We start from the raw sequence: 288,358 nt of genomic DNA, 5'->3' as shown, positions 1-288,358 counted from the left end.
CCCCATAGATCTGACCCAAATCTGCCCCACAGCAGATCCTGCCCCATAGATCTGACCCATATCTGCCCCACAGCAGCTCCTGCCCCATAGATCTGACCCACATCAGACCCACAGCAGCTGCTGACACATACATCTGACCCACATCAGCCCCACAGCACATCCTGCCCCATAGATCTGATCCACATATGTCGCACAGCAGCTCCTGCCCCATAGATCTGACCGACATCTGTCGCACAGCAGCTCCGGCCCCATAGATCTGACCCACATCTGCAACACAGCAGCTCCTGCTCCATAAATCTGACCAACATCAGGCCCACATCTGTTCCTGCCCCATAGATCTGACCCACAGCAGACCCACAGCAGCTGCTGACCCATAGATCTGACCCACATCTGCCCCACAGCAGCTCCTGCCACATAGACCTGACCCACATGTTCCCCACAGCAGCTCCTGCCCCATAGATCTGACCCACAGCATCTCCTGCCCCATAGATCTGACCCACATGTTCCCAAGAGCAGCTCTGCCCCATTGATTTGACCCACATCAGCCCCAGAGTAGCTCCTGCCCCATAGATCTGACCCCCATCGGCCCCACGACAGCTCCGGCCCCATAGATCTGACACAGATCATATGTAAAGCAGCTGCTGCCCAATAGATATGACCCACAACAGCTCCTGCCCCATAGATCTAACCAACAGCAGCCCCACAGCAGCTCCTGCCCCATAGATCTGTCCCACATGTGCCCCACAGCAGCTCCAAACTCATAGATCTTACCCACATCAGTCCAACAGCAGATTTTGCACCATAGATATGTCCCTCATCTGCCCCACAGCAACTCCTGCCCCATAGGTCTGACCCACATGTGCACCACAGCAGCTCCTGCCATATAGATCTGACCCACATATGCCCCACAGCAGCTCCTGCCCCATAGATCTGACCCACATCAGCCACACAGCAGCTCCTGAATCATAAATCTGACCCACAGTAGCTCCTGCCCCATAGATCTGACCCCCATCAGCCCCACAACAGCTCCTGTCCCATAGATCTAACCCACATCAGCCCCACAGCAGCTCCTGCCCCATAGATCTGAACCAAATCAGCCCCGCAGCAGCTCCTGCCCCATAGATCAGACCAACATCAGCCCCACAACAGCTCCTGCCCCGTAGATCTGACCCACATGTTCACAAGAGCAGCTCTGCCCCATTTATTTGACCCACTTCAGACCCACAGTAGCTCCTGCCCCATAGGTCTGACCCACATCAGGCCCACAGCAGCTCCTGCCCCGTAGATCTAACCCACATCAGGCCCACAGCAGCTCCTGCCCCATAGATCTGACCCACATGTTCCCAAGAGCAGCTCTGCCCCATTGATTTGACCCACAGCAGCCCCACAGCAGCTCCTACCCCATAGATCTGACGTACATCATCTCCACTGCAGCTCCTGCCCCATAGATCTGATTCAAACCTGCCCCACAGCAGATCCTGCCAAATTGATCTTAACCACAGCAGCTCCTGCCCCATAGATCTGACTCACATCAGCCCCACAGCAGCTCCTGCCCCATAGATCTAACACCCATCAGCCTCACAGCAGCTCCTGCCCCATAGATATGCCCTACATCTGCCCCACAGCAGCTCCTGCACCATAGATCTGACCCACATCTGCAACACAGCAGCTCCTGCTCCATAAATCTGACCAACATCAGGCCCACATCTGTTCCTGCCCCATAGATCTGACCCACAGCAGCTCCTGCCCCATAGATCTGCCAACATCTGCCCCACAGCAGCTCCTGCCCCATAGACCTGACCCACATGTTCCCCACAGCAGCTCCTGCCCCATAGATCTGACCCACAGCATCTCCTGCCCCATAGATCTGACCCACATGTTCCCAAGAGCAGCTCTGCCCCATTGATTTGACCCACATCAGCCCCACAGTAGCTCCTGCCCCATAGATCTGACCCCGATCAGCCCCACTGCAGCTCCGGCCCCATAGATCTGACACACATCATATGTAAAGCAGCTGCTGCCCAATAGATATGACCCAACACAGCTCCTGCCCCATAGATCTAACCCACAGCAGCCCCACAGCAGCTCCTGCCCCATAGATCTGACTTACATCATCTCCACTGCAGCTCCTGCCCCATAGATCTGACCCAAATCTGCCCCACAGCAGATCCTGCCAAATAGATCTTAACCACAGCAGCTCCTGCCCCATAGATCTGACCCACATCAGCCCCACAGCAGCTCCTACACCATAGATCTGACCCACATCTGCCACACACCATCTCCTACCCCATAGATCTTACCCACTTCTGCCCCACAGCAGCTCCTGCCCCATAGCTCTGACCCACATCTGCACCACAGCAGCTCCTCCCCATAGATCTAACACCCATCAGCCTCACAGCAGCTCCTGCCCCATAGATATGCCCTATATCTGCCCCACAGCAGCTCCTGCCCCATAGATCTGACCCACATCAGACCCACAGCAGCTGCTGACCCATAGATCTGACCTACATCTGCCCCACAGCAGCTCCTGCCCCATAGACCAGACCCACATGTTCCCCACAGCAGCTCCTGCCCCATAGATCTGACACAAACCATCTCCTGCTCCATAGATCTGACCCCCATCAGCCCCACAACAGTTCCTGCCCCGTAGATCTAACCCACATCAGGCCCACAGCAGTTCCTGCCCCATAGATCTGACACACATCATATGTAAAGCAGCTGCTGCCCAATAGATATGACCCACAGCAGCTTCAGCCCCAAGGACCTGACCCACATCAGCCCCACAGCAGCTCCTGCCCCATAGATCTGAACCACATCTGTCGCACAGCAGCTCCTGCCCTATAGATCTGACACACATCTGCCCCACAGCAGCTCCTGCCCCATAGATCTGACCCACATGTTCCCAAGAGCAGCTCTGCCCCATTGATTTGACCCACAGCAGCCCCACAGCAGCTCCTGTCCCATAGATCTGACGTACATCATCTCCACTGCAGCTCCTGCCCCATAGATCTGACCCAAACCTGCCCCACAGCAGATCCTGCCAAATAGATCTTAACCACAGCAGCTCCTGCCCCATAGATCTGACCCACATCAGCCCCACAGCAGCTCCTACACCATAGATCTGACCCACATCTGCCACACACCATCTCCTACCCCATAGATCTTACCCACTTCTGCCCCACAGAAGCTCCTGCCCCATAGCTCTGACCCACATCTGCACCACAGCTGCTCCTCCCCATAGATCTAACACCCATCAGCCTCACAGCAGCTCCTGCCCCATAGATATGCCCTACATCTGCCCCACAGCAGCTCCTGCACCATAGATCTGACCCACATCTGCAACACAGCATCTCCTGCTCCATAAATCTGACCAACATCAGGCCCACATCTGTTCCTGCCCCATAGATCTGACCCACAGCAGCTCCTGCCCCATAGATCTGACCCACATCAGCCCCACAGCAGCTCCTGCCCCATAGATCTGACCCACATCAGACCCACGGCAGCTGCTGATTCATAGATCGTACCCACATCTGCCCCACAGCAGCTCCTGCCACATACACCTGACCCACATGTTCCCCACAGCAGCTCCTGCCCCATAGATCAGACCAACATCAGCCCCACAGTAGCTCCTGCCCCATAGATCTGACCCCATCAGCCCCACAACAGCTCCTGCCCCATAGATCTGACCCACATACGCCCCACAGCAGCTCCTGCCCCATAGATCTGACACACATCATATGTAAAGCAGCTGCTGCCCAATAGATATGACCCACAGCAGCTTCAGCCCAAAGGATCTGACCCACAACAGCCCCACAGCAGCTCCTGCCCCATAGATCTGACCCACATCAGCCTCACAGTAGCTCCTGCCCCATAGATCTTTCCCACATCAGCCCCACAGCAGATCCTGCCCCATAGATCTAACCCACATCAGCCCCACAGCAGCTCCTGCCCCATAGATCTGACCCACATCTGCAACACAGCAGCTCCTGCTCTATAAACATGACCAACATCAGGCCCACATCTGTTCCTGCCCCATAGATCTGACCCACAGCAGCTCCTGCCCCATAGATCTGACCCACATTTGCCACACAGCAGCTCCTGCTCCATAAATCTGACCAACATCAGGCCCACATCTGTTCCTGCCCCATAGATATGACCCACAGCAGCCCCACAGCAGCTCCTGCCCCATAGATCTGACCCACATCAGACCCACAGCAGCTGCTGACCCATAGATCTGACCCACATCAGCCCCACAGCAGCTGCTGACCCATAGATCTGACCCACATCAGCCCCACAGCAGCTCCTACCCCAAAGATCTGACCCACAACAGACCCACAGCAGCTCCTGCCCCATAGATCTGACCCACATCAGACCCACAGAAGCTGCTGACCCATAGAACTGACCCACATCTGCCCCACAGCAGCTCCTGCCCCATAGATCTGACCCACATCTGCCCCACAGCAGCTCCTGCCCCATAGATCTGACACACAGCATCTCCTGCCCCATAGATCTGACCCCCATCAGCCCCACAACAGCTCCTGCCCCATAGATCTACCCCACATCTGCCCCACAGCAGCTCCTGCCCCATAGATCACACCAACATCAGCCCCACAGTAGCTCCTGCCCCATAGATCTGACCCCATCAGCCCCACAACATCTCCTGCCCCATAGATCTAACCCACATCTGCCCAACAGCATCTCCTGCCCCATAGATCAGACCAACATCAGCCCCACAGCAGATCCTGCCCCATAGATCTGACCCACATATGTCGCACAGCAGCACCTGCCCCATAGATCTGACCCACATCTGTCGCACAGCAGCTCCTGCCCCATAGATGAGACCAACATCAGCCCCACAGTAGCTCCTGCCCCATAGATCTGACCCCCATCAGACCCACAGTAGCTCCTGCCCCATAGATCTGACCCCCATCAGCCCCACAACAGCTCCTGCCCCATTGATCTAACCCACATCAGCCCCACAGCAGCTCCTGCCCCATAGATCTGACACACATCATATGTAAAGCAGCTGCTGCCCAATAGATATGACCCACAGCAGCTTCAGCCCCAAGGATCTGACCCACATCAGCCCCACAGCAGCTCCTGCCCCATAGATCTGACCCACATCTGTCGCACAGCAGCTCCTGCCCTATAGATCTGACCCACATCAGCGCCACAGCAGCTCCTGCCCCATAGATCTGACCCACATGTTCCCAAGAGCAGCTCTGCCCCATTGATTTGACCCACATCAGCCCCACAGTAGCTCCTGCCCCATAGATCTGACCCCCATCGGCCCCACAGCAGCTCCTGCCCCAAGGCTCTGACCCACATCTGCACCACAGCAGCTCCTCCCCATAGATCTAACACCCATCAGCCTCACAGCAGCTCCTGCCCCATAGATAAGCCCTACATCTGCCCCACAGCAGCTCCTGCACCATAGATCTGACCCACATCTGCAACACAGCAGCTCCTGCTCCATAAATCTGACCAACATCAGGCCCACATCTGTTCCTGCCCCATAGATCTGACCCACAGCAGCTCCTGCCCCATAGATCTGACCCACATCAGACCCACAGCAGCTGCTGACCCATAGATCTGACCCACATCTGCCCCACAGCAGCTCCTGCCCCATAGACCTGACCCACATGTTCCCCACAGCAGCTGTGGCCCCATAGATCTGACCCACAGCATCTCCTGCCCCATAGATCTGACCCCCATCAGCCCCACAACAGCTCCTGCCCCCTAGATCTAACCCATATCAGCCCCACAGCAGCTCCTGCCCCATAGATCTGACCCAAGTCAGCCCCGCAGCAGCTCCTGCCTTATAGATCAGACCAACATCAGCCCCACAGTAGCTCCTGCCCTCTTAGATCTGACCCCATCAGCCCCACAACAGCTCCTGCCCCATAGATCTGACCCACAGCATCTCCTGCCCCATAGATCTGACCCCCATCAGCCCCACAACAGCTCCTGCCCCATAGATCTGACCCACATCAGCCCCACAGCAGCTCCTGCCCCATAGATCTAACCCACATCAGCCCCACAGCAGCTCCTGCCCCATAGATCTGACACACATCATATGTAAAGCAGCTGCTGCCCATTAGATATGACCCACAGCAGCTTCAGCCCCAAGGATCTGACCCACATCAGCCCCACAGTAGCTCCTGCCCCATAGATCTGACCCACATCTGCCCCAAAGCATCTCCTGCCCCATAGATCTTTCCCACATCAGCCCCACAGCAGATCCTGCCCCATAGATCTGACACACATATGTCGCACAGCAGCACCTGCCCCATAGATCTGACCCACATCAGACCCACAGTAGCTCCTGCCCCATAGATCTGACCCCCATCAGCCCCACAGTAGCTCCTGCCCCATAGATCTGACCCCCATCAGCCCCACAACAGCTCCTGCCCCGTAGATCTAACCCACATCAGGCCCACAGCAGCTCCTGCCCCATAGATCTGACACACATCATATGTAAAGCAGCTGCTGCCCAATAGATATGACCCACAGCAGCTTCAGCCCCAAGGACCTGACCCACATCAGCCCCACAGCAGCTCCTGCCCCATAGATCTGAACCACATCTGTCGCACAGCAGCTCCTGCCCTATAGATCTGACCCGCATCAGCCCCACAGCAGCTCCTGCCCCATAGATCTGACCCACATGTTCCCAAGAGCAGCTCTGCCCCATTGAGTTGACCCACAGCAGCCCCACAGCAGCTCCTGCCCCATAGATCTGACCCACATATGTCGCACAGCAGCACCTGCCCCATAGATCTGACCCACATCTGTCGCACAGCAGCTCCTGCCCCATAGATCTAACCCACATCAGCCCCACAGCAGCTCCTGCACCATAGATCTGACACACATCATATGTAAAGCAGCTGCTGCCCAATAGATATGACCCACAGCAGCTTCAGCCCCAAGGATCTGACCCACATCAGCCCCACAGCAGCTCCTGCCCCATAGATCTTTCCCACATCAGCCCCACAGCAGCTCCTGCCCCATAGATCTGACCCACATATTCCCCACAGCAGCTCCTGCCCCATAGATCTGACCCACATCAGTCGCACAGCAGCTCCTGCCCCATAGATCAGACCCACATCAGCCCCACAGCAGCTCCTGCCCCATAGATCTTTCCCACATCAGCCCCACAGCAGATCCTGCCAAATAGATCTGAGCCACATATGTCGCACAGCAGCACCTGCCCCATAGATCTGACCCACATCTGTCGCACAGCAGCTCCTGCCCCATAGATTAGACCCACATCAGCCCGACAACAGCTCCTGCCCCATAGATCTTTCCCACATCTGCCCCACAGCAGATCCTGCCCCATAGATCTGACCCACATATGTTGCACAGCAGCACCTGCCCCATAGATCTGACCCACATCTGTCGCACAGCAGCTCCTGCCCCATAGATCTTTCCCACATCAGCCCCACAGCAGATCCTGCCCCATAGATCTGACCCTCATATGTCGCACAGCAGCACCTGCCCCATAGATCTGACCCACATCTGTCGCACAGCAGCTCCTGCCCCATAGATCAGACCAACTTCAGCCCCACAGTAGCTCCTGCCCCATAGATCTGACCCCCATCAGCCCCACAGTAGCTCCTGCCCCATAGATCTGACCCCCATCAGCCCCACAACAGCTCCTGCCCCATAGATCAGAACCACATAAGCCCCACAGCAGCTCCTGCCCCATAGATCTGACCCACATCACCCCACAGCAGCTCCTGCCTCACAGATCTGACCCACATGTTCCCAAGAGCAGCTCTGCCCCATTGATTTGACCCACATCAGCCCCACAGTAGCTCCTGCCCCATACATCTGACCCCCATCAGCCCCACTGCAGCTCCTGCCCCATAGATCTGACACACATCATATGTAAAGCAGCTGTTGCCCAATAGATATGACCCACAGCAGCTTCAGCCCCAAGGATCTGACCCACATCAGCCCCACAGCAGCTCCTGCCCCATAGATCTGACCCACATATGCCCCACAGCAGCTCCTGTTCTATAGATCTGAACCACATCTGTCGCACAGCAGCTCCTGCCCCATAGATCAGACCCACATCAGCCCCACAGCAGCTCCTGCCCCATAGATCTTTCCCACATCAGCCCCACAGCAGATCCTGCCCAATAGATCTGACCCACATATGTCGCACAGCAGCACCTGCCCCATAGATCTGACCCACATCTGTCGCACAGCAGTTCCTGCCCCATAGATCTAACCCACATCAGCCCCACAGCAGCTCCTGCCCCATAGATCTGACACACATCATATGTAAAGCAGCTGCTGCCCAATAGATATGACCCACAGCAGTTCCAGCCCCAAGGATCTGACCCACATCAGCCCCACAGCAGCTCCTGCCCCATAGATCTGACCCACATCAGCCCCACAGCAGCTCATGCCCCATAGATCTGACCCACATCTGTCGCACAGCAGCTCCTGCCCCATAGATTAGACCCACATCAGCCCCACAGCAGCTCCTGCCCCATAGATCTTTCCCACATCAGCCCCACAGCAGATCCTGCCCCATAGATCTGACCCACATATGTTGCACAGCAGCACCTGCCCCATAGATCTGACCCACATCTGTCGCACAGCAGCACCTGCCCCATAGATCTGACCCACATATGTCGCACAGCAGCACCTGCCCCATAGATCTGACCCACATCTGTCGCACAGCAGCTCCTGCCCCATAGATCAGACCAACATCAGCCCCACAGTAGCTCCTGCCCCATAGATCTGACCCCCATCAGCCCCACAGTAGCTCCTGCCCCATAGATCTGACACACATCATATGTAAAGCAGCTGCTGCCCAATAGATATGACCCACAGCAGCTTCAGCCCCAAGGATCTGACCCACATCAGCCCCACAGCAGCTCCTGCCCCATAGATCGGACCCACATCAGCCCCACAGCAGCTCCTGCCCCATAGATCTGACGTACATCATCTCCACTGCAGCTCCTGCCCCATAGATCTGACCCACATATGTCTCACAGCAGCTCCTGCCCTATAGATCAGACCAACATCAGCCCCACAGCAGCTCCTGCCCCATAGATCTGACCCCCAGCAGCCCCACAGTAGCTCTTGCCCCTCAGATCTGACACCCATCAGCCCCACAACAGCTCCTGCCCCATAGATCTAACCCACATCAGCACCACAGCAGCTCCTGCCCCATAGATCTGACACACATCATATGTAAAGCAGCTGCTGCCCAAAAGATATGACCCACAGCAGCTCCTGCCCTATAGATCTGACCCACATCAGCCCCTCAGCAGCTCCTGCCCCATAGATCTTTCCCACATCAGCCCCACAGCAGATCCTGCCCAATAGATCTGACCCACATATGTCGCACAGCAGCACCTGCCCCATAGATCTAACCCGCATCTGTCGCACAGCAGCTCCTGCCCCATAGATCAGACCAACATCAGCCCCGCAGTAGCTCCTGCCCCATAGATCTGACCCCCAGCAGCCCCACAGTAGCTCCTGCCCCATAGATCTGACCCCCATCAGCCCCACAACAGCTCCTGCCCCATAGATCTAACCCACATCAGCCCCACAGCAGCTCCTGCCCCATAGATCTGACACACATCATATGTAAAGCAGCTGCTGCCCAATAGATATGACCCACAGCATCTCCTGCCCTATAGATCTGACCCACATCAGCCCCACAGCAGCTCCTGCCTCATAGATCTCACCCACATGTTCCCAAGAGCAGCTCTGCCCCATTGATTTGACCCACATCAGCCCCACAGTAGCTCCTGCCCCATAGATCTGACACACATCTGTAGCACAGCAGCTCCTGCCCCATAGATCAGACCCACATCAGCCCCACAGCAGCTCCTGCCCCATAGATCTTTCCCACATCAGCCCCACAGCAGATCCTGCCCCATAGATCTGACCCACATATGTCGCACAGCAGCTCCTGCCCCATAGGTCTGACCCACATCTGTCGCACAGCAGCTCCTGCCCCATAGATCTAACCCACATCAACCCCACCGCAGCTCCTGCCCCATAGATCTGACCCACATCTGTCGCACAGCAGCTCCTGCCCCATAGATCAGACCCACATCAGCCCCACAGCAGCTCCTGCCCCATAGATCTGACCCACATATGTCGCACAGAAGCACCTGCCCCATAGATCTGACCCACATCTGTCGCACAGCAGCTCCTGCCCTATAGATCAGACCAACATCAGCCCCACAGTAGCTCCTGCCCCATAGATCTGAACACCAGCAGCCCCACAGTAGCTCCTGCCCCTTAGATCTGACCCCCATCAGCCCCACAACAGCTCCTGCCCCATAGATCTAACCCACATCAGCCCCACAGCAGCTCCTGCCCCATAGATCTGACACACATCATATGTAAAGCAGCTGCTGCCCAATAGATATGACCCACAGCAGCTCCTGCCCTATAGATCTGACCCACATCAGCCCCACAGCAGCTCCTGCCTCATAAATCTGACCCACATGTTCCCAAGAGCAGCTCAGCCCCATTGATTTGACCCGCATCAGCCCCACAGTAGCTCCTGCCCCATAGATCTGACCCCCATCAGCCCCACTGCCGCTCCTGCCCCATAGATCTGACACACATCATATGTAAAGCAGCTGCTGCCCAATAGATATGACCCACAACAGCTCCTGCCCCATAGATCTAACCCACAGCAGCCCCACAGCAGCTCCTGCCCCATAGATCTTTCCCACATCAGCCCCACAGCAGATCCTCCCCCATAGATCTGACCCAAATCTGCCCCACAGCAGATCCTGCCAAATAGATCTTAACCACAGCAGCTCCTGCCCCATAGATCTGACCCACATCAGCCCCACAGCAGCTCCTGCCCCTTAGATCTTTCCCACATCAGCCCCACAGCAGATCCTCCCCCATAGATCTGACCCACATCAGCCCCACAGCAGCTCCTGCCCCATAGATCTTTCCCACATCAGCCCCACAGCAGATCCTGCCCCATAGATCTGACCCGCATCTGTCGCACAGCAGCTCCTGCCCAATAGATCTGACCCACATCAGCCCCACAGCAGCTCCTGCCCCATAGATCTTTCCCACATCAGCCCCACAGCAGATCCTGCCCCATAGATCTGACCCACATATGTCGCACAGCAGCACCTGCCCCATAGATCTGACCCACATGTTCCCAAGAGCTGCTCTGCCCCATTGCTTTGTCCCACATCAGCCCCACAGCAGCTCCTGCCCCATAGATCTGACCCCCATCAGCCCCACAACAGCTCCTGCCCCATAGATCTAACCCACATCAGCCCCACAGCAGCTCCTGCCCCGTAGATCTGACACACATCATATGTAAAGCAGCTGCTGTCCAATAGATATGACCCACAGCATCTCCTGCCCTATAGATCTGACCCACATCAGCCCCACAGCAGCTCCTGCCTCATAGATCTGATCCACATGTTCCCAAGAGTAGCTCTGCCCCATTGATTTGACCCACATCAGCCCCACAGTAGCTCCTGCCCCATAGATCTGACCCCCATCAGCCCCACTGCAGCTCCTGCCCCATAGATCTGACACACATCATATGTAAAGCAGCTGCTGCCCAATAGATATGACCCACAGCAGCTCCTGCCTTATAAGTCTGACCCACATCAGCCCCACAGCAGCTCCTGCCCCATCGATCTGACCCACATCTGTCGCACAGCAGCTCCTGCCCCATAGATCAGACCCACATCAGCCCCACAGCAGCACCTGCCCCATAGATCTGACCCCCATCAGCCCCACAGTAGCTCCTGCCCCATAGATCTAACCCACAGCAGCCCCACAACAGCTCCTGCCCCATAGATCTAACCCACATCAGCCCCACAGCAGCTCCTGCCCCGTAGATCTGACACACATCATATGTAAAGCAGCTGCTGTCCAATAGATATGACCCACAGCATCTCCTGCCCTATAGATCTGACCCACATCAGCCCCACAGAAGCTCCTGCCTCATAGATCTGATCCACATGTTCCCAAGAGTAGCTCTGCCCCATTGATTTGACCCACATCAGCCCCACAGTAGCTCCTGCCCCATAGATCTGACCCCCATCAGCCCCACTGCAGCTCCTGCCCCATAGATCTGACACACATCATATGTAAAGCAGCTGCTGCCCAATAGATATGACCCACAACAGCTCCTGCCCCATAGATCTAACCCACAGCAGCCCCACAGCAGCTCCTGCCCCATAGATCTGACGTACATCATCTCCACTGCAGCTCCTGCCTCATAGATCTGACCCAAATCTGCCCCACAGCAGCTCCAAACTCATAGATATGACCCACATCAGTCCACCGCGGTTTTGCCCTTTTGTCTGCGTGTTTGTTTGTTCGTCCGTTCGTTCGTACTTTGGTCCGTTCGATTGTTTGTCCGTGCCCCCACGCGCCCTCTCGGTTTTATTATTTTCCGTTTGTTTGTTTGTTTGTTTGTTTGTTTGTTTTTCTCGTGGGTTCTTCTTTACTTTCCCCTTTTTTAGATTTTGAAAAAGCCGCCCCGCACCCCCCGCCTCCCCGGCTCTGCAGGAAGAGCGTGGGCGCGTGCGCGGTCCCCGCCCACCAAGGTCCGTTCGGGCCGGATATCCGGACTGCGGGCAGGCCGCGTGGCGAGGGATGGCGAAAGAGCGGCGGGAAGATGGCAGCGGCGAGAGGTGGGCCGGCGGGAGGCGGCCGCGTCCCCCGCCGGGTTCGCGCCTAGCCTCTCTCCCAGCCGGCAGATGAGGTGGAACGGTACGTGGGATTTTCGGTGGGAGGAGGAGGTGGTGGCGGTGGTGGCGGTGGTGGCAGAGGGGCTCGGGGGTGGCGAGGCATTTTGGCGGGCTCCGGTCGCCGAGTCGAGCCGCCATTGGGCCGAGCCGTCAGGAGCACCCCGGCGGAAAAAGGAAAGAAAAGAAAAAAACCAAACGGGCCAATCGGGTCCAAACAAATAACCGAGCGAGTGACCGACCAAACAAAAAAAAAACAAAAACAAAAACAAAGACAAACAAACAAATAAAAAAACACGGTCGCGGGCCGGTCGGGCGAGATGCGTCCGGGAGAGGGCGGGTTTTGGGCGAGGGCCGGGGTGGGGGCAGGCGGAGGCGGGCCGCCGTCAGGTACGGGTCGGGTTCCCGCTCGTACGGTGTGGATTGGGGGGTGGGGAAGGTGGAAGACGGACGCGGGGCCGGGAAGATCAGGCGCCGGCAGCCAGGTCTACCCACATACCCGCAACCCCGCTGCGGACCCCCGGCCACGCAAGCGACCCCCTTCTTCGTGACAGAGGCCGTGCCGGTCCAGGCCGGGCCAGGCCTACTCACGCGCGGGCGACGAGGAGAAAGAGAAGAAGGGAAGGGAAGAGAAGGGAAGGGAAGGGAAGGGAAGGGAAGGGAAGGGAAGGGAAGGGAAGGGAAGGGAAGGGAAGGGAAGGGAAGGGAAGGGAAGGGAAGGGAAGGGAAGGGAAGGGAAGGGAAGGGAAGGGAAGGGAAGGGAAGGGAAGGGAAGGGAAGGGAAGGGAAGGGAAGGGAAGGGAAGGGAAGGCAGACGTCAAAGAAAAGTAGAAGAGAAGAAGGTGTGAAAAAGTACAGATAGATCGTAAAATGTCGCGGTAAAATAAAATAAAATAAAATAAAAGTAATAAAAAGATGGGGGTGGGTCAAGGGCGGAAGCGGTCGGGTCGGGTCGGGTCGGGTCGGGTCGGGTCGGGTCGGGGGGCGGCTGGCCGTTCGTCGTACCCTTACCGCTTGACACAGCTGCGTGACGCGCGGCTACGGCCGACACGTCTACCCGCGGCACGGACGGGAAACTGCACCCGCCGATCGAGCGGGTGGATGGTCGCCCAGGTCTACCCCGCGCCGCCACGAAGCGGGAAGGTGGATGCATGGATGGATGGATGGATGGGGAAAAACCGGGCGAAAGGGGGCCTGGCACGCGCCCGCGCGCGACCAGCCGCACACCCCCTTTTCCACACGCCGGCGCACGGAACCCCCCAAACGGAGGACGGAAGCAACGCAGCGAGCGCCGGGTCTCCCAGCGGGTGCTGGGAGGTTGCACCAGGTAAAAGACCAAGAGGTATTAATTGTCACCAGAGTGGTTCACAGACGGCAGTACCGCACCAATAGGGACTCATTGCTCCCCATTCACAAGCTAATTCGCCAATTAGAGAATCAGGGAGTGATTAGCAAAACTCACTCGCCTTTTAACAGCCCCATTTGGCCAGTGTGTAAAACCAGTGGGGAATGGAGGCTGACGGTGGATTACCATGGCCTGAATGAAGTCACACCTCCATTAAGTGCTGCTGTACCAGACATGCTAGAACTCCAGTATGAACTGGAGTCAAAAGAAGCTAGGTGGTATGCCACCATTGACATTGCTAATGCCTTCTTTTCCATCCCATTGGCTGCAAAATGTAGGCCACAGTTTGCTTTTACCTGGAGAGGTATTCAGTACACCTGGAACCGTTTACCTCAAGGGTGGAAGCACAGCCCAACAATTTGCCATGGATTGATCCAAGCTGTTTTGGAACAGGGTGATGCTCCTGAGCACTTGCAGTATAATGATGATATTGTAGTGTGGGGCCATACAGCAGCAGAGGTTTTCAAGAAAGGGAAACAGATAATCCAAATTCTTTTGAAAGCTGGTTTTGCCATTAAGCGCAGCAAGGTGAAGGGGCCTGCCCAGGAAATCCAGTTCTTAGGTATAAAATGGCAAGATGGACGTCGTCACATCCCAGCAGATGTGATTGACAAAATCACTGCTATGTCTCCGCCCACCGACAAGACAGAGACCCAATCTTTTCTGGGAGTAGTGGGCTTTTGGAGAATGCATGTCCCAAACTACAGCCACATAGTGAGCCCCCTCTATCAGGTAACACAGAAGAAGAATAATTTCTCATGGGGTCCTGAGCAGCAGCAGGCTTTTGAGCAGATAAAACAAGAAATAGCCCGTGCCGTGGCCTTGGGGCCAGTACGGACGGGGCAGGATGTGAGGATCCGAGGCCGACCGCTAGGATTTTGGAGTCAAGCATATAAAGGGTCTGAGGAGCGCTACACTCCGACTAAGAAGGAGATCTTAGCCGTGTATGAGGGGGTTCGGGCTGCTTCTGAAGTAGTTGGGACAGAGGTTCAGCTTCTTCTAGCACCTCGCTTGCCAGTAATAAATTGGATGTTTAAAGGACAGGTTCCCTCCACCCATCATGCTACTGATGCCACTTGGAGTAAGTGGATTTCATTAATTACACAACGAGCTTGAATGGGAAAACTCAGCCGTCCTGGAATTCTAGAAGTGATCATGGACTGGCCTGAGAGTAAAAAAATTGAAACACCACCTACAGAAGAGGTATCACGTGCTAAAGAGGCACCACCATACAATGAGCTACCAGAAAACGAAAAGTAATTTGCCCCATTCACAGACGGATCATGTCGTATTGTAGGGAAGCATCGCAGATGGAAAGCTGCTGTATGGAGCCCCACACAACAAGTTGCAGAGGCCACTGAAGGTAAAGGAGAATCAAGTCAAATTTGCAGAGGTAAAGGCTGTTCAGCTGGCTTTAGATGTGGCTGAACGGGAGAGGTGGCCAATGCTTCATATCTTTATACTGATTCATGGATGGTGGCAAATGCCTTATGGGGGTGACTGCAACAGTGGAACCATCCTCTGCCACCAAATCTGTCACGGTTTGAACGAAAAATCCACCTGCGTCCGTGACAAGGGCCGTGGGCCCCTGAAGGGCCCTCAGCCGAAAAGAAAAAGTTAATTAAGAAAACAGCGGCAACGATGTAAGGAGGCACACTTATTTACTAAATACTATATCGAAATACAGGATAACACAATAGAATACAATATAATTGAAAATTGAGCTAATGAATCAAGCAAAATAGGAGAGAGAATGAGTCCCGTAACCGAGAGGCCTACTGTGAATCTGGGCGAATGGCTGCAGGCTCCCACACACTGCCCTGAACGCCAGAACTCAAAAGACGTCAGTCTGTTCTGCGACAGAGTTAATATAGAGTCCAGGTCCCGTGACCCATCGTGTTGCTCTCTGGGAGATGTAGTCTTCTTCTGTAAGTTGCAGATTCAGTAAAATTATCCATGCTTTATATGATGTTATGATGTGGAATACTGATAGCAAAATTACAACATTATTAAACCATGACAATCTGACCCACAGCAGCTCCTGCCCCATAGACCTGATTCACATGCGCCCCACAGCAGCTCCTGCCCAATAGATCTGACCGACATATGGCCCACAGCAACTCCTGCCCCATAGATCTGACCCACATCTGCCCCAAAGCATCTGCTGCCCCATAGATCTTTCCCACATCAGCCCCACAGCAGATCCTGCCCCATAGATCTGACCCACATATGTCGCAAAGCAGCACCTGCCCCATAGATCTGACCCACATCTGTCGCACAGCAGCTCCTGCCCCATAGATCTAACCCACATCAACCCCACAGTAGCTCCTGCCCCATAGATCTGACACACATCATATGTAAAGCAGCTGCTGCCCAATAGATATGACCGACAGCAGCTTCAGCCCCAAGGATCTGACCCACATCAGCCCCACAGCAGCTCCTGCCCCATAGATCTGACCAACATATGCCCCACAGCAGCTCCTGCCCCATAGATCTGACCCACATCTGTCTCACAGCAGCTCCTGCCCCATAGATCAGACCCACATCAGCCCCACAGCAGCTCCTGCCCCATAGATCTTTCCCACATCAGCCCCACAGCAGATCCTGCCCCATAGATCTGACCCACATATGTCGCACAGCAGCACCTGCCTCATAGATTTGAGCCACATATGTCGCACAGCAGCACCTGCCCCATAGATCTGACCCACATCTGTCACACAGCAGCTCCTGCCCCATAGATCTGACACACATCATATTTACAGCAGCTGCTGCCCAATAGATATGACTCACAGCAGCTCCTGCCAAATAGATCTGACCAACATCAGCCCCACAGCAGATCCTGCCTCATAGATCTGACCCATATGTTCCCAAGAGCAGCTCTGCCCCATTGATTTGACCCACATCAGCCCCACAGTAGCTCCTGCCCCATAGATCTGACACACATCTGCCCCAAAGCATCTCCTGCCCCATAGAACTTTCCACATCAGCCCCACAGCAGATCCTGCCCCATAGATCTGACCCACATATGTCGCAAAGCAGCACCTGCCCCATAGATCTGACCCACATCTGTCGCACAGCAGCTCCTGCCCCATAGATCTAACCCACATCAACACCACAGCAGCTCCTGCCCCATAGATCTGACACACATCATATGTAAAGCAGCTGCTGCCCAATAGATATGACCCACAGCATCTTCAGCCCCAAGGATCTGACCCACATCAGCCCCACAGCAGCTCCTGCCCCATAGATCTGACCCACATATGCCCCACAGCAGCTCCTGCCCCATAGATCTAACCCACATCTGTCGCACAGCAGCTCCTGCCCCATAGATCAGACCAACATCTGTCGCACAGCAGCTCCTGCCCCATAGATCTTTCCCACATCAGCCCCACAGCAGATCCTGCCCCATAGATCTGACCCACATATGTCGCACAGCAGCACCTGCCCCATAGATCTGACCCACATATGTCGCACAGCAGCTCCTGCCCCATAGATCAGACCAACATCTGTCGCACAGCAGCTCCTGCCCCATAGATCTGACCCCCAGCAGCCCCACAACAGCTCCTGCCCCATAGATCTGACCCACATCTTCCACACACCATCTCCTACCCCATAGATCTGACACACATCATATGTAAAGCAGCTGCTGCCCAATAGATATGACCCACAGCAGCTCCTACCCAATAGATCTGACCCACATCAGCCCCACAGCAGCTCCTGCCTCATAGATCTGACCCACATGTTCCCAAGAGCAGCTCTGCCCCATTGATTTGACCCACATCAGCCCCACAACAGCTCCTGCCCCATATATCTGACCCCCATCAGCCCCACTGCAGCTCCTGCCCCATAGATCTGACACACATCATATGTAAAGCAGCTGCTGCCCAATAGATATGACCCACAGCAGCTTCATCCCCAAGGATCTGACCCACATCAGCCCCACAGCAGCTCCTGCCCCATAGATCTAACCCACATCAGCCCCACAGCAGCTCCTGCCCCATAGATCTGACACACATCATATGTAAAGCAGCTGCTGCCCAATAGATATGACCGACAGCAGCTTCAGCCCCAGGGATCTGACCCACATCAGCCCCACAGCAGCTCCTTTCCCATAGATCTGACCCACATCTGTCGCACAGCAGCTCCTGCCCCATAGATCTGACCCACATCAGTACCCACAGCAGCTCCTGCCCCATAGATCAGACCCACATCAGCCCCACAGCAGCTCCTGCCCCATTGATCTTTCCCAAATCAGCCCCACAGCAGCTCCTGCCCAATAGATCTGACACACATCATATGTAAAGCAGCTGCTGCCCAATAGATATGACCCACAACAGCTCCTGCCCCATAGATCTAACTTACAGCAGCCCCACAGCAGCTCGTGCCCCATAGATCTGACGTACATCATCTCCACTGCAGCTCCTGCCCCATAGATATGACCCAAATCTGCCCCACAGCAGATCCTGCCAAATAGATCTTAACCACAGCAGCTCCTGCCCCATAGATCTGACCCACATCAGCACCACAGCAGCTCCTGCCCCATAGCTCTGACCCACATCTGTCCTACAGGAGATCCTGCCCCATAGATCTGACCCACATATGTCGCACAGCAGCACCTGCCCCATAGATCTGACCCGCATCTGTAGCACAGCATCTCCTGCCCCATAGATCAGACCAACATCAGCCCCACAGTAGCTCCTGCCCCATAGATCAGATCCCCATCAGCCCCACAGTAGCTCCTGCCCCATAGATCTGACCCCCATCAGCCCCACAACAGCTCCTGCCCCATAGATCTAACCCACATCATCCCCACAGCAGCTCCTGCGCCATAGATCTGACACACATCATATGTAAAGCAGCTGCTGCCCAATAGATATGACCCACAGCAGCTTCAGCCCTAAGGATCTGACACACATATGCCCCACAGCAGCTCCTGCCCCATAGATCTGACCCACATATGCCCCACAGCAGCTCCTGCCCCATAGATCTTTCCCACATCAGCCCACCAGAAGATCCTGCCCCATAGATCTGACCCACATATGTCGCACAGCAGCACCTGCCCCATAGATCTGACCCACATATGCCCCACAGCAGATCCTGCCCCATAGATCAGACCCACATATGTCGCACAGCAGCACCTGCCCCATAGATCTGACCCACATATGTCGCACAGCAGCACCTGCCCCATAGATCTGACCCACATCTGTCGCACAGCAGCTCCTGCCCCATAGATCAGACAAACATCAGCCCCACAGTAGCTCCTGCCCCATAGATCTGACCCCCAGCAGCCCCAGAGTAGCTCCTGCCCCTTAGATCTGACCCCCATCAGCCACACAACAGCTCCTGCCCCATAGATCTAACCCACATCAGCCCCACAGCAGCTCATGCCCCATAGATCTGACACACATCATATGTAAAGCAGCTGCTGCCCAATAGATATGACCCACAGCAGCTTCAGCTCCAAGGATCTGACCCACATCAGCCCCACAGCAGCTCCTGCTCCATAGATCTGACCCACATAAGCCCCACAGCAGCTCCAGCCCCATAGATCAGATTCACATCAGCCCCACAGCAGCTCCTGCCCCATAGATCTTTCCCACATCAGCCCCACAGCAGATCCTGCCAAATAGATCTGACCCACATATGTCGCACAGCAGCACCTGCCCCATAGATCTGACCCACATCTGTCGCACAGCAGCTCCTGCCCCATAGATCAGACCCACATCAGCCCCAAAGCAGCTCCTGCCCCATAGATCTTTCCCACATCAGCCCCACAGCAGAACCTGCCCCATAGATCTGACCCACATATGTCGCACAGCAGCTCCTGCCCCATAGATCTGACCCACATCTGTCGCACAGCAGCTCCTGCCCCATAGATCAGACCAACATCAGCCCCACAGTAGCTCCTGCCCCATAGATCTGACCCACAGCAGCCCCACAGCAGCTCCTGCCACATAGATCTGACCCCCATCAGCCCCACAGCAGCTCCTGCCCCATAGATCTGACCCACATCAGACCCACAGCAGCAACTGACCCATAGATCTGACCCGCATCTGCCCCACAGCAGCTCCTGCCCCATAGATCTGACCCACAGCATCTCCTGCCCCATAGATCTGACCCACATCAGCCCCACAGCAGCTCCTGCCCCATAGATTTGACCCACATCTACCCCAAAGCATCTCCTGCCCCATAGATCTTTCCCACATCAGCCCCACAGCAGATCCTGCCCCATAGATCTGACCCACATATGTCGCACAGCAGCACCTGCCCCATAGATCTGACCCACATCTGTCGCACAGCAGCTCCTGCCCCATAGATCAGACCAACATCAGCCCCACAGTAGATCCTGCCCCATAGATCTGACCCAAATCAGCCCCACAGTAGCTCCTGCCCCATAGATCTGACCCCCAACAGCCCCACAACAGCTCCTGCCCCATAGATCTAACCCACATCAGCCCCACAGCAGCTCCTGCCCCATAGATCTAACCTACAGCAGCCCCACAGCAGCTCCAGCCCCATAGATCTGACACACATCATATGTAAATCAGCTGCTGCCCAATAGATATGACCCACAGCAGCTCCTGCCCTATAGATCTGACCCACATCAGCCCCACAGCAGCTCCAGCCCCATAGATCTGACCCACATGTTCCCAAGAGCAGCTCTGCCCCAATGATTTGACCCACATCAGCCCCACAGTAGCTCCTGCTTCATAGATCTGACCCCCATCAGCCCCACTGCTGCTCCTGCCCCATAGATCTGACACACATCTTATGTAAAGCAGCTGCTGCCCAATAGATATGACCCACAAAAGCTCCTGCCCCATAGATCTAACCCACAGCAGCCCCACAGCAGCTCCTGCCCCATAGATCTGACGTACATCATCTCCACTGCAGCTCCTGCCCCATAGATCTGATCCAAATCTGCCCCACAGCAGATCCTGCCAAATAGATCTTAACCACAGCAGCTCCTGCCCCATAGATCTGACCCACATCAGCACCACAGCAGCTCCTGCCCCATAGCTCTGACCCACATCTGCACCACAGCAGCTCCTCCCCATAGATCTAACACCCATCAGCCTCTCAGCAGCTCCTGCCCCATAGATATGCCCTACATCTGCCCCACAGCAGCTCCTGCACCATAGATCTGACCCACATCTGCAACACAGCAGCTCCTGCTCCATAAATCTGACCAACATCAGGCCCACATCTGTTCCTGCCCCATAGATCTGACCCACAGCAGCTCCTGCCCCATAGATCTGACCCACATCAGCCCCACAGCAGCTCCTGCCCCATAGATCTGACCCACATCAGACCCACAGCAGCTGCTGACCCATAGATCTGACCCAAATCAGCCCCACAGCAGCTCCTGCCCCATAGATCTGACCCACAGCATCTCCTGCCCCATAGATCTGACCCACATCAGCCCCACAGCAGCTCCTGCCCCATAGATCTGACCCACATATGACGCACAGCAGCACCTGCCCCATAGATCTGACCCACATCTGTCGCACAGCAGCCCCTGCCCCATAGATCAGACCAACATCAGCCCCACAGCAGCTCCTGCCGCATAGATCTGACACACATCATATGTAAAGCAGCTGCTGCCCAATAGATATGACCCACAGCAGCTCCTGCCCTATAGATCTGACCCACATGTTCCCAAGAGCAGCTCTGCCCCATTGATTTGACCCACATCAGCCCCACAGTAGCTCCTGCCCCATAGATCTGACCCCCATCAGCCCCACTGCATCTCCTGCCCCATAGATCTGACACACATCATATGTAAAGCAGCTGCTGCCCAATAGATATGACCCACAGCAGCTTCAGCCCCAAGGATCTGACCCACATCAGCCCCACAGCAGCTCCTGCCCCATAGATCAGACCCACATCAGCCCCACAGCAGCTCCTGCCCCAAAGATCTTTCCCACATCAGCCCCACAGTAGCTCCTGCCCCATAGATCTGACCGCAATCAGCCCCACTGCAGCTCCTGCCCCATAGATCTGACACACATCATATGTAAAGCAGCTGCTGCCCAATAGATATGACCCACAGCAGCTTCAGCCCCAAGGATCTGACCCACATCAGCCCCACAGCAGCTCCTGCCCCATAGATCTGACCCACATCTGCCCCTAAGCATCTCCTGCCCCATAGATCTTTCCCACATCAGCCCCACGGCAGATCCTGCCCATAGATCTGACCCACATATGTCGCACAGCAGCACCTGCCCCATAGATCTGACCCACATCTGTCGCACAGCAGCTCCTGCCCCATAGATCTGACCCACATATGTCGCACAGCAGCTCCTGCCCCATAGATCAGACCATCATCAGCCCCACAGCAGCTCCTGCCCCATAGTTCTGACCCAAATCAGCCACACAGTAGCTCCTGCCCCATAGATCTGACCCCCATCAGCCCCACAACAGCTCCTGCCCCATAGATCTGACCCACATCTGTCGCACAGCAGCTCCTGCCCCATAGATCAGACCCACAGCAGCCCCACAGCAGCTCCTGCCCCATAGATCTTTCCCACATCAGCCCCACAGCAGCTCCTGCCCCATAGATCTGACCCACATCAGCCCCACAGCAGCTCCTGCCCCATAGATCGGACCCACATCAGCCCCACAGCAGCTCCTGCCCCATAGATCAGACCAACATCAGCCCCACAGTAGCTCCTGCCCCATAGATCTGACAAACATCAGCCCCACAGCAGCTCCTACACCGTAGATCTGACCCACATCTTCCACACACCATCGCCTACCCCATAGATCTGACACACATTATATGTAAAGCAGCTGCTGCCCAATAGATATGACCCACAGCAGTTTCAGCCCCAAGGATCTGACCCACATCAGCCCCACAGCAGCTCCTGCCCCATTGATCTGACCCACATCTGCCCCAAAGCATCTCCTGCCCCATAGATCTTTCCCACATCAGCCCCACAGCAGCTCCTGCCCCATAGATCTGACCAACATATGTCGCACAGCAGCACCTGCCCCATAGATCTGACCCACATCTGTCGCACAGCAGCTCCTGCCCCATAGATCTGACCCACATCAGCCCCACACCATCTCCTACCCCATAGATCTCACACATCATATGTAAAGCAGCTGCTGCCCAATAGATATGACCCACAGCAGCTTCAGCCCCAAGGATCTGACCCACATCAGCCCCACAGCAGCTCCTGCCCCATAGATCTGACCCACATCTGTCGCACAGCAGCTCCTGCCCCATTGATCAGAACAACATCAGCCCCACAGTAGCTCCTGCCCCATAAATCTGACCCAAATCAGCCCCACAGTAGCTCCTGCCCCATAGATCTTACCCCCATCAGCCCCACAACAGCTCCTGCGCCATAGATCTAACCCACATCAGCCCCACAGCAGCTCCTGCGCCATAGATCTAACCCACATCAGCCCCACAGCAGCTCCTGCCCCATAGATCTGACCCACATCAGGACCACAGTAGTTCCTGCCCCATAGATCTGACCAAAATCAGCCCCACAGTAGCTCCTGCCCCATAGATCTGACCCACATCAGCCCCACAACAGCTCCTGCCCCATAGATCTAACCCACATCAGCCCCACAGCAGCTCCTGCCCCATAGATCTGACACAAATCATATTTAAAGCAGCTGCTGCCCAATAGATATGACCCACAGCAGCTCCTGCCCTATAGATCTGACCAACATCAGCCCCACAGCAGCTCCTGCCCCATAGATCTGACGTACATCATCTCCACTGCTGCTCCTGCCCCATAGATCTGACACACATCATATGTAAAGCAGCTGCTGCCCAATAGATATGACCCACAACAGCTCCTGCCCCATAGATCTAACCCACAGCAGCCCCACAGCAGCTCCTGCCCCATAGATCTGACCCACATGTTCCCAAGAGCTGCTCTGCCCCATTGATTTGACCCACATCAGCCCCACAGTAGCTCCTGCCCCATAGTTCTGACCCCCATCAGCCCCACTGCAGCTCCTGCCACATAGATCTGACACACATCATATGTAAAGCAGCTGCTGCCCAATAGATATGACCCACAACAGCTCCTGCCCCATAGATCTAACCCACAGCAGCCCCACAGCAGCTCCTGCCCCATAGATCTGACGTACATCATCTCCACTGCAGCTCCTGCCCCATAGATCTGACACAAATCTGCCCCACAGCAGATCCTGCCAAATAGATCTTAACCACAGCAGCTCCTGCCCCATAGATCTGACCCACATCAGCCCCACAGCAGCTCCTACACCATAGATCTGACCCACATCAGCCCCACAGCAGCTCCTGCCCCATAGCTCAGACACACATCTGCACCACAGCAGCTCCTCCCCATAGATCTAACACCCATCAGCCTCACAGCAGCTCCTGCCCCATATATCAGCGCTACATCTGCCCCACAACAGCTCCTGCACCATAGATCTGACCCACAGCAGCCCCACAGCAGCTCCTACACCATAGATCTGACCCACATCTGCCACACACCATCTCTTACCCCATAGATCTTACCCACTTCTGCCCCACAGCAGCTCCTGCCCCATAGCTCTGACCCACATCTGCACCACAGCAGCTCCTGCTCCATAAATCTGACCAACATCAGGCCCACAACTGTTCCTGCCCCATAGATCAGACCCACATCAGACCCACAGCAGCTCCTGCCCCATAGATCTTTCCCACATCAGCCCCACAGCAGATCCTGCCCCATAGATCTGACCCACATATGTCGCACAGCAGCACCTGCCCCATAGATCTGACCCACATCTGTCGCACAGCAGCTCCTGCCCCATAGATCAGACCAACATCAGCCCCACAGTAGCTCCTGCCCCATAGATCTGACCCAAATCAGCCCCACAGTAGCTCCTGCCCCATAGATCTGACCCCCATCAGCCCCACAGCAGCTCCTGCCCCATAGATCTAACCCACATCAGCCCCACAGCAGCTCCTGCCCCATAGATCTGACACACATCATATGTAAAGCAGCTGCTGCCCAATAGATATGACCCACAGCAGCTCCTGCCCTATAGATATGACCCACATCAGCCCCACAGCAGCTCCTGCCCCATAGATCTGACCCACATGTTCCCAAGAGCTGCTCTGCCCCATTGCTTTGACCCACATCAGCCCCACAGTAGCTCCTGCCCCATAGATCTGACCCCCATCAGCCCCACTGCAGCTCCTGCCCCATAGATCTGACACACATCATATGTAAAGCAGCTGCTGCCCAATAGATATGACCCACAACAGCTCCTGCCCCATAGATCTATCCCACAGCAGCCCCACAGCAGCTCCTGCCCCATAGATCTGACCCACATCAGCCCCACAGCAGCTCCTACACCATAGATCTGACCCACATCTGCCACACACCATCTCCTACCCCATAGATCTTACCCACTTCTGCCCCACAGCAGCTCCTGCCCCATAGATCTAACCCACATCAGCCCCACAGCAGCTCCTGCCCCATAGATCTGACACACATCATATGTAAAGCAGCTGCTGCCCAATAGATATGACCCACAGCAGCTTCAGCCCCAAGGATCTGACCCACATCAGCCCCACAGCAGCTCCTGCCCCATAGATCTGACCCACATCAGCCCCACAGCAGCACCTGCCCCATAGATCTGACCCACATCAGCCCCACAGTAGCTCCTGCCCCATAGATCTGACCCCCATCAGCACCACAGTGGCTCCTGCCCCATAGATCTGACCCCCATCAGCCCCACAACAGCTCCTGCCCCATAGATCTAACCCACATCAGCCCCAGAGCAGCTCCTGCCCCATAGATCTGACACACATCATATGTAAAGCAGCTGCTGCCCAATAGATATGACCTACAACTCCTGCCCTATAGATCTGTCCCACATCAGCCCCACAGCAGCTCCTGCCCCATAGATCTGACGTACATCATCTCCACTGCAGCTCCTGCCCCATAGATCTGACCCAAATCTGCCCCACAGCAGATCCTGCCAAATAGATCTTAACCACAGCAGCTCCTGCCCCATACATCTGACCCACATCAGCCCCACAGCAGCTCCTGCCCCATAGATCTGACCCACATGTTCCCAAGAGCTGCTCTGCCCCATTGATTTGACCCACGTCAGCCCCACAGTAGCTCCTGCCCCATAGATCTGACCCCCATCAGCCCCACTGCAGCTCCTGCCCCATAGATCTGACACACATCATATGTAAAGCAGCTGCTGCCCAATAGATATGACCCACAACAGCTCCTGCCCCATAGATCTAACCCACAGCAGCCCCACAGTAGCTCCTGCCCCATAGATCTGACCCCTATCAGCCCGACAACAACTCCTGCCCTATAGATCTAACCCACATCAGCCCCACAGCAGCTCCTGCCCCATAGATCTGACACAAATCATATGTAAAGCAGCTGCTGCCCAATAGATATGACCCACAGCAGCTCCTGCCCTATAGATCTGACCAACATCAGCCCCACAGCAGCTCCTGCCCCATAGATCTGACGTACGTCATCTCCACTGCAGCTCCTGCCCCATAGATCTGACACACATCATATGTAAAGCAGCTGCTGCCCAATAGATATGACCCACAACAGCTCCTGCCCCATAGATCTAACCCACAGCAGCCCCACAGCAGCTCCTGCCCCATAGATCTGACCCACATGTTCCCAAGAGCTGCTCTGCCCCATTGATTTGACCCACATCAGCCCCACAGTAGCTCCTGCCCCATAGATCTGACCCCCATCAGCCCCATTGCAGCTCCTGCCCCATAGATCTGACACACATCATATGTAAAGCAGCTGCTGCCCAATAGATATGACCCACAACAGCTCCTGCCCCATAGATCTAACCCACAGCAGCCCCACAGCAGCTCCTGCCCCATAGATCTGACACACATCATATGTAAAGCAGCTGCTGCCCAATAGATATGACCCACAACAGCTCCTGCCCCATAGATCTGACCCAAATCTGCCCCACAGCAGATCCTGCCAAATAGATCTTAACCACAGCAGCTCCTGCCCCATAGATCTGACCCACATCAGCCCCACAGCAGCTCCTACACCATAGATCTGACCCACATCAGCCCCACAGCAGCTCCTGCCCCATAGCTCAGACACACATCTGCACCACAGCAGCTCCTCCCCATAGATCTAACACCCATCAGCCTCACAGCAGCTCCTGCCCCATATATCAGCGCTACATCTGCCCCACAACAGCTCCTGCACCATAGATCTGACCCACATCTGCAACACAGCAGCTCCTGCTCCATAAATCTGACCAACATCAGGCCCACATCTGTTCCTGCCCCATATATCTGACCCACAGCAGCTCCTGCCCCATAGATCTGACCCAAATCTGCCCCACAGCAGATCCTGCCAAATAGATCTTAACCACAGCAGCACCTGCCCCATAGATCTGACCCACATATGCCCCACAGCAGCTCCTACACCATAGATCTGACCCACATCTGCCACACACCATCTCCTACCCCATAGATCTTAACCACTTCTGCCCCACAGCAGCTCCTCCCCATAGATGTAACACACATCAGCCTCACAGCAGCTCCTGCCCCATAGATATGCCCTACCTCTGCCCCACAGCAGCTCCTGCACCATAGATCTGACCCACATCTGCAACACAGCAGCTCCTGCTCCATAAATCTGACCAACATCAGGCCCACATCTGTTCCTGCCCCATAGATCTGACCCACAGCAGCTCCTGCCCCATAGATCTGACCCACATCAGCCCCACAGCAGCTCCTGCCCCATAGATCTGACCCACATCAGCCCCACAGCAGTTCCTGCCCCATAGACCTGACCCACATGTTCCCAACAGCAGCTCCTGCCCCATAGATCTGACCCAAAGCATCTCCTGCCCCATAGATCTGACCCACATCAGCCCCACAGCAGCTCCTGCCCCATAGATCTGACCCACATCAGACCCACAGCAGCTCCTGGCCCATAGATCTGACCCACATGTGCCCCACAGCAGCTCCAAACTCATAGATCTGACCCACATCAGTCCAACAGCAGATTTTGCACCATAGATATGACCCTCATCTGCCCCACAGCAACTCCTGCCCCCTAGATCTGACCTACATCATCACCTCTGCAGCTTCTGCCCCATAGGTCTGACCCACATGTGCCCCACAGCAGCTCCTGCCATATAGATCTGACCCACATATGCCCCACAGCAGCTCCTGCCCCATAGATCTGACCCACATCAGCCACACAGCAGCTCCTGACTCATAAATCTGACCCACAGCAGCTCCTGCCCCATAGATCTGACCCAAATCTGACCCACAGCAGCTCTTGCCCCATAGATCTGACCCACATATTCCCCACAGCAGCTCCTGCCCCATAGATCAGACCCACATCAGCCCCACAGCAGTTCCTGCCCCATAGATCTTTACCACATCAGCCCCACAGCAGCTCCTGCCCCATAGATCTTTCCCACATCAGCCCCACAGCAGATCCTGCCCCATAGATCTTTCCCACATCAGCCACACAGCAGATCCTGCCCCATAGATCTGACCCACATATGTCGCACAGCAGCACCTGCCCCATAGATCTGACCCACATCTGTCGCACAGCAGCTCCTGCCCCATTGATCAGACCAACACCAGCCCCACAGTAGCTCCTGCCCCATAGATCTGACCCCCTTCAGCCTCACAGTAGCTCCTGCCCTATAGATCTGACACACATCATATGTAAAGCAGCTGCTGCCCAATACATATGACCGACAGCAGCTTCAGCCCCAAGGATCTGACCCCCATCAGCCCCACAACAGCTCCTGCCCCATAGATCAGACCCACATAAGCCCCACAGCAGCTCCTGCCCCATAGATCTGACACACATCATATGTAAAGCAGCTGCTGCCCAATAGATTTGACCCACAGCAGCTCCTGCCCTATAGATCTGACCCACATGTTCCCAAGAGCAGCTCTGCCCCATTGATTTGACCCACATCAGCCCCACAGTAGCTCCTGCCCCATAGATCTGACCCCCATCAGCCCCACTGCAGCTCCTGCCCCATAGATCTGACACACATCATATGTAAAGCAGCTGCGGCCAAATAGATATGACCCACAGCAGCTTCAGCCCCAAGGATCTGACCCACATCAGTCCCACGGCAGCTCCTGCGCCATAGATCAGACCCACATCAGCCCCACAGCAGCTCCTGCCCCATAGATCCTTCCCACATCAGCCCCACAGTAGCTCCTGCCCCATAGATCTGACCCCATCAGCCCCACAGAAGCTCCTGCCCCATAGATCTGACACACATCATATGTAAAGCAGCTGCTGCCCAATAGATATGACCCACAGCAGCTTCAGCCCCAAGGATCAGACCCACATCAGTCCCACGGCAGCTCCTGCCCCATAGATCAGACCCACATCAGCCCCACAGCAGCTCCTGCCCCATAGATCTTTCCCACATCAGCCCCACAGCAGATCCTGCCCCATAGATCTGACCCACATCTGTCGCACAGCAGCTCCTGCCCCATAGATCTAACCCACATCAGCCCCACAGCAGCTCCTGCCCCATAGATCTGACACACATATTCCCCACAGCAGCACCTGCCCCATAGATCTGACCCACATCTGTCGCACAGCAGCTCCTGCCCCATAGATCAGACCCACATCAGCCCCACAGCAGCACCTGCCCCATAGATCTTTCCCACATCAGCCCCACAGCAGATCCTGCCAAATAGATCTGAGCCACATATGTCGCACAGCAGCACCTGCCCCATAGATCTGACCCACATCTGTCGCACAGCAGCTCCTGCCCCATAGATTAGACCCACATCAGCCCCACAACAGCTCCTGCCACATAGATCTGACCCACATCTGCCCCACAGCAGATCCTGCCCCATAGATCTGACCCACATATGTTGCACAGCAGCACCTGCCCCATAGATCTGACCCACATCTGTCGCACAGCAGCTCCTGCCCCATAGATCTTTCCCACATCAGCCCCACAGCAGATCCTGCCCCATAGATCTGACCCTCATATGTCGCACAGCAGCACCTGCCCCATAGATCTGACCCACATCTGTCGCACAGCAGCTCCTGCCCCATAGATCAGACCAACTTCATCCCCACAGTAGCTCCTGCCCCATAGATCTGACCCCCATCAGCCCCACAGTAGCTCCTGCCCCATAGATCTGACCCCCATCAGCCCCACAACAGCTCCTGCCCCATAGATCAGACCCACATAAGCCCCACAGCAGCTCCTGCCCCATAGATCAGACCCACATCACCCCACAGCAGCTCCTGCCTCATAGATCTGACCCACATGTTCCCAAGAGCAGCTCTGCCCCATTGATTTGACCCACATCAGCCCCACAGTAGCTCCTGCCCCATAGATCTGACACACATCATATGTAAAGCAGCTGTTGCCCAATAGATATGACCCACAGCAGCTTCAGCCCCAAGGATCTGACCCACATCAGCCCCACAGCAGCTCCTGCCCCATAGATCTGACCCACATATGCCCCACAGCAGCTCCTGTTCTATAGATCTGAACCACATCTGTCGCACAGCAGCTCCTGCCCCATAGATCAGACCCACATCAGCCCCACAGCAGCTCCTGCCCCATAGATCTTTCCCACATCAGCCCCCAGCAGATCCTGCCCCATAGATCTGACCCACATATGTCGCACAGCAGCACCTGCCCCATAGATCTGACCCACATCTGTCGCACAGCAGCTCCTGCCCCATAGATCTAACCCACATCAGCCCCACAGCAGCTCCTGCCCCATAGATCTGACACACATCATATGTAAAGCAGCTGCTGCCCAATAGATATGACCCACAGCAGCTTCAGCCCCAAGGATCTGACCCACATCAGCCCCACAGCAGCTCCTGCCCCATAGATCTGACCCACATCAGCCCCACAGCAGCTCCTGCCCCATAGATCTGACCCACATCTGTCGCACAGCAGCTCCTGCCCCATAGATTAGACCCACATCAGCCCCACAGCAGCTCCTGCCCCATAGATCTTTCCCACATCAGCCCCACAGCAGATCATGCCCCATAGATCTGACCCACATATGTTGCACAGCAGCACCTGCCCCATAGATCTGACCCACATCTGTCGCACAGCAGCACCTGCCCCATAGATCTGACCCACATATGTCGCACAGCAGCACCTGCTCCATAGATCTGACCCACATCTGTCGCACAGCAGCTCCTGCCCCATAGATCAGACCAACATCAGCCCCACAGTAGCTCCTGCCCCATAGATCTGACCCCCATCACCCCCACAGTAGCTCCTGCCCAATAGATCTGACACACATCATATGTAAAGCAGCTGCTGCCCAATAGATATGACCCACAGCAGCTTCAGCCCCAAGGATCTGACCCACATATGTCTCACAGCAGCTCCTGCCCTATAGATCAGACCAACATCAGCCCCACAGCAGCTCCTGCCCCATAGATCTGACCCCCAGCAGCCCCACAGTAGCTCTTGCCCCTCAGATCTGACACCCATCAGCCCCACAACAGCTCCTGCCCCATAGATCTAACCCACATCAGCACCACAGCAACTCCTGCCCCATAGATCTGACACACATCATATGTAAAGCAGCTGCTGCCCAAAAGATATGACCCACAGCAGCTCCTGCCCTATAGATCTGACCCACATCAGCCCCTCAGCAGCTCCTGCCCCATAGATCTTTCCCACATCAGCCCCACAGCAGATCCTGCCCAATAGATCTGACCCACATATGTCGCACAGCAGCACCTGCCCCATAGATCTAACCCGCATCTGTCGCACAGCAGCTCCTGCCCCATAGATCAGACCAACATCAGCCCCACAGTAGCTCCTGCCCCATAGATCTGACCCCCAGCAGCCCCACAGTAGCTCCTGCCCCATAGATCTGACCCCCATCAGCCCCACAACAGCTCCTGCCCCATAGATCTAACCCACATCAGCCCCACAGCAGCTCCTGCCCCATAGATCTGACACACATCATATGTAAAGCGGCTGCTGCCCAATAGATATGACCCACAGCATCTCCTGCCCTATAGATCTGACCCACATCAGCCCCACAGCAGCTCCTGCCTCATAGATCTCACCCACATGTTCCCAAGAGCAGCTCTGCCCCACTGATTTGACCCACATCAGCCCCACAGTAGCTCCTGCCCCATAGATCTGACACACATCTGTCGCACAGCAGCTCCTGCCCCATAGATCAGACCCACATCAGCCCCACAGCAGCTCCTGCCCCATAGATCTTTCCCACATCAGCCCCACAGCAGATCCTGCCCCATAGATCTGACCCACATATGTCGCACAGCAGCACCTGCCCCATAGGTCTGACCCACATCTGTCGCACAGCAGCTCCTGCCCCATAGATCTAACCCACATCAACCCCACAGCAGCTCCTGCCCCATAGATCTGACCCACATCTGTCGCACAGCAGCTCCTGCCCCATAGATCAGACCCACATCAGCCCCACAGCAGCTCCTGCCCCATAGATCTGACCCACATCTGTCGCACAGCAGCTCCTGCCCTATAGATCAGACCAACATCAGCCCCACAGTAGCTCCTGCCCCATAGATCTGAACACCAGCAGCCCCACAGTAGCTCCTGCCCCTTAGATCTGACCCCCATCAGCCCCACAACAGCTCCTGCCCCATAGATCTAACCCACATCAGCCCCACAGCAGCTCCTGCCCCATAGATCTGACACACATCATATGTAAAGCAGCTGCTGCCCAATAGATATGACCCACAGCAGCTCCTGCCCTATAGATCTGACCCACATCAGCCCCACAGCAGCTCCTGCCTCATAAATCTGACCCACATGTTCCCAAGAGCAGCTCTGCCCCATTCATTTGACCCGCATCAGCCCCACAGTAGCTCCTGCCCCATAGATCTGACCCCCATCAGCCCCACTGCCGCTCCTGCCCCATAGATCTGACACACATCATATGTAAGGCAGCTGCTGCCCAATAGATATGACCCACAAGAGCTCCTGCCCCATAGATCTAACCCACAGCAGCCCCACAGCAGCTCCTGCCCCATAGATCTTTCCCACATCAGCCCCACAGCAGATCCTCCCCCATAGATCTGACCCAAATCTGCCCCACAGCAGATCCTGCCAAATAGATCTTAACCACAGCAGCTCCTGCCCCATAGATCTGACCCACATCAGCCCCACAGCAGCTCCTGCCCCATAGATCTTTCCCACATCAGCCCCACAGCAGATCCTGCCCCATAGATCTGACCCACATATGTCGCACAGCAGCACCTGCCCCATAGATCTGACCCCCATCAGCCCCACAGTAGCTCCTGCCCCATAGATCTGACCCCCATCAGCCCCACAACAGCTCCTGCCCCATAGATCTAACCCACATCAGCCCCACAGCAGCTCCTGCCCCATAGATCTGACACACATCATATGTAAAGCAGCTGCTGTCCAATAGATATGACTCACAGCATCTCCTGCCCTATAGATCTGACCCACATCAGCCCTACAGCAGCTCCTGCCTCATAGATCTGATCCACATGTTCCCAAGAGTAGCTCTGCCCCATTGATTTGACCCACATCAGCCCCACAGTAGCTCCTGCCCCCTGATCTGACCCCCATCAGCCCCACTGCAGCTCCTGCCCTATAGATCTGACAAACATCAGCCCCACATCAGCTCCTGCCCCATCGATCTGACCCACATCTGTCGCACAGCAGCTCCTGCCCCATAGATCAGACCCACATCAGCCCCACAGCAGCTCCTGCCCCATAGATCTTTCCCACATCAGCCCCACAGCAGATCCTGCCCCATAGATCTGACCCACATCTGTCGCACAGCAGCACCTGCCTTATAGATCTGACCCCCATCAGCCCCACAGTAGCTCCTGCCCCATAGATCTAACCCACAGCAGCCCCACAACAGATCCTGCCCCATAGATCTAACCCACATCAGCCCCACAGCAGCTCCTGCCCCGTAGATCTGACACACATCATATGTAAAGCAGCTGCTGTCCAATAGATATGACCCACAGCATCTCCTGCCCTATAGATCTGACCCACATCAGCCCCACAGCAGCTCCTTCCTCATAGATCTGATCCACATGTTCCCAAGAGTAGCTCTGCCCCATTGATTTGACCCACATCAGCCCCACAGTAGCTCCTGCCCCATAGATCTGACCCCCATCAGCCCCACTGCAGCTCCTGCCCCATAGATCTGACACACATCATATGTAAAGAAGCTGCTGCCCAATAGATATGACCCACAGCAGCTCCTGCCTTATAAGTCTGACCCACATCAGCCCCACAGCAGCTCCTGCCCCATCGATCTGACCCACATCTGTCGCACAGCAGCTCCTGCCCCATAGATCAGACCCACATCAGCCCCACAGCAGCTCCTGCCCCATAGATCTTTCCCACATCAGCCCCACAGCAGATCCTGCCCCATAGATCTGACCCACATCTGTCGCACAGCAGCACCTGCCCCATAGATCTGACCCCCATCAGCCCCACAGTAGCTCCTGCCCCATAGATCTGACCCCCATCAGCCCCACAACAGCTCCTGCCCCATAGATCTAACCCACATCAGCCCCACAGCAGCTCCTGCCCCATAGATCTGACACACATCATATGTAAAGCAGCTGCTGCCCAATAGATATGACCCACAGCAGCTCCTGCCCTATAGATCTGACCCACATCAGCCCCACAGCAGCTCCTGCCTCATAAATCTGACCCACATGTTCCCAAGAGCAGCTCTGCCCCATTCATTTGACCCGCATCAGCCCCACAGTAGCTCCTGCCCCATAGATCTGACCCCCATCAGCCCCACTGCCGCTCCTGCCCCATAGATCTGACACACATCATATGTAAGGCAGCTGCTGCCCAATAGATATGACCCACAAGAGCTCCTGCCCCATAGATCTAACCCACAGCAGCCCCACAGCAGCTCCTGCCCCATAGATCTTTCCCACATCAGCCCCACAGCAGATCCTCCCCCATAGATCTGACCCAAATCTGCCCCACAGCAGATCCTGCCAAATAGATCTTAACCACAGCAGCTCCTGCCCCATAGATCTGACCCACATCAGCCCCACAGCAGCTCCTGCCCCATAGATCTTTCCCACATCAGCCCCACAGCAGATCCTGCCCCATAGATCTGACCCACATATGTCGCACAGCAGCACCTGCCCCATAGATCTGACCCCCATCAGCCCCACAGTAGCTCCTGCCCCATAGATCTGACCCCCATCAGCCCCACAACAGCTCCTGCCCCATAGATCTAACCCACATCAGCCCCACAGCAGCTCCTGCCCCATAGATCTGACACACATCATATGTAAAGCAGCTGCTGTCCAATAGATATGACCCACAGCATCTCCTGCCCTATAGATCTGACCCACATCAGCCCCACAGCAGCTCCTGCCTCATAGATCTGATCCACATGTTCCCAAGAGTAGCTCTGCCCCATTGATTTGACCCACATCAGCCCCACAGTAGCTCCTGCCCCCTGATCTGACCCCCATCAGCCCCACTGCAGCTCCTGCCCTATAGATCTGACAAACATCAGCCCCACATCAGCTCCTGCCCCATCGATCTGACCCACATCTGTCGCACAGCAGCTCCTGCCCCATAGATCAGACCCACATCAGCCCCACAGCAGCTCCTGCCCCATAGATCTTTCCCACATCAGCCCCACAGCAGATCCTGCCCCATAGATCTGACCCACATCTGTCGCACAGCAGCACCTGCCTTATAGATCTGACCCCCATCAGCCCCACAGTAGCTCCTGCCCCATAGATCTAACCCACAGCAGCCCCACAACAGATCCTGCCCCATAGATCTAACCCACATCAGCCCCACAGCAGCTCCTGCCCCGTAGATCTGACACACATCATATGTAAAGCAGCTGCTGTCCAATAGATATGACCCACAGCATCTCCTGCCCTATAGATCTGACCCACATCAGCCCCACAGCAGCTCCTTCCTCATAGATCTGATCCACATGTTCCCAAGAGTAGCTCTGCCCCATTGATTTGACCCACATCAGCCCCACAGTAGCTCCTGCCCCATAGATCTGACCCCCATCAGCCCCACTGCAGCTCCTGCCCCATAGATCTGACACACATCATATGTAAAGAAGCTGCTGCCCAATAGATATGACCCACAGCAGCTCCTGCCTTATAAGTCTGACCCACATCAGCCCCACAGCAGCTCCTGCCCCATCGATCTGACCCACATCTGTCGCACAGCAGCTCCTGCCCCATAGATCAGACCCACATCAGCCCCACAGCAGCTCCTGCCCCATAGATCTTTCCCACATCAGCCCCACAGCAGATCCTGCCCCATAGATCTGACCCACATCTGTCGCACAGCAGCACCTGCCCCATAGATCTGACCCCCATCAGCCCCACAGTAGCTCCTGCCCCATAGATCTGACCCCCATCAGCCCCACAACAGCTCCTGCCCCATAGATCTAACCCACATCAGCCCCACAGCAGCTCCTGCCCCGTAGATCTGACACACATCATATGTAAAGCAGCTGCTGTCCAATAGATATGACCCACAGCATCTCCTGCCCTATAGATCTGACCCACATCAGCCCCACAGCAGCTCCTGCCTCATAGATCTGATCCACATGTTCCCAAGAGTAGCTCTGCCCCATTGATTTGACCCACATCAGCCCCACAGTAGCTCCTGCCCCATAGATCTGACCCCCATCAGCCCCACTGCAGCTCCTGCCCCATAGATCTGACACACATCATATGTAAAGCAGCTGCTGCCCAATAGATATGACCCACAACAGCTCCTGCCCCATAGATCTAACCCACAGCAGCCCCACAGCAGCTCCTGCCCCATAGATCTGACGTACATCATCTCCACTGCAGCTCCTGCCTCATAGATCTGACCCAAATCTGCCCCACAGCAGCTCCAAACTCATAGATATGACCCACATCAGTCCACCGCGGTTTTGCCCTTTTGTCTGTGTGTTTGTTTGTTCGTCAGTTCGTTCGTACTTTGGTCCGTTCGATTGTTTGTCCGTGCCCCCACGCGCCCTCTCGGTTTTATTATTTTCCGTTTGTTTGTTTGTTTGTTTGTTTGTTTGTTTTTCTCGTGGGTTCTTCTTTACTTTCCCCTTTTTTAGATTTTGAAAAAGCCGCCCCGCACCCCCCGCCTCCCCGGCTCTGCAGGAAGAGCGTGGGCGCGTGCGCGGTCCCCGCCCACCAAGGTCCGTTCGGGCCGGATATCCGGACTGCGGGCAGGCCGCGTGGCGAGGGATGGCGAAAGAGCGGCGGGAAGACGGCAGCGGCGAGAGGTGGGCCGGCGGGAGGCGGCTGCGTCCCCCGCGGTGTTCGCGCCTAGCCTCTCTCCCAGCCGGCAGATGAGGTGGAACGGTACGTGGGATTTTCGGTGGGAGGAGGAGGTGGTGGCGGTGGTGGCGGTGGTGGCAGAGGGGCTCAGGGTTGGAGAGGCGTTTTGGCGGGCTCCGGTCGCCGAGTCGAGCCGCCATTGGGCCGAGCCGTCAGGAGCACCCCGGCGGAAAAAGGAAAGAAAAGAAAAAAACCAAACGGGCCAATCGGGTCCAAACAAATAACCGAGCGAGTGACCGACCAAACAAAAAAAAAAACAAAAACAAAAACAAAGACAAACAAACAAATAAAAAAACACGGTCGCGGGCCGGTCGGGCGAGATGCGTCCGGGAGAGGGCGGGTTGTGGGCGAGGGCCGGGGTGGGGGCAGGCGGAGGCGGGCCGCAGTCGGGTACGGGTCGGGTTCCCGCTCATGCGGTGTGCATTGGGGGGTGGGGAAGGTGGAAGACGGACGCGGGGCCGGGAAGATCAGGCGCCGGCAGCCAGGTCTACCCGCATACCCGCAACCCCGCTGCGGACCCCCGGCCACGCAAGCGACCCCCTTCTTCGTGACAGAAGCCGTGCCGGTCCAGGCCGGGCCGGGCCTACTCACGCGTGGGCGACAAGGAGAAAGAGAAGAAGGGAAGGGAAGGGAAGGGAAGGGAAGGGAAGGGAAGGGAAGGGAAGGGAAGGGAAGGGAAGGGAAGGGAAGGGAAGGGAAGGGAAGGGAAGGGAAGGGAAGGGAAGGGAAGGGAAGGGAAGGGAAGGGAAGGGAAGGGAAGGGAAGGGAAGGGAAGGGAAGGGAAGGGAAGGGAAGGGAAGGGAAGGGAAGGGAAGGCAGACGTCAAAGAAAAGTAGAAGAGAAGAAGGTGTGAAAAAGTACAGATAGATCGTAAAATGTCGCGGTAAAATAAAATAAAATAAAATAAAAGTAATAAAAAGATGGGGGTGGGTCAAGGGCGGAAGCGGTCGGGTCGGGTCGGGTCGGGTCGGGTCGGGTCGGGTCGGGGGGCGGCTGGCCGTTCGTCGTACCCTTACCGCTTGACACAGCTGCGTGACGCGCGGCTACGGCCGACACGTCTACCCGCGGCACGGACGGGAAACTGCACCCGCCGATCGAGCGGGTGGATGGTCGCCCAGGTCTACCCCGCGCCGCCACGAAGCGGGAAGGTGGATGCATGGATGGATGGATGGATGGGGAAAAACCGGGCGAAAGGGGGCCTGGCACGCGCCCGCGCGCGACCAGCCGCACACCCCCTTTTCCACACGCCGGCGCACGGAACCCCCCAAACGGAGGACGGAAGCAACGCAGCGAGCGCCGGGTCTCCCAGCGGGTGCTGGGAGGTTGCACCAGGTAAAAGACCAAGAGGTATTAATTGTCACCAGAGTGGTTCACAGACGGCAGTACCGCACCAATAGGGACTCATTGCTCCCCATTCACAAGCTAATTCGCCAATTAGAGAATCAGGGAGTGATTAGCAAAACTCACTCGCCTTTTAACAGCCCCATTTGGCCAGTGTGTAAAACCAGTGGGGAATGGAGGCTGACGGTGGATTACCATGGCCTGAATGAAGTCACACCTCCATTAAGTGCTGCTGTACCAGACATGCTAGAACTCCAGTATGAACTGGAGTCAAAAGAAGCTAGGTGGTATGCCACCATTGACATTGCTAATGCCTTCTTTTCCATCCCATTGGCTGCAAAATGTAGGCCACAGTTTGCTTTTACCTGGAGAGGTATTCAGTACACCTGGAACCGTTTACCTCAAGGGTGGAAGCACAGCCCAACAATTTGCCATGGATTGATCCAAGCTGTTTTGGAACAGGGTGATGCTCCTGAGCACTTGCAGTATATTGATGATATTGTAGTGTGGGGCCATACAGCAGCAGAGGTTTTCAAGAAAGGGAAACAGATAATCCAAATTCTTTTGAAAGCTGGTTTTGCCATTAAGCGCAGCAAGGTGAAGGGGCCTGCCCAGGAAATCCAGTTCTTAGGTATAAAATGGCAAGATGGACGTCGTCACATCCCAGCAGATGTGATTGACAAAATCACTGCTATGTCTCCGCCCACCGACAAGACAGAGACCCAATCTTTTCTGGGAGTAGTGGGCTTTTGGAGAATGCATGTCCCAAACTACAGCCACATAGTGAGCCCCCTCTATCAGGTAACACAGAAGAAGAATAATTTCTCATGGGGTCCTGAGCAGCAGCAGGCTTTTGAGCAGATAAAACAAGAAATAGCCCGTGCCGTGGCCTTGGGGCCAGTACGGACGGGGCAGGATGTGAGGATCCGAGGCCGACCGCTAGGATTTTGGAGTCAAGCATATGAAGGGTCTGAGGAGCGCTACACTCCGACTAAGAAGGAGATCTTAGCCGTGTATGAGGGGGTTCGGGCTGCTTCTGAAGTAGTTGGGACAGAGGTTCAGCTTCTTCTAGCACCTCGCTTGCCAGTAATAAATTGGATGTTTAAAGGACAGGTTCCCTCCACCCATCATGCTACTGATGCCACTTGGAGTAAGTGGATTTCATTAATTACACAACGAGCTTGAATGGGAAAACTCAGCCGTCCTGGAATTCTAGAAGTGATCATGGACTGGCATGAGAGTAAAAAAATTGAAACACCACCTACAGAAGAGGTATCACGTGCTAAAGAGGCACCACCATACAATGAGCTACCAGAAAATGAAAAGTAATTTGCCCTATTCACAGACGGATCATGTCGTATTGTAGGGAAGCATCGCAGATGGAAAGCTGCTGTATGGAGCCCCACACAACAAGTTGCAGAGGCCACTGAAGGTAAAGGAGAATCAAGTCAAATTTGCAGAGGTAAAGGCTGTTCAGCTGGCTTTAGATGTGGCTGAACGGGAGAGGTGGCCAATGCTTCATATCTTTATACTGATTCATGGATGGTGGCAAATGCCTTATGGGGGTGGCTGCAACAGTGGAACCATCCTCTGCTACCAAATCTGTCACGGTTTGAACGAAAAATCCACCTGCGTCCGTGACAAGGGCCGTGGGCCCCTGAAGGGCCCTCAGCCGAAAAGAAAAAGTTAATTAAGAAAACAGCGGCAACGATGTAAGGAGGCACACTTATTTACTAAATACTATATCGAAATACAGGATAACACAATAGAATACAATATAATTGAAAATTGAGCTAATGAATCAAGCAAAATAGGAGAGAGAATGAGTCCCGTAACCGAGAGGCCTACTGTGAATCTGGGCGAACGGCTGAAGGCTCCCACACACTGCCCTGAACGCCAGAACTCGAAAGACGTCAGTCTGTTCTGCGACAGAGTTAATATAGAGTCCAGGTCCCGTGACCCATCGTGTTGCTCTCTGGGAGATGTAGTCTTCTTCTGTAAGTTGCAGATTCAGTAAAATTATCCATGCTTTATATGATGTTATGATGTGGAATACTGATAGCAAAATTACAACATTATTAAACCATGACAATCTGACCCACAGCAGCTCCTGCCCCATAGACCTGATTCACATGCGCCCCACAGCAGCTCCTGCCCAATAGATCTGACCGACATATGGCCCACAGCAACTCCTGCCCCATAGATCTGACCCACATCTGCCCCAAAGCATCTGCTGCCCCATAGATCTTTCCCACATCAGCCCCACAGCAGATCCTGCCCAATAGATCTGACCCACATATGTCGCAAAGCAGCACCTGCCCCATAGATCTGACCCACATCTGTCGCACAGCAGCTCCTGCCCCATAGATCTAACCCACATCAACCCCACAGTAGCTCCTGCCCCATAGATCTGACACACATCATATGTAAAGCAGCTGCTGCCCAATAGATATGACCGACAGCAGCTTCAGCCCCAAGGATCTGACCCACATCAGCCCCACAGCAGCTCCAGCCCCATAGATCTGACCAACATATGCCCCACAGCAGCTCCTGCCCCATAGATCTGACCCACATCTGTCGCACAGCAGCTCCTGCCCCATAGATCAGACCCACATCAGCCCCACAGCAGCTCCTGCCCCATAGATCTTTCCCACATCAGCCCCACAGCAGATCCTGCCCCATAGATCTGACCCACATATGTCGCACAGCAGCACCTGCCTCATAGATTTGAGCCACATATGTCGCACAGCAGCACCTGCCCCATAGATCTGACCCACATCTGTCACACAGCAGCTCCTGCCCCATAGATCTGACACACATCATATTTACAGCAGCTGCTGCCCAATAGATATGACTCACAGCAGCTCCTGCCCAATAGATCTGACCAACATCAGCCCCACAGCAGATCCTGCCTCATAGATCTGACCCATATGTTCCCAAGAGCAGCTCTGCCCCATTGATTTGACCCACATCAGCCCCACAGTAGCTCCTGCCCCATAGATCTGACACACATCTGCCCCAAAGCATCTCCTGCCCCATAGAACTTTCCACATCAGCCCCACAGCAGATCCTGCCCCATAGATCTGACCCACATATGTCGCAAAGCAGCACCTGCCCCATAGATCTGACCCACATCTGTCGCACAGCAGCTCCTGCCCCATAGATCTAACCCACATCAACACCACAGCAGCTCCTGCCCCATAGATCTGACACACATCATATGTAAAGCAGCTGCTGCCCAATAGATATGACCCACAGTAGCTTCAGCCCCAAGGATCTGACCCACAACAGCCCCACAGCAGCTCCTGCCCCATAGATCTGACCCACATATGCCCCACAGCAGCTCCTGCCCCATAGATCTAACCCACATCTGTCGCACAGCAGCTCCTGCCCCATAGATCAGACCAACATCTGTCGCACAGCAGCTCCTGCCCCATAGATCTTTCCCACATCAGCCCCACAGCAGATCCTGCCCCATAGATCTGACCCACATATGTCGCACAGCAGCACCTGCCCCATAGATCCGACCCACATCTGTCGCACAGCAGCTCCTGCCCCATAGATCAGACCAACATCTGTCGCACAGCAGCTCCTGCCCCATAGATCAGACCCCCAGCAGCCCCAGAGTAGCTCCTGCCCATTAGATCTGACCCCCATCAGCCCCACAACAGCTCCTGCCCCATAGATCTGACCCACATCTTCCACACACCATCTCCTACCCCATAGATCTGACACACATCATATGTAAAGCAGCTGCTGCCCAATAGATATGACCCACAGCAGCTCCTACCCAATAGATCTGACCCACATCAGCCAAAGCAGCTCCTGCCTCATAGATCTGACCCACATGTTCCCAAGAGCAGCTCTGCCCCATTGATTTGACCCACATCAGCCCCACAACAGCTCCTGCCCCATAGATCTGACCCCCATCAGCCCCACTGCAGCTCCTGCCCCATAGATCTGACACACATCATATGTAAAGCAGCTGCTGCCCAATAGATATGACCCACAGCAGCTTCATCCCCAAGGATCTGACCCACATCAGCCCCACAGCAGCTCCTGCCCCATAGATCAGACCCACATCAGCCCCACAGCAGCTCCTGCCCCATAGATCTGACACACATCATATGTAAAGCAGCTGCTGCCCAATAGATATGACCGACAGCAGCTTCAGCCCCAGGGATCTGACCCACATCAGCCCCACAGCAGCTCCTGCCCCATAGATCAGACCCACATCAGCCCCACAGCAGCTCCTGCCCCATTGATCTTTCCCAAATCAGCCCCACAGCAGCTCCTGCCCAATAGATCTGACACACATCATATGTAAAGCAGCTGCTGCCCAATAGATATGACCCACAACAGCTCCTGCCCCATAGATCTAACCCACAGCAGCCCCACAGCAGCTCCTGCCCCATAGATCTGACGTACATCATCTCCACTGCAGCTCCTGCCCCATAGATCTGACCCAAATCTGCCCCACAGCAGATCCTGCCAAATAGATCTTAACCACAGCAGCTCCTGCCCCATAGATCTGACCCACATCAGTCCCACAGCAGCTCCTGCCACATAGATCAGACCCACATCAGCCCCACAGCAGCTCCTGCCCCATAGATCTTTCCCACATCAGCCCCACAGCAGATCCTGCCCCATAGATCTGACCCACATATGTCGCACAGCAGCACCTGCCCCATAGATCTGACCCACATCTGTCACACAGCAGCTCCTGCCCCATAGATCAGACCAACATCAGCCCCACAGTAGCTCCTGCCCCATAGATCTGACCCCCATCAGCCACACAGTAGCTCCTGCCCCATAGATCTGACCCCATCAGCCCCACAACAGCTCCTGCCCCATAGATCTAACCCACATCATCCCCACAGCAGCTCCTGCGCCATAGATCTGACACACATCATATGTAAAGCAGCTGCTGCCCAATAGAAATGACCCACAGCAGCTTCAGCCCCATAGATCTGACCCACATATGCCCCACAGCAGCTCCTGCCCCATAGATCTTTCCCACATCAGCCCCACAGAAGATCCTGCCCCATAGATCTGACCCACATATGTCGCACAGCAGCACCTGCCCCATAGATCTGACCCACATATGTCGCACAGCAGCACCTGCCCCATAGATCTGACCCACATCTGTCGCACAGCAGCTCCTGCCCCATAGATCAGACAAACATCAGCCCCACAGTAGCTCCTGCCCCATAGATCTGACCCCCAGCAGCCCCAGAGTAGCTCCTGCCCCTTAGATCTGACCCCCATCAGCCACACAACAGCTCCTGCCCCATAGATCTAACCCACATCAGCCCCACAGCAGCTCCTACACCATAGATCTGACACACATCATATGTAAAGCAGCTGCTGCCCAATAGATAAGACCCACAGCAGCTTCAGCTCCAAGGATCTGACCCACATCAGCCCCACAGCAGCTCCTGCTCCATAGATCTGACCCACATAAGCCCCACAGCAGCTCCAGCCCCATAGATCAGACCCACATCAGCCCCAAAGCAGCTCCTGCCCCATAGATCTTTCCCACATCAGCCCCACAGCAGATCCTGCCCCATAGATCTGACCCACATATGTCGCACAGCAGCTCCTGCCCCATAGATCTGACCCACATCTGTCACACAGCAGCTCCTGCCCCATAGATGAGACCAACATCAGCCCCACAGTAGCTCCTGCCCCATAGATCTGACCCCCATCAGCCCCACAGTAGCTCCTGCCCCATAGATCTGACCCCCATCAGCCCCACAACAGCTCCTGCCCCATAGATCTGACCCACATCAGCCCCACAGCAGATCCTGCCCCATAGATCTGACCCACATATGTCGCACAGCAGCACCTGCCCCATAGATCTGACCCACATCTGTCGCACAGCAGCTCCTGCTCCATAGATCAGACCAACATCAGCCCCACAGTAGCTCCTGCCCCATAGATCTGACCCAAATCAGCCCCACAGTAGCTCCTGCCCCATAGATCTGACCCCCATCAGCCCCACAACAGCTCCTGCCCCATAGATCTAACCCACATCAGCCCCACAGCAGCTCCTGCCCCATAGATCTGACACACATCATATGTAAAGCAGCTGCTGCCCAATAGATATGACCCACAGCAGCTCCTGCCCTATAGATATGACCCACATCAGCCCCACAGCAGCTCCAGCCCCATAGATCTGACCCACATGTTCCCAAGAGCAGCTCTGCCCCATTGATTTGACCCACATCAGCCCCACAGTAGCTCCTGCCCCATAGATCTGACACCCATCAGCCAAACTGCAGCTCCTGCCCCATAGATCTGACACACATCATATGTAAAGGAGCTGCTGCCCAATAGATATGACCCACAACAGCTCCTGCCCCATAGATCTAACCCACAGCAGCCCCACAGCAGCTCCTGCCCCATAGATCAGACCCACATATGCCCCACAGCAGCTTCAGCCCCAAGGATCTGACCCACATCAGCCCCACAGCAGCTCCTGCCCCATAGATCAGACCCACATCAGCCCCACAGCAGCTCCTGCCCCATAGATCTTTCCCACATCAGCCCCACAGTAGCTCCTGCCCCATAGATCTGACCCCCATCAGCCCCACAGCAGCTCCTGCCCCATAGATCAGACCCACATATGCCCCACAGCAGCTCCTGCCCCATAGATCTGACCCACATCTGTCGCACAGCAGCTCCTGCCCCATCGATCAGACCCACATCAGCCCCACAGCAGCTCCTGCCCCATAGATCTTTCCCACATCAGCCCCACAGAAGATCCTGCCCCATAGATCTGACCCACATCTGTCGCACAGCAGCACCTGCCCCATAGATCAGACCAACATCAGCCCCACAGTAGCTCCTGCCCCATAGATCAGACCCCCATCAGCCCAACAGTAGCTCCTGCCCCATAGATCTGACCCCAATCAGCCCCACAACAGCTCCTGCCCCATAGATCTGACCCACATCAGCCCCACAGCAGCTCCTGCCCCATAGCTCTGACCCACATCTGCACCACAGCAGCTCCTCCCCATAGATCTAACACCCATCAGCTTCACAGCAGCTCCTGCCCCATAGCTCTGACCCACATCTGCAACACAGCCGCTCCTGATCCATAAATCTGACCAACATCAGGCCCACATCTGTTCCTGCCCCATAGATCTGACCCACAGCAGCTCCTGCCCCATAGATCTGACCCACAGCAGCTCCTGCCCCATAGATCAAACCCACATCAGCCCCACAGCGGCTCCTGCCCCATAGATCTTTCCCGCATATGCCCCACAGCAGCTCCTGCCCCATAGACCTGACCCACATGTTCCCCACAGCAGATCCTGCCCCATAGATCTGACCCACAGCATCTCCTGCCCCATAGATCTGACCCACATCAGACCCACAGCAGCTCCTGCCCCATAGATTTGACCCACATCTGCCCCAAGCATCTCCTGCCCCATAATCTTTCCCACATCAGCCCCACAGCAGATCCTGCCCCATAGATCTGACCCACATATGTCGCATTGCAGCTCCTGCCCCATAGATCTGACACACATCATATGTAAAGCAGCTGCTGCTCAATAGATATGACCCACAGCAGCTCCTACCCCATAGATCTGACCCACATCAGCCCCACAGCAGCTCCTGCCCCATAGATCTTTCCCACATCAGCCCCACAGTAGCTCCTGCCCCATAGATCTGACCCCCATCAGCCCCACTGCAGCTCCTGCCCCATAGATCTGACACACATCATATGTAAAGCAGCTGCTGCCCAATAGATATGACCCACAGCAGCTCCTGCCCCATAGATCTGACCCACATATGCCCCACAGCAGCTCCTGCCCCATAGATCTGACCCACATCTGTCGCACAGCATCTCCTGCCCCATAGATCAGACCCACATCAGCCCCACAGCAGCTCCTGCCCCATAGATATTTCCCACATCAGCCCCACAGCAGATCCTGCCCCATAGATCTGACCCACATCTGTCACACAGCAGCTCCTGACCCATAGATCAGACCAACATCAACCCCACAGTAGCTCCTGCCCCATAGATCTGACCCCCATCAGCCCCACAGTAGCTCCTGCCCCATAGATCTGACCCCCATCAGCCCCACAACAGCTCCTGCCCCATAGATCTGACCCACATCAGCCCCACAGCAGATCCTGCCCCATAGATCTGACCCACATATGTCGCACAGCAGCACCTGCCCCATAGATCTGACCCACATCTGTCGCACAGCAGCTCCTGCCCCATAGATCAGACCAACATCAGCCCCACAGTAGCTCCTGCCCCATAGATCTGACCCAAATCAGCCCCACAGTAGCTCCTGCCCCATAGATCTGACCCCCATCAGCCCCACAACAGCTCCTGCCCCATAGATCTAACCCACATCAGCCCCACAGCAGCTCCTGCCCCATAGATCTGACACACATCATATGTAAAGCAGCTGCTGCCCAATAGATATGACCCACAGCAGCTCCTGCCCTATAGATATGACCCACATCAGCCCCACAGCAGCTCCAGCCCCATAGATCTGACCCACATGTTCCCAAGAGCAGCTCTGCCCCATTGATTTGACCCACATCAGCCCCACAGTAGCTCCTGCCCCATAGATCTGACACCCATCAGCCAAACTGCAGCTCCTGCCCCATAGATCTGACACACATCATATGTAAAGGAGCTGCTGCCCAATAGATATGACCCACAACAGCTCCTGCCCCATAGATCTAACCCACAGCAGCCCCACAGCAGCTCCTGCCCCATAGATCAGACCCACATATGCCCCACAGCAGCTTCAGCCCCAAGGATCTGACCCACATCAGCCCCACAGCAGCTCCTGCCCCATAGATCAGACCCACATCAGCCCCACAGCAGCTCCTGCCCCATAGATCTTTCCCACATCAGCCCCACAGTAGCTCCTGCCCCATAGATCTGACCCCCATCAGCCCCACAGCAGCTCCTGCCCCATAGATCAGACCCACATATGCCCCACAGCAGCTCCTGCCCCATAGATCTGACCCACATCTGTCGCACAGCAGCTCCTGCCCCATAGATCAGACCCACATCAGCCCCACAGCAGCTCCTGCCCCATAGATCTTTCCCACATCAGCCCCACAGAAGATCCTGCCCCATAGATCTGACCCACATCTGTCGCACAGCAGCACCTGCCCCATAGATCAGACCAACATCAGCCCCACAGTAGCTCCTGCCCCATAGATCAGACCCCCATCAGCCCAACAGTAGCTCCTGCCCCATAGATCTGACCCCCATCAGCCCCACAACAGCTCCTGCCCCATAGATCTGACCCACATCAGCCCCACAGCAGCTCCTGCACCATAGATCTGACCCACATCTGCAACACAGCCGCTCCTGATCCATAAATCTGACCAACATCAGGCCCACATCTGTTCCTGCCCCATAGATCTGACCCACAGCAGCTCCTGCCCCATAGATCTGACCCACAGCAGCTCCTGCCCCATAGATCAAACCCACATCAGCCCCACAGCGGCTCCTGCCCCATAGATCATTCCCGCATCTGCCCCACAGCAGCTCCTGCCCCATAGACCTGACCCACATGTTCCCCACAGCAGATCCTGCCCCATAGATCTGACCCACAGCATCTCCTGCCCCATAGATCTGACCCACATCAGACCCACAGCAGCTCCTGCCCCATAGATCTGACCCACATGTTCCCAAGAGCTGCTCTGCCCCATTGATTTGACCCACATCAGCCCCACAGTAGCTCCTGCCCCATAGATCTGACCCCCATCAGCCCCACTGCAGCTCCTGCCCCATAGATCTGACACACATCATATGTAAAGCAGCTGCTGCCCAATAGATATGACCCACAACAGCTCCTGCCCCATAGATCTAACCCACAGCAGCCCCACAGCAGCTCCTGCCCCATAGATCTGACGTACATCATCTCCACTGCAGCTCCTGCCCCATAGATCTGACCCAAATCTGCCCCACAGCAGATCCTGCCAAATAGATCTTAACCACAGCAGCTCCTGCCCCATAGATCTGACCCACATCAGCCCCACAGCAGCTCCTACACCATAGATCTGACCCACATCTGCCACACAGCAGCTCCTGCCCCATAGCTCAGACCCACATCTGCACCACAGCAGCTCCTCCCCATAGATCTAACACCCATCAGCCTCACAGCAGCTCCTGCCCCATAGATATGCCCTATATCTGCCCCACAGCAGCTCCTGCACCATAGATCTGACCCACATCTGCAACACAGCAGCTCCTGCTCAATAAATCTGACCAACATCAGGCCCACATCTGTTCCTGCCCCATAGATCTGACCCACAGCATCTCCTGCCCCATAGATCTGACCCACATCAACCCCACAGAAGCTCCTGCCCCATAGATCTGACCCACATTTGCCACACAGCAGCTCCTGCCCCATATATCTGACCCAAATCTGCCCCACAGCAGATCCTGCCAAATAAATCTTAACCACAGCAGCTCCTGCCCCATAGATCTGACCCACATCAGCTTCACAGCAGCTCCTGCCCCATAGATCTTTCCCACATCAGCCCCACAGTAGCTCCTGCCCCATAGATCTGACCCCCATCAGCCCCACTGCAGCTCCTGCCCCATAGATCTGACACACATCATATGTAAAGCAGCTGCTGCCCAATAGATATGACCCACAGCAGCTTCAGCCCCAAGGATCTGACCCACATCAGCCCCACAGCAGCTCCTGCCCCATAGATCTGACCCACATATGCCCCACAGCAGATCCTGCCCCATAGATCTGACCCCCATCAGCCCCACAACAGCTCCTGCCCCATAGATCTGACCCACATTTTCCCCAAAGCAGCACCTAACCCATAGATCTGACCCATATGTGCCCCACAGCAGCTCCTGCCCCATAGATCTGACACACATCATATGTAAAGCAGCTGCTGCCCAATAGATATGACCCACAGCAGCTCCTGCCCTATAGATCTGACCCACATCAGCCCCACAGCAGCTCCTGCCTCATAGATCTCACTCACATGTTCCCAAGAGCAGCTCTGCCCCATTGATTTGACCCACATCAGCCCCACAGCATCTCCTGCCCCATAGATCTTTCCCACGTCAGCCCCACAGCAGATCCTGCCCCATAGATCTGACCCACATATGTCGCAGAGCAGCACCTGCACCATAGATCAGACTAACATCAGCCACACAGTAGCTCCTGCCCCATAGATCTGACCCCCATCAGCCCCACTGCAGCTCCTGCCCCATAGATCTGACACACATCATATGTAAAGCAGCTGCTGCCCAATAGATATGACCCACAACAGCTCCTGCCCCATAGATCTAAGCCACAGCAGCCCCACAGCAGCTCCTGCCCCATAGATCTGACGTACATCATCTCCACTGCAGCTCCTGCCCCATAGATCTGACCCACATCAGCCCAACAGCAGCTCCTACACCATAGATCTGACCCAAATCTGTCGCACAGCAGCTCCTGCCCCATAGATCTGACCACCATCAGCCCCACAACAACTCCTGCCCCATAGATCTAACCCACATCAGCCGCACAGCAGCTCCTGCCCCATAGATCTGACACACATCATATGTAAAGCAGCTGCTGCCCAATAGATATGACCCACAGCAGCTCCTGCCCTATAGATCTGACCCACTTCTGCCCCACAGCAGCTCCTGCACCATAGATCTGACCCACATCTGCAACACAGCAGCTCCTGCTCCATAAATCTGACCAACATCAGGCCCATATCTGTTCCTGCCCCATAGATCTGACACACAGCAGCTCCTGCCCCATAGATCTGACCCACATTTGCCACACAGCAGCTCCTGCCCCATAAATCTGACCCAAATCTGCCCCACAGCAGATCCTGCCCCATAGATCTGACCCACATATGCCCCACAGCAGCTCCTGCCCCATAGATCTGACCCACATCTGTCGCACAGCAGCTCCTGCCCCATAGATCGGACCCACATCAGCCCCACAGCAGATCCTGCCCCATAGATCTGACACACATCATATGTAAAGCAGCTGCTGCCCAATAGATATGACCCACAGCAGCTCCTGCCCTATAGATCTGACCCACTTCTGCCCCACAGCAGCTCCTGCACCATAGATCTGACCCACATCTGCAACTCAGCAGCTCCTGCTCCATAAATCTGACCAACATCAGGCCCATATCTGTTCCTGCCCCATAGATCTGACACACAGCAGCTCCTGCCCCATAGATCTGACCCACATTTGCCACACAGCAGCTCCTGCCCCATAAATCTGACCCAAATCTGCCCCACAGCAGATCCTGCCCCATAGATCTGACCCACATCTGCCACACAGCAGCTCCTGCCCCATAGATCTGACCCACATCTGCACCACAGCAGCTCATCCCCATAGATCTAACATCCATCAGCCTCACAGCAGCTCCTGCCCCATAGATAAGCACTACATCTGCCCCACAGCAGCTCCTGCACCATAGATCTGACCCACATCTGCAACACAGCAGCTCCTGCTCTATAAATCTGACCAACATCAGGCCCACATCCGTTCCTGCCCCATAGATCTGACCCACAGCAGACCCACAGCAGCAGCTGACCCATAGATCTGACCCACATCTGCCCCACAGCAGCTCCTGCCACATAGACCTGACCCACATGTTCCCCACAGCAGCTCCTGCCCCATAGATCTGACCCCCATCAGCCCCACTGCAGCTCCGGCCCCATAGATCTGACACACATCATATGTAAAGCAGCTGCTGCCCAATAGATATGACCCACAACAGCTCCTGCCCTATAGATCTAACCCAGAGCAGCCCCACAGCAGCTCCTGCCCCATAGATCTGACGTACATAATCTCCACTGCAGCTCCTGCCCCATAGATCTGACCCAAATCTGTCGCACAGCAGATCCTGCCAAATAGATCTTAACCACAGCAGCTCCTGCCCCATAGATCTGACACACGTCAGCCCCACAGCAGCTCCTACACCATAGATCTGACCCACATCTGCCACACACCATCTCCTACCCCATAGATCGTACCCACTTCTGACCCACAGCTGCTCCTGCCCCATAGCTCTGACCCACATCTGCACCACAGCAGCTCCTCCCCATAGATCTAACACCCATCAGCCTCACAGCAGCTCCTGCCCCATAGATATGCCCTACATCTGCCCCAAAGCAGCTCCTGCACCATAGATCTGACCCACATCTGCAACACAGCAGATCCTGCTCCATAAATCTGACCAACATCAGGCCCACATCTGTTCCTGCCCCATAGATCTGACCCACAGCAGCTCCTGCCCCATAGATCTGACCCACATCTGCCCCACAGCAGCTCCTGCCCCATAGATCTGACCCACAGCATCTCCTGCCCCATAGATCTGACCCCCATCAGCCCCACAACAGCTCCTGCCCCATAGATCTGACCCACATCAGACCCACAGCAGCTCCTGCCCCATAGATCTGACCCCCATCAGCCCCGCAGCAGCTCCTGCCCCATAGATCAGACCAACATCAGCCCCACAGCAGCTCCTGCCCCATAGATCTGACACACATCTTTCGCACAGCAGCTCCTGCCCCATAGATGAGACCAACATCAGCCCCACAGTAGCTCCTGCCCCATAGATCTGACCCCCATCAGCCCCACAGTAAATCCTGCCCCATAGATCTGACCCCCATCAGCCCCACAACAGCTCCTGCCCCGTAGATCTAACCCACATCAGGCCCACAGCAGCTCCTGCCCCATAGATCTGACACACATCATATGTAAAGCAGCTGCTGCCCAATAGATATGACCCACAGCAGCTTCAGCCCCAAGGACCTGACCCACATCAGCCCCACAGCAGCTCCTGCCCCATAGATCTGAACCACATCTGTCGCACAGCAGCTCCTCCCAATAGATCTGACCCACATCAGCCCCACAGCAGCTCCTGCCCCATAGATCTGAACCACATCTGTCGCACAGCAGCTCCTGCCCTATAGATCTGACCCACATCAGCCCCACAGCAGCTCCTGCCCCATAGATCTGACCCACATGTTCCCAAGAGCAGCTCTGCCCATTGATTTGACCCACAGCAGCCCCACAGCAGCTCCTGCCCCATAGATCTGACGTACATCATCTCCACTGCAGCTCCTGCCCCATAGATCTCACCCAAATCTGCCCCACAGCAGATCCTGCCAAATAGATCTTAACCACAGCAGCTCCTGCACCATAGATCTGACCCACATCAGCCCCACAGCAGCTCCTACACCATAGATCTGACCCACATCTGCCACACAGCAGCTCCTGCCCCATAGCTCTGACCCACATCTGCACCACAGCAGCTCCTCCCCATAGATCTAACACCCATCAGCCTCACAGCAGCTCCTGCCCCATAGATAAGCCCTACATCTGCCCCACAGCAGCTCCTGCCCCATAGATCTGACCCACATTTGCCACACAGCAGCTCCTGCCCCATAGATCTGACCCAAATCTGCCCCACAGCAGATCCTGCACCATAGATCTTAACCACAGCAGCTCCTGCCCCATAGATATGCCCTATATCTGCCCCACAGCAGCTCCTGCACCATAGATCTGACCCACATCTGCAACACAGCAGCTCCTGCTCCATAAATCTGACCAACATCAGGCCCACATCTGTTCCTGCCCCATAGATCTGACCCACAGCAGCTCCTGCCCCATAGATCTGACCCAAATGAGCCCCGCAGCAGATCCTGGCCCATAGATCTGACCCACATGTGCCCCACAGCAGCTCCAAACTCATAGATCTGACACTCATCAGTCCAACAGCAGATTTTGCACCATAGATATGTCCCTCATCTGCCCCACAGCAACTCCTGCCCCATAGATCTGACCTACATCATCCCCTCTTCAGCTTCTGCCCCATAGGTCTGACCCACATGTGCCCCACAGTAGCTCCTGCCCCATAGATCTAACCCCCATCAGCCCCACAGCAGCTCCTGCGCCATAGATCTGACACACATCATATGTAAAGCAGCTGCTGCCCAATAGATATGACCCACAGCAGCTTCAGCCCCAAGGATCTGACCCACAACAGCCCCACAGCAGCTACTGCCCCATAGATCTGACCCACATGAGCCTCACAGTAGCTCCTGCCCCATAGATCTTTCCCACATCAGCCCCACAGCAGATCCTGCCCCATAGATCTAACCCACATCAGCCCCACAGCAGCTCCTGCCCCATAGATCTGACCCACATCAGCCCCGCAGCAGCTCCTGCCCCATAGATCAGACCAACATCAGCCCCACAGTAGCTCCTGCCCCATAGATCTGACCCAAATCAGCCCCACAGTAGCTCCTGCCCCATAGATCTGACCCCCATCAGCCCCACAACAGCTCCTGCCCCATAGATCTAACCCACATCAGCCCAACAGCAGCTCCTGCCCCATAGATCTGACACACATCATATGTAAAGCAGCTGCTGCCCAATAGATATGACCCACAGCAGCTTCAGCCCCAAGGATCTGACACACATCAGCCCCACAGCAACTCCTGCCCCATAGATCTGACCCACATCTGCCCCAATGCATCTCCTGCCCCATAGATCTTTACCACATCAGCCCCACAGTAGCTCCTGCACATAGATCTAACCCACATCAGCCCCACAGCAGCTCCTGCCCCATAGATAAGCCCTACATCTGCCCCACAGCAGCTCCTGCCCCATAGCTCTGACCCACATCTGCCCCACAGCAGCTCCTGCCCCATAGATCAGACCAACATCAGCCCCACAGTAGCTCCTGCCCCATAGATCTGACCCCATCAGCCCCATAGCAGCTCCTGCCCCATAGATCTGACACACATCATATGTAAAGCAGCTGCTGCCCAATAGATATGACCCACAGCAGCTTCAGCCCCAAGGATCTGACCCACAACAGCCCCACAGCAGCTACTGCCCCATAGATCTGACCCACATGAGCCTCACAGTAGCTCCTGCCCCATAGATCTTTCCCACATCAGCCCCACAGCAGATCCTGCCCCATAGATCTAACCCACATCAGCCCCACAGCAGCTCCTGCCCCATAGATCTGACCCACATCTGTCGCACAGCAGCTCCTGCCCCATAGATCAGACCAACATCAGCCCCACAGTAGCTCCTGCCCCATAGATCTGACCCAAATCAGCCCCACAGTAGCTCCTGCCCCATAGATCTGACCCCCATCAGCCCCACAACAGCTCCTGCCCCATAGATCTAACCCACATCAGCCCAACAGCAGCTCCTGCCCCATAGATCTGACACACATCATATGTAAAGCAGCTGCTGCCCAATAGATATGACCCACAGCAGCTCCTGCCCTATAGATATGACCCACATCAGCCCCACAGCAGCTCCTGCCCCATAGATCTGACCCACATGTTCCCAAGAGCTGCTCTGCCCCATTGCTTTGTCCCACATCAACCCCACAGTAGCTCCTGCCCCATAGATCTGACCCACATTTGCCACACAGCAGCTCCTGCCCCATAGATCTGACCCAAATCTGCCCCACAGCAGATCCTGCACCATAGATCTTAACCACAGCAGCTCCTGCCCCATAGATATGCCCTATATCTGCCCCACAGCAGCTCCTGCACCATAGATCTGACCCACATCTGCAACACAGCAGCTCCTGCTCCATAAATCTGACCAACATCAGGCCCACATCTGTTCCTGCCCCATAGATCTGACCCACAGCAGCTCCTGCCCCATAGATCTGACCCAAATGAGCCCCGCAGCAGATCCTGGCCCATAGATCTGACCCACATGTGCCCCACAGCAGCTCCAAACTCATAGATCTGACACTCATCAGTCCAACAGCAGATTTTGCACCATAGATATGTCCCTCATCTGCCCCACAGCAACTCCTGCCCCATAGATCTGACCTACATCATCCCCTCTTCAGCTTCTGCCCCATAGGTCTGACCCACATGTGCCCCACAGTAGCTCCTGCCCCATAGATCTGACCCCCATCAGCCCCACAGCAGCTCCTGCCCAATAGATCTAACCCACATCAGCCCCACAGCAGCTCCTGCCCCATAGATCTGACACACATCATATGTAAAGCAGCTGCTGCCCAATAGATATGACCCACAGCAGCTTCAGCCCCAAGGATCTGACACACATCAGCCCCACAGCAACTCCTGCCCCATAGATCTGACCCACATCTGCCCCAATGCATCTCCTGCCCCATAGATCTTTACCACATCAGCCCCACAGTAGCTCCTGCACATAGATCTAACCCACATCAGCCCCACAGCAGCTCCTGCCCCATAGATAAGCCCTACATCTGCCCCACAGCAGCTCCTGCCCCATAGCTCTGACCCACATCTGCCCCACAGCAGCTCCTGCCCCATAGATCAGACCAACATCAGCCCCACAGTAGCTCCTGCCCCATAGATCTGACCCCATCAGCCCCACAGCAGCTCCTGCCCCATAGATCTGACACACATCATATGTAAAGCAGCTGCTGCCCAATAGATATGACCCACAGCAGCTTCAGCCCCAAGGATCTGACCCACAACAGCCCCACAGCAGCTACTGCCCCATAGATCTGACCCACATGAGCCTCACAGTAGCTCCTGCCCCATAGATCTTTCCCACATCAGCCCCACAGCAGATCCTGCCCCATAGATCTAACCCACATCAGCCCCACAGCAGCTCCTGCCCCATAGATCTGACCCACATCTGTCGCACAGCAGCTCCTGCCCCATAGATCAGACCAACATCAGCCCCACAGTAGCTCCTGCCCCATAGATCTGACCCAAATCAGCCCCACAGTAGCTCCTGCCCCATAGATCTGACCCCCATCAGCCCCACAACAGCTCCTGCCCCATAGATCTAACCCACATCAGCCCAACAGCAGCTCCTGCCCCATAGATCTGACACACATCATATGTAAAGCAGCTGCTGCCCAATAGATATGACCCACAGCAGCTCCTGCCCTATAGATATGACCCACATCAGCCCCACAGCAGCTCCTGCCCCATAGATCTGACCCACATGTTCCCAAGAGCTGCTCTGCCCCATTGCTTTGTCCCACATCAACCCCACAGTAGCTCCTGCCCCATAGATCTGACCCCCATCAGCCCCACTGCAGCTCCGGCCCCATAGATCTGACACACATCATATGTAAAGCAGCTGCTGCCCAATAGATATGACCCACAACAGCTCCTGCCCTATAGATCTAACCCAGAGCAGCCCCACAGCAGCTCCTGCCCCATAGATCTGACGTACATAATCTCCACTGCAGCTCCTGCCCCATAGATCTGACCCAAATCTGTCGCACAGCAGATCCTGCCAAATAGATCTTAACCACAGCAGCTCCTGCCCCATAGATCTGACACACGTCAGCCCCACAGCAGCTCCTACACCATAGATCTGACCCACATCTGCCACACACCATCTCCTACCCCATAGATCGTACCCACTTCTGACCCACAGCTGCTCCTGCCCCATAGCTCTGACCCACATCTGCACCACAGCAGCTCCTCCCCATAGATCTAACACCCATCAGCCTCACAGCAGCTCCTGCCCCATAGATATGCCCTACATCTGCCCCAAAGCAGCTCCTGCACCATAGATCTGACCCACATCTGCAACACAGCAGATCCTGCTCCATAAATCTGACCAACATCAGGCCCACATCTGTTCCTGCCCCATAGATCTGACCCACAGCAGCTCCTGCCCCATAGATCTGACCCACATCTGCCCCACAGCAGCTCCTGCCCCATAGATCTTACCCACAGCATCTCCTGCCCCATAGATCTGACCCCCATCAGCCCCACAACAGCTCCTGCCCCATAGATCTGACCCACATCAGACCCACAGCAGCTCCTGCCCAATAGATCTGACCCCCATCAGCCCCGCAGCAGCTCCTGCCCCATAGATCAGACCAACATCAGCCCCACAGCAGCTCCTGCCCCATAGATCTGACACACATCTTTCGCACAGCAGCTCCTGCCCCATAGATGAGACCAACATCAGCCCCACAGTAGCTCCTGCCCCATAGATCTGACCCCCATCAGCCCCACAGTAAATCCTGCCCCATAGATCTGACCCCCATCAGCCCCACAACAGCTCCTGCCCCGTAGATCTAACCCACATCAGGCCCACAGCAGCTCCTGCCCCATAGATCTGACACACATCATATGTAAAGCAGCTGCTGCCCAATAGATATGACCCACAGCAGCTTCAGCCCCAAGGACCTGACCCACATCAGCCCCACAGCAGCTCCTGCCCCATAGATCTGAACCACATCTGTCGCACAGCAGCTCCTCCCCATAGATCTGACCCACATCAGCCCCACAGAAGCTCCTGCCCCATAGATCTGAACCACATCTGTCGCACAGCAGCTCCTGCCCTATAGATCTGACCCACATCAGCCCCACAGCAGCTCCTGCCCCATAGATCTGACCCACATGTTCCCAAGAGCAGCTCTGCCCATTGATTTGACCCACAGCAGCCCCACAGCAGCTCCTGCCCCATAGATCTGACGTACATCATCTCCACTGCAGCTCCTGCCCCATAGATCTCACCCAAATCTGCCCCACAGCAGATCCTGCCAAATAGATCTTAACCACAGCAGCTCCTGCACCATAGATCTGACCCACATCAGCCCCACAGCAGCTCCTACACCATAGATCTGACCCACATCTGCCACACAGCAGCTCCTGCCCCATAGCTCTGACCCACATCTGCACCACAGCAGCTCCTCCCCATAGATCTAACACCCATCAGCCTCACAGCAGCTCCTGCCCCATAGATAAGCCCTACATCTGCCCCACAGCAGCTCCTGCCCCATAGATCTGACCCACATTTGCCACACAGCAGCTCCTGCCCCATAGATCTGACCCAAATCTGCCCCACAGCAGATCCTGCACCATAGATCTTAACCACAGCAGCTCCTGCCCCATAGATATGCCCTATATCTGCCCCACAGCAGCTCCTGCACCATAGATCTGACCCACATCTGCAACACAGCAGCTCCTGCTCCATAAATCTGACCAACATCAGGCCCACATCTGTTCCTGCCCCATAGATCTGACCCACAGCAGCTCCTGCCCCATAGATCTGACCCAAATGAGCCCCGCAGCAGATCCTGGCCCATAGATCTGACCCACATGTGCCCCACAGCAGCTCCAAACTCATAGATCTGACACTCATCAGTCCAACAGCAGATTTTGCACCATAGATATGTCCCTCATCTGCCCCACAGCAACTCCTGCCCCATAGATCTGACCTACATCATCCCCTCTTCAGCTTCTGCCCCATAGGTCTGACCCACATGTGCCCCACAGTAGCTCCTGCCCCATAGATCTGACCCCCATCAGCCCCACAGCAGCTCCTGCCCAATAGATCTAACCCACATCAGCCCCACAGCAGCTCCTGCCCCATAGATCTGACACACATCATATGTAAAGCAGCTGCTGCCCAATAGATATGACCCACAGCAGCTTCAGCCCCAAGGATCTGACACACATCAGCCCCACAGCAACTCCTGCCCCATAGATCTGACCCACATCTGCCCCAATGCATCTCCTGCCCCATAGATCTTTCCCACATCAGCCCCACAGTAGCTCCTGCCCATAGATCTAACCCACATCAGCCCCACAGCAGCTCCTGCCCCATAGATAAGCCCTACATCTGCCCCACAGCAGCTCCTGCCCCATAGCTCTGACCCACATCTGCCCCACAGCAGCTCCTGCCCCATAGATCAGACCAACATCAGCCCCACAGTAGCTCCTGCCCCATAGATCTGACACCATCAGCCCCACAGCAGCTCCTGCCCCATAGATCTGACACACATCATATGTAAAGCAGCTGCTGCCCAATAGATATGACCCACAGCAGCTTCAGCCCCAAGGATCTGACCCACAACAGCCCCACAGCAGCTACTGCCCCATAGATCTGACCCACATCAGCCTCACAGTAGCTCCTGCCCCATAGATCTTTCCCACATCAGCCCCACAGCAGATCCTGCCCCATAGATCTAACCCACATCAGCCCCACAGCAGCTCCTGCCCCATAGATCTGACCCACATCTGCACCACAGCAGCTCCTCCCCATAGATCTAACATCCATCAGCCTCACAGCAGCTCCTGCCTCATAGATAAGCCCTACATCTGCCCCACAGCAGCTCCTGCACCATAGATCTGACCCACATCTGCAACACAGCAGCTCCTGCTCTATAAATCTGACCAACATCAGGCCCACATCTGTTCCTGCCCCATAGATCTGACCCACAGCAGCTCCTGCCCCATAGATCTGACCCACATTTGCCACACAGCAGCTCCTGCCCCATAGATCTGACCCACATCAGCCCCACAGCAGCTCCTGCCCCATAGATCTGACCCAAATCTGCCCCACAGCAGATCCTGCCCCATAGATCTGACCCATATCTGCCCCACAGCAGCTCCTGCCCCATAGATCTGACCCACATCAGACCCACAGCAGCTGCTGACACATAGATCTGACCCACATCAGCCCCACAGCACATCCTGCCCCATAGATCTGATCCACATATGTCGCACAGCAGCTCCTGCCCCATAGATCTGACCGACATCTGTCGCACAGCAGCTCCTGCCCCATAGATCTGACCCCCATCAGCCCCACTGCAGCTCCGGCCCCATAGATCTGACCCACATCTGCAACACAGCAGCTCCTGCTCCATAAATCTGACCAACATCAGGCCCACATCTGTTCCTGCCCCATAGATCTGACCCACAGCAGACCCACAGCAGCTGCTGACCCATAGATCTGACCCACATCTGCCCCACAGCAGCTCCTGCCACATAGACCTGACCCACATGTTCCCCACAGCAGCTCCTGCCCCATAGATCTGACCCACAGCATCTCCTGCCCCATAGATCTGACCCACATGTTCCCAAGAGCAGCTCTGCCCCATTGATTTGACCCACATCAGCCCCAGAGTAGCTCCTGCCCCATAGATCTGACCCCCATCGGCCCCACGACAGCTCCGGCCCCATAGATCTGACACAGATCATATGTAAAGCAGCTGCTGCCCAATAGATATGACCCACAACAGCTCCTGCCCCATAGATCTAACCAACAGCAGCCCCACAGCAGCTCCTGCCCCATAGATCTGACCCCCATCAGCCCCACAACAGCTCCTGCCCCATAGATCTAACCCACATCAGCCCCACAGCAGCTCCTGCCCCATAGATCTGACACACATCATATGTAAAGCAGCTGCTGCCCAATAGATATGACCCACAGCAGCTCCTGCCCTATAGATATGACCCACATCAGCCCCACAGCAGCTCCTGCCCCATAGATCTGACCCACATGTTCCCAAGAGCTGCTCTGCCCCATTGCTTTGACCCACATCAGCCCCACAGTAGCTCCTGCCCCATAGATCTGACCCCCATCAGCCCCACTGCAGCTCCGGCCCCATAGATCTGACACACATCATATGTAAAGCAGCTGCTGCCCAATAGATATGACCCACAACAGCTCCTGCCCTATAGATCTAACCCAGAGCAGCCCCACAGCAGCTCCTGCCCCATAGATCTGACGTACATAATCTCCACTGCAGCTCCTGCCCCATAGATCTGACCCAAATCTGTCGCACAGCAGATCCTGCCAAATAGATCTTAACCACAGCAGCTCCTGCCCCATAGATCTGACACACGTCAGCCCCACAGCAGCTCCTACACCATAGATCTGACCCACATCTGCCACACACCATCTCCTACCCCATAGATCGTACCCACTTCTGACCCACAGCTGCTCCTGCCCCATAGCTCTGACCCACATCTGCACCACAGCAGCTCCTCCCCATAGATCTAACACCCATCAGCCTCACAGCAGCTCCTGCCCCATAGATATGCCCTACATCTGCCCCAAAGCAGCTCCTGCACCATAGATCTGACCCACATCTGCAACACAGCAGATCCTGCTCCATAAATCTGACCAACATCAGGCCCACATCTGTTCCTGCCCCATAGATCTGACCCACAGCAGCTCCTGCCCCATAGATCTGACCCACATCTGCCCCACAGCAGCTCCTGCCCCATAGATCTGACCCACAGCATCTCCTGCCCCATAGATCTGACCCCCATCAGCCCCACAACAGCTCCTGCCCCATAGATCTGACCCACATCAGACCCACAGCAGCTCCTGCCCCATAGATCTGACCCCCATCAGCCCCGCAGCAGCTCCTGCCCCATAGATCAGACCAACATCAGCCCCACAGCAGCTCCTGCCCCATAGATCTGACACACATCTTTCGCACAGCAGCTCCTGCCCCATAGATGAGACCAACATCAGCCCCACAGTAGCTCCTGCCCCATAGATCTGACCCCCATCAGCCCCACAGTAAATCCTGCCCCATAGATCTGACCCCCATCAGCCCCACAACAGCTCCTGCCCCGTAGATCTAACCCACATCAGGCCCACAGCAGCTCCTGCCCCATAGATCTGACACACATCATATGTAAAGCAGCTGCTGCCCAATAGATATGACCCACAGCAGCTTCAGCCCCAAGGACCTGACCCACATCAGCCCCACAGCAGCTCCTGCCCCATAGATCTGAACCACATCTGTCGCACAGCAGCTCCTCCCCATAGATCTGACCCACATCAGCCCCACAGAAGCTCCTGCCCCATAGATCTGAACCACATCTGTCGCACAGCAGCTCCTGCCCTATAGATCTGACCCACATCAGCCCCACAGCAGCTCCTGCCCCATAGATCTGACCCACATGTTCCCAAGAGCAGCTCTGCCCATTGATTTGACCCACAGCAGCCCCACAGCAGCTCCTGCCCCATAGATCTGACGTACATCATCTCCACTGCAGCTCCTGCCCCATAGATCTCACCCAAATCTGCCCCACAGCAGATCCTGCCAAATAGATCTTAACCACAGCAGCTCCTGCACCATAGATCTGACCCACATCAGCCCCACAGCAGCTCCTACACCATAGATCTGACCCACATCTGCCACACAGCAGCTCCTGCCCCATAGCTCTGACCCACATCTGCACCACAGCAGCTCCTCCCCATAGATCTAACACCCATCAGCCTCACAGCAGCTCCTGCCCCATAGATAAGCCCTACATCTGCCCCACAGCAGCTCCTGCCCCATAGATCTGACCCACATTTGCCACACAGCAGCTCCTGCCCCATAGATCTGACCCAAATCTGCCCCACAGCAGATCCTGCACCATAGATCTTAACCACAGCAGCTCCTGCCCCATAGATATGCCCTATATCTGCCCCACAGCAGCTCCTGCACCATAGATCTGACCCACATCTGCAACACAGCAGCTCCTGCTCCATAAATCTGACCAACATCAGGCCCACATCTGTTCCTGCCCCATAGATCTGACCCACAGCAGCTCCTGCCCCATAGATCTGACCCAAATGAGCCCCGCAGCAGATCCTGGCCCATAGATCTGACCCACATGTGCCCCACAGCAGCTCCAAACTCATAGATCTGACACTCATCAGTCCAACAGCAGATTTTGCACCATAGATATGTCCCTCATCTGCCCCACAGCAACTCCTGCCCCATAGATCTGACCTACATCATCCCCTCTTCAGCTTCTGCCCCATAGGTCTGACCCACATGTGCCCCACAGTAGCTCCTGCCCCATAGATCTGACCCCCATCAGCCCCACAGCAGCTCCTGCCCAATAGATCTAACCCACATCAGCCCCACAGCAGCTCCTGCCCCATAGATCTGACACACATCATATGTAAAGCAGCTGCTGCCCAATAGATATGACCCACAGCAGCTTCAGCCCCAAGGATCTGACACACATCAGCCCCACAGCAACTCCTGCCCCATAGATCTGACCCACATCTGCCCCAATGCATCTCCTGCCCCATAGATCTTTCCCACATCAGCCCCACAGTAGCTCCTGCCCATAGATCTAACCCACATCAGCCCCACAGCAGCTCCTGCCCCATAGATAAGCCCTACATCTGCCCCACAGCAGCTCCTGCCCCATAGCTTTGACCCACATCTGCCCCACAGCAGCTCCTGCCCCATAGATCAGACCAACATCAGCCCCACAGTAGCTCCTGCCCCATAGATCTGACCCCATCAGCCCCACAGCAGCTCCTGCCCCATAGATCTGACACACATCATATGTAAAGCAGCTGCTGCCCAATAGATATGACCCACAGCAGCTTCAGCCCCAAGGATCTGACCCACAACAGCCCCACAGCAGCTACTGCCCCATAGATCTGACCCACATCAGCCTCACAGTAGCTCCTGCCCCATAGATCTTTCCCACATCAGCCCCACAGCAGATCCTGCCCCATAGATCTAACCCACATCAGCCCCACAGCAGCTCCTGCCCCATAGATCTGACCCACATCTGCACCACAGCAGCTCCTCCCCATAGATCTAACATCCATCAGCCTCACAGCAGCTCCTGCCCCATAGATAAGCCCTACATCTGCCCCACAGCAGCTTCTGCACCATAGATCTGACCCACATCTGCAACACAGCAGCTCCTGCTCTATAAATCTGACCAACATCAGGCCCACATCTGTTCCTGCCCCATAGATCTGACCCACAGCAGCTCCTGCCCCATAGATCTGACCCACATTTGCCACACAGCAGCTCCTGCCCCATAGATCTGACCCACATCAGCCCCACAGCAGCTCCTGCCCCATAGATCTGACCCAAATCTGCCCCACAGCAGATCCTGCCCCATAGATCTGACCCATATCTGCCCCACAGCAGCTCCTGCCCCATAGATCTGACCCACATCAGACCCACAGCAGCTGCTGACACATAGATCTGACCCACATCAGCCCCACAGCACATCCTGCCCCATAGATCTGATCCACATATGTCGCACAGCAGCTCCTGCCCCATAGATCTGACCGACATCTGTCGCACAGCAGCTCCTGCCCCATAGATCTGACCCCCATCAGCCCCACTGCAGCTCCGGCCCCATAGATCTGACCCACATCTGCAACACAGCAGCTCCTGCTCCATAAATCTGACCAACATCAGGCCCACATCTGTTCCTGCCCCATAGATCTGACCCACAGCAGACCCACAGCAGCTGCTGACCCATAGATCTGACCCACATCTGCCCCACAGCAGCTCCTGCCACATAGACCTGACCCACATGTTCCCCACAGCAGCTCCTGCCCCATAGATCTGACCCACAGCATCTCCTGCCCCATAGATCTGACCCACATGTTCCCAAGAGCAGCTCTGCCCCATTGATTTGACCCACATCAGCCCCAGAGTAGCTCCTGCCCCATAGATCTGACCCCCATCGGCCCCACGACAGCTCCGGCCCCATAGATCTGACACAGATCATATGTAAAGCAGCTGCTGCCCAATAGATATGACCCACAACAGCTCCTGCCCCATAGATCTAACCAACAGCAGCCCCACAGCAGCTCCTGCCCCATAGATCTGTCCCACATGTGCCCCACAGCAGCTCCAAACTCATAGATCTTACCCACATCAGTCCAACAGCAGATTTTGCACCATAGATATGTCCCTCATCTGCCCCACAGCAACTCCTGCCCCATAGATCTGACCTACATCATCCCCTCTTCAGCTTCTGCTCCATAGGTCTGACCCACATGTGCCCCACAGTAGCTCCTGCCCCATAGATCTGACCCCCATCAGCCCCACAACAGCTCCTGCCCCGTAGATCTAACCCACATCAGGCCCACAGCAGCTCCTGCCCCATAGATCTGACACACATCATATGTAAAGCAGCTGCTGCCCAATAGATATGACCCACAGCAGCTTCAGCCCCAAGGACCTGACCCACATCAGCCCCACAGCAGCTCCTGCCCCATAGATCTGAACCACATCTGTCGCACAGCAGCTCCTCCCCATAGATCTGACCCACATCAGCCCCACAGAAGCTCCTGCCCCATAGATCTGAACCACATCTGTCGCACAGCAGCTCCTGCCCTATAGATCTGACCCACATCAGCCCCACAGCAGCTCCTGCCCCATAGATCTGACCCACATGTTCCCAAGAGCAGCTCTGCCCATTGATTTGACCCACAGCAGCCCCACAGCAGCTCCTGCCCCATAGATCTGACGTACATCATCTCCACTGCAGCTCCTGCCCCATAGATCTCACCCAAATCTGCCCCACAGCAGATCCTGCCAAATAGATCTTAACCACAGCAGCTCCTGCACCATAGATCTGACCCACATCAGCCCCACAGCAGCTCCTACACCATAGATCTGACCCACATCTGCCACACAGCAGCTCCTGCCCCATAGCTCTGACCCACATCTGCACCACAGCAGCTCCTCCCCATAGATCTAACACCCATCAGCCTCACAGCAGCTCCTGCCCCATAGATAAGCCCTACATCTGCCCCACAGCAGCTCCTGCCCCATAGATCTGACCCACATTTGCCACACAGCAGCTCCTGCCCCATAGATCTGACCCAAATCTGCCCCACAGCAGATCCTGCACCATAGATCTTAACCACAGCAGCTCCTGCCCCATAGATATGCCCTATATCTGCCCCACAGCAGCTCCTGCACCATAGATCTGACCCACATCTGCAACACAGCAGCTCCTGCTCCATAAATCTGACCAACATCAGGCCCACATCTGTTCCTGCCCCATAGATCTGACCCACAGCAGCTCCTGCCCCATAGATCTGACCCAAATGAGCCCCGCAGCAGATCCTGGCCCATAGATCTGACCCACATGTGCCCCACAGCAGCTCCAAACTCATAGATCTGACACTCATCAGTCCAACAGCAGATTTTGCACCATAGATATGTCCCTCATCTGCCCCACAGCAACTCCTGCCCCATAGATCTGACCTACATCATCCCCTCTTCAGCTTCTGCCCCATAGGTCTGACCCACATGTGCCCCACAGTAGCTCCTGCCCCATAGATCTGACCCCCATCAGCCCCACAGCAGCTCCTGCCCAATAGATCTAACCCACATCAGCCCCACAGCAGCTCCTGCCCCATAGATCTGACACACATCATATGTAAAGCAGCTGCTGCCCAATAGATATGACCCACAGCAGCTTCAGCCCCAAGGATCTGACACACATCAGCCCCACAGCAACTCCTGCCCCATAGATCTGACCCACATCTGCCCCAATGCATCTCCTGCCCCATAGATCTTTCCCACATCAGCCCCACAGTAGCTCCTGCCCATAGATCTAACCCACATCAGCCCCACAGCAGCTCCTGCCCCATAGATAAGCCCTACATCTGCCCCACAGCAGCTCCTGCCCCATAGCTTTGACCCACATCTGCCCCACAGCAGCTCCTGCCCCATAGATCAGACCAACATCAGCCCCACAGTAGCTCCTGCCCCATAGATCTGACCCCATCAGCCCCACAGCAGCTCCTGCCCCATAGATCTGACACACATCATATGTAAAGCAGCTGCTGCCCAATAGATATGACCCACAGCAGCTTCAGCCCCAAGGATCTGACCCACAACAGCCCCACAGCAGCTACTGCCCCATAGATCTGACCCACATCAGCCTCACAGTAGCTCCTGCCCCATAGATCTTTCCCACATCAGCCCCACAGCAGATCCTGCCCCATAGATCTAACCCACATCAGCCCCACAGCAGCTCCTGCCCCATAGATCTGACCCACATCTGCACCACAGCAGCTCCTCCCCATAGATCTAACATCCATCAGCCTCACAGCAGCTCCTGCCCCATAGATAAGCCCTACATCTGCCCCACAGCAGCTTCTGCACCATAGATCTGACCCACATCTGCAACACAGCAGCTCCTGCTCTATAAATCTGACCAACATCAGGCCCACATCTGTTCCTGCCCCATAGATCTGACCCACAGCAGCTCCTGCCCCATAGATCTGACCCACATTTGCCACACAGCAGCTCCTGCCCCATAGATCTGACCCACATCAGCCCCACAGCAGCTCCTGCCCCATAGATCTGACCCAAATCTGCCCCACAGCAGATCCTGCCCCATAGATCTGACCCATATCTGCCCCACAGCAGCTCCTGCCCCATAGATCTGACCCACATCAGACCCACAGCAGCTGCTGACACATAGATCTGACCCACATCAGCCCCACAGCACATCCTGCCCCATAGATCTGATCCACATATGTCGCACAGCAGCTCCTGCCCCATAGATCTGACCGACATCTGTCGCACAGCAGCTCCTGCCCCATAGATCTGACCCCCATCAGCCCCACTGCAGCTCCGGCCCCATAGATCTGACCCACATCTGCAACACAGCAGCTCCTGCTCCATAAATCTGACCAACATCAGGCCCACATCTGTTCCTGCCCCATAGATCTGACCCACAGCAGACCCACAGCAGCTGCTGACCCATAGATCTGACCCACATCTGCCCCACAGCAGCTCCTGCCACATAGACCTGACCCACATGTTCCCCACAGCAGCTCCTGCCCCATAGATCTGACCCACAGCATCTCCTGCCCCATAGATCTGACCCACATGTTCCCAAGAGCAGCTCTGCCCCATTGATTTGACCCACATCAGCCCCAGAGTAGCTCCTGCCCCATAGATCTGACCCCCATCGGCCCCACGACAGCTCCGGCCCCATAGATCTGACACAGATCATATGTAAAGCAGCTGCTGCCCAATAGATATGACCCACAACAGCTCCTGCCCCATAGATCTAACCAACAGCAGCCCCACAGCAGCTCCTGCCCCATAGATCTGTCCCACATGTGCCCCACAGCAGCTCCAAACTCATAGATCTTACCCACATCAGTCCAACAGCAGATTTTGCACCATAGATATGTCCCTCATCTGCCCCACAGCAACTCCTGCCCCATAGGTCTGACCCACATGTGCACCACAGCAGCTCCTGCCATATAGATCTGACCCACATATGCCCCACAGCAGCTCCTGCCCCATAGATCTGACCCACATCAGCCACACAGCAGCTCCTGAATCATAAATCTGACCCACAGTAGCTCCTGCCCCATAGATCTGACCCCCATCAGCCCCACAACAGCTCCTGTCCCATAGATCTAACCCACATCAGCCCCACAGCAGCTCCTGCCCCATAGATCTGAACCAAATCAGCCCCGCAGCAGCTCCTGCCCCATAGATCAGACCAACATCAGCCCCACAACAGCTCCTGCCCCGTAGATCTGACCCACATGTTCACAAGAGCAGCTCTGCCCCATTGATTTGACCCACTTCAGACCCACAGTAGCTCCTGCCCCATAGGTCTGACCCACATCAGGCCCACAGCAGCTCCTGCCCCGTAGATCTAACCCACATCAGGCCCACAGCAGCTCCTGCCCCATAGATCTGACACACATCATATGTAAAGCAGCTGCTGCCCAATAGATATGACCCACAACAGCTTCAGCCCCAAGGACCTGACCCACATCAGCCCCACAGCAGCTCCTGCCCCATAGATCTGAACCACATCTGTCGCACAGCAGCTCCTGCCCTATAGATCTGACCCACATCAGACCCACAGCAGCTCCTGCCCCATAGATCTGACCCACATGTTCCCAAGAGCAGCTCTGCCCCATTGATTTGACCCACAGCAGCCCCACAGCAGCTCCTACCCCATAGATCTGACGTACATCATCTCCACTGCAGCTCCTGCCCCATAGATCTGACCCAAACCTGCCCCACAGCAGATCCTGCCAAATTGATCTTAACCACAGCAGCTCCTGCCCCATAGATCTGACCCACATCAGCCCCACAGCAGCTCCTGCCCCATAGATCTAACACCCATCAGCCTCACAGCAGCTCCTGCCCCATAGATATGCCCAACATCTGCCCCACAGCAGCTCCTGCACCATAGATCTGACCCACATCTGCATCACAGCAGCTCCTGCCCCATAGATCTGACCCACATCAGACCCACAGCAGCTGCTGACCCATAGATCTGACCTACATCTGCCCCACAGCAGCTCCTGCCCCATAGACCAGACCCACATGTTCCCCACAGCAGCTCCTGCCCCATAGATCTGACACAAACCATCTCCTGCCCCATAGATCTGACCCCCATCAGCCCCACAACAGTTCCTGCCCCGTAGATCTAACCCACATCAGGCCCACAGCAGTTCCTGCCCCATAGATCTGACACACATCATATGTAAAGCAGCTGCTGCCCAATAGATATGACCCACAGCAGCTTCAGCCCCAAGGACCTGACCCACATCAGCCCCACAGCAGCTCCTGCCCCATAGATCTGAACCACATCTGTCGCACAGCAGCTCCTGCCCTATAGATCTGACACACATCTGCCCCACAGCAGCTCCTGCCCCATAGATCTGACCCACATGTTCCCAAGAGCAGCTCTGCCCCATTGATTTGACCCACAGCAGCCCCACAGCAGCTCCTGTCCCATAGATCTGACGTACATCATCTCCACTGCAGCTCCTGCCCCATAGATCTGACCCAAACCTGCCCCACAGCAGATCCTGCCAAATAGATCTTAACCACAGCAGCTCCTGCCCCATAGATCTGACCCACATCAGCCCCACAGCAGCTCCTGCCCCATAGATCTGACCCACATCAGACCCACGGCAGCTGCTGACCCATAGATCGTACCCACATCTGCCCCACAGCAGCTCCTGCCACATAGACCTGACCCACATGTTCCCCACAGCAGCTCCTGCCCCATAGATCAGACCAACATCAGCCCCACAGTAGCTCCTGCCCCATAGATCTGACCCCATCAGCCCCACAACAGCTCCTGCCCCATAGATCTGACCCACATACGCCCCACAGCAGCTCCTGCCCCATAGATCTGACACACATCATATGTAAAGCAGCTGCTGCCCAATAGATATGACCCACAGCAGCTTCAGCCCCAAGGATCTGACCCACAACAGCCCCACAGCAGCTCCTGCCCCATAGATCTGACTCACATCAGCCTCACAGTAGCTCCTGCCCCATAGATCTTTCCCACATCAGCCCCACAGCAGATCCTGCCCCATAGATCTAACCCACATCAGCCCCACAGCAGCTCCTGCCCCATAGATCTGACCCACATCTGCAACACAGCAGCTCCTGCTCTATAAATCTGACCAACATCAGGCCCACATCTGTTCCTGCCCCATAGATCTGACCCACAGCAGCTCCTGCCCCATAGATCTGACCCACATTTGCCACACAGCAGCTCCTGCTCCATAAATCTGACCAACATCAGGCCCACATCTGTTCCTGCCCCATAGATATGACCCACAGCAGCCCCACAGCAGCTCCTGCCCCATAGATCTGACCCACATCAGACCCACAGCAGCTGCTGACCCATAGATCTGACCCACATCTGCCCCACAGCAGCTGCTGACCCATAGATCTGACCCACATCAGCCCCACAGCAGCTCCTGCCCCAAAGATCTGACCCACAACAGACCCACAGCAGCTCCTGCCCCATAGATCTGACCCACATCAGACCCACAGAAGCTGCTGACCCATAGAACTGACCCACATCTGCCCCACAGCAGCTCCTGCCCCATAGATCTGACCCACATCTGCCCCACAGCAGCTCCTGCCCCATAGATCTGACACACAGCATCTCCTGCCCCATAGATCTGACCCCCATCAGCCCCAAAACAGCTCCTGCCCCATAGATCTAACCCACATCTGCCCCACAGCAGCTCCTGCCCCATAGATCACACCAACATCAGCCCCACAGTAGCTCCTGCCCCATAGATCTGACCCCATCAGCCCCACAACATCTCCTGCCCCATAGATCTAACCCACATCTGCCCAACAGCATCTCCTGCCCCATAGATCAGACCAACATCAGCCCCACAGCAGATCCTGCCCCATAGATCTGACCCACATATGTCGCACAGCAGCACCTGCCCCATAGATCTGACCCACATCTGTCGCACAGCAGCTCCTGCCCCATAGATGAGACCAACATCAGCCCCACAGTAGCTCCTGCCCCATAGATCTGACCCCCATCAGACCCACAGTAGCTCCTGCCCCATAGATCTGACCCCCATCAGCCCCACAACAGCTCCTGCCCCATTGATCTAACCCACATCAGCCCCACAGCAGCTCCTGCCCCATAGATCTGACACACATCATATGTAAAGCAGCTGCTGCCCAATAGATATGACCCACAGCAGCTTCAGCCCCAAGGATCTGACCCACATCAGCCCCACAGCAGCTCCTGCCCCATAGATCTGACCCACATCTGTCGCACAGCAGCTCCTGCCCTATAGATCTGACCCACATCAGCGCCACAGCAGCTCCTGCCCCATAGATCTGACCCACATGTTCCCAAGAGCAGCTCTGCCCCATTGATTTGACCCACATCAGCCCCACAGTAGCTCCTGCCCCATAGATCTGACCCCCATCGGCCCCACAGCAGCTCCTGCCCCATAGCTCTGACCCACATCTGCACCACAGCAGCTCCTCCCCATAGATCTAACACCCATCAGCCTCACAGCAGCTCCTGCCCCATAGATAAGCCCTACATCTGCCCCACAGCAGCTCCTGCACCATAGATCTGACCCACATCTGCAACACAGCAGCTCCTGCTCCATAAATCTGACCAACATCAGGCCCACATCTGTTCCTGCCCAATAGATCTGACCCACAGCAGCTCCTGCCCCATAGATCTGACCCACATCTGCCCCACAGCAGCTCCTGCCCCATAGACCTGACCCACATGTTCCCCACAGCAGCTGTGGCCCCATAGATCTGACCCACAGCATCTCCTGCCCCATAGATCTGACCCCCATCAGCCCCACAACAGCTCCTGCCCTCTAGATCTAACCCATATCAGCCCCACAGCAGCTCCTGCCCCATAGATCTGACCCAAATCAGCCCCGCAGCAGCTCCTGCCTTATAGATCAGACCAACATCAGCCCCACAGTAGCTCCTGCCCTCTTAGATCTGACCCCATCAGCCCCACAACAGCTCCTGCCCCATAGATCTGACCCACAGCATCTCCTGCCCCATAGATCTGACCCCCATCAGCCCCACAACAGCTCCTGCCCCATAGATCTGACCCACATCATCCCCACAGCAGCTCCTGCCCCATAGATCTGACCCCCATCAGCCCCGCAGCAGCTCCTGCCCCATAGATCAGACCAACATCAGCCCCACAGCAGCTCCTGCCCCATAGATCTGACACACATCATATGTAAAGCAGCTGCTGCCCATTAGATATGACCCACAGCAGCTTCAGCCCCAAGGATCTGACCCACATCAGCCCCACAGTAGCTCCTGCCCCATAGATCTGACCCACATCTGCCCCAAAGCATCTCCTGCCCCATAGATCTTTCCCACATCAGCCCCACAGCAGATCCTGCCCCATAGATCTGACACACATATGTCGCACAGCAGCACCTGCCCCATAGATCTGACCCACATCAGACCCACAGTAGCTCCTGCCCCATAGATCTGACCCCCATCAGCCCCACAGTAGCTCCTGCCCCATAGATCTGACCCCCATCAGCCCCACAACAGCTCCTGCCCCGTAGATCTAACCCACATCAGGCCCACAGCAGCTCCTGCCCCATAGATCTGACACACATCATATGTAAAGCAGCTGCTGCCCAATAGATATGACCCACAGCAGCTTCAGCCCCAAGGACCTGACCCACATCAGCCCCACAGCAGCTCCTGCCCCATAGATCTGAACCACATCTGCCGCACAGCAGCTCCTGCCCTATAGATCTGACCCACATCAGCCCCACAGCAGCTCCTGCCCCATAGATCTGACCCACATGTTCCCAAGAGCAGCTCTGCCCCATTGCTTTTACCCACAGCAGCCCCACAGCAGCTCCTGCCCCATAGATCTGATGTACATCATCTCCACTGCAGCTCCTGCCCCATAGATCTCACCCAAATCTGCCCCACAGCAGATCCTGCCAAATAGATCTTAACCACAGCAGCTCCTGCCCCATAGATCTGACCCACATCAGCCCCACAGCAGCTCCTACACCATAGATCTGACCCACATCTGCCACAAAGCAGCTCCTGCCCCATAGCTCTGACCCACATCTGCACCACAGCAGCTCCTCCCCATAGATCTAACACCCATCAGCCTCACAGCAGCTCCTGCCCCATAGATATGCCCTACATCTGCCCCACAGCAGCTCCTGCCCCATAGATCTGACCCACATTTGCCACACAGCAGCTCCTGCCCCATAGATCTCACCCAAATCTGCCCCACAGCAGATCCTGCCAAATAGATCTTAACCACAGCAGCTCCTGCCCCATAGATCTGACCCACATCAGCCCCACAGCAGCTCCTACACCATAGATCTGACCCACATCTGCCACACACCATCTCCTACCCCATAGATCTTACCCACTTCTGCCACTCAGCAGCTCCTGCCCCATAGCTCTGACCCACATCTGCACCACAGCAGCTCCTCCCCATAGATCTAACACCCATCAGCCTCACAGCAGCTCCTGCCCCATAGATATGCCCTATATCTGCCCCACAGCAGCTCCTGCACCATAGATCTGACCTACATCATCCCCTCTTCAGCTTCTGCCCCATAGATCTGACACACATCAGCCCCAGAGCAACTCCTGCCCCATAGATCTGACCCACATCAGCCCCACAGCAGCTCCTGCCCCACAGATCTGACACACATCATATGTAAAGCAGCTGCTGCCCAATAGATATGACCCACAGCAGCTTCAGCCCCAAGGATCTGACCCACATCAGCCCCACAGCAGCTCCTGCCCCATAGATCTGACCCACATCTGTCGCACAGCAGCTCCTGCCCTATAGATCTGACCCACATCAGCCCCACAGCAGCTCCTGCCCCATAGATCTGACCCACATGTTCCCAAGAGCAGCTCTGCCCCATAGGTCTGACCCACATATGCCCCACAGCAGCTCCTGCTCCATAGATCTGACCCACATCAGCCACACAGCAGCTCCTGACTCATAAATCTGACCCACAGTAGCTCCTGCCCCATACATCTGACCCCCATCAGCCCCACAACAGCTCCTGCCCCATAGATCTAACCCACATCAGCCCCACAGCAGATCCTGCCCCATAGATCAGACCAACATCAGCCCCACAGTAGCTCCTGCCCAATAGATCTGACCCCCATCATCCCCACAACAGCTCCTGCCCCATAGATCTAACACCCATCAGCCTCACAGCAGCTCCTGCCCCATAGATAAGCCCTACATCTGCCCCACAGCAGCTCCTGCCCCATAGATCTGACCCATATCAGCCCCACAGCAGCTCCTCCCCATAGATCTAACACCCATCAGCCTCACAGCAGATCCTGCCCCATAGATATGCTCTACATCTGCCCCACAGCAGCTCCTGCACCATAGATCTGACCCACATCTGCAACACAGCAGCTCCTGCTCCATAAATCTGACCATCAGGCCCACATCTGTTCCTGCCCCATACATCTGACCCACAGCAGACCCACAGCAGCTCCTGCCCCATAGATCTGACCCACATCTGCCCCACAGCAGCTCCTGCCACATAGACCTGACCCACATGTTCCCAAGAGCAGCTCTGCCCCATTGATTTGACCCACATCAGCCCCAGAGTGGCTCCTGCCCCATAGATCTGACCCCCATCGGCCCCACTGCAGCTCCGGCCCCATAGATCAGACCAACATCTGCCCCACAGCAACTCCTGCCCCATAGGTCTGACCCACATGTGCCCCACAGCAGCTGCTGCCATATAGATCTGACCCACATCAGCCCCACAGCAGCTCCTGCCCCATAGATCTGACCCACATCAGCCACACAGCAGCTCCTGACTCATAAATCTGACCCACAGTAGCTCCTGCCCCATAGATCTGACCCCCATCAGCCCCACAACAGCTCCTGCCCCATAGATCTAACCCACATCAGCCCCACAGCAGCTCCTGCCCCATAGATCTGACCCAAATCAGCCCCGCAGCAGCTCCTGCCCCATAGATCAGACCAACATCAGCCCCACAGTAGCTCCTGCCCCATAGATCTGACCCACATGTTCCCAAGAGCAGCTCTGCCCCATTGATTTGACCCACTTCAGACCCACAGTAGCTCCTGCCCCATAGATCTGACCCCCATCAGCCCCACTGCAGCTCCGGCCCCATAGATCTGACACACATCATATGTAAAGCAGCTGCTGCCCAATAGATATGACCCACAACAGCTCCTGCCCCATAGATCTAACCCACAGCAGCCCCACAGCAGCTCCTGCCCCATAGATCTGACGTACATCATCTCCACTGCAGCTCCTGCCCCATAGATCTGACCCAAATCTGTCGCACAGCAGATCCTGCCAAATAGATCTTAACCACAGCAGCTCCTGCCCCATAGATCTGACCCACATCAGCCCCACAGCAGCTCCTACACCATAGATCTGACCCACATCTGCCACACACCATCTCCTACCCGATAGATCTTACCCACTTCTGCCCCACAGCAGCTCCTGCCCCATAGCTCTGACCCACATCTGCACCACAGCAGCTCCTCCCCATAGATCTAACACCCATCAGCCTCACAGCAGCTCCTGCCCCATAGATATGCCCTACATCTGCCCCAAAGCAGCTCCTGCACCATAGATCTGACCCACATCTGCAACACAGCAGATCCTGCTCCATAAATCTGACCAACATCAGGCCCACATCTGTTCCTGCCCCATAGATATGACCCACATCAGCCCCACAGCAGCTCCTGCCCCATAGATCTGACCCACATCAGACCCACAGCAGCTGCTGACCCATAGATCTGACCCACATCTTCCCCACAGCAGCTCCTGCCCCATAGACCTGACCCACATATTCCCCACAGCAGCTCCGGCCCCATAGATCTGACCCACAGCATCTCCTGCCCCATAGATCTGACCCCCATCAGCCCCACAACAGCTCCTGCCCCCTGGATCTAACCCATATCAGCCCCACAGCAGCTCCTGCCCCATAGATCTGACCCAAATCAGCCCCGCAGCAGCTCCTGCCTTATAGATAAGACCAATATCAGCCCCACAGTAGCTCCTGCCCTCTTAGATCTGACCCACATCAGCCCCACAGCAACTCCTGCCCCATAGATCTGACCCACATCTGCCCCAAAGCATCTCCTGCCCCATAGATCTAACCCACATCAGCCCCACAGCAGATCCTGCCCCATAGATCTGACCCACATATGTCGCACAGCAGCTCCTGCCGCATAGATCTGACCCACATCTGTCGCACAGCAGCTCCTGCCCCATAGATGAGACCAACATCAGCGCAACAGTAGCTCCTGCCCCATAGATCTGACCCCCAACAGCCCCACTGTAGCTCCTGCCCCATAGATCTGACCCACATCAGCCCCACAGCAGCTCCTGCCCCATAGATCTGACACACATCATATGTAAAGCAGCTGCTGCCCAATAGATATGACCCACAGCAGCTTCAGCCCCATGGATCTGACCCACATCAGCCCCACAGCAGCTCCTGCCCCATAGATCTGACCCACATGTTCCCAAGAGCAGCTCCTGCCCCATAGGTCTGACCCACATGTGCACCACAGCAGCTCCTGCTCCATAGATCTGACCCACATATGCCCCACAGCAGCTCCTGTCCCATAGATCTGACTCAAATCTGCCCCACAGCAGATCCTGCCAAATAGATCTTAACCACAGCAGCTCCTACACCATAGATCTGACCCACATCTGCCACACACCATCTCCTACCCCATAGATCTTACCCACTTCTGCCCCACAGCAGCTCCTGCCCCATAGCTCTGACCCACATCTGCACCACAGCAGCTCCTCCCCATAGATCTAACACCCATCAGCCTCACATCAGCTCCTGCCCCATAGATAAGCCCTACATCTGCCCCACAGCAGCTCCTGCACCATAGATCTGACCCACATCTGCAACACAGCAGCTCCTGCTCCATAAATCTGACCAACATCAGGCCCACATCTGTTCCTGCCCCATAGATCTGACCCACAGCAGACCCACAGCAGCTGCTGACCCATAGATCTGACCCACATCTGCCCCACAGCAGCACCTGCCACATAGACCTGACCCACATGTTCCCCACAGCAGCTCCTGCCCCATAGATCTGACCCACAGCATCTCCTGCCCCATAGATCTGACCCACATGTTCCCAAGAGCAGCTCTGCCCCATTGATTTGACCCACATCAGCCCCAGAGTAGCTCCTGCCCCATAGATCTGACCCCCATCGGCCCCACTGCAGCTCCGGCCCCATAGATCTGACACACATCATATGTAAAGCAGCTGCTGCCCAATAGATATGACGCACAACAGCTCCTGCCCCATAGATCTAACCCACAGCAGCCCCACAGCAGCACCTGCCCCATAGATCTGTCCAACATCAGACCCACAGCAGCTCCTGGCCCATTGATCTGACCCACATGTGCCCCACAGCAGCTCCAAACTCATAGATCTGACCCACATCAGTCCAACAGCAGATTTTGCACCATAGATATGTCCCTCATCTGCCCCACAGCAACTCCTGCCCCATAGGTCTGACCCACATGTGCCCCACAGCAGCTGCTGCCATATAGATCTGACCCACATATGCCCCACAGCAGCTCCTGCCCCATAGATATGACCCACATCAGCCACACAGCAGCTCCTGACTCATAAATCTGACCCACAGTAGCTCCTGCCCCATAGATCTGACCCCCATCAGCCCCACAACAGCTCCTGCCCCATAGATCTAACCCACATCAGCCCCACAGCAGCTCCTACCCCATAGATAAGCCCTACATCTGCCCCACAGCAGCTCCTGCCCCATAGCTCTGACCCACATCTGTCGCACAGCAGCTCCTGCCCTATAGATCTGACCCACATCAGCCCCACAGCAGCTCCTGCCCCATAGATCTGACCCACATGTTCCCAAGAGCAGCTCTGCCCCATTGATTTGACCCAAATCAGCCCCACAGTAGCTCCTGCCCCATAGATCTGACCCCCATCGGCCCCACTGCAGCTCCGGCCCCATAGCTCTGACCCACATCTGCACCACAGCAGCTCCTCCCCATAGATCTAACACCCATCAGCCTCACAGCAGCTCCTGCCCCATAGATATGCCCTATATCTGCCCCACAGCAGCTCCTGCACCATAGATCTGACCAACATCTGCAACACAGCTGCTCCTGCTCCATAAATCTGACCAACATCAGGCCCACATCTGTTCCTGCCCCATAGATCTGACCCACAGCAGCTCCTGCCCCATAGATCTGACCCACATTTGCCACACAGCAGCTCCTGCCCCATAGATCTGACCCAAATCTGCCCCACAGCAGATCCTGCCAAATAGATCTTAACCACAGCAGCTCCTGCCTTATAGATCTGACCCACATCAGCCCCACAGCAGCTCCTGGCCCATAGATCTGACCCACATGTGCCCCACAGCAGCTCCAAACTCATAGATCTGACCCACATCAGTCCAACAGCAGATTTTGCACCATAGATATGTCCCTCATCTGCCCCACAGCAACTCCTGCCCCATAGATCTGACCTACATCATCCCCTCTGCAGCTTCTGCCCCATAGGTCTGACCCACATGTGCCCCACAGTAGCTCCTGCCCCATAGATCTGACCCACATATGTCGCACAGCAGTACCTGCCCCATAGATCTGACCCACATCTGTCGCACAGCAGCTCCTGCACCATAGATGAGACCAACATCAGCCCCACAGTAGCTCCTGCCCCATAGATCTGACCCCCATCAGCCCCACAGTAGCTCCTGCCCCATAGATCTGACTCCCATCAGCCCCACAGGAGCTCCTGCCCCATAGATCTGACCCCCATCAGCCCCACAGTAGCTCCTGCCCCATAGATCTGACTCCCATCAGCCCCACAGCAGCTCCTGCCCCATAGATCTGACCCACATAATCCCCACAGCAGCTCCTGCCCCATAGATCTAACCCACAGCAGCCCCACAGCAGCTCCTACCCCATAGATCTGATGTACATCATCTCCACTGCAGCTCCTGCCCCATAGATCTGACCCAAATCTGCCCCACAGCAGATCCTGCCAAATAGATCTTAACCACAGCAGCTCCTGCCCCATAGATCTGACCCACATCAGCCCCACAGCAGCTCCTACACCATAGATCTGACCCACATCTGCCACACACCATCTCCTACCCCATAGATCTTACCCACTTCTGCCCCACAGCAGCTCCTGCCCCATAGCTCTTACCCACATCTGCACCACAGCAGCTCCTCCCCATAGATCTAACACCCATCAGCCTCACAGCAGCTCCTGCCCCATAGATTTGCTTTACATCTGCCCCACAGCAGCTCCTGCACCATAGATCTGACCCACATCTGCAACACAGCAGCTCCTGCTCCATAAATCTGACCAACATCAGGCACACATCTGTTCCTGCCCCATAGATCTGACCCACATCAGCCCCACAGCAGCTCCTGCCCCATAGATCTGACCCCCATCAGCCCCACAACAGCTCCTGCCCCATAGATCTGACCCACATCAGCCCCACAGCAGCTCCTGCCCCATAGATCTGACACACATCATATGTAAAGCAGCTGCTGCCCAATAGATATGACCCACAGCAGCTTCAGCCCCAAGGACCTGACCCACATCAGCCCCACAGCAGCTCCTGCCCCATAGATCTGACCCACATCTGTCGCACAGCAGCTCCTGCCCTATAGATCTGACCCACAACAGCGCCACAGCAGCTCCTGCCCCATAGATCTGACCCACATGTTCCCAAGAGCAGCTCCTGCCCCATAGGTCTGACCCACATCTGCACCTCAGCAGCTCCTCCCCATAGATCTAACACCCATCATCCTCACAGCAGCTCCTGCCCCATAGATATGCCCTACATCTGCCCCACAGCAGCTCCTGCACCATAGATCTGACCCACATCTGCAACACAGCAGCTCCTGCTCCATAAATCTGAACAACATCAGGCCCACATCTGTTCCTGCCCCATAGATCTGACCCACAGCAGCTCCTGCCCCATAGATCTGACCCACAGCATCTCCTGCCCCATAGATCTGACCCCCATCAGCCCCACAACAGCTCCTGCCCCATAGATCTGACCCACATCAGCCCCACAGCAGCTCCTGCCCCATAGATCTGACCCCCATCAGCCCCGCAGCAGCTCCTGCCCCATAGATCAGACCAACATCAGCCCCAGAGCAGCTCCTGCCCCATAGATCTGACACACATCATATGTAAAGCAGCTGCTGCCCATTAGATATGACCCACAGCAGCTTCAGCCCCAAGGATCTGACCCACATCAGCCCCACAGCAGCTCCTGCCCCATAGATCTGACCCACATCTGCCCCAAAGCATCTCCTGCCCCATAGATCTTTCCCACATCAGCCCCACAGCAGATCCTGCCCCATAGATCTGACACACATATGTCGCACAGCAGCACCTGCCCCATAGATCTGACACACATCTGTCGCACAGCAGCTCCTGCCCCATAGAAGAGACCAACATCAGCCCCACAGTAGCTCCTGCCCCATAGATCTGACCCCCATCAGCCACACAGTAGCTCCTGCCCCATAGATCTGACCCCCATCAGCCCCACAACAGCTCCTGCCCCGTAGATCTAACCCACATCAGCCCCACAGCAGCTCCTGCCCCATAGATCTGACACACATCATATGTAAAGCAGCTGCTGCCCAATAGATATGACCCACAGCAGCTTCAGCCCCAAGGACCTGACCCACATCAGCCCCACAGCAGCTCCTGCCCCATAGATCTGAACCACATCTGTCGCACAGCAGCTCCTGCCCTATAGATCTGACCCACATCAGCCCCACAGCAGCTCCTGCCCCATAGATCTGACCCACATGTTCCCAAGAGCAGCTCTGCCCCATTGATTTGACCCACAGCAGCCCCACAGCAGCTCCTGCCCCATAGATCTGACGTACATCATCTCCACTGCAGCTCCTGCCCCATAGATCTCACCCAAATCTGCCCCACAGCAGATCCTGCCAAATAGATCTTAACCACAGCAGCTCCTGCCCCATAGATCAGACCCACATCAGCCCCACAGCAGTTCCTACACCATAGATCTGACCCACATCTGCCACACAGCAGCTCCTGCCCCATAGCTCTGACCCACATCTGCACCACAGCAGCTCCTCCCCATAGATCTAACACCCATCAGCCTCACAGCAGCTCCTGCCCCATAGATATGCCCTATATCTGCCCCACAGCAGCTCCTGACCCATAAATCTGACCCACATTTGCCACACAGCAGCTCCTGCCCCATAGATCTGACCCAAATCTGCCCCACAGCAGATCCTGCCAAATAGATCTTAACCACAGCAGCTCCTGCCCCATAGATCTGACCCACATCAGCCCCACAGCAGCTCCTACACCATAGATCTGACCCACATCTGCCACACACCATCTCCTACCCGATAGATCTTACCCACTTCTGCCCCACAGCAGCTCCTGCCCCATAGCTCTGACCCACATCTGCACCACAGCAGCTCCTCCCCATAGATCTAACACACATCAGCCTCACAGCAGCTCCTGCCCCATAGATATGCCCTATATCTTCCCCACAGCAGCTCCTGCACCATAGATCTTTCCTACATCATCCCCTCTTCAGCTTCTGCCCCATAGGTCTGACCCACATGTGCCCCACAGTAGCTCCTGCCCCATAGATCTGACCCACATATGCCCCACAGCAGCTCCTGCCATATAGATCTGACCCACATCAGCCCTACAGCAGCTCCTGCCCCATAGATCTGACCCACATCAGCCACACAGCAGCTCCTGACTCATAAATCTGACCCACAGTAGCTCCTGCCCCATAGATCTGACCCCCATCAGCCCCACAACAGCTCCTGCCCCATAGATCTAACCCACATCAGCCCCACAGCAGCTCCTGCCCCATAGATCTGACCCACATCAGCCCCGCAGCAGCTCCTGCCCCATAGATCAGACCAACATCAGCCCCACAGTAGCTCCTGCCCCATAGATCTGACTCACATCAGCCCCACAGCAGATCCTGCCCCATAGATCTGACCCACATGTTCCCAAGAGCAGCTCTGCCCCATTGATTTGACCCACTTCAGACCCACATAAGCTCCTGCCCCATAGATCTGACCCCCATCAGCCCCACTGCAGCTCCGGCCCCATAGATCTGACACACATCATATGTAAAGCAGCTGCTGCCCAATAGATATGACCCACAACAGCTCCTGCCCCATAGATCTAACCCACAGCAGCCCCACAGCAGCTCCTGCCCCATAGATCTGACGTACATCATCTCCACTGCAGCTCCTGCCCCATAGATCTGACCCAAATCTGTCGCACAGCAGATCCTGCCAAATAGATCTTAACCACAGCAGCTCCTGCCCCATAGATCTGACCCACATCAGCCCCACAGCAGCTCCTACACCATTGATCTGACCCACATCTGCCACACACCATCTCCTACCCCATAGATCTTACCCACTTCTGACCCACAGCTGCTCCTGCCCCATAGCTCTGACCCACATCTGCACCACAGCAGCTCCTCCCCACAGATCTAACACCCATCAGCCTCACAGCAGCTCCTGCCCCATAGATATGCCCTACATCTGCCCCAAAGCAGCTCCTGCACCATAGATCTGACCCACATCTGCAACACAGCAGATCCTGCTCCATAAATCTGACCAACATCAGGCCCACATCTGTTCCTGCCCCATAGATCTGACCCACAGCAGCTCCTGCCCATAGATCTGACCCACATCAGCCGCACAGCAGCTTCTACCCCATAGATCTCACCCACATCTGCCCCACAGCTGCTCCACGGCACGGTTTCCCCGGCTCGGTGCGGCTCGCGAGCTTTGCGGCGCCGGCTATGCATTTTTGCCTGCGGAGACGCCACGGGAGCGACATTTGGCTGATTCCGAGGAACGTCCGAGCCGAGCGGTGCCCGCCGGGAGCGGTTGGACCGTGCCGGCGCACTTGAGCGGGGTCCGTTCGAGCCGGAAATCCGGACTGCGGGCAGGCCGCGTAGCGAGGGATGGCGAAAGAGCGGCGGGAAGCCGCAACCGAAAAACTCCACAGCCCGGCGCTCAACCGCGCTCGCCTGCGCCCGCTCGTTGTTGCCTCTGGAGACGAGCACGCGCTCGCTCCTGCAGACGAAAACGGAAGGCGTAAGAAAAAACGGCTTCGGAAAAGAACGGCGCCGACTACCGGCAGCGGCGCCGAGGGTAAGCGGCGCCCTACGTCGACGTAGCGGTAGGTAAGAAACTACAGCGACCCCCCAGCAAGCTCCGAAGCTTTAGCGCCCCCCCATCTCACAGGGCTGCAAAGCCTAGCCGAAAGCGGGTAGACCTGGCAGCTACACGCAAGAGGCACGGGCAGCGTCCCCTAGCCGCCGCCACCGAGCACCACGGTCCGCTCGGAGCCGGGTAGACCGTGCCGACCTAGTCAAGCCGCCTAGGCAGAGACCTCTAGCGGCCGCCGCGGAGCACCACGGCCCGCTCGGAGACGGGTAGACTGTGCCGACCTAGTCGAGCCGCATAGGCAGTGACCTCTAGCAGCCGCCGCCGAGCACCACGGCCTGCCCTGAGCCGGGTAGACCATGCCGACCTAGTCGAGCCGCATAGGCAGCGACCTCTAGCAGCCGCCGCCGAGCACCACGGCCCGCTCGGAGCCGGGTAGACCGTGCCGACCTAGGCGAGCTGCATAGGCAGCGACCTCTAGCAGCCGCCGCCGAGCACCACGGCCTGCCCTGAGCCGGGTAGACCATGCCGACCTAGTCGAGCCGCATAGGCAGCGACCTCTAGCAGCCGCCGCCGAGCACCACGGCCCGCTCGGAGCCGGGTAGACCGTGCCGACCTAGGCGAGCTGCATAGGCAGCGACCTCTAGCAGCCGCCGCCGAGCACCACGGCCCGCTCGGAGCCGGGTAGACCGTGCCGAACTAGTCAAGCCGCATAGGCAGCGACCTCTAGCAGCCGCCGCCGAGCAGCTCCTGCCCCATTGATCTGAAACACATCATATGTAAAGCAGCTGCTGCCCAATAGATATGACCCACAGCAGCTTCAGCCCCAAGGATCTGACCCACATCAGACCCACAGCAACTCCTGCCCCATAGATCTGACTAAAATCTGCCCCAAAGCATCTCCTGCCCCATAGATCTGACCCACATCGGCCCCACAGCAGCTCCTACACCATAGATCTGACCCACATCTGCCACACAGCAGCTCCTGCCCCATAGCTCTGACCCACATCTGCACCACAGCAGCTCCTCCCCATAGATCTAACACCCATCAGCCTCACAGCAGCTCCTGCCCCATAGATAAGCCCTACCTCTGCCCCACAGCAGCTCCTGCACCATAGATCTGACCCTCATCTGCAACACAGCAGCTCCTGCTCCATAAATCTGACCAACATCAGGCCCACATCTGTTCCTGCCCCATAGATCTGACCCACAGCAGCTCCTGCCCCATAGATCTGACGCACAGTTGCCACACAGCAGCTCCTGCCCCATAGATCTGACCCAAATATTCCCCACAGCAGATCCTGCCAAATAGATCTTAACCACAGCAGCTCCTGCCCCATAGATCTGACCCACATCAGCCCCACAGCAGCTCCTACACCATAGATCTGACCCACATCTGCCACACACCATCTCCTACCCCATAGATCTTACCCACTTCTGCCCCACAGCAGCTCCTGCCCCATAGTTCTGACCCACATCTGCACCACAGCAGCTCCTCCCCATAGATCTAACACCCATCAGCCTCACAGCAGCTCCTGCCCCATAGATAAGCCCTACATCTGCCCCACAGCAGCTCCTGCACCATAGATGTGACCCACATCTGCAACACAGCAGCTCCTGCTCCATAAATCTGACCAACATCAGGCCCACATCTGTTTCTGCCCCATACATCTGACCCACAGCAGACCCACAGCAGCTGCTGACCCATAGATCTGACCCACATCTGCCCCACAGCAGCTCCTGCCACATAGACCTGACCCACATGTTCCCCACAGCAGCTCCTGCCCCATAGATCTGACCCACAGCATCTCCTGCCCCATAGATCTGACCCACATGTTCCCAAGAGCAGCTCTGCCCCATTGATTTGACCCACATCAGCCCCAGAGTGGCTCCTGCCCCATAGATCTGACCCCCATCGGCCCCACTGCAGCTCCGGCCCCATAGATCAGACCAACATCTGCCCCACAGCATCTCCTGCCCCATAGGTCTGACCCACATGTGCCCCACAGCAGCTCCTGCCATATAGATCTGACCCACATCAGCCCTACAGCAGCTCCTGCCCCATAGATCTGACCCACATCAGCCACACAGCAGCTCCTGACTCATAAATCTGACCCACAGTAGCTCCTGCCCCATAGATCTGACCCCCATCAGCCCCACAACAGCTCCTGCCCCATAGATCTAACCCACATCAGCCCCACAGCAGCTCCTGCCCCATAGATCTGACCCACATCAGCCCCGCAGCAGCTCCTGCCCCATAGATCAGACCAACATCAGCCCCACAGTAGCTCCTGCCCCATAGATCTGACCCACATCAGCCCCACAGCAGATCCTGCCCCATAGATCTGACCCACATGTTCCCAAGAGCAGCTCTGCCCCATTGATTTGACCCACTTCAGACCCACATAAGCTCCTGCCCCATAGATCTGACCCCCATCAGCCCCACTGCAGCTCCGGCCCCATAGATCTGACACACATCATATGTAAAGCAGCTGCTGCCCAATAGATATGACCCACAACAGCTCCTGCCCCATAGATCTAACCCACAGCAGCCCCACAGCAGCTCCTGCCCCATAGATCTGACGTACATCATCTCCACTGCAGCTCCTGCCCCATAGATCTGACCCAAATCTGTCGCACAGCAGATCCTGCCAAATAGATCTTAACCACAGCAGCTCCTGCCCCATAGATCTGACCCACATCAGCCCCACAGCAGCTCCTACACCATTGATCTGACCCACATCTGCCACACACCATCTCCTACCCCATAGATCTTACCCACTTCTGACCCACAGCTGCTCCTGCCCCATAGCTCTGACCCACATCTGCACCACAGCAGCTCCTCCCCATAGATCTAACACCCATCAGCCTCACAGCAGCTCCTGCCCCATAGATATGCCCTACATCTGCCCCAAAGCAGCTCCTGCACCATAGATCTGACCCACATCTGCAACACAGCAGATCCTGCTCCATAAATCTGACCAACATCAGGCCCACATCTGTTCCTGCCCCATAGATCTGACCCACAGCAGCTCCTGCCCCATAGATCTAACCCACATCTGCCCCACAGCAGCTCCTGCCCCATAGATCTGACCCACAGCATCTCCTGCCCCATAGATCTGACCCACATCAGCCCCACAGCAGCTCCTGCCCCATAGATCTGACCCCCATCAGCCCCGCAGCAGCTCCTGTCCCATAGATCAGACCAACATCAGCCCCACAGCAGCTCCTGCCCCATAGATCTGACACACATCATATCTAAAGCAGCTGCTGCCCATTAGATATGACCCACAGCAGCTTAAGCCCCAAGGATCTGACCCACATCAGCCCCACAGCAGCTCCTGCCCCATAGATCTGACCCACATCTGCCCCAAAGCATCTCCTGCCCCATAGATCTGACCCACATCAGCCCCACAGCAGATCCTGCCCCATAGATCTGACACACATATGTCGCACAGCAGCTCCTGCCCCATAGATGAGACCAACATCAGCCCCACAGTAGCTCCTGCCCCATAGATCTGACCCCCATCAGCCCCACAGTAGCTCCTGCCCCATAGATCTGACCCCCATCAGCCCCACAACAGCTCCTGCCCCGTAGGTCTTACCCACATCAGGCCCACAGCAGCTCCTGCCCCATAGATCTGACACACATCATATGTAAAGCAGCTGCTGCCCAATAGATATGACCCACAGCAGCTTCAGCCCCAAGGACCTGACCCACATCAGCCCCACAGCAGCTCCTGCCCCATAGATCTGAACCACATCTGTCGCACAGCAGCTCCTGCCCTATAGATCTGACCCACATCAGCCCCACAGCAGCTCCTGCCCCATAGATCTGACCCACATGTTCCCAAGAGCAGCTCTGCCCCATTGATTTGACCCACAGCAGCCCCACAGCAGCTCCTGCCCCATAGATCTGACGTACATCATCTCCACTGCAGCTCCTGCCCCATAGATCTCACCCAAATCTACTCCACAGCAGATCCTGCCAAATAGATCTTAACCACAGCAGCTCCTGCACCATAGATCTGACCCACATCAGCCTCACAGCAGCTCCTACACCATAGATCTGACCCACATCTGCCCCACAGCAGCTCCTACACCATAGATCTGAACCACATCTGCCACACACCATCTCCTACCCGATAGATCTTACCCACTTCTGCCCCACAGCAGCTCCTGCCCCATAGCTCTGACCCACATCTGCACCACAGCAGCTCCTCCCCATAGATCTAACACCCATCAGCCTCACAGCAGCTCCTGCCCCATAGATATGCCCTATATCTGCCCCACAGCAGTTCCTGCACCATAGAACTGACCCACATCTGCAACACAGCAGCTCCTGCTCCATAAATCTGACCAACATCAGGCCCACATCTGTTCCTGCCCCATAGATCTGACCCACAGCAGCTCCTGCCCCATAGATCTGACCCACATTTGCCACACAGCAGCTCCTGCCCCATAGATCTGACTTAAATCTGCCCCACAGCAGATCCTGCCAAATAGATCTTAACCACAGCAGCTCCTGCCTTATAGATCTGACCCACATCAGCCCCACAGCAGCTCCTGGCCCATAGAACTGACCCACATGTGCCCCACAGCAGCTCCAAACTCATAGATCTGACCCACATCAGTCCAACAGCAGATTTTGCACCATAGATATGTCCCTCATCTGCCCCACAGCAACTCCTGCCCCATAGATCTGACCTACATCATCCCCTCTGCAGCTTCTGCCCCATAGGTCTGACCCACATGTGCCCCACAGCAGCTCCTGCCATATAGATCTGACCCACATATGCCCCACAGCAGCTCCTGCCCCATAGATCTGACCCACATCAGCCACACAGCAGCTCCTGACTCATAAATCTGACCCACAGCAGCTCCTGCCCCATAGATCTGACCCAAATCTGACCCACAGCAGCTCCTGCCCCATAGATCTGACCCACATTTTCCCCAAAGCAGCACCTAACCCATAGATCTGACCCACATGTGCCCCACAGCTGCTCCTGCCCCATAGATCTGAACCACAGCAGTTCCTAACCCATAGATCAGACCCAAATCTTCCCTACATCAGCTCCTGCCCATAGATCTGACCCACATCAGCCGCACAGCAGCTCCTACCCCATAGATCTCACCCACATCAGCCCCACAGCTGCTCCACGGCACGGTTTCCCCGGCTCGGTGCGGCTCGCGAGCTTTGCGGCGCCGGCTATGCGTTTTTGCCTGCGGAGACGCCACGGGAGCGACATTTGGCTGATTCCGAGGAACGTCCGAGCCGAGCGGTGCCCGCCGGGAGCGGTTGGACCGTGCCGGCGCACTTGAGCGGGGTCCGTTCGAGCCGGAAATCCGGACTGCGGGCAGGCCGCGTAGCGAGGGATGGCGAAAGAGCGGCGGGAAGCCGCAACCGAAAAAATCCACAGCCCGGCGCTCAACCGCGCTCGCCTGCGCCCGCTCGTTGCCGCCTCTGGAGACGAGCACGCGCTCGCTCCTGCAGACGAAAACGGAAGGCGTAAGAAAAAACGGCTTCGGAAAAGAACGGCGCCGACTACCGGCAGCGGCGCCGAGGGTAAGCGGCGCTCTACGTCGACGTAGCGGTAGGTAAGAAACTACAGCGACCCCCCAGCAAGCTCCGGAGCTTTAGCGCCCCCCCATCTCACAGGGCTGCAAAGCCTAGCCGAAAGCGGGTAGACCTGGCAGCTACACGCAAGAGGCACGGGCAGCGACCCCTAGCCGCCGCCGCCGAGCACCACGGTCCGCTCGGAGCCGGGAAGACCTTGCCGACCTAGGCGAGCTGCATAGGCAGCGACCTCTAGCAGCCGCCGCCGAGCACCACGGTCCGCTCGGAGCCGGGTAGACCGTGACGACCTAGTCGAGCCGCATAGGCACCGACCTCTAGCAGCCGCCGCCGAGCAGCAAGGCACGCCCTGAGCCGGGTAGACCGTGCCGACCTAGGCAAGCCGCATAGGCAGCGACCTCTAGCAGCCGCCGCCGAGCACCACGGCCCGCTCGGAGCCGGGTAGACCGTGCCGACCTAGTCGAGCCGCATAGGCAGCGACCTCTAGCAGCCGACGCCGAGCACCACGGCCCGCTCGGAGCCGGGTAGACCGTGCCGACCTAGGCGAGCTGCATAGGCAGCGACCTCTAGCAGCCGTCGCCGAGCACCACGGCCCGCTCGGAGCCGGGTAGACCGTGCCGACCTAGTCAAGCCGCATAGGCAGCGACCTCTAGCAGCCGCCGCCGAGCAGCACGGCCCGCTCGGAGCCGGGTAGACCGTGCCGACCTGGTCGAGCCGCATAGGCAGCGACCTCTAGCAGCCGCCGCCGAGCACCACGGCCCGCTCGGAGCCGGGTAGACCGTGCCGACCTGGTCGAGCCGCATAGGCAGCGACCTCTAGCAGCCGCCGCCGAGCACCACGGCCCGCTCGGAGCCGGGTAGACCGTGCCGACCTAGTCGAGCCGCATAGGCAGCGACCTCTAGCAGCCGCCGCCGAGCACCACGGCACGCCCTGAGCCGGGTAGACCGTGCCGACCTAGGCGAGCCGCATAGGCAGCGACCTCTAGCAGCCGCCGCCGAGCACCACGGCCCGCTCGTAGCCGGGTAGATTGTGCCGACCTAGTCGAGCCGCATAGGCAGCAACCTCTAGCAGCAGCCGCCGAGCACCACGGCCCGCTCGGAGCCGGGTAGACCGTGCCGACCTGGTCGAGCCGCATAGGCAGCGACCTTTAGCAGCCGCCGCCGAGCAGCTCCTGCCCCATAGATCTGACACACATCATATGTAAAGCAGCTGCTGCCCAATAGATATGACCCACAGCAGCTTCAGCCCCAAGGATCTGACACACATCAGCCCCACAGCAACTCCTGCCCCATAGATCTGACCCACATCTGCCCCAATGCATCTCCTGCCCCATAGATCTTTCCCACATCAGCCCCACAGCAGATCCTGCCCCATAGATCTGACCCACATATGTCGCACAGCAGCAACTGCCCCATAGATCTGACCCACATCTGTCGCACAGCAGCTCCTGCTTCAAAGATGAGACCAACATCAGCCCCACAGTAGCTCCTGCCCCATAGATCTGACCCCCATCAGTCCCACAGTAGCTCCTGCCCCATAGATCTGACGCACATCAGCCCCACAGCAGCTCCTACACCATAGATCTGACCCACATCTGCCACACACCATCTCCTACCCCATAGATCTTACCCACTTCAGCCCCACAGCAGCTCCTGCCCCATAGCTCTGACCCACATCTGCACCACAGCAGTTCCTCCCCATAGATCTAACACCCATCAGCCTCACAGCAGCTCCTGCCCCATAGATATGCCCTACATCTGCCCCACAGCAGCTCCTGCACCATAGAACTGACACACATCTGCAACACAGCAGCTCCTGCTCCATAAATCTGACCAACATCAGGCCCACATCTGTTCCTGCCCCATAGATCTGACCCACAGCAGCTCCTGCCCCATAGATCTGACCCACATTTGCCACACAGCAGCTCCTGCCCCATAGATCTGACTTAAATCTGCCCCACAGCAGATCCTGCCAAATAGATCTTAACCACAGCAGCTCCTGCCTTATAGATCTGACCCACATCAGCCCCACAGCAGCTCCTGGCCCATAGAACTGACCCACATGTGCCCCACAGCAGCTCCAAACTCATAGATCTGACCCACATCAGTCCAACAGCAGATTTTGCACCATAGATATGTCCCTCATCTGCCCCTCAGCAACTCCTGCCCCATAGATCTGACCTACATCATCCCCTCTGCAGCTTCTGCCCCATAGGTCTGACCCACATGTGCCCCACAGCAGCTCCTGCCATATAGATCTGACCCACATATGCCCCACAGCAGCTCCTGCCCCATAGATCTGACCCACATCAGCCACACAGCAGCTCCTGACTCATAAATCTGACCCACAGCAGCTCCTGCCCCATAGATCTGACCCAAATCTGACCCACAGCAGCTCCTGCCCCATAGATCTTACCCACATTTTCCCCAAAGCAGCACCTAACCCATAGATCTGACCCACATGTGCCCCACAGCTGCTCCTGCCCCATAGATCTGAACCACAGCAGTTCCTAACCCATAGATCAGACCCAAATCTTCCCTACATCAGCTCCTGCCCATAGATCTGACCCACATCAGCCGCACAGCAGCTCCTACCCCATAGATCTCACCCACATCAGCCCCACAGCTGCTCCACGGCACGGTTTCCCCGGCTCGGTGCGGCTCGCGAGCTTTGCGGCGCCGGCTATGCGTTTTTGCCTGCGGAGACGCCACGGGAGCGACATTTGGCTGATTCCGAGGAACGTCCGAGCCGAGCGGTGCCCGCCGGGAGCGGTTGGACCATGCCGGCGCACTTGAGCGGGGTCCGTTCGAGCCGGAAATCCGGACTGCGGGCAGGCCGCGTAGCGAGGGATGGCGAAAGAGCGGCGGGAAGCCGCAACCGAAAAAATCCACAGCCCGGCGCTCAACCGCGCTCGCCTGCGCCCGCTCGTTGCCGCCTCTGGAGACGAGCACGCGCTCGCTCCTGCAGACGAAAACGGAAGGCGTAAGAAAAAACGGCTTCGGAAAAGAACGGCGCCGACTACCGGCAGCGGCGCCGAGGGTAAGCGGCGCTCTACGTCGACGTAGCGGTAGGTAAGAAACTACAGCGACCCCCCAGCAAGCTCCGGAGCTTTAGCGCCCCCCCATCTCACAGGGCTGCAAAGCCTAGCCGAAAGCGGGTAGACCTGGCAGCTACACGCAAGAGGCACGGGCAGCGACCCCTAGCCGCCGCCGCCGAGCACCACGGTCCGCTCGGAGCCGGGAAGACCTTGCCGACCTAGGCGAGCTGCATAGGCAGCGACCTCTAGCAGCCGCCGCCGAGCACCACGGTCCGCTCGGAGCCGGGTAGACCGTGACGACCTAGTCGAGCCGCATAGGCACCGACCTCTAGCAGCCGCCGCCGAGCAGCAAGGCACGCCCTGAGCCGGGTAGACCGTGCCGACCTGGGCAAGCCGCATAGGCAGCGACCTCTAGCAGCCGCCGCCGAGCACCACGGCCCGCTCGGAGCCAGGTAGACCGTGCCGACCTAGTCGAGCCGCATAGGCAGAGACCTCTAGCAGCCGACGCCGAGCACCACGGCCCGCTCGGAGCCGGGTAGACCGTGCCGACCTAGTCAAGCCGCATAGGCAGAGACCTCTAGCAGCCGCCGCGGAGCACCACGGCCCGCTCGGAGCCGGGTAGACCATGCCGACCTAGTCGAGCCGCATAGCCAGCGACCTCTAGCAGCCGCCGCCGAGCACCACGGCCCGCTCGGAGCCGGGTAGACCGTGCCGACCTAGGCGAGCTGCATAGGCAGCGACCTCTAGCAGCCGCCGCCGAGCACCACGGCCCGCTCGGAGCCGGGTAGACCGTGCCGACCTAGTCAAGCCGCATAGGCAGCGACCTCTAGCAGCCGCCGCCGAGCAGCACGGCCCGCTCGGAGCCGGGTAGACCGTGCCGACCTGGTCGAGCCGCATAGGCAGCGACCTCTAGCAGCCGCCGCCGAGCACCACGGCCCGCTCGGAGCCGGGTAGACCGTGCCGACCTGGTCGAGCCGCATAGGCAGCGACCTCTAGCAGCCGCCGCCGAGCACCACGGCCCGCTCGGAGCCGGGTAGACCGTGCCGACCTAGTCGAGCCGCATAGGCAGCGACCTCTAGCAGCCGCCGCCGAGCACCACGGCACGCCCTGAGCCGGGTAGACCGTGCCGACCTAGGCGAGCCGCATAGGCAGCGACCTCTAGCAGCCGCCGCCGAGCACCACGGCCCGCTCGGAGCCGGGTAGATTGTGCCGACCTAGTCGAGCCGCATAGGCAGCAACCTCTAGCAGCAGCCGCCGAGCACCACGGCCCGCTCGGAGCCGGGTAGACCGTGCCGACCTGGTCGAGCCGCATAGGCAGCGACCTTTAGCAGCCGCCGCCGAGCAGCTCCTGCCCCATAGATCTGACACACATCATATGTAAAGCAGCTGCTGCCCAATAGATATGACCCACAGCAGCTTCAGCCCCAAGGATCTGACACACATCAGCCCCACAGCAACTCCTGCCCCATAGATCTGACCCACATCTGCCCCAATGCATCTCCTGCCCCATAGATCTTTCCCACATCAGCCCCACAGCAGATCCTGCCCCATAGATCTGACCCACATATGTCGCACAGCAGCAACTGCCCCATAGATCTGACCCACATCTGTCGCACAGCAGCTCCTGCCCCAAAGATGAGACCAACATCAGCCCCACAGTAGCTCCTGCCCCATAGATCTGACCCCCATCAGTCCCACAGTAGCTCCTGCCCCATAGATCTGACGCACATCAGCCCCACAGCAGCTCCTACACCATAGATCTGACCCACATCTGCCACACACCATCTCCTACCCCATAGATCTTACCCACTTCAGCCCCACAGCAGCTCCTGCCCCATAGCTCTGACCCACATCTGCACCACAGCAGTTCCTCCCCATAGATCTAACACCCATCAGCCTCACAGCAGCTCCTGCCCCATAGATATGCCCTACATCTGCCCCACAGCAGCTCCTGCACCATAGATCTGACCCACATCTGCAACAGAGCAGCTCCTGCTCCATAAATCTGACCAACATCAGGCCCACATCTGTTCCTGCCCCATAGATCTGACCCACAGCAGCTCCTGCCCCATAGATCTGACCCACATCAGCCCCACAGCAGCTCCTGCCCCATAGATCTGACCCACATCAGACCCACGGCAGCTGCTGACCCATAGATCGTACCCACATCAGCCCCACAGCAGCTCCTGCCCCATAGACCTGACCCACATGTTCCCCACAGCAGCTCCTGCCCCATAGATCAGACCAACATCAGCCCCACAGTAGCTCCTGCCCCATAGATCTGACCCCATCAGCCCCACAACAGCTCCTGCCCCATAGATCTGACCCACATACGCCCCACAGCAGCTCCTGCCCCATAGATCTGATACACATCATATGTAAAGCAGCTGCTGCCCAATAGATATGACCCACAGCAGCTTCAGCCCCAAGGATCTGACCCACAACAGCCCCACAGCAGCTCCTGCCCCATCAATCTGACCCACATCTGCCCCAAAGCATCTCCTGCCCCATAGATCTTTCCCACATCAGCCCCACAGCAGCTCCTGCCCCATAGATCTAACCCACATCAGCCTCACAACAGCTCCTGCCCCATAGATCTGACCCACATCAGCCTCACAGTAGCTCCTGCCCCATAGATCTTTCCCACATCAGCCCCACAGCAGATCCTGCCCCATAGATCTAACCCACATCAGCCCCACAGCAGCTCCTGCCCCATAGATCTGACCCACATCTGCCACACAGCAGCTCCTGCCCCATAGATCTAACCCACATCAGCCCCACAGCAGCTCCTGCCCCATAGATCTGACCCACATCTACACCATGGCAGCTCCTCCCCATAGATCTAACACCCTTCAGCCTCACAGCAGCTCCTGCCCCATAGATATGCCCTATATCTGCCCCACAGCAGCTCCTGCACAATAGATCTGACCCACATCTGCAACACAGCATCTCCTGCTCTATAAATCTGACCAACATCAGGCCCACATCTGTTCCTGCCCCATAGATCTGACCCACAGCAGCTCCTGCCCCATAGATCTTACCCACATTTGCCACACAGCAGCTCCTGCCCCATAGATCTGACCCACATCAGACCCACAGCAGCTCCTGACCCATAGATCTGTCCCACATCAGCCCCACAGCAGATCCTGCCCCATAGATCTGACCCACATATGTCGCACAGCAGCTCCTGCCCCATAGATCTGACCGACATCTGTCGCACAGCAGCTCCTGCCCCATAGATCTGACCCACATGTTCCCAAGAGCAGCTCTGCCCCATTGATTTGACCCACATCAGCCCCAGAGTAGCTCCTGCCCCATAGATCTGACCCCCATCAGCCCCACTGCAGCTCCGGCCCCATAGATCTGACACACATCTGCAACACAGCAGCTCCTGCTCCATAAATCTGACCAACATCAGGCCCACATCTGTTCCTGCCCCATAGATATGACCCACAGCAGCCCCACAGCAGCTCCTGCCCCATAGATCTGACCCACATCAGCCCCACAGCAGCTCATGCCCCATAGATCTGACCCACAACAGACCCACAGCAGCTCCTGCCCCATAGATCTGACCCACATCAGACCCACAGTAGCTGCTGACCCATAGAACTGACCCACATCTGCCCCACAGCAGCTCCTGCCCCATAGACCTGACCCACATGTTCCCCACAGCAGCTCCTGCCCCATAGATCTGACACACAGCATCTCCTGCCCCATAGATCTGACCCCCATCAGCCCCACAACAGCTCCTGCCCCATAGATCTAACCCACATCTGCCCCACAGCAGCTCCTGCCCCATAGATCACACCAACATCAGCCCCACAGTAGCTCCTGCCCCATAGATCTGACCCCATCAGCCCCACAACATTTCCTGCCCCATAGATCTAACCCACATCTGCCCCACAGCAGCTCCTGCCCCATAGATCTGACACAGATCTGCCCCAAAAGCATCTCCTGCCCCATAGATCAGACCAACATCAGCCCCACAGCAGATCCTGCCCCATAGATCTGACCCACATATGTCGCACAGCAGCACCTGCCCCATAGATCTGACCGACATCCGTCGCACAGCAGCTCCTGCCCCATAGATGAGACGAACATCAGCCCCACAGTAGCCCCTGCCCCATAGATCTGACCCTCATCAGACCCACAGTAGCTCCTGCCCCATAGATCTGACCCCCATCAGCACCACTGCAGCTCCTGCCCCATAGATCTGACACACATCAAATGTAAAGCAGCTGCTGCCCAATAGATATGACCCACAGCAGCTTCAGCCCCAAGGATCTGACCCACATCAGCCCCACAGCAGCTCCTGCTCCATAAATCTGACCAACATCAGGCCCACATCTGTTCCTGCCCCATAGATCTGACCCACATCAGACCCACAGCAGCTGCTGACGCATAGATCTGACCCACATCTGCCCAACAGCAGCTCCTGCCCCATAGACCTGACCCACATGTTCCCCACAGCAGCTCCGGCCCCATAGATCTGACCCACAGCATCTCCTGCCCCATAGCTCTTTCCCACATCAGCCCCACAGCAGATCCTGCCCCATAGATCTGACCCACATATCTCGCACAGCAGCTCCTGCCGCATAGATCTGACCCACATCAGTCGCACAGCAGCTCCTGCCCCATAGATGAGACCAAGATCAGCGCAACAGTAGCTCCTGCCCCATAGATCTGACCCCCAACAGCCCCACAGTAGCTCCTGCCCCATAGATCTGACCCACATCAGCCCCACAGCAGCTCCTGCCCCATAGATCTGACACACATCATATGTAAAGCAGCTGCTGCCCAATAGATATGACCCACAGCAGCTTCAGCCCCAAGGATCTGACCCACATCAGCCCCACAGCAGCTCCTGCCCCATAGATCTGACCCACATGTGCCCCACAGCAGCTCCTGCTCCATAGATCTGACCCACATATGCCCCACAGCAGCTCCTGCCCCATAGATCTGACTCAAATCTGCCCCACAGCAGATCCTGCCAAATAGATATTAACCACAGCAGCTCCTGCCCCATAGATCTGACCCACATCAGCCCCACAGCAGCTCCTACACCATAGATCTGACCCACATCTGCCACACACCATCTCCTACCCCATAGATCTTACCCACTTCTGCACCACAGCAGCTCCTGCCCCATAGCTCTGACCCACATCTGCACCACAGCAGCTCCTCCCCATAGATCTAACACCCATCAGCCTCACATCAGCTCCTGCCCCATAGATAAGCCCTACATCTGCCCCACAGCAGCTCCTGCACCATAGATCTGACCCACATCTGCAACACAGCAGCTCCTGCTCCATAAATCTGACCAACATCAGGCCCACATCTGTTCCTGCCCCATAGATCTGACCCACAGCAGACCCACAGGAGCTGCTGACCCATAGATCTGACCCACATCTGCCCCACAGCAGCTCCTGCCACATAGACCTGACCCACATGTTCCCCACAGCAGCTCCTGCCCCATAGATCTGACCCACAGCATCTCCTGCCCCATAGATCAGACCACATGTTCCCAAGAGCAGCTCTGCCCCATTGATTTGACCCACATCAGCCCCAGAGTAGCTCCTGCCCCATAGATCTGACCCCCATCGGCCCCACTGCAGCTCCGGCCCCATAGATCTGACACACATCATATGTAAAGCAGCTGCTGCCCAATAGATATGACGCACAACAGCTCCTGCCCCATAGATCTAACCCACAGCAGCCCCACAGCAGCTCCTGCCCCATAGATCTGTCCCACATCAGACCCACAGCAGCTCCTGGCCCATTGATCTGACCCACATGTGCCCCACAGCAGCTCCAAACTCATAGATCTGACCCACATCAGTCCAACAGCAGATTTTGCACCATAGATATGTCCCTCATCTGCCCCACAGCAACTCCTGCCCCATAGGTCTGACCCACATGTGCCCCACAGCAGCTGCTGCCATATAGATCTGACCCACGTATGCCCCACAGCAGCTCCTGCCCCATAGATATGACCCACATCAGCCACACAGCAGCTCCTGACTCATAAATCTGACCCACAGTAGCTCCTGCCCCATAGATCTGACCCCATCAGCCCCACAACAGCTCCTGCCCCATAGATCTAACCCACATCAGCCCCACAGCAGCTCCTGCCCCATAGATAAGCCCTACATCTGCCCCACAGCAGCTCCTGCCCCATAGGTCTGACCCACATCTGTCGCACAGCAGCTCCTGCCCTATAGATCTGACCCACATCAGCCCCACAGCAGCTCCTGCCCCATAGATCTGACCCACATGTTCCCAAGAGCAGCTCTGCCCCATTGATTTGACCCAAATCAGCCCCACAGTAGCTCCTGCCCCATAGATCTGACCCCCATCGGCCCCACTGCAGCTCCGGCCCCATAGCTCTGACCCACATCTGCTCCACAGCAGCTCCTCCCCATAGATCTAACACCCATCAGCCTCACAGCAGCTCCTGCCCCATAGATAAGCCCTACATCTGCCCCACAGCAGCTCCTGCCCCATAGATCTGACCCACATCTGCAACACAGCAGCTCCTGCTCCATAAATCTGACCAACATCCGGCCCACATCTGTTACTGCCCCATAGATCTGACCCACAGCAGCTCCTGCCCCATAGATCTGACCCACTTTTGCCACACAGCAGCTCCTGCCCCATAGATCTGACTCAAATCTGCCCCACATCAGATCCTGCCAAATAGATCTTAACCACAGCAGCTCCTGCCTTATAGATCTGACCCACATCAGCCCCACAGCAGCTCCTGCCCCATAGATCTGACACACAGCATCTCCTGCCCCATAGATCTGACCCCCATCAGCCCCACAACAGCTCCTGCCCCATAGATCTAACCCACATCTGCCCCACAGCAGCTCCTGCCCCATAGATCACACCAACATCAGCCCCACAGTAGCTCCTGCCCCATAGATCTGACCCCATCAGCCCCACAACATTTCCTGCCCCATAGATCTAACCCACATCTGCCCCACAGCAGCTCCTGCCCCATAGATCTGACACAGATCTGCCCCAAAAGCATCTCCTGCCCCATAGATCAGACCAACATCAGCCCCACAGCAGATCCTGCCCCATAGATCTGACCCACATATGTCGCACAGCAGCACCTGCCCCATAGATCTGACCGACATCCGTCGCACAGCAGCTCCTGCCCCATAGATGAGACGAACATCAGCCCCACAGTAGCCCCTGCCCCATAGATCTGACCCTCATCAGACCCACAGTAGCTCCTGCCCCATAGATCTGACCCCCATCAGCACCACTGCAGCTCCTGCCCCATAGATCTGACACACATCAAATGTAAAGCAGCTGCTGCCCAATAGATATGACCCACAGCAGCTTCAGCCCCAAGGATCTGACCCACATCAGCCCCACAGCAGCTCCTGCTCCATAAATCTGACCAACATCAGGCCCACATCTGTTCCTGCCCCATAGATATTACCCACATCAGCCCCACAGCACCTCCTGCCCCATAGATCTGACCCACATCAGACCCACAGCAGCTGCTGACGCATAGATCTGACCCACATCTGCCCAACAGCAGCTCCTGCCCCATAGACCTGACCCACATGTTCCCCACAGCAGCTCCGGCCCCATAGATCTGACCCACAGCATCTCCTGCCCCATAGCTCTTTCCCACATCAGCCCCACAGCAGATCCTGCCCCATAGATCTGACCCACATATCTCGCACAGCAGCTCCTGCCGCATAGATCTGACCCACATCAGTCGCACAGCAGCTCCTGCCCCATAGATGAGACCAAGATCAGCGCAACAGTAGCTCCTGCCCCATAGATCTGACCCCCAACAGCCCCACAGTAGCTCCTGCCCCATAGATCTGACCCACATCAGCCCCACAGCAGCTCCTGCCCCATAGATCTGACACACATCATATGTAAAGCAGCTGCTGCCCAATAGATATGACCCACAGCAGCTTCAGCCCCAAGGATCTGACCCACATCAGCCCCACAGCAGCTCCTGCCCCATAGATCTGACCCACATGTGCCCCACAGCAGCTCCTGCTCCATAGATCTGACCCACATATGCCCCACAGCAGCTCCTGCCCCATAGATCTGACTCAAATCTGCCCCACAGCAGATCCTGCCAAATAGATATTAACCACAGCAGCTCCTGCCCCATAGATCTGACCCACATCAGCCCCACAGCAGCTCCTACACCATAGATCTGACCCACATCTGCCACACACCATCTCCTACCCCATAGATCTTACCCACTTCTGCACCACAGCAGCTCCTGCCCCATAGCTCTGACCCACATCTGCACCACAGCAGCTCCTCCCCATAGATCTAACACCCATCAGCCTCACATCAGCTCCTGCCCCATAGATAAGCCCTACATCTGCCCCACAGCAGCTCCTGCACCATAGATCTGACCCACATCTGCAACACAGCAGCTCCTGCTCCATAAATCTGACCAACATCAGGCCCACATCTGTTCCTGCCCCATAGATCTGACCCACAGCAGACCCACAGGAGCTGCTGACCCATAGATCTGACCCACATCTGCCCCACAGCAGCTCCTGCCACATAGACCTGACCCACATGTTCCCCACAGCAGCTCCTGCCCCATAGATCTGACCCACAGCATCTCCTGCCCCATAGATCAGACCACATGTTCCCAAGAGCAGCTCTGCCCCATTGATTTGACCCACATCAGCCCCAGAGTAGCTCCTGCCCCATAGATCTGACCCCCATCGGCCCCACTGCAGCTCCGGCCCCATAGATCTGACACACATCATATGTAAAGCAGCTGCTGCCCAATAGATATGACGCACAACAGCTCCTGCCCCATAGATCTAACCCACAGCAGCCCCACAGCAGCTCCTGCCCCATAGATCTGTCCCACATCAGACCCACAGCAGCTCCTGGCCCATTGATCTGACCCACATGTGCCCCACAGCAGCTCCAAACTCATAGATCTGACCCACATCAGTCCAACAGCAGATTTTGCACCATAGATATGTCCCTCATCTGCCCCACAGCAACTCCTGCCCCATAGGTCTGACCCACATGTGCCCCACAGCAGCTGCTGCCATATAGATCTGACCCACGTATGCCCCACAGCAGCTCCTGCCCCATAGATATGACCCACATCAGCCACACAGCAGCTCCTGACTCATAAATCTGACCCACAGTAGCTCCTGCCCCATAGATCTGACCCCATCAGCCCCACAACAGCTCCTGCCCCATAGATCTAACCCACATCAGCCCCACAGCAGCTCCTGCCCCATAGATAAGCCCTACATCTGCCCCACAGCAGCTCCTGCCCCATAGGTCTGACCCACATCTGTCGCACAGCAGCTCCTGCCCTATAGATCTGACCCACATCAGCCCCACAGCAGCTCCTGCCCCATAGATCTGACCCACATGTTCCCAAGAGCAGCTCTGCCCCATTGATTTGACCCAAATCAGCCCCACAGTAGCTCCTGCCCCATAGATCTGACCCCCATCGGCCCCACTGCAGCTCCGGCCCCATAGCTCTGACCCACATCTGCTCCACAGCAGCTCCTCCCCATAGATCTAACACCCATCAGCCTCACAGCAGCTCCTGCCCCATAGATAAGCCCTACATCTGCCCCACAGCAGCTCCTGCCCCATAGATCTGACCCACATCTGCAACACAGCAGCTCCTGCTCCATAAATCTGACCAACATCCGGCCCACATCTGTTCCTGCCCCATAGATCTGACCCACAGCAGCTCCTGCCCCATAGATCTGACCCACTTTTGCCACACAGCAGCTCCTGCCCCATAGATCTGACCCACATCAGCCCCACAGCAGCTCCTGGCCCATAGATCTGACCCACATGTGCCCCACAGCAGCTCCAAACTCATAGATCTGACCCACATCAGTCCAACAGCAGATTTTGCAACATAGATATGTCCCTCATCTGCCCCACAGCAACTCCTGCCCCATAGATCTGACCTACATCATCCCCTCTGCAGCTTCTGCCCCATAGGTCTGACCCACATGTGCCCCACAGTAGCTCCTGCCCCATAGATCTGACCCACATATATCGCACAGCAGTACCTGCCCCATAGATCTGACCCACATCTGTCGCACAGCAGCTCCTGCCCCATAGATGAGACCAACATCAGCCCCACAGTAGCTCCTGCCCCATAGATCTGACCCCCATCAGCCCCACAGTAGCTCCTGCCCCATAGATCTGACTCCCATCAGCCCCACAGGAGCTCCTGCCCCATAGATCTGACCCCCATCAGCCCCACAGTAGCTCCTGCCCCATAGATCTGACTCCCATCAGCCCCACAGGAGCTCCTGCCCCATAGATCTGACCCACATCAGCCCCACAGAAGCTCCTGCCCCATAGATCTAACCCACAGCAGCCCCACAGTAGCTCCTGCCCCATAGATCTGACCCACATCAGACCCACAGCAGATCCTGCCCCTTAGATCTGACCCACATGTTCCCAAGAGCAGCTCTGCCCCATTGATTTGACCCACTTCAGACCCACAGTAGCTCCTGCCTAATAGATCTGACCCCCATCAGCCCCGCAGCAGCTCCTGCCCCATAGATCAGACCAACATCAGCCCCACAGCAGCTCCTGCCCCATAGATCTGACACACATCATATGTAAAGCAGCTGCTGCCCATTAGATATGACCCACAGCAGCTTCAGCCCCAAGGATCTGACCCACATCAGCCCCACAGCAACTCCTGCCCCATAGATCTGACGTACATCATCTCCACTGCAGCTCCTGCCCCATAGATCTGACCCAAACCTGCCCAACAGCAGATCCTGCCAAATAGATCTTAACCACAGCAGATCCTGCCCCATAGATCTGACCCACATCAGCCCCACAGCAGCTCCTACACCATAGATCTGACCCACATCTGCCACACACCATCTCCTACCCCATAGATCTTACCCACTTCTGCCCCACAGCAGCTCCGGCCCCATAGCTCTGACCCACATCTGCACCACAGCAGCTCCTCCCCATAGATCTAACACCCATCAGCCTCACAGCAGCACCTGCCCCATAGATATGCCCTACATCTGCCCCACAGCAGCTCCTGCACCATAGATCTGACCCACATCTGCAACACAGCAGCTCCTGCTCCATAAATCTGACCAACATCACGCCCACATCTGTTCCTGCCCCATAGACCTGACCCACATGTTCCCCACAGCAGCTCCTGCCCCATAGATCTGACCCACAGCATCTCCTGCCCCATAGATCTGACCCACATGTTCCCAAGAGCAGCTCTGCCCCATTGATTTGACCCACATCAGCCCCACAGTAGCTCCTGCCCCATAGATCTGACCCCGATCAGCCCCACTGCAGCTCCGGCCCCATAGATCTGACACACATCATATGTAAAGCAGCTGCTGCCCAATAGATATGACCCAACACAGCTCCTGCCCCATAGATCTAACCCACAGCAGCCCCACAGCAGCTCCTGCCCCATAGATCTGATGTACATCATCTCCACTGCAGCTCCTGCCCCATAGATCTGACCCAAACCTGCCCCACAGCAGATCCTGCCAAATAGATCTTAACCACAGCAGATCCTGCCCCATAGATCTGACCCACATCAGCCCCACAGCAGCTCCTACACCATAGATCTGACCCACATCTGCCACACACCATCTCCTACCCCATAGATCTTACCCACTTCTGCCCCACAGCAGCTCCTGCCCCATAGCTCTGACCCACATCTGCACCACAGCAGCTCCTCCCCATAGATCTAACACCCATCAGCCTCACAGCAGCTCCTGCCCCATAGATATGCCCTATATCTGCCCCACAGCAGCTCCTGCACCATAGATCTGACCCACATCTGCATCACAGCAGCTCCTGCCCCATAGATCTGACCCACATCAGACCCACAGCAGCTACTGACCCATAGATCTGACCTACATCTGCCCCACAGCAGCTCCTGCCCCATAGACCAGACCCACATGTTCCCCACAGCAGCTCCTGCCCCATAGATCTGACACAAACCATCTCCTGCCCCATAGATCTGACCCCCATCAGCCCCACAGCAGCTTCTACCCCATAGATCTAACCCACATCTGCCACACACCATCTCCTACCCCATAGATCTTACCCACTTCTGCCCCACAGCAGCTCCTGCCCCATAGGTCTGACACACATCATATGTAAAGCAGCTGCTGCCCAATATATATGACCCACAGCAGCTTCAGCCCCAAGGATCTGACCCACATCAGCCCCACAGCAACTCCTGCCCCATAGATCTGACCCACATCTGCCCCAATGCATCTCCTGCCCCATAGATCTTTCCCACATCAGCCCCACAGCAGATCCTGCCCCATAGATCTGACCCACATCAGACCCACGGCAGCTGCTGACCCATAGATCGTATCCACATCTGCCCCACAGCAGCTCCTGCCACATAGACCTGACCCACATGTTCCCCACAGCAGCTCCTGCCCCATAGATCAGACCAACATCAGCCCCACAGCAGCTCCTGCCCCATAGATCTGACCCACATGTTCCCAAGAGCAGCTCTGCCCCATTGATTTGATCCACAGCAGCCCCACAGCAGCTCCTGCCCCATAGCTCTGACCCACATCTGCACCACAGCAGCTCCTCCCCATAGATCTAACACCCATCAGCCTCACAGCAGCTCCTGCCCCATAGATATGCCCTATATCTGCCCCACAGCAGCTCCTACCCCATAGATCTGAAGTACATCATCTCCACTGCAGCTCCTGCCCCATAGATCTGACCCAAATCTGCCCCACAGCAGATCCTGCCAAATAGATCTTAACCACAGCAGCTCCTGCCCCATAGATCTGACCCACATCAGCCCCACAGCAGCTCCTACACCATAGATCTGACCCACATCTGCCACACACCATCTCCTACCCCATAGATCTTACCCACTTCTGCCCCATAGCAGCTCCTGCCCCATAGCTCTGACCCACATCTGCACCACAGCAGCTCCTCCCCATAGATCTAACACCCATCAGCCTCACAGCAGCTCCTGCCCCATACATATGCCCAAATCTGCCCCACAGCAGCTCCTGCACCATAGATCTGACCCACATCTGCAACACAGCAGCTCCTGCTCCATAAATCTGACCAACATCAGGCCCACATCTGTTCCTGCACCATAGATCTGACCCACTGCAGCTCCTGCCCCATAGATCTGACCCACATCTGCCCCACAGCAGCTCCTGCCCCATAGATCTGACCCACAGCATCTCCTGCCCCATAGATCTGACCCCCATCAGCCCCACAACAGCTCCTGCCCCATAGATCTGACCCACATCAGCCCCACAGCAGCTCCTGCCCCATAGATCTGACCCCCATCAGCCCCACAGCAGCTCCTGCCCCATAGATCAGACCAACATCAGCCCCAGAGCAGCTCCTGCCCCATAGATCTGACACACATCATATGTAAAGCAGCTGCTGCCCATTAGATATGACCCACAGCAGCTTCAGCCCCAAGGATCTGACCCACATCAGCCCCACAGCAGCTCCTGCCCCATAGATCTGACCCACATCTGCCCCAAAGCGTCTCCTGCCCCATAGATCTTTCCCACATCAGCCCCACAGCAGATCCTGCCCCATAGATCTGACACACATATGTCGCACAGCAGCACCTGCCCCATAGATCTGACCCACATCTGTCGCACAGCAGCTCCTGCCCCATAGATCAGACCAACATCAGCCCCACTGTAGCTCCTGCCCCATAGATCTGACCCCCAGCAGCCCGACAGTAGCTCCTGCCCCATAGATCTGACACACATCATATTTAAAGCAGCTGCTGCCCAATAGATATGACCCACAGCAGCTTCAGCCCCAAGGATCTTACCCACATCAGCCCCACAGCAGCTCCTGCCCCATAGATCTGACCCCCATCAGCCCCACTGCAGCTCCTGCCCCGTAGATCTGACACACATCATATGTAAAGCAGCTGCTGCCCAATAGATATGACCCACAGCAGCTTCAGCCCCAAGGATCTGACCCACATCAGCCCCACAGCAGCTCCTGCCCCATAGATCTGACCCACATATGCCCCACAGCAGCTCCTGCCCCATAGATCTGACCCACATCTGTCGCACAGCAGCTCCTGCCCCATAGATCAGACCCACATCAGCCCCACAGCAGCTCCTGCCCCATAGATCTTTCCCACATCAGCCCCACAGCAGATCCTGCCCCATAGATCTGACCCACATCTGTCGCACAGCAGCACCTGCCCCATAGATCTGACCCACATCTGCACCACAGCAACTCCTCCCCATAGATCTAACACCCATCAGCCTCACAGCAGCTCCTGCCCCATAGATCAGCGCTACATCTGCCCCACAGCAGCTCCTGCACCATAGATCTGACCAACATCTGCAACACAGCAGCTCCTGCTCCATAAATCTGACCAACATCAGGCCCACATCTGTTCCTGCCTCATAGATCTGACCCACATCAGCTCCTGCCCCATAGATGTGACCCACATATGTCGCACAGCAGCACCTGCCCCATTGATCTGACCCACATCTGTCGCAAAGCAGCTCCTGCCCCATAGATCTGACCCACATCAGCCCCACAGCAGCTCCTGCCCCATAGATCTGACCCCCATCAGCCCCACTGCAGCTCCTGCCCCATAGTTCTGACACACATCATATGTAAAGCAGCTGCTGCCCAATAGATTTGACCCACAGCAGATTCAGCCCCAAGGATCTGACCCACATCAGCCCCACAGCAGCTATTGCCCCATAGATCTGACCCCCATCAGCCCAACAGCAGCACCTGCCCCATAGATCTGACCCACATCTGTCGCACAGCAGCTCCTGCCCCATAGATCAGACCCACATCAGCCCTACAGCAGCTCCTGCCCCATAGAACTTTCCCACATCAGCCCCACAGCAGCTCCTGCCCCATAGATCTGACCCTCATCAGCCCCACAGCAGCACCTGCCCCATAGATCTGACCCACATCTATCGCAAAGCAGCTCTTGCCCCATAGATCTGACCCACATATGTCGCACAGCAGCACCTGCCCCATAGATCTGACCCACATCTGCAACACAGCAGCTCCTGCTCCATAGTTCAGACCAACATCAGCCCAACAGTAGCTCCTGCCCCATAGATCTGACCCCCATCAGCCCCACAACAGCTCCTGCCCCATAGATATGACACACATCATATGTAAAGAAGCTGCTGCCCAATAGATATGACCCACAACAGCTCCTGCCCCATAGATCTAACCCACAGCAGCCCCACAGCAGCTCCTGCCCCATAGATCTGACGTACATCATCTCCACTGCAGCTCCTGCCCCATAGACCTGACCCAAATCTGCCCCACAGCAGATCCTGCCAAATAGATCTTAACCACAGCAGCTCCTGCCCCATAGATCTGACCCACATCAGCCCCACAGCAGCTCCTACACCATAGATCTGACCCACATCAGCCCCACAGCAGCTCCTGCCCCATAGATCAGACCCACATCAGCCCTACAGCAGCTCCTGCCCCATAGATCTTTCCCACATCAGCCCCACAGCAGCTCCTGCCCCATAGATCTGACCCACATGTTCCCAAGAGCAGCTCTGCCCCATTGATTTGACCCACATCAGCCTCACAGTAGCTCCTGCCCCATAGATCTGACCCCCATCAGCCCCACTGCAGCTCCTGCCCCATAGATCTGACACACATCATATGTAAAGCAGCTGCTGCCCAATAGATATGACCCAAAGCAGCTTCAGCCCCAAGGATCTGACCCACATCAGCCCCACAGCAGCTCCTGCCCCATAGATCAGACCCACATCAGCCCCACAGCAGCTCCTGCCCCATAGATCTTTCCCACATCAGCCCCACAGTAGCTCCTGCCCAATAGATCTGACCCCCATCAGCCCCACTGCAGCTCCTGCCCCATAGATCTGACAGACATCATAGGTAAAGCAGCTGCTTCCCAATAGATATGCCCCACAGCAGCTTCAGCCCCAAGGATCTGACCCACATCAGCCCCACAGCAGCTCCTGCCCCATAGATCGGAACCACATCAGCCCCACAGCAGCTCCTGCCCCATAGATCTGACGTACATCATCTCCAGTGCAGCTCCTGCCCCATAGATCTGACCCACATATGTCGCACAGCAGCACCTGCCCCATAGATCTGACCCACATCTGTCGCACAGCAGCTCCTGCCCCATAGATCAGACCAACATCAGCCCCACAGTAGCTCCTGCCCCATAGATCTGACCCCCATCAGCCCCTCAACAGCTCCTGCCCCATAGATCTGACACACATCATATGTAAAGCACCTGCTGCCCAATAGATATGACCCACAGCAGCTTCAGCCCTAAGGATCTGTCCCACAGCAGCCCCACAGCAGCTCCTGCCCCATAGATCTGACCCACATATGCCCCACAGCAGCACCTGCCCCATAGATCTGACCCACATCTGTCGCACAGCAGCTCCTGCCCCATAGATCAGACCCACATCAGCCCCACAGCAGCTCCTGCCCCATAGGTCTTTCCCACATCAGCCCCACAGCAGATCCTGCCCCATAGATCTGACCCACATATGTCGCACAGCAGCACCTGCCCCATAGATCTGACCCACATCTGCAACACAGCAGTTCCTGCCAAATTGATCTTAACCACAGCATCTCCTGCCCCATAGATCTGACACCCATCTGACCCACAACAGCTCCTGCCCCATAGATCTAACCCACATCAGCCCCACAGCAGCTCCTGCCCCATAGATCTGACACACATCATATGTAAAGCAGCTGCTGCCCAATAGATATGACCCACATCAGCACCACAGCAGCTTCTGCCTCATAGATCTGACCCACATGTTCCCAAGAGCAGCTCTGCCCCATTGATTTGACCAACCTCTGCCCCACAGTAGCTCCTGCCCCATAGATCTGACCCCCATCAACCCCACAGCAGCTCCTGCCCCATAGATCTGACCCAAATCTGCCCCACAGCAGATCCTGCCAAATAGATCTTAACCACAGCAGCTCCTGCCTTATAGATCTGACCCACATCAGCCCCACAGCAGCTCCTGCCCCATAGTTCTGACACACATCATATGTAAAGCAGCTGCTGCCCAATAGATATGACCAACAACAGCTCCTGCCCCATAGATCTAACCCACAGCAGCCCCACAGCAGCTCCTGCCCCATAGATCTGACGTACATCATCTCCACTGCAGCTCCTGCCCCATAGATCTGACCCAAATCTGCCCCACAGCAGATCCTGCCAAATAGATCTTAACCACAGCAGCTCCTGCCCCATAGATTTGACCCACATATGTCGCACAGCAGCACCTGCCCCATAGATCTGACCCACATCTGTCGCACAGCAGCTCCTGCCCCATAGATCTAACCCACATCAACCCCACAGCAGATCCTGCCCCATAGATCTGACACACATCATATGTAAAGCAGCTGCTGCCCAATAGATATGACCCACAGCAGCTTCAGCCCCAAAGATCTGACCCCCATCAGCCCCACTGCAGCTTTTTCCCCATAGATCAGACACACATCATATGTAAAGCAGCTGCTGCTCAATAGATATGACCCACAACAGCTCCTGCCCCATAGATCTGACACACATCATATGTAAAGCACCTGCTGCCCAATAGATATGACCCACAACAGCTCCTGCCCCATAGATCTAACCCACAGCAGCCCCACAGCAGCTCCTGCCCCATAGATCTGACGTACATCATCTCCACTGCAGATCCTGCCCCATAGATCTGACCCAAATCTGCCCCACAGCAGATCCTGCCAAATAGATCTTAACCACAGCAGCTCCTGCCCCATAGATCTGACCCAAATCAGCCCCACAGCAGCTCCTACACCATAGATCTGACCCACATCTGCCACACACCATCTCCTACCCCATAGATCTTACCCACTTCTGCCCCACAGCAGCTCCTGCCCCATAGCTCTGACCCACATCTGCACCACAGCAGCAACTCCCCATAGATCTAACACCCATCAGCCTCACAGCAGCTCCTGCCCCATAGATATGCCCTACATCTGCCCCACAGCAGCTCCTGCACCATAGATCTGACCCACATCTGCAACACAGCAGCTCCTGCTCCATAAATCTGACCAACATCAGGCCCACATCTGTTCCTGCCCTATGGATCTGACCCACAGCAGCTCCTGCCCCATAGATCTGACCCACATCAGCCCTACAGCAGCTCCTGCCCTATAGATCTGACCCACATCAGACCCACAGCAGCTGCTGACCCATAGATCTGACCCACATCTGCCCCACAGCAGCTCCTGCCCCATAGACCTGACCCACATGTTCCCCACAGCAGCTCCTGCCCCATAGATCTGACCCACAGCATCTCCTGCCCCATAGATCTGACCCACATCAGCCCCACAGCAGCTCCTGCCCCATAGATCTGACCCACATCAGACCCACAGCATCTCCTGCCCCATAGATCTGACCCAAATCAGCCCCGCAGCAGCTCCTGGCCCATAGATCTGACCCACATGTGCCCCACAGCAGCTCCAAACTCATAGATCTGACCCACATCAGTCCAACAGCAGATTTTACACCATAGATATGTTACTCATCTGCCCCACAGCTACTCCTGCCCCACAGATCTGACCTACATCATCCCCTCTGCAGCTTCTGCCCCATAGGTCTGACCCACATGTGCCCCACAGCAGCTCCTGCCATATAGATCTGACCAACATATGCCCCACAGCAGCTCCTGCCCCATAGATCTGACCCACATCAGCCACACAGCAGCTCCTGACTCATAAATCTGACCCACAGCAGCTCCTGCCCCATAGATCTGACCCAAATCTGACCCACAGCAGCTCCTGCCCCATAGATCTGACCCACATTTTCCCCAAAGCAGCACCTAACCCATAGATCTGACCCACATGTGCCCCACAGCTGCTCCTGCCCCATAGATCTGAACCACAGCAGTTCCTAACCCATAGATCAGACCCAAATCTTCCCTACATCAGCTCCTGCCCATAGATCTGACCCACATCAGCCGCACAGCAGCTCCTACCCCATAGATCAGACAAACATCAGCCCCACAGTAGCTCCATGTTTGGACCGTGCCGGCGCACTCGAGCCTCCGCGGCTCAGATAGCCGGACGCCGCCGAGGAACGTCCGAGCCGAGCGGAGCCGGCCGGGAGAGGCTGGACCATGCCGGCGCACCCGAGCCTCCGTGGCTGAGACCCCCCGGACGCCGCCGCGGAACGTCCGAGCCGAGCCGAGCTTGCCGAGAGCGGTTGGACCGTGCCGGCGCACTCGAGCCGCCGCGGCTCAGATCGCCCGACTCCGCCCAGGAGCGTCCGAGCCGAGCGGAACCCGCCGGGAGCGGTTGGACCGTGCCGGCGCACTCGAGCCGCCGCAGCTCAGATCGCCAGACGCCGACGAGGAAAGTCCGTGCCGAGCGGAGCCCGCAGGGAGGGGCTGTGCAGTGCCGGCGCACTCGAGCCGCCGCGGCTGAGACCCCCCGGACACCACCGAGGAACGTCCGAACCGAACGGAGCCCGCCGGGAGAGGCTGGACCGTGCCGGCACACACGAGCCTCCGCGCTGGCCAGCGGTCGCTGCACGTCCGGCTCGAGTTGGTCGGCACGGTCTACCCAGCTCCGAGCGGATCGAAGCTCATGCGGCGGCGGCCAGGGGTCGCTGAGCGGCGGCCGGCTCACGTCGGCACGGTCTACCCTGCTCCGCCGCGGACGCTAGAGGTCGCTGACGGACGGGCTGGCAGACGTGCAGCGACACCTAGCGACCGCCGCTGATCCCTCGCGCACGCACGGAGCAGGGTAGACCGTGCCGACCTAGTCGAGCCGCATAGGCAGCGACCTCTAGCAGCCGCCGCCGAGCACCATGTCCCGCTCGGAGCCGGGTAGACCGTGCCGACCTAGTCGAGACGCATGGGAAGCGACGCCTAGCCGCCGACGCAGTGCCCCCCCCCCCCTCCCCTCACCCTCCGGAGACGCTCGGAGCCAGGTAGACAGTGCCAGCGCAGAGGAGCCGCCACGAGAGCGACACTTGGCCACTTCCGCGGAACGTCCGAGCCGAGCGGAGCCCGCCGGGAGAGGCTGGACCGTGCCGGCGCACTCGAGCCGCGATGGCCAGGGGTCGAGCTGTGTTGACCCTGCCGGAGCACCGGAGGCGCCACGGAGATGCCACTCGGCCGCAGCCGCGGAACGACCAGGGTGCACGTATGAGCCGGCCGCTGTTCGCCGGGTTGGGGCGCTCCCGGGCTTCTCGGTTCGGCCTTGCTTGAAGCTGGCCGTCCCGCCACCACCACCGCGGTTTTGCCCTTTTGTCTGCGTGTTTGTTTGTTCGTCCGTTCGTTCGTACTTTGGTCCGTTCGATTGTTTGTCCGTGCCCCCACGCGCCCTCTCGGTTTTATTATTTTCCGTTTGTTTGTTTGTTTGTTTGTTTGTTTGTTTTTCTCGTGGGTTCTTCTTTACTTTCCCCTTTTTTAGATTTTGAAAAAGCCGCCCCGCACCCCCCGCCTCCCCGGCTCTGCAGGAAGAGCGTGGGCGCGTGCGCGGTCCCCGCCCACCAAGGTCCGTTCGGGCCGGATATCCGGACTGCGGGCAGGCCGCGTGGCGAGGGATGGCGAAAGAGCGGCGGGAAGACGGCAGCGGCGAGAGGTGGGCCGGCGGGAGGCGGCCGCGTCCCCCGCGGGGTTCGCGCCTAGCCTCTCTCCCAGCCGGCAGATGAGGTGGAACGGTACGTGGGATTTTCGGCGGGAGAAGGAGGTGGTGGCGGTGGTGGCGGTGGTGGCAGAGGGGCTCGGGGTTGGAGAGGCGTTTTGGCGGGCTCCGGTCGCCGAGTCGAGCCGCCATTGGGCCGAGCCGTCAGGAGCACCCCGGCGGAAAAAGGAAAGAAAAGAAAAAAACCAAACGGGCCAATCGGGTCCAAACAAATAACCGAGCGAGTGACCGACCAAACAAAAAAAAAACAAAAACAAAAACAAAGACAAACAAACAAATAAAAAAACACGGTCGCGGGCCGGTCGGACGAGATGCGTCCGGGAGAGGGCGGGTTGTGGGCGAGGGCCGGGGTAGGGGCAGGCGGAGGCGGGCCGCCGTCGGGTACGGGTCGGGTTCCCGCTCGTGCGGTGTGGACTGGGGGGGGGGGAAGGTGGAAGACGGACGCGGGGCCGGGAAGATCAGGCGCCGGCAGCCAGGTCTACCCGCATACCCGCAACCCCGCCGCGGACCCCCGGCCACGCAAGCGACCCCCTTCTTCGTGACAGAGGAAGTGCCGGTCCAGGCCGGGCCGGGCCTACTCACGCGCGGGCGACGAGGAGAAAGAGAAGAGAATGGAAGGGAAGGGAAGGGCAGGGAAGGGAAGGGCAGGGAAGGGAAGGGAAGGGAAGGGAAGGGAAGGGAAGGGAAGGGAAGGGAAGGGAAGGGAAGGGAAGGGAAGGGAAGGGAAGGGAAGGGAAGGGAAGGGAAGGGAAGGGAAGGGAAGGGAAGGGAAGGGAAGGCAGAAGTCAAAGAAAAGTAGAAGAGAAGAAGGTGTGAAAAAGTACAGATAGATCGTAAAATGTTGCGGTAAAATAAAATAAAATAAAATAAAAGTAATAAAAAGATGGGGGTGGGTCAAGGGCGGAAGCGGTCGGGTCGGGTCGGGTCAGGTCGGGTCGGGTCGGGTCGGGTCGGGGGGCGGCTGGCTGTTCGTCGTACGCTTATCGCTTGACACAGCTGCGTGACGCGCGGCTACGGCCGACACGTCTACCCGCGGCACGGACGGGAAACTGCACCCGCCGATCGAGCGGGTGGATGGTCGCCCAGGTCTACCCCGCGCCGCCACGAAGCGGGAAGGTGGATGCATGGATGGATGGATGGATGGGGAAAAACCGGGCGAAAGGTGGCCTGGCACGCGCCCACGCGCGACCAGCCGCACACCCCCTTTTCCACGCGCCGGCGCACGGAACCCCCCAAACGGAGGACGGAAGCAACGCAGCGAGCGCCGGGTCTCCCAGCGGGTGCTGGGAGGTTGCACCAGGTAAAAGACCAAGAGGTATTAATTGTCACCAGAGTGGTTCACAGACGGCAGTACCGCACCAATAGGGACTCATTGCTCCCCATTCACAAGCTAATTCGCCAATTAGAGAATCAGGGAGTGATTAGCAAAACTCACTCGCCTTTTAACAGCCCCATTTGGCCAGTGTGTAAAACCAGTGGGGAATGGAGGCTGACGGTGGATTACCATGGCCTGAATGAAGTCACACCTCCATTAAGTGCTGCTGTACCAGACATGCTAGAACTCCAGTATGAACTGGAGTCAAAAGAAGCTAGGTGGTATGCCACCATTGACATTGCTAATGCCTTCTTTTCCATCCCATTGGCTGCAAAATGTAGGCCACAGTTTGCTTTTACCTGGAGAGGTATTCAGTACACCTGGAACCGTTTACCTCAAGGGTGGAAGCACAGCCCAACAATTTGCCATGGATTGATCCAAGCTGTTTTGGAACAGGGTGATGCTCCTGAGCACTTGCAGTATAATGATGATATTGTAGTGTGGGGCCATACAGCAGCAGAGGTTTTCAAGAAAGGGAAACAGATAATCCAAATTCTTTTGAAAGCTGGTTTTGCCATTAAGCGCAGCAAGGTGAAGGGGCCTGCCCAGGAAATCCAGTTCTTAGGTATAAAATGGCAAGATGGACGTCGTCACATCCCAGCAGATGTGATTGACAAAATCACTGCTATGTCTCCGCCCACCGACAAGACAGAGACCCAATCTTTTCTGGGAGTAGTGGGCTTTTGGAGAATGCATGTCCCAAACTACAGCCACATAGTGAGCCCCCTCTATCAGGTAACACAGAAGAAGAATAATTTCTCATGGGGTCCTGAGCAGCAGCAGGCTTTTGAGCAGATAAAACAAGAAATAGCCCGTGGCGTGGCCTTGGGGCCAGTACGGACGGGGCAGGATGTGAGGATCTGAGGCCGACCGCTAGGATTTTGGAGTCAAGCATATAAAGGGTCTGAGGAGCGCTACACTCCGACTAAGAAGGAGATCTTAGCCGTGTATGAGGGGGTTCGGGCTGCTTCTGAAGTAGTTGGGACAGAGGTTCAGCTTCTTCTAGCACCTCGCTTGCCAGTAATAAATTGGATGTTTAAAGGACAGGTTCCCTCCACCCATCATGCTACTGATGCCACTTGGAGTAAGTGGATTTCATTAATTACACAACGAGCTTGAATGGGAAAACTCAGCCGTCCTGGAATTCTAGAAGTGATCATGGACTGGCCTGAGAGTAAAAAAATTGAAACACCACCTACAGAAGAGGTATCACGTGCTAAAGAGGCACCACCATACAATGAGCTACCAGAAAACGAAAAGTAATTTGCCCCATTCACAGACGGATCATGTCGTATTGTAGGGAAGCATCGCAGATGGAAAGCTGCTGTATGGAGCCCCACACGACAAGTTGCAGAGGCCACTGAAGGTAAAGGAGAATCAAGTCAAATTTGCAGAGGTAAAGGCTGTTCAGCTGGCTTTAGATGTGGCTGAACGGGAGAGGTGGCCAATGCTTCATATCTTTATACTGATTCATGGATGGTGGCAAATGCCTTATGGGGGTGGCTGCAACAGTGGAACCATCCTCTGCTACCAAATCTGTCACGGTTTGAACGAAAAATCCACCTGCGTCCGTGACAAGGGCCGTGGGCCCCTGAAGGGCCCTCAGCCGAAAAGAAAAAGTTAATTAAGAAAACAGCGGCAACGATGTAAGGAGGCACACTTATTTACTAAATACTATATCGAAATACAGGATAACACAATAGAATACAATATAATTGAAAATTGAGCTAATGAATCAAGCAAAATAGGAGAGAGAATGAGTCCCGTAACCGAGAGGCCTACTGTGAATCTGGGCGAACGGCTGAAGGCTCCCACACACTGCCCTGAACGCCAGAACTCGAAAGACGTCAGTCTGTTCTGCGACAGAGTTAATATAGAGTCCAGGTCCCGTGACCCATCGTGTTGCTCTCTGGGAGATGTAGTCTTCTTCTGTAAGTTGCAGATTCAGTAAAATTATCCATGCTTTATATGATGTTATGATGTGGAATACTGATAGCAAAATTACAACATTATTAAACCATGACAATCTGACCCACAGCAGCTCCTGCCCCATAGACCTGATTCACATGCGCCCCACAGCAGCTCCTGCCCAATAGATCGGACCGACATATGGCCCACAGTATCTCCTGCCCCATAGATCTGACCCACATATGTCGCACAGCAGCTCCTGCCCCATAGATCTGACCCACATCTGTCGCACAGCAGCACCTGCCCCATAGATCAGACCAACATCAGCCCCACAGTAGCTCCTGCCCCATAGATCTGACCCCCATCAGCCCCACAACAGCTCCTGCCCCATAGATCAAACCCACATCAGCCCCACAGCAGCTCCTGCCCCATAGATCTGACACACATCATATGTAAAGCAGCTGCTGCCCAATAGATATGACCCACAGCAGCTCCTGCCCTATAGATCTGACCCACATCAGCCCCACAGCAGCTCCAGCCCCATAGATCTGACCCACATGTTCCCAAGAGCAGCTCTGCCCCATTGATTTGACCCACATCAGCCCCACAGTAGCTCCTGCCCCATTGATCTGACCCCCATCAGCCCCACTGCAGCTCCTGCCCCATAGATCTGACACACATCATACGTAAAGCAGCTGCTGCCCAATAGATATGACCCACAACAGCTCCTGCCCCATAGATCTAACCCACAGCAGCCCCACAGAAGCTCCTGCCCCATAGATCTGACCCACATTTGCCACACAGCAGCTCCTGCCCCATAGATCTGACCCAAATCTGCCCCACAGCAGATCCTGCCAAATAGATCTTAACCACAGCAGCTCCTGCCCCATAGATCTGACCCACATCAGCCCCACAGCAGCTCCTGCCCCATAGCTCTGACCCACATCTGCACCACAGCACCTCCTCCCCATAGATCTAACAACCATCAGCCTCACAGCAGCTCCTGCCCCATAGATATGCCCTACATCTGCCCCACAGCAGCTCCTGCACCATAGATCTGACCCACATCTGCAACACAGCCGCTCCTGCTCCATAAATCTGACCAACATCAGGCCCACATCTGTTCCTGCCTCATAGATCTGACCCACAGCAGCTCCTGCCCCATAGATCTGACCCACATCAGCCCCACAGCAGCTCCTGCCCCATAGATCTGACCCACATCAGACCCACAGCAGCAAATGACCCATAGATCTGACCCGCATCTGCCCCACAGCAGCTCCTGCCCCATAGACCTGACCCACATGTTCCCCACAGCAGCTCCTGCCCCATAGATCTGACCCACAGCATCTCCTGCCCCATAGATCTTTCCCACATCAGCCCCACAGCAGATCCTGCCCCATAGATCTGACCCACATCTGTCGCACAGCAGCACCTGCCCCATAGATCTGACCCACATCTGTCGCACAGAAGCTCCTGCCCCATAGATCAGACCAACATCAGCCCCACAGTAGCTCCTGCCCCATAGATCTGACCCAAATCCGCCCCACAGTAGCTCCTGCCACATAGATCTGACCCCCATCTGCCCCACAACAGCTCCTGCCCCATAGATCTAACCCACATCAGCCCCACAGCAGCTCCTGCCCCATAGATCTGACACATATCATATGTAAAGCAGCTGCTGCCCAATAGATATGACCCACAGCAGCTCCTGCCCTATAGATCTGACCCACATCAGCCCCACAGCAGCTCCTGCCCCATAGATCTGACCCACATGTTCCCAAGAGCTGCTCTGCCCCATTGATTTGACCCACATCAGCCCCACAGTAGCTCCTGCCACATAGATCTGACCCCCATCAGCCCCACTGCAGATCCTGCCCCATAGATCTGACACACATCATATGTAAAGCAGCTGCTGCCCAATAGATATGACCCACAGCAGCTTCAGCCCCAAGGATCTGACCCACATCAGCCCCACAGCAGCTCCTGCCGCATAGATCAGACCCACATCAGCCCCACAGCAGCTCCTGCCCCATAGATCTTTCCCACATCAGCCCCACAGTAGCTCCTGCCCCATACATCTGACCCCCATCTGCCCCACTGCAGCTCCTGCCCCATAGATCTGACACACATCATATGTAAAGCAGCTGCTGCCCAATAGATATGACCCACAGCAGCTTCAGCCCCAAGGATCTGACCCACATCAGCCCCACAGCAGCTCCTGCCCCATAGATCTGACCCACATATGCCCCACAGCAGCTCCTGCCCCATAGATCTGACCCACATCTGTCGCACAGCAGCTCCTGCCCCATAGATCAGACCCACATCAGCCCCACAGCAGCTCCTGCCCCATAGATCAGACCAACATCAGCCCCACAGCAGCTCCTACACCATAGATCTGACCCACATCTGCCACACACCATCTCCTACCCCATAGATCTGACACACATCATATGTAAAGCAGCTGCTGCCCAATAGATATGACCCACAGCAGCTACAGCCCCAAGGATCTGACCCACATCAGCCCCACAGCAGCTCCTGCCCCATAGATCAGACCAACATCAGCCCCACAGCAGCTCCTGCCCCATAGATCTGACCCACATATGCCCCACAGCAGCTCCTGCCCCATAGATCAGACCAACATCAGCCCCACAGTAGCTCCTGCCCCATAGATCTGACCCAAATCCGCCCCACAGTAGCTCCTGCCACATAGATCTGACCCCCATCTGCCCCACAACAGCTCCTGCCCCATAGATCTAACCCACATCAGCCCCACAGCAGCTCCTGCCCCATAGATCTGACACATATCATATGTAAAGCAGCTGCTGCCCAATAGATATGACCCACAGCAGCTCCTGCCCTATAGATCTGACCCACATCAGCCCCACAGCAGTTCCTGCCCCATAGATCTGACCCACATGTTCCCAAGAGCTGCTCTGCCCCATTGATTTGACCCACATCAGCCCCACAGTAGCTCCTGCCCCAGAGATCTGACCCGCATCAGCCCCACAGCAGCTCCTGCCCCATAGATCTGACACACATCATATGTAAAGCAGCTGCTGCCCAATAGATATGACCCACAGCAGCTCCTGCCCTATAGATCGGACCCACATCAGCCCCACAGCAGCTCCTGCCCCATAGATCTGACCCACATGTTCCCAAGAGCAGCTCTGCCCCATTGATTTGACCCCCATCAGCCCCACTGCAGCTACTGCCCCATAGATCTGACCCCCATCAGCCCCACTGCAGATCCTGCCCCATAGATCTGACACACATCATATGTAAAGCAGCTGCTGCCCAATAGATATGACCCACAGCAGCTTCAGCCCCAAGGATCTGACCCACATCAGCCCCACAGCAGCTCCTGCCCCATAGATCTGACCCACATCAGCCCCACAGCAGCTCCTACACCATAGATCTGACCCACATCTGCCACACAGCAGCTCCTACACCATAGATCTGACCCACAACTGCCCTACAGCAGCTCCTGCCCCATAGCCCTGACCCACATCTGCACCACAGCAGCTCCTCCCCATAGATCTAACACACATCAGCCTCACAGCAGCTCCTGCCTCATAGATAAGCCCTACATCTGCCCCACAGCAGCTCCTGCACCATAGATCTGACCCACATCAGCAACACAGCAGCTCCTGCTCTATAAATCTGACCAACAAAAGGCCCACATCTGTTCCTGCCCCATAGATCTGACCCACAGCAGCTCCTGCGCCATAGATCTGACCCACATTTGCCACACAGCAGCTCCTGCCCCATAGATCTGACCATAATCTGCCCCACAGCAGATCCTGCCAAATAGATCTTAACCACAGCAGCTCCTGCCCCATAGATCTGACCCACATCAGCCCCACAGCAGCTCCTACACCATAGATCTGACCCACATCTGCCACACACCATCTCTTACCCCATAGATCTTACCCACTTCTGCCCTACAGCAGCTCCTGCCCCATAGCCCTGACCCACATCTGCACCACAGCAGCTCCTCCCCATAGATCTAACACCCATCAGCCTCACAGCAGCTCCTGCCCCATAGATATGCCCTACATCTGCCCCACAGCAGCTCCTGCACCATAGATCTGACCAACATCTGCAACACAGCCACTCCTGCTCCATAAATCTGACCAACATCAGGCCCACATCTGTTCCTGCCTCATAGATCTGACACACATCATATGTAAAGCAGCTGCTGCCCAATAGATATGACCCACAGCAGCTTCAGCCCCAAGGATCTGACCCACATCAGCCCCACAGCAGCTCCTGCCCCATAGATCTGACCCACATATGCCCCACAGCAGCTCCTGCCCCATAGATCTGACCCACATCTGTCGCACAGCAGCTCCTGCCCCATAGATCAGACCCACATCAGCCCCACAGCAGCTCCTGCCCCATAGATCATTCCCACATCAGCCCCACAGCAGATCCTGCCCCATTGATCTGACCCACATATGTCGCACAGCAGCACCTGCCCCATAGATCTGACCCACATCTGTCGCACAGCAGCTCCTGCCCCATAGATCAGACCAACATCAGCCCCACAGTAGCTCCTGCCCCATAGATCTGACCCCCATCAGCCCCACAGTAGCTCCTGCCCCATAGATCTGACCCCCATCAGCCCCACAACAGCACCTGCCACATAGATCTGACCCACATCAGCCTCACAGCAGCTCCTGCCCCATAGATCTGACCCACATCAGCCCCTCAGCAGCTCCTGCCCCATAGATCTGACGTACATAATCTCCATTGCAGCTCCTGCCCCATAGATCTGACCCAAATCTGCCCCACAGCAGATCCTGCCAAATAGATCTTAACCACAGCAGCTCCTGCCCCATAGATCTGACCCACATCAGCCCCACAGCAGCTCCTGCCCCATAGCTCTGACCCACATCTGCACCACAGCAGCTCCTCCCCATAGATCTAACACCCATCAGCCTCACAGCAGCTCCTGCCCCATAGATATGCCCTACATCTGCCCCACAGCAGCTCCTGCACCATAGATCTGACCCACATCTGTAACACAGCCGCTCCTGCTCCATAAATCTGACCAACATCAGGCCCACATCTGTTCCTGCCCCATAGATCTGACCCACAGCAGCTCCTGCCCCATATATCTGACCCACATCAGCCCCACAGCAGCTCCTGCCCCATAGATCTGACCCACATCAGACCCACAGCAGCTGCTGACACATAGATCTGACCCGCATCTGCCCCACAGCAGCTCCTGCCCCATAGACCTGACCCACATGTCCCCCACAGCAGCTCCTGCCCCATAGATCTGACCCACAGCATCTCCTGCCCCATAGATCTGACCCACATCAGCCCCACAGCAGCTCCTGCCCCATAGATCTGACCCACATCAGCCCCACAGCAGCTCCTGCCCCATAGATTTGACCCACATCTGCCCCAAAGCATCTCCTGCCCCATAGATCTTTCCCACATCAGCCCCACAGGAGATCCTGCCCCATAGATCTGACCCACATATGTCGCACAGCAGCACCAGCCCCATAGATCTGACCCACATCTGCAACACAGCAGCTCCTGCTCCATAGTTCAGACCAACATCAGCCCCACAGTAGCTCCTGCCCCATAGATCTGACCCCCATCAGCCCCACAACAGCTCCTGCCCCATAGATATGACACACATCATATGTAAAGCAGCTGCTGCCTAATAGATATGACCCACAACAGCTCCTGCCCCATAGATCTAACCCACAGCAGCCCCACAGCAGCTCCTGCCCCATAGATCTGACGTACATCATCTCCACTGCAGCTCCTGCCCCATAGACCTGACCCAAATCTGCCCCACAGCAGATCCTGCCAAATAGATCTTAACCACAGCAGCTCCTGCCCCATAGATCTGACCCACATCAGCCCCACAGCAGCTCCTGCCCCATAGATTTGACCCACATCTGCCCCAAAGCATCTCCTGCCCCATAGATCTTTCCCACATCAGCCCCACAGCAGCTCCTGCCCCATAGATCTGACACACATCATATGTAAAGCAGCTGCTGCCCAATAGATATGACCCACAGCAGCTCCTGCCCTATAGATCGGACCCACATCAGCCCCACAGCAGCTCCTGCCCCATAGATATGACCCACATGTTCCCAAGAGCAGCTCTGCCCCATTGATTTGACCCACATCAGCCTCACAGTAGCTCCTGCCCCATAGATCTGACCCCCATCAGCCCCACTGCAGCTCCTGCCCCATAGATCTGACACACATCATATGTAAAGCAGCTGCTGCCCAATAGATATGACCCAAAGCAGCTTCAGCCCCAAGGATCTGACCCACATCAGCCCCACAGCAGCTCCTGCCCCATAGATCAGACCCACATCAGCCCCACAGCAGCTCCTGCCCCATAGATCTTTCCCACATCAGCCCCACAGTAGCTCCTGCCCAATAGATCTGACCCCCATCAGCCCCACTGCAGCTCCTGCCCCATAGATCTGACAGACATCATAGGTAAAGCAGCTGCTTCCCAATAGATATGACCCACATCAGCACCACAGCAGCTTCTGCCTCATAGATCTGACCCACATGTTCCCAAGAGCAGCTCTGCCCCATTGATTTGACCAACCTCTGCCCCACAGTAGCTCCTGCCCCATAGATCTGACCCCCATCAACCCCAAAGCAGCTTCAGCCCCAAGGATCTGACCCACATCAGCCCCACAGCAGCTCCTGCCCCATAGATCGGAACCACATCAGCCCCACAGCAGCTCCTGCCCCATAGATCTGACGTGCATCATCTCCAGTGCAGCTCCTGCCCCATAGATCTGACCCACATATGTCGCACAGCAGCACCTGCCCCATAGATCTGACCCACATCTGTCGCACAGCAGCTCCTTCCCCATAGATCAGACCAACATCAGCCCCACAGTAGCTCCTGCCCCATAGATCTGACCCCCATCAGCCCCTCAACAGCTCCTGCCCCATAGATCTAACACACATCATATGTAAAGCACCTGCTGCCCAATAGATATGACCCACAGCAGCTTCAGCCCTAAGGATCTGTCCCACAGCAGCCCCACAGCAGCTCCTGCCCCATAGATCTGACCCACATATGCCCCACAGCAGCTCCTGCCCCATAGATTTGACCCACATCTGTCGCACAGCAGCTCCTGCCCCATAGATCAGACCCACATCAGCCCCACAGCAGCTCCTGCCCCATAGGTCTTTCCCACATCAGCCCCACAGCAGATCCTGCCCCATAGATCTGACCCACATATGTCGCACAGCAGCACCTGCCCCATAGATCTGACCCACATCTGCAACACAGCAGTTCCTGCCAAATTGATCTTAACCACAGCATCTCCTGCCCCATAGATCTGACACCCATCTGACCCACAACAGCTCCTGCCCCATAGATCTAACCCACATCAGCCCCACAGCAGCTCCTGCCCCATAGATCTGACACACATCATATGTAAAGCAGCTGCTGCCCAATAGATATGACCCACAGCAGCTCCTGCCCTATAGATCGGACCCACATCAGCCCCACAGCAGCTCCTGCCCCATAGATATGACCCACATGTTCCCAAGAGCAGCTCTGCCCCATTGATTTGACCCACATCAGCCTCACAGTAGCTCCTGCCCCATAGATCTGACCCCCATCAGCCCCACTGCAGCTCCTGCCCCATAGATCTGACACACATCATATGTAAAGCAGCTGCTGCCCAATAGATATGACCCAAAGCAGCTTCAGCCCCAAGGATCTGACCCACATCAGCCCCACAGCAGCTCCTGCCCCATAGATCAGACCCACATCAGCCCCACAGCAGCTCCTGCCCCATAGATCTTTCCCACATCAGCCCCACAGTAGCTCCTGCCCAATAGATCTGACCCCCATCAGCCCCACTGCAGCTCCTGCCCCATAGATCTGACAGACATCATAGGTAAAGCAGCTGCTTCCCAATAGATATGACCCACATCAGCACCACAGCAGCTTCTGCCTCATAGATCTGACCCACATGTTCCCAAGAGCAGCTCTGCCCCATTGATTTGACCAACCTCTGCCCCACAGTAGCTCCTGCCCCATAGATCTGACCCCCATCAACCCCAAAGCAGCTTCAGCCCCAAGGATCTGACCCACATCAGCCCCACAGCAGCTCCTGCCCCATAGATCGGAACCACATCAGCCCCACAGCAGCTCCTGCCCCATAGATCTGACGTGCATCATCTCCAGTGCAGCTCCTGCCCCATAGATCTGACCCACATATGTCGCACAGCAGCACCTGCCCCATAGATCTGACCCACATCTGTCGCACAGCAGCTCCTGCCCCATAGATCAGACCAACATCAGCCCCACAGTAGCTCCTGCCCCATAGATCTGACCCCCATCAGCCCCTCAACAGCTCCTGCCCCATAGATCTAACACACATCATATGTAAAGCACCTGCTGCCCAATAGATATGACCCACAGCAGCTTCAGCCCTAAGGATCTGTCCCACAGCAGCCCCACAGCAGCTCCTGCCCCATAGATCTGACCCACATATGCCCCACAGCAGCTCCTGCCCCATAGATTTGACCCACATCTGTCGCACAGCAGCTCCTGCCCCATAGATCAGACCCACATCAGCCCCACAGCAGCTCCTGCCCCATAGGTCTTTCCCACATCAGCCCCACAGCAGATCCTGCCCCATAGATCTGACCCACATATGTCGCACAGCAGCACCTGCCCCATAGATCTGACCCACATCTGCAACACAGCAGTTCCTGCCAAATTGATCTTAACCACAGCATCTCCTGCCCCATAGATCTGACACCCATCTGACCCACAACAGCTCCTGCCCCATAGATCTAACCCACATCAGCCCCACAGCAGCTCCTGCCCCATAGATCTGACACACATCATATGTAAAGCAGCTGCTGCCCAATAGATATGACCCACATCAGCACCACAGCAGCTTCTGCCTCATAGATCTGACCCACATGTTCCCAAGAGCAGCTCTGCCCCATTGATTTGACCAACCTCTGCCCCACAGTAGCTCCTGCCCCATAGATCTGACCCCCATCAACCCCACAGCAGCTCCTGCCCCATAGATCTGACCCAAATCTGCCCCACAGCAGATCCTGCCAAATAGATCTTAACCACAGCAGCTCCTGCCTTATAGATCTGACCCACATCAGCCCCACAGCAGCTCCTGCCCCATAGTTCTGACACACATCATATGTAAAGCAGCTGCTGCCCAATAGATATGACCCACAACAGCTCCTGCCCCATAGATCTAACCCACAGCAGCCCCACAGCAGCTCCTGCCCCATAGATCTGACGTACATCATCTCCACTGCAGCTCCTGCCCCATAGATCTGACCCAAATCTGCCCCACAGCAGATCCTGCCAAATAGATCTTAACCACAGCAGCTCCTGCCCCATAGATTTGACCCACATATGTCGCACAGCAGCACCTGCCCCATAGATCTGACCCACATCTGTCGCACAGCAGCTCCTGCCCCATAGATCTAACCCACATCAACCCCACAGCAGATCCTGCCCCATAGATCTGACACACATCATATGTAAAGCAGCTGCTGCCCAATAGATATGACCCACAGCAGCTTCAGCCCCAAATATCTGACCCCCATCAGCCCCACTGCAGCTTTTTCCCCATAGATCAGACACACATCATATGTAAAGCAGCTGCTGCTCAATAGATATGACCCACAACAGCTCCTGCCCCATAGATCTGACACACATCATATGTAAAGCACCTGCTGCCCAATAGATATGACCCACAACAGCTCCTGCCCCATAGATCTAACCCACAGCAGCCCCACAGCAGCTCCTGCCCCATAGATCTGACGTACATCATCTCCACTGCAGATCCTGCCCCATAGATCTGACCCAAATCTGCCCCACAGCAGATCCTGCCAAATAGATCTTAACCACAGCAGCTCCTGCCCCATAGATCTGACCCAAATCAGCCCCACAGCAGCTCCTACACCATAGATCTGACCCACATCTGCCACACACCATCTCCTACCCCATAGATCTTACCCACTTCTGCCCCACAGCAGCTCCTGCCCCATAGCTCTGACCCACATCTGCACCACAGCAGCAACTCCCCATAGATCTAACACCCATCAGCCTCACGGCAGCTCCTGCCCCATAGATATGCCCTACATCTGCCCCACAGCAGCTCCTGCACCATAGATCTGACCCACATCTGCAACACAGCAGCTCCTGCTCCATAAATCTGACCAACATCAGGCCCACATCTGTTCCTGCCCCATGGATCTGACCCACAGCAGCTCCTGCCCCATAGATCTGACCCACATCAGCCCTACAGCAGCTCCTGCCCTATAGATCTGACCCACATCAGACCCACAGCAGCTCCTGACCCATAGATCTGACCCACATCTGCCCCACAGCAGCTCCTGCCCCATAGACCTGACCCACATGTTCCCCACAGCAGCTCCTGCCCCATAGATCTGACCCACAGCATCTCCTGCCCCATAGATCTGACCCACATCAGCCCCACAGCAGCTCCTGCCCCATAGATCTGACCCACATCAGACCCACAGCATCTCCTGCCCCATAGATCTGACCCAAATCAGCCCCGCAGCAGCTCCTGGCCCATAGATCTGACCCACATGTGCCCCACAGCAGCTCCAAACTCATAGATCTGACCCACATCAGTCCAACAGCAGATTTTACACCATAGATATGTTACTCATCTGCCCCACAGCTACTCCTGCCCCACAGATCTGACCTACATCATCCCCTCTGCAGCTTCTGCCCCATAGGTCTGACCCACATGTGCCCCACAGCAGCTCCTGCCATATAGATCTGACCAACATATGCCCCACAGCAGCTCCTGCCCCATAGATCTGACCCACATCAGCCACACAGCAGCTCCTGACTCATAAATCTGACCCACAGCAGCTCCTGCCCCATAGATCTGACCCAAATCTGACCCACAGCAGCTCCTGCCCCATAGATCTGACCCACATTTTCCCCAAAGCAGCACCTAACCCATAGATCTGACCCACATGTGCCCCACAGCTGCTCCTGCCCCATAGATCTGAACCACAGCAGTTCCTAACCCATAGATCAGACCCAAATCTTCCCTACATCAGCTCCTGCCCATAGATCTGACCCACATCAGCCGCACAGCAGCTCCTACCCCATAGATCAGACAAACATCAGCCCCACAGTAGCTCCATGTTTGGACCGTGCCGGCGCACTCGAGCCTCCGCGGCTCAGATAGCCGGACGCCGCCGAGGAACGTCCGAGCCGAGCGGAGCCGGCCGGGAGAGGCTGGACCATGCCGGCGCACCCGAGCCTCCGTGGCTGAGACCCCCCGGACGCCGCCGCGGAACGTCCGAGCCGAGCCGAGCTTGCCGAGAGCGGTTGGACCGTGCCGGCGCACTCGAGCCGCCGCGGCTCAGATCGCCCGACTCCGCCCAGGAGCGTCCGAGCCGAGCGGAACCCGCCGGGAGCGGTTGGACCGTGCCGGCGCACTCGAGCCGCCGCAGCTCAGATCGCCAGACGCCGACGAGGAAAGTCCGTGCCGAGCGGAGCCCGCAGGGAGGGGCTGTGCAGTGCCGGCGCACTCGAGCCGCCGCGGCTGAGACCCCCCGGACACCACCGAGGAACGTCCGAACCGAACGGAGCCCGCCGGGAGAGGCTGGACCGTGCCGGCACACACGAGCCTCCGCGCTGGCCAGCGGTCGCTGCACGTCCGGCTCGAGTTGGTCGGCACGGTCTACCCAGCTCCGAGCGGATCGAAGCTCATGCGGCGGCGGCCAGGGGTCGCTGAGCGGCGGCCGGCTCACGTCGGCACGGTCTACCCTGCTCCGCCGCGGACGCTAGAGGTCGCTGACGGACGGGCTGGCAGACGTGCAGCGACACCTAGCGACCGCCGCTGATCCCTCGCGCACGCACGGAGCAGGGTAGACCGTGCCGACCTAGTCGAGCCGCATAGGCAGCGACCTCTAGCAGCCGCCGCCGAGCACCATGTCCCGCTCGGAGCCGGGTAGACCGTGCCGACCTAGTCGAGACGCATGGGAAGCGACGCCTAGCCGCCGACGCAGTGCCCCCCCCCCCCTCCCCTCACCCTCCGGAGACGCTCGGAGCCAGGTAGACAGTGCCAGCGCAGAGGAGCCGCCACGAGAGCGACACTTGGCCACTTCCGCGGAACGTCCGAGCCGAGCGGAGCCCGCCGGGAGAGGCTGGACCGTGCCGGCGCACTCGAGCCGCGATGGCCAGGGGTCGAGCTGTGTTGACCCTGCCGGAGCACCGGAGGCGCCACGGAGATGCCACTCGGCCGCAGCCGCGGAACGACCAGGGTGCACGTATGAGCCGGCCGCTGTTCGCCGGGTTGGGGCGCTCCCGGGCTTCTCGGTTCGGCCTTGCTTGAAGCTGGCCGTCCCGCCACCACCACCGCGGTTTTGCCCTTTTGTCTGCGTGTTTGTTTGTTCGTCCGTTCGTTCGTACTTTGGTCCGTTCGATTGTTTGTCCGTGCCCCCACGCGCCCTCTCGGTTTTATTATTTTCCGTTTGTTTGTTTGTTTGTTTGTTTGTTTGTTTTTCTCGTGGGTTCTTCTTTACTTTCCCCTTTTTTAGATTTTGAAAAAGCCGCCCCGCACCCCCCGCCTCCCCGGCTCTGCAGGAAGAGCGTGGGCGCGTGCGCGGTCCCCGCCCACCAAGGTCCGTTCGGGCCGGATATCCGGACTGCGGGCAGGCCGCGTGGCGAGGGATGGCGAAAGAGCGGCGGGAAGACGGCAGCGGCGAGAGGTGGGCCGGCGGGAGGCGGCCGCGTCCCCCGCGGGGTTCGCGCCTAGCCTCTCTCCCAGCCGGCAGATGAGGTGGAACGGTACGTGGGATTTTCGGCGGGAGAAGGAGGTGGTGGCGGTGGTGGCGGTGGTGGCAGAGGGGCTCGGGGTTGGAGAGGCGTTTTGGCGGGCTCCGGTCGCCGAGTCGAGCCGCCATTGGGCCGAGCCGTCAGGAGCACCCCGGCGGAAAAAGGAAAGAAAAGAAAAAAACCAAACGGGCCAATCGGGTCCAAACAAATAACCGAGCGAGTGACCGACCAAACAAAAAAAAAACAAAAACAAAAACAAAGACAAACAAACAAATAAAAAAACACGGTCGCGGGCCGGTCGGACGAGATGCGTCCGGGAGAGGGCGGGTTGTGGGCGAGGGCCGGGGTAGGGGCAGGCGGAGGCGGGCCGCCGTCGGGTACGGGTCGGGTTCCCGCTCGTGCGGTGTGGACTGGGGGGGGGGGAAGGTGGAAGACGGACGCGGGGCCGGGAAGATCAGGCGCCGGCAGCCAGGTCTACCCGCATACCCGCAACCCCGCCGCGGACCCCCGGCCACGCAAGCGACCCCCTTCTTCGTGACAGAGGAAGTGCCGGTCCAGGCCGGGCCGGGCCTACTCACGCGCGGGCGACGAGGAGAAAGAGAAGAGAATGGAAGGGAAGGGAAGGGCAGGGAAGGGAAGGGCAGGGAAGGGAAGGGAAGGGAAGGGAAGGGAAGGGAAGGGAAGGGAAGGGAAGGGAAGGGAAGGGAAGGGAAGGGAAGGGAAGGGAAGGGAAGGCAGAAGTCAAAGAAAAGTAGAAGAGAAGAAGGTGTGAAAAAGTACAGATAGATCGTAAAATGTCGCGGTAAAATAAAATAAAATAAAATAAAAGTAATAAAAAGATGGGGGTGGGTCAAGGGCGGAAGCGGTCGGGTCGGGTCGGGTCAGGTCGGGTCGGGTCGGGTCGGGTCGGGGGGCGGCTGGCTGTTCGTCGTACGCTTATCGCTTGACACAGCTGCGTGACGCGCGGCTACGGCCGACACGTCTACCCGCGGCACGGACGGGAAACTGCACCCGCCGATCGAGCGGGTGGATGGTCGCCCAGGTCTACCCCGCGCCGCCACGAAGCGGGAAGGTGGATGCATGGATGGATGGATGGATGGATGGGGAAAAACCGGGCGAAAGGTGGCCTGGCACGCGCCCACGCGCGACCAGCCGCACACCCCCTTTTCCACGCGCCGGCGCACGGAACCCCCCAAACGGAGGACGGAAGCAACGCAGCGAGCGCCGGGTCTCCCAGCGGGTGCTGGGAGGTTGCACCAGGTAAAAGACCAAGAGGTATTAATTGTCACCAGAGTGGTTCACAGACGGCAGTACCGCACCAATAGGGACTCATTGCTCCCCATTCACAAGCTAATTCGCCAATTAGAGAATCAGGGAGTGATTAGCAAAACTCACTCGCCTTTTAACAGCCCCATTTGGCCAGTGTGTAAAACCAGTGGGGAATGGAGGCTGACGGTGGATTACCATGGCCTGAATGAAGTCACACCTCCATTAAGTGCTGCTGTACCAGACATGCTAGAACTCCAGTATGAACTGGAGTCAAAAGAAGCTAGGTGGTATGCCACCATTGACATTGCTAATGCCTTCTTTTCCATCCCATTGGCTGCAAAATGTAGGCCACAGTTTGCTTTTACCTGGAGAGGTATTCAGTACACCTGGAACCGTTTACCTCAAGGGTGGAAGCACAGCCCAACAATTTGCCATGGATTGATCCAAGCTGTTTTGGAACAGGGTGATGCTCCTGAGCACTTGCAGTATAATGATGATATTGTAGTGTGGGGCCATACAGCAGCAGAGGTTTTCAAGAAAGGGAAACAGATAATCCAAATTCTTTTGAAAGCTGGTTTTGCCATTAAGCGCAGCAAGGTGAAGGGGCCTGCCCAGGAAATCCAGTTCTTAGGTATAAAATGGCAAGATGGACGTCGTCACATCCCAGCAGATGTGATTGACAAAATCACTGCTATGTCTCCGCCCACCGACAAGACAGAGACCCAATCTTTTCTGGGAGTAGTGGGCTTTTGGAGAATGCATGTCCCAAACTACAGCCACATAGTGAGCCCCCTCTATCAGGTAACACAGAAGAAGAATAATTTCTCATGGGGTCCTGAGCAGCAGCAGGCTTTTGAGCAGATAAAACAAGAAATAGCCCGTGGCGTGGCCTTGGGGCCAGTACGGACGGGGCAGGATGTGAGGATCTGAGGCCGACCGCTAGGATTTTGGAGTCAAGCATATAAAGGGTCTGAGGAGCGCTACACTCCGACTAAGAAGGAGATCTTAGCCGTGTATGAGGGGGTTCGGGCTGCTTCTGAAGTAGTTGGGACAGAGGTTCAGCTTCTTCTAGCACCTCGCTTGCCAGTAATAAATTGGATGTTTAAAGGACAGGTTCCCTCCACCCATCATGCTACTGATGCCACTTGGAGTAAGTGGATTTCATTAATTACACAACGAGCTTGAATGGGAAAACTCAGCCGTCCTGGAATTCTAGAAGTGATCATGGACTGGCCTGAGAGTAAAAAAATTGAAACACCACCTACAGAAGAGGTATCACGTGCTAAAGAGGCACCACCATACAATGAGCTACCAGAAAACGAAAAGTAATTTGCCCCATTCACAGACGGATCATGTCGTATTGTAGGGAAGCATCGCAGATGGAAAGCTGCTGTATGGAGCCCCACACGACAAGTTGCAGAGGCCACTGAAGGTAAAGGAGAATCAAGTCAAATTTGCAGAGGTAAAGGCTGTTCAGCTGGCTTTAGATGTGGCTGAACGGGAGAGGTGGCCAATGCTTCATATCTTTATACTGATTCATGGATGGTGGCAAATGCCTTATGGGGGTGGCTGCAACAGTGGAACCATCCTCTGCTACCAAATCTGTCACGGTTTGAACGAAAAATCCACCTGCGTCCGTGACAAGGGCCGTGGGCCCCTGAAGGGCCCTCAGCCGAAAAGAAAAAGTTAATTAAGAAAACAGCGGCAACGATGTAAGGAGGCACACTTATTTACTAAATACTATATCGAAATACAGGATAACACAATAGAATACAATATAATTGAAAATTGAGCTAATGAATCAAGCAAAATAGGAGAGAGAATGAGTCCCGTAACCGAGAGGCCTACTGTGAATCTGGGCGAACGGCTGAAGGCTCCCACACACTGCCCTGAACGCCAGAACTCGAAAGACGTCAGTCTGTTCTGCGACAGAGTTAATATAGAGTCCAGGTCCCGTGACCCATCGTGTTGCTCTCTGGGAGATGTAGTCTTCTTCTGTAAGTTGCAGATTCAGTAAAATTATCCATGCTTTATATGATGTTATGATGTGGAATACTGATAGCAAAATTACAACATTATTAAACCATGACAATCTGACCCACAGCAGCTCCTGCCCCATAGACCTGATTCACATGCGCCCCACAGCAGCTCCTGCCCAATAGATCGGACCGACATATGGCCCACAGTATCTCCTGCCCCTTAGATCTGACCCACATATGTCGCACAGCAGCTCCTGCCCCATAGATCTGACCCACATCTGTCGCACAGCAGCACCTGCCCCATAGATCAGACCAACATCAGCCCCACAGTAGCTCCTGCCCCATAGATCTGACCCCCATCAGCCCCACAACAGCTCCTGCCCCATAGATCTAACCCACATCAGCCCCACAGCAGCTCCTGCCCCATAGATCTGACACACATCATATGTAAAGCAGCTGCTGCCCAATAGATATGACCCACAGCAGCTCCTGCCCTATAGATCTGACCCACATCAGCCCCACAGCAGCTCCAGCCCCATAGATCTGACCCACATGTTCCCAAGAGCAGCTCTGCCCCATTGATTTGACCCACATCAGCCCCACAGTAGCTCCTGCCCCATTGATCTGACCCCCATCAGCCCCACTGCAGCTCCTGCCCCATAGATCTGACACACATCATACGTAAAGCAGCTGCTGCCCAATAGATATGACCCACAACAGCTCCTGCCCCATAGATCTAACCCACAGCAGCCCCACAGAAGCTCCTGCCCCATAGATCTGACCCACATTTGCCACACAGCAGCTCCTGCCCCATAGATCTGACCCAAATCTGCCCCACAGCAGATCCTGCCAAATAGATCTTAACCACAGCAGCTCCTGCCACATAGATCTGACCCACATCAGCCCCACAGCAGCTCCTGCCCCATAGCTCTGACCCACATCTGCACCACAGCACCTCCTCCCCATAGATCTAACAACCATCAGCCTCACAGCAGCTCCTGCCCCATAGATATGCCCTACATCTGCCCCACAGCAGCTCCTGCACCATAGATCTGACCCACATCTGCAACACAGCCGCTCCTGCTCCATAAATCTGACCAACATCAGGCCCACATCTGTTCCTGCCTCATAGATCTGACCCACAGCAGCTCCTGCCCCATAGATCTGACCCACATCAGCCCCACAGCAGCTCCTGCCCCATAGATCTGACCCACATCAGACCCACAGCAGCAAATGACCCATAGATCTGACCCGCATCTGCCCCACAGCAGCTCCTGCCCCATAGACCTGACCCACATGTTCCCCACAGCAGCTCCTGCTCCATAGATCTGACCCACAGCATCTCCTGCCCCATAGATCTTTCCCACATCAGCCCCACAGCAGATCCTGCCCCATAGATCTGACCCACATCTGTCGCACAGCAGCACCTGCCCCATAGATCTGACCCACATCTGTCGCACAGCAGCTCCTGCCCCATAGATCAGACCAACATCAGCCCCACAGTAGCTCCTGCCCCATAGATCTGACCCCCATCAGCCCCACAACAGCTCCTGCCCCATAGATCTAACCCACATCAGCCCCACAGCAGCTCCTGCCCCATAGATCTGACACACATCATATGTAAAGCAGCTGCTGCCGAATAGATATGACCCACAGCAGCTCCTGCCCTATAGATCGGACCCACATCAGCCCCACAGCAGCTCCTGCCCCATAGATCTGACCCACATGTTCCCAAGAGCAGCTCTGCCCCATTGATTTGACCCCCATCAGCCCCACTGCAGCTACTGCCCCATAGATCTGACCCCCATCAGCCCCACTGCAGATCCTGCCCCATAGATCTGACACACATCATATGTAAAGCAGCTGCTGCCCAATAGATATGACCCACAGCAGCTTCAGCCCCAAGGATCTGACCCACATCAGCCCCACAGCAGCTCCTGCCGCATAGATCAGACCCACATCAGCCCCACAGCAGCTCCTGCCCCATAGATCTTTCCCACATCAGCCCCACAGTAGCTCCTGCCCCATACATCTGACCCCCATCTGCCCCACTGCAGCTCCTGCCCCATAGATCTGACACACATCATATGTAAAGCAGCTGCTGCCCAATAGATATGACCCACAGCAGCTTCAGCCCCAAGGATCTGACCCACATCAGCCCCACAGCAGCTCCTGCCCCATAGATCTGACCCACATATGCCCCACAGCAGCTCCTGCCCCATAGATCTGACCCACATCTGTCGCACAGCAGCTCCTGCCCCATAGATCAGACCCACATCAGCCCCACAGCAGCTCCTGCCCCATAGATCAGACCAACATCAGCCCCACAGCAGCTCCTACACCATAGATCTGACCCACATCCGCCACACACCATCTCCTACCCCATAGATCTGACACACATCATATGTAAAGCAGCTGCTGCCCAATAGATATGACCCACAGCAGCTACAGCCCCAAGGATCTGACCCACATCAGCCCCACAGCAGCTCCTGCCCCATAGATCAGACCAACATCAGCCCCACAGTAGCTCCTGCCCCATAGATCTGACCCACATATGCCCCACAGCAGCTCCTGCCCCATAGATCAGACCAACATCAGCCCCACAGTAGCTCCTGCCCCATAGATCTGACCCAAATCCGCCCCACAGTAGCTCCTGCCACATAGATCTGACCCCCATCTGCCCCACAACAGCTCCTGCCCCATAGATCTAACCCACATCAGCCCCACAGCAGCTCCTGCCCCATAGATCTGACACACATCATATGTAAAGCAGCTGCTGCCCAATAGATATGACCCACAGCAGCTCCTGCCCTATAGATATGACCCACATCAGCCCCACAGCAGCTCCTGCCCCATAGATCTGACCCACATGTTCCCAAGAGCTGCTCTGCCCCATTGATTTGACCCACATCAGCCCCACAGTAGCTCCTGCCCCATAGATCTGACCCGCATCAGCCCCACAGCAGCTCCTGCCCCATAGATCTGACACACATCATATGTAAAGCAGCTGCTGCCCAATAGATATGACCCACAGCAGCTCCTGCCCTATAGATCGGACCCACATCAGCCCCACAGCAGCTCCTGCCCCATAGATCTGACCCACATGTTCCCAAGAGCAGCTCTGCCCCATTGATTTGACCCCCATCAGCCCCACTGCAGCTACTGCCCCATAGATCTGACCCCCATCAGCCCCACTGCAGATCCTGCCCCATAGATCTGACACACATCATATGTAAAGCAGCTGCTGCCCAATAGATATGACCCACAGCAGCTTCAGCCCCAAGGATCTGACCCATATCAGCCCCACAGCAGCTCTTGCCCCATAGATCTGACCCACATCAGCCCCACAGCAGCTCCTACACCATAGATCTGACCCACATCTGCCACACAGCAGCTCCTACACCATAGATCTGACCCACAACTGCCACACAGCAGCTCCTGCCCCATAGCCCTGACCCACATCTGCACCACAGCAGCTCCTCCCCATAGATCTAACACACATCAGCCTCACAGCAGCTCCTGCCTCATAGATAAGCCCTACATCTGCCCCACAGCAGCTCCTGCACCATAGATCTGACCCACATCAGCAACACAGCAGCTCCTGCTCTATAAATCTGACCAACAAAAGGCCCACATCTGTTCCTGCCCCATAGATCTGACCCACAGCAGCTCCTGCCCCATAGATCTGACCCACATTTGCCACACAGCAGCTCCTGCCCCATAGATCTGACCATAATCTGCCCCACAGCAGATCCTGCCAAATAGATCTTAACCACAGCAGCTCCTGCCCCATAGATCTGACCCACATCAGCCCCACAGCAGCTCCTACACCATAGATCTGACCCACATCTGCCACACACCATCTCTTACCCCATAGATCTTACCCACTTCTGCCCTACAGCAGCTCCTGCCCCATAGCCCTGACCCACATCTGCACCACAGCAGCTCCTCCCCATAGATCTAACACCCATCAGCCTCACAGCAGCTCCTGCCCCATAGATATGCCCTACATCTGCCCCACAGCAGCTCCTGCACCATAGATCTGACCAACATCTGCAACACAGCCACTCCTGCTCCATAAATCTGACCAACATCAGGCCCACATCTGTTCCTGCCTCATAGATCTGACACACATCATATGTAAAGCAGCTGCTGTACAATAGATATGACCCACAGCAGCTTCAGCCCCAAGGATCTGACCCACATCAGCCCCACAGCAGCTCCTGCCCCATAGATCTGACCCACATATGCCCCACAGCAGCTCCTGCCCCATAGATCTGACCCACATCTGTCGCACAGCAGCTCCTGCCCCATAGATCAGACCCACATCTGCCCCACAGCAGCTCCTGCCCCATAGATCATTCCCACATCAGCCCCACAGCAGATCCTGCCCCATTGATCTGACCCACATATGTCGCACAGCAGCACCTGCCCCATAGATCTGACCCACATCTGTCGCACAGCAGCTCCTGCCCCATAGATCAGACCAACATCAGCCCCACAGTAGCTCCTGCCCCATAGATCTGACCCCCATCAGCCCCACAACAGCACCTGCCACATAGATCTGACCCACATCAGCCTCACAGCAGCTCCTGCCCCATAGATCTGACCCACATCAGCCCCTCAGCAGCTCCTGCCCCATAGATCTGACGTACATAATCTCCATTGCAGCTCCTGCCCCATAGATCTGACCCAAATCTGCCCCACAGCAGATCCTGCCAAATAGATCTTAACCACAGCAGCTCCTGCCCCATAGATCTGACCCACATCAGCCCCACAGCAGCTCTATCCCCATAGCTCTGACCCACATCTGCACCACAGCAGCTCCTCCCCATAGATCTAACACCCATCAGCCTCACAGCAGCTCCTGCCCCATAGATATGCCCTACATCTGCCCCACAGCAGCTCCTGCACCATAGATCTGACCCACATCTGTAACACAGCCGCTCCTGCTCCATAAATCTGACCAACATCAGGCCCACATCTGTTCCTGCCCCATAGATCTGACCCACAGCAGCTCCTGCCCCATATATCTGACCCACATCAGCCCCACAGCAGATCCTGCCCCATAGATCTGACCCACATCAGACCCACAGCAGCTGCTGACACATAGATCTGACCCGCATCTGCCCCACAGCAGCTCCTGCCCCATAGACCTGACCCACATGTTCCCCACAGCAGCTCCTGCCCCATAGATCTGACCCACAGCATCTCCTGCCCCATAGATCTGACCCACATCAGCCCCACAGCAGCTCCTGCCCCATAGATCTGACCCACATCAGCCCCACAGCAGCTCCTGCCCCATAGATTTGACCCACATCTGCCCCAAAGCATCTCCTGCCCCATAGATCTTTCCCACATCAGCCCCACAGGAGATTCTGCCCCATAGATCTGACCCACATATGTCGCACAGCAGCACCTGCCCCATAGATCTGACCCACATCTGTCGCACAGCAGCTCCTGCCCCATAGATCAGACCAACATCAGCCCCACAGTAGCTCCCGCCCCATAGATCTGACACCCATCAGCCCCACAACAGCTCCTGCCCCATAGATCTAACCCCCATCAGCCCCACAGCAGCTCCTGCCCCATAGATCTGACACACATCATATGTAAAGCAGCTGCTGCCCAATAGATATGACCCACAGCAGCTTCAGCCCCAAGGATCTGACCCACATCAGCCCCACAGCAGCTCCTGCCCCATAGATCTTTCCCACATCAGCCCCACAGTAGCTCCTTCCCCATAGATCTGACCCCCATCAGCCCCACTGCAGCTCCTGCCCCATAGATCTGACACACATCATATGTAAAGCAGCTGCTGCCCAATAGATATGACCCACAGCAGCTTCAGCCCCAAGGATCTGACCCACATCAGCCCCACAGCAGCTCCTGCCCCATAGATGTGCCCTACATCTGCCCCACAGCAGCTCCTGCCCCATAGATCTAACCCACAGCAGCCCCACAGCAGCTCCTGCCCCATAGATCTGACCCACATCAGCCCCACAGCAGCTCCTACACCATAGATCTGACCCACATCTGCCACACACCATCTCCTACCCCATAGATCTTACCCACATCAGCCCCACAGCAGATCCTGCCCCATAGATCTGACCCACATATGTCGCACAGCAGCACCTGCCCCATAGATCTGACCCACATCTGTCGCACAGCAGCTCCTGCCCCATAGATCAGACCAACATCAGCCCCACAGTAGCTCCTGCCCCATAGATCTGACCAAAATCAGCCCCACAGTAGCTCCTGCCCCATAGATCTGACCCCCATCAGCCCCACAACAGCTCCTGCCCCATAGATCTAACCCACATCAGCCCCACAGGAGCTCCTGCCCCATAGATCTGACACACATCATATGTAGAGCAGCTGCTGCCCAATAGGTATGACCCACAGCAGCTCCTGCCCTATAGATCTGACCCACATCAGCCCCACAGCAGCTCCTGCCCCATAGATCTGACCCACATGTTCCCAAGAGCTGCTCTGCCCCATTGATTTGACCCACATCAGACCCACAGTAGCTCCTGCCCCATAGATCTTACCCCCATCAGCCCCACTGCAGCTCCTGCCCCATAGATCTGACACACATCATATGTAAAGCAGCTGCTGGCCAATAGATATGACCCACAACAGCTCCTGCCCCATAGATCTAACCCACAGCAGCCCCACAGCAGCTCCTGCCCCATAGATCTGACGTACATCATCTCCACTGCAGCTCCTGCCTCATAGATCTGACCCAAATCTGCCCCACAGCAGATCCTGCCAAATAGATCTTAACCACAGCAGCTCCTGCCCCATAGACCTGACCCACATCAGCCCAACAGCAGCTCCTACACCACAGATCTGACCCACATCTGCCACACACCATCTCTTATCCCATAGATCTTACCCACTTCTGCCCCACAGCAGCTCCTGCCCCATAGCTCAGACCGACATCTGCACCACAGCAGCTCCTCCCCATAGATCTAACACCCATCAGCCTCACAGCAGCTCCTGCCCCATAGATACGCCCTACATCTGCCCCACAGCAGTTCCTGCACCATAGATCTGACCCACATCTGCAACACAGCCGCTCCTGCTCCATAAATCTGACCAACATCAGGCCCACATCTGTTCCTGCCCCATAGATCAGACCCACATCAGCCTCATAGCAGCTCCTGCCCCATAGATCTGACCCACATATGCCCCACAGCAGCTCCTGCCCCATAGATCTGACCCACATCTGTCGCACAGCAGCTCCTGCCCCATAGATCAGACCCACATCAGCCCCACAGCAGCTCCTGCCCCATAGATCTTTCCCACATCAGCCACACAGCAGATCCTGCCCCATAGATCTGACCCACATATGTCGCACAGCAGCACCTGCCCCATAGGTCTGACCCACATCTGTCGCACAGCAGCTCCTGCCCCATAGATCAGACCAACATCAGCCCCACAGCAGCTCCTGCCCTATAGATCTGACCCACATCAGCCCCACAGCAGCTCCAGCCCCATAGATCTGACCCACATGTTCCCAAGAGCAGCTTTGCCCCATTGATTTGACCCACATCAGCCCCACAGTAGCTCCTGCCCCATAGATCTAACCCACATAAGCCCCACAGCACCTCCTGCCCCATAGATCTGACACACATCATATGTAAAGCAGCTGCTGCCCAATAGATACGACCCACAGCATCTCCTGCCCTATAGATCGGACCCACATCAGCCCCACAGCAGCTCCTGCCCCATAGATCTGACCCACATGTTCCCAAGAGCAGCTCTGCCCCATTGATTTGACCCACATCAGCCCCACAGTAGCTCCTGCCCCATAGATCTGACCCCCATCAGCCCCACAGCAGCTCCTGCCCCATAGATCTGACACACATCATATGTAAAGCAGCTGCTGCACAATAGATATAACCCACAGCAGCTTCAGCCCCAAGGATCTGACCCACATCAGCCCCACAGCAGCTCCTGCCCCATAGATCAGACCCACATCAGCCCCACAGCAGCTCCTGCCCCAAAGATCTTTCCCACATCAGCCCCACAGTAGCTCCTGCCCCATAGATCTGACCCAAATCAGCCCCACAGTAGCTCCTGCCCCATAGATCTGACCCCCATCAGCCCCACAACAGCTCCTGCGCCATAGATCTAACCCACATCAGCCCCACAGCAGCTCCTGCCCCATAGATCTGACACACATCATATGTAAAGCAGCTGCTGCCCAATAGATATGACCCACAGCAGCTCCTGCCCTATAGATCTGACCCACATCAGCCCCACAGCAGCTCCTGCCCCATAGATCTGACCCACATGTTCCCAAGAGCTGCTCTGCCCCATTGATTGGACCCACTTCAGCCCCACAGTAGCTCCTGCCCCATAGATCTGACCCCCATCAGCCCCACTGCAGCTCCTGCCCCATAGATCTGACACACATCATATGTAAAGCAGCTGCTGCCCAATAGATATGACCCACAAAAGCTCCTGCCCCATAGATCTAACCCACAGCAGCCCCACAGCAGCTCCTGCCCCATAGATCTGACCCACATCAGCCCCACAACAGCTCCTGCCCCATAGATCTAACCCACATCAGCCCCACAGCAGCTCCTGCCCCATAGATCTGACACAAATAATATGTAAAGCAGCTGCTGCCCAATAGATATGACCCACAGCAGCTCCTGCCCTATAGATCTGACCCACATCAGCCCCACAGCAGCTCCTGCCCAATAGATCTGACGTACATCATCTCCACTGCAGCTCCTGCCCCATAGATCTGACACACATCATATGTAAAGCAGCTGCTGCCCAATAGATATGACCCACAACAGCTCCTGCCCCATAGATCTAACCCACAGCAGCCCCACAGCAGCTCCTACCCCATAGATCTGATGTACATCATCTCCACTGCAGCTCCTGCCCCATAGATCTGACCCAAATCTGCCCCACAGCAGATCCTGCCAAATAGATCTTAACCACAGCAGCTCCTGCCCCATAGATCTGACCCACATCAGCCCCACAGCAGCTCCTACACCATAGATCTGACCCACATCAGCCCCACAGCAGCTCCTGCCCCATAGATCTGACCCACATCTGTCGCACAGCAGATCCTGCCCCATAGATCAGACCAACATCAGCCCCACAGCAGATCCTGCCCCATAGATCTGACCCACATCTGTCGCACAGCAGAACCTGCCCCATAGATCTGACCCACATCTGTCGCACAGCAGCTCCTGCCCCATAGCTCAGACCCACATCTGCACCACAGCAGCTCCTCCCCATAGATCTAACACCCATCAGCCTCACAGCAGCTCCTGCCCCATAGATCAGCGCTACATCTGCCCCACAGCAGCTCCTGCACCATAGATCTGACCAACATCTGCAACACAGCAGCTCCTGCTCCATAAATCTGACCAACATCAGGCCCACATCTGTTCCTGCCCCATAGATCTGACCCACATCAGCTCCTGCCCCATAGATCTGACCCACATCAACCCCACAGCAGCTCCTGCCCCATAGATCTGACCCACATTTGCCACACAGCAGCTCCTGCCCCATAGATCTGACCCAAATCTGCCCCACAGCAGATCCTGCACCATAGATCTTAACCACAGCAGCTCCTGCCCCATAGATCTGACCCACATCAGCCCCACAGCAGTTCCTACACCATAGTTCTGACCCACATCTGCCACACACCATCTCTTACCCCATAGATCTTACCCACTTCTGCCCCACAGCAGCTCCTGCCCCATAGCTCAGACCCACATCTGCACCACAGCAGCTCCTCCCAAAGATCTAACAACCATCAGCCTCACAGCAGCTCCTGCCCCATAGATACGCCCTACATCTGCCCCACAGCAGCTCCTGCACCATAGATCTGACCCACATCTGCAACACAGCCGCTCCTGCTCCATAAATCTGACCAACATCAGGCCCACATCTGTTCCTGCCCCATAGATCAGACCCACATCAGCTTCACAGCAGCTCCTGCCCCATAGATCTGACCCACATATGCCCCACAGCAGCTCCTGCCCCATAGATCTGACCCACATCTGTCGCACAGCAGATCCTGCCCCATAGATCAGACCAACATCAGCCCCACAGCAGCTCCTGCCCCATAGATCAGACCCACATCAGCCCCACAGCAGCTCCTGCCCCATAGATCTTTCCCACATCAGCCCCACAGCAGATCCTGCCCCATAGATCTGACCCACATCAGGCCCACAGCAGCTCCTGCCCCATAGATCTTACCCACATCTGTCGCACAGCAGATCCTGCCCCATAGATCAGACCAACATCAGCCCCACAGTAGCTCCTGCCCTATAGATCTGACCCACATCAGCCCCACAGCAGCTCCAGCCCCATAGATCTGACCCACATGTTCCCAAGAGCAGCTTTGCCCCATTGATTTGACCCACATCAGCCCCACAGTAGCTCCTGCCCCATAGATCTAACCCACATAAGCCCCACAGCACCTCCTGCCCCATAGATCTGACACACATCATATGTAAAGCAGCTGCTGCCCAATAGATATGACCCACAGCAGCTCCTGCCCTATAGATAGGACCCACATCTGCCCCACAGCAGCTCCTGCCCCATAGATCTGACCCAGATGTTCCCAAGAGCAGCTCTGCCCCATTGATTTGACACACATCAGCCCCACAGTAGCTCCTGCCCCATAGATCTGACCCCCATCAGCCCCACTGCAGCTCCTGCCCAATAGATCTGACACACATCATATGTAAAGCAGCTGCTGCCCAATAGATATAACCCACAGCAGCTTCAGCCCCAAGGATCTGACCCACATCAGCCCCACAGCAGCTCCTGCCCCATAGATCAGACCCACATCAGCCCCACAGCAGCTCCTGCCCCAAAGATCTTTCCCACATCAGCCCCACAGTAGCTCCTGCCCCATAGATCTGACCCAAATCAGCCCCACAGTAGCTCCTGCCCCATAGATCTGACCCCCATCAGCCCCACAACAGCTCCTGCCCCATAGATCTAACCCACATCAGCCCCACAGCAGCTCCTGCCCCATAGATCTGACACACATCATATGTAAAGCTGCTGCTGCCCAATAGATATGACCCACAGCAGCTCCTGCCCTATAGATCTGACCCACATCAGCCCCACAGCAGCTCCTGCCCCATAGATCTGACCCACATGTTCCCAAGAGCTGCTCTGCCCCATTGATTTGACCCACGTCAGCCCCACAGTAGCTCCTGCCCCATAGATCTGACCCCCATCATCCCCACTGCAGCTCCTGCCCCATAGATCTGACACACATCATATGTAAAGCAGCTGCTGCCCAATAGATATGACCCACAACAGCTCCTGCCCCATAGATCTAACCCACAGCAGCACCACAGCAGCTCCTGCCCCATAGATCTGACCCACATCAGCCCCACAGTAGCTCCTGCCCCATAGATCTGACCCCTATCAGCCCGACAACAACTCCTGCCCTATAGATCTAACCCACATCAGCCCCACAGCAGCTCCTGCCCCATAGATCTGACACAAATCATATGTAAAGCAGCTGCTGCCCAATAGATATGACCCACAGCAGCTCCTGCCCTATAGATCTGACCAACATCAGCCCCACAGCAGCTCCTGCCCCATAGATCTGACGTACATCATCTCCACTGCAGCTCCTGCCCCATAGATCTGACACACATCATATGTAAAGCAGCTGCTGCCCAATAGATATGACCCACAACAGCTCCTGCCCCATAGATCTAACCCACAGCAGCCCCACAGCAGCTCCTGCCCCATAGATCTTACCCACATGTTCCCAAGAGCTGCTCTGCCCCATTGATTTGACCCACATCAGCCCCACAGTAGCTCCTGCCCCATAGATCTGACCCCCATCAGCCCCACTGCAGCTCCTGCCCCATAGATCTGACACACATCATATGTAAAGCAGCTGCTGCCTAATAGATATGACCCACAACAGCTCCTGCCCCATAGATCTAACCCACAGCAGCCCCACAGCAGCTCTTGCCCCATAGATCTGACGTACATCATCTCCACTGCAGCTCCTGCCCCATAGATCTGACCCAAATCTGCCCCACAGCAGATCCTGCCAAATAGATCTTAACCACAGCAGCTCCTGCCCCATAGATCTGACCCACATCAGCCCCACAGCAGCTCCTACACAATAGATCTGACCCACATCAGCCCCACAGCAGCTCCTGCCCCATAGCTCAGACCCACATCTGCACCACAGCAGCTCCTCCCCATAGATCTAACACCCATCAGCCTCACAGCAGCTCCTGCCCCATATATCAGCGCTACATCTGCCCCACAACAGCTCTTGCACCATAGATCTGACCCACATCTGCAACACAGCCGCTCCTGCTCCATAAATCTGACCAACATCAGGCCCACATCTGTTCCTGCCCCATAGATCAGACCCACATCAGCTTCACAGCAGCTCCTGCCCCATAGATCTGACCCAAATCTGCCCCACAGCAGCTCCTGCCCCATAGATCAGACCCACATCAGACCCACAGCAGCTCCTGCCCCATAGATCTTTCCCACATCAGCCCCACAGCAGCTCCTGCCCCATAGATCTGACCCACATATGTCGCACAGCAGCACCTGCCCCATAGATCTGACCCACATCTGTCGCACAGCAGCTCCTGCCCCATAGATCAGACCAACATCAGCCCCACAGTAGCTCCTGCCCCATAGATCTGACCCCCATCAGCCCCAAAACAGCTCCTGCCCCATAGATCTAACCCACATCAGCCCCACAGCAGCTCCTGCCCCATAGATCTGACACACATCATATGTAAAGCAGCTGCTGCCCAATAGATATGACCCACAGCAGCTCCTGCCCTATAGATATGACCCACATCAGCCCCACAGCAGCTCCTGCCCCATAGATCTGACCCACATGTTCCCAAGATCTGCTCTGCCCCATTGCTTTGACCCACATCAGCCCCACAGTAGCTCCTACCCCATAGATCTGACCCCCATCAGCCCCACTGCAGCTCCTGCCCCATAGATCTGACACACATCATATGTAAAGCAGCTGCTGCCCAATACATATGACCCACAACAGCTCCTGCCCCATAGATCTATCCCACAGCAGCTCCACAGCAGCTCCTGCCCCATAGATCTGACACACATCAGCCCCACAGCAGCTCCTACACCATAGATCTGACCCACATCTGCCACACACCATCTCCTACCCCATAGATCTTACCCACTTCTGCCCCACAGCAGCTCCTGCCCCATAGATCTAACCCACATCAGCCCGACAGCAGCTCCTGCCCAATAGATCTGACACACATCATATGTAAAGCAGCTGCTGCCCAATAGATATGACCCACAGCAGCTTCAGCCCCAAGGATCTGACCCACATCAGCCCCACAGCAGCTCCTGCCCCATAGATCTGACCCACATCAGCCCCACAGCAGCACCTGCCCCATAGATCTGACCCACATCAGCCCCACAGTAGCTCCTGCCGCATAGATCTGACCCCCATCAGCCCCACAGTGGCTCCTGCCCCATAGATCTGACCCCCATCAGCCCCACAGCAGCTCCTGCCCCATAGATCTAACCCCCATCAGCCCCACAGCAGCTCCTGCCGCATAGATCTGACACACATCATATGTAAAGCAGCTGCTGCCCAATAGATATGACCCACAGCCGCTCCTGCCCTATAGATATGACCCACATCAGCCCCACAGCAGCTCCTGCCCCATAGATCTGACCCACATGTTCCCAAGAGCTGCTCTGCCCCATTGTTTTGACCCACATCAGCCCATGAGTAGCTCCTGCCCCATAGATCTGACACACATCATATGTAAAGCAGCTGCTGCCCAATAGATATGACCCACAACAGCTCCTGCCCCATAGATCTATCCCACAGCAGCTCCACAGCAGCTCCTGCCCCATAGATCTGACCCACATCAGCCCCACAGCAGCTGCTGCCCCATAGATCTGACACACATCATATGTAAAGCAGCTGCTGCCCAATAGATATGACCTACAACTCCTGCCCTATAGATCTGTCCCACATCAGCCCCACAGCAGCTCCTGCCCCATAGATCTGACGTACATCATCTCCACTGCAGCTCCTGCCCCATAGATCTGACCCAAATCTGCCCCACAGCAGATCCTGCCAAATAGATCTTAACCGCAGCAGCTCCTGCCCCATAGATCTGACCCACATCAGCCCCACAGCAGCTCCTACACCATAGATCTGACCCACATCTGCCACACAGCAGCTCCTGCCCCATAGCTCTGACCCACATCTGCACCACAGCAGCTCCTCCCCATAGATCTAACACCCATCAGCCTCACAGCAGCTCCTGCCCCATAGATATGCCCTACCTCTGCCCCACAGCAGCTCCTGCACCATAGATCTGACCCACAACTGCAACACAGCAGCTCCTGCACCATAAATCTGACCAACATCAGGCCCACATCTGTTCCTGCCCCATATATCTGACCCACAGCAGCTCCTGCCCCATAGATCTGACCCAAATCTGCCCCACAGCAGATCCTGCCAAATAGATCTTAACCACAGCAGCTCCTGCCCCATAGATCTGACCCACATATGCCCCACAGCAGCTCCTACACCATAGATCTGACCCACATCTGCCACACACCATCTCCTACCCCATAGATCTTAACCACTTCTGCCCCACAGCAGCTCCTGCCCCATAGCTCTGACCCACATCTTCACCACAGCAGCTCCTCCCCATAGATCTAACACACATCAACCTCACAGCAGCTCCTGCCCCATAGATATGCCCTACCTCTGCCCCACAGCAGCTCCTGCACCATAGATCTGACCCACATCTGCAACACAGCAGCTCCTGCTCCATAAATCTGACCAACATCAGGCCCACATCTGTTCCTGCCCCATAGATCTGACCCACAGCAGCTCCTGCCCCATAGATCTGACCCACAGCAGCCCCACAGCAGTTCCTGCCCCATAGACCTGACCCACATGTTCCCAACAGCAGCTCCTGCCCCATAGATCTGACCCACAGCATCTCCTGCCCCATAGATCTGACCCACATCAGCCCCACAGCAGCTCCTGCCCCATAGATCTGACCCACATGTGCCCCACAGCAGCTCCAAACTCATAGATCTGACCCACATCAGTCCAACAGCAGATTTTGCACCATAGATATGTCCCTCATCTGCCCCACAGCAACTCCTGCCCCATAGGTCTGACCCACATGTGCCCCACAGCAGCTCCTGCCATATAGATCTGACCCACATATGCCCCACAGCAGCTCCTGCCCCATAGATCTGACCCACATCAGCCACACAGCAGCTCCTGACTCATAAATCTGACCCACAGCAGCTCCTGCCCCATAGATCTGACCCAAATCTGACCCACAGCAGCTCTTGCCCCATACATCTGACCCACATATTCCCCACAGCAGCTCCTGCCCCATAGATCAGACCCACATCAGCCCCACAGCAGTTCCTGCCCCATAGATCTTTACCACATCAGCCCCACAGCAGCTCCTGCCCCATAGATCTTTCCCACATCAGCCCCACAGCAGATCCTGCCCCATAGATCTGACCCACATATGTCGCACAGCAGCACCTGCCCCATAGATCTGACCCCAATCAGCCCCACAGTAGCTCCTGCCCCATAGATCTGACACACATCATATGTAAAGCAGCTGCTGCCCAATAGTTATGACCCACAGCAGCTTCAGCCCCAAGGATCTGACCCACATCAGCCCCACAGCAGCTCCTGCCCCATAGATCTGACCCACATCTGTCGCACAGCAGCTCCTGCCCCATAGATCTGACCCACATATGCCCCACAGCAGCTCCTGCCCCATAGATCTGACCCACATCTGTCGCACAGCAGCTCCTGCCCCATAGATCTGACCCACATCAGCCACACAGCAGCTCCTGACTCATAAATCTGACCCACACCAGCTCCTGCCCCATAGATCTGACCCAAATCTGACCCACAGCAGCTCCTGCCCCGTAGATCTGACCCACATTTTCCCCAATGCAGCACCTAACCCATAGATCTGACCCACATGTGCCCCACAGCTGCTCCTGCCCCATAGATCTGAACCACAGCAGTTCCTAACCCATAGATCAGACCCAAATCTTCCCTACATCAGCTCCTGCCCCATAGATCTTTCCCACATCAGCCACACAGCAGATCCTGCCCCATAGATCTGACCCACATATGTCGCACAGCAGCACCTGCCCCATAGATCTGACCCACATCTGTCGCACAGCAGCTCCTGCCCCATAGATCAGACCAACACCAGCCCCACAGTAGCTCCTGCCCCATAGATCTGACCCCCTTCAGCCTCACAGTAGTTCCTGCCCCATAGATCTGACCCACATCAGCCCCACAGCAGCTCCTGCCCCATAGATCTGACACACATCATATGTAAAGGAGCTGCTGCCCAATAGATATGACCCACAGCAGCTTCAGCCCCAAGGATCTGACCCACATCAGCCCCACAGCAGCTCCTGCCCCATAGATCTTTCCCACATCAGCCCCACAGCAGATCCTGCCCCATAGATCTGACCCACATCAGCCCCACGGAAGCACCTGCCCCATAGATCTGAACCACATATGTCGCTCAGCAGCACCTGCCCCATAGATCTGACCCACATCTGTCGCACAGCAGCTCCTGCCCCATAGATCAGACCCACATCAGCCCCACAGTAGCTCCTGCCCCATAGATCTGACCCCCATCAGCCCCACAGTAGCTCCTGCCCCATAGATCTGACCCCCATCAGCCCCACAGCAGCTCCTGCCCCATAGATCTAACCCACATCAGCCCCACAGAAGCTCCTGCCCCATAGATCTGACCCACATCAGCCCCACAGCAGCTCCTGCCCCATAGATCTGACACACATCATATGTAAAGCAGCTGCTGCCCAATAGATATGACCCACAGCAGCTTCAGCCCCAAGGATCTGACCCACATCAGCCCCACAGCAGCTCCTGCCCCATAGATCTGACCCACATCAGCCCCACAGCAGCACCTGCCCCATAGATCTGACCCACATCAGCCCCACAGTAGCTCCTGCCCCATAGATCTGACCCCCATCAGCCCCACAGTAGCTCCTGCCCCATAGATCTGACCCCCATCAGCCCCACAACAGCTCCTGCCCCATAGATCTAACCCACATCAGCCCCACAGCAGCTCCTGCCCCATAGATCTGACACACATCATATGTAAAGCAGCTGCTGCCCAATAGATATGACCCACAACAGCTCCTGCCCCATAGATCTAACCCACAGCAGCCCCACAGCAGCTCCTGCCCCATAGATCTGACGTACATCATCTCCACTGCAGCTCCTGCCCCATAGATCTGACCCAAATCTGCCCCACAGCAGATCCTGCCAAATAGATCTTAACCACAGCAGCTCCTGCCCCATAGATCTGACCCACATCAGCCCCACAGCAGCTCCTACACCATAGTTCTGACCCACATCTGCCACACAGCAGCTCCTGCCCCATAGCTCTGACCCACATCTGCACCACAGCAGCTCCTCCCCATAGATCTAACAACCATCAGCCTCGCAGCAGCTCCTGCCCCATAGATAAGCCTTACATCTGCCCCACAGCAGCTCCTGAACCATAGATCTGACCCACATCTGCAACACAGCAGCTCCTGCTCCATAAATCTGACCAACATCAGGCCCACATCTGTTCCTGCCCCATAGATCTGACCCACAGCAGCTCCTGCCCCATAGATCTGACCCACATCAGCCCCACAGCAGTTCCTGCACCATAGACCTCACCCACATGTTCCCAACAGCAGCTCCTGCCCCATAGATCTGACCCACAGCATCTCCTGCCCCATAGATCTGACCCACATCAACCCCACAGCAGCTCCTGCCCCATAGATCTGACCCACATCAGACCCACAGCATCTCCTGCCCTATAGATCTGACCCAAATCAGCCCCGCAGCAGCTCCTGGCCCATAGATCTGACCCACATGTGCCCCACAGCAGCTCCAAACTCATAGATCTGACCCACATCAGTCCAACAGCAGATTTTGCACCATAGATATGTCCCTCATCTGCCCCACAGCAACTCCTGCCCCATAGGTCTGACCCACATGTGCCCCACAGCAGCTCCTGCCATATAGATCTGACCCACATATGCCCCACAGCAGCTCCTGCCCCATAGATCTGACCCACATCAGCCACACAGCAGCTCCTGACTCATAAATCTGACCCACAGCAGCTCCTGCCCCATAGATCTGACCCAAATCTGACCCACAGCAGCTCTTGCCCCATAGATCTGACCCACATATTCCCCACAGCAGCTCCTGCCCCATAGATCAGACCCACATCAGCCCCACAGCAGTTCCTGCCCCATAGATCTTTACCACATCAGCCCCACAGCAGCTCCTGCCCCATAGATCTTTCCCACATCAGCCCCACAGCAGATCCTGCCCCATAGATCTGACCCACATATGTCGCACAGCAGCACCTGCCCCATAGATCTGACCCCCATCAGCCCCACAGTAGCTCCTGCCCCATAGATCTGACACAGATCATATGTAAAGCAGCTGCTGCCCAATAGTTATGACCCACAGCAGCTTCAGCCCCAAGGATCTGACCCACATCAGCCCCACAGCAGCTCCTGCCCCATAGATCTGACCCACATCTGTCGCACAGCAGCTCCTGCCCCATAGATCTGACCCACATATGCCCCACAGCAGCTTCTGCCCCATAGATCTGACCCACATCTGTCGCACAGCAGCTCCTGCCCCATAGATCAGACCAACACCAGCCCCACAGTAGCTCCTGCCCATAGATCTGACCCCCTTCAGCCTCACAGTAGCTCCTGCCCCATAGATCTGACCCACATCAGCCCCACAGCAGATCCTGCCCCATAGATCTGACACACATCATATGTAAAGCAGCTGCTGCCCAATAGATATGACCCACAGCAGCTTCAGCCCCAAGGATCTGACCCACATAAGCCCCACAGCAGCTCCTGCCCCATAGATCTGACACACATCATATGTAAAGCAGCTGCTGCCCAATAGATTTGACCCACAGCAGCTCCTGCCCTATAGATCTGACCCACATGTTCCCAAGAGCAGCTCTGCCCCATTGATTTGACCCACATCAGCCCCTCAGTAGCTCCTGCCCCATACATCTGACCCCCATCAGCCCCACTGCAGCTCCTGCCCCATAGATCTGACACACATCATATGTAAAGCAGCTGCGGCCAAATAGATATGACCCACAGCAGCTTCAGCCCCAAGGATCTGACCCTCATCAGCCCCACAGCAGCTCCTGCGCCATAGATCAGACCCACATCAGCCCCACAGCAGCTCCTGCCCCATAGATCCTTCCCACATCAGCCCCACAGTAGCTCCTGCCCCATAGATCTGACCCCCATCAGCCCCACTGCAGCTCCTGCCCCATAGATCTGACACACATCATATGTAAAGCAGCTGCTGCCCAATAGATATGACCCACAGCAGCTTCAGCCCCAAGGATCAGACCCACATCAGTCCCACGGCAGCTCCTGCCCCATAGATCAGACCCACATCAGCCCCACAGCAGCTCCTGCCCCATAGATCTTTCCCACATCAGCCCCACAGCAGATCCTGCCAAATAGATCTGAGCCACATATGTCGCACAGCAGCACCTGCCCCATAGATCCTTCCCACATCAGCCCCACAGTAGCTCCTGCCCCATAGATCTGACCCCCATCAGCCCCACTGCAGCTCCTGCCCCATAGATCTGACACACATCATATGTAAAGCAGCTGCTGCCCAATAGATATGACCCACAGCATCTCCTGCCCTATAGATCTGACCCACATCAGCCCCACAGCAGCTCCTGCCTCATAGATCTCACCCACATGTTCCCAAGAGCAGCTCTGCCCCATTGATTTGACCCACATCAGCCCCACAGTAGCTCCTGCCCCATAGATCTGACACACATCTGTAGCACAGCAGCTCCTGCCCCATAGATCAGACCCACATCAGCCCCACAGCAGCTCCTGCCCCATAGATCTTTCCCACATCAGCCCCACAGCAGATCCTGCCACATAGGTCTGACCCACATCTGTCGCACAGCAGCTCCTGCCCCATAGATCTAACCCACATCAACCCCACAGCAGCTCCTGCCCCATAGATCTGACCCACATCTGTCGCACAGCAGCTCCTGCCCCATAGATCAGACCCACATCAGCCCCACAGCAGCTCCTGCCCCATAGATCTGACCCACATATGTCGCACAGAAGCACCTGCCCCATAGATCTGACCCACATCTGTCGCACAGCAGCTCCTGCCCTATAGATCAGACCAACATCAGCCCCACAGTAGCTCCTGCCCCATAGATCTGAACACCAGCAGCCCCACAGTAGCTCCTGCCCCTTAGATCTGACCCCCATCAGCCCCACAACAGCTCCTGCCCCATAGATCTAACCCACATCAGCCCCACAGCAGCTCCTGCCCCATAGATCTGACACACATCATATGTAAAGCAGCTGCTGCCCAATAGATATGACCCACAGCAGCTCCTGCCCTATAGATCTGACCCACATCAGCCCCACAGCAGCTCCTGCCTCATAAATCTGACCCACATGTTCCCAAGAGCAGCTCTGCCCCATTGATTTGACCCGCATCAGCCCCACAGTAGCTCCTGCCCCATAGATCTGACCCCCATCAGCCCCACTGCCGCTCCTGCCCCATAGATCTGACACACATCATATGTAAAGCAGCTGCTGCCCAATAGATATGACCCACAACAGCTCCTGCCCCATAGATCTAACCCACAGCAGCCCCACAGCAGCTCCTGCCCCATAGATCTTTCCCACATCAGCCCCACAGCAGATCCTCCCCCATAGATCTGACCCAAATCTGCCCCACAGCAGATCCTGCCAAATAGATCTTAACCACAGCAGCTCCTGCCCCATAGATCTGACCCACATCAGCCCCACAGCAGCTCCTGCCCCATAGATCTTTCCCACATCAGCCCCACAGCAGATCCTCCCCCATAGATCTGACCCACATCAGCCCCACAGCAGCTCCTGCCCCATAGATCTTTCCCACATCAGCACCTCAGCAGATCCTGCCCCATAGATCTGACCCGCATCTGTCGCACAGCAGCTCCTGCCCAATAGATCTGACCCACATCAGCCCCACAGCAGCTCCTGCCCCATAGATCTTTCCCACATCAGCCCCACAGCAGATCCTGCCCCATAGATCTGACCCACATATGTCGCACAGCAGCACCTGCCCCATAGATCTGACCCGCATCTGTCGCACAGCAGCTCCTGCCCCATAGATCTGACCCACATCAGCCCCACAGCAGCTCCTGCCCCATAGATCTGACCCCCATCAGCCCCACAACAGCTCCTGCCCCATAGATCTAACCCACATCAGCCCCACAGCAGCTCCTGCCCCGTAGATCTGACACACATCATATGTAAAGCAGCTGCTGTCCAATAGATATGACCCACAGCATCTCCTGCCCTATAGATCTGACCCACATCAGCCCCACAGCAGCTCCTGCCTCATAGATCTGATCCACATGTTCCCAAGAGTAGCTCTGCCCTATTGATTTGACCCACATCAGCCCCACAGTAGCTCCTGCCCCATAGATCTGACCCCCATCAGCCCCACTGCAGCTCCTGCCCCATAGATCTGACACACATCATATGTAAAGCAGCTGCTGCCCAATAGATATGACCCACAGCAGCTCCTGCCTTATAAGTCTGACCCACATCGGCCCCACAGCAGCTCCTGCCCCATAGATCAGACCCACATCAGCCCCACAGCAGCACCTGTCCCATAGATCTGACCCCCATCAGCCCCACAGTAGCTCCTGCCCCATAGATCTAACCCACAGCAGCCCCACAACAGCTCCTGCCCCATAGATCTAACCCACATCAGCCCCACAGCAGCTCCTGCCCCGTAGATCTGACACACATCATATGTAAAGCAGCTGCTGTCCAATAGATATGACCCACAGCATCTCCTGCCCTATAGATCTGACCCACATCAGCCCCACAGCAGCTCCTGCCTCATAGATCTGATCCACATGTTCCCAAGAGTAGCTCTGCCCCATTGATTTGACCCACATCAGCCCCACAGTAGCTCCTGCCCCATAGATCTGACCCCCATCAGCCCCACTGCAGCTCCTGCCCCATAGATCTGACACACATCATATGTAAAGCAGCTGCTGCCCAATAGATATGACCCACAACAGCTCCTGCCCCATAGATCTAACCCACAGCAGCCCCACAGCAGCTCCTGCCCCATAGATCTGACGTACATCATCTCCACTGCAGCTCCTGCCTCATAGATCTGACCCAAATCTGCCCCACAGCAGCTCCAAACTCATAGATATGACCCACATCAGTCCACCGCGGTTTTGCCCTTTTGTCTGCGTGTTTGTTTGTTCGTCCGTTCGTTCGTACTTTGGTCCGTTCGATTGTTTGTCCGTGCCCCCACGCGCCCTCTCGGTTTTATTATTTTCCGTTTGTTTGTTTGTTTGTTTGTTTGTTTGTTTTTCTCGTGGGTTCTTCTTTACTTTCCCCTTTTTTAGATTTTGAAAAAGCCGCCCCGCACCCCCCGCCTCCCCGGCTCTGCAGGAAGAGCGTGGGCGCGTGCGCGGTCCCCGCCCACCAAGGTCCGTTCGGGCCGGATATCCGGACTGCGGGCAGGCCGCGTGGCGAGGGATGGCGAAAGAGCGGCGGGAAGATGGCAGCGGCGAGAGGTGGGCCGGCGGGAGGCGGCCGCGTCCCCCGCGGGGTTCGCGCCTAGCCTCTCTCCCAGCCGGCAGATGAGGTGGAACGGTACGTGGGATTTTCGGTGGGAGGAGGAGGTGGTGGCGGTGGTGGCGGTGGTGGCAGAGGGGCTCGGGGGTGGCGAGGCATTTTGGCGGGCTCCGGTCGCCGAGTCGAGCCGCCATTGGGCCGAGCCGTCAGGAGCACCCCGGCGGAAAAAGGAAAGAAAAGAAAAAAACCAAACGGGCCAATCGGGTCCAAACAAATAACCGAGCGAGTGACCGACCAAACAAAAAAAAAACAAAAACAAAAACAAAGACAAACAAACAAATAAAAAAACACGGTCGCGGGCCGGTCGGGCGAGATGCGTCCGGGAGAGGGCGGGTTTTGGGCGAGGGCCGGGGTAGGGGCAGGCGGAGGCGGGCCGCCGTCAGGTACGGGTCGGGTTCCCGCTCGTGCGGTGTGGATTGGGGGGTGGGGAAGGTGGAAGACGGACGCGGGGCCGGGAAGATCAGGCGCCGGCAGCCAGGTCTACCCGCATACCCGCAACCCCGCTGCGGACCCCCGGCCACGCAAGCGACCCCCTTCTTCGTGACAGAGGCCGTGCCGGTCCAGGCCGGGCCAGGCCTACTCACGCGCGGGCGACGAGGAGAAAGAGAAGAAGGGAAGGGAAGGGAAGGGAAGGGAAGGGAAGGGAAGGGAAGGGAAGGGAAGGGAAGGGAAGGGAAGGGAAGGGAAGGGAAGGGAAGGGAAGGGAAGGGAAGGGAAGGGAAGGGAAGGGAAGGGAAGGGAAGGGAAGGGAAGGGAAGGGAAGGGAAGGGAAGGGAAGGGAAGGGAAGGGAAGGGAAGGGAAGGGAAGGGAAGGGAAGGGAAGGGAAGGGAAGGGAAGGCAGACGTCAAAGAAAAGTAGAAGAGAAGAAGGTGTGAAAAAGTACAGATAGATCGTAAAATGTCGCGGTAAAATAAAATAAAATAAAATAAAAGTAATAAAAAGATGGGGGTGGGTCAAGGGCGGAAGCGGTCGGGTCGGGTCGGGTCGGGTCGGGTCGGGTCGGGGGGCGGCTGGCCGTTCGTCGTACCCTTACCGCTTGACACAGCTGCGTGACGCGCGGCTACGGCCGACACGTCTACCCGCGGCACGGACGGGAAACTGCACCCGCCGATCGAGCGGGTGGATGGTCGCCCAGGTCTACCCCGCGCCGCCACGAAGCGGGAAGGTGGATGCATGGATGGATGGATGGATGGGGAAAAACCGGGCGAAAGGGGGCCTGGCACGCGCCCGCGCGCGACCAGCCGCACACCCCCTTTTCCACACGCCGGCGCACGGAACCCCCCAAACGGAGGACGGAAGCAACGCAGCGAGCGCCGGGTCTCCCAGCGGGTGCTGGGAGGTTGCACCAGGTAAAAGACCAAGAGGTATTAATTGTCACCAGAGTGGTTCACAGACGGCAGTACCGCACCAATAGGGACTCATTGCTCCCCATTCACAAGCTAATTCGCCAATTAGAGAATCAGGGAGTGATTAGCAAAACTCACTCGCCTTTTAACAGCCCCATTTGGCCAGTGTGTAAAACCAGTGGGGAATGGAGGCTGGCGGTGGATTACCATGGCCTGAATGAAGTCACACCTCCATTAAGTGCTGCTGTACCAGACATGCTAGAACTCCAGTATGAACTGGAGTCAAAAGAAGCTAGGTGGTATGCCACCATTGACATTGCTAATGCCTTCTTTTCCATCCCATTGGCTGCAAAATGTAGGCCACAGTTTGCTTTTACCTGGAGAGGTATTCAGTACACCTGGAACCGTTTACCTCAAGGGTGGAAGCACAGCCCAACAATTTGCCATGGATTGATCCAAGCTGTTTTGGAACAGGGTGATGCTCCTGAGCACTTGCAGTATAATGATGATATTGTAGTGTGGGGCCATACAGCAGCAGAGGTTTTCAAGAAAGGGAAACAGATAATCCAAATTCTTTTGAAAGCTGGTTTTGCCATTAAGCGCAGCAAGGTGAAGGGGCCTGCCCAGGAAATCCAGTTCTTAGGTATAAAATGGCAAGATGGACGTCGTCACATCCCAGCAGATGTGATTGACAAAATCACTGCTATGTCTCCGCCCACCGACAAGACAGAGACCCAATCTTTTCTGGGAGTAGTGGGCTTTTGGAGAATGCATGTCCCAAACTACAGCCACATAGTGAGCCCCCTCTATCAGGTAACACAGAAGAAGAATAATTTCTCATGGGGTCCTGAGCAGCAGCAGGCTTTTGAGCAGATAAAACAAGAAATAGCCCGTGGCGTGGCCTTGGGGCCAGTACGGACGGGGCAGGATGTGAGGATCTGAGGCCGACCGCTAGGATTTTGGAGTCAAGCATATAAAGGGTCTGAGGAGCGCTACACTCCGACTAAGAAGGAGATCTTAGCCGTGTATGAGGGGGTTCGGGCTGCTTCTGAAGTAGTTGGGACAGAGGTTCAGCTTCTTCTAGCACCTCGCTTGCCAGTAATAAATTGGATGTTTAAAGGACAGGTTCCCTCCACCCATCATGCTACTGATGCCACTTGGAGTAAGTGGATTTCATTAATTACACAACGAGCTTGAATGGGAAAACTCAGCCGTCCTGGAATTCTAGAAGTGATCATGGACTGGCATGAGAGTAAAAAAATTGAAACACCACCTACAGAAGAGGTATCACGTGCTAAAGAGGCACCACCATACAATGAGCTACCAGAAAACGAAAAGTAATTTGCCCTATTCACAGACGGATCATGTCGTATTGTAGGGAAGCATCACAGATGGAAAGCTGCTGTATGGAGCCCCACACAACAAGTTGCAGAGGCCACTGAAGGTAAAGGAGAATCAAGTCAAATTTGCAGAGGTAAAGGCTGTTCAGCTGGCTTTAGATGTGGCTGAACGGGAGAGGTGGCCAATGCTTCATATCTTTATACTGATTCATGGATGGTGGCAAATGCCTTATGGGGGTGACTGCAACAGTGGAACCATCCTCTGCTACCAAATCTGTCACGGTTTGAACTAAAAATCCACCTGCATCCGTGACAGGGGGCCGTAGGCCCCGGAGGGGCCCTAGGCCGAAAGGAAAAAGTTAATTAGGAAAAGAAAACAGCGGCAATGATCTAAGGAGGCACACTTATTTACTAAATACTATATCGAAATACAGGATAACACAATAGAATACAATATAATTGAAAATTATGGCCCACAGCAACTCCTGCCCCATAGATCTGACCCACATCTGCCCCAAAGCATCTGCTGCCCCATAGATCTTTCCCACATCAGCCCCACAGCAGATCCTGCCCCATAGATCTGACCCACATATGTCGCAAAGCAGCACCTGCCCCATAGATCTGACCAACATCTGTCGCACAGCAGCTCCTGCCCCATAGATCTAACCCACAACAACCCCACAGTAGCTCCTGCCCCATAGATCTGACACACATCATATGTAAAGCAGCTGCTGCCCAATAGATATGACCGACAGCAGCTTCAGCCCCAAGGATCTGACCCACATCAGCCCCACAGCAGCTCCTGCCCCATAGATCTGACCAACATATGCCCCACAGCAGCTCCTGCCCCATAGATCTGACCCACATCTGTCGCACAGCAGCTCCTGCCCCATAGATCAGACCCACATCAGCCCCACAGCAGCTCCTGCCCCATAGATCTTTCCCACATCAGCCCCACAGCAGATCCTGCCCCATAGATCTGACCCACATATGTCGCACAGCAGCACCTGCCTCATAGATTTGAGCCACATATGTCGCACAGCAGCACCTGCCCCATAGATCTGACCCACATCTGTCACACAGCAGCTCCTGCCCCATAGATCTGACACACATCATATTTACAGCAGCTGCTGCCCAATAGATATGACTCACAGCAGCTCCTGCCAAATAGATCTGACCAACATCAGCCCCACAGCAGATCCTGCCTCATAGATCTGACCCATATGTTCCCAAGAGCAGCTCTGCCCCATTGATTTGACCCACATCAGCCCCACAGTAGCTCCTGCCCCATAGATCTGACACACATCTGCCCCAAAGCATCTCCTGCCCCATAGAACTTTCCACATCAGCCCCACAGCAGATCCTGCCCCATAGATCTGACCCACATATGTCGCAAAGCAGCACCTGCCCCATAGATCTGACCCACATCTGTCGCACAGCAGCTCCTGCCCCATAGATCTAACCCACATCAACACCACAGCAGCTCCTGCCCCATAGATCTGACACACATCATATGTAAAGCAGCTGCTGCCCAATAGATATGACCCACAGCAGCTTCAGCCCCAAGGATCTGACCCACATCAGCCCCACAGCAGCTCCTGCCCCATAGATCTGACCCACATATGCCCCACAGCAGCTCCTGCCCCATAGATCTAACCCACATCTGTCGCACAGCAGCTCCTGCCCCATAGATCAGACCAACATCTGTCGCACAGCAGCTCCTGCCCCATAGATCTTTCCCACATCAGCCCCACAGCAGATCCTGCCCCATAGATCTGACCCACATATGTCGCACAGCAGCACCTGCCCCATAGATCTGACCCACATCTGTCGCACAGCAGCTCCTGCCCCATAGATCAGACCAACATCTGTCGCACAGCAGCTCCTGCCCCATAGATCTGACCCCCAGCAGCCCCACAACAGCTCCTGCCCCATAGATCTGACCCACATCTTCCACACACCATCTCCTACCCCATAGATCTGACACACATCATATGTAAAGCAGCTGCTGCCCAATAGATATGACCCACAGCAGCTCCTACCCAATAGATCTGACCCACATCAGCCAAAGCAGCTCCTGCCTCATAGATCTGACCCACATGTTCCCAAGAGCAGCTCTGCCCCATTGATTTGACCCACATCAGCCCCACAACAGCTCCTGCCCCATAGATCTGACCCCCATCAGCCCCACTGCAGCTCCTGCCCCATAGATCTGACACACATAATATGTAAAGCAGCTGCTGCCCACTAGATATGACCCACAGCAGCTTCATCCCCAAGGATCTGACCCACATCAGCCCCACAGCAGCTCCTGCCCCATAGATCTAACCCACATCAGCCCCACAGCAGCTCCTGCCCCATAGATCTGACACACATCATATGTAAAGCAGCTGCTGCCCAATAGATATGACCGACAGAAGCTTCAGCCCCAGGGATCTGACCCACATCAGCCCCACAGCAGCTCCTTTCCCATAGATCTGACCCACATCTGTCGCACAGCAGCTCCTGCCCCATAGATCTGACCCACATCAGTACCCACAGCAGCTCCTGCCCCATAGATCAGACCCACATCAGCCCCACAGCAGCTCCTGCCCCATTGATCTTTCCCAAATCAGCCCCACAGCAGCTCCTGCCCAATAGATCTGACACACATCATATGTAAAGCAGCTGCTGCCCAATAGATATGACCCACAACAGCTCCTGCCCCATAGATCTAACTTACAGCAGCCCCACAGCAGCTCGTGCCCCATAGATCTGACGTACATCATCTCCACTGCAGCTCCTGCCCCATAGATATGACCCAAATCTGCCCCACAGCAGATCCTGCCAAATAGATCTTAACCACAGCAGCTCCTGCCCCATAGATCTGACCCACATCAGCACCACAGCAGCTCCTGCCCCATAGCTCTGACCCACATCTGTCCTACAGCAGATCCTGCCCCATAGATCTGACCCGCATCTGTAGCACAGCATCTCCTGCCCCATAGATCAGACCAACATCAGCCCCACAGTAGCTCCTGCCCCATAGATCTGATCCCCATCAGCCCCACAGTAGCACCTGCCCCATAGATCTGACCCCCATCAGCCCCACAACAGCTCCTGCCCCATAGATCTAACCCACATCATCCCCACAGCAGCTCCTGCGCCATAGATCTGACACACATCATATGTAAAGCAGCTGCTGCCCAATAGATATGACCCACAGCAGCTTCAGCCCTAAGGATCTGACACACATATGCCCCACAGCAGCTCCTGCCCCATAGATCTGACCCACATATTCCCCACAGCAGCTCCTGCCCCATAGATCTTTCCCACATCAGCCCCACAGCAGATCCTGCCCCATAGATCTGACCCACATATGCCCCACAGCAGATCCTGCCCCATAGATCAGACCCACATATGTCGCACAGCAGCACCTGCCCCATAGATCTGACCCACATATGTCGCACAGCAGCACCTGCCCCATAGATCTGACCCACATCTGTCGCACAGCAGCTCCTGCCCCATAGATCAGACAAACATCAGCCCCACAGTAGCTCCTGCCCCATAGATCTGACCCCCAGCAGCCCCAGAGTAGCTCCTGCCCCTTAGATCTGACCCCCATCAGCCACACAACAGCTCCTGCCCCATAGATCTAACCCACATCAGCCCCACAGCAGCTCATGCCCCATAGATCTGACACACATCATATGTAAAGCAGCTGCTGCCCAATAGATAAGACCCACAGCAGCTTCAGCTCCAAGGATCTGACCCACATCAGCCCCACAGCAGCTTTTGCTCCATAGATCTGACCCACATAAGCCCCACAGCAGCTCCAGCCCCATAGATCAGATTCACATCAGCCCCACAGCAGCTCCTGCCCCATAGATCTTTCCCACATCAGCCCCACAGCAGATCCTGCCAAATAGATCTGACCCACATATGTCGCACAGCAGCACCTGCCCCATAGATGTGACCCACATCTGTCGCACAGCAGCTCCTGCCCCATAGATCAGACCCACAGCAGCCCCAAAGCAGCTCCTGCCCCATAGATCTTTCCCACATCAGCCCCACAGCAGCTCCTGCCCCATAGATCTGACACACATCATATGTAAAGCAGCTGCTGCCCAATAGATATGACCCACAGCAGCTTCAGCCCCAAGGATCTGACCCACATCAGCCCCACAGCAGCTATTGCCCAATAGTTCTGACCCACATCTGTCGCACAGCAGCTCCTGCCCCATAGATCAGACCAACATCAGCCCCACAGTAGCTCCTGCCCCATAAATCTGACCCAAATCAGCCCCACAGTAGCTCCTGCCCCATAGATCTTACCCCCATCAGCCCCACAACAGCTCCTGCCCCATAGATCTAACCCACATCAGCCCCACAGCAGCTCCTGCCCCATAGATCTGACACACATCATATGTAAAGCAGCTGCTGCCCAATAGATATGACCCACAGCAGCTCCTGCCCTATAGATCTGACCCACAGCAGATCCTGCCCTATAGATCTGATTCAAATCTGCCCCACAGCAGCTCCTGCTCCATAGATCTTTCCCACATCAGCCCCACAGCAGATCCTGCCCCATAGATCTGACCCACATCTGTCGCACAGCAGCTCCTGCCCCATAGATCAGACCAACATCAGCCCCACAGTAGCTCCTGCCCCATAGATCTGACCCACAGCAGCCCCACAGCAGCTCCTGCCACATAGATCTGACCCCCATCAGCCCCACAGCAGCTCCTGCCCCATAGATCTGACCCACATCAGACCCACAGCAGAAACTGACCCATAGATCTGACCCGCATCTGCCCCACAGCAGCTCCTGCCCCATAGATCTGACCCACAGCATCTCCTGCCCCATAGATCTGACCCACATCAGCCCCACAGCAGCTCCTGCCCCATAGATTTGACCCACATCTACCCCAAAGCATCTCCTGCCCCATAGATCTTTCCCACATCAGCCCCACAGCAGATCCTGCCCCATAGATCTGACCCACATATGTCGCACAGCAGCACCTGCCCCATAGATCTGACCCACATCTGTCGCACAGCAGCTCCTGCCCCATAGATCAGACCAACATCAGCCCCACAGTAGCTCCTGCCCCATAGATCTGACCCAAATCAGCCCCACAGTAGCTCCTGCCCCATAGATCTGACCCCCAACAGCCCCACAACAGCTCCTGCCCCATAGATCTAACCCACATCAGCCCCACAGCAGCTCCTGCCCCATAGATCTAACCTACAGCAGCCCCACAGCAGCTCCAGCCCCATAGATCTGACACACATCATATGTAAATCAGCTGCTGCCCAATAGATATGACCCACAGCAGCTCCTGCCCTATAGATCTGACCCACATCAGACCCACAGCAGCTCCAGCCCCATAGATCTGACCCACATGTTCCCAAGAGCAGCTCTGCCCCAATGATTTGACCCACATCAGCCCCACAGTAGCTCCTGCTTCATAGATCTGACCCCCATCAGCCCCACTGCAGCTCCTGCCCCATAGATCTGACACACATCTTATGTAAAGCAGCTGCTGCCCAATAGATATGACCCACAAAAGCTCCTGCCCCATAGATCTAACCCACAGCAGCCCCACAGCAGCTCCTGCCCCATAGATCTGACGTACATCATCTCCACTGCAGCTCCTGCCCCATAGATCTGATCCAAATCTGCCCCACAGCAGATCCTGCCAAATAGATCTTAACCACAGCAGCTCCTGCCCCATAGATCTGACCCATATCAGCACCACAGCAGCTCCTGCCCCATAGCTCTGACCCACATCTGCACCACAGCAGCTCCTCCCCATAGATCTAACACCCATCAGCCTCTCAGCAGCTCCTGCCCCATAGATATGCCCTACATCTGCCCCACAGCAGCTCCTGCACCATAGATCTGACCCACATCTGCAACACAGCAGCTCCTGCTCCATAAATCTGTCCAACATCAGGCCCACATCTTTTCCTGCCCCATAGATCTGACCCACAGCAGCTCCTGCCCCATAGATCTGACCCACATCAGCCCCACAGCAGCTCCTGCCCCATAGATCTGACCCACATGCGACCCACAGCAGCTGCTGACCCATAGATCTGACCCAAATCAGCCCCACAGCAGCTCCTGCCCCATAGATCTGACCCACATGCGACCCACAGCAGCTGCTGACCCATAGATCTGACCCAAATCAGCCCCACAGCAGCTCCTGCCCCATAGATCTGACCCACAGCATCTCCTGCCCCATAGATCTGACCCACATCAGCCCCACAGCAGCTCCTGCCCCATAGATCTGACCCACATATGACGCACAGCAGCACCTGCCCCATAGATCTGACCCACAGCAGCTCCTGCCCCAGAGATCTGACCCACATCAGACCCACAGCAGCTCCTGCCCCATAGATCTGACCCACATCAGCCCCACAGCAGCTCCTGCCCCATAGATCTTTCCCACATCAGCCCCACAGTAGCTCCTGCCCCATAGATCTGACCCCCATCAGCCCCACTGCAGCTCCTGCCCCATAGATCTGACACACATCATAGGTAAAGCAGCTGCTGCCCAATAGATATGACCCACAGCAGCTCCTGCCCCATAGATCTGACCCACATCTGTCGCACAGCAGCTCCTGCCCCATAGATCAGACCCACATCAGCACCACAGCAGCTCCTGCCCCATAGATCTTTCCCACATCAGCCCCACAGCAGCTCCTGCCCCATAGATCTGACCCACATCAGCCCCACAGCAGCTCCTGCCCCATAGATCGGACCCACATCAGCACCACAGCAGCTCCTGCCCCATAGATCAGACCAACATCAGCCCCACAGTAGCTCCTGCCCCATAGATCTGACAAACATCAGCCCCACAGCAGCTCCTACACCGTAGATCTGACCCACATCTTCCACACACCATCTCCTACCCCATAGATCTCACACATCATATGTAAAGCAGCTGCTGCCCAATAGATATGACCCACAGCAGCTTCAGCCCCAAGGATCTGACCCACATCAGCCCCACAGCAGCTCCTGCCCCATAGATCTGACCCACATCTGTCGCACAGCAGCTCCTGCCCCATTGATCAGACCAACATCAGCCGCACAGTAGCTCCTGCCCCATAAATCTGACCCAAATCAGCCCCACAGTAGCTCCTGCCCCATAGATCTTACCCCCATCAGCCCCACAACAGCTCCTGCGCCATAGATCTAACCCACATCAGCCCCACAGCAGCTCCTGCCCCATAGATCTGACACACATCATATGTAAAGCAGCTGCTGCCCAATAGATATGACCCACAGCAGCTCCTGCCCTATAGATCTGACCCACATCAGCCCCACAGCAGCTCCTGCCCCATAGATCTGACCCACATGTTCCCAAGAGCTGCTCTGCCCCATTGATTGGACCCACTTCAGCCCCACAGGAGCTCCTGCCACATAGATCTGACCCCCATCAGCCCCACTGCAGCTCCTGCCCCATAGATCTGACACACATCATATGTAAAGCAGCTGCTGCCCAATAGATATGACCCACAAAAGCTCCTGCCCCATAGATCTAACCCACAGCAGCCCCACAGCAGCTCCTGCCCCATAGATCTGACACACATCAGGACCACAGTAGTTCCTGCCCCATAGATCTGACCAAAATCAGCCCCACAGTAGCTCCTGCCCCATAGATCTGACCCACATCAGCCCCACAACAGCTCCTGCCCCATAGATCTAACCCACATCAGCCCCACAGCAGCTCCTGCCCCATAGATCTGACACAAATCATATTTAAAGCAGCTGCTGCCCAATAGATATGACCCACAGCAGCTCCTGCCCTATAGATCTGACCAACATCAGCCCCACAGCAGCTCCTGCCCCATAGATCTGACGTACATCATCTCCACTGCTGCTCCTGCCCCATAGATCTGACACACATCATATGTAAAGCAGCTGCTGCCCAATAGATATGACCCACAACAGCTCCTGCCCCATAGATCTAACCCACAGCAGCCCCACAGCAGCTCCTGCCCCATAGATCTGACCCACATGTTCCCAAGAGCTGCTCTGCCCCATTGATTTGACCCACATCAGCCCCACAGTAGCTCCTGCCCCATAGATCTGACCCCCATCAGCCCCACTGCAGCTCCTGCCCCATAGATCTGACACACATCATATGTAAAGCAGCTGCTGCCCAATAGATATGACCCACAACAGCTCCTGCCCCATAGATCTAACCCACAGCAGCCCCACAGCAGCTCCTGCCCCATAGATCTGACGTACATCATCTCCACTGCAGCTCCTGCCCCATAGATCTGACCCAAATCTGCCCCACAGCAGATCCTGCCAAATAGATCTTAACCACAGCAGCTCCTGCCCCATAGATCTGACCCACATCTGCCCCAAAGCATCTCCTGCCCCATAGATCTTTCCCACATCAGCCCCACAGCAGCTCCTGCCCCATAGATCTGACCAACATATGTCGCACAGCAGCACCTGCCCCATAGATCTGACCCACATCTGTCGCACAGCAGCTCCTGCCCCATAGATCTGACCCACATCAGCCCCACAGCAGCTCCTACACCATAGATCTGACCCACATCTGCCACACACCATCTCCTACCCCATAGATCTCACACATCATATGTAAAGCAGCTGCTGCCCAATAGATATGACCCACAGCAGCTTCAGCCCCAAGGATCTGACCCACATCAGCCCCACAGCAGCTCCTGCCCCATAGATCTGACCCACATCTGTCGCACAGCAGCTACTGCCCCATTGATCAGACCAACATCAGCCGCACAGTAGCTCCTGCCCCATAAATCTGACCCAAATCAGCCCCACAGTAGCTCCTGCCCCATAGATCTTACCCCCATCAGCCCCACAACAGCTCCTGCGCCATAGATCTAACCCACATCAGCCCCACAGCAGCTCCTGCCCCATAGATCTGACACACATCATATGTAAAGCAGCTGCTGCCCAATAGATATGACCCACAGCAGCTCCTGCCCTATAGATCTGACCCACATCAGCCCCACAGCAGCTCCTGCCCCATAGATCTGACCCACATGTTCCCAAGAGCTGCTCTGCCCCATTGATTGGACCCACTTCAGCCCCACAGGAGCTCCTGCCACATAGATCTGACCCCCATCAGCCCCACTGCAGCTCCTGCCCCATAGATCTGACACACATCATATGTAAAGCAGCTGCTGCCCAATAGATATGACCCACAAAAGCTCCTGCCCCATAGATCTAACCCACAGCAGCCGCACAGCAGCTCCTGCCCCATAGATCTGACACACATCAGGACCACAGTAGTTCCTGCCCCATAGATCTGACCAAAATCAGCCCCACAGTAGCTCCTGCCCCATAGATCTGACCCACATCAGCCCCACAACAGCTCCTGCCCCATAGATCTAACCCACATCAGCCCCACAGCAGCTCCTGCCCCATAGATCTGACACAAATCATATGTAAAGCAGCTGCTGCCCAATAGATATGACCCACAGCAGCTCCTGCCCTATAGATCTGACCAACATCAGCCCCACAGCAGCTCCTGCCCCATAGATCTGACGTACGTCATCTCCACTGCAGCTCCTGCCCCATAGATCTGACACACATCATATGTAAAGCAGCTGCTGCCCAATAGATATGACCCACAACAGCTCCTGCCCCATAGATCTAACCCACAGCAGCCCCACAGCAGCTCCTGCCCCATAGATCTGACCCACATGTTCCCAAGAGCTGCTCTGCCCCATTGATTTGACCCACATCAGCCCCACAGTAGCTCCTGCCCCATAGATCTGACCCCCATCAGCCCCATTGCAGCTCCTGCCCCATAGATCTGACACACATCATATGTAAAGCAGCTGCTGCCCAATAGATATGACCCACAACAGCTCCTGCCCCATAGATCTAACCCACAGCAGCCCCACAGCAGCTCCTGCCCCATAGATCTGACGTACATCATCTCCACTGCAGCTCCTGCCCCATAGATCTGACCCAAATCTGCCCCACAGCAGATCCTGCCAAATAGATCTTAACCACAGCAGCTCCTGCCCCATAGATCTGACCCACATCAGCCCCACAGCAGCTCCTACACCATAGATCTGACCCACATCAGCCCCACAGCAGCTCCTGCCCCATAGCTCAGACACACATCTGCACCACAGCAGCTCCTCCCCATAGATCTAACACCCATCAGCCTCACAGCAGCTCCTGCCCCATATATCAGCGCTACATCTGCCCCACAACAGCTCCTGCACCATAGATCTGACACCCATCAGCCTCACAGCAGCTCCTGCACCATAGATATGCCCTACATCTGCCCCACAGCAGCTCCTGACCCATAGATCTGACCCACATTTGCCACACAGCAGCTCCTGCCCCATAGATCTGACCCAAATCTGCCCCACAGCAGATCCTGCACCATAGATCTTAACCACAGCAGCTCCTGCCCCATAGATCTGACCCACGTCAGCCCCACAGCAGCTCCTACACCATAGATCTGACCCACATCTGCCACACACCATCTCCTACCCGATAGATCTTACCCACTTCTGACCCACAGCAGCTCCTGCCCCATAGCTCTGACCCACATCTGCACCACAGCAGCTCCTCCCCATAGATCTAACACCCATCAGCCTCACAGCAGCTCCTGCCCCATAGATATGCCCTATATCTGCCCCACAGCAGCTCCTGCACCATAGATCTGACCTACATCATCCCCTCTTCAGCTTCTGCCCCATAGGTCTGACCCACATGTGCCCCACAGTATCTCCTGCCCCATAGATCTGACCCCCATCAGCCCCACAACAGCTCCTGCCCCATAGTTCTAACCCACATCAGCCCCACAGCAGCTCCTGCCCCATAGATCTGACCCACATCAGCCCCACAGCAGCTCCTGCCCCATAGATCTGACACACATCATATGTAAAGCAGCTGCTGCCCAATAGATATGACCCACAGCAGCTTCAGCCCCAAGGATCTGACACACATCAGCCCCAGAGCAACTCCTGCCCCATAGATCTGACCCACATCTGCCCCAAAGCATCTCCTGCCTAATAGATCTTTCCCACATCAGCCCCACAGCAGATCCTGCCCCATAGATCTGACCCACATATGTCGCACAGCAGCACCTGCCCCATAGATCTGACCCACATCAGCCCCACAGCAGCTCCTGCACCATAGATCTGACCCACATCTGCAACACAGCAGCTCCTGCTCCATAAAACTGACCAACATCAGGCCCACATCTGTTCCTGCCCCATAGATCTGACCCACAGCAGCTCCTGCCCCATAGATCTGACCCAAATAAGCCCCGCAGCAGCTCCTGGCCCATAGATCTGACCCACATCAGTCCAACAGCAGATTTTGCACCATAGATATGTCCCTCATCTGCCCCACAACCACTCCTGCCCCATAGATCTGACCTACATCATCCCCTCTGCAGCTTCTGCCCCATAGGTCTGACCCACATGTGTTCCACAGTAGCTCCTGCCCCATAGATCTGACCCCCATCAGCCCCACAACAGCTCCTGCCCCATAGATCTGACACACATCATATGTAAAGCAGCTGCTGCCCAATAGATATGACCCTCAGCAGCTTCAGCCCCAAGGATCTGACACACATCAGCCCCACAGCAGCTCCTGCCCCATAGATCTGACCCACATCTGCCCCAAAGCATCTCCTGCCCCATAGATCTTTCCCACATCAGCCCCACAGCAGATCCTGCCCCATAGATCTGACCCACATATGTCGCACAGCAGAACCTGCCCCATAGATCTGACCCACATCTGTCGCACAGCAGCTCCTGCCCCATAGATCAGACCCCCATCAGCCCCACAGTAGCTCCTGCCCCATAGATCTGACCCCCATCAGCCCCACAACAGCTCCTGCCCCATAGATCTAACCCACATCAGCCCAACAGCAGCTCCTGCCCCATAGATAAGCCCTACATCTGCCCCACAGCAGCTCCTACCCCATAGCTCTGACCCACATCTGCACCACAGCAGCTCCTCCCCATAGATCTAACACCCATCAGCCTCACAGCAGCTCCTGCCCCATAGATAAGCCCTACATCTGCCCCACAGCAGCTCCTGCACCATAGATCTGACCCACATCTGCAACACAGCAGCTCCTGCTCCATAAATCTGACCAACATCAGGCCCACATCTGTTCCTGCCCCATAGATCTGACCCACAGCAGCACCTGCCACATAGATCTGACCCACATTTGCCCCACAGCAGCTCCTGCCCTATAGATGTGATCCAAATCTGCCCCAAAGCAGATCCTGCCAAATAGATCTTAACCACAGCAGCTCCTGCCCCATAGATCTGACCCACATCAGCCCCACAGCAGCTCCTGCACCATAGATCTTACCCACATCTGCAACACAGCAGCTCCTGCTCCATATAAATGACCAACATCAGGCCCACATCTGTTCCTGCCCCATAGATATTACCCACATCAGCCCCACAGCAGCTCCTGCCCCATAGATCTGACCCACATCAGACCCACAGCAGCTGCTGACGCTTAGATCTGACCCACATCTTCCCAACAGCAGCTCCTGCCCCATAGACCTGACCCACATGTTCCCCACAGCAGCTCCTGCCCCATAGATCTGACCCACAGCATCTCCTGCCCCATAGATCTGACCCCCATCAGCCCCACAACAGCTCCTGCCCCTTAGATCTAACGCACATAAGCCCCACAGCAGCTCCTGCCCCATAGATCTTACCCAAATCAGCCCCGCAGCAGCTCCTGCCCCATAGAACAGACTAACATCAGCCCCACAGTAGCTCCTGCCCCATAGATCTGACCCCATCACCCCCACAACAGCTCCTGCCACATAGATCTAACCCACATCAGCCCCACAGCAGCTCCTGCCCCATAGATCTGACACACATCATATGTAAAGCAGCTGCTGCCCAATAGATATGACCCACAACAGCTCCTGCCCCATAGATCTGACCCACAGCAGCCCCAAAGCATCTCCTGCCCCATAGATCTGACACACATCATATGTAAAGCAGATGCTGCCCAATAGATATGACCCACAGCAGCTTCCGCCCCAAGGATCTGACACACATCAGCCCCACAGCAGCTCCTGCCCCATAGATCTGACCCACATCTGCCACACAGCAGCTCCTGCCCCATAGATCTAACCCACATCAGCCCCACAGCAGCTCCTGCCCCATAGATCTGACCCACATCTACACCACAGCAGCTCCTCCCCATAGATCTAACACCCATCAGCCTCACAGCAGCTCCTGCCCCATAGATATGCCCTACATCTGCCCCACAGCAGCTCCTGCACCATAGATCTGACCCACATCTGCAACACAGCAGCTCCTGCTCTATAAATCTGACCAACATCAGGCCCACATCTGTTCCTGCCCCATAGATCTGACCCACAGCAGCTCCTGCCCCATAGATCTGACCCACATTTGCCACTCAGCAGCTCCTGCCCCATAGATCTGACCCACATCAGCCCCACAGCAGCTCCTGCCCCATAGATCTGACCCAAATCTGCCCCACAGCAGATCCTGCCCCATAGATCTGACCCATATCTGCCCCACAGCAGCTCCTGCCCCATAGATCTGACCCACATCAGAACCACAGCAGCTGCTGACCCATAGATCTGTCCCACATCAGCCCCACAGCAGATCCTGCCCCATAGATCTGACCCACATATGTCGCACAGCAGCTCCTGCCCCATAGATCTGACCGACATCTGTCGCACAGCAGCTCCTGCCCCATAGTTCTGACCCACATGTTCCCAAGAGCAGCTCTGCCCCATTGATTTGACCCACATCAGCCCCAGAGTAGTTCCTGCCCCATAAATCTGACCCCCATCAGCCCCACTGCAGCTCCGGCCCCATAGATCTGACCCACATCTGCAACACAGCAGCTCCTGCTCCATAAATCTGACCAACATCAGGCCCACATCTGTTCCTGCCCCATAGATATGACCCACAGCAGCCCCACAGCAGCTCCTGCCCCATAGATCTGACCCACATCAGACCCACAGCAGCTGCTGACCCATAGATCTGACCCACATCTGCCCCACAGCAGCTGCTGACCCATAGATCTGACCCACATCAGCCCCACAGCAGCTCCTGCCCCATAGATCTGACCCACAACAGACCCACAGCAGCTCCTGCCCCATAGATCTGACACACATCAGACCCACAGAAGCTGCTGACCCATAGAACTGACCCACATCTGCCCCACAGCAGCTCCTGCCCCATAGACCTGACCCACATGTTCCCCACAGCAGCTCCTGCCCCATAGATCTGACACACAGCATCTCCTGCCCCATAGATCTGACCCCCATCAGCCCCACAACAGCTCCTGCCCCATAGATCTAACCCACATCTGCCCCACAGCAGCTCCTGCCCCATAGATCACACCAACATCAACCCCACAGTAGCTCCTGCCCCATAGATCTGACCCCATCAGCCCCACAACATCTCCTGCCCAATAGATCTAACCCACATCTGCCCCACAGCAGCTCCTGCCCCATAGATCTGACACACATCTGCAGCGACTCGGCACGGACTCAGATGTGAACGATCCAAATCGTTTATTACAAGTTCTCACATCCCTTATATACCTTCACAAGTTGTTATTTTCTAACTTTCCCATCCGCCCTTACAACTTTCCCAAACATCTTACATGTCAACAAAGCATTCTACAAAACACTTTTCAACTGTCCATGCAGGCACATAACCAATCAGAGCTGTGAGACTCTTCTTCTCCTTGCAGAGGTGTCCTTGGTTCCCATGCTGTTTATCTTGCTCCACAGCTGCTGCTCTGAACAGCTTTTCTTGTATTCCCACAATTCCCCCTTTTTTGTTTATTGACAAGCTACTACCATACTATAAAATAATAACACTAATTATATTAATAACATAATCATTATAACTCAATCAAGGCCTCGATTGACAATACTCTAAAAGTGAAAAAAGAGACAAGTCAAATACAACATAACAGCATTACTGTTAAACCCACTAAAAAGAACAAACATGTTTGTACTGCAACCTAAGTTTCTGCAACCTGAAAATAAATCCATGAGGGTCCCATTGTGTTAATCCGTAACTGATCAGGAAAAGGCTTCAATTTTTATATACTCTGATATATTGATTTTTAATGACCACTAAAATTTGTGCAGTAAATGCTTTTAAGATGTTCATAACCATGCTCTACCAACTGAGTTATCTGGGCTAATAATTGAATAATGATCGCACAATTTAATGAAATAGCATGTCAAATAGAACCAATTTTAGAGGACAAATGTACTAGAGTATCACTAAGGGCATTATTACTTATTGACCCTTGAGAAACAGCAAGCCATGTTGGTGGTGGATGTGACAGGTAGTGCCAGCAGGGCGTCCCCTGCTTCAAGGTGCACCTTTCCTCTCTCACCCATCACAGATTCTCTCCTGCATTCAGGGTCTGAAGGATTTCTTCCACTTGTACACCACATCCGCATGGCCAGTGCGTGATATAGAGCCCAAGTGGAACACCTGCTTGGAAAACAGAATAAACCATCAAATTTAGTTCTATTAGCGTGCACTTTTGTCTAAAATGATGCATGGTTATATTTTCAGATCCCAATTAATTGGATGTAAAAGAGGTATCCGTTCTATGATACAGGGTCATCTCTTTGTCTAGAATTCCTTTCCAGGTTTTGTCTTTGCAAATTAAGAAAAGCTAATTAATAGGCTAATAACATCATAACCAAACAGTACTAAAACATTAAAAGAGCTATTCCTGTAGATTCTAGCATTGATTAGATCAAATCCTGTTTAATACACATCTGATCTATTACTAAAATAGAAGAAGCACACAACATCCTAGCTAATGCCTTAAACTCTAAATCTTGAGACTGCATTCACCTGTATGTGCTGTGGAAAATACGTAAGAAAAATGAGTATCTATTGTTACACGTGCATATTTTAGACGGCCAAATTCAGGAACGTGAGTGACATCTGTCTGACACAGTTGAAGAGGTGCTGTGCCACATGGATTTGTCCGAGTCTGAGGCAAAGAGCTATCAGTCAAATTATGTAGCTGATATTCAGTCATAAACACGGTGTATTGCATAGGAGAGAGGATCATTCTTAACACAGTTTTCCAATCGTGAGGGGTCATAGCGTAACTGTCACTGTTTGTAACCAAAAGATTGTATGTAAAGGCTGACTGAACTCCGAATGTTCTCACTGACTCCCTTAGCTCCTTCAGTGCCTCATAAGGCAGAGATTCCAAACGGGGGACCTGATTAGGAAAGGTCTGCAACGTGTCAGCATTACTTCTTAATATTGTTTCTTTTTTGCATTGCTCTAAGACATCACAGTACGCTGTAGGGAAATTTGTCATTCCTGCTTCCTTCAAAGTATCATCAGGAGGAAATGCGTCCGATTCTCTTTCTGGATCTTCTGGACCGGGGTCACAACGATCCCCTGGTTTCGATCCGTCCGTGTCTTTAACCACGTTACACGCCGGCTGCACAGACGCAGCAGCGCATGACGTGCGGGGGGAGGAGGGCAGAAGCGGCGCGACGAACGTCGTAGGCGGAGCGAAGGGCGAGGGCGCCGTAGAGGGCGGCAACGCGGCGAACGTCGGGGGAGGAGCGAACGGCGGGAGCGCGAAGGGGGGCGGCCGCGGCCCCTCGTCTCCCCGAATCGGGGAGGGGTCGGAGCCGCCGGTCGGATCCGGGCACGGGCCGCTTCCCGCAGCGAGAGGCAGCGGCGGGGTTGGGACGGAGGGCGGCAGGGAATGGTCGGAATAAATTCTTTCCCGTCGTGATTGCTTAATCCCTTCCATTATCCGGCTCCAAACGGGCAACAGCTTAGCAGCCTTTCTGTCTTTAGCGAGAGAAGCCTCGTAGAGTTTTGAGCCGATTTTGTCCCAAAGTTCTCCATCGAGAGAGAACTCAGTTTTTGGAAATTCAGGGACATTTTTGCTTATCCATTTAAGAAGAGTAGCTAATGCTTTAGTAGACACAGTCTTATCCTGATACGGTAACACTGACCGCAATACTTTGAGATTTACTTTCTGCTCCTTCGTTAGTGAGCTCCCCATAGTTCCCGACTGCTCACCTTCTGTCCTGCAGAACGGTGCGGGTGCGCGCGAAACAGTCTCTCCGAAGTTCAGTCGGGCGACGCTGCCGGACCGGGCTCGCTCAGCCGCGGGTTGATTTGCTCCACGTTGTGGGCGCCATTTGCAGCGACTCGGCACGGACTCAGATGTGAACGATCCAAATCGTTTATTACAAGTTCTCACATCCCTTATATACCTTCACAAGTTGTTATTTTCTAACTTTCCCATCCGCCCTTACAACTTTCCCAAACATCTTACATGTCAACAAAGCATTCTACAAAACACTTTTCAACTGTCCATGCAGGCACATAACCAATCAGAGCTGTGAGACTCTTCTTCTCCTTGCAGAGGTGTCCTTGGTTCCCATGCAGTTTATCTTGCTCCACAGCTGCTGCTCTGAACAGCTTTTCTTGTATTCCCACACACATCTGCCCCAAAGCATCTCCTGCCCCATAGATGAGACCAACATCAGCCCCACAGTAGCTCCTGCCCCATAGATCTGACCCCCATCAGAACCACAGTAGCTCCTGCCCCATAGATCTGACCCCCATCAGCCCCACAACAGCTCCTGCCCCATTGATCTAACCCACATCAGCCCCACAGCAGCTCCTGCCCCATAGATCTGACACACATCATATGTAAAGCAGCTGCTGCCCAATAGATATGACCCACAACAGCTCCTGCCCCATAGATCTAACCCACAGCAGCCCCACAGCAGCTCCTGCCCCATAGATCTGATGTACATCATCTCCACTGCAGCTCCTGCCCCATAGATCTGACCCAAACCTGCCCCACAGCAGATCCTGCCAAATAGATCTGTACCACAGCAGCTCCTGCCCCATAGATCTGACCCACATCAGCCCCACAGCAGCTCCTGCTCCATAAATCTGACCAACATCAGGCCCACATCTGTTCCTGCCCCATTGATCTGACCCACATCTGCCCCACAGCACCTCCTGCCCCATAGATCTGACCCACATCAGACCCACAGCAGATGCTGACCCATAGATCTGACCCACATCTGCCCCACAGCAGCTCCTGCCCCATAGACCTGACCCACATGTTCCCCACAGCAGCTCCGGCCCCATAGATCTGACCCACAGCAGCTGCTGACCCATAGATCTGACCCACATCTGCCCCACAGCAGCTCCTGCCACATAGCTCTAACCCATATCAGCCCCACAGCAGCTCCTGCCCCATAGATCTGACCCAAATCAGCCCCGCAGCAGCTCCTGCCTTATAGATCAGACCAACATCAGCCCCACAGTAGCTCCTGCCCTCTTAGATCTGACCCCATCAGCCCCACAACAGCTCCTGCCCCATAGATCTAACCCACATCAGCCCCACAGCAGCTCCTGCCCCATAGATCTGACCCACATCAGCCCCACAGCAACTCCTGCCCCATAGATCTGACCCACATCAGCCCCACAGCAGATCCTGCCCCATAGATCTAACCCACATCAGCCCCACAGCAGATCCTGCCCCATAGATCTGACCCACATATGTCGCACAGCAGCTCCTGCCTCATAGATCTGACCAACATCTGTCGCACAGCAGCTCCTGCCCCATAGATGAGACCAACATCAGCGCAACAGTAGCTCCTGCCCCATAGATCTGACCCCCAACAGCCCCACAACAGCTCCTGCCCCATAGATCTGACCCCCATCAGCCCCACAACAGCTCCTGCCCCATAGATCTGACCAACATCAGCCCCACAGCAGCTCCTGCCCCATAGATCTGACACACATCATATGTAAAGCAGCTGCTGCCCAATAGATATGACCCACAGCAGCTTCAGCCCCAAGGATCTGACCCACATCAGCCCCACAGCAGCTCCTGCCCCATAGATCTGACCCACATGTTCCCAAGAGCAGCTCCTGCCATATAGATATGACCCACATATGCCCCACAGCAGCTCCTGCCCCATAGATCTGACTCAAATCTGCCCCACAGCAGATCCTGCCAAATAGATCTTAACCACAGCAGCTCCTGCCCCATAGATCTGACCCACATCAGCCCGACAGCAGCTCCTACACCATAGATCTGACCTACATCTGCCACACACCATCTCCTACCCCATAGATCTTACCCACTTCTGCCCCACAGCAGCTCCTGCCCCATAGCACTGACCCACATCTGCACCACAGCAGCTCCTCCCCATAGATCTAACACCCATCAGCCTCACATCAGCTCCTGCCCCATAGATATGCCCTACATCTGCCCCACAGCAGCTCCTGCACCATAGATCTGACCCACATCTGCAACACAGCAGCTCCTGCTCCATAAATCTGACACACATCAGGCCCACATCTGTTCCTGCCCCATAGATCTGACCCACAGCAGACCCACAGCAGCTGCTGACCCATAGATCTGACCCACATCTGCCCCACAGCAGCTCCTGCCACATAGACCTGACCCACATGTTCCCCACAGCAGCTCCTGCCCCATAGATCTGACCCCCATCAGCCCCACTGCAGCTCCGGCCCCATAGATCTGACACACATCATATGTAAAGCAGCTGCTGCCCAATAGATATGACCCACAACAGCTCCTGCCCTATAGATCTAACCCACAGCAGCCCCACAGCAGCTCCTGCCCCATAGATCTGACGTACATCATCTCCACTGCAGCTCCTGCCCCATAGATCTGACTCATATCTGTCGCACAGCAGATCCTGCCAAATAGATCTTAACCACAGCAGCTCCTGCCCCATAGATCTGACACACGTCAGCCCCACAGCAGCTCCTACACCATAGATCTGACCCACATCTGCCACACACCATCTCCTACCCCATAGATCTTACCCACTTCTGACCCACAGCTGCTCCTGCCCCATAGCTCTGACCCACATCTGCACCACAGCAGCTCCTCCCCATAGATCTAACACCCATCAGCCTCACAGCAGCTCCTGCCCCATAGATATGCCCTACATCTTCCCCAAAGCAGCTCCTGCACCATAGATCTGACCCACATCTGCAACACAACAGATCCTGCTCCATAAATCTGACCAACATCAGGCCCACATCTGTTCCTGCCCCATAGATCTGACCCACAGCAGCTCCTGCCCCATAGATCTGACCCACATCTGCCCCACAGCAGCTCCTGCCCCATAGATCTGACCCACAGCATCTCCTGCCCTATAGATCTGTACCCCATCAGCCCCACAACAGCTCCTGCCCCATAGATCTGACCCACATCAGACCCACAGCAGCTCCTGCCCCATAGATCTGACCCCCATCAGCCCCGCAGCAGCTCCTGCCCCATAGATCAGACCAACATCAGCCCCACAGCAGCTCCTGCCCCATAGATCTGACACACATCTGTCGCACAGCAGCTCCTGCCCCATAGATGAGACCAACATCAGCCCCACAGTAGCTCCTGCCCCATAGATCTGACCCCCATCAGCCCCACAGTAGCTCCTGCCCCATAGATCTGACCCCCATCAGCCCCACAACAGCTCCTGCCCCGTAGATCTAACCCAAATCAGGCCCACAGCAGCTCCTGCCCCATAGATCTGACACACATCATATGTAAAGCAGCTGCTGCCAAATAGATATGACCCACAGCAGCTTCAGCCCCAAGGACCTGACCCACATCAGCCCCACAGCAGCTCCTGCCCCATAGATCTGAACCACATCTGTCGCACAGCAGCTCCTGCCCCATAGATCTGACCCACATCAGCCCCACAGCAGCTCCTGCCCCATAGATCTGAACCACATCTGTCGCACAGTAGCTCCTGCCCTATAGATCTGACCCACATCAGCCCCACAGCAGCTCCTGCCCCATAGATCTGACCCACATGTTCCCAAGAGCAGCTCTGCCCCATTGATTTGACCTACAGCAGCCCCACAGCAGCTCCTGCCCCATAGATCTGACGTACATCATCTCCACTGCAGCTCCTGCCCCATAGATCTCACCCAAATCTGCCCCACAGCAGATCCTGCCAAATAGATCTTAACCACAGCAGCTCCTGCACCATAGATCTGACCCACATCAGCCCCACAGCAGCTCCTACACCATAGATCTGACCCACATCTGCCACACAGCAGCTCCTGCCCCATAGCTCTGACCCACATCTGCACCACAGCAGCTCCTCCCCATAGATCTAACACCCATCAGCCTCACAGCAGCTCCTGCCCCATAGATAAGCCCTACATCTGCCCCACAGCAGCTCCTGCCCCATAGATCTGACCCACATTTGCCACACAGCAGCTCCTGCCCCATAGATCTGACCCAAATGTGCCCCACAGCAGATCCTGCACCATAGATCTTAACCACAGCAGCTCCTGCCCCATAGATATGCCCTATATCTGCCCCACAGCAGCTCCTGCACCATAGATCTGACCCACATCTGCAACACAGCAGCTCCTGCTCCATAAATCTGACCAACATCAGGCCCACATCTGTTCCTGCCCCATAGATCTGACCCACAGCAGCTCCTGCCCCATAGATCTGACCCAAATAAGCCCCGCAGCAGATCCTGGCCCATAGATCTGACCCACATGTGCCCCACAGCAGCTCCAAACTCATAGATCTGACACTCATCAGTCCAACTGCAGATTTTGCACCATAGATATGTCCCTCATCTGCCCAACAGCAACTCCTCCCCATAGATCTGACCTACATAATCCCCTCTTCAGCTTCTGCCCCATAGGTCTGACCCACATGTGCCCCACAGTAGCTCCTGCCCCATAGATCTGACCCCCATCAGCCCCACAGCAGCTCCTGCCCCATAGATCTAACCCACATCAGCCCCACAGCAGCTCCTGCCCCATAGATCTGACACACATCATATGTAAAGCAGCTGCTGCCCAATAGATATGACCCACAGCAGCTTCAGCCCCAAGGATCTGACACACATCAGCCCCACAGCAACTCCTGCCCCATTAATCTGACCCACATCTGCCCCAATGCATCTCCTGCCCCATAGATCTGACCCACATATGTCGCACAGCAGCACCTGCCCCATAGATCTGACCCACATCTGTCGCACAGCAGCTCCTGCCCCATAGATCAGACCCCCATCAGCCCCACAGTAGCTCCTGCCCCATAGATCTGACCCCCATCAGCCCCACAACAGCTCCTGCCCCATAGATCTAACCCACATCAGCCCCACAGCAGCTCCTGCCCCATAGATAAGCCCTACATCTGCCCCACAGCAGCTCCTGCCCCATAGCTCTGACCCACATCTGCCCCACAGCAGCTCCTGCCCCATAGATCAGACCAACATCAGCCCCAGAGTAGCTCCTGCCCCATAGATCTGACCCCATCAGCCCCACAACAGCTCCTGCCCCATAGATCTGACCCACATACGCCCCACAGCAGCTCCTGCCCCATAGATCTGACACACATCATATGTAAAGCAGCTGCTGCCCAATAGATATGACACACAGCAGCTTCAGCCCCAAGGATCTGACCCACAACAGCCCCACAGCAGCTCCTGCCCCATAGATCTGACCCACATCAGCCTCACAGTAGCTCCTGCCCCATAGATCTTTCCCACATCAGCCCCACAGCAGATCCTGCCCCATAGATCTAACCCACATCAGCCCCACAGCAGCTCCTGCCCCATAGATCTGACCCACATCTGCCACACAGCAGCTCCTGCCCCATAGATCTGACTCACATCTACACCACAGCAGCTCCTCCCCATAGATCTAACACCCATCAGCCTCACAGCAGCTCCTGCCCCATAGATAAGCCCTACATCTGCCCCTCAGCAGCTCCTGCACCATAGATCTGACCCACATCTGCAACACAGCAGCTCCTGCTCTATAAATCTGACCAACATCAGGCCCACATCTGTTCCTGCCCCATAGATCTGACCCACAGCAGCTCCTGCCCCATAGATCTGACCCACATTTGCCACACAGCAGCTCCTGCCCCATAGATCTGACCCACATCAGCCCCACAGCAGCTCCTGCCCCATAGATCTGACCCAAATCTGCCCCACAGCAGATCCTGCCCCATAGATCTGACCCATATCTGCCCCACAGAAGCTCCTGCCCCATAGATCTGACCCACATCAGACCCACAGCAGCTGCTGACCCATAGATCTGACCCACATCAGCCCCACAGCAGATCCTGCCCCATAGATCTGACCCACATATGTCGCACAGCAGCTCCTGCCCCATAGATCTGACCGACATCTGTCGCACAGCAGCTCCTGCCCCATAGATCTGACCCCCATCAGCCCCACTGCAGCTCCGGCCCCATAGATCTGACCCACATCTGCAACACAGCAGCTCCTGCTCCATAAATCTGACCAACATCAGGCCCACATCTGTTCCTGCCCCATAGATCTGACCCACAGCAGACCCACAGCAGCTGCTGACCCATAGATCTGACCCACATCTGCCCCACAGCAGCTCCTGCCACATAGACCTGACCCACATGTTCCCCACAGCAGCTCCTGCCCCATAGATCTGACCCACAGCATCTCCTGCCCCATAGATCTGACCCACATGTTCCCAAGAGCAGCTCTGCCCCATTGATTTGACCCACATCAGCCCCAGAGTAGCTCCTGCCCCATAGATCTGACCCCCATCGGCCCCACTGCAGCTCCGGCCCCATAGATCTGACACACATCATATGTAAAGCAGCTGCTGCCCAATAGATATGACCCACAACAGCTCCTGCCCCATAGATCTAACCCACAGCAGCCCCACAGCAGCTCCTGCCCCATAGATCTGTCCCACATCAGACCCACAGCAGCTCCTGGCCCATTGATCTGACCCACATGTGCCCCACAGCAGCTCCAAACTCATAGATCTGACCCACATCAGTCCAACAGCAGATTTTGCACCATAGATATGTCCCTCATCTGCCCCACAGCAACTCCTGCCCCATAGGTCTGACCCACATGTGCCCCACAGCAGCTCCTGCCATATAGATCTGACCCACATATGCCCCACAGCAGCTCCTGCCCCATAGATCTGACCCACATCAGCCACACAGCAGCTCCTGACTCATAAATCTGACCCACAGTAGCTCCTGCCCCATAGATCTGACCCCCATCAGCCCCACAACAGCTCCTGCCCCATAGATCTAACCCACATCAGCCCCACAGCAGCTCCTGCCCCATAGATCTGACCCAAATCAGCCCCGCAGCAGCTCCTGCCCCATAGATCTGACACAAATCAGCCCCACAGCAGCTCCTACCCCATAGATCTGATGTACATCATCTCCACTGCAGCTCCTGCCCCATAGATCTGACCCAAACCTGCCCCACAGCAGATCCTGCCAAATAGATCTTAACCACAGCAGCTCCTGCCCCATAGACCTGAGCCACATCAGCCCCACAGCAGCTCCTACACCATAGATCTGACCCACATCTGCCCCACAGCACCTCCTGCCCCATAGATCTGACCCACATCAGACCCACAGCAGATGCTGACCCATAGATCTGACCCACCTCTGCCCCACAGCAGCTCCTGCCCCATAGATCTGACCCACAGCATCTCCTGCCCCATAGATCTTACCCCCATCAGCCCCACAACAGCTCCTGCCCCATTGATCTAACCCACATCAGCCCCACAGCAGATCCTGCCCCATAGATCTAACCCACATCAGCCCCACAGCAGCTCCTGCCCCATAGATCTGACCCACATCTGCCACACAGCAGCTCCTGCCCCATAGATCTGACCCACATCTACACCACAGCAGCTCCTCCCCATAGATCTAACACCCATCAGCCTCACAGCAGCTCCTTCCCCATAGATAAGCCCTACATCTGCCCCTCAGCAGCTCCTGCACCATAGATCTGACCTACATCTGCAACACAGCAGCTCCTGCTCTATAAATCTGACCAACATCAGGCCCACATCTGTTCCTGCTCCATAGATCTGACCCACAGCAGCTCCTGCCCCATAGATCTGACCCACATTTGCCACACAGCAGCTCCTGCCCCATAGATCTGACCCACATCAGCCCCACAGCAGCTCCTGCCCCATAGATCTGACCCAAATCTGCCCCACAGCAGATCCTGCCCCATAGATCTGACCCATATCTGCCCCACAGCAGCTCCTGCCCCATAGATCTGACCCACATCAGACCCACAGCAGCTGCTGACCCATAGATCTGACCCACATCAGCCCCACAGCAGATCCTGCCCCATAGATCTGACCTACATATGTCGCACAGCAGCTCCTGCCCCATAGATCTGACCGACATCTGTCGCACAGCAGCTCCTGCCCCATAGATCTGACCCCCATCAGCCCCACAGCAGCTCCTGCACCATAGATCTGACCCACATCTGCAACACAGAAGCTCCTGCTCCATAAATCTGACCAACATCAGCCCCACAGCAGCTCCTGCCCCATAGATCTGACCCACATCTGTCGCACAGCAGATCCTGCCCCATAGATCAGACCAACATCAGCCCCACAGCAGATCCTGCCCCATAGATCTGACCCACATCTGTCGCACAGCAGAACCTGCCCCATAGATCTGACCCACATCTGTCGCACAGCAGCTCCTGCCCCATAGCTCAGACCCACATCTGCACCACAGCAGCTCCTCCCCATAGATCTAACACCCATCAGCCTCACAGCAGCTCCTGCCCCATAGATCAGCGCTACATCTGCCCCACAGCAGCTCCTGCACCATAGATCTGATCAACATCTGCAACACAGCAGCTCCTGCTCCATAAATCTGACCAACATCAGGCCCACATCTGTTCCTGCCCCATAGATCTGACCCACATCAGCTCCTGCCCCATAGATCTGACCCACATCAACCCCACAGCAGCTCCTGCCCCATAGATCTGACCCACATTTGCCACACAGCAGCTCCTGCCCCATAGATCTGACCCAAATCTGCCCCACAGCAGATCCTGCCAAATAGATCTTAACCACAGCAGCTCCTGCCCCATAGATCTGACCCACATCAGCCCCACAGCAGCTCCTACACCATAGATCTGACCCACATCTGCCACACACCATCTCTTACCCCATAGATCTTACCCACTTCTGCCCCACAGCAGCTCCTGCCCCATAGCTCAGACCCACATCTGCACCACAGCAGCTCCTCCCCAAAGATCTAACAACCATCAGCCTCACAGCAGCTCCTGCCCCATAGATACGCCCTACATCTGCCCCACAGCAGCTCCTGCACCATAGATCTGACCCACATCTGCAACACAGCCGCTCCTGCTCCATAAATCTGACCAACATCAGGCCCACATCTGTTCCTGCCCCATAGATCAGACCCACATCAGCTTCACAGCAGCTCCTGCCCCATAGATCTGACCCACATATGCCCCACAGCAGCTCCTGCCCCATAGATCTGACCCACATCTGTCGCACAGCAGATCCTGCCCCATAGATCAGACCAACATCAGCCCCACAGCAGCTCCTGCCCCATAGATCAGACCCACATCAGCCCCACAGCAGCTCCTGCCCCATAGATCTTTCCCACATCAGCCGCACAGCAGATCCTGCCCCATAGATCTGACCCACATATGTCGCACAGCAGCACCTGCCCCATAGATCTTACCCACATCTGACGCACAGCAGATCCTGCCCCATAGATCAGACCAACATCAGCCCCACAGTAGCTCCTGCCCTATAGATCTGACCAACATCAGCCCCACAGCAGCTCCAGCCCCATAGATCTGACCCACATGTTCCCAAGAGCAGCTTTGCCCCATTGATTTGACCCACATCAGCCCCACAGTAGCTCCTGCCCCATAGATCTAACCCACATAAGCCCCACAGCACCTCCTGCCCCATAGATCTGACACACATCATATGTAAAGCAGCTGCTGCCCAATAGATATGACCCACAGCAGCTCCTGCCCTATAGATAGGACCCACATCAGCCCCACAGCAGCTCCTGCCCCATAGATCTGACCCAGATGTTCCCAAGAGCAGCTCTGCCCCATTGATTTGACCCACATCAGCCCCACAGTAGCTCCTGCCCCATAGATCTGACCCCCATCAGCCCCACTGCAGCTCCTGCCCAATAGATCTGACACACATCATATGTAAAGCAGCTGCTGCCCAATAGATATAACCCACAGCAGCTTCAGCCCCAAGGATCTGACCCACATCAGCCCCACAGCAACTCCTGCCCCATAGATCTGACGTACATCATCTCCACTGCAGCTCCTGCCCCATAGATCTGACCCGAACCTGCCCCACAGCAGATCCTGCCAAATAGATCTTAACCACAGCAGATCCTGCCCCATAGATCTGACCCACATCAGCCCCACAGCAGCTCCTACACCATAGATCTGACCCACATCTGCCACACACCATCTCTTACCCCATAGATCTTACCCACTTCTGCCCCACAGCAGCTCCTGCCCCATAGCTCTGACCCACATCTGCACCACAGCAGCTCCTCCCCATAGATCTAACACCCATCAGCCTCACAGCAGCTCCTGCCCCATAGATATGCCCTATATCTGCCCCACAGCAGCTCCTGCACCATAGATCTGACCCACATCTGCATCACAGCAGCTCCTGCCCCATAGATCTGACCCACATCAGACCCACAGCAGCTACTGACCCATAGATCTGACCTACATCTGCCCCACAGCAGCTCCTGCCCCATAGACCAGACCCACATGTTCCCCACAGCAGCTCCTGCCCCATAGATCTGACACAAACCATCTCCTGCCCCATAGATCTGACCCCCATCAGCCCCACAGCAGCTTCTACCCCATAGATCTAACCCACATCTGCCACACACCATCTCCTACCCCATAGATCTTACCCACTTCTGCCCCACAGCAGCTCCTGCCCCATAGATCTGACGTACATCATATGTAAAGCAGCTGCTGCCCAATATATATGACCCACAGCAGCTTCAGCCCCAAGGATCTGACCCACATCAGCCCCACAGCAACTCCTGCCCCATAGATCTGACCCACATCTGCCCCAATGCATCTCCTGCCCCATAGATCTTTCCCACATCAGCCCCACAGCAGATCCTGCCCCATAGATCTGACCCACATCAGACCCACGGCAGCTGCTGACCCATAGATCGTATCCACATCTGCCCCACAGCAGCTCCTGCCACATAGACCTGACCCACATGTTCCCCACAGCAGCTCCTGCCCCATAGATCAGACCAACATCAGCCCCACAGCAGCTCCTGCCCCATAGATCTGACCCACATGTTCCCAAGAGCAGCTCTGCCCCATTGATTTGACCCACAGCAGCCCCACAGCAGCTCCTGCCCCATAGATCTGACGTAAATCATCTCCACTGCAGCTCCTGCCCCATAGATCTCACCCAAATCTGCCCCACAGCAGATCCTGCCAAATAGATCTTAACCACAGCAGCTCCTGCCCCATAGATCTGACCCACATCAGCCCCACAGCAGCTCCTACACCATAGATCTGACCCACATCTGCCACACACCATCTCCTACCCGATAGATCTTACCCACTTCTGCCCCACAGCAGCTCCTGCCCCATAGCTCTGACCCACATCTGCACCACAGCAGCTCCTCCCCATAGATCTAACACCCATCAGCCTCACAGCAGCTCCTGCCCCATAGATATGCCCTATATCTGCCCCACAGCAGCTCCTACCCCATAGATCTGATGTACATCATCTCCACTGCAGCTCCTGCCCCATAGATCTGACCCAAATCTGCCCCACAGCAGATCCTGCCAAATAGATCTTAACCACAGCAGCTCCTGCCCCATAGATCTGACCCACATCTGCAACACAGCAGCTCCTGCTCTATAAATCTGACCAACATCAGGCCCACATCTGTTCCTGCTCCATAGATCTGACCCACAGCAGCTCCTGCCCCATAGATCTGACCCACATTTGCCACACAGCAGCTCCTGCCCCATAGATCTGACCCACATCAGCCCCACAGCAGCTCCTGCCCCATAGATCTGACCCAAATCTGCCCCACAGCAGATCCTGCCCCATAGATCTGACCCATATCTGCCCCACAGCAGCTCCTGCCCCATAGATCTGACCCACATCAGACCCACTGCAGCTCCTGCCCCATAGATCTGACCCACATCTGCCCCACAGCAGCTCCTGCCCCATAGATCTGACCCACAGCATCTCCTGCCCCATAGATCTGACCCCCATCAGCCCCACAGCAGCTCCTGCCCCATAGATCTGACCCCCATCAGCCCCACAGCAGCTCCTGCACCATAGATCTGACCCACATCTGCAACACAGAAGCTCCTGCTCCATAAATCTGACCAACATCAGCCCCACAGCAGCTCCTGCCCCATAGATCTGACCCACATCTGTCGCACAGCAGATCCTGCCCCATAGATCAGACCAACATCAGCCCCACAGCAGATCCTGCCCCATAGATCTGACCCACATCTGTCGCACAGCAGAACCTGCCCCATAGATCTGACCCACATCTGTCGCACAGCAGCTCCTGCCCCATAGCTCAGATCCACATCTGCACCACAGCAGCTCCTCCCCATAGATCTAACACCCATCAGCCTCACAGCAGCTCCTGCCCCATAGATCAGCGCTACATCTGCCCCACAGCAGCTTCTGCACCATAGATCTGACCAACATCTGCAACACAGCAGCTCCTGCTCCATAAATCTGACCAACATCAGGCCCACATCTGTTCCTGCCCCATAGATCTGACCCACATCAGCTCCTGCCCCATAGATCTGACCCACATCAACCCCACAGCAGCTCCTGCCCCATAGATCTGACCCACATTTGCCACACAGCAGCTCCTGCCCCATAGATCTGACCCAAATCTGCCCCACAGCAGATCCTGCCAAATAGATCTTAACCACAGCAGCTCCTGCCCCATAGATCTGACCCACATCAGCCCCACAGCAGCTCCTACACCATAGATCTGACCCACATCTGCCACACACCATCTCTTACCCCATAGATCTTACCCACTTCTGCCCCACAGCAGCTCCTGCCCCATAGCTCAGACCCACATCTGCACCACAGCAGCTCCTCCCCAAAGATCTAACAACCATCAGCCTCACAGCAGCTCCTGCCCCATAGATACGCCCAACATCTGCCCCACAGCAGCTCCTGCACCATAGATCTGACACACATCTGCAACACAGCCGCTCCTGCTCCATAAATCTGACCAACATCAGGCCCACATCTGTTCCTGCCCCATAGATCAGACCCACATCAGCTTCACAGCAGCTCCTGCCCCATAGATCTGACCCACATATGCCCCACAGCAGCTCCTGCCCCATAGATCTGACCCACATCTGTCGCACAGCAGATCCTGCCCCATAGATCAGACCAACATCAGCCCCACAGCAGCTCCTGCCCCATAGATCAGACCCACAACAGCCCCACAGCAGCTCCTGCCCCATAGATCTTTCCCACATCAGCCTCACAGCTGATCCTGCCCCATAGATCTGACCCACATATGTCGCACAGCAGCACCTGCCCCATAGATCTTACCCACATCTGTCGCACAGCAGATCCTGCCCCATAGATCAGACCAACATCAGCCCCACAGTAGCTCCTGCCCTATAGATCTGACCAACATCAGCCCCACAGCAGCTCCAGCCCCATAGATCTGACACACATGTTCCCAAGAGCAGCTTTGCCCCATTGATTTGACCCACATCAGCCCCACAGTAGCTCCTGCCCCATAGATCTAACCCACATAAGCCCCACAGCACCTCCTGCCCCATAGATCTGACACACATCATATGTAAAGCAGCTGCTGCCAAATAGATATGACCCACAGCAGCTCCTGCCCTATAGATAGGACCCACATCAGCCCCACAGCAGCTCCTGCCCCATAGATCTGACCCAGATGTTCCCAAGAGCAGCTCTGCCCCATTGATTTGACCCACATCAGCCCCACAGTAGCTCCTGCCCCATAGATCTGACCCCCATCAGCCCCACTGCAGCTCCTGCCCCATAGATCTGACACACATCATATGTAAAGCAGCTGCTGCCCAATAGATATAACCCACAGCAGCTTCAGCCCCAAGGATCTGACCCACATCAGCCCCACAGCAACTCCTGCCCCATAGATCTGACGTACATCATCTCCACTGCAGCTCCTGCCCCATAGATCTGACCCAAACCTGCCCCACAGCAGATCCTGCCAAATAGATCTTAACCACAGCAGATCCTGCCCCATAGATCTGACCCACATCAGCCCCACAGCAGCTCCTACACCATAGATCTGACCCACATCTGCCACACACCGTCTCCTACCCCATAGATCTTACCCACTTCTGCCCCACAGCAGCTCCGGCCCCATAGCTCTGACCCACATCTGCACCACAGCAGCTCCTCCCCATAGATCTAACACCCATCAGCCTCACAGCAGCTCCTGCCCCATAGATATGCCCTACATCTGCCCCACAGCAGCTCCTGCACCATAGATCTGACCCACATCTGCAACACAGCAGCTCCTGCTCCATAAATCTGACCAACATCAGGCCCACATCTGTTCCTGCCCCATAGATCTGACCCACAGCAGCTCCTGCCCCATAGATCTGCCAACATCTGCCCCACAGCAGCTCCTGCCCCATAGACCTGACCCACATGTTCCCCACAGCAGCTCCTGCCCCATAGATCTGACCCACAGCATCTCCTGCCCCATAGATCTGACCCACATGTTCCCAAGAGCAGCTCTGCCCCATTGATTTGACCCACATCAGCCCCACAGTAGCTCCTGCCCCATAGATCTGACCCCGATCAGCCCCACTGCAGCTCCGGCCCGATAGATCTGACACACATCATATGTAAAGCAGCTGCTGCCCAATAGATATGACCCAACACAGCTCCTGCCCCATAGATCTAACCCACAGCAGCCCCACAGCAGCTCCTGCCCCATAGATCTGATGTACATCATCTCCACTGCAGCTCCTGCCCCATAGATCTGACCCAAACCTGCCCCACAGCATATCCTGCCAAATAGATCTTAACCACAGCAGATCCTGCCCCATAGATCTGACCCACATCAGCCCCACAGCAGCTCCTACACCATAGATCTGACCCACATCTGCCACACACCATCTCCTACCACATAGATCTTACCCACTTCTGCCCCACAGCAGCTCCTGCCCCATAGCTCTGACCCACATCTGCACCACAGCAGCTCCTCCCCATAGATCTAACACCCATCAGCCTCACAGCAGCTCCTGCCCCATAGATATGCCCTATATCTGCCCCACAGCAGCTCCTGCACCATAGATCTGACCCACATCTGCATCACAGCAGCTCCTGCCCCATAGATCTGACCCACATCAGACCCACAGCAGCTACTGACCCATAGATCTGACCTACATCTGCCCCACAGCAGCTCCTGCCCCATAGACCAGACCCACATGTTCCCCACAGCAGCTCCTGCCCCATAGATCTGACACAAACCATCTCCTGCCCCATAGATCTGACCCCCATCAGCCCCACAGCAGCTTCTACCCCATAGATCTAACCCACATCTGCCACACACCATCTCCTACCCCATAGATCTTACCCACTTCTGCCCCACAGCAGCTCCTGCCCCATAGATCTGACACACATCATATGTAAAGCAGCTGCTGCCCAATATATATGACCCACAGCAGCTTCAGCCCCAAGGATCTGACCCACATCAGCCCCACAGCAACTCCTGCCCCATAGATCTGACCCACATCTGCCCCAATGCATCTCCTGCCCCATAGATCTTTCCCACATCAGCCCCACAGCAGATCCTGCCCCATAGATCTGACCCACATCAGACCCACGGCAGCTGCTGACCCATAGATCGTATCCACATCTGCCCCACAGCAGCTCCTGCCACATAGACCTGACCCACATGTTCCCCACAGCAGCTCCTGCCCCATAGATCAGACCAACATCAGCCCCACAGCAGCTCCTGCCCCATAGATCTGACCCACATGTTCCCAAGAGCAGCTCTGCCCCATTGATTTGACCCACAGCAGCCCCACAGCAGCTCCTGCCCCATAGATCTGACGTACATCATCTCCACTGCAGCTCCTGCCCCATAGATCTCACCCAAATCTGCCCCACAGCAGATCCTGCCAAATAGATCTTAACCACAGCAGCTCCTGCCCCATAGATCTGACCCACATCAGCCCCACAGCAGCTCCTACACCATAGATCTGACCCACATCTGCCACACACCATCTCCTACCCGATAGATCTTACCCACTTCTGCCCCACAGCAGCTCCTGCCCCATAGCTCTGACCCACATCTGCACCACAGCAGCTCCTCCCCATAGATCTAACACCCATCAGCCTCACAGCAGCTCCTGCCCCATAGATATGCCCTATATCTGCCCCACAGCAGCTCCTACCCCATAGATCTGATGTACATCATCTCCACTGCAGCTCCTGCCCCATAGATCTGACCCAAATCTGCCCCACAGCAGATCCTGCCAAATAGATCTTAACCACAGCAGCTCCTGCCCCATAGATCTGACCCACATCAGCCCCACAGCAGCTCCTACACCATAGATCTGACCCACATCTGCCACACACCATCTCCTACCCCATAGATCTTACCCACTTCTGCCCCATAGCAGCTCCTGCCCCATAGCTCTGACCCACATCTGCACCACAGCAGCTCCTCCCCATAGATCTAACACCCATCAGCCTCACAGCAGCTCCTGCCCCATAGATATGCCCTACATCTGCCCCACAGCAGCTCCTGCACCATAGATCTGACCCACATCTGAAACACAGCAGCTCCTGCTCCATAAATCTGACCAACATCAGGCCCACATCTGTTCCTGCACCATAGATCTGACCCACTGCAGCTCCTGCCCCATAGATCTGACCCACATCTGCCCCACAGCAGCTCCTGCCCCATAGATCTGACCCACAGCATCTCCTGCCCCATAGATCTGACCCCCATCAGCCCCACAACAGCTCCTGCCCCATAGATCTGACCCACATCAGCCCCACAGCAGCTCCTGCCCCATAGATCTGACCCCCATCAGCCCCGCAGCAGCTCCTGCCCCATAGATCAGACCAACATCAGCCCCAGAGCAGCTCCTGCCCCATAGATCTGACACACATCATATGTAAAGCAGCTGCTGCCCATTAGATATGACCCACAGCAGCTTCAGCCCCAAGGATCTGACCCACATCAGCCCCACAGCAGCTCCTGCCCCATAGATCTGACCCACATCTGCCCCAAAGCATCTCCTGCCCCATAGATCTTTCCCACATCAGCCCCACAGCAGATACTGCCCCATAGATCTGACACACATATGTCGCACAGCAGCACCTGCCCCATAGATCTGACCCACATCTGTCGCACAGCAGCTCCTGCCCCATAGATCAGACCAACATCAGCCCCACTGTAGCTCCTGCCCCATAGATCTGACCCCCAGCAGCCCGACAGTAGCTCCTGCCCCATAGATCTGACACACTTCATATGTAAAGCAGCTGCTGCCCAATAGATATGACCCACAGCAGCTTCAGCCCCAAGGATCTTACCCACATCAGCCCCACAGCAGCTCCTGCCCCATAGATCTGACCCCCATCAGCCCCACTGCAGCTCCTGCCCCATAGATCTGACACACATCATATGTAAAGCAGCTGCTGCCCAATAGATATGACCCACAGCAGCTTCAGCCCCAAGGATCTGACCCACATCAGCCCCACAGCAGCTCCTGCCCCATAGATCTGACCCACATATGCCCCACAGCAGCTCCTGCCCCATAGATCTGACCCACATCTGTCGCACAGCAGCTCCTGCCCCATAGATCAGACCCACATCAGCCCCACAGCAGCTCCTGCCCCATAGATCTTTCCCACATCAGCCCCACAGCAGATCCTGCCCCATAGATCTGACCCACATCTGTCGCACAGCAGCACCTGCCCCATAGATCTGACCCACATCTGCACCACAGCAGCTCCTCCCCATAGATCTAACACCCATCAGCCTCACAGCAGCTCCTGCCCCATAGATCAGCGCTACATCTGCCCCACAGCAGCTCCTGCACCATAGATCTGACCAACATCTGCAACACAGCAGCTCCTGCTCCATAAATCTGACCAACATCAGGCCCACATCTGTTCCTGCCCCATAGATCTGACCCACATCAGCTCCTGCCCCATAGATGTGACCCACATATGTCGCACAGCAGCACCTGCCCCATTGATCTGACCCACATCTGTCGCAAAGCAGCTCCTGCCCCATAGATCTGACCCACATCAGCCCCATAGCAGCTCCTGCCCCATAGATCTGACCCCTATCAGCCCCACTGCAGCTCCTGCCCCATAGATCTGACACACATCATATGTAAAGCAGCTGCTGCCCAATAGATTTGACCCACAGCAGATTCAGCCCCAAGGATCTGACCCACATCAGCCCCACAGCAGCTCTTGCCCCATAGATCTGACCCCCATCAGCCCCACAGCAGCACCTGCCCCATAGATCTGACCCACATCTGTCGCACAGCAGCTCCTGCCCCATAGATCAGACCCACATCAGCCCCACAGCAGCTCCTGCCCCATAGATCTTTCCCACATCAGCCCCACAGCAGCTCCTGCCCCATAGATCTGACCCTCATCAGCCCCACAGCAGCACCTGCCCCATAGATCTGACCCACATCTATCGCAAAGCAGCTCTTGCCCCATAGATCTGACCCACATATGTCGCACAGCAGCACCTGCCCCATAGATCTGACCCACATCTGCAACACAGCAGCTCCTGCTCCATAGTTCAGACCAACATCAGCCCCACAGTAGCTCCTGCCCCATAGATCTGACCCCCATCAGCCCCACAAAAGCTCCTGCCCCATAGATATGACACACATCATATGTAAAGCAGCTGCTGCCCAATAGATATGACCCACAACAGCTCCTGCCCCATAGATCTAACCCACAGCAGCCCCACAGCAGCTCCTGCCCCATAGATCTGACGTACATCATCTCCACTGCAGCTCCTGCCCCATAGACCTGACCCAAATCTGCCCCACAGCAGATCCTGCCAAATAGATCTTAACCACAGCAGCTCCTGCCCCATAGATCTGACCCACATCAGCCCCACAGCAGCTCCTGCCCCATAGATTTGACCCACATCTGCCCCAAAGCATCTCCTGCCCCATAGATCTTTCCCACATCAGCCCCACAGCAGCTCCTGCCCCATAGATCTGACACACATCATATGTAAAGCAGCTGCTGCCCAATAGATATGACCCACAGCAGCTCCTGCCCTATAGATCGGACCCACATCAGCCCCACAGCAGCTCCTGCCCCATAGATCTGACCCACATGTTCCCAAGAGCAGCTCTGCCCCATTGATTTGACCCACATCAGCCTCACAGTAGCTCCTGCCCCATAGATCTGACCCCCATCAGCCCCACTGCAGCTCCTGCCCCATAGATCTGACACACATCATATGTAAAGCAGCTGCTGCCCAATAGATATGACCCAAAGCAGCTTCAGCCCCAAGGATCTGACCCACATCAGCCCCACAGCAGCTCCTGCCCCATAGATCAGACCCACATCAGCCCCACAGCAGCTCCTGCCCCATAGATCTTTCCCACATCAGCCCCACAGTAGCTCCTGCCCAATAGATCTGACCCCCATCAGCCCCACTGCAGCTCCTGCCCCATAGATCTGACAGACATCATAGGTAAAGCAGCTGCTTCCCAATAGATATGACCCACATCAGCACCACAGCAGCTTCTGCCTCATAGATCTGACCCACATGTTCCCAAGAGCAGCTCTGCCCCATTGATTTGACCAACCTCTGCCCCACAGTAGCTCCTGCCCCATAGATCTGACCCCCATCAACCCCAAAGCAGCTTCAGCCCCAAGGATCTGACCCACATCAGCCCCACAGCAGCTCCTGCCCCATAGATCGGAACCACATCAGCCCCACAGCAGCTCCTGCCCCATAGATCTGACGTACATCATCTCCAGTGCAGCTCCTGCCCCATAGATCTGACCCACATATGTCGCACAGCAGCACCTGCCCCATAGATCTGACCCACATCTGTCGCACAGCAGCTCCTGCCCCATAGATCTGACCCCCATCAGCCCCACTGCAGCTCCTGCCCCATAGATCTGACACACATCATATGTAAAGCAGCTGCTGCCCAATAGATATGACCCAAAGCAGCTTCAGCCCCAAGGATCTGACCCACATCAGCCCCACAGCAGCTCCTGCCCCATAGATCAGACCCACATCAGCCCCACAGCAGCTCCTGCCCCATAGATCTTTCCCACATCAGCCCCACAGTAGCTCCTGCCCAATAGATCTGACCCCCATCAGCCCCACTGCAGCTCCTGCCCCATAGATCTGACAGACATCATAGGTAAAGCAGCTGCTTCCCAATAGATATGCCCCACAGCAGCTTCAGCCCCAAGGATCTGACCCACATCAGCCCCACAGCAGCTCCTGCCACATAGATCGGAACCACATCAGCCCCACAGCGGCTCCTGCCCCATAGATCTGACGTACATCATCTCCAGTGCAGCTCCTGCCCCATAGATCTGACCCACATATGTCGCACAGCAGCACCTGCCCCATAGATCTGACCCACATCTGTCACACAGCAGCTCCTGCCCCATAGATCAGACCAACATCAGCCCCACAGTAGCTCCTGCCCCATAGATCTGACCCCCATCAGCCCCTCAACAGCTCCTGCCCCATAGATCTAACACACATCATATGTAAAGCACCTGCTGCCCAATAGATATGACCCACAGCAGCTTCAGCCCTAAGGATCTGTCCCACAGCAGCCCCACAGCAGCTCCTGCCCCATAGATCTGACCCACATATGCCCCACAGCAGCTCCTGCCCCATAGATTTGACCCACATCTGTCGCACAGCAGCTCCTGCCCCATAGATCAGACCCACATCAGCCCCACAGCAGCTCCTGCCCCATAGGTCTTTCCCACATCAGCCCCACAGCAGATCCTGCCCCATAGATCTGACCCACATATGTCGCACAGCAGCACCTGCCCCATAGATCTGACCCACATCTGCAACACAGCAGTTCCTGCCAAATTGATCTTAACCACAGCATCTCCTGCCCCATAGATCTGACACCCATCTGACCCACAACAGCTCCTGCCCCATAGATCTAACCCACATCAGCCCCACAGCAGCTCCTGCCCCATAGATCTGACACACATCATATGTAAAGCAGCTGCTGCCCAATAGATATGACCCACATCAGCACCACAGCAGCTTCTGCCTCATAGATCTGACCCACATGTTCCCAAGAGCAGCTCTGCCCCATTGATTTGACCAACCTCTGCCCCACAGTAGCTCCTGCCCCATAGATCTGACCCCCATCAACCCCACAGCAGCTCCTGCCCCATAGATCTGACCCAAATCTGCCCCACAGCAGATCCTGCCAAATAGATCTTAACCACAGCAGCTCCTGCCTTATAGATCTGACCCACATCAGCCCCACAGCAGCTCCTGCCCCATAGTTCTGACACACATCATATGTAAAGCAGCTGCTGCCCAATAGATATGACCCACAACAGCTCCTGCCCCATAGATCTAACCCACAGCAGCCCCACAGCAGCTCCTGCCCCATAGATCTGACGTACATCATCTCCACTGCAGCTCCTGCCCCATAGATCTGACCCAAATCTGCCCCACAGCAGATCCTGCCAAATAGATCTTAACCACAGCAGCTCCTGCCCCATAGATTTGACCCACATATGTCGCACAGCAGCACCTGCCCCATAGATCTGACCCACATCTGTCGCACAGCAGCTCCTGCCCCATAGATCTAACCCACATCAACCCCACAGCAGATCCTGCCCCATAGATCTGACACACATCATATGTAAAGCAGCTGCTGCCCAATAGATATGACCCACAGCAGCTTCAGCCCCAAAGATCTGACCCCCATCAGCCCCACTGCAGCTTTTTCCCCATAGATCAGACACACATCATATGTAAAGCAGCTGCTGCTCAATAGATATGACCCACAACAGCTCCTGCCCCATAGATCTGACACACATCATATGTAAAGCACCTGCTGCCCAATAGATATGACCCACAACAGCTCCTGCCCCATAGATCTAACCCACAGCAGCCCCACAGCAGCTCCTGCCCCATAGATCTGACGTACATCATCTCCACTGCAGATCCTGCCCCATAGATCTGACCCAAATCTGCCCCACAGCAGATCCTGCCAAATAGATCTTAACCACAGCAGCTCCTGCCCCATAGATCTGACCCAAATCAGCCCCACAGCAGCTCCTACACCATAGATCTGACCCACATCTGCCACACACCATCTCCTACCCCATAGATCTTACCCACTTCTGCCCCACAGCAGCTCCTGCCCCATAGCTCTGACCCACATCTGCACCACAGCAGCAACTCCCCATAGATCTAACACCCATCAGCCTCACAGCAGCTCCTGCCCCATAGATATGCCCTACATCTGCCCCACAGCAGCTCCTGCACCATAGATCTGACCCACATCTGCAACACAGCAGCTCCTGCTCCATAAATCTGACCAACATCAGGCCCACATCTGTTCCTGCCCCATGGATCTGACCCACAGCAGCTCCTGCCCCATAGATCTGACCCACATCAGCCCTACAGCAGCTCCTGCCCTATAGATCTGACCCACATCAGACCCACAGCAGCTGCTGACCCATAGATCTGACCCACATCTGCCCCACAGCAGCTCCTGCCCCATAGACCTGACCCACATGTTCCCCACAGCAGCTCCTGCCCCATAGATCTGACCCACAGCATCTCCTGCCCCATAGATCTGACCCACATCAGCCCCACAGCAGCTCCTGCCCCATAGATCTGACCCACATCAGACCCACAGCATCTCCTGCCCCATAGATCTGACCCAAATCAGCCCCGCAGCAGCTCCTGGCCCATAGATCTGACCCACATGTGCCCCACAGCAGCTCCAAACTCATAGATCTGACCCACATCAGTCCAACAGCAGATTTTACACCATAGATATGTTACTCATCTGCCCCACAGCTACTCCTGCCCCACAGATCTGACCTACATCATCCCCTCTGCAGCTTCTGCCCCATAGGTCTGACCCACATGTGCCCCACAGCAGCTCCTGCCATATAGATCTGACCAACATATGCCCCACAGCAGCTCCTGCCCCATAGATCTGACCCACATCAGCCACACAGCAGCTCCTGACTCATAAATCTGACCCACAGCAGCTCCTGCCCCATAGATCTGACCCAAATCTGACCCACAGCAGCTCCTGCCCCATAGATCTGACCCACATTTTCCCCAAAGCAGCACCTAACCCATAGATCTGACCCACATGTGCCCCACAGCTGCTCCTGCCCCATAGATCTGAACCACAGCAGTTCCTAACCCATAGATCAGACCCAAATCTTCCCTACATCAGCTCCTGCCCATAGATCTGACCCACATCAGCCGTACAGCAGCTCCTACCCCATAGATCAGACAAACATCAGCCCCACAGTAGCTCCATGTTTGGACCGTGCCGGCGCACTCGAGCCTCCGCGGCTCAGATAGCCGGACGCCGCCGAGGAACGTCCGAGCCGAGCGGAGCCGGCCGGGAGAGGCTGGACCATGCCGGCGCACCCGAGCCTCCGTGGCTGAGACCCCCCGGACGCCGCCGCGGAACGTCCGAGCCGAGCCGAGCTTGCCGAGAGCGGTTGGACCGTGCCGGCGCACTCGAGCCGCCGCGGCTCAGATCGCCCGACTCCGCCCAGGAGCGTCCGAGCCGAGCGGAACCCGCCGGGAGCGGTTGGACCGTGCCGGCGCACTCGAGCCGCCGCAGCTCAGATCGCCAGACGCCGACGAGGAAAGTCCGTGCCGAGCGGAGCCCGCAGGGAGGGGCTGTGCAGTGCCGGCGCACTCGAGCCGCCGCGGCTGAGACCCCCCGGACACCACCGAGGAACGTCCGAACCGAACGGAGCCCGCCGGGAGAGGCTGGACCGTGCCGGCAAACACGAGCCTCCGCGCTGGCCAGCGGTCGCTGCACGTCCGGCTCGAGTTGGTCGGCACGGTCTACCCAGCTCCGAGCGGATCGAAGCTCATGCGGCGGCGGCCAGGGGTCGCTGAGCGGCGGCCGGCTCACGTCGGCACGGTCTACCCTGCTCCGCCGCGGACGCTAGAGGTCGCTGACGGACGGGCTGGCAGACGTGCAGCGACACCTAGCGACCGCCGCTGATCCCTCGCGCACGCACGGAGCAGGGTAGACCGTGCCGACCTAGTCGAGCCGCATAGGCAGCGACCTCTAGCAGCCGCCGCCGAGCACCATGTCCCGCTCGGAGCCGGGTAGACCGTGCCGACCTAGTCGAGACGCATGGGAAGCGACGCCTAGCCGCCGACGCAGTGCCCCCCCCCCCCTCCCCTCACCCTCCGGAGACGCTCGGAGCCAGGTAGACAGTGCCAGCGCAGAGGAGCCGCCACAAGAGCGACACTTGGCCACTTCCGCGGAACGTCCGAGCCGAGCGGAGCCCGCCGGGAGAGGCTGGACCGTGCCGGCGCACTCGAGCCGCGATGGCCAGGGGTCGAGCTGTGTTGACCCTGCCGGAGCACCGGAGGCGCCACGGAGATGCCACTCGGCCGCAGCCGCGGAACGACCAGGGTGCACGTATGAGCCGGCCGCTGTTCGCCGGGTTGGGGCGCTCCCGGGCTTCTCGGTTCGGCCTTGCGTGAAGCTGGCCGTCCCGCCACCACCACCGCGGTTTTTCCCTTTTGTCTGCGTGTTTGTTTGTTCGTCCGTTCGTTCGTACTTTGGTCCGTTCGATTGTTTGTCCGTGCCCACACGCGCCCTCTCGGTTTTATTATTTTCCGTTTGTTTGTTTGTTTGTTTGTTTGTTTGTTTTTCTCGTGGGTTCTTCTTTACTTTCCCCTTTTTTAGATTTTGAAAAAGCCGCCCCGCACCCCCCGCCTCCCCGGCTCTGCAGGAAGAGCGTGGGCGCGTGCGCGGTCCCCGCCCACCAAGGTCCGTTCGGGCCGGATATCCGGACTGCGGGCAGGCCGCGTGGCGAGGGATGGCGAAAGAGCGGCGGGAAGACGGCAGCGGCGAGAGGTGGGCCGGCGGGAGGCGGCCGCGTCCCCTGCGGGGTTCGCGCCTAGCCTCTCTCCCAGCCGGCAGATGAGGTGGAACGGTACGTGGGATTTTCGGCGGGAGAAGGAGGTGGTGGCGGTGGTGGCGGTGGTGGCAGAGGGGCTCGGGGTTGGAGAGGCGTTTTGGCGGGCTCCGGTCGCCGAGTCGAGCCGCCATTGGGCCGAGCCGTCAGGAGCACCCCGGCGGAAAAAGGAAAGAAAAGAAAAAAACCAAACGGGCCAATCGGGTCCAAACAAATAACCGAGCGAGTGACCGACCAAACAAAAACAAAAACAAAAACAAAAACAAAGACAAACAAACAAATAAAAAAACACGGTCGCGGGCCGGTCGGACGAGATGCGTCCGGGAGAGGGCGGGTTGTGGGCGAGGGCCGGGGTGGGGGCAGGCGGAGGCGGGCCGCCGTCAGGTACGGGTCGGGTTCCCGCTCGTGCGGTGTGGATTGGGGGGTGGGGAAGGTGGAAGACGGACGCGGGGCCGGGAAGATCAGGCGCCGGCAGCCAGGTCTACCCGCATACCCGCAACCCCGCTGCGGACCCCCGGCCACGCAAGCGACCCCCTTCTTCGTGACAGAGGCCGTGCCGGTCCAGGCCGGGCCAGGCCTACTCACGCGCGGGCGACGAGGAGAAAGAGAAGAAGGGAAGGGAAGGGAAGGGAAGGGAAGGGAAGGGAAGGGAAGGGAAGGGAAGGGAAGGGAAGGGAAGGGAAGGGAAGGGAAGGGAAGGGAAGGGAAGGGAAGGGAAGGGAAGGGAAGGGAAGGGAAGGGAAGGGAAGGGAAGGGAAGGGAAGGGAAGGGAAGGGAAGGGAAGGGAAGGGAAGGGAAGGCAGAAGTCAAAGAAAAGTAGAAGAGAAGAAGGTGTGAAAAAGTACAGATAGATCGTAAAATGTCGCAGTAAAATAAAATAAAATAAAATAAAAGTAATAAAAAGATGGGGGTGGGTCAAGGGCGGAAGCGGTCGGGTCGGGTCGGGTCAGGTCGGGTCGGGTCGGGTCGGGTCGGGGGGCGGCTGGCTGTTCGTCGTACGCTTATCGCTTGACACAGCTGCGTGACGCGCGGCTACGGCCGACACGTCTACCCGCGGCACGGACGGGAAACTGCACCCGCCGATCGAGCGGGTGGATGGTCGCCCAGGTCTACCCCGCGCCGCCACGAAGCGGGAAGGTGGATGCATGGATGGATGGATGGATGGGGAAAAACCGGGCGAAAGGTGGCCTGGCACGCGCCCACGCGCGACCAGCCGCACACCCCCTTTTCCACGCGCCGGCGCACGGAACCCCCCAAACGGAGGACGGAAGCAACGCAGCGAGCGCCGGGTCTCCCAGCGGGTGCTGGGAGGTTGCACCAGGTAAAAGACCAAGAGGTATTAATTGTCACCAGAGTGGTTCACAGACGGCAGTACCGCACCAATAGGGACTCATTGCTCCCCATTCACAAGCTAATTCGCCAATTAGAGAATCAGGGAGTGATTAGCAAAACTCACTCGCCTTTTAACAGCCCCATTTGGCCAGTGTGTAAAACCAGTGGGGAATGGAGGCTGACGGTGGATTACCATGGCCTGAATGAAGTCACACCTCCATTAAGTGCTGCTGTACCAGACATGCTAGAACTCCAGTATGAACTGGAGTCAAAAGAAGCTAGGTGGTATGCCACCATTGACATTGCTAATGCCTTCTTTTCCATCCCATTGGCTGCAAAATGTAGGCCACAGTTTGCTTTTACCTGGAGAGGTATTCAGTACACCTGGAACCGTTTACCTCAAGGGTGGAAGCACAGCCCAACAATTTGCCATGGATTGATCCAAGCTGTTTTGGAACAGGGTGATGCTCCTGAGCACTTGCAGTATAATGATGATATTGTAGTGTGGGGCCATACAGCAGCAGAGGTTTTCAAGAAAGGGAAACAGATAATCCAAATTCTTTTGAAAGCTGGTTTTGCCATTAAGCGCAGCAAGGTGAAGGGGCCTGCCCAGGAAATCCAGTTCTTAGGTATAAAATGGCAAGATGGACGTCGTCACATCCCAGCAGATGTGATTGACAAAATCACTGCTATGTCTCCGCCCACCGACAAGACAGAGACCCAATCTTTTCTGGGAGTAGTGGGCTTTTGGAGAATGCATGTCCCAAACTACAGCCACATAGTGAGCCCCCTCTATCAGGTAACACAGAAGAAGAATAATTTCTCATGGGGTCCTGAGCAGCAGCAGGCTTTTGAGCAGATAAAACAAGAAATAGCCCGTGGCGTGGCCTTGGGGCCAGTACGGACGGGGCAGGATGTGAGGATCTGAGGCCGACCGCTAGGATTTTGGAGTCAAGCATATAAAGGGTCTGAGGAGCGCTACACTCCGACTAAGAAGGAGATCTTAGCCGTGTATGAGGGGGTTCGGGCTGCTTCTGAAGTAGTTGGGACAGAGGTTCAGCTTCTTCTAGCACCTCGCTTGCCAGTAATAAATTGGATGTTTAAAGGACAGGTTCCCTCCACCCATCATGCTACTGATGCCACTTGGAGTAAGTGGATTTCATTAATTACACAACGAGCTTGAATGGGAAAACTCAGCCGTCCTGGAATTCTAGAAGTGATCATGGACTGGCCTGAGAGTAAAAAAATTGAAACACCACCTACAGAAGAGGTATCACGTGCTAAAGAGGCACCACCATACAATGAGCTACCAGAAAACGAAAAGTAATTTGCCCCATTCACAGACGGATCATGTCGTATTGTAGGGAAGCATCGCAGATGGAAAGCTGCTGTATGGAGCCCCACACGACAAGTTGCAGAGGCCACTGAAGGTAAAGGAGAATCAAGTCAAATTTGCAGAGGTAAAGGCTGTTCAGCTGGCTTTAGATGTGGCTGAACGGGAGAGGTGGCCAATGCTTCATATCTTTATACTGATTCATGGATGGTGGCAAATGCCTTATGGGGTGGCTGCAACAGTGGAACCATCCTCTGCTACCAAATCTGTCACGGTTTGAACGAAAAATCCACCTGCGTCCGTGACAAGGGCCGTGGGCCCCTGAAGGGCCCTCAGCCGAAAAGAAAAAGTTAATTAAGAAAACAGCGGCAACGATGTAAGGAGGCACACTTATTTACTAAATACTATATCGAAATACAGGATAACACAATAGAATACAATATAATTGAAAATTGAGCTAATGAATCAAGCAAAATAGGAGAGAGAATGAGTCCCGTAACCGAGAGGCCTACTGTGAATCTGGGCGAACGGCTGAAGGCTCCCACACACTGCCCTGAACGCCAGAACTCGAAAGACGTCAGTCTGTTCTGCGACAGAGTTAATATAGAGTCCAGGTCCCGTGACCCATCGTGTTGCTCTCTGGGAGATGTAGTCTTCTTCTGTAAGTTGCAGATTCAGTAAAATTATCCATGCTTTATATGATGTTATGATGTGGAATACTGATAGCAAAATTACAACATTATTAAACCATGACAATCTGACCCACAGCAGCTCCTGCCCCATAGACCTGATTCACATGCGCCCCACAGCAGCTCCTGCCCAATAGATCGGACCGACATATGGCCCACAGTATCTCCTGCCCCATAGATCTGACCCACATATGTCGCACAGCAGCTCCTGCCCCATAGATCTGACCCACATCTGTCGCACAGCAGCACCTGCCCCATAGATCAGACCAACATCAGCCCCACAGTAGCTCCTGCCCCATAGATCTGACCCCCATCAGCCCCACAACAGCTCCTGCCCCATAGATCTAACCCACATCAGCCCCACAGCAGCTCCTGCCCCATAGATCTGACACACATCATATGTAAAGCAGCTGCTGCCCAATAGATATGACCCACAGCAGCTCCTGCCCTATAGATCTGACCCACATCAGCCCCACAGCAGCTCCAGCCCCATAGATCTGACCCACATGTTCCCAAGAGCAGCTCTGCCCCATTGATTTGACCCACATCAGCCCCACAGTAGCTCCTGCCCCATTGATCTGACCCCCATCAGCCCCACTGCAGCTCCTGCCCCATAGATCTGACACACATCATACGTAAAGCAGCTGCTGCCCAATAGATATGACCCACAACAGCTCCTGCCCCATAGATCTAACCCACAGCAGCCCCACAGAAGCTCCTGCCCCATAGATCTGACCCACATTTGCCACACAGCAGCTCCTGCCCCATAGATCTGACCCAAATCTGCCCCACAGCAGATCCTGCCAAATAGATCTTAACCACAGCAGCTCCTGCCCCATAGATCTGACCCACATCAGCCCCACAGCAGCTCCTGCCCCATAGCTCTGACCCACATCTGCACCACAGCACCTCCTCCCCATAGATCTAACAACCATCAGCCTCACAGCAGCTCCTGCCCCATAGATATGCCCTACATCTGCCCCACAGCAGCTCCTGCACCATAGATCTGACCCACATCTGCAACACAGCCGCTCCTGCTCCATAAATCTGACCAACATCAGGCCCACATCTGTTCCTGCCTCATAGATCTGACCCACAGCAGCTCCTGCCCCATAGATCTGACCCACATCAGCCCCACAGCAGCTCCTGCCCCATAGATCTGACCCACATCAGACCCACAGCAGCAAATGACCCATAGATCTGACCCGCATCTGCCCCACAGCAGCTCCTGCCCCATAGACCTGACCCACATGTTCCCCACAGCAGCTCCTGCCCCATAGATCTGACCCACAGCATCTCCTGCCCCATAGATCTTTCCCACATCAGCCCCACAGCAGATCCTGCCCCATAGATCTGACCCACATCTGTCGCACAGCAGCACCTGCCCCATAGATCTGACCCACATCTGTCGCACAGCAGCTCCTGCCCCATAGATCAGACCAACATCAGCCCCACAGTAGCTCCTGCCCCATAGATCTGACCCCCATCAGCCCCACAACAGCTCCTGCCCCATAGATCTAACCCACATCAGCCCCACAGCAGCTCCTGCCCCATAGATCTGACACACATCATATGTAAAGCAGCTGCTGCCCAATAGATATGACCCACAGCAGCTCCTGCCCTATAGATCGGACCCACATCAGCCCCACAGCAGCTCCTGCCCCATAGATCTGACCCACATGTTCCCAAGAGCAGCTCTGCCCCATTGATTTGACCCCCATCAGCCCCACTGCAGCTACTGCCCCATAGATCTGACCCCCATCAGCCCCACTGCAGATCCTGCCCCATAGATCTGACACACATCATATGTAAAGCAGCTGCTGCCCAATAGATATGACCCACAGCAGCTTCAGCCCCAAGGATCTGACCCACATCAGCCCCACAGCAGCTCCTGCCGCATAGATCAGACCCACATCAGCCCCACAGCAGCTCCTGCCCCATAGATCTTTCCCACATCAGCCCCACAGTAGCTCCTGCCCCATACATCTGACCCCCATCTGCCCCACTGCAGCTCCTGCCCCATAGATCTGACACACATCATATGTAAAGCAGCTGCTGCCCAATAGATATGACCCACAGCAGCTTCAGCCCCAAGGATCTGACCCACATCAGCCCCACAGCAGCTCCTGCCCCATAGATCTGACCCACATATGCCCCACAGCAGCTCCTGCCCCATAGATCTGACCCACATCTGTCGCACAGCAGCTCCTGCCCCATAGATCAGACCCACATCAGCCCCACAGCAGCTCCTGCCCCATAGATCAGACCAACATCAGCCCCACAGCAGCTCCTACACCATAGATCTGACCCACATCTGCCACACACCATCTCCTACCCCATAGATCTGACACACATCATATGTAAAGCAGCTGCTGCCCAATAGATATGACCCACAGCAGCTACAGCCCCAAGGATCTGACCCACATCAGCCCCACAGCAGCTCCTGCCCCATAGATCAGACCAACATCAGCCCCACAGTAGCTCCTGCCCCATAGATCTGACCCACATATGCCCCACAGCAGCTCCTGCCCCATAGATCAGACCAACATCAGCCCCACAGTAGCTCCTGCCCCATAGATCTGACCCAAATCCGCCCCACAGTAGCTCCTGCCACATAGATCTGACCCCCATCTGCCCCACAACAGCTCCTGCCCCATAGATCTAACCCACATCAGCCCCACAGCAGCTCCTGCCCCATAGATCTGACACACATCATATGTAAAGCAGCTGCTGCCCAATAGATATGACCCACAGCAGCTCCTGCCCTATAGATCTGACCCACATCAGCCCCACAGCAGCTCCTGCCCCATAGATCTGACCCACATGTTCCCAAGAGCTGCTCTGCCCCATTGATTTGACCCACATCAGCCCCACAGTAGCTCCTGCCCCATAGATCTGACCCGCATCAGCCCCACAGCAGCTCCTGCCCCATAGATCTGACACACATCATATGTAAAGCAGCTGCTGCCCAATAGATATGACCCACAGCAGCTCCTGCCCTATAGATCGGACCCACATCAGCCCCACAGCAGCTCCTGCCCCATAGATCTGACCCACATGTTCCCAAGAGCAGCTCTGCCCCATTGATTTGACCCCCATCAGCCCCACTGCAGCTACTGCCCCATAGATCTGACCCCCATCAGCCCCACTGCAGATCCTGCCCCATAGATCTGACACACATCATATGTAAAGCAGCTGCTGCCCAATAGATATGACCCACAGCAGCTTCAGCCCCAAGGATCTGACCCACATCAGCCCCACAGCAGCTCCTGCCCCATAGATCTGACCCACATCAGCCCCACAGCAGCTCCTACACCATAGATCTGACCCACATCTGCCACACAGCAGCTCCTAAACCATAGATCTGACCCACAACTGCCACACAGCAGCTCCTGCCCCATAGCCCTGACCCACATCTGCACCACAGCAGCTCCTCCCCATAGATCTAACACACATCAGCCTCACAGCAGCTCCTGCCTCATAGATAAGCCCTACATCTGCCCCACAGCAGCTCCTGCACCATAGATCTGACCCACATCAGCAACACAGAAGCTCCTGCTCTATAAATCTGACCAACAAAAGGCCCACATCTGTTCCTGCCCCATAGATCTGACCCACAGCAGCTCCTGCCCCATAGATCTGACCCACATTTGCCACACAGCAGCTCCTGCCCCATAGATCTGACCATAATCTGCCCCACAGCAGATCCTGCCAAATAGATCTTAACCACAGCAGCTCCTGCCCCATAGATCTGACCCACATCAGCCCCACAGCAGCTCCTACACCATAGATCTGACCCACATCTGCCACACACCATCTCTTACCCCATAGATCTTACCCACTTCTGCCCTACAGCAGCTCCTGCCCCATAGCCCTGTCCCACATCAGCACCACAGCAGCTAATCCCCATAGATCTAACACCCATCAGCCTCACAGCAGCTCCTGCCCCATAGATATGCCCTACATCTGCCCCACAGCAGCTCCTGCACCATAGATCTGACCAACATCTGCAACACAGCCACTCCTGCTCCATAAATCTGACCAACATCAGGCCCACAACTGTTCCTGCCCCATAGATCTGACACACATCATATGTAAAGCAGCTGCTGCCCAATAGATATGACCCACAGCAGCTTCAGCCCCAAGGATCTGACCCACATCAGCCCCACAGCAGCTCCTGCCCCATAGATCTGACCCACATATGCCCCACAGCAGCTCCTGCCCCATAGATCTGACCCACATCTGTCGCACAGCAGCTCCTGCCCCATAGATCAGACCCACATCAGCCCCACAGCAGCTCCTGCCCCATAGATCATTCCCACATCAGCCCCACAGCAGATCCTGCCCCATTGATCTGACCCACATATGTCGCACAGCAGCACCTGCCCCATAGATCTGACCCACATCTGTCGCACAGCAGCTCCTGCCCCATAGATCAGACCAACATCAGCCCCACAGTAGCTCCTGCCCCATAGATCTGACCCCCATCAGCCCCACAACAGCACCTGCCACATAGATCTGACCCACATCAGCCTCACAGCAGCTCCTGCCCCATAGATCTGACCCACATCAGCCCCTCAGCAGCTCCTGCCCCATAGATCTGACGTACATAATCTCCATTGCAGCTCCTGCCCCATAGATCTGACCCAAATCTGCCCCACAGCAGATCCTGCCAAATAGATCTTAACCACAGCAGCTCCTGCCCCATAGATCTGACCCACATCAGCCCCACAGCAGCTCCTGCCCCATAGCTCTGACCCACATCTGCACCACAGCAGCTCCTCCCCATAGATCTAACACCCATCAGCCTCACAGCAGCTCCTGCCCCATAGATATGCCCTACATCTGCCCCACAGCAGCTCCTGCACCATAGATCTTACCCACATCTGTAACACAGCCGCTCCTGCTCCATAAATCTGACCAACATCAGGCCCACATCTGTTCCTGCCCCATAGATCTGACCCACAGCAGCTCCTGCCCCATATATCTGACCCACGTCAGCCCCACAGCAGATCCTGCCCCATAGATCTGACCCACATCAGACCCACAGCAGCTGCTGACACATAGATCTGACCCGCATCTGCCCCACAGCAGCTCCTGCCCCATAGACCTGACCCACATGTTCCCCACAGCAGCTCCTGCCCCATAGATCTGACCCACAGCATCTCCTGCCCCATAGATCTGACCCACATCAGCCCCACAGCAGCTCCTGCCCCATAGATCTGACCCACATCAGCCCCACAGCAGCTCCTGCCCCATAGATTTGACCCACATCTGCCCCAAAGCATCTCCTGCCCCATAGATCTTTTCCACATCAGCCCCACAGGAGATCCTGCCCCATAGATCTGACCCACATATGTCGCACAGCAGCACCTGCCCCATAGATCTGACCCACATCTGTCGCACAGCAGCTCCTGCCCCATAGATCAGACCAACATCAGCCCCACAGTAGCTCCCGCCCCATAGATCTGACTCCCATCAGCCCCACAACAGCTCCTGCCCCATAGATCTGACACACATCATATGTAAAGCAGCTGCTGCCCAATAGATATGACCCACAGCAGCTTCAGCCCCAAGGATCTGACCCACATCAGCCCCACAGCAGCTCCTGCCCCATAGATCTTTCCCACATCAGCCCCACAGTAGCTCCTTCCCCATAGATCTGACCCCCATCAGCCCCACTGCAGCTCCTGCCCCATAGATCTGACACACATCATATGTAAAGCAGCTGCTGCCCAATAGATATGACCCACAGCAGCTTCAGCCCCAAGGATCTGACCCACATCAGCCCCACAGCAGCTCCTGCCCCATAGATGTGCCCTACATCTGCCCCACAGCAGCTCCTGCCCCATAGATCTAACCCACAGCAGCCCCACAGCAGCTCCTGCCCCATAGATCTGACCCACATCAGCCCCACAGCAGCTCCTACACCATAGATCTGACCCACATCTGCCACACACCATCTCCTACCCCATAGATCTTACCCACATCAGCCCCACAGCAGATCCTGCCCCATAGATCTGACCCACATATGTCGCACAGCAGCACCTGCCCCATAGATCTGACCCACATCTGTCGCACAGCAGCTCCTGCCCCATAGATCAGACCAACATCAGCCCCACAGTAGCTCCTGCCCCATAGATCTGACCAAAATCAGCCCCACAGTAGCTCCTGCCCCATAGATCTGACCCCCATCAGCCCCACAACAGCTCCTGCCCCATAGATCTAACCCACATCAGCCCCACAGGAGCTCCTGCCCCATAGATCTGACACACATCATATGTAGAGCAGCTGCTGCCCAATAGGTATGACCCACAGCAGCTCCTGCCCTATAGATCTGACCCACATCAGCCCCACAGCAGCTCCTGCCCCATAGATCTGACCCACATGTTCCCAAGAGCTGCTCTGCCCCATTGATTTGACCCACATCAGACCCACAGTAGCTCCTGCCCCATAGATCTTACCCCCATCAGCCCCACTGCAGCTCCTGCCCCATAGATCTGACACACATCATATGTAAAGCAGCTGCTGCCCAATAGATATGACCCACAACAGCTCCTGCCCCATAGATCTAACCCACAGCAGCCCCACAGCAGCTCCTGCCCCATAGATCTGACGTACATCATCTCCACTGCAGCTCCTGCCCCATAGATCTGACCCAAATCTGCCCCACAGCAGATCCTGCCAAATAGATCTTAACCACAGCAGCTCCTGCCCCATAGACCTGACCCACATCAGCCCAACAGCAGCTCCTACACCATAGATCTGACCCACATCTGCCACACACCATCTCTTACCCCATAGATCTTACCCACTTCTGCCCCACAGCAGCTCCTGCCCCATAGCTCAGACCGACATCTGCACCACAGCAGCTCCTCCCCATAGATCTAACACCCATCAGCCTCACAGCAGCTCCTGCCCCATAGATACGCCCTATATCTGCCCCACAGCACTTCCTGCACCATAGATCTGACCCACATCTGCAACACAGCCGCTCCTGCTCCATAAATCTGACCAACATCAGGCCCACATCTGTTCCTGCCCCATAGATCAGACCCACATCAGCCTCATAGCAGCTCCTGCCCCATAGATCTGACCCACATATGCCCCACAGCAGCTCCTGCCCCATAGATCTGACCAACATCTGTCGCACAGCAGCTCCTGCCCCATAGATCAGACCCACATCAGCCCCACAGCAGCTCCTGCCCCATAGATCTTTCCCACATCAGCCCCACAGCAGATCCTGCCCCATAGATCTGACCCACATATGTCGCACAGCAGCACCTGCCCCATAGATCTGACCCACATCTGTCGCACAGCAGCTCCTGCCCCATAGATCAGACCAACATCAGCCCCACAGTAGCTCCTGACCTATAGATCTGACCCACATCAGCCCCACAGCAGCTCCAGCCCCATAGATCTGACCCAAATGTTCCCAAGAGCAGCTTTGCCCCATTGATTTGACCCACATCAGCCCCACAGTAGCTCCTGCCCCATAGATCTAACCCACATAAGCCCCACAGCACCTCCTGCCCCATAGATCTGACACACATCATATGTAAAGCAGCTGCTGCCCAATAGATACGACCCACAGCAGCTCCTGCCCTATAGATCGGACCCACATCAGCCCCACAGCAGCTCCTGCCCCATAGATCTGACCCACATGTTCCCAAGAGCAGCTCTGCCCCATTGATTTGACCCACATCAGCCCCACAGTAGCTCCTGCCCCATAGATCTGACCCCCATCAGCCCCACAGCAGCTCCTGCCCCATAGATCTGACACACATCATATGTAAAGCAGCTGCTGCCCAATAGATATAACCCACAGCAGCTTCAGCCCCAAGGATCTGACCCACATCAGCCCCACAGCAGCTCCTGCCCCATAGATCAGACCCACATCAGCCCCACAGCAGCTCCTGCCCCAAAGATCTTTCCCACATCAGCCCCACAGTAGCTCCTGCCCCATAGATCTGACCCCCATCAGCCCCACAACAGCTCCTGCGCCATAGATCTAACCCACATCAGCCCCACAGCAGCTCCTGCCCCATAGATCTGACACACATCATATGTAAAGCAGCTGCTGCCCAATAGATATGACCCACAGCAGCTCCTGCCCTATAGATCTGACCCACATCAGACCCACAGCAGCTCCTGCCCCATAGATCTGACCCACATGTTCCCAAGAGCTGCTCTGCCCCATTGATTGGACCCACTTCAGCCCCACAGTAGCTCCTGCCCCATAGATCTGACCCCCATCAGCCCCACTGCAGCTCCTGCCCCATAGATCTGACACACATCATATGTAAAGCAGCTGCTGCCCAATAGATATGACCCACAAAAGCTCCTGCCCCATAGATCTAACCCACAGCAGCCCCACAGCAGCTCCTGCCCCATAGATCTGACCCACATCAGGACCACAGTAGTTCCTGCCCCATAGATCTGACCAAAATCAGCCCCACAGTAGCTCCTGCCCGATAGATCTGACCCACATCAGCCCCACAACAGCTCCTGCCCCATAGATCTAACCCACATCAGCCCCACAGCAGCTCCTGCCCCATAGATCTGACACAAATCATATGTAAAGCAGCTGCTGCCCAATAGATATGACCCACAGCAGCTCCTGCCCTATAGATCTGACCCACATCAGCCCCACAGCAGCTCCTGCCCAATAGATCTGACGTACATCATCTCCACTGCAGCTCCTGCCCCATAGATCTGACACACATCATATGTAAAGCAGCTGCTGCCCAATAGATATGACCCACAACAGCTCCTGCCCCATAGATCTAACCCACAGCAGCCCCACAGCAGCTCCTGCGCCATAGATCTGACGTACATCATCTCCACTGCAGCTCCTGCCCCATAGATCTGACCCAAATCTGCCCCACAGCAGATCCTGCCAAATAGATCTTAACCACAGCAGCTCCTGCCCCATAGATCTGACCCACATCAGCCCCACAGCAGCTCCTGCCCCATAGATCTGACCCACATCTGTCGCACAGCAGAACCTGCCCCATAGATCTGACCCACATCTGTCGCACAGCAGCTCCTGCCCCATAGCTCAGACCCACATCTGCACCACAGCAGCTCCTCCCCATAGATCTAACACCCATCAGCCTCACAGCAGCTCCTGCCCCATAGATCAGCGCTACATCTGCCCCACAGCAGCTCCTGCACCATAGATCTGACCAACATCTGCAACACAGCAGCTCCTGCTCCATAAATCTGACCAACATCAGGCCCACATCTGTTCCTGCCCCATAGATCTGACCCACATCAGCTCCTGCCCCATAGATCTGACCCACATCAACCCCACAGCAGCTCCTGCCCCATAGATCTGACCCACATTTGCCACACAGCAGCTCCTGCCCCATAGATCTGACCCAAATCTGCCCCACAGCAGATCCTGCCAAATAGATCTTAACCACAGCAGCTCCTGCCCCATAGATCTGACCCACATCAGCCCCACAGCAGCTCCTGCCCCATAGCTCAGACCCACATCTGCACCACAGCAGCTCCTCCCCATAGATCTAACACCCATCAGCCTCACAGCAGCTCCTGCCCCATATATCAGCGCTACATCTGCCCCACAACAGCTCCTGCACCATAGATCTGACCCACATCTGCAACACAGCCGCTCCTGCTCCATAAATCTGACCAACATCAGGCCCACATCTGTTCCTGCCCCATAGATCAGACCCACATCAGCTTCACAGCAGCTCCTGCCCCATAGATCTGACCCAAATCTGCCCCACAGCAGCTCCTGCCCCATAGATCTGACCCACATCTGTCGCACAGCAGCTCCTGCCCCATAGATCTTTCCCACATCAGCCCCACAGCAGCTCCTGCCCCATAGATCTGACCCACATATGTCGCACAGCAGCACCTGCCCCATAGATCTGACCCACATCTGTCGCACAGCAGCTCCTGCCCCATAGATCAGACTAACATCAGCCCCACAGTAGATCCTGCCCCATAGATCTGACCCAAATCAGCCCCACAGTAGCTCCTGCCCCATAGATCTGACCCCCATCAGCCCCAAAACAGCTCCTGCCCCATAGATCTTACCCACATCAGCCCCACAGCAGCTCCTGCCCCATAGATCTGACACACATCATATGTAAAGCAGCTGCTGCCCAATAGATATGACCCACAGCAGCTCCTGCCCTATAGATATGACCCACATCAGCCCCACAGCAGCTCCTGCCCCATAGATCTGACCCACATGTTCCCAAGAGCTGCTCTGCCCCATTGCTTTGACCCACATCAGCCCCACAGTAGCTCCTACCCCATAGATCTGACCCCCATCAGCCCCACTGCAGCTCCTGCCCCATAGATCTGACACACATCATATGTAAAGCAGCTGCTGCCCAATACATATGACCCACAACAGCTCCTGCCCCATAGATCTATCCCACAGCAGCTCCACAGCAGCTCCTGCCCCATAGATCTGACACACATCAGCCCCACAGCAGCTCCTACACCATAGATCTGACCCACATCTGCCACACACCACCTCCTACCCCATAGATCTTACCCACTTCTGCCCCACAGCAGCTCCTGCCCCATAGATCTAACCCACATCAGCCCCACAGCAGCTCCTGCCCCATAGATCTGACACACATCATATGTAAAGCAGCTGCTGCCCAATAGATATGACCCACAGCAGCTTCAGCCCCAAGGATCTGACCCACATCAGCCCCACAGCAGCTCCTGCCCCATAGATCTGACCCACATCAGCCCCACAGCAGCACCTGCCCCATAGATCTGACCCACATCAGCCCCACAGTAGCTCCTGCCCCATAGATCTGACCCCCATCAGCCCCACAGTGGCTCCTGCCCCATAGATCTGACCCCCATCAGCCCCACAGCAGCTCCTGCCCCATAGATCTAACCCACATCAGCCCCACAGCAGCTCCTGCCGCATAGATCTGACACACATCATATGTAAAGCAGCTGCTGCCCAATAGATATGACCCACAGCAGCTCCTGCCCTATAGATATGACCCACATCAGCCCCACAGCAGCTCCTGCCCCATAGATCTGACCCACATGTTCCCAAGAGCTGCTCTGCCCCATTGTTTTGACCCACATCAGCCCATGAGTAGCTCCTGCCCCATAGATCTGACCCCCATCAGCCCCACTGCAGCTCCTGCCCCATAGATCTGACACACATCATATGTAAAGCAGCTGCTGCCCAATAGATATGACCCACAACAGCTCCTGCCCCATAGATCTATCCCACAGCAGCTCCACAGCAGCTCCTGCCCCATAGATCTGACCCACATCAGCCCCACAGCAGCTCCTGCCCCATAGATCTGACACACATCATATGTAAAGCAGCTGCTGCCCAATAGATATGACCTACAACTCCTGCCCTATAGATCTGTCCCACATCAGCCCCACAGCAGCTCCTGCCCCATAGATCTGACGTACATCATCTCCACTGCAGCTCCTGCCCCATAGATCTGACCCAAATCTGCCCCACAGCAGATCCTGCCAAATAGATCTTAACCACAGCAGCTCCTGCCCCATAGATCTGACCCACATCAGCCCCACAGCAGCTCCTACACCATAGATCTGACCCACATCTGCCACACAGCAGCTCCTGCCCCATAGCTCTGACCCACATCTGCACCACAGCAGCTCCTCCCCATAGATCTAACACCCATCAGCCTCACAGCAGCTCCTGCCACATAGATATGCCCTACCTCTGCCCCACAGCAGCTCCTGCACCATAGATCTGACCCACAACTGCAACACAGCAGCTCCTGCCCCATAGATCTGACTCAAATCTGCCCCACAGCAGATCCTGCCAAATAGATCTTAACCACAGCAGCTCCTGCCCCATAGATCTGACCCACATCAGCCCCACAGCAGCTCCTACACCATAGATCTGACCCACATCTGCCACACACCATCTCCTACCCCATAGATCTTAACCACTTCTGCCCCACAGCAGCTCCTGCCCCATAGCTCTGACCCACATCTTCACCACAGCAGCTCCTCCCCATAGATCTAACACACATCAGCCTCACAGCAGCTCCTGCCCCATAGATATGCCCTACCTCTGCCCCACAGCAGCTCCTGCACCATAGATCTGACCCACATCTGCAACACAGCAGCTCCTGCTCCATAAATCTGACCAACATCAGGCCCACATCTGTTCCTGCCCCATAGATCTGATCCACAGCAGCTCCTGCCCCATAGATCTGACCCACATCAGCCCCACAGCAGTTCCTGCCCCATAGACCTGACCCACATGTTCCCAACAGCAGCTCCTGCCCCATAGATCTGACCCACAGCATCTCCTGCCCCATAGATCTGACCCACATCAGCCCCACAGCAGCTCCTGCCCCATAGATCTGACCCACATCTGTCGCACAGCAGCTCCTGCCCCATAGATCTGACCCACATCAGCCACACAGCAGCTCCTGACTCATAAATCTGACCCACACCAGCTCCTGCCCCATAGATCTGACCCAAATCTGACCCACAGCAGCTCCTGCCTTGTAGATCTGACCCACATTTTCCCCAATGCGGCACCTAACCCATAGATCTGACCCACATGTGCCCCACAGCTGCTCCTGCCCCATAGATCTGAACCACAGCAGTTCCTAACCCATAGATCAGACCCAAATCTTCCCTACATCAGCTCCTGCCCCATAGATCTTTCCCACATCAGCCACACAGCAGATCCTGCCCCATAGATCTGACCCACATATGTCGCACAGCAGCACCTGCCCCATAGATCTGACCCACATCTGTCGCACAGCAGCTCCTGCCCCATAGATCAGACCAACACCAGCCCCACAGTAGCTCCTGCCCCATAGATCTGACCCCCTTCAGCCTCACAGTAGCTCCTGCCCCATAGATCTGACCCACATCAGCCCCACAGCAGCTCCTGCCCCATAGATCTGACACACATCATATGTAAAGCAGCTGCTGCCCAATAGATATGACCCACAGCAGCTTCAGCCCCAAGGATCTGACCCACATCAGCCCCACAGCAGCTCCTGCCCCATAGATCTAACCCACATCAGCCCCACAGCAGCTCCTGCCCCATAGATCTGACACACATCATATGTAAAGCAGCTGCTGCCCAATAGATATGACCCACAACAGCTCCTGCCCCATAGATCTAACCCACAGCAGCCCCACAGCAGCTCCTGCCCCATAGATCTGACGTACATCATCTCCACTGCAGCTCCTGCCCCATAGATCTGACCCAAATCTGCCCCACAGCAGATCCTGCCAAATAGATCTTAACCACAGCAGCTCCTGCCCCATAGATCTGACCCACATCAGCCCCACAGCAGCTCCTACACCATAGTTCTGACCCACATCTGCCACACAGCAGCTCCTGCCCCATAGCTCTGACCCACATCTGCACCACAGCAGCTCCTCCCCATAGATCTAACAACCATCAGCCTCACAGCAGCTCCTGCCCCATAGATAAGCCTTACATCTGCCCCACAGCAGCTCCTGAACCATAGATCTGACCCACATCTGCAACACAGCAGCTCCTGCTCCATAAATCTGACCAACATCAGGCCCACATCTGTTCCTGCCCCATAGATCTGACCCACAGCAGCTCCTGCCCCATAGATCTGACCCACATCAGCCCCACAGCAGTTCCTGCACCATAGACCTCACCCACATGTTCCCAACAGCAGCTCCTGCCCCATAGATCTGACCCACAGCATCTCCTGCCCCATAGATCTGACCTACATCATCCCCTCTGCAGCTTCTGCCCCATAGGTCTGACCCACATGTGCCCCACAGCAGCTCCTGCCATATAGATCTGACCCACATATGCCCCACAGCAGCTCCTGCCCCATAGATCTGACCCACATCAGCCACACAGCAGCTCCTGACTCATAAATCTGACCCACAGCAGCTCCTGCCCCATAGATCTGACCCAAATCTGACCCACAGCAGCTCTTGCCCCATAGATCTGACCCACATATTCCCCACAGCAGCTCCTTCCCCATAGATCAGACCCACATCAGCCCCACAGCAGTTCCTGCCCCATAGATCTTTACCACATCAGCCCCACAGCAGCTCCTGCCCCATAGATCTTTCCCACATCAGCCCCACAGCAGATCCTGCCCCATAGATCTGACCCACATATGTCGCACAGCAGCACCTGCCCCATAGATCTGACCCGCATCTGTCGCACAGCAGCTCCTGCCCCATAGATCAGACCAACACCAGCCCCACAGTAGCTCCTGCCCCATAGATCTGACCCCCATCAGCCCCACAGTAGCTCCTGCCCCATAGATCTGACACAGATCATATGTAAAGCAGCTGCTGCCCAATAGTTATGACCCACAGCAGCTTCAGCCCCAAGGATCTGACCCACATCAGCCCCACAGCAGCTCCTGCCCCATAGATCTGACCCACATATGCCCCACAGCAGCTTCTGCCCCATAGATCTGACCCACATCTGTCGCACAGCAGCTCCTGCCCCATAGATCAGACCAACACCAGCCCCACAGTAGCTCCTGCCCATAGATCTGACCCCCTTCAGCCTCACAGTAGCTCCTGCCCCATAGATCTGACCCACATCAGCCCCACAGCAGATCCTGCCCCATAGATCTGACACACATCATATGTAAAGCAGCTGCTGCCCAATAGATATGACCCACAGCAGCTTCAGCCCCAAGGATCTGACCCACATAAGCCCCACAGCAGCTCCTGCCCCATAGATCTGACACACATCATATGTAAAGCAGCTGCTGCCCAATAGATTTGACCCACAGCAGCTCCTGCCCTATAGATCTGACCCACATGTTCCCAAGAGCAGCTCTGCCCCATTGATTTGACCCACATCAGCCCCACAGTAGCTCCTGCCCCATACATCTGACCCCCATCAGCCCCACTGCAGCTCCTGCCCCATAGATCTGACACACATCATATGTAAAGCAGCTGCTGCCCAATAGATATGACCCACAGCAGCTTCAGCCCCAAGGATCAGACCCACATCAGTCCCACGGCAGCTCCTGCCCCATAGATCAGACCCACATCAGCCCCACAGCAGCTCCTGCCCCATAGATCTTTCCCACATCAGCCCCACAGCAGATCCTGCCCCATAGATCTGACCCACATATGTCGCACAGCAGCACCTGCCCCATAGATCTGACCCACATCTGTCGCACAGCAGCTCCTGCCCCATAGATCTAACCCACATCAGCCCCACAGCAGCTCCTGCCCCATAGATCTGACACACATCATATGTAAAGCAGATGCTGCCCAATAGATATGACCCACAGCAGCTTCAGCCCCAAGGATCTGACCCACATCAGCCCCACAGCAGCTCCTGCCCCATAGATCTGACCCACATATTCCCCACAGCAGCTCCTGCCCCATAGATCTGACCCACATCTGTCGCACAGCAGCTCCTGCCCCATAGATCAGACCCACATCAGCCCCACAGCAGCTCCTGCCCCATAGATCTTTCCAACATCAGCCCCACAGCAGATCCTGCCAAATTGATCTGAGCCACATATGTCGCACAGCAGCACCTGCCCCATAGATCTGACCCACATCTGTCGCACAGCAGCTCCTGCCCCATAGATTAGACCCACATCAGCCCCACAACAGCTCCTGCCCCATAGATCTGACCCACATCAGCCCCACAGCAGCTCCTGACCCATAGATCTGACCCACATCTGCCCCAAAGCATCTCCTGCCCCATAGATCTTTCCCACATCTGCCCCACAGCAGATCCTGCCCCATAGATCTGACCCACATATGTTGCACAGCAGCACCTGCCCCATAGATCTGACCCACATCTGTCGCACAGCAGCTCCTGCCCCATAGATCTTTCCCACATCAGCCACACAGCAGATCCTGCCCCATAGATCTGACCCTCATATGTCGCACAGCAGCACCTGCCCCATAGATCTGACCCACATCTGTCGCACAGCAGCTCCTGCCCCATAGATCAGACCAACTTCAGCCCCACAGTAGCTCCTGCCCCATAGATCTGACCCCCATCAGCCCCACAGTAGCTCCTGCCCCATAGATCTGACCCCCATCAGCCCCACAACAGCTCCTGCCCCATAGATCAGAACCACATAAGCCCCACAGCAGCTCCTGCCCCATAGATCTGACCCACATCACCCCACAGCAGCTCCTGCCTCACAGATCTGACCCACATGTTCCCAAGAGCAGCTCTGCCCCATTGATTTGACCCACATCAGCCCCACAGTAGCTCCTGCCCCATACATCTGACCCCCATCAGCCCCACTGCAGCTCCTGCCCCATAGATCTGACACACATCATATGTAAAGCAGCTGTTGCCCAATAGATATGACCCACAGCAGCTTCAGCCCCAAGGATCTGACCCACATCAGCCCCACAGCAGCTCCTGCCCCATAGATCTGACCCACATATGCCCCACAGCAGCTCCTGTTCTATAGATCTGAACCACATCTGTCGCACAGCAGCTCCTGCCCCATAGATCAGACCCACATCAGCCCCACAGCAGCTCCTGCCCCATAGATCTTTCCCACATCAGCCCCACAGCAGCACCTGCCCCATAGATCTGACCCACATCTGTCGCACAGCAGTTCCTGCCCCATAGATCTAACCCACATCAGCCCCACAGCAGCTCCTGCCCCATAGATCTGACACACATCATATGTAAAGCAGCTGCTGCCCAATAGATATGACCCACAGCAGCTTCAGCCCCAAGGATCTGACCCACATCAGCCCCACAGCAGCTCCTGCCCCATAGATCTTTCCCACATCAGCCCCACAGCAGATCCTGCCCCATAGATCTGACCCACATCAGCCCCACAGCAGCTCCTGCCCCATAGATCTGACCCACATCTGTCGCACAGCAGCTCCTGCCCCATAGATTAGACCCACATCAGCCCCACAGCAGCTCCTGCCCCATAGATCTTTCCCACATCAGCCCCACAGCAGATCCTGCCCCATAGATCTGACCCACATATGTTGCACAGCAGCACCTGCCCCATAGATCTGACCCACATCTGTCGCACAGCAGCACCTGCCCCATAGATCTGACCCACATATGTCGCACAGCAGCACCTGCCCCATAGATCTGACCCACATCTGTCGCACAGCAGCTCCTGCCCCATAGATCAGACCAACATCAGCCCCACAGTAGCTCCTGCCCCATAGATCTGACCCCCATCAGCCCCACAGTAGCTCCTGCCCCATAGATCTGACACACGTCATATGTAAAGCAGCTGCTGCCCAATAGATATGACCCACAGCAGCTTCAGCCCCAAGGATCTGACCCACATCAGCCCCACAGCAGCTCCTGCCCCATAGATCGGACCCACATCAGCCCCACAGCAGCTCCTGCCCCATAGATCTGACGTACATCATCTCCACTGCAGCTCCTGCCCCATAGATCTGACCCACATATGTCTCACAGCAGCTCCTGCCCTATAGATCAGACCAACATCAGCCCCACAGCAGCTCCTGCCCCATAGATCTGACCCCCAGCAGCCCCACAGTAGCTCTTGCCCCTCAGATCTGACACCCATCAGCCCCACAACAGCTCCTGCCCCATAGATCTAACCCACATCAGCACCACAGCAGCTCCTGCCCCATAGATCTGACACACATCATATGTAAAGCAGCTGCTGCCCAAAAGATATGACCCACAGCAGCTCCTGCCCTATAGATCTGACCCACATCAGCCCCTCAGCAGCTCCTGCCCCATAGATCTTTCCCACATCAGCCCCACAGCAGATCCTGCCCAATAGATCTGACCCACATATGTCGCACAGCAGCACCTGCCCCATAGATTTAACCCGCATCTGTCGCACAGCAGCTCCTGCCCCATAGATCAGACCAACATTAGCCCCGCAGTAGCTCCTGCCCCATAGATCTGACCCCCAGCAGCCCCACAGTAGCTCCTGCCCCATAGATCTGACCCCCATCAGCCCCACAACAGCTCCTGCCCCATAGATCTAACCCACATCAGCCCCACAGCAGCTCCTGCCCCATAGATCTGACACACATCATATGTAAAGCAGCTGCTGCCCAATAGATATGACCCACAGCATCTCCTGCCCTATAGATCTGACCCACATCAGCCCCACAGCAGCTCCTGCCTCATAGATCTCACCCACATGTTCCCAAGAGCAGCTCTGCCCCATTGATTTGACCCACATCAGCCCCACAGTAGCTCCTGCCCCATAGATCTGACACACATCTGTAGCACAGCAGCTCCTGCCCCATAGATCAGACCCACATCAGCCCCACAGCAGCTCCTGCCCCATAGATCTTTCCCACATCAGCCCCACAGCAGATCCTGCCACATAGATCTGACCCACATATGTCGCACAGCAGCTCCTGCCCCATAGGTCTGACCCACATCTGTCGCACAGCAGCTCCTGCCCCATAGATCTAACCCACATCAACCCCACAGCAGCTCCTGCCCCATAGATCTGACCCACATCTGTCGCACAGCAGCTCCTGCCCCATAGATCAGACCCACATCAGCCCCACAGCAGCTCCTGCCCCATAGATCTGACCCACATATGTCGCACAGAAGCACCTGCCCCATAGATCTGACCCACATCTGTCGCACAGCAGCTCCTGCCCTATAGATCAGACCAACATCAGCCCCACAGTAGCTCCTGCCCCATAGATCTGAACACCAGCAGCCCCACAGTAGCTCCTGCCCCTTAGATCTGACCCCCATCAGCCCCACAACAGCTCCTGCCCCATAGATCTAACCCACATCAGCCCCACAGCAGCTCCTGCCCCATAGATCTGACACACATCATATGTAAAGCAGCTGCTGCCCAATAGATATGACCCACAGCAGCTCCTGCCCTATAGATCTGACCCACATCAGCCCCACAGCAGCTCCTGCCTCATAAATCTGACCCACATGTTCCCAAGAGCAGCTCTGCCCCATTGATTTGACCCGCATCAGCCCCACAGTAGCTCCTGCCCCATAGATCTGACCCCCATCAGCCCCACTGCCGCTCCTGCCCCATAGATCTGACACACATCATATGTAAAGCAGCTGCTGCCCAATAGATATGACCCACAACAGCTCCTGCCCCATAGATCTAACCCACAGCAGCCCCACAGCAGCTCCTGCCCCATAGATCTTTCCCACATCAGCCCCACAGCAGATCCTCCCCCATAGATCTGACCCAAATCTGCCCCACAGCAGATCCTGCCAAATAGATCTTAACCACAGCAGCTCCTGCCCCATAGATCTGACCCACATCAGCCCCACAGCAGCTCCTGCCCCATAGATCTTTCCCACATCAGCCCCACAGCAGATCCTCCCCCATAGATCTGACCCACATATGTCGCACAGCAGCACCTGCCCCATAGATCTGACCCGCATCTGTCGCACAGCAGCTCCTGCCCAATAGATCTGACCCACATCAGCCCCACAGCAGCTCCTGCCCCATAGATCTTTCCCACATCAGCCCCACAGCAGATCCTTCCCCATAGATCTGACCCACATATGTCGCACAGCAGCACCTGCCCCATAGATCTGACCCGCATCTGTCGCACAGCAGCTCCTGCCCCATAGATCTGACCCACATCAGCCCCACAGCAGCTCCTGCCCCATAGATCTGACCCCCATCAGCCCTACAGCAGCTCCTGCCCCATAGATCTTTCCCACATCAGCCCCACAGCAGCTCCTGCCCCATAGATCTAACCCACATCAGCCCCACAGCAGCTCCTGCCCCGTAGATCTGACACACATCATATGTAAAGCAGCTGCTGTCCAATAGATATGACCCACAGCATCTCCTGCCCTATAGATCTGACCCACATCAGCCCCACAGCAGCTCCTGCCTCATAGATCTGATCCACACGTTCCCAAGAGTAGCTCTGCCCCATTGATTTGACCCACATCAGCCCCACAGTAGCTCCTGCCCCATAGATCTGACCCCCATCAGCCCCACTGCAGCTCCTGCCCCATAGATCTGACACACATCATATGTAAAGCAGCTGCTGCCCAATAGATATGACCCACAACAGCTCCTGCCCCATAGATCTAACCCACAGCAGCCCCACAGCAGCTCCTGCCCCATAGATCTGACGTACATCATCTCCACTGCAGCTCCTGCCTCATAGATCTGACCCAAATCTGCCCCACAGCAGCTCCAAACTCATAGATATGACCCACATCAGTCCACCGCGGTTTTGCCCTTTTGTCTGCGTGTTTGTTTGTTCGTCCGTTCGTTCGTACTTTGGTCCGTCCGATTGTTTGTCCGTGCCCCCACGCGCCCTCTCGGTTTTATTATTTTCTGTTTGTTTGTTTGTTTGTTTGTTTGTTTGTTTTTCTCGTGGGTTCTTCTTTACTTTCCCCTTTTTTAGATTTTGAAAAAGCCGCCCCGCACCCCCCGCCTCCCCGGCTCTGCAGGAAGAGCGTGGGCGCGTGCGCGGTCCCCGCCCACCAAGGTCCGTTCGGGCCGGATATCCGGACTGCGGGCAGGCCGCGTGGCGAGGGATGGCGAAAGAGCGGCGGGAAGATGGCAGCGGCGAGAGGTGGGCCGGCGGGAGGCGGCCGCGTCCCCTGCGGGGTTCGCGCCTAGCCTCTCTCCCAGCCGGCAGATGAGGTGGAACGGTACGTGGGATTTTCGGTGGGAGGAGGAGGTGGTGGCGGTGGTGGCGGTGGTGGCAGAGGGGCTCGGGGGTGGCGAGGCATTTTGGCGGGCTCCGGTCGCCGAGTCGAGCCGCCATTGGGCCGAGCCGTCAGGAGCACCCCGGCGGAAAAAGGAAAGAAAAGAAAAAAACCAAACGGGCCAATCGGGTCCAAACAAATAACCGAGCGAGTGACCGACCAAACAAAAAAAAAACAAAAACAAAAACAAAGACAAACAAACAAATAAAAAAACACGGTCGCGGGCCGGTCGGGCGAGATGCGTCCGGGAGAGGGCGGGTTTTGGGCGAGGGCCGGGGTGGGGGCAGGCGGAGGCGGGCCGCCGTCAGGTACGGGTCGGGTTCCCGCTCGTGCGGTGTGGATTGGGGGGTGGGGAAGGTGGAAGACGGACGCGGGGCCGGGAAGATCAGGCGCCGGCAGCCAGGTCTACCCGCATACCCGCAACCCCGCTGCGGACCCCCGGCCACGCAAGCGACCCCCTTCTTCGTGACAGAGGCCGTGCCGGTCCAGGCCGGGCCAGGCCTACTCACGCGCGGGCGACGAGGAGAAAGAGAAGAAGGGAAGGGAATGGAAGGGAAGGGAAGGGAAGGGAAGGGAAGGGAAGGGAAGGGAAGGGAAGGGAAGGGAAGGGAAGGGAAGGGAAGGGAAGGGAAGGGAAGGGAAGGGAAGGCAGACGTCAAAGAAAAGTAGAAGAGAAGAAGGTGTGAAAAAGTACAGATAGATCGTAAAATGTCGCGGTAAAATAAAATAAAATAAAATAAAAGTAATAAAAAGATGAGGGTGGGTCAAGGGCGGAAGCGGTCGGGTCGGGTCGGGTCGGGTCGGGTCGGGTCGGGGGGCGGCTGGCCGTTCGTCGTACCCTTACCGCTTGACACAGCTGCGTGACGCGCGGCTACGGCCGACACGTCTACCCGCGGCACGGACGGGAAACTGCACCCGCCGATCGAGCGGGTGGATGGTCGCCCAGGTCTACCCCGCGCCGCCACGAAGCGGGAAGGTGGATGCATGGATGGATGGATGGATGGGGAAAAACCGGGCGAAAGGGGGCCTGGCACGCGCCCGCGCGCGACCAGCCGCACACCCCCTTTTCCACACGCCGGCGCACGGAACCCCCCAAACGGAGGACGGAAGCAACGCAGCGAGCGCCGGGTCTCCCAGCGGGTGCTGGGAGGTTGCACCAGGTAAAAGACCAAGAGGTATTAATTGTCACCAGAGTGGTTCACAGACGGCAGTACCGCACCAATAGGGACTCATTGCTCCCCATTCACAAGCTAATTCGCCAATTAGAGAATCAGGGAGTGATTAGCAAAACTCACTCGCCTTTTAACAGCCCCATTTGGCCAGTGTGTAAAACCAGTGGGGAATGGAGGCTGACGGTGGATTACCATGGCCTGAATGAAGTCACACCTCCATTAAGTGCTGCTGTACCAGACATGCTAGAACTCCAGTATGAACTGGAGTCAAAAGAAGCTAGGTGGTATGCCACCATTGACATTGCTAATGCCTTCTTTTCCATCCCATTGGCTGCAAAATGTAGGCCACAGTTTGCTTTTACCTGGAGAGGTATTCAGTACACCTGGAACCGTTTACCTCAAGGGTGGAAGCACAGCCCAACAATTTGCCATGGATTGATCCAAGCTGTTTTGGAACAGGGTGATGCTCCTGAGCACTTGCAGTATAATGATGATATTGTAGTGTGGGGCCATACAGCAGCAGAGGTTTTCAAGAAAGGGAAACAGATAATCCAAATTCTTTTGAAAGCTGGTTTTGCCATTAAGCGCAGCAAGGTGAAGGGGCCTGCCCAGGAAATCCAGTTCTTAGGTATAAAATGGCAAGATGGACGTCGTCACATCCCAGCAGATGTGATTGACAAAATCACTGCTATGTCTCCGCCCACCGACAAGACAGAGACCCAATCTTTTCTGGGAGTAGTGGGCTTTTGGAGAATGCATGTCCCAAACTACAGCCACATAGTGAGCCCCCTCTATCAGGTAACACAGAAGAAGAATAATTTCTCATGGGGTCCTGAGCAGCAGCAGGCTTTTGAGCAGATAAAACAAGAAATAGCCCGTGGCGTGGCCTTGGGGCCAGTACGGACGGGGCAGGATGTGAGGATCTGAGGCCGACCGCTAGGATTTTGGAGTCAAGCATATAAAGGGTCTGAGGAGCGCTACACTCCGACTAAGAAGGAGATCTTAGCCGTGTATGAGGGGGTTCGGGCTGCTTCTGAAGTAGTTGGGACAGAGGTTCAGCTTCTTCTAGCACCTCGCTTGCCAGTAATAAATTGGATGTTTAAAGGACAGGTTCCCTCCACCCATCATGCTACTGATGCCACTTGGAGTAAGTGGATTTCATTAATTACACAACGAGCTTGAATGGGAAAACTCAGCCGTCCTGGAATTCTAGAAGTGATCATGGACTGGCATGAGAGTAAAAAAATTGAAACACCACCTACAGAAGAGGTATCACGTGCTAAAGAGGCACCACCATACAATGAGCTACCAGAAAACGAAAAGTAATTTGCCCTATTCACAGACGGATCATGTCGTATTGTAGGGAAGCATCGCAGATGGAAAGCTGCTGTATGGAGCCCCACACAACAAGTTGCAGAGGCCACTGAAGGTAAAGGAGAATCAAGTCAAATTTGCAGAGGTAAAGGCTGTTCAGCTGGCTTTAGATGTGGCTGAACGGGAGAGGTGGCCAATGCTTCATATCTTTATACTGATTCATGGATGGTGGCAAATGCCTTATGGGGGTGACTGCAACAGTGGAACCATCCTCTGCTACCAAATCTGTCACGGTTTGAACGAAAAATCCACCTGCGTCCGTGACAAGGGCCGTGGGCCCCTGAAGGGCCCTCAGCCGAAAAGAAAAAGTTAATTAAGAAAACAGCGGCAACGATGTAAGGAGGCACACTTATTTACTAAATACTATATTGAAATACAGGATAACACAATAGAATACAATATAATTGAAAATTGAGCTAATGAATCAAGCAAAATAGGAGAGAGAATGAGTCCCGTAACCGAGAGGCCTACTGTGAATCTGGGCGAATGGCTGCAGGCTCCCACACACTGCCCTGAACGCCAGAACTCGAAAGACGTCAGTCTGTTCTGCGACAGAGTTAATATAGAGTCCAGGTCCCGTGACCCATCGTGTTGCTCTCTGGGAGATGTAGTCTTCTTCTGTAAGTTGCAGATTCAGTAAAATTATCCATGCTTTATATGATGTTATGATGTGGAATACTGATAGCAAAATTACAACATTATTAAACCATGACAATCTGACCCACAGCAGCTCCTGCCCCATAGACCTGATTCACATGCGCCCCACAGCAGCTCCTGCCCAATAGATCTGACCGACATATGGCCCACAGCAACTCCTGCCCCATAGATCTGACCCACATCTGCCCCAAAGCATCTGCTGCCCCATAGATCTTTCCCACATCAGCCCCACAGCAGATCCTGCCCCATAGATCTGACCCACATATGTCGCAAAGCAGCACCTGCCCCATAGATCTGACCCACATCTGTCGCACAGCAGCTCCTGCCCCATAGATCTAACCCACAACAACCCCACAGTAGCTCCTGCCCCATAGATCTGACACACATCATATGTAAAGCAGCTGCTGCCCAATAGATATGACCAACAGCAGCTTCAGCCCCAAGGATCTGACCCACATCAGCCCCACAGCAGCTCCTGCCCCATAGATCTGACCAACATATGCCCCACAGCAGCTCCTGCCCCATAGATCTGACCCACATCTGTCGCACAGCAGCTCCTGCCCCATAGATCAGACCCACATCAGCCCCACAGCAGCTCCTGCCCCATAGATCTTTCCCACATCAGCCCCACAGCAGATCCTGCCCCATAGATCTGACCCACATATGTCGCACAGCAGCACCTGCCTCATAGATTTGAGCCACATATGTCGCACAGCAGCACCTGCCCCATAGATCTGACCCACATCTGTCACACAGCAGCTCCTGCCCCATAGATCTGACACACATCATATTTACAGCAGCTGCTGCCCAATAGATATGACTCACAGCAGCTCCTGCCAAATAGATCTGACCAACATCAGCCCCACAGCAGATCCTGCCTCATAGATCTGACCCATATGTTCCCAAGAGCAGCTCTGCCCCATTGATTTGACCCACATCAGCCCCACAGTAGCTCCTGCCCCATAGATCTGACACACATCTGCCCCAAAGCATCTCCTGCCCCATAGAACTTTCCACATCAGCCCCACAGCAGATCCTGCCCCATAGATCTGACCCACATATGTCGCAAAGCAGCACCTGCCCCATAGATCTGACCCACATCTGTCGCACAGCAGCTCCTGCCCCATAGATCTAACCCACATCAACACCACAGCAGCTCCTGCCCCATAGATCTGACACACATCATATGTAAAGCAGCTGCTGCCCAATAGATATGACCCACAGCAGCTTCAGCCCCAAGGATCTGACCCACATCAGCCCCACAGCAGCTCCTGCCCCATAGATCTGACCCACATATGCCCCACAGCAGCTCCTGCCCCATAGATCTAACCCACATCTGTCGCACAGCAGCTCCTGCCCCATAGATCAGACCAACATCTGTCGCACAGCAGCTCCTGCCCCATAGATCTTTCCCACATCAGCCCCACAGCAGATCCTGCCCCATAGATCTGACCCACATATGTCGCACAGCAGCACCTGCCCCATAGATCTGACCCACATCTGTCGCACAGCAGCTCCTGCCCCATAGATCAGACCAACATCTGTCGCACAGCAGGTCCTGCCCCATAGATCTGACCCCCAGCAGCCCCACAACAGCTCCTGCCCCATAGATCTGACCCACATCTTCCACACACCATCTCCTACCCCATAGATCTGACACACATCATATGTAAAGCAGCTGCTGCCCAATAGATATGACCCACAGCAGCTCCTACCCAATAGATCTGACCCACATCAGCCAAAGCAGCTCCTGCCTCATAGATCTGACCCACATGTTCCCAAGAGCAGCTCTGCCCCATTGATTTGACCCACATCAGCCCCACAACAGCTCCTGCCCCATAGATCTGACCCCCATCAGCCCCACTGCAGCTCCTGCCCCATAGATCTGACACACATCATATGTAAAGCAGCTGCTGCCCAATAGATATGACCCACAGCAGCTTCATCCCCAAGGATCTGACCCACATCAGCCCCACAGCAGCTCCTGCCCCATAGATCTAACCCACATCAGCCCCACAGCAGCTCATGCCCCATAGATCTGACACACATCATATGTAAAGCAGCTGCTGCCCAATAGATAAGACCCACAGCAGCTTCAGCTCCAAGGATCTGACCCACATCAGCCCCACAGCAGCTTTTGCTCCATAGATCTGACCCACATAAGCCCCACAGCAGCTCCAGCCCCATAGATCAGATTCACATCAGCCCCACAGCAGCTCCTGCCCCATAGATCTTTCCCACATCAGCCCCACAGCAGATCCTGCCCCATAGATCTGACCCACATATGTCGCACAGCAGCTCCTGCCCCATAGATCTGACCCACATCTGTCACACAGCAGCTCCTGCCCCATAGATCAGACCAACATCAACCCCACAGTAGCTCCTGCCCCATAGATCTGACCCCCATCAGCCCCACAGTAGGTCCTGCCCCATAGATCTGACCCCCATCAGCCCCACAACAGCTCCTGCCCCATAGATCTGACCCACATCTGCCCCAAAGCATCTCCTGCCCCATAGATCTTTCCCACATCAGCCCCACAGCAGCTCCTGCCCCATAGATCTGACACACATATGTCGCACAGCAGCACCTGCCCCATAGATCTGACCCACATCTGTCGCACAGCAGCTCCTGCCCCATAGATCTGACCCACATGTGCCCCACAGTAGCTCCTGCCCCATAGATCTGACCCCCATCAGCCCCACAACAGCTCCTGCCCCATAGATCTGACACACATCATATGTAAAGCAGCTGCTGCCCAATAGATATGACCCACAGCAGCTTCAGCCCCAAGGATCTGACCCACATCAGCCCCACAGCAGCTATTGCCCAATAGATCTGACCCACATCTGTCGCACAGCAGCTCCTGCCCCATAGATCAGACCAACATCAGCCCCACAGTAGCTCCTGCCCCATAAATCTGACCCAAATCAGCCCCACAGTAGCTCCTGCCCCATAGATCTTACCCCCATCAGCCCCACAACAGCTCCTGCCCCATAGATCTAACCCACATCAGCCCCACAGCAGCTCCTGCCCCATAGATCTGACACACATCATATGTAAAGCAGCTGCTGCCCAATAGATATGACCCACAGCAGCTCCTGCCCTATAGATCTGACCCACAGCAGATCCTGCCCTATAGATCTGATTCAAATCTGCCCCACAGCAGCTCCTGCTCCATAGATCTTTCCCACATCAGCCCCACAGCAGATCCTGCCCCATAGATCTGACCCACATCTGTCGCACAGCAGCTCCTGCCCCATAGATCAGACCAACATCAGCCCCACAGTAGCTCCTGCCCCATAGATCTGACCCACAGCAGCCCCACAGCAGCTCCTGCCACATAGATCTGACCCCCATCAGCCCCACAGCAGCTCCTGCCCCATAGATCTGACCCACATCAGACCCACAGCAGCAACTGACCCATAGATCTGACCCGCATCTGCCCCACAGCAGCTCCTGCCCCATAGATCTGACCCACAGCATCTCCTGCCCCATAGATCTGACCCACATCAGCCCCACAGCAGCTCCTGCCCCATAGATTTGACCCACATCTACCCCAAAGCATCTCCTGCCCCATAGATCTGACCCACAGCAGCTCCTGCCCCATAGATCTTTCCCACATCAGCCCCACAGCAGATCCTGCCCCATAGATCTGACCCACATATGTCGCACAGCAGCACCTGCCCCATAGATCTGACCCACATCTGTCGCACAGCAGCTCCTGCCCCATAGATCAGACCAACATCAGCCCCACAGTAGCTCCTGCCCCATAGATCTGACCCAAATCAGCCCCACAGTAGCTCCTGCCCCATAGATCTGACCCCCAACAGCCCCACAACAGCTCCTGCCCCATAGATCTAACCCACATCAGCCCCACAGCAGCTCCTGCCCCATAGATCTAACCTACAGCAGCCCCACAGCAGCTCCAGCCCCATAGATCTGACACACATCATATGTAAATCAGCTGCTGCCCAATAGATATGACCCACAGCAGCTCCTGCCCTATAGATCTGACCCACATCAGCCCCACAGCAGCTCCAGCCCCATAGATCTGACCCACATGTTCCCAAGAGCAGCTCTGCCCCAATGATTTGACCCACATCAGCCCCACAGTAGCTCCTGCTTCATAGATCTGACCCCCATCAGCCCCACTGCAGCTCCTGCCCCATAGATCTGACACACATCTTATGTAAAGCAGCTGCTGCCCAATAGATATGACCCACAAAAGCTCCTGCCCCATAGATCTAACCCACAGCAGCCCCACAGCAGCTCCTGCCCCATAGATCTGACGTACATCATCTCCACTGCAGCTCCTGCCCCATAGATCTGATCCAAATCTGCCCCACAGCAGATCCTGCCAAATAGATCTTAACCACAGCAGCTCCTGCCCCATAGATCTGACCCACATCAGCACCACAGCAGCTCCTGCCCCATAGCTCTGACCCACATCTGCACCACAGCAGCTCCTCCCCATAGATCTAACACCCATCAGCCTCTCAGCAGCTCCTGCCCCATAGATATGCCCTACATCTGCCCCACAGCAGCTCCTGCACCATAGATCTGACCCACATCTGCAACACAGCAGCTCCTGCTCCATAAATCTGACCAACATCAGGCCCACATCTGTTCCTGCCCCATAGATCTGACCCACAGCAGCTCCTGCCCCATAGATCTGACCCACATCAGCCCCACAGCAGCTCCTGCCCCATAGATCTGACCCACATGCGACCCACAGCAGCTGCTGACCCATAGATCTGACCCAAATCAGCCCCACAGCAGCTCCTGCCCCATAGATCTGACCCACAGCATCTCCTGCCCCATAGATCTGACCCACATCAGCCCCACAGCAGCTCCTGCCCCATAGATCTGACCCACATATGACGCACAGCAGCACCTGCCCCATAGATCTGACCCACATCTGTCGCACAGCAGCCCCTGCCCCATAGATCAGACCAACATCAGGCCCACATCTGTTCCTGCCCCATAGATCTGACCCACAGCAGCTCCTGCCCCAGAGATCTGACCCACATCAGACCCACAGCAGCTCCTGCCCCATAGATTTAACCCACATCTGCCCCAAAGCATCTCCTGCCCCATAGATCTTTCCCACATCAGCCCCACAGCAGATCCTGCCCCATAGATCTGACCCACATCTGTCGCACAGCAGCTCCTGCCCCATAGATCAGACCAACATCAGCCTCACAGTAGCTCCTGCCCCATAGATCTGACACCCATCAGACCCACAACAGCTCCTGCCACATAGATCTAACCCACATCAGCCCCACAGCAGCTCCTGCCACATAGATCTGACACACATCATATGTAAAGCAGCTGCTGCCCAATAGATATGACCCACAGCAGCTCCTGCCCCATAGATCTGACCCACATCAGCCCCACAGCAGCTCCTGCCCCATAGATCTTTCCCACATCAGCCCCACAGTAGCTCCTGCCCCATAGATCTGACCCCCATCAGCCCCACTGCAGCTCCTGCCCCATAGATCTGACACACATCATAGGTAAAGCAGCTGCTGCCCAATAGATATGACCCACAGCAGCTCCTGCCCCATAGATCTGACCCACATCTGTCGCACAGCAGCTCCTGCCCCATAGATCAGACCCACATCAGCCCCACAGCAGCTCCTGCCCCATAGATCTTTCCCACATCAGCCCCACAGCAGCTCCTGCCCCATAGATCTGACCCACATCAGCCCCACAGCAGCTCCTGCCCCATAGATCGGACCCACATCAGCCCCACAGCAGCTCCTGCCCCATAGATCAGACCAACATCAGCCCCCGCAGTAGCTCCTGCCCCATAGATCTGACAAACATCAGCCCCACAGCAGCTCCTACACCGTAGATCTGACCCACATCTTCCACACACCATCGCCTACCCCATAGATCTGACACACATTATATGTAAAGCAGCTGCTGCCCAATAGATATGACCCACAGCAGTTTCAGCCCCAAGGATCTGACCCACATCAGCCCCACAGCAGCTCCTGCCCCATTGATCTGACCCACATCTGCCCCTAAGCATCTCCTGCCCCATAGATCTGACCCACATCTGCCCCAAAGCATCTCCTGCCCCATAGATCTTTCCCACATCAGCCCCACAGCAGCTCCTGCCCCATAGATCTGACCCACATCTGTCGCACAGCAGCTCCTGCCCCATAGATCTGACCCACATCAGCCCCACAGCAGCTCCTGCCCCATAGATCTGACCCACATCTGTCGCACAGCAGCTCCTGCCCCATTGATCAGACCAACATCAGCCGCACAGTAGCTCCTGCCCCATAAATTTGACCCAAATCAGCCCCACAGTAGCTCCTGCCCCATAGATCTTACCCCCATCAGCCCCACAACAGCTCCTGCGCCATAGATCTAACCCACATCAGCCCCACAGCAGCTCCTGCCCCATAGATCTGACACACATCATATGTAAAGCAGCTGCTGCCCAATAGATATGACCCACAGCAGCTCCTGCCCTATAGATCTGACCCACATCAGCCCCACAGCAGCTCCTACACCATAGATCTGACCCACATGTTCCCAAGAGCTGCTCTGCCCCATTGATTGGACCCACTTCAGCCCCACAGGAGCTCCTGCCACATAGATCTGACCCCCATCAGCCCCACTGCAGCTCCTGCCCCATAGATCTGACACACATCATATGTAAAGCAGCTGCTGCCCAATAGATATGACCCACAAAAGCTCCTGCCCCATAGATCTAACCCACAGCAGCCCCACAGCAGCTCCTGCCCCATAGATCTGACACACATCAGGACCACAGTAGTTCCTGCCCCATAGATCTGACCAAAATCAGCCCCACAGTAGCTCCTGCCCCATAGATCTGACCCACATCAGCCCCACAACAGCTCCTGCCCCATAGATCTAACCCATATCAGCCCCACAGCAGCTACTGCCCCATAGATCTGACACAAATCATATTTAAAGCAGCTGCTGCCCAATAGATATGACCCACAGCAGCTCCTGCCCTATAGATCTGACCAACATCAGCCCCACAGCAGCTCCTGCCCCATAGATCTGACGTACATCATCTCCACTGCTGCTCCTGCCCCATAGATCTGACACACATCATATGTAAAGCAGCTGCTGCCCAATAGATATGACACACAACAGCTCCTGCCCCATAGATCTAACCCACAGCAGCCCCACAGCAGCTCCTGCCCCATAGATCTGACCCACATGTTCCCAAGAGCTGCTCTGCCCCATTGATTTGACCCACATCAGCCCCACAGTAGCTCCTGCCCCATAGATCTGACCCCCATCAGCCCCACTGCAGCTCCTGCCCCATAGATCTGACACACATCATATGTAAAGCAGCTGCTGCCCAATAGATATGACCCACAACAGCTCCTGCCCCATAGATCTAACCCACAGCAGCCCCACAGCAGCTCCTGCCCCATAGATCTGACGTACATCATCTCCACTGCAGCTCCTGCCCCATAGATCTGACCCAAATCTGCCCCACAGCAGATCCTGCCAAATAGATCTTAACCACAGCAGCTCCTGCCCCATAGATCTGACCCACATCAGCCACACAGCAGCTCCTACACCATAGATCTGACCCACATCAGCCCCACAGCAGCTCCTGCCCCATAGCTCAGACACACATCTGCACCACAGCAGCTCCTCCCCATAGATCTAACACCCATCAGCCTCACAGCAGCTCCTGCCCCATATATCAGCGCTACATCTGCCCCACAACAGCTCCTGCACCATAGATCTGACCCACATCTGCAACACAGCAGCTCCTGCTCCATAAATCTGACCAACATCAGGCCCACATCTGTTCCTGCCCCATAGATCTGACCCACAGCAGCTCCTGCCCCATAGATCTGACCCACATCAGCCCCACAGCAGCTCCTACACCATAGATCTGACCCACATCTGCCACACACCATCTCTTACCCCATAGATCTTACCCACTTCTGCCCCACAGCAGCTCCTGCCCCATAGCTCTGACCCACATCTGCACCACAGCAGCTCCTCCCCATAGATCTAACACCCATCAGCCTCACAGCAGCACCTGCCCCATAGATATGCCCTACATCTGCCCCACAGCAGCTCCTGCACCATAGATCTGACCCACATCTGCAACACAGCCGCTCCTGCTCCATAAATCTGACCAACATCAGGCCCACAACTGTTCCTGCCCCATAGATCAGACCCACATCAGACCCACAGCAGCTCCTGCCCCATAGATCATTCCCACAACAGCACCACAGCAGATCCTGCCCCATAGATCTGACCCACATATGTCGCACAGCAGCACCTGCCCCATAGATCTGACCCACATCTGTCGCACAGCAGCTCCTGCCCCATTGATCAGACCAACATCAGCCGCACAGTAGCTCCTGCCCCATAAATTTGACCCAAATCAGCCCCACAGTAGCTCCTGCCCCATAGATCTTACCCCCATCAGCCCCAAAACAGCTCCTGCGCCATAGATCTAACCCACATCAGCCCCACTGCAGCTCCTGCCCCATAGATCTGACACACATCATATGTAAAGCAGCTGCTGCCCAATAGATATGACCCACAGCAGCTCCTGCCCTATAGATCTGACCCACATCAGCCCCACAGCAGCTCCTACACCATAGATCTGACCCACATGTTCCCAAGAGCTGCTCTGCCCCATTGATTGGACCCACTTCAGCCCCACAGGAGCTCCTGCCACATAGATCTGACCCCCATCAGCCCCACTGCAGCTCCTGCCCCATAGATCTGACACACATCATATGTAAAGCAGCTGCTGCCCAATAGATATGACCCACAAAAGCTCCTGCCCCATAGATCTAACCCACAGCAGCCCCACAGCAGCTCCTGCCCCATAGATCTGACACACATCAGGACCACAGTAGTTCCTGCCCCATAGATCTGACCAAAATCAGCCCCACAGTAGCTCCTGCCCCATAGATCTGACCCACATCAGCCCCACAACAGCTCCTGCCCCATAGATCTAACCCACATCAGCCCCACAGCAGCTACTGCCCCATAGATCTGACACAAATCATATTTAAAGCAGCTGCTGCCCAATAGATATGACCCACAGCAGCTCCTGCCCTATAGATCTGACCAACATCAGCCCCACAGCAGCTCCTGCCCCATAGATCTGACGTACATCATCTCCACTGCTGCTCCTGCCCCATAGATCTGACACACATCATATGTAAAGCAGCTGCTGCCCAATAGATATGACCCACAACAGCTCCTGCCCCATAGATCTAACCCACAGCAGCCCCACAGCAGCTCCTGCCCCATAGATCTGACGTACATCATCTCCACTGCAGCTCCTGCCCCATAGATCTGACCCAAATCTGCCCCACAGCAGATCCTGCCAAATAGATCTTAACCACAGCAGCTCCTGCCCCATAGATCTGACCCACATCAGCCACACAGCAGCTCCTACACCATAGATCTGACCCACATCAGCCCCACAGCAGCTCCTGCCCCATAGCTCAGACACACATCTGCACCACAGCAGCTCCTCCCCATAGATCTAACACCCATCAGCCTCACAGCAGCTCCTGCCCCATATATCAGCGCTACATCTGCCCCACAACAGCTCCTGCACCATAGATCTGACCCACATCTGCAACACAGCAGCTCCTGCTCCATAAATCTGACCAACATCAGGCCCACATCTGTTCCTGCCCCATAGATCTGACCCACAGCAGCTCCTGCCCCATAGATCTGACCCACATCAGCCCCACAGCAGCTCCTACACCATAGATCTGACCCACATCTGCCACACACCATCTCTTACCCCATAGATCTTACCCACTTCTGCCCCACAGCAGCTCCTGCCCCATAGCTCTGACCCACATCTGCACCACAGCAGCTCCTCCCCATAGATCTAACACCCATCAGCCTCACAGCAGCACCTGCCCCATAGATATGCCCTACATCTGCCCCACCGCAGCTCCTGCACCATAGATCTGACCCACATCTGCAACACAGCCGCTCCTGCTCCATAAATCTGACCAACATCAGGCCCACAACTGTTCCTGCCCCATAGATCAGACCCACATCAGACCCACAGCAGCTCCTGCCCCATAGATCATTCCCACATCAGCCCCACAGCAGATCCTGCCCCATAGATCTGACCCACATATGTCGCACAGCAGCACCTGCCCCATAGATCTGACCCACATCTGTCGCACAGCAGCTCCTGCCCCATAGATCAGACGAACATCAGCCCCACAGTAGCTCCTGCCCCATAGATCTGACCCAAATCAGCCCCACAGTAGCTCCTGCCCCATAGATCTGACCCCCATCAGCCTCACAACAGCTCCTGCCCCATAGATCTGACACACATCATATGTAAAGCAGCTGCTGCCCAATAGATATGACCCACAGCAGCTCCTGCCCTATAGATATGACCCACATCAGCCCCACAGCAGCTCCTGCCCCATAGATCTGACCCACATGTTCCCAAGAGCTGCTCTGCCCCATTGCTTTGACCCACATCAGCCCCACAGTAGCTCCTGCCCCATAGATCTGACCCCCATCAGCCCCACTGCAGCTCCTGCCCCATAGATCTGACACACATCATATGTAAAGCAGCTGCTGCCCAATAGATATGACCCACAACAGCTCCTGCCCCATAGATCTATCCCACAGCAGCCCCACAGCAGCTCCTGCCCCATAGATCTGACCCACATCAGCCCCACAGCAGCTCCTACACCATAGATCTGACCCACATCTGCCACACACCATCTCCTACCCCATAGATCTTACCCACTTCTGCCCCACAGCAGCTCCTGCCCCATAGATCTAACCCACATCAGCCCCACAGCAGCTCCTGCCCCATAGATCTGACACACATCATATGTAAAGCAGCTGCTGCCCAATAGATATGACCCACAGCAGCTTCAGCCCCAAGGATCTGACCCACATTAGCCCCACAGCAGCTCCTGCCCCATAGATCTGACCCACATCAGCCCCACAGCAGCACCTGCCCCATAGATCTGACCCACATCAGCCCCACAGTAGCTCCTGCCCCATAGATCTGACCCCCATCAGCCCCACAGTGGCTCCTGCCCCATAGATCTGACCCCCATCAGCCCCACAACAGCTCCTGCCCCATAGATCTAACCCACATCAGCCCCAGAGCAGCTCCTGCCCCATAGATCTGACACACATCATATGTAAAGCAGCTGCTGCCCAATAGATATGACCTACAACTCCTGCCCTATAGATCTGTCCCACATCAGCCCCACAGCAGCTCCTGCCCCATAGATCTGACGTACATCATCTCCACTGCAGCTCCTGCCCCATAGATCTGACCCAAATCTGCCCCACAGCAGATCCTGCCAAATAGATCTTAACCACAGCAGCTCCTGCCCCATACATCTGACCCACATCAGCCCCACAGCAGCTCCTGCCCCATAGATCTGACCCACATGTTCCCAAGAGCTGCTCTGCCCCATTGATTTGACCCACGTCAGCCCCACAGTAGCTCCTGCCCCATAGATCTGACCCCCATCAGCCCCACTGCAGCTCCTGCCCCATAGATCTGACACACATCATATGTAAAGCAGCTGCTGCCCAATAGATATGACCCACAACAGCTCCTGCCCCATAGATCTAACCCACAGCAGCCCCACAGCAGCTCCTGCCCCATAGATCTGACCCACATCAGCCCCACAGTAGCTCCTGCCCCATAGATCTGACCCCTATCAGCCCGACAACAACTCCTGCCCTATAGATCTAACCCACATCAGCCCCACAGCAGCTCCTGCCCCATAGATCTGACACAAATCATATGTAAAGCAGCTGCTGCCCAATAGATATGACCCACAGCAGCTCCTGCCCTATAGATCTGACCAACATCAGCCCCACAGCAGCTCCTGCCCCATAGATCTGACGTACGTCATCTCCACTGCAGCTCCTGCCCCATAGATCTGACACACATCATATGTAAAGCAGCTGCTGCCCAATAGATATGACCCACAACAGCTCCTGCCCCATAGATCTAACCCACAGCAGCCCCACAGCAGCTCCTGCCCAATAGATCTGACCCACATGTTCCCAAGAGCTGCTCTGCCCCATTGATTTGACCCACATCAGCCCCACAGTAGCTCCTGCCCCATAGATCTGACCCCGATCAGCCCCATTGCAGCTCCTGCCCCATAGATCTGACACACATCATATGTAAAGCAGCTGCTGCCCAATAGATATGACCCACAACAGCTCCTGCCCCATAGATCTAACCCACAGCAGCCCCACAGCAGCTCCTGCCCCATAGATCTGACGTACATCATCTCCACTGCAGCTCCTGCCCCATAGATCTGACCCAAATCTGCACCACAGCAGATCCTGCCAAATAGATCTTAACCACAGCAGCTCCTGCCCCATAGATCTGACCCACATCAGCCCCACAGCAGCTCCTACACCATAGATCTGACCCACATCAGCCCCACAGCAGCTCCTGCCCCATAGCTCAGACACACATCTGCACCACAGCAGCTCCTCCCCATAGATCTAACACCCATCAGCCTCACAGCAGCTCCTGCCCCATATATCAGCGCTACATCTGCCCCACAACAGCTCCTGCACCATAGATCTGACACCCATCAGCCTCACAGCAGCTCCTGCACCATAGATATGCCCTACATCTGCCCCACAGCAGCTCCTGACCCATAGATCTGACCCACATTTGCCACACAGCAGCTCCTGCCCCATAGATCTGACCCAAATCTGCCCCACAGCAGATCCTGCACCATAGATCTTAACCACAGCAGCTCCTGCACCATAGATCTGACCCACATCAGCCCCACAGCAGCTCCTACACCATAGATCTGACCCACATCTGCCACACACCATCTCCTACCCGATAGATCTTACCCACTTCTGACCCACAGCAGCTCCTGCCCCATAGCTCTGACCCACATCTGCACCACAGCAGCTCCTCCCCATAGATCTAACACCCATCAGCCTCACAGCAGCTCCTGCCCCATAGTTATGCCCTATATCTGCCCCACAGCAGCTCCTGCACCATAGATCTGACCTACATCATCCCCTCTTCAGCTTCTGCCCCATAGGTCTGACCCACATGTGCCCCACAGTATCTCCTGCCCCATAGATCTGACCCCCATCAGCCCCACAACAGCTCCTGCCCCATAGATCTGACCCACATCAGCCCCACAGCAGCTCCTGCCCCATAGATCTGACACACATCATATGTAAAGCAGCTGCTGCCCAATAGATATGACCCACAGCAGCTTCAGCCCCAAGGATCTGACACACATCAGCCCCAGAGCAACTCCTGCCCCATAGATCTGACCCACATCTGCCCCAAAGCATCTCCTGCCTAATAGATCTTTCCCACATCAGCCCCACAGCAGATCCTGCCCCATAGATCTGACCCACATATGTCGCACAGCAGCACCTGCCCCATAGATCTGACCCACATCAGCCCCACAGCAGCTCCTACACCATAGATCTGACCCACATCTGCCACACAGCAGCTCCTGCCCCATAGATCTGACCCACATCTGCCACACAGCAGCTCCGGCCCCATAGCTCTGACCCACATCAGCCCCACAGCAGCTCCTCCCCATAGATCTAACACCCATCAGCCTCACAGCAGCTCCTGCCCCATAGATAAGCCCTACATCTGCCCCACAGCAGCTCCTACCCCATAGCTCTGACCCACATCTGCACCACAGCAGCTCCTCCCCATAGATCTAACACCCATCAGCCTCACAGCAGCTCCTGCCCCATAGATATGCCCTATATCTGCCCCACAGCAGCTCCTGCACCATAGATCTGACCCACATCTGCAACACAGCAGCTCCTGCTCCATAAATCTGACCAACATCAGGCCCACATCTGTTCCTGCCCCATAGATCTGACCCACAGCAGCACCTGCCACATAGATCTGACCCACATTTGCCCCACAGCAGCTCCTGCCCCATAGATCTGATCCAAATCTGCCCCAAAGCAGATCCTGCCAAATAGATCTTAACCACAGCAGCTCCTGCCCCATAGATCTGACCCACATCAGCCCCACAGCAGCTCCTGCACCATAGATCTTACCCACATCTGCAACACAGCAGCTCCTGCTCCATATAAATGACCAACATCAGGCCCACATCTGTTCCTGCCCCATAGATATTACCCACATCAGCCCCACAGCAGCTCCTGCCCCATAGATCTGACCCACATCAGACCCACAGCAGCTGCTGACGCATAGATCTGACCCACATCTTCCCAACAGCAGCTCCTGCCCCATAGACCTGACCCACATGTTCCCCACAGCAGCTCCTGCCCCATAGATCTGACCCACAGCATCTCCTGCCCCATAGATCTGACCCCCATCAGCCCCACAGCAGCTCCTGCCCCATAGATCTTACCCAAATCAGCCCCGCAGCAGCTCCTGCCCCATAGAACAGACTAACATCAGCCCCACAGTAGCTCCTGCCCCATAGATCTGACCCCATCACCCCCACAACAGCTCCTGCCACATAGATCTAACCCACATCAGCCCCACAGCAGCTCCTGCCCCATAGATCTGACCCACATCAGCCCCACAGCAGCTCCTACACCATAGATCTGACCCACATCAGCCCCACAGCAGCTCCTGCCCCATAGCTCAGACACACATCTGCACCACAGCAGCTCCTCCCCATAGATCTAACACCCATCAGCCTCACAGCAGCTCCTGCCCCATATATCAGCGCTACATCTGCCCCACAACAGCTCCTGCACCATAGATCTGACACCCATCAGCCTCACAGCAGCTCCTGCACCATAGATATGCCCTACATCTGCCCCACAGCAGCTCCTGACCCATAGATCTGACCCACATTTGCCACACAGCAGCTCCTGCCCCATAGATCTGACCCAAATCTGCCCCACAGCAGATCCTGCACCATAGATCTTAACCACAGCAGCTCCTGCACCATAGATCTGACCCACATCAGCCCCACAGCAGCTCCTACACCATAGATCTGACCCACATCTGCCACACACCATCTCCTACCCGATAGATCTTACCCACTTCTGACCCACAGCAGCTCCTGCCCCATAGCTCTGACCCACATCTGCACCACAGCAGCTCCTCCCCATAGATCTAACACCCATCAGCCTCACAGCAGCTCCTGCCCCATAGTTATGCCCTATATCTGCCCCACAGCAGCTCCTGCACCATAGATCTGACCTACATCATCCCCTCTTCAGCTTCTGCCCCATAGGTCTGACCCACATGTGCCCCACAGTATCTCCTGCCCCATAGATCTGACCCCCATCAGCCCCACAACAGCTCCTGCCCCATAGATCTGACCCACATCAGCCCCACAGCAGCTCCTGCCCCATAGATCTGACACACATCATATGTAAAGCAGCTGCTGCCCAATAGATATGACCCACAGCAGCTTCAGCCCCAAGGATCTGACACACATCAGCCCCAGAGCAACTCCTGCCCCATAGATCTGACCCACATCTGCCCCAAAGCATCTCCTGCCTAATAGATCTTTCCCACATCAGCCCCACAGCAGATCCTGCCCCATAGATCTGACCCACATATGTCGCACAGCAGCACCTGCCCCATAGATCTGACCCACATCAGCCCCACAGCAGCTCCTACACCATAGATCTCACCCACATCTGCCACACAGCAGCTCCTGCCCCATAGATCTGACCCACATCTGCCACACAGCAGCTCCGGCCCCATAGCTCTGACCCACATCAGCCCCACAGCAGCTCCTCCCCATAGATCTAACACCCATCAGCCTCACAGCAGCTCCTGCCCCATAGATAAGCCCTACATCTGCCCCACAGCAGCTCCTACCCCATAGCTCTGACCCACATCTGCACCACAGCAGCTCCTCCCCATAGATCTAACACCCATCAGCCTCACAGCAGCTCCTGCCCCATAGATATGCCCTATATCTGCCCCACAGCAGCTCCTGCACCATAGATCTGACCCACATCTGCAACACAGCAGCTCCTGCTCCATAAATCTGACCAACATCAGGCCCACATCTGTTCCTGCCCCATAGATCTGACCCACAGCAGCACCTGCCACATAGATCTGACCCACATTTGCCCCACAGCAGCTCCTGCCCCATAGATCTGATCCAAATCTGCCCCAAAGCAGATCCTGCCAAATAGATCTTAACCACAGCAGCTCCTGCCCCATAGATCTGACCCACATCAGCCCCACAGCAGCTCCTGCACCATAGATCTTACCCACATCTGCAACACAGCAGCTCCTGCTCCATATAAATGACCAACATCAGGCCCACATCTGTTCCTGCCCCATAGATATTACCCACATCAGCCCCACAGCAGCTCCTGCCCCATAGATCTGACCCACATCAGACCCACAGCAGCTGCTGACGCATAGATCTGACCCACATCTTCCCAACAGCAGCTCCTGCCCCATAGACCTGACCCACATGTTCCCCACAGCAGCTCCTGCCCCATAGATCTGACCCACAGCATCTCCTGCCCCATAGATCTGACCCCCATCAGCCCCACAGCAGCTCCTGCCCCATAGATCTTACCCAAATCAGCCCCGCAGCAGCTCCTGCCCCATAGAACAGACTAACATCAGCCCCACAGTAGCTCCTGCCCCATAGATCTGACCCCATCACCCCCACAACAGCTCCTGCCACATAGATCTAACCCACATCAGCCCCACAGCAGCTCCGGCCCCATAGATCTGACACACATCATATGTAAAGCAGATGCTGCCCAATAGATATGACCCACAGCAGCTTCCGCCCCAAGGATCTGACACACATCAGCCCCACAGCAGCTCCTGCCCCATAGATCTGACCCACATCTGCCACACAGCAGCTCCTGCCCCATAGATCTAACCCACATCAGCCCCACAGCAGCTCCTGCCCCATAGATCTGACCCACATCTACACCACAGCAGCTCCTCCCCATAGATCTAACACCCATCAGCCTCACAGCAGCTCCTGCCCCATAGATATGCCCTACATCTGCCCCACAGCAGCTCCTGCACCATAGATCTGACCCACATCTGCAACACAGCAGCTCCTGCTCTATAAATCTGACCAACATCAGGCCCACATCTGTTCCTGCCCCATAGATCTGACCCACAGCAGCTCCTGCCCCATAGATCTGACCCACATTTGCCACACAGCAGCTCCTGCCCCATAGATCTGACCCACATCAGCCCCACAGCAGCTCCTGCCCTATAGATCTGACCCAAATCTGCCCCACAGCAGATCCTGCCCCATAGATCTGACCCATATCTGCCCCACAGCAGCTCCTGCCCCATAGATCTGACCCACATCAGACCCACAGCAGCTGCTGACCCATAGATCTGTCCCACATCAGCCCCACAGCAGATCCTGCCCCATAGATCTGACCCACATATGTCGCACAGCAGCTCCTGCCCCATAGAACTGACCGACATCTGTCGCACAGCAGCTCCTGCCCCATAGATCTGACCCACATGTTCCCAAGAGCAGCTCTGCCCCATTGATTTGACCCACATCAGCCCCAGAGTAGCTCCTGCCCCATAAATCTGACCCCCATCAGCCCCACTGCAGCTCCGGCCCCATAGATCTGACCCACATCTGCAACACAGCAGCTCCTGCTCCATAAATCTGACCAACATCAGGCCCACATCTGTTCCTGCCCCATAGATATGACCCACAGCAGCCCCACAGCAGCTCCTGCCCCATAGATCTGACCCACATCAGACCCACAGCAGCTGCTGACCCATAGATCTGACCCACATCTGCCCCACAGCAGCTGCTGACCCATAGATCTGACCCACATCAGCCCCACAGCAGCTCCTGCCCCATAGATCTGACCCACAACAGACCCACAGCAGCTCCTGCCCCATAGATCTGACACACATCAGACCCACAGAAGCTGCTGACCCATAGAACTGACCCACATCTGCCCCACAGCAGCTCCTGCCCCATAGACCTGACCCACATGTTCCCCACAGCAGCTCCTGCCCCATAGATCTGACACACAGCATCTCCTGCCCCATAGATCTGACCCCCATCAGCCCCACAACAGCTCCTGCCCCATAGATCTAACCCACATCTGCCCCACAGCAGCTCCTGCCCCATAGATCACACCAACATCAACCCCACAGTAGCTCCTGCCCCATAGATCTGACCCCATCAGCCCCACAACATCTCCTGCCCAATAGATCTAACCCACATCTGCCCCACAGCAGCTCCTGCCCCATAGATCTGACACACATCTGCAGCGACTCGGCACGGACTCAGATGTGAACGATCCAAATCGTTTATTACAAGTTCTCACATCCCTTATATACCTTCACAAGTTGTTATTTTCTAACTTTCCCATCCGCCCTTACAACTTTCCCAAACATCTTACATGTCAACAAAGCATTCTACAAAACACTTTTCAACTGTCCATGCAGGCACATAACCAATCAGAGCTGTGAGACTCTTCTTCTCCTTGCAGAGGTGTCCTTGGTTCCCATGCTGTTTATCTTGCTCCACAGCTGCTGCTCTGAACAGCTTTTCTTGTATTCCCACAATTCCCCCTTTTTTGTTTATTGACAAGCTACTACCATACTATAAAATAATAACACTAATTATATTAATAACATAATCATTATAACTCAATCAAAGCCTCGATTGACAATACTCTAAAAGTGAAAAAAGAGACAAGTCAAATACAACATAACAGCATTACTGTTAAACCCACTAAAAAGAACAAACATGTTTGTACTGCAACCTAAGTTTCTGCAACCTGAAAATAAATCCATGAGGGTCCCATTGTGTTAATCCGTAACTGATCAGGAAAAGGCTTCAATTTTTATATACTCTGATATATTGATTTTTAATGACCACTAAAATTTGTGCAGTAAATGCTTTTAAGATGTTCATAACCATGCTCTACCAACTGAGTTATCTGGGCTAATAATTGAATAATGATCGCACAATTTAATGAAATAGCATGTCAAATAGAACCAATTTTAGAGGACAAATGTACTAGAGTATCACTAAGGGCATTATTACTTATTGACCCTTGAGAAACAGCAAGCCATGTTGGTGGTGGATGTGACAGGTAGTGCCAGCAGGGCGTCCCCTGCTTCAAGGTGCACCTTTCCTCTCTCACCCATCACAGATTCTCTCCTGCATTCAGGGTCTGAAGGATTTCTTCCACTTGTACACCACATCCGCATGGCCAGTGCGTGATATAGAGCCCAAGTGGAACACCTGCTTGGAAAACAGAATAAACCATCAAATTTAGTTCTATTAGCGTGCACTTTTGTCTAAAATGATGCATGGTTATATTTTCAGATCCCAATTAATTGGATGTAAAAGAGGTATCCGTTCTATGATACAGGGTCATCTCTTTGTCTAGAATTCCTTTCCAGGTTTTGTCTTTGCAAATTAAGAAAAGCTAATTAATAGGCTAATAACATCATAACCAAACAGTACTAAAACATTAAAAGAGCTATTCCTGTAGATTCTAGCATTGATTAGATCAAATCCTGTTTAATACACATCTGATCTATTACTAAAATAGAAGAAGCACACAACATCCTAGCTAATGCCTTAAACTCTAAATCTTGAGACTGCATTCACCTGTATGTGCTGTGGAAAATACGTAAGAAGAATGAGTATCTATTGTTACACGTGCATATTTTAGACGGCCAAATTCAGGAACGTGAGTGACATCTGTCTGACACAGTTGAAGAGGTGCTGTGCCACATGGATTTGTCCGAGTCTGAGGCAAAGAGCTATCAGTCAAATTATGTAGCTGATATTCAGTCATAAACACGGTGTATTGCATAGGAGAGAGGATCATTCTTAACACAGTTTTCCAATCGTGAGGGGTCATAGCGTAACTGTCACTGTTTGTAACCAAAAGATTGTATGTAAAGGCTGACTGAACTCCGAATGTTCTCACTGACTCCCTTAGCTCCTTCAGTGCCTCATAAGGCAGAGATTCCAAACGGGGGACCTGATTAGGAAAGGTCTGCAACGTGTCAGCATTACTTCTTAATATTGTTTCTTTTTTGCATTGCTCTAAGACATCACAGTACGCTGTAGGGAAATTTGTCATTCCTGCTTCCTTCAAAGTATCATCAGGAGGAAATGCGTCCGATTCTCTTTCTGGATCTTCTGGACCGGGGTCACAACGATCCCCTGGTTTCGATCCGTCCGTGTCTTTAACCACGTTACACGCCGGCTGCACAGACGCAGCAGCGCATGACGTGCGGGGGGAGGAGGGCAGAAGCGGCGCGACGAACGTTGTAGGCGGAGCGAAGGGCGAGGGCGCCGTAGAGGGCGGCAACGCGGCGAACGTCGGGGGAGGAGCGAACGGCGGGAGCGCGAAGGGGGGCGGCCGCGGCCCCTCGTCTCCCCGAATCGGGGAGGGGTCGGAGCCGCCGGTCGGATCCGGGCACGGGCCGCTTCCCGCAGCGAGAGGCAGCGGCGGGGTTGGGACGGAGGGCGGCAGGGAATGGTCGGAATAAATTCTTTCCCGTCGTGATTGCTTAATCCCTTCCATTATCCGGCTCCAAACGGGCAACAGCTTAGCAGCCTTTCTGTCTTTAGCGAGAGAAGCCTCGTAGAGTTTTGAGCCGATTTTGTCCCAAAGTTCTCCATCGAGAGAGAACTCAGTTTTTGGAAATTCAGGGACATTTTTGCTTATCCATTTAAGAAGAGTAGCTAATGCTTTAGTAGACACAGTCTTATCCTGATACGGTAACACTGACCGCAATACTTTGAGATTTACTTTCTGCTCCTTCGTTAGTGAGCTCCCCATAGTTCCCGACTGCTCACCTTCTGTCCTGCAGAACGGTGCGGGTGCGCGCGAAACAGTCTCTCCGAAGTTCAGTCGGGCGACGCTGCCGGACCGGGCTCGCTCAGCCGCGGGTTGATTTGCTCCACGTTGTGGGCGCCATTTGCAGCGACTCGGCACGGACTCAGATGTGAACGATCCAAATCGTTTATTACAAGTTCTCACATCCCTTATATACCTTCACAAGTTGTTATTTTCTAACTTTCCCATCCGCCCTTACAACTTTCCCAAACATCTTACATGTCAACAAAGCATTCTACAAAACACTTTTCAACTGTCCATGCAGGCACATAACCAATTAGAGCTGTGAGACTCTTCTTCTCCTTGCAGAGGTGTCCTTGGTTCCCATGCAGTTTATCTTGCTCCACAGCTGCTGCTCTGAACAGCTTTTCTTGTATTCCCACACACATCTGCCCCAAAGCATCTCCTGCCCCATAGATGAGACCAACATCAGCCCCACAGTAGCTCCTGCCCCATAGATCTGACCCCCATCAGACCCACAGTAGCTCCTGCCCCATAGATCTGACCCCCATCAGCCCCACAACAGCTCCTGCCCCATTGATCTAACCCACATCAGCCCCACAGCAGCTCCTGCCCCATAGATCTGACACACATCATATGTAAAGCAGCTGCTGCCCAATAGATATGACCCACAACAGCTCCTGCCCCATAGATCTAACCCACAGCAGCCCCACAGCAGCTCCTGCCCCATAGATCTGATGTACATCATCTCAACTGCAGCTCCTGCCCCATAGATCTGACCCAAACCTGCCCCACAGCAGATCCTGCCAAATAGATCTGTACCACAGCAGCTCCTGCCCCATAGATCTGACCCACATCAGCCCCACAGCAGCTCCTGCTCCATAAATCTGACCAACATCAGGCCCACATCTGTTCCTGCCCCATTGATCTGACCCACATCTGCCCCACAGCACCTCCTGCCCCATAGATCTGACCCACATCAGACCCACAGCAGATGCTGACCCATAGATCTGACCCACATCTGCCCCACAGCAGCTCCTGCCCCATAGACCTGACCCACATGTTCCCCACAGCAGCTCCGGCCCCATAGATCTGACCCACAGCAGCTGCTGACCCATAGATCTGACCCACATCTGCCCCACAGCAGCTCCTGCCACATAGATCTAACCCATATCAGCCCCACAGCAGCTCCTGCCCCATAGATCTGACCCAAATCAGCCCCGCAGCAGCTCCTGCCTTATAGATCAGACCAACATCAGCACCACAACAGCTCCTGCCCCATAGATCTAACCCACATCAGCCCCACAGCAGCTCCTGCCCCATAGATCTGACCCACATCAGCCCCACAGCAACTCCTGCCCCATAGATCTGACCCACATCAGCCCCACAGCAGATCCTGCCCCATAGATCTAACCCACATCAGCCCCACAGCAGATCCTGCCCCATAGATCTGACCCACATATGTCGCACAGCAGCTCCTGCCTCATAGATCTGACCCACATCTGTCGCACAGCAGCTCCTGCCCCATAGATGAGACCAACATCAGCGCAACAGTAGCTCCTGCCCCATAGATCTGACCCCCAACAGCCCCACAGTAGCTCCTGCCCCATAGATCTGACCCCCATCAGCCCCACAACAGCTCCTGCCCCATAGATCTGACCCACATCAGCCCCACAGCAGCTCCTGCCCCATAGATCTGACACACATCATATGTAAAGCAGCTGCTGCCCAATAGATATGACCCACAGCAGCTTCAGCCCCAAGGATCTTACCCACATCAGCCCCACAGCAGCTCCTGCCCCATAGATCTGACCCACATGTTCCCAAGAGCAGCTCCTACCCCATAGGTCTGACCCACATGTGCCCCACAGCAGCTCCTGCCATATAGATATGACCCACATATGCCCCACAGCAGCTCCTGCCCCATAGATCTGACTCAAATCTGCCCCACAGCAGATCCTGCCAAATAGATCTTAACCACAGCAGCTCCTGCCCCATAGATCTGACCCACATCAGCCCGACAGCAGCTCCTACACCATAGATCTGACCTACATCTGCCACACACCATCTCCTACCCCATAGATCTTACCCACTTCTGCCCCACAGCAGCTCCTGCCCCATAGCACTGACCCACATCTGCACCACAGCAGCTCCTCCCCATAGATCTAACACCCATCAGCCTCACATCAGCTCCTGCCCCATAGATAAGCCCTACATCTGCCCCACAGCAGCTCCTGCACCATAGATCTGACCCACATCTGCAACACAGCAGCTCCTGCTCCATAAATCTGACCAACATCAGGCCCACATCTGTTCCTGCCCCATAGATCTGACCCACAGCAGACCCACAGCAGCTGCTGACCCATAGATCTGACCCACATCTGCCCCACAGCAGCTCCTGCCACATAGACCTGACCCACATGTTCCCCACAGCAGCTCCTGCCCCATAGATCTGACCCCCATCAGCCCCACTGCAGCTCCGGCCCCATAGATCTGACACACATCATATGTAAAGCAGCTGCTGCCCAATAGATATGACCCACAACAGCTCCTGCCCTATAGATCTAACCCACAGCAGCCCCACAGCAGCTCCTGCCCCATAGATCTGACGTACATCATCTCCACTGCAGCTCCTGCCCCATAGATCTGACTCAAATCTGTCGCACAGCAGATCCTGCCAAATAGATCTTAACCACAGCAGCTCCTGCCCCATAGATCTGACACACGTCAGCCCCACAGCAGCTCCTACACCATAGATCTGACCCACATCTGCCACACACCATCTCCTACCCCATAGATCTTACCCACTTCTGACCCACAGCTGCTCCTGCCCCATAGCTCTGACCCACATCTGCACCACAGCAGCTCCTCCCCATAGATCTAACACCCATCAGCCTCACAGCAGCTCCTGCCCCATAGATATGCCCTACATCTGCCCCAAAGCAGCTCCTGCACCATAGATCTGACCCACATCTGCAACACAACAGATCCTGCTCCATAAATCTGACCAACATCAGGCCCACATCTGTTCCTGCCCCATAGATCTGACCCACAGCAGCTCCTGCCCCATAGATCTGACCCACATCTGCCCCACAGCAGCTCCTGCCCCATAGATCTGACACACAGCATCTCCTGCCCTATAGATCTGACCCCCATCAGCCCCACAACAGCTCCTGCCCCATAGATCTGACCCACATCAGACCCACAGCAGCTCCTGCCCCATAGATCTGACCCCCATCAGCCCCGCAGCAGCTCCTGCCCCATAGATCAGACCAACATCAGCCCCACAGCAGCTCCTGCCCCATAGATCTGACACACATCTGTCGCACAGCAGCTCCTGCCCCATAGATGAGACCAACATCAGCCCCACAGCAGATCCTGCCCCATAGATCTGACCCCCATCAGCCCCACAGTAGCTCCTGCCCCATAGATCTGACCCCCATCAGCCCCACAACAGCTCCTGCCCCGTAGATCTAACCCACATCAGGCCCACAGCAGCTCCTGCCCCATAGATCTGACACACATCATATGTAAAGCAGCTGCTGCCAAATAGATATGACCCACAGCAGCTTCAGCCCCAAGGACCTGACCCACATCAGCCCCACAGCAGCTCCTGCCCCATAGATCTGAACCACATCTGTCGCACAGCAGCTCCTGCCCCATAGATCTGACCCACATCAGCCCCACAGCATCTCCTGCCCCATAGATCTGAACCACATCTGTCGCACAGCAGCTACTGCCCTATAGATCTGACCCACATCAGCCCCACAGCAGCTCCTGCCCCATAGATCTGACCCACATGTTCCCAAGAGCAGCTCTGCCCCATTGATTTGACCCACAGCAGCCCCACAGCAGCTCCTGCCCCATAGATCTGACGTACATCATCTCCACTGCAGCTCCTGCCCCATAGATCTCACCCAAATCTGCCCCACAGCAGATCCTGCCAAATAGATCTTAACCACAGCAGCTCCTGCACCATAGATCTGACCCACATCAGCCCCACAGCAGATCCTACACCATAGATCTGACCCACATCTGCCACACAGCAGCTCCTGCCCCATAGCTCTGACCCACATCTGCACCACAGCAGCTCCTCCCCATAGATCTAACACCCATCAGCCTCACAGCAGCTCCTGCCCCATAGATAAGCCCTACATCTGCCCCACAGCAGCTCCTGCCCCATAGATCTGACCCACATTTGCCACACAGCAGCTCCTGCCCCATAGATCTGACCCAAATGTGCCCCACAGCAGATCCTGCACCATAGATCTTAACCACAGCAGCTCCTGCCCCATAGATATGCCCTATATCTGCCCCACAGCAGCTCCTGCACCATAGATCTGACCCACATCTGCAACACAGCAGCTCCTGCTCCATAAATCTGACCAACATCAGGCCCACATCTGTTCCTGCCCCATAGATCTGACCCACAGCAGCTCCTGCCCCATAGATCTGACCCAAATAAGCCCCGCAGCAGATCCTGGCCCATAGATCTGACCCACATGTGCCCCACAGCAGCTCCAAACTCATAGATCTGACACTCATCAGTCCAACTGCAGATTTTGCACCATAGATATGTCCCTCATCTGCCCCACAGCAACTCCTCCCCATAGATCTGACCTACATAATCCCCTTTTCAGCTTCTGCCCCATAGGTCTGACCCACATGTGCCCCACAGTAGCTCCTGCCCCATAGATCTGACCACCATCAGCCCCACAGCAGCTCCTGCCCCATAGATCTAACCCACATCAGCCCCACAGCAGCTCCTGCCCCATAGATCTGACACACATCATATGTAAAGCAGCTGCTGCCCAATAGATATGACCCACAGCAGCTTCAGCCCCAAGGATCTGACACACATCAGCCCCACAGCAACTCCTGCCCCATTAATCTGACCCACATCTGCCCCAATGCATCTCCTGCCCCATAGATCTGACCCACATATGTCGCACAGCAGCACCTGCCCCATAGATCTGACCCACATCTGTCGCACAGCAGCTCCTGCCCCATAGATCAGACCCCCATCAGCCCCACAGTAGCTCCTGCCCCATAGATCTGACCCCCATCAGCCCCACAACAGCTCCTGCCCCATAGATCTAACCCACATCAGCCCCACAGCAGCTCCTGCCCCATAGATAAGCCCTACATCTGCCCCACAGCAGCTCCTGCCCCATAGCTCTGACCCACATCTGCCCCACAGCAGCTCCTGCCCCATAGATCAGACCAACATCAGCCCCACAGTAGCTCCTGCCCCATAGATCTGACCCCATCAGCCCCACAACAGCTCCTGCCCCATAGATCTGACCCACATACGCCCCACAGCAGCTCCTGCCCCATAGATCTGACACACATCATATGTAAAGCAGCTGCTGCCCAATAGATATGACACACAGCAGCTTCAGCCCCAAGGATCTGACCCACAACAGCCCCACAGCAGCTCCTGCCCCATAGATCTGACCCACATCAGCCTCACAGTAGCTCCTGCCCCATAGATCTTTCCCACATCAGCCCCACAGCAGATCCTGCCCCATAGATCTAACCCACATCAGCCCCACAGCAGCTCCTGCCCCATAGATCTGACCCACATCTGCCACACAGCAGCTCCTGCCCCATAGATCTGACCCACATCTACACCACAGCAGCTCCTCCCCATAGATCTAACACCCATCAGCCTCACAGCAGCTCCTGCCCCATAGATAAGCCCTACATCTGCCCCTCAGCAGCTCCTGCACCATAGATCTGACCCACATCTGCAACACAGCAGCTCCTGCTCTATAAATCTGACCAACATCAGGCCCACATCTGTTCCTGCCCCATAGATCTGACCCACAGCAGCTCCTGCCCCATAGATCTGACCCACATTTGCCACACAGCAGCTCCTGCCCCATAGATCTGACCCACATCAGCCCCACAGCAGCTCCTGCCCCATAGATCTGACCAACATCAGGCCCACATCTGTTCCTGCCCCATAGATCTGACCCACAGCAGACCCACAGCAGCTGCTGACCCATAGATCTGACCCACATCTGCCCCACAGCAGCTCCTGCCACCTAGACCTGACCCACATGTTCCCCACAGCAGCACCTGCCCCATAGATCTGACCCACAGCATCTCCTGCCCCATAGATCTGACCCACATGTTCCCAAGAGCAGCTCTGCCCCATTGATTTGACCCACATCAGCCCCAGAGTAGCTCCTGCCCCATAGATCTGACCCCCATCGGCCCCACTGCAGCTCCGGCCCCATAGATCTGACACACATCATATGTAAAGCAGCTGCTGCCCAATAGATATGACCCACAACAGCTCCTGCCCCATAGATCTAACCCACAGCAGCCCCACAGCAGCTCCTGCCCCATAGATCTGTCCCACATCAGACCCACAGCAGCTCCTGCCCCATAGATCTTACCCCCATCAGCCCCACAACAGCTCCTGCCCCATAGATCTAACCCACATCAGCCCCACAGCAGATCCTGCCCCATAGATCTAACCCACATCAGCCCCACAGCAGCTCCTGCCCCATAGATCTGACCCACATCTGCCACACAGCAGCTCCTGCCCCATAGATCTGACCCACATCTACACCACAGCAGCTCCTCCCCATAGATCTAACACCCATCAGCCTCACAGCAGCTCCTGCCCCATAGATAAGCCCTACATCTGCCCCTCAGCAGCTCCTGCACCATAGATCTGACCCACATCTGCAACACAGCAGCTCCTGCTCTATAAATCTGACCAACATCAGGCCCACATCTGTTCCTGCTCCATAGATCTGACCCACAGCAGCTCCTGCCCCATAGATCTGACCCACATTTGCCACACAGCAGCTCCTGCCCCATAGATCTGACCCACATCAGCCCCACAGCAGATCCTGCCCCATAGATCTGACCCATATCTGCCCCACAGCAGCTCCTGCCCCATAGATCTGACCCACATCAGACCCACAGCAGCTGCTGACCCATAGATCTGACCCACATCAGCCCCACAGCAGATCCTGCCCCATAGATCTGACCCACATATGTCGCACAGCAGCTCCTGCCCCATAGATCTGACCGACATCTGTCGCACAGCAGCTCCTGCCCCATAGATCTGACCCCCATCAGCCCCACAGCAGCTCCTGCACCATAGATCTGACCCACATCTGCAACACAGAAGCTCCTGCTCCATAAATCTGACCAACATCAGGCCCACATCTGTTCCTGCCCCATAGATCTGACCCACAGCAGACCCACAGGAGCTGCTGACCCATAGATCTGACCCACATCTGCCCCACAGCAGCTCCTGCCACATAGACCTGACCCACATGTTCCCCACAGCAGCTCCTGCCCCATAGATCTGACCCACAGCATCTCCTGCCCCATAGATCAGACCCACATGTTCCCAAGAGCAGCTCTGCCCCATTGATTTGACCCACATCAGCCCCAGAGTAGCTCCTGCCCCATAGATCTGACCCCCATCGGCCCCACTGCAGCTCCGGCCCCATAGATCTGACACACATCATATGTAAAGCAGCTGCTGCCCAATAGATATGACGCACAACAGCTCCTGCCCCATAGATCTAACCCACAGCAGCCCCACAGCAGCTCCTGCCCCATAGATCTGTCCCACATCAGACCCACAGCAGCTCCTGGCCCATTGATCTGACCCACATGTGCCCCACAGCAGCTCCAAACTCATAGATCTGACCCACATCAGTCCAACAGCAGATTTTGCACCATAGATATGTCCCTCATCTGCCCCACAGCAACTCCTGCCCCATAGGTCTGACCCACATGTGCCCCACAGCAGCTGCTGCCATATAGATCTGACCCACATATGCCCCACAGCAGCTCCTGCCCCATAGATATGACCCACATCAGCCACACAGCAGCTCCTGACTCATAAATCTGACCCACAGTAGCTCCTGCCCCATAGATCTGACCCCCATCAGCCCCACAACAGCTCTTGTCCCATAGATCTAACCCACATCAGCCCCACAGCAGCTCCTGCCCCATAGATAAGCCCTACATCTGCCCCACAGCAGCTCCTGCCCCATAGGTCTGACCCACATCTGTCGCACAGCAGCTCCTGCCCTATAGATCTGACCCACATCAGCCCCACAGCAGCTCCTGCCCCATAGATCTGACCCACATGTTCCCAAGAGCAGCTCTGCCCCATTGATTTGACCCAAATCAGCCCCACAGTAGCTCCTGCCCCATAGATCTGACCCCCATCGGCCCCACTGCAGCTCCGGCCCCATAGATCTGACACACATCATATGTAAAGCAGCTGCTGCCCAATAGATATGACCCACAGCAGCTTCAGCCCCATAGATCTGACCCACATCTGCCACACAGCAGCTCCTGCCCCATAGCTCTGACCCACATCTGCACCACAGCAGCTCCTCCCCATAGATCTAACACCCATCAGCCTCACAGCAGCTCCTGCCCCATAGATAAGCCCTACATCTGCCCCACAGCAGCTCCTGCCCCATAGATCTGACCCACATCTGCAACACAGCAGCTCCTGCTCCATAAATCTGACCAACATCCGGCCCACATCTGTTCCTGCCCCATAGATCTGACCCACAGCAGCTCCTGCCCCATAGATCTGACCCACATTTGCCACACAGCAGCTCCTGCCCCATAGATCTGACCCAAATCTGCCCCACAGCAGATCCTGCCAAATAGATCTTAACCACAGCAGCTCCTGCCTTATAGATCTGACCCACATCAGCCCCAGAGCAGCTCCTGCCCCATAGATCTGACCCACATGTGCCCCACAGCAGCTCCAAACTCATAGATCTGACCCACATCTGTCCAACAGCAGATTTTGCAACATAGATATGTCCCTCATCTGCCCCACAGCAACTCCTGCCCCATAGATCTGACCTACATCATCCCCTCTGCAGCTTCTGCCCCATAGGTCTGACCCACATGTGCCCCACAGTAGCTCCTGCCCCATAGATCTGACCCACATATATCGCACAGCAGTACCTGCCCCATAGATCTGACCCACATCTGTCGCACAGCAGCTCCTGCCCCATAGATGAGACCAACATCAGCCCCACAGTAGCTCCTGCCCCATAGATCTGACCCCCATCAGCCCCACAGTAGCTCCTGCCCCATAGATCTGACTCCCATCAGCCCCACAGGAGCTCCTGCCCCATAGATCTGACCCCCATCAGCCCCACAGTAGCTCCTGCCCCATAGATCTGACTCCCATCAGCCCCACAGGAGCTCCTGCCCCATAGATCTGACCCACATCAGCCCCACAGAAGCTCCTGCCCCATAGATCTGACACACATCATATGTAAAGCAGCTGCTGCCAAATAGATATGACCCACAGCAGCTTCAGCCCCAAGGACCTGACCCACATCAGCCCCACAGCAGCTCCTGCCCCATAGATCTGAACCACATCTGTCGCACAGCAGCTCCTGCCCCATAGATCTGACCCACATCAGCCCCACAGCAGCTCCTGCCCCATAGATCTGAACCACATCTGTCGCACAGCAGCTACTGCCCTATAGATCTGACCCACATCAGCCCCACAGCAGCTCCTGCCCCATAGATCTGACCCACATGTTCCCAAGAGCAGCTCTGCCCCATTGATTTGACCCACAGCAGCCCCACAGCAGCTCCTGCCCCATAGATCTGACGTACATCATCTCCACTGCAGCTCCTGCCCCATAGATCTCACCCAAATCTGCCCCACAGCAGATCCTGCCAAATAGATCTTAACCACAGCAGCTCCTACACCATAGATCTGACCCACATCTGCCACACAGCAGCTCCTGCCCCATAGATCTTAACCACAGCAGCTCCTGCCCCATAGATATGCCCTATATCTGCCCCACAGCAGCTCCTGCACCATAGATCTGACCCACATCTGCAACACAGCAGCTCCTGCTCCATAAATCTGACCAACATCAGGCCCACATCTGTTCCTGCCCCATAGATCTGACCCACAGCAGCTCCTGCCCCATAGATCTGACCCAAATAAGCCCCGCAGCAGATCCTGGCCCATAGATCTGACCCACATGTGCCCCACAGCAGCTCCAAACTCATAGATCTGACACTCATCAGTCCAACTGCAGATTTTGCACCATAGATATGTCCCTCATCTGCCCCACAGCAACTCCTCCCCATAGATCTGACCTACATAATCCCCTCTTCAGCTTCTGCCCCATAGGTCTGACCCACATGTGCCCCACAGTAGCTCCTGCCCCATAGATCTGACCCCCATCAGCCCCACAGCAGCTCCTGCCCCATAGATCTAACCCACATCAGCCCCACAGCAGCTCCTGCCCCATAGATCTGACACACATCATATGTAAAGCAGCTGCTGCCCAATAGATATGACCCACAGCAGCTTCAGCCCCAAGGATCTGACACACATCAGCCCCACAGCAACTCCTGCCCCATTAATCTGACCCACATCTGCCCCAATGCATCTCCTGCCCCATAGATCTTACCCACATATGTCGCACAGCAGCACCTGCCCCATAGATCTGACCCACATCTGTCGCACAGCAGCTCCTGCCCCATAGATCAGACCCCCATCAGCCCCACAGTAGCTCCTGCCCCATAGATCTGACCCCCATCAGCCCCACAACAGCTCCTGCCCCATAGATCTAACCCACATCAGCCCCACAGCAGCTCCTGCCCCATAGATAAGCCCTACATCTGCCCCACAGCAGCTCCTGCCCCATAGCTCTGACCCACATCTGCCCCACAGCAGCTCCTGCCCCATAGATCAGACCAACATCAGCCCCACAGTAGCTCCTGCCCCATAGATCTGACCCCATCAGCCCCACAACAGCTCCTGCCCCATAGATCTGACCCACATACGCCCCACAGCAGCTCCTGCCCCATAGATCTGACACACATCATATGTAAAGCAGCTGCTGCCCAATAGATATGACACACAGCAGCTTCAGCCCCAAGGATCTGACCCACAACAGCCCCACAGCAGCTCCTGCCCCATAGATCTGACCCACATCAGCCTCACAGTAGCTCCTGCCCCATAGATCTTTCCCACATCAGCCCCACAGCAGATCCTGCCCCATAGATCTAACCCACATCAGCCCCACAGCAGCTCCTGCCCCATAGATCTGACCCACATCTGCCACACAGCAGCTCCTGCCCCATAGATCTGACCCACATCTACACCACAGCAGCTCCTCCCCATAGATCTAACACCCATCAGCCTCACAGCAGCTCCTGCCCCATAGATAAGCCCTACATCTACCCCTCAGCAGCTCCTGCACCATAGATCTGACCCACATCTGCAACACAGCAGCTCCTGCTCTATAAATCTGACCAACATCAGGCCCACATCTGTTCCTGCCCCATAGATCTGACCCACAGCAGCTCCTGCCCCATAGATCTGACCCACATTTGCCACACAGCAGCTCCTGCCCCATAGATCTGACCCACATCAGCCCCACAGCAGCTCCTGCCCCATAGATCTGACCCAAATCTGCCCCACAGCAGATCCTGCCCCATAGATCTGACCCATATCTGCCCCACAGCAGCTCCTGCCCCATAGATCTGACCCACATCAGACCCACAGCAGCTGCTGACCCATAGATCTGACCCACATCAGCCCCACAGCAGATCCTGCCCCATAGATCTGACCCACATATGTCGCACAGCAGCTCCTGCCCCATAGATCTGACCGACATCTGTCGCACAGCAGCTCCTGCCCCATAGATCTGACCCCCATCAGCCCCACTGCAGCTCCGGCCCCATAGATCTGACCCACATCTGCAACACAGCAGCTCCTGCTCCATAAATCTGACCAACATCAGGCCCACATCTGTTCCTGCCCCATAGATCTGACCCACAGCAGACCCACAGCAGCTGCTGACCCATAGATCTGACCCACATCTGCCCCACAGCAGCTCCTGCCACATAGACCTGACCCACATGTTCCCCACAGCAGCTCCTGCCCCATAGATCTGACCCACAGCATCTCCTGCCCCATAGATCTGACCCACATGTTCCCAAGAGCAGCTCTGCCCCATTGATTTGACCCACATCAGCCCCAGAGTAGCTCCTGCCCCATAGATCTGACCCCCATCGGCCCCACTGCAGCTCCGGCCCCATAGATCTGACACACATCATATGTAAAGCAGCTGCTGCCCAATAGATATGACCCACAACAGCTCCTGCCCCATAGATCTAACCCACAGCAGCCCCACAGCAGCTCCTGCCCCATAGATCTGTCCCACATCAGACCCACAGCAGCTCCTGGCCCATTGATCTGACCCACATGTGCCCCACAGCAGCTCCAAACTCATAGATCTGACCCACATCAGTCCAACAGCAGATTTTGCACCATAGATATGTCCCTCATCTGCCCCACAGCAACTCCTGCCCCATAGGTCTGACCCACATGTGCCCCACAGCAGCTCCTGCCATATAGATCTGACCCACATATGCCCCACAGCAGCTCCTGCCCCATAGATCTGACCCACATCAGCCACACAGCAGCTCCTGACTCATAAATCTGACCCACAGTAGCTCCTGCCCCATAGATCTGACCCCCATCAGCCCCACAACAGCTCCTGCCCCATAGATCTAACCCACATCAGCCCCACAGCACCTCCTGCCCCATAGATCTGACCCAAATCAGCCCCGCAGCAGCTCCTGCCCCATAGATCTGACACAAATCAGCCCCACAGCAGCTCCTACCCCATAGATCTGATGTACATCATCTCCACTGCAGCTCCTGCCCCATAGATCTGACCCAAACCTGCCCCACAGCAGATCCTGCCAAATAGATCTTAACCACAGCAGCTCCTGCCCCATAGACCTGAGCCACATCAGCCCCACAGCAGCTCCTACACCATAGATCTGACCCACATCTGCCCCACAGCACCTCCTGCCCCATAGATCTGACCCACATCAGACCCACAGCAGATGCTGACCCATAGATCTGACCCACCTCTGCCCCACAGCAGCTCCTGCCCCATAGATCTGACCCACAGCATCTCCTGCCCCATAGATCTTACCCCCATCAGCCCCACAACAGCTCCTGCCCCATAGATCTAACCCACATCAGCCCCACAGCAGATCCTGCCCCATAGATCTAACCCACATCAGCCCCACAGCAGCTCCTGCCCCATAGATCTGACCCACATCTGCCACACAGCAGCTCCTGCCCCATAGATCTGACCCACATCTACACCACAGCAGCTCCTCCCCATAGATCTAACACCCATCAGCCTCACAGCAGCTCCTGCCCCATAGATAAGCCCTACATCTGCCCCTCAGCGGCTCCTGCACCATAGATCTGACCCACATCTGCAACACAGCAGCTCCTGCTCTATAAATCTGACCAACATCAGGCCCACATCTGTTCCTGCTCCATAGATCTGACCCACAGCAGCTCCTGCCCCATAGATCTGACCCACATTTGCCACACAGCAGCTCCTGCCCCATAGATCTGACCCACATCAGCCCCACAGCAGCTCCTGCCCCATAGATCTGACCCAAATCTGCCCCACAGCAGATCCTGCCCCATAGATCTGACCCATATCTGCCCCACAGCAGCTCCTGCCCCATAGATCTGACCCACATCAGACCCACAGCAGCTGCTGACCCATAGATCTGACCCACATCAGCCCCACAGCAGATCCTGCCCCATAGATCTGACTCACATATGTCGCACAGCAGCTCCTGCCCCATAGATCTGACCGACATCTGTCGCACAGCAGCTCCTGCCCCATAGATCTGACCCCCATCAGCCCCACAGCAGCTCCTGCACCATAGATCTGACCCACATCTGCAACACAGAAGCTCCTGCTCCATAAATCTGACCAACATCAGGCCCACATCTGTTCCTGCCCCATAGATCTGACCCACAGCAGACCCACAGGAGCTGCTGACCCATAGATCTGACCCACATCTGCCCCACAGCAGCTCCTGCCACATAGACCTGACCCACATGTTCCCCACAGCAGCTCCTGCCCCATAGATCTGACCCACAGCATCTCCTGCCCCATAGATCAGACCCACATGTTCCCAAGAGCAGCTCTGCCCCATTGATTTGACCCACATCAGCCCCAGAGTAGCTCCTGCCCCATAGATCTGACCCCCATCGGCCCCACTGCAGCTCCGGCCCCATAGATCTGACACACATCATATGTAAAGCAGCTGCTGCCCAATAGATATGACGCACAACAGCTCCTGCCCCATAGATCTAACCCACAGCAGCCCCACAGCAGCTCCTGCCCCATAGATCTGTCCCACATCAGACCCACAGCAGCTCCTGGCCCATTGATCTGACCCACATGTGCCCCACAGCAGCTCCAAACTCATAGATCTGACCCACATCAGTCCAACAGCAGATTTTGCACCATAGATATGTCCCTCATCTGCCCCACAGCAACTCCTGCCCCATAGGTCTGACCCACATGTGCCCCACAGCAGCTGCTGCCATATAGATCTGACCCACATATGCCCCACAGCAGCTCCTGCCCCATAGATATGACCCACATCAGCCACACAGCAGCTCCTGACTCATAAATCTGACCCACAGTAGCTCCTGCCCCATAGATCTGACCCCCATCAGCCCCACAACAGCTCCTGCCCCATAGATCTAACCCACATCAGCCCCACAGCAGCTCCTGCCCCATAGATAAGCCCTACATCTGCCCCACAGCAGCTCCTGCCCCATAGGTCTGACCCACATCTGTCGCACAGCAGCTCCTGCCCTATAGACCTGACCCACATCAGCCCCACAGCAGCTCCTGCCCCATAGATCTGACCCACATGTTCCCAAGAGCAGCTCTGCCCCATTGATTTGACCCAAATCAGCCCCACAGTAGCTCCTGCCCCATAGATCTGACCCCCATCGGCCCCACTGCAGCTCCGGCCCCATAGATCTGACACACATCATATGTAAAGCAGCTGCTGCCCAATAGATATGACCCACAGCAGCTTCAGCCCCATAGATCTGACCCACATCTGCCACACAGCAGCTCCTGCCCCATAGCTCTGACCCACATCTGCACCACAGCAGCTCCTCCCCATAGATCTAACACCCATCAGCCTCACAGCAGCTCCTGCCCCATAGATAAGCCCTACATCTGCCCCACAGCAGCTCCTGCCCCATAGATCTGACCCACATCTGCAACACAGCAGCTCCTGCTCCATAAATCTGACCAACATCCGGCCCACATCTGTTCCTGCCCCATAGATCTGACCCACAGCAGCTCCTGCCCCATAGATCTGACCCACATTTGCCACACAGCAGCTCCTGCCCCATAGATCTGACCCAAATCTGCCCCACAGCAGATCCTGCCAAATAGATCTTAACCACAGCAGCTCCTGCCTTATAGATCTGACCCACATCAGCCCCACAGCAGCTCCTGCCCCATAGATCTGACCCACATGTGCCCCACAGCAGCTCCAAACTCATAGATCTGACCCACATCAGTCCAACAGCAGATTTTGCAACATAGATATGTCCCTCATCTGCCCCACAGCAACTCCTGCCCCATAGATCTGACCTACATCATCCCCTCTGCAGCTTCTGCCCCATAGGTCTGACCCACATGTGCCCCACAGTAGCTCCTGCCCCATAGATCTGACCCACATATATCGCACAGCAGTACCTGCCCCATAGATCTGACCCACATCTGTCGCACAGCAGCTCCTGCCCCATAGATGAGACCAACATCAGCCCCACAGTAGCTCCTGCCCCATAGATCTGACCCCCATCAGCCCCACAGTAGCTCCTGCCCCATAGATCTGACTCCCATCAGCCCCACAGGAGCTCCTGCCCCATAGATCTGACCCCCATCAGCCCCACAGTAGCTCCTGCCCCATAGATCTGACTCCCATCAGCCCCACAGGAGCTCCTGCCCCATAGATCTGACCCACATCAGCCCCACAGAAGCTCCTGCCCCATAGATCTGACACACATCATATGTAAAGCAGCTGCTGCCCAATAGATATGACCCACAGCAGCTTCAGCCCCATAGATCTGACCCACATCAGCCCCACAGCAGCTCCTGCCACATAGATCTGACCCACATCTGTCGCACAGCAGCTCCTGCCCCATAGATCTGATCCACATCTGTCGCACAGCAGCTCCTGCACTATAGATCTGACCCACATCAGCCCCACAGCAGCTCCTGCCCCATAGATCTGACCCACATGTTCCCAAGAGCAGCTCTGCCCCATAGGTCTGACCCACATATGCCCCACAGCAGCTCCTGCTCCATAGATCTGACCCACATCAGCCACACAGCAGCTCCTGACTCATAAATCTGACCCACAGTAGCTCCTGCCCCATAGATCTGACCCCCATCAGCCCCACAACAGCTCCTGCCCCATAGATCTAACCCACATCAGCCCCACAGCAGATCCTGCCCCATAGATCAGACCAACATCAGCCCCACAGTAGCTCCTGCCCCATAGATCTGACCCCCATCATCCCCACAACAGCTCCTGCCCCATAGATCTGACCCACATCAGCGTCACAGCAGCTCCTGCCCCATAGATCTGACCCACATGTTCCCAAGAGCAGCTCTGCCCCATTGATTTGACCCACATCAGCCCCACAGTAGCTCCTGCCCCAGAGATCTGAACCCCATCAGCCCCACTGCAGCTCCGGCCCCATAGATCTGACACACATCATATATAAAGCAGCTGCTGCCCAATAGATATGACCCACAACAGCTCCTGCCCCATAGATCTAACCCACAGCAGCCCCACAGCAGCTCCTGCCCCATAGATCTGATGTACATCATCTCCACTGCAGCTCCTGCCCCATAGATATGCCCTACATCTGCCCCACAGCAGCTCCTGCACCATAGATCTTACCCACATCTGCAACACAGCAGCTCCTGCTCCATAAATCTGACCAAGATCAGGCCCACATCTGTTCCTGCCCCATAGATCTGACCCACATCAGCCCCACAGCAGCTCCTGCCCCATAGATCTGACCCACATCAGACCCACAGCAGCTCCTGCCCCATAGATCTGACCCACATCTGCCCCACAGCAGCTCCTGCCCTATAGACCTGACCCACATGTTCCCCACAGCAGCTCCGGCCCCATAGATCTGACCCACAGCATCTCCTGCCCCATAGATCTGACCCCCATCAGCCCCACAACAGCTCCTGCCCCCTAGATCTAACCCTTATCAGCCCCACAGCAGCTCCTGCCCCATAGATCTGACCCAAATCAGCCCCGCAGCAGCTCCTGCCTTATAGATCAGACCAACATCAGCCACACAACAACTCCTGCCCTCTTAGATCTGACCCCATCAGCCCCACAGTAGCTCCTGCCCCATAGATCATACCCACATCAGCCCCACAGCAGCTCCTGCCCCATAGATCAGACCCACATCAGCCCCACAGCAACTCCTGCCCCATAGATCTGACCCACATCTGCCCCAAAGCATCTCCTGCCCCATAGATCTAACCCACATCAGCCCCACAGCAGCTCCTGCCCCATAGATCTGACCCCCAACAGCCCCACAGTAGCTCCTGCCCCATAGATCTGACACACATCATATGTAAAGCAGCTGCTGCCCAATAGATATGACCCACAGCAGCTTCAGCCCCAAGGATCTGACCCACATCAGCCCCACAGCTGCTCCTGCCCCATAGATCTGACCCACATGTTCCCAAGAGCAGCTCCTGCCCCATAGGTCTGACCCACATGTGCCCCACAGCAGCTCCTGCTCCATAGATCTGACCCACATATGCCCCACAGCAGCTCCTACACCATGGATCTGACCCACATCTGCCACACACCATCTCCTACCCCATAGATCTTACCCACTTCTGCCCCACAGCAGCTCCTGCCCCATAGCTCTGACCCACATCTGCACCACAGCAGCTCCTCCCCATAGATCTAACACCCATCAGCCTCACATCAGCTCCTGCCCCATAGATAAGCCCTACATCTGCCCCACAGCAGCTCCTGCACCATAGATCTGACCCACATCTGCAACACAGCAGCTCCTGCTCCATAAATCTGACAAACATCAGGCCCACATCTGTTCCTGCCCCATAGATCTGTCCCACATCAGACCCACAGCAGCTCCTGGCCCATTGATCTGACCAACATGTGCCCCACAGCAGCTCCAAACTCATAGATCTGACCCACATCAGTCCAACAGCAGATTTTGCACCATAGATATGTCCCTCATCTGCCCCACAGCAACTCCTGCCCCATAGGTCTGACCCACATGTGCCCCACAGCAGCTGCTGCCATATAGATCTGACCCACATATGCCCCACAGCAGCTGCTTCCATATAGATCTGACCCACATATGCCCCACAGCAGCTCCTGCCCCATAGATATGACCCACATCAGCCACACAGCAGCTCCTGACTCATAAATCTGACCCACAGTAGCTCCTGCCCCATAGATCTGACCCCCATCAGCCCCACAACAGCTCCTGCCCCATAGATCTAACCCACATCAGCCCCACAGCAGCTCCTGCCCCATAGATCTGACCCAAATCAGCCCCGCAGCAGCTCCTGCCCCATAGATCAGACCAACATCAGCCCCACAGTAGCTCCTGCCCCATAGATCTGACCCACATCAGACCCACAGCAGATCCTGCCCCTTAGATCTGACCCACATGTTCCCAAGAGCAGCTCTGCCCCATTGATTTGACCCACTTCAGACCCACAGTAGCTCCTGCCTAATAGATCTGACCCCCATCAGCCCCGCAGCAGCTCCTGCCCCATAGATCAGACCAACATCAGCCCCACAGCAGCTCCTGCCCCATAGATCTGACACACATCATATGTAAAGCAGCTGCTGCCCATTAGATATGACCCACAGCAGCTTCAGCCCCAAGGATCTGACCCACATCAGCCCCACAGCAACTCCTGCCCCATAGATCTGACGTACATCATCTCCACTGCAGCTCCTGCCCCATAGATCTGACCCAAACCTGCCCCACAGCAGATCCTGCCAAATAGATCTTAACCACAGCAGATCCTGCCCCATAGATCTGACCCACATCAGCCCCACAGCAGCTCCTACACCATAGATCTGACCCACATCTGCCACACACCATCTCCTACCCCATAGATCTTACCCACTTCTGCCCCACAGCAGCTCCAGCCCCATAGCTCTGACCCACATCTGCACCACAGCAGCTCCTCCCCATAGATCTAACACCCATCAGCCTCACAGCAGCTCCTGCCCCATAGATATGCCCTACATCTGCCCCACAGCAGCTCCTGCACCATAGATCTTACCCACATCTGCAACACAGCAGCTCCTGCTCCATAAATCTGACCAAGATCAGGCCCACATCTGTTCCTGCCCCATAGATCTGACCCACATCAGCCCCACAGCAGCTCCTGCCCCATAGATCTGACCCACATCAGACCCACAGCAGCTCCTGCCCCATAGATCTGACCCACATCTGCCCCACAGCAGCTCCTGCCCCATAGACCTGACCCACATGTTCCCCACAGCAGCTCCGGCCCCATAGATCTGACCCACAGCATCTCCTGCCCCATAGATCTGACCCCCATCAGCCCCACAACAGCTCCTGCCCCCTAGATCTAACCCTTATCAGCCCCACAGCAGCTCCTGCCCCATAGATCTGACCCAAATCAGCCCCGCAGCAGCTCCTGCCTTATAGATCAGACCAACATCAGCCACACAACAACTCCTGCCCTCTTAGATCTGACCCCATCAGCCCCACAGTAGCTCCTGCCCCATAGATCATACCCACATCAGCCCCACAGCAGCTCCTGCCCCATAGATCAGACCCACATCAGCCCCACAGCAACTCCTGCCCCATAGATCTGACCCACATCTGCCCCAAAGCATCTCCTGCCCCATAGATCTAACCCACATCAGCCCCACAGCAGCTCCTGCCCCATAGATCTGACCCCCAACAGCCCCACAGTAGCTCCTGCCCCATAGATCTGACACACATCATATGTAAAGCAGCTGCTGCCCAATAGATATGACCCACAGCAGCTTCAGCCCCAAGGATCTGACCCACATCAGCCCCACAGCTGCTCCTGCCCCATAGATCTGACCCACATGTTCCCAAGAGCAGCTCCTGCCCCATAGGTCTGACCCACATGTGCCCCACAGCAGCTCCTGCTCCATAGATCTGACCCACATATGCCCCACAGCAGCTCCTACACCATGGATCTGACCCACATCTGCCACACACCATCTCCTACCCCATAGATCTTACCCACTTCTGCCCCACAGCAGCTCCTGCCCCATAGCTCTGACCCACATCTGCACCACAGCAGCTCCTCCCCATAGATCTAACACCCATCAGCCTCACATCAGCTCCTGCCCCATAGATAAGCCCTACATCTGCCCCACAGCAGCTCCTGCACCATAGATCTGACCCACATCTGCAACACAGCAGCTCCTGCTCCATAAATCTGACAAACATCAGGCCCACATCTGTTCCTGCCCCATAGATCTGTCCCACATCAGACCCACAGCAGCTCCTGGCCCATTGATCTGACCAACATGTGCCCCACAGCAGCTCCAAACTCATAGATCTGACCCACATCAGTCCAACAGCAGATTTTGCACCATAGATATGTCCCTCATCTGCCCCACAGCAACTCCTGCCCCATAGGTCTGACCCACATGTGCCCCACAGCAGCTGCTGCCATATAGATCTGACCCACATATGCCCCACAGCAGCTGCTTCCATATAGATCTGACCCACATATGCCCCACAGCAGCTCCTGCCCCATAGATATGACCCACATCAGCCACACAGCAGCTCCTGACTCATAAATCTGACCCACAGTAGCTCCTGCCCCATAGATCTGACCCCCATCAGCCCCACAACAGCTCCTGCCCCATAGATCTAACCCACATCAGCCCCACAGCAGCTCCTGCCCCATAGATCTGACCCAAATCAGCCCCGCAGCAGCTCCTGCCCCATAGATCAGACCAACATCAGCCCCACAGTAGCTCCTGCCCCATAGATCTGACCCACATCAGACCCACAGCAGATCCTGCCCCTTAGATCTGACCCACATGTTCCCAAGAGCAGCTCTGCCCCATTGATTTGACCCACTTCAGACCCACAGTAGCTCCTGCCTAATAGATCTGACCCCCATCAGCCCCGCAGCAGCTCCTGCCCCATAGATCAGACCAACATCAGCCCCACAGCAGCTCCTGCCCCATAGATCTGACACACATCATATGTAAAGCAGCTGCTGCCCATTAGATATGACCCACAGCAGCTTCAGCCCCAAGGATCTGACCCACATCAGCCCCACAGCAACTCCTGCCCCATAGATCTGACGTACATCATCTCCACTGCAGCTCCTGCCCCATAGATCTGACCCAAACCTGCCCCACAGCAGATCCTGCCAAATAGATCTTAACCACAGCAGATCCTGCCCCATAGATCTGACCCACATCAGCCCCACAGCAGCTCCTACACCATAGATCTGACCCACATCTGCCACACACCATCTCCTACCCCATAGATCTTACCCACTTCTGCCCCACAGCAGCTCCAGCCCCATAGCTCTGACCCACATCTGCACCACAGCAGCTCCTCCCCATAGATCTAACACCCATCAGCCTCACAGCAGCTCCTGCCCCATAGATATGCCCTACATCTGCCCCACAGCAGCTCCTGCACCATAGATCTGACCCACATCTGCAACACAGCAGCTCCTGCTCCATAAATCTGACCAACATCAGGCCCACATCTGTTCCTGCCCCATAGATCTGACCCACAGCAGCTCCTGCCCCATAGATCTGCCAACATCTGCCCCACAGCAGCTCCTGCCCCATAGACCTGACCCACATGTTCCCCACAGCAGCTCCTGCCCCATAGATCTGACCCACAGCATCTCCTGCCCCATAGATCTGACCCACATGTTCCCAAGAGCAGCTCTGCCCCATTGATTTGACCCACATCAGCCCCACAGTAGCTCCTGCCCCATAGATCTGACCCCGATCAGCCCCACTGCAGCTCCGGCCCCATAGATCTGACACACATCATATGTAAAGCAGCTGCTGCCCAATAGATATGACCCAACACAGCTCCTGCCCCATAGATCTAACCCACAGCAGCCCCACAGCAGCTCCTGCCCCATAGATCTGATGTACATCATCTCCACTGCAGCTCCTGCCCCATAGATCTGACCCAAACCTGCCCCACAGCAGATCCTGCCAAATAGATCTTAACCACAGCAGATCCTGCCCCATAGATCTGACCCACATCAGCCCCACAGCAGCTCCTACACCATAGATCTGACCCACATCTGCCACACACCATCTCCTACCCCATAGATCTTACCCACTTCTGCCCCACAGCAGCTCCTGCCCCATAGCTCTGACCCACATCTGCACCACAGCAGCTCCTCCCCATAGATCTAACACCCATCAGCCTCACAGCAGCTCCTGCCCCATAGATATGATCTATATCTGCCCCACAGCAGCTCCTGCACCATAGATCTGACCCACATCTGCATCACAGCAGCTCCTGCCCCATAGATCTGACCCACATCAGACCCACAGCAGCTACTGACCCATAGATCTGACCTACATCTGCCCCACAGCAGCTCCTGCCCCATAGACCAGACCCACATGTTCCCCACAGCAGCTCCTGCCCCATAGATCTGACACAAACCATCTCCTGCCCCATAGATCTGACCCCCATCAGCCCCACAGCAGCTTCTACCCCATAGATCTAACCCACATCTGCCACACACCATCTCCTACCCCATAGATCTTACCCACTTCTGCCCCACAGCAGCTCCTGCCCCATAGATCTGACACACATCATATGTAAAGCAGCTGCTGCCCAATATATATGACCCACAGCAGCTTCAGCCCCAAGGATCTGACCCACATCAGCCCCACAGCAACTCCTGACCCATAGATCTGACCCACATCTGCCCCAATGCATCTCCTGCCCCATAGATCTTTCCCACATCAGCCCCACAGCAGATCCTGCCCCATAGATCTGACCCACATCAGACCCACGGCAGCTGCTGACCCATAGATCGTATCCACATCTGCCCCACAGCAGCTCCTGCCACATAGACCTGACCCACATGTTCCCCACAGCAGCTCCTGCCCCATAGATCAGACCAACATCAGCCCCACAGCAGCTCCTGCCCCATAGATCTGACCCACATGTTCCCAAGAGCAGCTCTGCCCCATTGATTTGACCCACAGCAGCCCCACAGCAGCTCCTGCCCCATAGATCTGACGTACATCATCTCCACTGCAGCTCCTGCCCCATAGATCTCACCCAAATCTGCCCCACAGCAGATCCTGCCAAATAGATCTTAACCACAGCAGCTCCTGCCCCATAGATCTGACCCACATCAGCCCCACAGCAGCTCCTACACCATAGATCTGACCCACATCTGCCACACACCATCTCCTACCCGATAGATCTTACCCACTTCTGCCCCACAGCAGCTCCTGCCCCATAGCTCTGACCCACATCTGCACCACAGCAGCTCCTCCCCATAGATCTAACACCCATCAGCCTCACAGCAGCTCCTGCCCCATAGATATGCCCTATATCTGCCCCACAGCAGCTCCTACCCCATAGATCTGATGTACATCATCTCCACTGCAGCTCCTGCCCCATAGATCTGACCCAAATCTGCCCCACAGCAGATCCTGCCAAATAGATCTTAACCACAGCAGCTCCTGCCCCATAGATCTGACCCACATCAGCCCCACAGCAGCTCCTACACCATAGATCTGACCCACATCTGCCACACACCATCTCCTACCCCATAGATCTTACCCACTTCTGCCCCATAGCAGCTCCTGCCCCATAGCTCTGACCCACATCTGCACCACAGCAGCTCCTCCCCATAGATCTAACACCCATCAGCCTCACAGCAGCTCCTGCCCCATAGATATGCCCTACATCTGCCCCACAGCAGCTCCTGCACCATAGATCTGACCCACATCTGCAACACAGCAGCTCCTGCTCCATAAATCTGACCAACATCAGGCCCACATCTGTTCCTGCACCATAGATCTGACCCACTGCAGCTCCTGCCCCATAGATCTGACCCACATCTGCCCCACAGCAGCTCCTGCCCCATAGATCTGACCCACAGCATCTCCTGCCCAATAGATCTGACCCCCATCAGCCCCACAGCAGCTCCTGCCCCATAGATCTGACCCCCATCAGCCCCGCAGCAGCTCCTGCCCCATAGATCAGACCAACATCAGCCCCAGAGCAGCTCCTGCCCCATAGATCTGACACACATCATATGTAAAGCAGCTGCTGCCCATTAGATATGACCCACAGCAGCTTCAGCCCCAAGGATCTGACCCACATCAGCCATACAGCAGCTCCTGCCCCATAGATCTGACCCACATCTGCCCCAAAGCATCTCCTGCCCCATAGATCTTTCCCACATCAGCCACACAGCAGATCCTGCCCCATAGATCTGACACACATATGTCGCACAGCAGCACCTGCCCCATAGATCTGACCCACATCTGTCGCACAGCAGCTCCTGCCCCATAGATCAGACCAACATCAGCCCCACTGTAGCTCCTGCCCCATAGATCTGACCCCCAGCAGCCCGACAGTAGCTCCTGCCCCATAGATCTGACACACATCATATGTAAAGCAGCTGCTGCCCAATAGATATGACCCACAGCAGCTTCAGCCCCAAGGATCTTACCCACATCAGCCCCACAGCAGCTCCTGCCCCATAGATCTGACCCCCATCAGCCCCACTGCAGCTCCTGCCCCATAGATCTGACACACATCATATGTAAAGCAGCTGCTGCCCAATAGATATGACCCACAGCAGCTTCAGCCCCAAGGATCTGACCCACATCAGCCCCACAGCAGCTCCTGCCCCATAGATCTTTCCCACATCAGCCCCACAGCAGATCCTGCCCCATAGATCTGACCCACATCTGTCGCACAGCAGCACCTGCCCCATAGATCTGACCCACATCTGCACCACAGCAGCTCCTCCCCATAGATCTAACACCCATCAGCCTCACAGCAGCTCCTGCCCCATAGATCAGCGCTACATCTGCCCCACAGCAGCTCCTGCACCATAGATCTGACCAACATCTGCAACACAGCAGCTCCTGCTCCATAAATCTGACCAACATCAGGCCCACATCTGTTCCTGCCTCATTGATCTGACCCACATCAGCTCCTGCCCCATAGATGTGACCCACATATGTCGCACAGCAGCACCTGCCCCATTGATCTGACCCACATCTGTCGCAAAGCAGCTCCTGCCCCATAGATCTGACCCACATCAGCCCCACAGCAGCTCCTGCCCCATAGATCTGACCCCCATCAGCCCCACTGCAGCTCCTGCCCCATAGATCTGACACACATCATATGTAAAGCAGCTGCTGCCCAATAGATTTGACCCACAGCAGATTCAGCCCCAAGGATCTGACCCACATCAGCCCCACAGCAGCTCTTGCCCCATAGATCTGACCCACATCTATCGCAAAGCAGCTCTTGCCCCATAGATCTGACCCACATATGTCGCACAGCAGCACCTGCCCCATAGATCTGACCCACATCTGCAACACAGCAGCTCCTGCTCCATAGTTCAGACCAACATCAGCCCCACAGTAGCTCCTGCCCCACAGATCTGACCCCCATCAGCCCCACAACAGCTCCTGCCCCATAGATATGACACACATCATATGTAAAGCAGCTGCTGCCCAATAGATATGACCCACAACAGCTCCTGCCCCATAGATCTAACCCACAGCAGCCCCACAGCAGCTCCTGCCCCATAGATCTGACGTACATCATCTCCACTGCAGCTCCTGCCCCATAGACCTGACCCAAATCTGCCCCACAGCAGATCCTGCCAAATAGATCTTAACCACAGCAGCTCCTGCCGCATAGATCTGACCCACATCAGCCCCACAGCAGCTCCTGCCCCATAGATTTGACCCACATCTGCCCCAAAGCATCTCCTGCCCCATAGATCTTTCCCACATCAGCCCCACAGCAGCTCCTGCCCCATAGATCTGACACACATCATATGTAAAGCAGCTGCTGCCCAATAGATATGACCCACAGCAGCTCCTGCCCTATAGATCGGACCCACATCAGCCCCACAGCAGCTCCTGCCCCATAGATCTGACCCACATGTTCCCAAGAGCAGCTCTGCCCCATTGATTTGACCCACATCAGCCTCACAGTAGCTCCTGCCCCATAGATCTGACCCCCATCAGCCCCACTGCAGCTCCTGCCCCATAGATCTGACACACATCATATGTAAAGCAGCTGCTGCCCAATAGATATGACCCAAAGCAGCTTCAGCCCCAAGGATCTGACCCACATCAGCCCCACAGCAGCTCCTGCCCCATAGATCAGACCCACATCAGCCCCACAGCAGCTCCTGCCCCATAGATCTTTCCCACATCAGCCCCACAGTAGCTCCTGCCCAATAGATCTGACCCCCATCAGCCCCACTGCAGCTCCTGCCCCATAGATCTGACAGACATCATAGGTAAAGCAGCTGCTTCCCAATAGATATGCCCCACAGCAGCTTCAGCCCCAAGGATCTGACCCACATCAGCCCCACAGCAGCTCCTGCCCCATAGATCGGAACCACATCAGCCCCACAGCAGCTCCTGCCCCATAGATCTGACGTACATCATCTCCAGTGCAGCTCCTGCCCCATAGATCTGACCCACATATGTCGCACAGCAGCACCTGCCCCATAGATCTGACCCACATCTGTCGCACAGCAGCTCCTGCCCCATAGATCAGACCAACATCAGCCCCACAGTAGCTCCTGCCCCATAGATCTGACCCCCATCAGCCCCTCAACAGCTCCTGCCCCATAGATCTAACACACATCATATGTAAAGCACCTCCTGCCCAATAGATATGACCCACAGCAGCTTCAGCCCTAAGGATCTGTCCCACAGCAGCCCCACAGCAGCTCCTGCCCCATAGATCTGACCCACATATGCCCCACAGTAGCTCCTGCCCCATAGATTTGACCCACATCTGTCGCACAGCAGCTCCTGCCCCATAGATCAGACCCACATCAGCCCCACAGCAGCTCCTGCCCCTTAGGTCTTTCCCACATCAGCCCCACAGCAGATCCTGCCCCATAGATCTGACCCACATATGTCGCACAGCAGCACCTGCCCCATAGATCTGACCCAAATCTGCCCCACAGCAGATCCTGCCAAATAGATCTTAACCACAGCAGCTCCTGCCTTATAGATCTGACCCACATCAGCCCCACAGCAGCTCCTGCCCCATAGTTCTGACACACATCATATGTAAAGCAGCTGCTGCCCAATAGATATGACCCACAACAGCTCCTGCCCCATAGATCTAACCCACAGCAGCCCCACAGCAGCTCCTGCCCCATAGATCTGACGTACATCATCTCCACTGCAGCTCCTGCCCCATAGATCTGACCTAAATCTGCCCCACAGCAGATCCTGCCAAATAGATCTTAACCACAGCAGCTCCTGCCCCATAGATTTGACCCACATATGTCGCACAGCAGCACCTGCCCCATAGATCTGACCCACATCTGTCGCACAGCAGCTCCTGCCCCATAGATCTAACCCACATCAACCCCACAGCAGATCCTGCCCCATAGATCTGACACACATCATATGTAAAGCAGCTGCTGCCCAATAGATATGACCCACAGCAGCTTCAGCCCCAAAGATCTGACCCCCATCAGCCCCACTGCAGCTTTTTCCCCATAGATCAGACACACATCATATGTAAAGCAGCTGCTGCTCAATAGATATGACCCACAACAGCTCCTGCCCCATAGATCTGACACACATCATATGTAAAGCACCTGCTGCCCAATAGATATGACCCACAACAGCTCCTGCCCCATAGATCTAACCCACAGCAGCCCCACAGCAGCTCCTGCCCCATAGATCTGACGTACATCATCTCCACTGCAGCTCCTGCCCCATAGATCTGACCCAAATCTGCCCCACAGCAGATCCTGCCAAAAAGATCTTAACCACAGCAGCTCCTGCCCCATAGATCTGACCCAAATCAGCCCCACAGCAGCAACTCCCCATAGATCTAACACCCATCAGCCTCACAGCAGCTCCTGCCCCATAGATATGCCCTACATCTGCCCCACAGCAGCTCCTGCACCATAGATCTGACCCACATCTGCAACACAGCAGCTCCTGCTCCATAAATCTGACCAACATCAGGCCCACATCTGTTCCTGCCCCATGGATCTGACCCACAGCAGCTCCTGCCCCATAGATCTGACCCACATCAGCCCTACAGCAGCTCCTGCCCTATAGATCTGACCCACATCAGACCCACAGCAGCTGCTGACCCATAGATCTGACCCACATCTGCCCCACAGCAGCTCCTGCCCCATAGACCTGACCCACATGTTCCCCACAGCAGCTCCTGCCCCATAGATCTGACCCACAGCATCTCCTGCCCCATAGATCTGACCCACATCAGCCCCACAGCAGCTCCTGCCCCATAGATCTGACCCACATCAGACCCACAGCATCTCCTGCCCCATAGATCTGACCCAAATCAGCCCCGCAGCAGCTCCTTGGCCCATAGATCTGACCCACATGTGCCCCACAGCAGCTCCAAACTCATAGATCTGACCCACATCAGTCCAACAGCAGATTTTACACCATAGATATGTTACTCATCTGCCCCACAGCTACTCCTGCCCCACAGATCTGACCTACATCATCCCCTCTGCAGCTTCTGCCCCATAGGTCTGACCCACATGTGCCCCACAGCAGCTCCTGCCATATAGATCTGACCAACATATGCCCCACAGCAGCTCCTGCCCCATAGATCTGACCCACATCAGCCACACAGCAGCTCCTGACTCATAAATCTGACCCACAGCAGCTCCTGCCCCATAGATCTGACCCAAATCTGACCCACAGCAGCTCCTGCCCCATAGATCTGACCCACATTTTCCCCAAAGCAGCACCTAACCCATAGATCTGACCCACATGTGCCCCACAGCTGCTCCTGCCCCATAGATCTGAACCACAGCAGTTCCTAACCCATAGATCAGACCCAAATCTTCCCTACATCAGCTCCTGCCCATAGATCTGACCCACATCAGCCGCACAGCAGCTCCTACCCCATAGATCAGACAAACATCAGCCCCACAGTAGCTCCATGTTTGGACCGTGCCGGCGCACTCGAGCCTCCGCGGCTCAGATAGCCGGACGCCGCCGAGGAACGTCCGAGCCGAGCGGAGCCGGCCGGGAGAGGCTGGACCATGCCGGCGCACCCGAGCCTCCGTGGCTGAGACCCCCCGGACGCCGCCGCGGAACGTCCGAGCCGAGCCGAGCTTGCCGAGAGCGGTTGGACCGTGCCGGCGCACTCGAGCCGCCGCGGCTCAGATCGCCCGACTCCGCCCAGGAGCGTCCGAGCCGAGCGGAACCCGCCGGGAGCGGTTGGACCGTGCCGGCGCACTCGAGCCGCCGCAGCTCAGATCGCCAGACGCCGACGAGGAAAGTCCGTGCCGAGCGGAGCCCGCAGGGAGGGGCTGTGCAGTGCCGGCGCACTCGAGCCGCCGCGGCTGAGACCCCCCGGACACCACCGAGGAACGTCCGAACCGAACGGAGCCCGCCGGGAGAGGCTGGACCGTGCCGGCACACACGAGCCTCCGCGCTGGCCAGCGGTCGCTGCACGTCCGGCTCGAGTTGGTCGGCACGGTCTACCCAGCTCCGAGCGGATCGAAGCTCATGCGGCGGCGGCCAGGGGTCGCTGAGCGGCGGCCGGCTCACGTCGGCACGGTCTACCCTGCTCCGCCGCGGACGCTAGAGGTCGCTGACGGACGGGCTGGCAGACGTGCAGCGACACCTAGCGACCGCCGCTGATCCCTCGCGCACGCACGGAGCAGGGTAGACCGTGCCGACCTAGTCGAGCCGCATAGGCAGCGACCTCTAGCAGCCGCCGCCGAGCACCATGTCCCGCTCGGAGCCGGGTAGACCGTGCCGACCTAGTCGAGACGCATGGGAAGCGACGCCTAGCCGCCGACGCAGTGCCCCCCCCCCCCTCCCCTCACCCTCCGGAGACGCTCGGAGCCAGGTAGACAGTGCCAGCGCAGAGGAGCCGCCACGAGAGCGACACTTGGCCACTTCCGCGGAACGTCCGAGCCGAGCGGAGCCCGCCGGGAGAGGCTGGACCGTGCCGGCGCACTCGAGCCGCGATGGCCAGGGGTTGAGCTGTGTTGACCCTGCCGGAGCACCGGAGGCGCCACGGAGATGCCACTCGGCCGCAGCCGCGGAACGACCAGGGTGCACGTATGAGCCGGCCGCTGTTCGCCGGGTTGGGGCGCTCCCGGGCTTCTCGGTTCGGCCTTGCTTGAAGCTGGCCGTCCCGCCACCACCACCGCGGTTTTGCCCTTTTGTCTGCGTGTTTGTTTGTTCGTCCGTTCGTTCGTACTTTGGTCCGTTCGATTGTTTGTCCGTGCCCCCACGCGCCCTCTCGGTTTTATTATTTTCCGTTTGTTTGTTTGTTTGTTTGTTTGTTTGTTTTTCTCGTGGGTTCTTCTTTACTTTCCCCTTTTTTAGATTTTGAAAAAGCCGCCCCGCACCCCCCGCCTCCCCGGCTCTGCAGGAAGAGCGTGGGCGCGTGCGCGGTCCCCGCCCACCAAGGTCCGTTCGGGCCGGATATCCGGACTGCGGGCAGGCCGCGTGGCGAGGGATGGCGAAAGAGCGGCGGGAAGACGGCAGCGGCGAGAGGTGGGCCGGCGGGAGGCGGCCGCGTCCCCCGCGGGGTTCGCGCCTAGCCTCTCTCCCAGCCGGCAGATGAGGTGGAACGGTACGTGGGATTTTCGGCGGGAGAAGGAGGTGGTGGCGGTGGTGGCGGTGGTGGCAGAGGGGCTCGGGGTTGGAGAGGCGTTTTGGCGGGCTCCGGTCGCCGAGTCGAGCCGCCATTGGGCCGAGCCGTCAGGAGCACCCCGGCGGAAAAAGGAAAGAAAAGAAAAAAACCAAACGGGCCAATCGGGTCCAAACAAATAACCGAGCGAGTGACCGACCAAACAAAAAAAAAACAAAAACAAAAACAAAGACAAACAAACAAATAAAAAAACACGGTCGCGGGCCGGTCGGACGAGATGCGTCCGGGAGAGGGCGGGTTGTGGGCGAGGGCCGGGGTAGGGGCAGGCGGAGGCGGGCCGCCGTCGGGTACGGGTCGGGTTCCCGCTCGTGCGGTGTGGACTGGGGGGGGGGGAAGGTGGAAGACGGACGCGGGGCCGGGAAGATCAGGCGCCGGCAGCCAGGTCTACCCGCATACCCGCAACCCCGCCGCGGACCCCCGGCCACGCAAGCGACCCCCTTCTTCGTGACAGAGGAAGTGCCGGTCCAGGCCGGGCCGGGCCTACTCACGCGCGGGCGACGAGGAGAAAGAGAAGAGAATGGAAGGGAAGGGAAGGGCAGGGAAGGGAAGGGAAGGGAAGGGAAGGGAAGGGAAGGGAAGGGAAGGGAAGGGAAGGGAAGGGAAGGGAAGGGAAGGGAAGGGAAGGGAAGGGAAGGGAAGGGAAGGGAAGGGAAGGGAAGGGAAGGGAAGGGAAGGCAGAAGTCAAAGAAAAGTAGAAGAGAAGAAGGTGTGAAAAAGTACAGATAGATCGTAAAATGTCGCGGTAAAATAAAATAAAATAAAATAAAAGTAATAAAAAGATGGGGGTGGGTCAAGGGCGGAAGCGGTCGGGTCGGGTCGGGTCAGGTCGGGTCGGGTCGGGTCGGGTCGGGGGGCGGCTGGCTGTTCGTCGTACGCTTATCGCTTGACACAGCTGCGTGACGCGCGGCTACGGCCGACACGTCTACCCGCGGCACGGACGGGAAACTGCACCCGCCGATCGAGCGGGTGGATGGTCGCCCAGGTCTACCCCGCGCCGCCACGAAGCGGGAAGGTGGATGCATGGATGGATGGATGGATGGGGAAAAACCGGGCGAAAGGTGGCCTGGCACGCGCCCACGCGCGACCAGCCGCACACCCCCTTTTCCACGCGCCGGCGCACGGAACCCCCCAAACGGAGGACGGAAGCAACGCAGCGAGCGCCGGGTCTCCCAGCGGGTGCTGGGAGGTTGCACCAGGTAAAAGACCAAGAGGTATTAATTGTCACCAGAGTGGTTCACAGACGGCAGTACCGCACCAATAGGGACTCATTGCTCCCCATTCACAAGCTAATTCGCCAATTAGAGAATCAGGGAGTGATTAGCAAAACTCACTCGCCTTTTAACAGCCCCATTTGGCCAGTGTGTAAAACCAGTGGGGAATGGAGGCTGACGGTGGATTACCATGGCCTGAATGAAGTCACACCTCCATTAAGTGCTGCTGTACCAGACATGCTAGAACTCCAGTATGAACTGGAGTCAAAAGAAGCTAGGTGGTATGCCACCATTGACATTGCTAATGCCTTCTTTTCCATCCCATTGGCTGCAAAATGTAGGCCACAGTTTGCTTTTACCTGGAGAGGTATTCAGTACACCTGGAACCGTTTACCTCAAGGGTGGAAGCACAGCCCAACAATTTGCCATGGATTGATCCAAGCTGTTTTGGAACAGGGTGATGCTCCTGAGCACTTGCAGTATAATGATGATATTGTAGTGTGGGGCCATACAGCAGCAGAGGTTTTCAAGAAAGGGAAACAGATAATCCAAATTCTTTTGAAAGCTGGTTTTGCCATTAAGCGCAGCAAGGTGAAGGGGCCTGCCCAGGAAATCCAGTTCTTAGGTATAAAATGGCAAGATGGACGTCGTCACATCCCAGCAGATGTGATTGACAAAATCACTGCTATGTCTCCGCCCACCGACAAGACAGAGACCCAATCTTTTCTGGGAGTAGTGGGCTTTTGGAGAATGCATGTCCCAAACTACAGCCACATAGTGAGCCCCCTCTATCAGGTAACACAGAAGAAGAATAATTTCTCATGGGGTCCTGAGCAGCAGCAGGCTTTTGAGCAGATAAAACAAGAAATAGCCCGTGGCGTGGCCTTGGGGCCAGTACGGACGGGGCAGGATGTGAGGATCTGAGGCCGACCGCTAGGATTTTGGAGTCAAGCATATAAAGGGTCTGAGGAGCGCTACACTCCGACTAAGAAGGAGATCTTAGCCGTGTATGAGGGGGTTCGGGCTGCTTCTGAAGTAGTTGGGACAGAGGTTCAGCTTCTTCTAGCACCTCGCTTGCCAGTAATAAATTGGATGTTTAAAGGACAGGTTCCCTCCACCCATCATGCTACTGATGCCACTTGGAGTAAGTGGATTTCATTAATTACACAACGAGCTTGAATGGGAAAACTCAGCCGTCCTGGAATTCTAGAAGTGATCATGGACTGGCCTGAGAGTAAAAAAATTGAAACACCACCTACAGAAGAGGTATCACGTGCTAAAGAGGCACCACCATACAATGAGCTACCAGAAAACGAAAAGTAATTTGCCCCATTCACAGACGGATCATGTCGTATTGTAGGGAAGCATCGCAGATGGAAAGCTGCTGTATGGAGCCCCACACGACAAGTTGCAGAGGCCACTGAAGGTAAAGGAGAATCAAGTCAAATTTGCAGAGGTAAAGGCTGTTCAGCTGGCTTTAGATGTGGCTGAACGGGAGAGGTGGCCAATGCTTCATATCTTTATACTGATTCATGGATGGTGGCAAATGCCTTATGGGGGTGGCTGCAACAGTGGAACCATCCTCTGCTACCAAATCTGTCACGGTTTGAACGAAAAATCCACCTGCGTCCGTGACAAGGGCCGTGGGCCCCTGAAGGGCCCTCAGCCGAAAAGAAAAAGTTAATTAAGAAAACAGCGGCAACGATGTAAGGAGGCACACTTATTTACTAAATACTATATCGAAATACAGGATAACACAATAGAATACAATATAATTGAAAATTGAGCTAATGAATCAAGCAAAATAGGAGAGAGAATGAGTCCCGTAACCGAGAGGCCTACTGTGAATCTGGGCGAACGGCTGAAGGCTCCCACACACTGCCCTGAACGCCAGAACTCGAAAGACGTCAGTCTGTTCTGCGACAGAGTTAATATAGAGTCCAGGTCCCGTGACCCACCGTGTTGCTCTCTGGGAGATGTAGTCTTCTTCTGTAAGTTGCAGATTCAGTAAAATTATCCATGCTTTATATGATGTTATGATGTGGAATACTGATAGCAAAATTACAACATTATTAAACCATGACAATCTGACCCACAGCAGCTCCTGCCCCATAGACCTGATTCACATGCGCCCCACAGCAGCTCCTGCCCAATAGATCGGACCGACATATGGCCCACAGTATCTCCTGCCCCATAGATCTGACCCACATATGTCGCACAGCAGCTCCTGCCCCATAGATCTGACCCACATCTGTCGCACAGCAGCACCTGCCCCATAGATCAGACCAACATCAGCCCCACAGTAGCTCCTGCCCCATAGATCTGACCCCCATCAGCCCCACAACAGCTCCTGCCCCATAGATCTAACCCACATCAGCCCCACAGCAGCTCCTGCCCCATAGATCTGACACACATCATATGTAAAGCAGCTGCTGCCCAATAGATATGACCCACAGCAGCTCCTGCCCTATAGATCTGACCCACATCAGCCCCACAGCAGCTCCAGCCCCATAGATCTGACCCACATGTTCCCAAGAGCAGCTCTGCCCCATTGATTTGACCCACATCAGCCCCACAGTAGCTCCTGCCCCATTGATCTGACCCCCATCAGCCCCACTGCAGCTCCTGCCCCATAGATCTGACACACATCATACGTAAAGCAGCTGCTGCCCAATAGATATGACCCACAACAGCTCCTGCCCCATAGATCTAACCCACAGCAGCCCCACAGAAGCTCCTGCCCCATAGATCTGACCCACATTTGCCACACAGCAGCTCCTGCCCCATAGATCTGACCCAAATCTGCCCCACAGCAGATCCTGCCAAATAGATCTTAACCACAGCAGCTCCTGCCCCATAGATCTGACCCACATCAGCCCCACAGCAGCTCCTGCCCCATAGCTCTGACCCACATCTGCACCACAGCACCTCCTCCCCATAGATCTAACAACCATCAGCCTCACAGCAGCTCCTGCCCCATAGATATGCCCTACATCTGCCCCACAGCAGCTCCTGCACCATAGATCTGACCCACATCTGCAACACAGCCGCTCCTGCTCCATAAATCTGACCAACATCAGGCCCACATCTGTTCCTGCCTCATAGATCTGACCCACAGCAGCTCCTGCCCCATAGATCTGACCCACATCAGCCCCACAGCAGCTCCTGCCCCATAGATCTGACCCACATCAGACCCACAGCAGCAAATGACCCATAGATCTGACCCGCATCTGCCCCACAGCAGCTCCTGCCCCATAGACCTGACCCACATGTTCCCCACAGCAGCTCCTGCCCCATAGATCTGACCCACAGCATCTCCTGCCCCATAGATCTTTCCCACATCAGCCCCACAGCAGATCCTGCCCCATAGATCTGACCCACATCTGTCGCACAGCAGCACCTGCCCCATAGATCTGACCCACATCTGTCGCACAGCAGCTCCTGCCCCATAGATCAGACCAACATCAGCCCCACAGTAGCTCCTGCCCCATAGATCTGACCCCCATCAGCCCCACAACAGCTCCTGCCCCATAGATCTAACCCACATCAGCCCCACAGCAGCTCCTGCCCCATAGATCTGACACACATCATATGTAAAGCAGCTGCTGCCCAATAGATATGACCCACAGCAGCTCCTGCCCTATAGATCGGACCCACATCAGCCCCACAGCAGCTCCTGCCCCATAGATCTGACCCACATGTTCCCAAGAGCAGCTCTGCCCCATTGATTTGACCCCCATCAGCCCCACTGCAGCTACTGCCCCATAGATCTGACCCCCATCAGCCCCACTGCAGATCCTGCCCCATAGATCTGACACACATCATATGTAAAGCAGCTGCTGCCCAATAGATATGACCCACAGCAGCTTCAGCCCCAAGGATCTGACCCACATCAGCCCCACAGCAGCTCCTGCCGCATAGATCAGACCCACATCAGCCCCACAGCAGCTCCTGCCCCATAGATCTTTCCCACATCAGCCCCACAGTAGCTCCTGCCCCATACATCTGACCCCCATCTGCCCCACTGCAGCTCCTGCCCCATAGATCTGACACACATCATATGTAAAGCAGCTGCTGCCCAATAGATATGACCCACAGCAGCTTCAGCCCCAAGGATCTGACCCACATCAGCCCCACAGCAGCTCCTGCCCCATAGATCTGACCCACATATGCCCCACAGCAGCTCCTGCCCCATAGATCTGACCCACATCTGTCGCACAGCAGCTCCTGCCCCATAGATCAGACCCACATCAGCCCCACAGCAGCTCCTGCCCCATAGATCAGACCAACATCAGCCCCACAGCAGCTCCTACACCATAGATCTGACCCACATCTGCCACACACCATCTCCTACCCCATAGATCTGACACACATCATATGTAAAGCAGCTGCTGCCCAATAGATATGACCCACAGCAGCTACAGCCCCAAGGATCTGACCCACATCAGCCCCACAGCAGCTCCTGCCCCATAGATCAGACCAACATCAGCCCCACAGTAGCTCCTGCCCCATAGATCTGACCCACATATGCCACACAGCAGCTCCTGCCCCATAGATCAGACCAACATCAGCCCCACAGTAGCTCCTGCCCCATAGATCTGACCCAAATCCGCCCCACAGTAGCTCCTGCCACATAGATCTGACCCCCATCTGCCCCACAACAGCTCCTGCCCCATAGATCTAACCCACATCAGCCCCACAGCAGCTCCTGCCCCATAGATCTGACACACATCATATGTAAAGCAGCTGCTGCCCAATAGATATGACCCACAGCAGCTCCTGCCCTATAGATCGGACCCACATCAGCCCCACAGCAGCTCCTGCCCCATAGATCTGACCCACATGTTCCCAAGAGCAGCTCTGCCCCATTGATTTGACCCACATCAGCCCCACTGCAGCTACTGCCCCATAGATCTGACCCCCATCAGCCCCACTGCAGATCCTGCCCCATAGATCTGACACACATCATATGTAAAGCAGCTGCTGCCCAATAGATATGACCCACAGCAGCTTCAGCCCCAAGGATCTGACCCACATCAGCCCCACAGCAGCTCCTGCCCCATAGATCTGACCCACATCAGCCCCACAGCAGCTCCTACACCATAGATCTGACCCACAACTGCCACACAGCAGCTCCTGCCCCATAGCCCTGACCCACATCTGCACCACAGCAGCTCCTCCCCATAGATCTAACACACATCAGCCTCACAGCAGCTCCTGCCTCATAGATAAGCCCTACATCTGCCCCACAGCAGCTCCTGCACCATAGATCTGACCCACATCAGCAACACAGCAGCTCCTGCTCTATAAATCTGACCAACAAAAGGCCCACATCTGTTCCTGCCCCATAGATCTGACCCACAGCAGCTCCTGCCCCATAGATCTGACCCACATTTGCCACACAGCAGCTCCTGCCCCATAGATCTGACCATAATCTGCCCCACAGCAGATCCTGCCAAATAGATCTTAACCACAGCAGCTCCTGCCCCATAGATCTGACCCACATCAGCCCCACAGCAGCTCCTACACCATAGATCTGACCCACATCTGCCACACACCATCTCTTACCCCATAGATCTTACCCACTTCTGCCCTACAGCAGCTCCTGCCCCATAGCCCTGACCCACATCTGCACCACAGCAGCTCCTCCCCATAGATCTAACACCCATCAGCCTCACAGCAGCTCCTGCCCCATAGATATGCCCTACATCTGCCCCACAGCAGCTCCTGCACCATAGATCTGACCAACATCTGCAACACAGCCACTCCTGCTCCATAAATCTGACCAACATCAGGCCCACATCTGTTCCTGCCTCATAGATCTGACACACATCATATGTAAAGCAGCTGCTGCCCAATAGATATGACCCACAGCAGCTTCAGCCCCAAGGATCTGACCCACATCAGCCCCACAGCAGCTCCTGCCCCATAGATCTGACCCACATATGCCCCACAGCAGCTCCTGCCCCATAGATCTGACCCACATCTGTCGCACAGCAGCTCCTGCCCCATAGATCAGACCCACATCAGCCCCACAGCAGCTCCTGCCCCATAGATCATTCCCACATCAGCCCCACAGCAGATCCTGCCCCATTGATCTGACCCACATATGTCGCACAGCAGCACCTGCCCCATAGATCTGACCCACATCTGTCGCACAGCAGCTCCTGCCCCATAGATCAGACCAACATCAGCCCCACAGTAGCTCCTGCCCCATAGATCTGACCCCCATCAGCCCCACAACAGCACCTGCCACATAGATCTGACCCACATCAGCCTCACAGCAGCTCCTGCCCCATAGATCTGACCCACATCAGCCCCTCAGCAGCTCCTGCCCCATAGATCTGACGTACATAATCTCCATTGCAGCTCCTGCCCCATAGATCTGACCCAAATCTGCTCCACAGCAGATCCTGCCAAATAGATCTTAACCACAGCAGCTCCTGCCCCATAGATCTGACCCACATCAGCCCCACAGCAGCTCCTGCCCCATAGCTCTGACCCACATCTGCACCACAGCAGCTCCTCCCCATAGATCTAACACCCATCAGCCTCACAGCAGCTCCTGCCCCATAGATATGCCCTACATCTGCCCCACAGCAGCTCCTGCACCATAGATCTGACCCACATCTGTAACACAGCCGCTCCTGCTCCATAAATCTGACCAACATCAGGCCCACATCTGTTCCTGCCCCATAGATCTGACACACAGCAGCTCCTGCCCCATATATCTGACCCACATCAGCCCCACAGCAGCTCCTGCCCCATAGATCTGACCCACATCAGACCCACAGCAGCTGCTGACACATAGATCTGACCCGCATCTGCCCCACAGCAGCTCCTGCCCCATAGACCTGACCCACATGTTCCCCACAGCAGCTCCTGCCCCATAGATCTGACCCACAGCATCTCCTGCCCCATAGATCTGACCCACATCAGCCCCACAGCAGCTCCTGCCCCATAGATCTGACCCACATCAGCCCCACAGCAGCTCCTGCCCCATAGATTTGACCCACATCTGCCCCAAAGCATCTCCTGCCCCATAGATCTTTCCCACATCAGCCCCACAGGAGATCCTGCCCCATAGATCTGACCCACATATGTCGCACAGCAGCACCTGCCCCATAGATCTGACCCACATCTGTCGCACAGCAGCTCCTGCCCCATAGATCAGACCAACATCAGCCCCACAGTAGCTCCCGCCCCATAGATCTGACTCCCATCAGCCCCACAACAGCTCCTGCCCCATAGATCTAACCCCCATCAGCCCCACAGCAGCTCCTGCCCCATAGATCTGACACACATCATATGTAAAGCAGCTGCTGCCCAATAGATATGACCCACAGCAGCTTCAGCCCCAAGGATCTGACCCACATCAGCCCCACAGCAGCTCCTGCCCCATAGATCTTTCCCATATCAGCCCCACAGTAGCTCCTTCCCCATAGATCTGACCCCCATCAGCCCCACTGCAGCTCCTGCCCCATAGATCTGACACACATCATATGTAAAGCAGCTGCTGCCCAATAGATATGACCCACAGCAGCTTCAGCCCCAAGGATCTGACCCACATCAGCCCCACAGCAGCTCCTGCCCCATAGATGTGCCCTACATCTGCCCCACAGCAGCTCCTGCCCCATAGATCTAACCCACAGCAGCCCCACAGCAGCTCCTGCCCCATAGATCTGACCCACATCAGCCCCACAGCAGCTCCTACACCATAGATCTGACCCACATCTGCCACACACCATCTCCTACCCCATAGATCTTACCCACATCAGCCCCACAGCAGATCCTGCCCCATAGATCTGACCCACATATGTCGCACAGCAGCACCTGCCCCATAGATCTGACCCACATCTGTCGCACAGCAGCTCCTGCCCCATAGATCAGACCAACATCAGCCCCACAGTAGCTCCTGCCCCATAGATCTGACCAAAATCAGCCCCACAGTAGCTCCTGCCCCATAGATCTGACCCCCATCAGCCCCACAACAGCTCCTGCCCCATAGATCTAACCCACATCAGCCCCACAGGAGCTCCTGCCCCATAGATCTGACACACATCATATGTAGAGCAGCTGCTGCCCAATAGGTATGACCCACAGCAGCTCCTGCCCTATAGATCTGACCCACATCAGCCCCACAGCAGCTCCTGCCCCATAGATCTGAACCACATGTTCCCAAGAGCTGCTCTGCCCCATTGATTTGACCCACATCAGACCCACAGTAGCTCCTGCCCCATAGATCTTACCCCCATCAGCCCCACTGCAGCTCCTGCCCCATAGATCTGACACACATCATATGTAAAGCAGCTGCTGCCCAATAGATATGACCCACAACAGCTCCTGCCCCATAGATCTAACCCACAGC

Source organism: Coturnix japonica, chromosome 21 (genome assembly GCF_054131305.1).
Source record: "Coturnix japonica strain WE chromosome 21, WE-NBRP24, whole genome shotgun sequence".
Classification (NCBI taxonomy): domain Eukaryota; kingdom Metazoa; phylum Chordata; class Aves; order Galliformes; family Phasianidae; genus Coturnix; species Coturnix japonica.
This window is presented reverse-complemented; position numbering follows the sequence as displayed.